The sequence below is a fragment of the Triturus cristatus genome, chromosome 2_2 (assembly GCF_964204655.1).
Source record: "Triturus cristatus chromosome 2_2, aTriCri1.1, whole genome shotgun sequence".
Classification (NCBI taxonomy): Eukaryota; Metazoa; Chordata; class Amphibia; order Caudata; family Salamandridae; genus Triturus; species Triturus cristatus.
This window is the reverse complement of record NC_140582.1, coordinates 1092543209-1092801477: the sequence shown is the minus strand read 5'-3', so window position 1 is coordinate 1092801477 and position 258269 is coordinate 1092543209. Positions and strand designations below refer to the sequence as shown.

Below are 258269 nucleotides of genomic sequence, written 5' to 3'. Positions count from 1 at the left end.
TATCTTACGCCTGCAGCTTCTCCTTCTGTACAGCTGTTATATTCATGCACTGCGACTCTTCCTGCTGTGCCCTAAACTAATACTCATGCACCCTGTCTTCTGTATGTGTGCTTTACCCTCTATTCCACGATTTTATATTATGCACTAGCTATAATGAACTTAAACGTTTTGTAAACTGCTCAAATGTCCTTCGTGGGTTTCGCCGCGCTATAGAAAAATCAACCGACTTTGATGTCATTGCATTGATGGAATGTCATCCTTTGTGCGAACATTCCCTGTGACTGCGGTCTTTAACTCTGGCCAGACTGGCATGTGTGGGCACAATGAAGCATTCCTGCCGGGGCTAGGAAAGCATCTCTGGGATGCTCTCAGGTGATAAACACAAGGTCAGGGCTGATGATGCCGAGGTATGTCCACTGCAGTACTCTGGCTGCACATCTGGAATCAGATGTGCAGCTGTGTTTGAGCACTATATACAGTGTGAGGGTCCTTCTGTTCCCCATCTACAGCTGGCTTCTACTGGACAATCCAGGAAACATTGGCCTCGCTTCCAATGGGACTCACAGCACCCTGGCATCACCGCTGCCTGGAATAAGCCCATGGCAGCCCACATCGTCTAAGGGTGCCGTGCCAGCCTGCTTCAAGAAATCTGTGCCCCATTCTTGCCGAACCCTGGGGTACATGGGTTGTACATAAAAAAACAACATTGAAGTTTCAGCCACAACAAACCACCATCCTTTGCAGAAAAAATCACCTTGTAGGCATGAAAATGCCACAGTGGAGACATCTATAAAGGGCAGAGGTGGCTCACCGTGGTGGGCACAGATAGTTCACACTGACAGGGGTGTTTAACTTGTGTAGTGGGGTTCAGGGTGCATTGAGGGAGCTGAGGATAAACAGAGGCTGTTCAAGTTGAGCAGAGGGGGATTCTCAGACTCGGCTGAGGGGTGCATGCTTTACAAGGTTGGGGCGCAGCTAAGAGAGCAGGGCAGGGTTAGGTGCTCAAGCGGGCAGGAGGGAGGAGGGTAGGAGGGTATGGAGTGGGAGCAGAGATTTAAACTATGCAGAGGTTCTGTCAGGTAAGGCATGTTAGGAAGAGCCTGGGGGTTCGCACTGAGAAGAGGGGTCCCGTCCACATAAGGTGGCATGAAGGTGACCAGAAAAGTTTCGAGCAGAGGAGATAGGTCTCAAACATAGCAGAAAGCCTGGGGTGATCACAGAGTTGCAGTTAGAGGGGGGGGGGTCAAAGATGATATTAAGGGGTCATGCAGAGCAGAAGGGGTTTTCACTGAGCAGAGAACTACACTACTGAATAACGGTGCAGCAAGGGCGATGCAGCCTGACCAGCGATGATGGCGTTCAGGCTAATCAAAGATGGTTCTTCATGGTGAGCAGGGTGGAGCGGGGAGGGGGGTAAAGAGGGGGGGAGAAGCTGAGTCATCTCTTTAACCTGAAGCCCAGAAGTCCTTGTTGCCAACGGGGCCACTTATTTTAGGGTTTGCATTCATCGAAAGCACTAAAGTCGCCAAAGGACCTTTGTGGCTGAGCTCTGAGTGCCTTGAATCTGTGTTTCTGGGTCACCGGTCCTATAATCTTGGAATTCTCAGCATTATCCACCATTTATGGCTCCTGGTGACATCTGTCCGCTCTTCTATCCGCAGGTCTCCCGATGAGATGATCCAGAAAGGCAAAGACATCAAGAGCACCTCGGAGATCGAGCAGAGCGGCAAATCCTTCAAGGTTACCGTGACCACGGGGAGCAAAGTGCTGGTCAACGAGTTCACCCTGGGAGAGGAGGTCGAGCTGGAGACCCTGACCGGGGAGAAGGTCAAGGTAAGGAGGCTCGTCCCCTCGCTCATCCCTGACCCGCTCAGCAGAGAGCGCCAGGCCTTCCACCCTCGCTGTCAATGGGATGCAAGATGTCTATCCTCACCGCCATGAGTGGTTGTGTTGTGTCTTTGCATAGTGTATGCCACACATCTAGGGGTTAAAAGATGTTTCATTCCCAAACGGATGTGTCCGGGGAGCGCCAAAGGGGCACGAGTTGAAATCTGGGGACACTCAAAGGTTGCAATGTTGTTAATATTGGCAAACTCACACTTGTCTGACCTCCTAGCTGATATGCATCCGGACCGGGGGTAAGTTGTGCATAGACATAAGTATTTGTAAAGCGCTCCTTCAACCAAGGGTATCTTGGCGCTGTATAACAGATGTTTACTGTTATCCAAGTCAACTATACTCATTGTATCGATTTTGGAAGGATTAAAGTAGTGGACCCGCCGGAATTTGAACCAGTGACCATGTGGTCGAACACAGGCCACTACAGCGGCGAATCAGTCCACTAATCCACCAGACGCGGCAAATTGGCTGCGCAGATAGCACAGTGAAATGCTCAAATCCATGTATTTAAATACTGAAATAAATGTCTGTAGAAACGGATAGCAGGTATATTAAAAATAGTGTTAAACGTTGTTATTGAACTAAACAACACAAAACTAAGTACATTTTTGAAGAGGTGCATTTCTCTATCTATTCACATGCAGTACTGGGGCAATTGCGCATTTAATCTATGTAATGTATACATTATGCGTGAAGCACTATGAAACGCACCGGAACCAGGACAAAGCAGAACAGGGCAACTTTTGTTTCCGTTGACACAGTGTCTTGAATGTGACCAATGATCGGGCTGTGAGTTCGTGAAACACTGCATGGGTGTGTAGCGCCTCTGCAATCACTGTGTGCAGTCCGGGGTGTGTGCCACGTTCTCCAGAGAGGTGACGGTTAAAATGTCATTAGAAACCTTTCTGTTTGTTTTCTTTCTGGGCGGGGCAGGGTTTCATGTCTGCGCTCACATTTCATATTGGCCCAAAAGCTGCAATTAAATCCCGATTCTTTAGTGTGGGCCACAAATGCGATGGGTGTGCTCGACAGTAAACAGGACCTGCAGAAGCACCGCGTGATTTGAGACAAGGGGGAGCTTTTCAAAGAGTGGCTGGCCTCGGCTCTCCAGTTTCACGGCCATCTCACCTTTTACAAATCTTCCTGTGGTCAGCTGATACATACAAGGAGAGTTCATCCCCGCCCCGCCCACTCAAATAAATATAAACAAGGGACGCTTCCACCGTGCACCAGTCGACCGTGCTGGAAGTTTGACAGAGTCGAGCATTTTGTCGGATTGCAGTCACATTTGTCTAGCGTTTTATACACCTGACAAGGCGCCTAAGCACATTAGCACACGACGAGTATACTACAAAGAATGTGGAATTGCAGTGTCGCCGTTATGTGCAACACACTGATGCGAAGTGTGAATGGCCAGACTGTGGGGTCATCAAACTTGACCCCCGCCCCCCCCCCCCTGCAAAGTACATGGAGGGTCACCATGTCGGACCCAGTCCGCCCTCCTCCCCTCCCTGACCCAAGGGCCCGGCGCCCGCCACCACTGCACAGTGCGGAGGAGGCATCCTGGAGCTCGCGCCCCAACCCCCCCCCCGCCCCCCCCGAATGGGGGGGGGCGGGGGGGGTACGTCCGCCACTATGTCCAGATTGGTGCGCCTGTCATTTCATCAGGGACACACCCGAGGAGAGAACGAGGCACGAGAGCTAGAGCGCATGCGCTTTACACTAATACGTTGTTGGTTTTGCCTGATCATATCTGATTATGAGGCCTATGCCTGACTGTCTACCTCAGTGGCCTGGTCAATGTAAACTAATCCAGTGATAGAGAGTTTGAGTAGTTACCAAAAGCCCCTCATGTCAGGCGTGGCCTCGCCCTGTAGCCAAGTTCACATTTCTCGTTCTGACTTTAGGACTCAGCCTTTTAATGGAAGCATGGGACTACAGTTCCCAGAATGCAAAAGTTCTGCAGGCTAAAAGCTCATCATCACTCGTTGAATGTTTCATACATGGAAGGGGGGCTGATTGGCACAATTGCTTGAGCTATTTATTTTTGTGGTGTCGCGTAGTTTCCATTTTGTATCCTGTCCATGTTCTTACCTTATTGTTTGTCTTTGCAGTCAATTGTTAAGCTGGAAGGGGACAACAGACTGGTAACGAACCTGAAAAGCATCAACTCAGTCACTGAGCTCTCTGGCGACATACTCACCCATGTAAGTTCACGATCTGCCCCTACTTGCTGTGCCTCTCCCCTCAACTCGAGGTCCTTTCTCTCGCATAACTTTTCCTATTCTCTCTCCACCGCCATCTTTGTCATTAAAACCATAATGGAACATGTAGTTGCCCAGCTGGAAATGGTTTCCACAGGAACCAGCTGTGGCATATGGGGTTTTAGGCATTGGACAATGCATGTGTTGTAGAAAAACGTATAAATATTCTGCGTGTTAATTAAAGTTAGTGGTTGAACCCAAAGTAGCTAGTCTTAGGACCAGAATTAAGTGGACCTTTTTTTAATTGCACATCAGTAGGCTTGACACATCCTGTATTAAGCACCTGGACCAAAAGGAAGTATTCTGGCCAGATGAAATGTTCTCCTGGAAATATATAAATAGACCCCATGGTTTGTGCATGGTGTTTAGACGTTTGCAAATATGCCGGTGTATGCATAACTGTTATGTATATTTATTTTTTATGCATTATGAATCATTAAAGTCTATTAAATTTCACTTTTGTGAAATTTCATTGGCTTAATTAAGTGTGCAACATATGCTTGATGCTAGATGATTTCTTAACAATAAAATACTAAAATAGTTTCCATGTTAGTGCATACTCCTACAATAATGTGATTCACTCACTGCTGCCTAGTCACTCACTCCCTCACTCACTCACTCACTCAGTCACTCACACACACCTTCCCTCCCTAACTCTTCTCACATCAATTTCTAATGGGTCGTCTTATTTTGTGTCTGCTATTATAACGAGGAAGGTGTTCCAACCATCTGCATTTTCTTGGAATCAGTTTCAAGAAACAGAAAGAATACTGTTAGATAGTCACTGAACAGAATGTGGCAAGAGAAGCTCATAGGGTACCTGGCACTAAATCATTGAAAGGTGATCTGGTTCTACTTCCGGGATGCATGTGATGTGGTGCAAATGAGCTGCTGCAGTGTGATGGAAGGTCACCTTTAAGAGGTTGATTAGCAAGGATGGTACCGTTACTGGGGTAGCAATGGAGCCTAGATGGGTTTCACGCAGCAGCGTAAAACACCCCTAACTATAAGCAGCCGTGACACGCTAACCCACTTTCCAAGATCTTTAATGTGGGGAGGGGCAGTAAGATCTTGTTAAAACAATATAGTTTAGCACTGAGTTTAAGAAAGATATTAATGAGGTTCGTGACCAACAAAAGCGGATGCATTACCATAGGTATTTTTATGAGTATTATGCGAATGCTGGCATAATGGTAGACACCAGTGTAAAGCTTTGTCATCTTTCTCCTTTCAGATCTTGACCCTTGGAGACCTCACCTACAAGAGAACCAGCAAGAGGATCTAAATGTCTGCACACTCCCCTATTCGTAATGTGTATAATTTGTGTAATAAACATCTATTTGTAGAAAAAAACGTCACCTTCTGGCTTCTTTTACATTTAAATAGATTTGATATTCACAATTTTTCGGCATGTCCTACAAAACAACAATTATGTATTGAAGGCAAAAGAGTGAACTATCTTTTATGAGAATGAGCAGTGTCCCCTGGCCATGATTAAGGTCCTTCAGTTTTAAATCACAGACATACCATATCCACATTTACATACCATAACCTGTCTTATTTCACACTGAATTAAACATGTCAGAAGATAGAACCATTTCAGCCAGCTTCCTTTTGACGCAAAACCCAAAGGGGTCCTTTTCAGCTACAAGAACATAGGGGCATATTATCAAGACAGGCGATAAAATTATCGCCGCTTTAGCGGCAGTTGTCTGCTGCTAAAGCGGCAATAATGGGCTTGATAATATGCTCTATGGAATTCCAATTGAAGCCCATGTTAGATGTCCTTCAGATCTAACATGGGCTTCAATTGGAATTCCATAGAGCATATTATCAAGCCCATTATCGCCGTTTTATCGGCAGTTTTCTGACGCTAAAGCGGCGATAATTTTATCGCTTGTCTTGATAATATGCCCCATTGATCGTTATGTCCCCTTGTTGACGTTTCTGCATTAGTTGCCTTTTTTATTATTAATATTTAAATATATGAGCATATTTATGAAGCTTGGACTCTGGGAGTGGGCGTGGCCCTTTCTAAAACACTGGGCATCGTCTCTCACGCGCAGGATGCAGGCAATGGTACACGTACAGATGTTTCCAAAACAAGAGGAAGAACAGGACGTCTCACGTTTATAGTTAAACAAAGTTTACAAGGCAAAGATACCAACATTTCCATGATGTATCATACCCACCTTGTGGTTTCCATGAGGGGAGAGATCAGGTGGTGAAGATACAGTAGCAACAGTACTATCTTGAGTTCATTAAAGCTCTGAGTCCAATGAAGCCTTCTTATCTGGCACCTAAAATGGTGATGGCGAAAGCTCTCATGGTATGGTAGAGTATTTTCAGGTGGTCTGATTGAACAGGGTGCGGGATGCTTGTGCCCTCTGTGCCATGGTAGTGGAATGGTTGTCTTCTCTCAGTAGTACTGTAAGAGTCGGATCTGCCAGACGAGGAACATCCATGCCACCCAATAGTATCAGTCATCCTGGATTGAAGGGGTGGTTGTTCAGCTGAGGGTAGCTGATTTGGCGGGACATTACTCCAGGGATTCATAGCCGAGTGGGCAATCCCACCACCCGGTTTTCGAGCTCATGAGGCAATTTTCTCGCTTTACAGCAAGTTAATGGACCATATAAGACCTATCTAGGCATTATTAACCATAGGAGGTTATTTTCTTCCTACATTGATTCATTCACTCTTTTCATTTGAACACATCACAGTGAGTTTTAGGAAGGGATCTTTAAGGTCCTGAAGAAGAAGCTTGGGGAAGCTTCGAAACATGTCGGCACCATCAGGAGGCACAGCTCATTGAGGCATACTTCCTCCTACCCCCACCTTTTTACTAATACCAGCTCAAACGGTATAATAAACTTCTTTAGACCAAAGAGCCAGGCATTTTTTAATTCACGTTCCCATCCACTCCTGACCCTTCTTCTCACACCCTCGCATCACACATAGTCGTCTCATTAATAACAGTGCTCCCACGTAGACGTAGGTCACAGCACGCCCCGTACAGTAGAGGGGCGGGAAGACCCCTATGATGAAGCATGACACCAAGGGCCCTTTTGGTGTGTGAGGGGTATTTAAACAACTGATTTTGTATTCTCCACGGCTGTGGGATACATAAAAGTCTCTTGTGGGAGTTTCTTGACATACTAAACCAACGGGTGGATCCCTATGTTTATTAGCATCTGACCGGGAGGAAGTATCCACCTCCACCACTCGGACGAGTGGTACCTCTCTACTCCCTATTTTTGTTTCTGTTTGTACAGCTGAGGGTAGCTGCATGCCTCCGGCTTCATGCAGACAGCATGCCAGGTAGCAATTGTCACAGGTAGGATGGAAATCTGAAGGCCCAAGCTCCCATGATGCCCACAGAGAAACTATGACCCCAAGCGACTGGTTAGTTGACCCATGAGGAAAGTAAGGGCAGAAGGCAGGCCAGGCCTGCTGTGGTGGGCCATGAGTTATCTAGCAAAAGATGGCCCTGAGTGTCACTGGAAGGGTACTTTCTGACCTGGAATCCTGTGCTGTCCAAATGAGAGACAACAGGAAACGTGGAGCAGGTAAGCCCCTGCAGAACACAAACAATAAGTACCACCCTTGAGGGGTAGGGCTGTGTGCCAGTTGTAGATTGCCATCCAGCGGTGAGGCATCAGTCTCAGGGTGCGATCCCTGTGACCTGGTCGGTGATGAGGATGAAGAATAAATGCCGTAGTCCCTACTTCAGATCACCCAGAGGCCCAAGAGGCCCTAGGAGTGTGATTTAAATAATCAATTAGAGAAGGGAATATACACAGACTGGAGGCATTCGCGTTGCCTGCTTGCCCATGTGGTTAGTCTTTTGTGTACCCAAGTGGGCTAACTAGCCCCAGGCTAGACGAACAGGACCTTAGCATGCTATGATGTGCCACGGGTATCACCTGAAGGACAGAAGCTCTTGATCCACCTTTTACTGCAGATGTTGTCCCCTTTTGTGAAGTTGAGAGACCGGTGTCACTAGAATCGGAGGCCGAAGCCTCCCTGTGTCTGCCAACACCCGGACAGGAAGGAGTCTTAGCATACTCGCCTGCAAATCAATGGTCAGTTGCCATGTCCAGTAAACTGAGAGTCTAGTTTGGCAGCCCACGTGCAATCGCAATGGGTCTTTGATTTTGAGTTGCCTTATAGTTCATTTTTTCCATGCACATGGGCATGGAATTTAAAATAGAAGCAAAGTAGGCCATTTAAGGTATGCCCTATGAGGCTATCGCCGTAATGAATGCATCTATGGGAAGGCTAGAGTTGTCCTCATCCAGTAGGGTCAATAGGTAGGGAGTTGAGTTCTCAGTGGGCGGGGTTAGTGAGGGAGCTGGAGCCTATAAAATAGCTGCTAGATTGTCCAGCAGTGTCAAATTAAATTAGGTGCATTATCCATATTTTATCACTTCAGCATTTGACATCTACCATGTCGTGTTGTTAACTTTTATCCGCTTTCATTTGGGGAGGGTGTGTAAGTGATTCAGTCTTTTCCTCCTAGTTTCACCAGGATGAATTATTACCCCTGGGTAGCTGGTGTGTTTGACTCCTGAGTGGTGTGGGCCTGTCAGAGGCCCCAACTGCATGTACATTTCCTTAAAACATGAAAAACAATTGGCTATTTATTTGGCATATTTGACACACTTGTAAGACATCTGTAGCTAGAGTGCCCGCATAGTGCAAGCTGCTTAAAGGGCAAGTTCCTCAACTCAGCCTGCAGCACAGCTGTTACCAGTTACAAGTGGAGCGAACCTCGTGGCATGAGCTTTTGAAAAGCTGTGTCACACTCCAGATAGTCCTGGATGCACACCCGCAGTCAAGACACCATCACACTAGCGATAAGGATGTGTAAAAGGAAAAAAGCAAGGCAACCTGCCCTGTACATTTCTACAACCAGGACCTGGACATCCATCGGGAGCCCCCCAACTTTGCCCAAATTCAAGAACACTCTGAAGACACCTCTTTAAAGACAAATTAAGAGTCCACCTCCACTCTAAGAAACCAGCTTCACCTCCAACTGCTCATTAATGACCGGTTACTTACTGGTAATATTCATTACTCCGAGTTGTACACCTCCCCGTCATAGTCCTTAACACATGAGCAATAGCTCTTCCCCATAGAAATCCCAAGCTAAAAAACTCCCTTCTTCCCATCCCTACCCTCCAGGCCACTCCCACACAGTGGCGGCTGGTGCATAGGGGCGAATGGGGTGTTGCCCCACTAGCCTCGGGACGAGGATCGGGGAGGAAGACAAAAAAGACACCACACGCAATGCAGCAGCCTCAAAAGAAGTGCTCCCTGCCCCGTGTGTCGATCACAATAAACAATACAAATTAAATTCACTCTGACTGTTTTCTTCAAGGGACGGACGACGACAAGGTCACAGCAGGTCAGAGACCTCCTGCGCAAGTGCTGGCCGGGCGAGGAATATTGCTCGCCCTGGAAGCACATGCGGAAAGAGTGATGTCATCATGAAGGAAGTGACAAAAGAAAGCGGAAAATGCCTGGTTTCAAATGGGGCGCCTATGCTGCGCCCCAGGCGTCTTCAGCATCATGCCACTGAAATCAATGGCAAGGGGCAGGGCAGTGGGTGGCCACAACCGGACCACTCCCTTTAACCTTCGCGCTAATCCCAGGCCTTCTGATTGGTCAATGGGAGGTGGGAGCTTGTGCATTGCTCAGGACGGACACCGGCACCGGCCACATTCACAGCACCACACTGCAGAACACTCTCCCTCCAGCCTCTCACACGCCACAGGCCCTGATGTGTTTCTTGAGCAGAGATCGATGTCACTTGGTAAGTGGATCGTGCAAAATAAACAGTGCAGTGGGTGGCGCTCATGAACATTCACGAACGATGCAGGTTGTGTTGAAAAATGATGAATCGATTCGGCAGCTAGGAAAGCACAAGCAGATTGACTGATGCCAGGTAGGCACAAAATTAAATAATCCATGTTTCTGTAAAATATTGTCTCAATAAAACCTTTATGTGCTATTATTATTATGTTTTTATAAGTAGAATGGTGATAAAAATTGGTATTACGAACAACAGTTGAAACTTTCTTGGAATTATGGCTTTAAATGTAATCGCTGGTACCTGTTTGGGAGCTGTAACTTACCTGTACATTATGCAACAAACAGGTCATAAATGAATTGCCAGCGCAGTCTCTCTCTACCGAATCACAGATTGCAGCATACAATCTCCCATGAAGGCCAATATTTCTCTCCACCGCCCCCTCCTATTAAACTCCTGCCTCGCTGGCGGTGTTGATTGGATCATCATGTCATCCTCGAGCCTTGGGGAATGGCGATCCATAATTCAGCTGCAGTAAGTCTGCTTTCTTTATTTTCTGGGCTACCTATATAATAATCAATTGCAGAGTTGTCACTTGGCAAACGGCGCGCGCGTTCCAGGCTTCCCTCCCTGCCTGGATTGGCTTCACATTGCAATCAGCGTGCTCCACATGGGAACAGAAACTGTTTCTTGTTTTTTACGGAAGTCCGTGGCACATTAATAAAGAGACATGTTAATACTATTCTTTCCTGTCAAGGCTGTAATAATATTCTTTCTGCCTAAAAAACGCTTACGAGGCGATGGGTTAAATATGAGCCAAAGACAATTATAAAATGTTGGGTTCCTCCTGAGGGAACCGTCATAACATTAATGTAGAGGTGCTGTCAACACTCGGAACAACAGTATTGATGTGGCATAACATTCGCAGTTTCAATTAGGTTTTAACAGACATGGCATGCCTGCATGGGGGAAATTACAGCCTCAATGTCAAGTATGCCCTCTTCTCTCATTAAATTATGATTTTCATGATTTACTTCCTCTGCGCTATTACATTCTCGCGCTAGCCAGGCTTTTATTAGAGTTTTGAGAGGAGGTGCTAATGTGGAAGATCGACTGTGGTGGTGACTGCAGTGCAGAAGTCTTAGAGTAGCACGCGTGTACAGTACTTTCAGAAATTCCCGAATGTGGCTTGGGTGGTTTAATTTATAGATTTGTGCGCGCACGGAGTTGAGCTTTGGCTGCCGAAAGGAGGCATCAGGTATTGTTTCTGTTTGGCAGAGGTCAGTTGAACCCTCCCGAGCCCCCCTCTCCCTCCCACCACCGGGCACTCAACTCGGACCTCCACGCTCACCACCTTCAAATGTCACCAGCCGCCCCTGCTCCCACATCCTGTGGCACACAACCCCTGACCTACTGAATCATATCCTGTACCATCAAGCACAAGAAGCCGACCAGGGAGGGAGGGATGGGAACCAGGACTGTGACGGGGAGATCTACGACTCAGAGTAATGAATATTACCCGTAAGTAACCGGTCATTACCTCCTCGTCAGACCTTCCTGTCACAGTCCTTAACACATGAGCAGATACCAAAGTAAGAATCGGCTTCAACATAGAGCAGTAAACAGACTTTATTAGCACAAAAAAGCAGAAAGTCACACCACCTGCACAGAATGAAACACTGCGTCCCCAAAACCAGCAGACCCAGTCCCAACCAACACCAAATGATAATGGGACATAAAGGTGTGAGGAGCACTACAAGGGTCGGCCTTGCAGATCTCAGCCATAGACGCCCAAACAAGCACAGGAAGCAGCCATCCAGAGTCAATCTCACCTGAAACAACCCAGGCACCTGCAACCCACTGGACTCATAAGCCGCCCCAACAGCCCACCTTAGCCACCTGCTGAGAGTAGCACCAGAAGGCTTCAGACCCTGGCCCACCAGGCCCAAAGTCACAAAAAGAAAATCCACCTTACGAAATGGCCTGATACGAACCAAGCACACCCCAATAGCCCGTTTAACATCCAAACACTGCAGCTGCACCTCATCCTCAGATTGAGGTTCAGGACACAACACAGGTAGAACCAGATCCTCCGAGCAGTGAAACCAGGAAGTGACCTTGGGGACAAAGGAAGGATCAGGACAGAGAACAACACTGTCCATAAAGAACCTCAAAAAGGGCTCAGAAAAAAGCAACAAGCCCAACTCTCTAACCCTCCTGGCCGAGGTAATAGCGACAAGGAAAACCACCTTGATTGTCAGGAAACAGAAAGACACCTCCTCCAGAGGCTCGAAAGGCGCAGCATCCAAAGCCCTCAGCACCAACGGAAGATACTAACCCAACGCAAAGGACTTAACCACCGGTTTCTTGAGAAAACAACCCCATAACAGCCGGGACACCAAAGGCACAACAGACTCACAGGCCTAACCCTGAAAGGCCCTCACCGCAGCCCTCTGAGCCCATAAAGAGGAACTAGCCAGACCCAATTCGAGTCCATCCTTCAGGAAATCCAATACACGCACAGAAAAGACACCCAATGCCGGGCGTAGGACTTAAGTGTCAAAGGGCGACGGGACTGTTGGGTAAACTGAGCCACCGCAGGAGAACACCCCATAGCCACAGGGTTCATCCTTTCAACAGCCAGCCCTCTAGATGTAACTGGACCAGACCATCCCGGGACAGAGAAGGAAATGACAAGGGACAGGGATCCACCGACAATGTCCAGTAAGGCCCCACTGCCAACCGCAACAACAGAGTAAACCAATATCGACTTTCGAATCCATAGCGGGATTTCGCGTGGTACGAGATCGATGGCCACTATGCCACTCTCATAAAAGGCAATGCCGTGAGGTTTCCGTTCAAATTATGAACCAAGGAATGCCTGGTGACTATCATATCACCACTTGAAGATACTAATAGAATATTGAAATACAGTAACAGCGTTCGTTTCAACCTATAAGTTGATTTACAATTATTGGGCGGACAGATCTATTCATACCAGGACAACATGGTCACAAATACTTTATCTGTTCGTTTGTGGAAATCTAAAATGCCCTGAAGAAGTTCTCAGTGGAGAACAAAACGCGTTGGCTGTTTGTACTGTTTTATAACAAGAGAAAGAAGAACATGAATCACTAATAAAGATGGATATTTAATCATTCGATGGACTGAATGTGGACTATTCGACTATATTGAATGATAGTGGTGCAATCACGATATTAGTTCATTTGTTCTATTGACCCTGTGTATCGGGGTGGTCCCTTTGGACAGAAGGTACTTTTGTGATTTCTGCACACGGAAGGATTTCCAGTTCTGGTTAAGAAATATTTTTTGGTTTAATATTTTGATTTGGTGACTATTGCTCAGTGGTCCACTGTCCGATTTGCGTGTGAACAGAGTAAACCAAGGCCTCCAGCTCCAGGTAGGTGCCACCAAGATCACCGATTCCTGGTCCAACTTGACCTTCAGCAGGACCCTCGGAATCTAGGCAATTGGAGGAAAGGCAAACATCAAGCCCCATTCCCACCGTAAAGAGGGAGCATCCACCCTCCAAACCAAGTCTGACTGAACCAGAGAGCAATACTTCGCTCTCAAGGTGTTCCTCGGACCGCAAACAGGTCCACCACAGGGACCCCAAACTTCCTCATGAGCACCCAAACACCCCCTGATCTAAACACATTTCCGACAGGGAGGAAAACAACCTGCTCAAATGATCTGCCTCTGAATTCAATACCCATGGCAGGTGCAAAGCCCTCAGAGACAACAAGTTCAACTCAACCCATTGGGAATTGGGAATTCTACTGCGCTAAAAAGTGGAGAGAAGTCACCTTTGCATTCTCGCCTGGCGTGCACACCCGATGGCCGTGCGGCGGAATCGATGAACTTTGGAGCCGCGACACGCCCTGCGACACGCTTCTTCGGTGAGGCGACGGCAACCTCTGCGGCGGCGGCACGCTTCTCAGGTGATGCGACACACTTCTTCGGCGATGCGACGGAGAACAGCTGTGGCAGCTACACGCTTCCTCGGCGATGCAACGGCAACTGCTGCGGCAGCGACACGCTTCTTCCTCGTTACGTCGCGCTTCCAGCTCCCAGCGACACGCAGTCTCCAGAGGGCCCAAAACAACAGTAGGCACCTCTCTGAAGGTAGAATTCCCAGCAAGGAAATTCAGGGGGAGCTGGTGGTGAAGTCTTTGTGTCCCAGAGACTTCAGAAGCAAGCTCAACTTCAAGCTCTTGGAGATCTTCCTCAAGATAGTAAAAGTACACACAAAGTTCCTTTTCTCCTTTCCTTGGCAATGAGTAAGCACTGCAGGCCAACCCCAAACAGCAAACAGCACAGGGGCAGTCTGTTCCATCAGCTTTCTTGGTTTCTCTCCTTGGCAAAGGTCCATCTTGATTCCCAGAAGTGATCTAAAGTTCTGGGGTCTGGGCCCCAATATTTATACTGCAAAATCCTTTGTTCTATGAAGGCAGAGAGTGCCTGTGCCCTGCCAAAACCAGTTCTGTCCTCCCTTGTGCAGCTTCCTGGCAGGAGATGGAGACAGCATTGTTGAAAGCAGACCTGGCCCAGGTAGCTGAAAGGAAATCTCCTCCCCTACTCTCTATTCTATTAAGGCTCAGGCAAGTGAAAGGAAATCTCCTCCCCCTACTCTCTATTCAATGCAGGTCCTATTCAGCCCAGCCATGACCCATCAGACTGCTGGAGCCAAGGCCCTCTCCAGGCCCCTGTCACTCACAAACCAGACATGGAATACACAAACCTAGCAGAGGCATGCTGGATGGTTAGGCAAGAAAATACCTACTTCCTAAAAGTGGTATTTTCAAACACAGAATGGAAAAATCACCCACACTAAAAGATGTATTTTAACATTCTGAGTTCAGGCATACTAAACTTTATTTTCCTATCTTGTTCCTAGGGTCAGTTAGGATTATCAGATGTTATAATCAAACTGCCCATTCTGGCCTATGGGAACAGATAGCCTTGCAATAGTGAAAAACAAAATTGGCTGCAATTCACTATTAGGACATGCCACACACATCAGGGTATGTCCTACCTTTCACATACAATGCACCCTGTCCTTGGGTCTGCCTTAGGGGTGACTAACATGTAGAAAAGGGAAGGTTTAGGGACTGGCAAGTGGGTGCACTTGTCAAGTTGGCATGGCAGTCCCAGACTGCACACAGGCTCTGCAATGGCAGGCCTGAGCCATATTTTACAAGCTGCTTCTGTGGGTGGAACAATCAGTGCTGCAAGCCCACCAGCAGCATTTGATTTACAGGCCCTGGGCACTCATGGTGCACTGTACTAGGGTCTGACAAGTAAATCAAATAAGCCAATCATGGAGACACTAATCCATTAAATCAATTTACGAAAGATGGCATATGCACTTTAGCATTGATCAGCAGTGGTAAAGTGCCCAGAGTCATAACACCAACAAAAACAGCCCAGAAGAAATACAGGAGAAAGGCAAAAAGTTCAGGGATGACTCTGCAAAAAGGGCCAAGTCCAACAAACAGTTTTCAACTCCTTCCAGTTGGAAGACATCCCTGATTCTCAGACTGACCAGATCCCTTGAACGGACTCCTGAGTCATCACAGCCCTCCAACCTAGCTCGTTGGCATCCGTAGCCAGCACCAACTGCTCTGTGACACAAATGGAGAGCCCTTCAAGAGATTCTGTTCCTCCAGCCACCAGGACAACTCCTGGGAAATGCCCACACTCCCCGGAATCAACTGGTCGTAATCCTGAGGACCCAGACACCAATGACCCAGAACATGATTCACCAGAGGGTACAAGTACAACTGGGCCCAGGGAGCAATCATCACCATTGCAGACATCAATCCCTGCACCCTCAACCACTGTCAAGCCGTGGAAGATGGGGAGCTCAACACCTTCCTCAGTTCCTGCACCACAGTCAGTCTGCAAGGTTCTGACAGGAATACCTTCCCCACCCTTGTGTTGAAGACCCCCCCAATGAACAGCAGTTCCTGAGTGGGGCTCAAATGGGTCTTCTCCAAGTTCAAAATCCACCCAACCTTCCGCAAGAGACGGCAGACATCCTGGGTGTGAGACCGAGCCTTAAGGAAAGAAGAGGAAGATATCAACCATCCATGTATGGAAATATCTGGATCCTCTGAGCATGCAACAACCCAACCAAGGGTTCCAACACTTTAGTAAACATCCTAAAAGAAACAGAGAGATCAATTGGTAATACCTGACACTAGTAATGATCGAGGCCCACACAAAACAGCAGAAACCGCTGTGAAGCCTCGTGAACCGGCACATGAAAATAGATGGCCCTGAGATCCAGAGAAGTGAGGAAGTCCCCCACCGAGAGGAAGGGCATTATCAACTGTAGAGACACCATCTTGAAGGACCGGTGAGGGATGCACAAATTCAGGGCCTTCAAATCCAGAACAGGACGGTATCGACCCTTCACCTCTGAATCCGAATCCTCTTCAGGATCAGGGGCCACAGGGGCATCCAAATTCTGCCTTTTAGGCCTTTGGACTCCCTACTTCAGCCAAGGAAGGAGCAGTGGAAGACCTAGCAACCACCCCCTCCTTCTCCAGGTGCTTACACTTCTCTGACCGTTTAACACCATCCATGATGAGCCAAAGTAAGAGGCAGCACCAGCAACATATGTAGGCAGACCACTCACCATCAGACACCCCAGGATCAATCAGATCTAACCACCTAGAAAATCCAACCAATCACAAGAAGGCAGGAGCAAACACCTGATGGCAGCCAATCACAGAGTCCTAAATTCCCATAAATCAAGGGAACCTTCCAAGCACCTTGCCCCTACATGCACAAGTCACAACACAAGAAGAACACCAATGCGCAGCCAAAGCAACAAGTAAGTAGACTGCCAAATCTGACCAGACAGGATAATGCCAACAATAACAGGAATGCCTCAGCCCCATTGCATCACAAATCTCTGCTTGATAGGGAGGGCCAAAAAGTCATTTAACCAGCCCCCTCCCCTTCGCACTAATGACAAAGTGGTCCGATGCTTCCAAAGGCCCTGTCCAGATAGAACAGCAGCCACGAACAACCGTCACCGGAGCCCGAGAGAGACTCCAGCCCCACATGAGGACAAATCGATCCCACTCCGACGGGACCTGTGCCTCCCACAGCTACCATAAGCAGCCGATGCTGAGTGCCCCCCCACCTTGAAGAGGGGCCTCACCACCACACCCCAGGTGTGCCAGTCTAGTGCCGCCAAACACCGCATACCAGCACAACAGGAGGTCCTGCTGAAGCAGGGACCTCACTAGCAAGCGCGATAGCCAGAAACCTGGAAAAGGCCAGGGTATTGAAACACCCCACCACCCAGGAATATCACCGGTGACCGAAGGGAACACCAAGCAAACCCTGAATAATGAACAGCCCCGCTAATGCAGGGACTTCAATTAACCCAGAAAAACAATGGTTGCTACAGCAGACTGCTCACACTTACCCAATTTCATGAACTGGTTCCAGCAGAGCAGAGAGTTTCGCTCGTCTAAACTGCAGACAAGACAACAGAATGTGGTTCAGTAGGTCAGGGGTTATGTGCCACAGGATGTGGGAGTTGCCTGGAGGATAGGGACCAGGCGAGTTTTTTTGCTTGGGATTTCTGTGGGGAGGAGCTATCGCTCATGTGTTAAGGACTGTGACGGGAGGTCTGATGAGGACGTAATGTTTGCTCCTGTCCTGTCACTACATAGCTACACCAATCACTGGCACATGATCTTATTGGCCTCTGTCCTAGTTGCTGACTGTGATTGGACAGTTGGTTCCCCAGCCAATTGTGCAAGGTCAGATTTATATCCATAGTGATGTGCATGCTCGCTCGTTGCCCAGTGGGCAGATAAAATAGCCATATCAATGTGTTTGCTCTCATTTTGAAAACACTTTGATGTTTATTGAGTCTGACTCTCTATCTTCACAACCTTTGGTGTTGTTATTAATCAACAGCGATGTCCAGACAGGCTTGCATTTTTTAAACTTCAGGAGGGTGTTCAGTGTGCAGTCTGACTTAGGAGCTCAACATTTGTTTTCTCTTTCTGCGAGATGCACTCAAAGTATATTATATCCAAGTAGGATGTTATCTTGCAAAGTTCATTGTGATTTGCACTCATCTTACTAGAGTGCAGATCTACATTTTCTGCAGCAATATCCATGCCTTTGGGTAGATTTTTGGCTAAAGTGTTTGCTCTACATATTCAGCAGCAATTTGCTCACTTTGGGGCATATTATCAAGAACGACGTTAAAATTGTCGCGCTTTAGCGGCAGGAAAGTGCTGCTAAAGCGGCGATAATGGGCTTGATAATATGCCCTTGAGAATTTCAATAGAAGCCCATGTTCTGGTGTGAACCTGGGCTTCTATTGGAATTCTCGAAGGCATATTATCAAGCCCATTATCGCCGCTTTAGCGGCAGTTTCCTGCCGCTAAAGCGGCGATCATTTTAAAGCCGTTCTTGATAATATGCCCTCTTGAGTCTCACTTTAGGAGCAAGTAAACATTCAAAGATTGAGTTGGAGTTGCACTACAGCTTATTTTTGTCATATAATGCAACATAACTTATTTCAAATCTCAGGGATTTTTATCTATATTATTGCCATATTCTCTTGTATTTTGTTTTGTTTGATTACTTTACCCCATGCAGAATAGTTTTCCTCTATCTGCCTTCCTACAAGACACGTGACCTACCTATGAATAAATTCCTTCAAAGCTTATTTAGGAGCGGTAGCTGTACTGAGATAGAGACCTGAAATAAAAATAAATCCATTGTACTACTACCTGGATATGGAGGGTCAAAATATATTTGGCCATTTGTTTGAATGTACCCCATCTGAAGGTGAGGATCCATATGAGTTTAAGACTGCTGTTTTCCAATTTCTCAGGGTTAAAGTATCTAGTGATGCATACATATACACTTATGACGAGAGTTGAGTTCCAAGCGAGTCAACTGACACATTTGTCACAGGTTCACAGAATCAAAAGTATTAGTGGCAAATTGTAAGTTTGAGGTATTCGCATGCCATCTCCTTCAAGAACAATTAATTGCCAGATGGCATATGAAAAAATACAAGAGCGCCTTTTGCCACGCAAAATCCTACTTTGGGCAAGGCTATAGACATTGCTAAGGGATGGGGAATTTCGGAGGATGATAAACAATTGGATGTCTCATTGTCCAATGTTTCTGTGTCTGGTTCTGCCATCGATGCAATCAGATAATCATCACAACAGCTGAGTTAAAAAGCCTTCCTAAACACAATGGATGAAAGTCATGCGTAACAGATGTGGGTCATCATCATCTGTGCGAAACTGTCCAGGCATGGACTAGCAGGGTAAAACCTGTGGCAAGATGAGACATTTTTTAGAGTGTATGGCGGGGGAAGCGGAAGATAGTTAAATGTGTTGTGAGTAAGAATGTAGAAACAAAGTTAGAACCAGATGGGGTCACCAAAGAATTTGTTAGTGGTAATTGTCACGCTGTACCTGGAAATTGAAACTTTGTTTTTCTCTAAATTGGTGTGCACATTATTAGCAGCAATGTTAAATTGTTGGTGGATTCAGGAACTCACATCACCATTGTAGCATTAGATAGATACAGAGAGTGGTGGTCTAGTGATCTGTTGTTACCTCTGAATGTCTCTACAATGGTATTTGAGGGCAGAAAGATAGCCTTGTTGGGCAAATATTGAGACATGGGAGCGGGAAATAAAAGCAAAATTTGTGTTGCCAAGAAGGGGATCAATGTTCTATGGTGGTGGCACCAGCTGGGATTTCATATGACAATTAAACAAGGCCTGATCAATCTAATTTCTATCGTTGAAGATAAGGTTTCCAGGGTTACACTCAATGTGATGATATGCGTTTATGAGATTGTGATTTAGTGTTCCAGAATAGACTTGGCAAATTCAACAATTTCACTCACGCTATAAAATCAAGCAGAACGCCACACAAGTTGAACACAAAATGTGCAATGTGTCACACATTGTAAGGAGTGAACTGATGGCCATGCTAGAAGACATGTAAGCAAACCTGTAGGCACCACATTCTGGCTTTCTTCTATTTTGGTCGCATGGAAGAGGTCAGACAAGCTGAGACTGTGTGTTGATTTAAAGAGTTTAAATAATTCCATTTGTGTTAAAAATTTCCCACTGCCTAGAACTGTAAATTTGATAATGTGGGTGGGGCTTTCTAGCTGGTTCTCCAAATTGGAAATGCCATCAAGTAGAATAATTACAAAAAAGAGCAGTATTGGTTCTAACTGACTGCACAGGCGTTCTGTATTGTTATTATGTATGCAATAGCACTCAACCTTCTAAAGGTCCTACTGCTCCTAAAACATAAATCAAAGTGATAAACAATATACAAAAGGTAGTGCTTAGGAAGTCCAATGTTTTTACTGGAAGTTGTTTTAATCACATATTAATCCAGATTATTCAAACATATGAATTGTTAAACCATACCTATTTGGGACTGGAGAGTCTAATGAACAAGTAAAAAATGGCTGTAGTATACGATTATGAGTTTGGTGGCAAAAATGGACAAATACACACATTGGGCAAATACTAATTCCACAGGGTTTGGCAAATAACATGGGTGTATTAAACACTTTTTTTTTGTTACCAGGTATTGCAGAATCAGTCTTTACTACATATGTTAAATACTGAATGTGTGCTATTTAGCAGGTGTGGTAAATACCACACCAAATAAATAGCATGTGCACTAAACATCAGGAAGTGCCCGTTTTCAGGCAATGGAATTTCCTGGAGTGAGAATGTTAATCCCTAGTTTGCAGAAACAGCCAGAGTAAAACACAAAAGACCTCAAGACACCCATAAAGTACAACAAGAGGTCTTTCCTGGGTGGGAGAGTGTAGGCATTAATTTTGTGTGGACAAAGCATTTTAAAACAAGACAAACAGAGCCATTACAAACAGAAACCTGCCAAACTCTTCCATCGTGTGCCACAGCAGAGTAAGGAAATACAAGTTTATGGATCCTGAGCATGAGGTCCTGATCAAGGAGGTTGAAAGACACCATGACATCTAATGTGAAATTACATGTGAAGGCACCACCAAAATTAACCCCTTCTGTGCACATGACGTGCTGGACACGTCATGGAGCACAGTCGCGCTGTGCCCATGACGTGTCCAGCACGTCATGAGGCATTCCCTGGGGAATCCCTCTGGTGCGGGCACCAGAGGGATTCCCTTTCATTCAAAATAGCCTCGGGACCTGGGGAAGAGCTTCCCCAGCTCCCGAGCCCCCCCCCCCCCCCTTTCACTGTAATGACGATCGGCGCGCACGTCGCACCGACATCATTACAGTGAAAGTGAAACTGAAAAGAGCCAAGTGAGGCACCGTTTTTATCGGGACACCCGGGGGAACGCTGGGTGGTAGGAAATTTGTGTCAGCCCGGTGATGCCACAACTTTCCCACACAAAAATGTGTGAAAAAGGTGATTGTTTCAGCTAAATTTGAGGTTTGCAGGGCATTCTGGGTAAGGAAACGTTGGGGGATCCACGCAAGCCATACCTCCCTGGAATCCCCGCGTGTCTAGTTTTCAGAAATGTGTGGGTTTGGTAGGTTTCCCTAGGTGGCCGCCGAGCACCGGGCCAAAAACCCAAGTGAACCCCCTTGCAAAACCAGGTCGTTTTGAGATAGGCAATTTTCATGTCGCCTCACTACGTTTTGGGCCCTTGCCTGTCGCGGGTACTTGGGCCTCCCACATGAGTGAGGCACCGTTTTTATCGGGAGACCCGGGGAAGCGCTGGGTGGTAGGAAATTTGTGTCAGCCCGGTGATGCCACAACTTTCCCACACAAAAATGTGTGAAAAAGGTGATTTTTTCAGCTAAATTTGAGGTTTGCAGGGCATTCTGGATAAGGAAACGTTGGGGGATCCACGCAAGCCATACCTCCCTGGAATCCCCTGGGTGTCTAGTTTTCAGAAATGTGTGGGTTTGGTAGGTTTCCCTAGGTGGCCGCCGAGCACCGGGCCAAAAACCCAAGTAACCCCCCTTGCAAAACCAGGTCATTTTGAGATAGGCAATTTTCATGTCGCCTCACTACGTTTTGGGCCCTTGCCTGTCGCGGGTACTTGGGCCTCGCACACGAGTGAGGCACCGTTTTTATCGGGAGACCCGGGGGAACGCTGGGAGGTAGGAAATTTGTGTCAGCCCAGTGACGCCACAACTTTCCCACACAAAAATGTGTGAAAAAGGTGATTTTTTCAGCTAAATTTGAGGTTTGCAGGGCATTCTGGGTAAGGAAACGTTGGGGGATCCACGCAAGCCATACCTCCCTGGAATCCCCCAGGTGTCTAGTTTTCAGAAATGTGTGGGTTTGGTAGGTTTCCCTAGGTGGCCGCCGAGCACCGGGCCAAAAACCCAAGTGACCCCCCTTGCAAAACCAGGTCGTTTTGAGATAGGCAATTTTCATGTCGCCTCACTACGTTTTGGGCCCTTGCCTGTCGCGGGTACTTGGGCCTCCCACACGAGTGAGGCACCGTTTTTATCGGGAGACCCGGGGAAACGCTGGGTGGTAGGAAATTTGTGTCAGCCCGGTGATGCCACAACTTTCCCACACAAAAATGTGTGAAAAAGGTGATTTTTTCAGCTAAATTTGAGGTTTGCAGGGCATTATGGGTAAGGAAACGTTGGGGGATCCACGCAAGCCATACTTCCCTGGAATCCCCAGGGGGTCTAGTCTTCAGAAATGTGTGGGTTTAGTAGGTTTCCCTAGGTGCCGGCAGAGCTAGGGTTCAATAACTACAGCTAGGCACTTTGCCAAAAAAAGTTCATTTTTCACTGCGAAATTGAGGTGTGTCCACGATGCGTTTTGCGCTATTACCTGTCGCGTGCACTAGGTGAACCCACACAAGTGAGGTACCATTTTTCCCGGAAGACTTTGGGGAACACTGGGTGGGTGTAAATTTGGGGATCCAAGTAGATTCCAGAACTTTCCACCACAAAAATGTGGGGAAAAAGTGTTTTTTGGCAATTTTTGAGGTTTGCAAGGGATTCTGGGTAAAAGAACCTGGTGGGAGGCAGTCAAGTCACCCCATCCTGGATTCCCCTGGGTGTCTAGTTTTCAAAAATGTATAGGTTTGTTAGGTTTCCCTAGGTGCCGGCAGAGCTAGGGTTAAAAAACTACAGCTAGGCACATTGCTAAAAAAGGGTAATTTTGCATTGAGAAAATGTGGTGTGTTCACATTGGGTTTTGAGCCATTTCCTGTTGTGGGCACTATGCCTACCCCTACAAGTGGGGTACCATTTTTATCGGGAGACTTAGGGTAATTCAGATTTGTAAAGGAACTGTTATTACCTATTTTCTTTCGATGCATTTCTGCCTTCCAAATTGAAGACATTGTGTAAAAAAGAAGTCATTCTAAAAAATGACTGATAATTCTCATGCTAGTATGAGTATTCCCAATTTCGGAAATGTGCAAATATCTACTGTTTCTAAACTCTATATTTTGGTCCCATTTCAGAAATACATAGGTGTCTTTCATACCGATTTTTCCATGTACACATTTTTACAGAATAATTACTATACACCCGGTACATAATAAAAAACCATTGCAAGTTGCTGCTCAGTTTTTGGCTCTGGGTTCGTCTGGTTCTTGGTGAACCTACAAGTCCTATATATCCCCACAACCAGAAATGTCCAGCGGATGTAACGGTATATTGCTTTCAAAGAGCTGACATAATTAGAAGAAGTTACAGGTGAAAACGTTGACACAAAAGTCTTTTTTATTCAACAAATTTTCAATTTATCCTATATTTAACTGTTAGTTTCTATAAAAAAAACCTTGATGGATCTACACAAATGACCCCTTGCTGAATTCAGAATTTTGTCTACTTCTCTAAAATGTACAAAAAACGATTGTAGTACCCTGAGCAAACTGAATGTATATGAAACTTCAATTACAATTCATAGGAGTTATTTCCGAATCACAAATTAGTGGGTTTATGGATGAGGGCCTTATCCGATCTTCATCTTCCTTTATAGTCTCTAATTACGGCTTTGGCATTATCATTAGGAGACTTGTTTAGACAGTAGGTATCCCCTAAAAGCTGGGAAAATGGTGATTTCAGCCCCACAAACCCTTTTTTGATAACACTTGCAGGGAAAAACCCAGAAGCTTTCATTTGCAGCCCGTTTTTCCCATTTCCCCCAAAAAAACTAAATTTTACTGTATTTTGGCTCATTTCTGTGACCCCTCCAGGGGAATCCACAAACCCTGAGTACCTTCAGAATCCCCATGATGTTGGAAGAAAAGGACGCAAATTTGGCATGGATACCTTATGTGGTCAAAAAGTTACAGGGGCCTCAGCGTGCACTACCCCAAATAGCCAAAAAAGGGCGTGGCACAGGAGGGGAAAAGGCCTGGCAGCGAAGGGGTTAAGCAAAACTATGCCTGTGAAATAAGATAATGGACAAAATCAACACCAACCCAATGTTTTCACATGATGTTGACAACACTTAAAAAAGGGTTTCAAATCTTGAAATGCTACGTACTTAATTGAGTTGTCAACCACCTGCAAGAAAGTATGCCAACTGGTGTTACACCACCTCAGCTCTACCACATTAATAGTGTGCTTCATTTTACAGTCACAGCACACTTGTTTCTGTCTACATGAGGCCACCATGTGTACATGACTGCATTCATTTGTACCTAGTGTATCAGGAATTTGCTGTGTGAGTGTCCAAGGGGTATTGTATATGTTCCCAATTCATTCTCTGCAAAACATGCATCACTAAGCAGAGTATTTCGCTAAAGGTTGGCTCAGGTTGCACTAATCCTACTAACCAGCAAATAATTTGAGTGCTGCAAGCATTTTCAGGCCCAAAATTGACATCATTCTGGCTTGGGAACCCCCCAAAACCTAAACAGACGTGAGGGCCTTCTTAGGTCTCATGGGATATTACAGAAAATTCATCAAGGGATATGGCACCATTGTTGTCCCCTTGACAGAGCTGACTTCCAAGAAGCAGCCACATCAGGTGAGCTGGACAGCGGCATGCCAGAAAGCTTTTGAAGCCCTGAAGGAAGCCATGTGCATGGCACTCATGCTCAAGGCGTCCGATTTCTCCAAAGAATTTGTTGTGCAGACGGATTCCTCACAGCTACACAGAACACAGAAAGGGCCTGAATCAACCTGTAGCCTTCATCCGTAGGAGGTTACATTCTAGGGAACAGAGGTGGAGCACAATTGAAAGGGAAGCCTTTGATGTGGTATGGGTACTGAAAAAGCTAAGGGCATACCTGATTGGCACTCAGTTCCGGGTTCAGACAGACCACAGGCTCCTCAGATAGTTAATATGGATGAGGGGTGAGAATACCAAACTGTTACGGTGGTCTATCTCCCTACAAGTAATGGACTGTATGGTGGAACACTGTCCTGGCACAGACCTTGCCAATGCTGATGGTCTCTCCAGGTTCTTCCATCTTTTTTTAACCAATGTTATTGATTTTCAGAGCAAATTGTATAAGTTGCTGGCATTTTAGCGTAACACTGTGTACAGGTAGAGATCACAATTTCCCAGTGGGTGAGAGTAGCATATACATCAATGACAGCTGTGACAGGAGACAAGCAACATAAGCAGCACAAGTAACTAGTAGGGCATTAACATTTTTGTTCTATCAAAAGCTGTATGGCAGTAAATCAAGTACCCACGACACAACCTGGGAAGCATCCCTAGCACCACACTGCTTGCAGACAACATAGCAGGGCAATGAAGTCCAATATCAAGTCAGGCGGGGGCACGCTACAATATAAGAAAGAACATAGACTCAGGGCCATAATAGCAGCAGGGACTTCAGGTTCTGCCTTAATGAAGAGAACTCCTAAGGGGTTGGATAGTTGTCCCCACCTTCTGCTAGGGGGTACACGAATTTAACCTGCCATCCTTGGAGTGGTTCCCCAGAATTTTTTCCTTCTGAGCTCCTCTTTTTGCTAACTTCATTTTTGCTGGCTTTAGGATTCTGGAACTTTACCACTGCTTACCAGGGCTAAAGTGCATATGCTCTGTACTCTAAACATGGTAACATTGGCTTATCCCCAATTGGCTTATTTAATTTACTTATAAGTGGCTAGTAAAGTGCAGTACATGTGCCTAGTGTCTGTAAACTAAATGCTACTAGTACGCTTGTAGTACTAATTTTGCCACTCATGTCAGTAGCCCTTTAAACATGGCCTATGCCTGCCACTGCAGAGCCTGTGTGTGAGTTTTTTAACTGCCATTTCGACCTGGCAAGTTAACCTACTTGCCAGACCCAAACCATCCCTTTTATTACACGTGTCACCCCTAAAGCAGGACCTTGGAAGCCCTACGGGTAGGTTGTAATGTATTTAAAAGGTAGGACATGCATTTTTGAGTTTTACCTGTCCTAGTTGTGAAAAACTGCTAAGCTCCTTTTTCACTACTGCAAGGCCCATCTCTCCAATAGGTTAGCACAGGGATTACCTTAAATTTCCAATTGGGAAAATATAGAGATTTGGAGTTTGGTGTCTCTAGACTCACACTTTAAAATCATAACTTTGGTGAAGTCTGATTGTAAACTGTAAGTCTGAAAATACCACTTTTAGAAAGTTGGTTTCGACAACTGTGAAACCCAATCTTTCCCAAAGGAACTGAGTACTAGCATCTACAACAACAAAAATAAATCCCACTGGAATTATTTATAAATGAATAAGTAGTCAATAGGCAATAACAATGATCCTACTACATGCCATAAATCACTCATATATGTTAACATATGTTGGTAGCAAAAATGTATTATCATATAAATGCATCAAAATATCATCATGTACATTATGAAAATCGTGCTCCAAAAACAGACAATCACGGCGCTCCACCGGGGCTGTAGGGGTCGGCATGTTCTCCATGCAGGCTGTAATGCTGCCTGCACGGAGAAGGGGACAGTGTGTATGACTGGTTTGGGCAGACCCTGTATGTTGGCCCACTGAAAACCAGTCTTTGCTATATTTGTGGGCTCTAGCTTTCAAGCAACAGAATGTTTTTTTATGTATGTACATATATGTGGGATAAGGGCACGACAAAAGCATCCTACCTAGAGATAAAAGGAATAGTCACATAATACTATCTCTCCTCTTGAATTTCTACCCCTTTCCCTCCGCACACCCCAGTTCTATTTGGTCAACAACCCAAATCCCAAGGCTGTAGCTAAAACCACACCACTGCCTGGGGCTGAAGTAGGGAACCCTGGAACTATGCCACTGTGTTCTCTCTTCAGTTGGTGTGATATTCAGAATTTGGCCTGGCGCGGATGCTCCAATGAGTATTGACTCCGTTGGCTCACTTCATGTGATTTGTTGGCACAAGATCTCAGCGCACAGACCATAGATTCTGAATTACAGGTAAATTCTGTGCTTTTTCATTCTAAGACAGATAGCTACATGACATTAATTGTTGAATTAGTGCAAATCTTAAAGCAGTGTTTTCATTCGGACAGCCAGGGGCCTCTAACACCATGTCATCCAGAGACCAGCGGATTCATTAAGGGTTCCCCAATTCAGGATAAAATATCCCAGCGTACAACATTATATGAGAGGTTCCCCCAGCACATATTAAACATGAAGTACAACCAGCAGAAGAAACTGTGAGACCGCGGTAGCAAAGTATGTATAAGACGAAAGCAGTAACTAGTGCAAACCTAGGTCACCAACATGAACCTCAACTGAGCTGAACGCCAGCGATCGCCCACGTCACTGGGATTCACCCTGGATACTGACCTCACCATAAAGGAACACGTGGCAAGAAAACCAAGACAAATGCATTGATTGGCTCCTTCCGAATGGCAAACAGCAGGAGACATGAAAGGGAGCTCCCCTTCCATTTGCAATGCCCAGTGGTACATCTCGATGGTCTGCAACTATGGGTTTGTGCCATTGAAAAGTTACTGGACATGGTAACCCATGGGTTAATTTGTCTCAGGGTGAGATTCAGAACTGACCATGAGGTGTTCCTCCTCCATGTCTTCCCAAATGGGGAAGTTCTCTTTCTTTTTAAACAGCACCTGTTCCTTGAAGGTGCACGGGATGTTAAAAGAAAGCTTCTTATTTTGGAAATCAAATCTAGTGATGGTAGTCTGCAGTTCCTTGCAGTCCGCAATCAATCTGCTTGTAGAAAAATATAGGATCTACCTCAATAATATTCATTAGGCAGGTATATTCTGCAGTTCGCCCAACCCCGCCATGAGGGTAGATATTGCCATGCAAACTATGATGACAAAAGTCGTCGGACCACATAACTAGAAACAAGTTCAAAACGTCATTTCGCAAATTCCGACCACTATTTGCCACAACTATTTGCGACCTGTCTGATCTACACATTGGGCTCTAAACTGTTTCTTGCATCTCTCATCAACTCTTGCCAAGTTAACCCTCGCGATCATTGATGTATAGATCTGTGAGCAAAGTGTAACCGGGAGTACTCTTTTTTGTTGACCTGTTTCCGCGAGTTGCTAAGCCCAGGTGTTGTGAACGCTGCTGCGTAGCGTCTAGCCTTTAACCCCCCATCCACCTCTGCCAGGCCAGTGACCTACTCACAGACACCACCTCCATGTTGGCTACACAGGAACCCGGACAGGAAAGGACAAGACAGGATTGTTTGAATATGAGGACGGTGAAGAGGATAAGCAGAGCACAGTGTCCTTTGTGGGACTCAGTGTGCCAGGCAACCTCATTGGCTGTGCTCCGAGGTTTCACCGAGCTGTGTTTGCTGTTAAAGCGACGGCCTTTTACACATCTGGCCGGGCGTCTAGAACGACACAACTTTGTAAAGAAACACATGGCAGACATTCTATGTGAGGCGAAGAGAAAAGTGGGACGTTATCGATTGTACATGCAACCGCAAAATATTTACCAACAAGTTGGAAAGTGTAGTAGCCTTCATATACTAACTTTCCTCATTTTAGATGCTAATTCTTCCCATCACACCTGCTTGGGTAAAACACAGCTCTGCTTTGCCTCGCCATGACCCAGGCCTGTCAAGTTCAGGTTGACACTAACCACAATCAGGCTGTTGTGGCCTTGAATAGTCAGAGTAATCACAATACACTTTGATCACATAAAAAGAGTATGTAAATATCCTGAGACCTTTTAGTTTAGTTGGCAATGTGGTGAAGGTCAATAAAACCAAACACGTCCACACAATAATCTGAACTGTACTGGTACAGCGCTGATAGAAAAGGAGAAGTAATCTCATCGGGGTGAGGACCTGGACTTCGGATCTTTTACAGGGTACATATCAACTGATAACCTAATGCATGCATAGGCAGTTTGCACAAATCCAAGAACAAGCATTGGCAAAGCCAATCGATGTGGGGTAAATGTGGAAATACATGCAACACGTGCGTACAGTAAAGCTGTTTGCATAAGGTTACCACGTTAAATCCAGAGATATTGTCTGCACCAATGTCTGTTGTATTACAGATGGCAGATGCACGTTTCTCACAGACATGTCTTCACACTTTCTCATGAACACGCACAACACTTTCAAACATATAATGCTCTTATTCACACAAGCATATGAGACTGATGTAGCTGTAGTAGTGGTGGTGAAGGTAGTGATGGTAATGGTGGAGTTTATGTTGGTGGTGGTAACAGTAATAGTGGTTTGCAACAGTAATTGTGGTAATGAGGATAGTGATCTCACACCTATATCTGCAGTGATGGTGATATCACCTATATCTGCAGTGATAGTGATCTCACACCTATTTCTGAAGTAATATCTGCAGTGATAGTGATCTCACACCTATATCTGCAGTGATAGTGATCTCACACCGATATCTAAAGTGATAGAGATCTCACGCCTATATCTGGAGTGATAGTGATCTCACACCTATATCTGCTGTTTTAGTGATCTCACCCCAATATCTGCAGTGATGGTGATCTCACACCTATATCTGCAGTGATAGTGATCGCACACCTACATCTGCAGTAATAGTGGTCCCACACCTATATCTGCAGTGATAGTCATCTCACACCTATATCTGCAGTGATGGTTATCTCACCTATATCGGAAATGATAGTGATCTCACACCTATATCTAAAGGAATATCTGCAGTGAAAGTGATCTCACACCTATATCTGCAGTGATAGTGATCTCACATCAATATCTACAGTGATAGATATCTCACACCTATTTCTGCAGTGATAATAATATCACACCTATATCTGCAGTGATAGTGATCTCACACCAATATCTGCAGTGATGGTGATCTCACACCTATATCTGCAGTGATAGTGATCTCACACCTATATCTGCAGTAATAGTGATCTTACACCTATATCTACAGTGATAGTGATTTCACACTGATATCTGCAGTGATAGTAATCTCACCTATATCTGCAGTGATAGTGATCTCACACCTATGTCTGAAGTAATATCTGCAGTGATAGTGATCTCACACCTATATCTGCAGTGATAGTGATCTCACACCAATATCTACAGTGATAGAGATCTCACACCTATATCTGTAGTGATAGTGATCTCACACCTATATCTGTAGTGATAGTGATCTCACATCAATATCTACAGTGATAGAGATCTCACACCTATATCTGTAGTGATAGTGATCTCACACCTATATCTGCAGTGATAGTGATCTCACATCAATATCTACAGTGATAGAGATCTCACACCTATTTCTGCAGTGAGAATGATCTCACACCTATATCTGCAGTGATAGTGATCTCACACCAATATCTGCAGTGATGGTGATCTCACACCTATATCTACAGTGATAGTGATCTCACACCTATATCTGCAGTGATAGTGATCTCACACCTATATCTGCAGCAATAGTGATCTCACACCCATATCTACAGTGATAGTGATTTCACACCTATATCTGCAGTGATAGTGATCTCACCTATATCTGCAGTGATAGTGATCTCACACCTATGTCTGAAGTAATATCTGCAGCGATAGTGATCTCACACCTATATCTGCAGTGATAGTGATCTCACACCAATATCTACAGTGATAGAGATCTCACACCTATATCTGTAGTGATAGTGATCTCATACCTATATCTGTAGTGATAGTGATCTCACACCAATATCTGCAGTGATGGTGATCTCACACTTATATCTGCACTGATAGTGATCTCACACCTATTTCTGCAGTAATAGTGATCTCACACCTATATCTGCAGTGATAGTGATCTCACACCTATATCTGAAGTAATGGTGATCTCACACCTCTATCTGAAGTGATATTGATCTCACACCTATATCTGCAGTTACGGTGATCTCACACCTGTATCTGCAGTAATAGTGATCTAACACTTATATCTGCAGTGATGGTGATCTCACCTATATCTGCAGTAATAGTGATCTCACACCTATATCTGAATTAATGGTGATCTCACACCTATATCCGCAGTGATGATGATATCACACCTATATCTGCAGTGATGGTGATCTCACACCTACATCTGCAGTAATAGTGATCTCACACCTATATCTGCAGTGATAGTGATCTCACACTAATATCTGCAGTGATGGTGATATCACATCAATATCTACATTGATAGAAATATCACACCTATATCTGCAGTAATAGTGATCTCACATCTACATCTGCAGTGATAGTGATCTCACACCTATATCTACAGTTATAGTGATCTCACACCTATATCTGCAGTGACGTTATCTCACACCTATATCTGCAGTAAAAGTGAGCTCACACCTATATCTGCAGTGATAATGATTTCACACCTATATCTGAAGTAATGGTGATCTCAAACCTATATCTACAGTGATAGTGATCTCACACCTATATCTGCAGTGATGGTTATCTCACACCTGTATCTGCAGTAAAAGTGAGCTCACACCTATATCTGCAGTGATAGTGATTTCACACCTATATATGAAGTAATGGTGATCGCACATCTATATCTGCAGTGATATTGATCTCACACCTATATCTACGGTGATAGTGATCCACAGCTATATCTGCAGTGACGGTGATCTCACACCTGTATCTGCAGTAATCGTGATCTCGCACCTATAGCTGCAGTGATAGTGATCTCACATCTATATCTGAAGTAATGGTGATCTCATACCTATAGCTGCAGTGGTAGTGATCTCACACCTATATCTGCAGTGATGGTGATATCACACCTATATCTGCAGTGATAGTGATCTCACACCTATGTCTGAAGTAATATCTGCAGTGATAGTGATCTCACACCTATATCTGCAGTGATAGTGATCTCACACCAATATCTACAGTGATAGAGGTCTCACACCTATATATGTAGTGATAGTGATCTCACACCTACATCTGTAGTGATAGTGATCTCACACCAATATCTGCAGTGATAGTGATCTCACACCAATATCTACAGTGATAGAGATCTCACACCTATATCTGTAGTGATAGTGATCTCACACCTATATCTGTAGTGATAGTGATCTCACATCAATATCTACAGTGATAGTGATCTCACACCTATATCTGTAGTGATAGTGATCTCACACCTATATCTGCAGTGATAGTGATCTCACATCAATATCTACAGTGATAGAGATCTCACACCTATTTCTGCAGTGATAATGATCTCACACCTATATCTGCAGTGATAGTGATCTCACACCAATATCTGCAGTGATGGTGATCTCACACCTATGTCTACAGTGATAGTGATCTCACACCTATATCTGCAGTGATAGTGATCTCACACCTATATCTGCAGTAATAGTGATCTCACACCCATATCTACATTGATAGTGATTTCACACCTATATCTGCAGTGATAGTGATCTCAGACCTATATCTGCAGTAATAGTGATCTCACACCCATATCTACAGTGATAGTGATCTCACACCTATATCTGCAGTGATAGTGATCTCACACCAATATCTACAGTGATAGAGGTCTCACACCTATATATGTAGTGATAGTGATCTCACACCTATAGCTGTAGTGATAGTGATCTCACACCAATATCTGCAGCGATAGTGATCTCACACTAATATCTACAGTGATAGAGATCTCACACCTATATCTGTAGTGATAGTGATCTCACACCTATATCTGTAGTGATAGTGATCTCACATCAATATCTACAGTGATAGAGATCTCACACCTATATCTGTAGTGATAGTGATCTCACACCTATGTCTGCAGTGATAGTGATCTCACATCAATATCTACAGTGATAGAGATCTCACACCTATTTCTGCAGTGATAATGATCTCACACCTATATCTGCAGTGATAGTGATCTCACACCAATATCTGCAGTGATGGTGATCTCACACCTATATCTACAGTGATAGTGATCTCACGCCTATATCTGCAGTGATGGTGATCTCACACCTATATCTGCAGTAATAGTGATCTCACACCCATATCTACAGTGATAGTGATTTCACACCTATATCTGCAGTGATAGTGATCTCACCTATATCTGCAGTGATAGTGATCTCACACCTATGTCTGAAGTAATATCTGCAGTGATAGTGATCTCACACCTATATCTGCAGTGATAGTGATCTCACACCAATATCTACAGTGATAGAGATCTCACACCTATATCTGTAGTGATAGTGATCTCACACCTATATCTGTAGTGATAGTGATCTCACACCAATATCTGCAGTGATGGTGATCTCACACTTATATCTGCACTGATAGTGATCTCACACCTATTTCTGCAGTAATAGTGATCTCACACCTATATCTGCAGTGATAGTGATCTCACACCTATATCTGAAGTAATGGTGATCTCACACCTATATCTGAAGTGATATTGATCTCACACCTATATCTGCAGTGACGGTGATCTCACACCTGTATCTACAGTAATAGTGATCTAACACTTATATCTGCAGTGATGGTGATCTCACCTATATCTGCAGTAATAGTGATCTCACACCTATATCTGAATTAATGGTGATCTCACACCTATATCTGCAGTGAAAGTGATCTCACACTAATATCTGCAGTGATGGTGATATCACATCAATATCTACATTGATAGAAATATCACACCTATATATGCAGTAATAGTGATCGCACATCTACATCTGCAGTGATAGTGATCTCACACCTATATCTACAGTTATAGCGATCTCACACCTATATCTGCAGTGACGGTTATCTCACACCTATATCTGCAGTAAAAGTGAGCTCACACCTATATCTGCAGTGATAATGATTTCACACCTATATCTGAAGTAATGGTGATCTCACACCTATATCTACAGTGATAGTGATCTCACACCTATATCTGCAGTGATGGTTATCTCACACCTGTATCTGCAGTAAAAGTGAGCTCACACCTATATCTGCAGTGATAGTGATTTCACATCTATATATGAAGTAATGGTGATCTCACATCTATATCTGCAGTGATATTGATCTCACACCTATATCTACAGTGATAGTGATCCACACCTATATCTGCAGTGACGGTGATCTCACACCTGTATCTGCAGTAATCGTGATCTCACACCTATATCTGCAGTGATAGTGATCTCACATCTATATCTGAAGTAATGGTGATCTCATACCTACAGCTGCAGTGGTAGTGATCTCACACCTATATCTGCAGTGATGATGATATCACACCTATATCTGCAGTGATAGTGATCTCACACCTATGTCTGAAGTAATATCTGCACTGATAGTGATCTCACATCTATATCTGCAGTGATAGTGATCTCACACCAATATCTACAGTGATAGAGATCTCACACCTATATATGTAGTGATAGTGATCTCACACCTATATCTGTGGTGATAGTGATCTCACACCAATATCTGCAGTGATGGTGATATCACACTTATATCTGCACTGATAGTGATCTCACACCTATTTCTGCAGTAATAGTGATCTTACACCTTTATCTGCAGTGATAGTGATCTCACACCTATATCTGCAGTGATAGTGATCTCACACCTATATCTGAAGTGATGGTGATCTCACATCTATATCTGAAGTGATATTGATCTCACACCTATATCTGCAGTGACGGTGATCTCACACCTGTATCTGCAGTAATAGTGATCTAACACTTATATCTGCAGTGATGGTGATCTCACCTATATCTGCAGTAATAGTGATCTCACACCTATATCTGAATTAATGGTGATCTCACACCTATATCCGCAGTGATGATGATATCACACCTATATCTGCAGTGATGGTGACCTCACACCTACATCTGCAGTAATAGTGAGCTCACACCTATATCTGCAGTGATAGTGATCTCACACTAATATCTGCAGTGATGGTGATATCACATCGATATCTACATTGATAGAAATCTCACACCTATATCTGCAGTAATAGTTATCTCACATCTATATCTGCAGTGATAATGATCTCACACCTATATCTACAGTTATAGCGATCTCACACCTATATCTGCAGTGACGGTTATCTCACACCTATATCTGCACTAAAAGTGAGCTCACACCTATATCTGCAGTGATAATGATTTCACACCTATATCTGAAGTAATGGTGATCTCACATCTATATCTACAGTGATAGTGATCTCACACCTATATCTGCAGTAATGGTTATCTCACACCTGAATCTGCAGTAAAAGTGAGCTCACACCTATATCTGCAGTGATAGTGATTTCACACCTATATATGAAGTAATGGTGATCTCACATCTATATCTGCAGTGATATTGATCTCACACCTATATCTACAGTGATAGTGATCCACACCTATATCTGCAGTGACGGTGATCTCACACCTGTATCTGCAGTAATCGTGATCTCACACCTATATCTGCAGTGATAGTGATCTCACACCTATATCTGAAGTAATGGTGATCTCATACCTATAGCTGCAGTGGTAGTGATCTCACACCTATATCTGCAGTGATGGTGATATCACACCTATATCTGCAGTGATAGTGATCTCACACCTACCTGAAGTAATGGTGATCTCACACCTATATCTACAGTGATAGTGATCTCACACCTATATGTGCAGTGATAGTGATCTCATACCTATATCTGCAGTGATAGTGATCTCACAACAATATCTGCAGTGATGGTGATCTCACACCAATATCTACAGTGATAGAGATCTCACACCTATATCTGCAGTGATAGTGATCTTACACCTATATCTGCAGTGATAATGATCTCACACCTACATCTGCAGTGATAGTGATCTCACACCACTATCTGCAGTGACTGTGGTCTCACACCTATATCTGCAGCGATATTGATCTCACACCTATATTTAAAGTGATAGTGATCTCACACCTATATCTGAAGTAATGGTGATCTCAAACCTATATCTGCAGTGATGGTGGTATCACACCTATATCTGCAGTGATAGTGATCTCACACCTCTATCTGCAGTGATGGTGATCTCACCCCTTTTTACTGTTAGCACATCACTACAGCAAGGCCAAGCGAAAGGAGCCCCTTGGGCGTGAAGGGGTGTCTTGAGACCTCAATAAACAACAAAGGAAGGCTGGACTCTGATGTTGAGCAGTGACTGGTTGAAGAGTTGAAGGGAGCCTCGGCCCTGGCAGAGGGGGGAGATGGTGCACACGTGTGCTCTGGAGGCAGAGGGGGGAGATGGTGTATGTATATCAGCACAGAAATTTGTTTTGTAATGTCATCACTGGCAGACATAATCACATTTAGGGGAAAAAAACAGACTGCGGAAACATGATCCGTCACTACACGCCTCCTTTAGATAAGAAATACCCCACGACAGCTGTTAAGCAAACGATCCAGTCCGGATGGGCCGTCCCAAAAGGAGACCGGGCGGTAACAAAGAAGCCTCATTTTCAATCGGAGGCCACCATTTAGCATAAACGATGACGCTAGTCAATGAAAATGATGGGCGGGGCTTCAAGTCCCCTTCTGAAATCTCCTCTACCACAATATGTCTCGCAGAGAGGGCAGCGCATGCGTGCTGCAACGCTAGGCGAGACCTAAAAAGGCTTTAGCAGGGCTTCGCTGTGAAGGCATCTGTCCTCGTGTAACATTACCTAGGTGTAGCTTCCAGTCTTGGCTCACTTGAGTATTTTGTGAACCAAAATTCAGAAGATAGAACTGGTGAATGAGGCAAAGTTATCTCAACAGCAAAGCCACATCAGTTGCTACAATAGCCTGTGTTGTCCTGGTCTGAGCTTTTGCTGTCAAAACTGATGGATTGTGCTAGAGTTCTACAATGACATATACAGCCTCAAGGGACTCTCGCTGTCTCCAGCATCCTGCTTTGGCACACTGGAGGATTTTGTCAACCGGAAAAGTAGCAAAGTCCCAAAATAAAAACTTTGACCACTGTGATCTGCTAGGTTTACCCAACCCCCACTCCGTCGAGGTTGATTTGAAAGTGAACCTAGATCTTGGTGTGCTGCAATCATTTACATTCAGTGGTGCTTTGCGTTTAATTAGCACTTCCCAAATTGATCGGACCAATGCAAATAGTTAGGTAAGAGATTAAGATGTATGTTGCAGAAAAAAAGGTACAAGATATAACCAAAAACTAAACTGGAATATAGAAGCAATCTCAGTAAATAGAACCATACCTGTCCAATATGATTTAGGTTAGCGTTCAAGAATAATGTTTTGTGTCATTATGGGCCCTTTTAGCCGCACTGGATCATGGGCCAGGATGTACAGCAACTGATAGTGGCCAATATGCTTTAGAATACATTGTTTCTCAAGATGCACTCACCTTGCAGTCCATATCCACCCATACACTAATAACATTTAGGTTAGAAGTAGACTGAGGGAAAAGGAAATGAGGCAAGAAAGAGAAACAGAGATACAAGATAATGTCACACTGCCAGGATCTTTCCTGGTTCTTGAAGACAAGAGGAAGAAGGCTCTCCCCTGAGCACTACAGGGCCTGTTGAACTGCAAATGTCTATCACAGTTCGACAAGAAGCTCCCCAACTTCCCCTGAAGACCTTGGGGCACTGTCTCTGCTGCTTTGCTGTCTTTGTTTCAGAATGCACGTGATGTACTTACCTCTGCATGCCAGACCCGCTCCTTTATCCTGCGATGGCACCATGAAGAAGTATGACTGGCATACTTTCGCTTCGCATTTCACGTCCTCAATGCTTGTCTTCGGTGTCTGGTTGGCTGAACTTGAACTGTCTCAGATTCAAGACTGAGGTTATTGTTTGTGGCGTGCCCTTCATATGGTCCTCTAACTGAGGATCTGACTCTTTTGGTGAACTTCCTATGACATCACCAGAGCTCAAAATCTTGAAGTCTTTTTTGATGACAAGGTTACCTTTGAGACTAACATCAACATGCTTACTTCCACCTTCTTTTCTATGCTCAAACCAATCAGAAAAATCAGTAATCTGCTGCCGAGATTGCCCAGGAAAACTTTGCTCCAAGCCCTTATCATCTCTAGGCTGGACTATTGTAATTTTCTTTCTGTAGGATCGACAGGCTACCTACTTCACAAATTACAGCTTATTCTGAGTTTTATGTAGCCAGTCCAATTGACAGCTACATGATCTCTTTCTTTTCTTTTTACACTCTGACCAGACCCTCAGCTCGAGCACAATACACTAATTGTAACATTCCCAAATTCATGTAAGCTTACGTTGGCTGAATTTCCCCCTGCCCTTTCATGCTGAAACATGCTTCCTCAAATTCCATAAACCAACCAAGATGGTTTCCACTTAAAACCAGTGTGGTCCAATTATCCCTACCCCATTCCTCACAAATGGTTTCCCTCCCCGACTGTCAAGATCTCTAATTTTGTGTGGGCGCGTGGTAGGCACAGGGTAGCTTTTAAGACACTGCGTAGATCCCCCTTTGATGGTGGCCTATAGGACATGTACCTTTACTACCTTTCAGCCCACTTAGTACCACTTAACGACTGGTTCACAGGAGGGTGGGATGACCCAGCATATCTCCTAGAGATTCACTCGATGAGTCTGGATGTCTACTTGATCTACTGTACGGGGCGCGTCTGCCTTATTGTACGTGGGTGTCTCTTACCTGGTGGAGGGCAGCTCTTCGGCTCAACGGCTGGGACCGCCGCTACACCGAGATGATCCCTCTCTGGCGGGGAACATGGGTTTGTCAGCTCTCAACCCTCGAGGGCTTCATCCCCTGGGACCAAATTGGGACTTCCTATCTGGAGGATGTCTTTAGGGGAGGTAGCCTTGTGACATTTCAGGACTTGAAGACCCTGTCTAATTCACAGTTCTTTCGTTACCTCCAATTACGCTATGCCCTGCAGACCCATGATCTCCCAGACACTTTGCTAACCGAATATAGTCCGCACAAGGCTTGGGTTTTCTTTAAGCGTCTGTGTAAGGGGACCATCTCCGTGATCTATTGTTCACTGGTCCTCCATGCCCCTGATGGCCTTGACCGGGGTATGCAGAGGTGGGAGGCCTGGGTAGGAGAACTGAATGAAGGTGAATGAAGGGAGGCCAGTTGGCACCGCTAGAGCTGGCGATTTCATTGTGGTTGCGTATGGTTCACTTTAACTATCTACATATGACATACCTCACCGAAGTGTTTACAGCACCTACTCCCCGATGCCCCTGCCGTTTGCGTGACATGCCCGTTTCCAGCAGCAGATTTTTACCATGTAGCATGGGGCTGTCCAGTGTTAAGGCCTTTCTGGGAGGGAGTGGGTCAGGTGTCCTGGGCCGTACCTTGGAACTCGCCCCCGTAAAACAACCTGGAAAATGTAAAACAAAATGACGGTTAAAAATAAACAAAAGACATAGGGCCAGATGTATCAACATTACATTTTGCAAGTCTATAATAGCGAATTTTACTGATTCGCTATTATAGACTCGCAAAATGCAATGTATGTAGGAATCTGCTAATATTTTGCGATTCCTACACATTCCTTATTTGCAAGTCGCAAATTGCGAGTTGCAAATAAGGAATGGCTTCCCATTCATTTCTATGGGCCAAGAGGCCTATAGGAATGAATGGGAATTGCGTACGCAATATGCGAGTACCCATTAGGTACTCGCAAATTGCGCACACAATTTCAAGGGTGCAAGGGTTCCTAAAGGACACCCTGTTGCACCCCTGAAATGTGCATGTGTGAACATACATGCCATAAGGGCATGTATGTGTGCCACATGGCACTTTGAAAAATGCTAAAAAGTGCATTTTTCAAAGTAATCGCATATTACCACCAACTTGAAGTTGGTGGTAATTTGCGATTCCTAACAGCAATATCGCAATTTGCGATGGCTACTAGAATAGCATTTAGGGAATCACAAATTGCGATTCTCTAAATGCTTGCGCAAAATAGGGAATCTCAAATTTTGCGATTCCTTATTTTGCGAGTAGGTATTTGCCTACCTACATAGCAGACAGCTAAATTGCGATCACAAACGCTGCGAATTTCAGCGTTTGCTTAAACACTTAAAACTAATGGAAAAGAATGGGAAAGATAATTTTTAAATGTTTACTAAATTATTTAAATAAATATTTAAGAAATGTGTGGACATTTTTAACATTATTTTTTTATGTATTTAAAAATTAATACATTATTTGTACATTAATAGGTAAAAAATATATTTATGACAAAATAAAATTTGTCTTAATTTTTTTTAAAAACTTGTTTTTAATTCAACAATTACACAAGACACAATATAGCCGGATGGCATACTGTCCGCATCACAGAAGTCACAGTGATACATTCCAGGACAGCCATTTGTAAAATGGGAACACACAATACAGTAATCCATCAATTGAGGCCATGACCTTCTACATCGCGTAGCCCTGGAGGAATTTGTCTTTATTGAATGAATGAATGAATGAATGAATGAATGAATGAAGGAATGGATGAATGAATCAGCATTTCTAGAGTGCATGGTTACCCGGAGGCATCCCAGCACTTAAAGCGGTCTCAAGACAATATGGAGGGGAAGACGGTTCCACAACTTGGCAAAATTATAAGAGAGAGACACCCTCCACTACGTGATCTCTTTATTTTTGGGACTTCCATCAGATGTTTACTATCCGAAAGCAGAGCCCTATCAGGACGGTAGGGCGAGATGATGGAACGAATAATAGGCTGTCCCTTAGCTGACATTGTCTTGTGTGCAATGCACAAAGTCTTAAGCTGGTCTCTCTCCTGAATGGGGAGCCAGTGAAGGGTGGCAATGGAGGACTTTGCTGATTGACATCTGTCGATGTTCAGGAGCAAGCGTGCTGCGCAGTTTTGCACAGTCTGCAATTTTTTGATGGTAAGACAACGGGCTCCCAGGTGAAAGGGCATTGGCATAATCAAGCCGTGAAAGAATCAATGCTTGAACCATCAGTCTTCTGGCATGAAATGGCAGCAGAGGGAGGATTTTCTTTCAGCGCTTGCTCCTTAAAATCGAGATTACAGTGAAGCCATACGCCCAGGCTCTTAATCTGTTTTTTTTGGGGTGGAGGATTGGACCAAAACAGCTGAGCCAGGGCAAGCTTACGTTCAGAAAAGGAGATTTACCTAGGAGCATTAGCTCTGTCTTGGCCCCGTTGAGTTTCAGATACGAGCCTTCCATCCAGACTGACACCTTTTCTAGACACCCCGCTAGATCAGGCCCAGTTTTGTCAAGCTGGTTGAAAGAGACAATCAGCTGTGTGTCATCGGCATAGGTGACAATCTGGATACCGAACGGCTTCACTATCTCTGCCAGGGGGCTCATGTACATATTAAATAGAGTGGGGCTTAGGGACGATCCCTGCGGAACCCCACATCTAAGTGGTATACAATCGGAGGTAATATCATCTTCAAACACTTGGAATGATCTGTCCTCCAAAAAGGATTGCAGCCACTTAAGAGCTGTCCCCGCCACTCCAACCTCCCTGAGTCTTTGAATGAGCAACTGATGGTTGACAGTGTCGAAGGCTGCGCTGAGATCTAAAAGAACAATAGCAGCACAGCCTCCATCATCTAAATTTTTTCTGGCTTCTTCTACTACTGCCAGAAGTGCAGTCTCCGTGCCTTGTTGAGGTCTAAATCCAGTTTGTGAAGGATGGAGATAATTATTACTCTCCAGAAATGTGGAGAGAACAGAGTTAACATGTTTTAAGCAATTTTGCTGACTCCTGGCAGTAAAGAGATGGGACGGTAACCCAACACCTCTGGGTCCAGGTTCAGTTTTTTAAAAAGAGCTTTAACCATTGCTCGTTTCCACGATGGGGGGACAAGTCGCATCAAAAATGTGACGTTGATCAAATCCATCATAACTGGAGATACAGTATCAATGACTTGGTTTAAAATAATAGGGGAGACCAGATTTCTAGGGGAGCCCGATGTCAATTGGTTGAAGATACCTCGCAAAGAGACAAATTCAGAGGAGGGATTTCCCCTAAGGAATAATCTTTGATTTGGGGCCTATTGACCACAGGTAATACATTTTGTTGTACTATGACCTGAGGGAAAGAGGAGTAAATATCTTTTATTTTTATTAAAAAAGAATATTGCCATTTCGTTACAACAGGATGATGTGTCATCAGATACAATAGGAGGAGAGGGAGGTTTGAGGAGAGATTGCGCAATGCGAAATATTTCGCGCGGGGAATTAGAGGCTGCAATAATTATTTCCTTATAAGAAAGAGCCTGAGCACATCTAATTTCTACCTTATACACTTTTATAGCCTCCCTGTATTTAATTGTATTAATTGCGGAAAAATCTTTTCTCCATCTTCTCTCCAGTCGTTTACAAGCTTGCTTGAGCTCACGGAGCTTTGGAGAATACCAAGCTGTATATTGGCTCCTATCTTATTATTGGTCCATTTGTTTTTAGAGCACAGTGTCTAGGGATGATTCAAGCCAACTATCGAACTTATCGTTCGCAGTGATGGGATTTGGATCAGATAATGGTCTGCTGCTGGTGAGAGTTGACACCCAAAACTCTATTGGGAGTTTTGGCCACTTGCGGACCAGTTTTCTGGATTTCCCAACCAGCATAGTGGCGGCCTGAGGGGCCCAGGAAAATGGAATCATCGACCAGAAGAATTTCGATGTTTGAGAAAATAGGGTTGAGTAAGTGGCCTTTAGAATGAGTGGGACCTCTCACTTTTTGATTGAGCTGAAAGGCCCCCAAGCCATCAATCAACTCGCATGTGGCTGGCAGTGAGATGTCATCAAAATGGATATTAAAATCCCCTAATAGGGAAAAATTAGACAGGGGGCTAGCTAGATTGGCTGGTATTTCAGGTAGATCCTTATAAAATTGGCCAAGGGCCTCTTGGGGACGGTATAGAATCCCAGAAAAAGTACAGACATGGGAAAGACCGATTGCAAAAAAAGACTCTGGCAGTCGGGTATAGGGCTTGCTAAAATACAGCAGTTGAATTCGGTTTTATACATAACTGCTATACCGCCTCCCCCTGCTTAGTTCTCGATCAAGTCTATGAATGACATACCCAGAGGGGAAAGCTTGAACAAGAGCAGGGTCGGCCTCACTCGTCAGCCATGTTTCTGTTACAAACAGAATATCAGGGCCCTCTTCTTCCAGCAATAACCGAATTTTCGTAGAATGCTTTGGAATCGATTGACAGTTAAGTAAAAACATTTTTAAAACAGTCCTCGGGGATATGACCGTGGGAGCTTTTGTGACGGGGCATAGCTTAAAAGAACAGTGAGGGCATTGATTAACATTGCTGTCAGGCAGAATTAAATGAACATATTTTTTCACATTTTCTACTATGAGTTTTAAATGACAAATAATTTCTAATGCTTTTAAAATGTGTATGTTAATAATACTACTAGTACATATTTATTTACTCCCCACTCAGAAAGCTCACACCCTTTCTATTCCATTTCTTGTTTGTCCCCAAAAGTATTTTAAAAAATACTAGAGTATTAATACTGTAGATAACTTTTGCTAAAAATAAAATTCACCAATATTAAACTGCTCCCCACCCTGGATGCAAATATATTTTACATCCCACCCCTAAAGGTTAAATGTCCATTTTTCTTAGAAAACATTATACAAAAAAATTGCTTTTAAAAATAGTAAATAGTACTAGAGTATTAATCCACACACTATAATGTAAATTAATAATTCTAAATTAATATTAATCAGCTATATTAAATTACTTCTCTCCCTAAGCCCCTGAACTCTTTACATCCTGTTCCTAAAACTGATATTTATTGTTTTTATAAACTATTTTGTAGAAGTATGTTTTTTAAAACTACTAGAGTACTAATCATTTTAAATAATTATTAAAAGAAAAATAATCATCATTATTACATTACTCCCCACCCTGGGCCCTTATATCATTTGCACCCCACCGTGAATGATTATGTGTATATTATTATTTCTTTAATATATTTTGCGAAAAAACATAGTACATTTTTTAACAAAATTATTAGTTAATAATTTTTATTTTTTTATTTTTATTTTCAACATTAAATTACTCCTCATCCTAGACCCATAGACCCTTTACATAATTTATTTCTTTGAGAAACAAATTACTAGAGTATTTATTGATACTCTATACTAAAATGTAATGTTTTTGGAAAAAAAAGGTTGATACTTCAATTTCTATTAAAATGTTCCCATTATTCTTAGAATTATATTACATGTTTTAGGGGGTACACTCTCCAACCCTCTTCTAAAATGTTACACCTGCCTTTTTCCCAATAACCCCTTACTGATTAAATACCCTTCCCCAATAACTCCATACTTACCTACTACATACTTACCTTATACTTAGCTCATCCATGGTAAAGTCTTGCATGGTAAAGTCTTGGGTGGTAAATGACATTGCATGGTGAAGAATACATGGTTAAAAGTACCATGTGGTGGTTGTAAATGTAACATACCCCATACTGCAGCAGATGTCTTGATGAGCATCATTCTTCTGAGCACCGTGTAATCTATGTGTTGCCTACCCATCCCAGGGTGTGCTTATCCTGCTACAATAGAGACAGAATGAGCTGTCATCTACGTACTTTGTCATTTTTGCCTGTCTTTTCCCATTGGCTATTTATTCCACAATGAGTCATGCTGCTGCAAACTAATGATCATTGTTGTTCTGTGACTGTGTCCTGTGGCTGTGTTTAACATTAAGCTATAATGCCATTGTAACTATCAATTATTTAGGCTGATGTTTCTGTTGGCTGAAAATACATTCGGATTATCCCAAACATGCTCAATTGTGAGAAGATGGTGTCTGCATAGATAATATATACAGCTCTGTGTTGGTCCTATACATATACAGCTCTGTGTTGGTTCTATACATTTACAGCTCTGTGTTGGTTCTATACATATACAGCTCTGTGTTGGTTCTATACATGTACAGCTCTTTGTTGGTTCTATACATATACATCTCTGTGTTGGTTCTAAACATTTACAGCTCTGTGTTGGTTCTATACATATACAGCTCTGTGTTGGTTCTATACATGTACAGCTCTTTGTTGGTTCTATACATATACAGCTCTGTGTTGGTGATACACAAATGAAATAATAGTATGTGAGTACCACCAGCCACCCCAGCTCAGCTGCTTGTCTCAACATTTAATAATATTTCTAGTCTGTATATGCTGATATGAGAATGATACAGACAACCTCAGTAGTGTTTTGTCCACTAGACCTTAAAGAACAAAACTGCAAGTCCCAGAATGCAGGATGCTACTGGATAAACAAAAGCACTAGTACTGGGTGAGGGCAGTACATGTGATGATGCAGTACCTGCCTTTGGAGTGCTCGGCGTTTTAGTTTCACATGAAATCCTGCAGCATGTGCAGGGACCTTCTTAAGCACATTTGGTACAAAGTAACTGTGCCCACTGGCTGGCTGAATTGGGACTGTGTTGTGGATGCCATAGGGTGTTACACTGCTCTCTCTCTCGCTCTGCCTTTGAGCAACGCTTCCCAGCCGTGGCACAATGGGAGCTGAGGACTGGAGGAACAGCAGAGGCCATTCCCAGGCTTCACAATCTACCGCAGACTCCGACCTTTCCATCTCCTTCCTACATCCACTGCTTATTCCAGTTGCTTCATCCAGATGCTTGAATTCCCTTTGCTAACAGGGGTGAAATTTACACTTTGTGCCACGTTTGTTTTACAGAAATGGTGCAATTGGAGCAAAGTGCTATGTTGGGACTTACTTCCCAATGCAAACCATGATTTGTAGTGAAAAAAGTTGTCTAAAGTAATGCAAAGTAGAAATGTGCGTATTTTGCATCAAGGGGGTGTCACGAGTGGTAAATAGGTGTGGCCATCAAACCATCCATTCTCAAAACCTTACTGACTAACATTTGCAACCAGGGATTTGTGCTGGAAAATGATGCTTCCTTGAGACAGGCGTAACAGTTGAGCAAATGTAAACAGTCTCTATACGTTACCACTGTACAGCACACATACAAAGTGGGGAAAGTGTTACATGTTGTCAAGGCATAGTACTTTGTACTGGAAGTGTACCCTCCCAGTAGAAACCCTATGCTTGACAGAGCGCATAAACACTTGCAGTATGATGCAAGAGAGTGTGCATGGGGACATTGCAGTCTATAGTGTGCCAGCGCAGGGACAGACGTACAACACCATATTTTATTATATATGGTGCTGTTTGTCTTTATCCCTTTGATGCAATACAATGCGGCAACTTTGTTGCACAAGGTTGTGTCAAATGTTAGTACATTTTCACCCACATATTAAAATATGTATTAGTGATGATGGTAGTGAATTGTTTTTATGCAACATTTAGCATGACCACATCATACATTTTATAAGCATGAAATTCTTTCTGGAAAAGTAAATTCAAATGTATTTCTTCTTTTTTTTTAGATATCCGTGCTCCATCTTGGAGAACAGGTAACCTCAGGAATCATGTTAGGGCCACACTAACCGGGACCAGTTATTGTCCACTCCATGGCGGAGCAGAGTTGACACTTCCTAAAAGGGCTGTGAGTACTAAACATTAACATTTCAGTTTTCTGCTAGGGCAGTAAGCCGCGGATACAGACACATGGGCGTTAGTAAGTAGGCACTATTGATTACTTGGGGCAGCACCAGGGGCATCAAATGGTGTTGGCAGAGGGTAAAGCAGACCACTGGTGTGAACTGCAAACACGTCTGATGCCTAAGAAGTGAACAATATGTTTATGACATGTTGTAAGCTGTAAACAGTTGCTGGAGCGGGTAGTACAAAATGTTGTATACCCCTCCATTCTGCATGTTTATATTAATCCGAATAATCAATTAATTGTAATATTATTAATTTGTTTGAAGTGATAACTCACCAACTATATTAACAAGAGAATTACACGTGGGAATTGCACTTTGCATGGCTATATTAATGGTGAATTAACTGGTGTACGCATATTAATAGTAGAAAATTTGAATATTACATGTTATATGTTGCTTTAAGGGATGTGTTTGTTATTTGTGCTTTATTCAGTGAGTATAAACCGCTCTGAGTGTTGCTTTTGCTAGATAAATACACACACATATGGGTATTAGTAAGGGGATAACATTTTATTAGTCATTTCTATCTTTTAATTACGTTTTTTGTGTTTCTTTTGCTTAAGTTGACCATTTCGGCCTATACAAGATGGCTGAACGAGATGTTAAACGTGACTGCCCTGACAACACGAGGTTCTGGGTGAAGTGCGCATGCGTCACCGCTAGCAGCAGTGGCCTGGACCTGACCCCGGGAGAACATGTACCCTCCAAGGACGCTCCGGGAACCCATCCAAGAGAAAGGACAATGCTTGATTTAAAAACCGGAACCAGCAAGTGCGATGACCTCATTTTGCGGACTGTGAGAACTTCACCTCACAACCCCAAGTTGACCAATCCGGACTCTCTAAACCCCGATCTTGATACATTTTGATATTATTTTCATTATAAAAGTAGGTAGGGAATTAGGATATCTAACGCTCTTCTTTGACGAACTCGATTTCCTGACGTTATGCTGACGGAGAGGACGGTGACACTGCTGGACAGCTGTTATCCTGAATCTTTGAAAGACTGAATTGCGGCCTAACTTTGCTGAATAAAATTCTTCTTTGACTGATTGACTTAGAGGACGACTTTAGCCAGAATAGGTAAATATGATGCTCTGAAATGCTGATGATGATGATTTCTAATTTTCTTGCAATATAATTTAGATAAAGAATATTTGATTAATTGACAAATGTGTTGTGTCAGTTATTTGAATAAGAGAAATGTGGTAAGGAAGTAATGTATAGATAGACGAGCATTATTCATTAAAACCAAGTATAACAACTAAATGATCCATCTCCTTATGAAAGGGATATCTTAGAAGTCGGAGGGCAATGTGTTTAAAGGTAAGGTAAAGGTATTACTGTCATGTCAGCGTTGGGAAACCTATTTTCCCTCAGAAAACAGATCAATCGAGTGTAAGTATATTGGTGTTATGGGCCCCACCAATGAATGTATTTGAGTGAATTGGATGCCGAGGTAGTTGGTCTGTGCCGAAGGGGGAATTTAACGTTCTGCGCTGCATCACAGTGAAGAACAGTAGCATTTCGGAAGGAGATCAGGCACACATGAGACTCACAATGAGAAGCCCTGGGCGTTGACGATTAGGAGACAATAGTCGCTGGTTCGAGTGTTTTCCATGAGACCATCACTGGCTGACTAAAGCTTGGTTCACTCCTGTTGGTGATCCATGCAGAACGGGTGCATTTTAGCTTCTTTCTATTCACTTTTTGCAGAATAAAGTCTGATATTGGTGAGCCCTGGGCTGCAGCTATAAGTTCCAAAGAGGAAAAGGCTCGTGCCAGCTAAAGGAAACCTAGAAAGAAGAAGTCTGGGGCACGGTACTATCGAAGTAACTCGACCTGTCTTACGTGCAAGCAGCACAATATAAACAAATCAGACACTATACTTTAAGGCTTAAGACGGAGGTGCCTGGGTGAGCCCGGCGCCCACAAGCAAGTGTTAGTAGTAACAATGAGATCAATAGTACGTACAATATATTCTTTAGGGTTTGTTGACAAATAATAGTCTAACCATATCAATCATTGTGCCAGCACCTGGGTCTGCCGTCAGTCGTGTATTGAGTGATAAGCCTTACAAGTGAATGAAATACTTTTCTTTCACAAACGTCTGTTTCTCACGTTATTAATGACGAGGTGTGGCATGTTGTCTACTATGCACTTCAGAATTCAGGAGACTGACATTATATCAGTGGCTTCAACACCTGACCACATTATGTTCCTGGGCATATCACGTTCTCTCTGCGTACAGTTCACTTGTCAGTCAAATGTGGAAGTGCTTGCAAGCACTGTATCTTGAACCAGGCCTCTATATTTTTACATTTGTACGACAGAGGCTCAAGAATGCTCAGTTCAATCCTTGGTGTCTGTTACTAAACTTAGTTTCTGGCCTGACCCTCAACAGATTTCATGGACACTAGTGAGCATGGCGCATGGCCATGTCAGCCAGGATGGGGGACTCTTGAGTGCTGAGCTCCACTGCCAACTCTCCTAGAATCCTCCTTCTGCTTCCTAATGGGGATGCCCGCCGTAAACTGCAGACCATCTACCAACCCAGGAATGATGGAGGTACAACACACCAAGCAGGATTGCCAATGGGCGCTGTGAGGCTGGGATTCGGTCCTGCTGCAGGGCACGGCCCTCTTGCAGGGAGAGCGCACCCTGCATTTTCCTGGAGGCCTTGGATGGGACAGACGACTGGGGGACAGGCTGTGCCACGACTGGTGCCCAACTGCTACAAGTGAGGGGTCATGCTTAGCTGGAACTGGGCTCTGCCGTGCAACACAGGTCCTCTGGGGCTCGGTGTGGCCCAATCCTGGCTGTGACCTGAATGCCGTTTGAATGGCGGGGGGTAGAATAACCAATTTTGACAAGTGCCAGGAGATAGATTGCAGGACACGCAGTGTAGATTTATAAGTATTTATTATCCAGAAGAGAAGGTCTCACCCAGCCACTTCGGTTGACAACCAGCTGTCACCAAACTAACTGCCAACCAACCAGCCTCCTACATTCTATTACATCATAGCCCACCAAGATTCTATCAGATGACACCTTGTATGTATGTATCACACCCACCCAACATCCTGCTGCCCATCGGCACCCATGATCCTGGCCTGCGAGTTCGGTGGGGGCTGATGGAGGCTGGAGGACTATCCTTCCCCTACTCGATGAAGAGTGGCACATCCCTCGGGTGATTGGGACCCCACCACTCCCTCATCTATCCTTAGAGTTAGCATAGATGTCCTCACACACTCCTGAAGGACTACTGTATTGGAAGCCTCCAGGCAAGATGATGGAGCCTTTAAACTTGAGACCACAAGGGAAGAGACAGTGGTCTAAATAAGGATCTCCACTGACTAAGACCTGGTGTTCCAGGTGGGCTCTGGATCAACCTGGAGATGGGACATCAGAAAAGGTTGTCGAGAGCCTGGAACCTACGTGAGCCAGAGAATGCCTTTACTGGCTCCTGAAGGTGGACAGTATACAGCCCATATGAACGGGCAAGACACTGATAACCTCTACTATATATGATAACTATCTGAAGACTAGGGCAGGCCACTACTGCCCACGGGTTACAATCAACATGTCACAATAATTATAAAAAATTGGTAAACATTCACAACTGTCAGGGAGAGACGGAAACCTCTTGTGTGCACAACGTAGGTTATCTCACCCCACTACTCCTCTTTAACATAGCCTTATGTCCCTCCCACATATTTTCCAGAAAGCTGCCGTCTGCTTATTTTTGTTTAACTGCCTAGTAGGAAGGTCCCGCTTCCCTTCACAGCAGCCATTCTGCCAGGGAACGGAAATGGGTAAGTTGAGACTAAAGGAAGCAAGCACCCGAATGGAGAGAGACTCAGACACTGTAGGTGAGCTGGGACACTGTAGAGCTCACAGCTTGACACACTTCAGAACAAACTTTACAAGATCCAGGACGCTATCTCAGAATCTAGAAATCTAACAAATTGACAGGGTAGCTCTGGATGTGAGGATACTGAGGAGGCATCACTGTATGTTAACTGACTGAGTGAAGGTTGCAGGAGACTCAATAAAAGGCATTCAGCCCACTTGCACTTGAACGAAACAACGAATTGCTGATCTCACATAGAGAGTTTGCCTGTTAGAATACAGAGTAGAAGATGCGGAAGGCAGATATTGGTGTCATAATGTTACAATTGTGGGCCTCCCGGATATGAAAAGCTATGTTGCCACAATCATAAAGAATATATTCTAGAGTACATGAAGCGGAGGGCAAACAGAGGAGATTGTTGACATGCCCGGAGAACAGAGGTACTCCTATTGCTCAAATAATGACAGAGGAAGGGAGATTGGTGCACACTCAACGGGTGATTAACAATGCCTTCAGGGAATATTATGTTAATTTATATGCGAGGCCAACAGAGGCACCTCAAGAGGACTTGGATACCTTCTTGGATAAGCAACCATTAGCCACTTCGGCTCCCAAGGATGTGGAGAGTTTGGCTGGTCCAATCGCTGCCAATGGGATAAGGGTGGCTATTAAAGAACTAGCCATAAGGAAACAAGCCGGGATCTGATGGACTCCCAGCAGTCTATGAACCTCTCCTAACTCCGAGACTGGTTACCCTTTATGCAGGTGAGGTGGAGGAGAGTGAGTTACCCGGGACAAAAAGGGAGGCTTTTATGATATGTTTACCGAAGACTAAGACTTCAGGGGAGAGCACTTCCTCCTTTAGGCCACTCTCCATTCTTTACATGAACTTTAAAATTCCAAGTTAAGTCCTGGCCAAAACATTTTACCCACATCTCATCATCTTGAACTCACAGAACAAAATGGGTACATCCCAACAGATAGCACGCCGCTTAAACTTCGGAGACTATATAGGGTGTTGACAGACACAGAGGCTGAAGCATACCCAGTTGTGATGGTGGTCTCTATTGACCTTGGAAAGGCCTTTGACACTGTCCAGTGGCAGTATTTAGAAACAGTAATGCAAGGATAGGCCTGGGAATGTGATGGATCTGTTGAATGTGCCTCTTATACACCAGCTCGACAGCCAAGGTTAAGACTGACTAGGGTATCTCACAGGAATACTAGGGCAGATTTATGAGGCCCGTTGCGCCATCGGAACGTCACTTTTTGTGACGTTCCGTGGCGCAGAAGCCTGCGTGATATTTATCAGGCAGCACTGAGCCACTTTTTGTGGCTTAATGCTGCCTCATAAATATCAGTCCCTTTAACGCAGTGTTCTGCGTTAAAGGGGCGTGCAATGGGTGTTGCTGGGGGCGTTCCCAGCAACATCCATGGCCTTTTGACACTGCCCCAGATTTACGAGAAATCGTAAATCTGAGGCAGCGCCAAAAGCTTCCGCCTCCCCAGGGGAGGCGTAAGGGAGGCGCAACGGGGAGAAATATCTTTATTTCTCCTCGTTTTTCCTTTTTCTATGTGTGCTGCATTCTGCAGCACCCATACAAAGAGGAAAAACCTCTTGTGATTATTTTTGTACAGAAAGGTTTCCCTTCCTGTACAAAAATATTCATCCCCGCAACGGAGGCACCCTTGCACCATGGTGCAGAGGTGCCTGCGTTGGCGCAGGCAGCCCATTGTGCGCCGGCGCAGGGGAAATGGACAGGAATGCGCCGCATTTTATAGATACGGCGCATCCCTGCCCTTTTCTTTTGTCGTAGGGAAGCGCAGCAGGAAGGCCTGCTGCGCTTCCCTACGGCAAAACCTCCTAAATCTGCCCCACTGTGTGTTCTGGGGTACGAGGCAGGAGTGCCCCCTGTCCCTGCTTCTATTTGCCATTGAGATCGAACCTTTGGCTGCAGTGTGTAGGTCGGAAGGCTGGGGAAGGGACATAGCTCTGCAGGAGACCAGAGACATCATACCTATCGTTATATGTTTGAGATGAGGAGGCCGATCTGCCACCTATGCTGCAATTATTGGTGGAATTCAGAACTGTATTGGGACTTAAAATTAATAAACCTAAAACATGTGTTTTCCCAGTTGGTGACCTTATATTTCAGGGGTTTTGCAGCAGTTTCAAGGCCTTTTTAGAGCTTCTCTTTGCTCAAAAGGGTGTAATATCTCATATTTATCTCATTACATGGACTTCTTTACTTGCGTCACACATTTGGTAGTAAATGTTCCTCAGATGTGTACCAAAAGCATGAAAATATCAGACATAAGCAATGTCAAAATTTGGCAGCTATGAGGAACCAACTGAGTTTTCTGCACATGCGGCAGAGATCTGTATCTGTCGGAGAGCCCACATAGTCGGTACTGTGAAGAAGCAGCCCAATAACACAGCAGCGAGATGGGCTACCCTTTACACAGCAGCGAGATGGGCTACCCTTTACACATCAGCGACATGGGCTTCCCTTCACACAGCAGCGACATGGGCTACCCTTCACACATCAGCGAGATGGCCCATCACTAGAGAGGAGAGATTTGTTTTGCTTTCTGACCCTTTTCCCTTGACCCCAGTAGGCTGCTGCGGGGAACAACCTTTACAACGCAACTTTTACAATGCACTACACTTACAACGCATTTTTTACAACGCAAAATCCATTACAACGCATTCCATTACAACGCATGACACTACAACGCATTTTTAAAAACTACCTTTACAACGCATTCCATTACAACGCATACTACCTTTACAACGCATACCATTACAACGCATAATATTACACTACACTATCCAACACTTACCCTACTGTTGCACCCCCTGGAGTTAGAATAGTAATTTTTACCCCTATACTATCCAACACTTACCCTACTGTTGCACCCCCTGGAGTTAGAATAGTAATTTTTACCCCTATACTATCCAACACTTACCCTACTGTTGCACCCCCTGGAGTTAGAATAGTAATTTTTTACCCCTATACTATCCAACACTTACCCTACTGTTGCACCCCCTGGAGTTAGAATAGCAATTTTTACCCCTATACTATCCAACACTTACCCTACTGTTGCACCCCCTGGAGTTAGAATAGTAATTTTTACCCCTATACTATCCAACACTTACCCTACTGTTGCACCCCCTGGAGTTAGAATAGTAATTTTTACCCCTATACTATCCAACACTTACCCTACTGTTGCACCCCCTGGAGTTAGAATAGCAATTTTTACCCCTATACTATCCAACACTTACCCTACTGTTGCACCCCCTGGAGTTAGAATAGTAATTTTTACCCTTATACTATCTAATACTTACCTTAAATGCAATGTAATATTATGCGTTGTAATGGTATGCATTGTAAAGGTAGTAGGCGTTGTAATGGAATGCGTTGTAAAGGTAGTTTTTAGAAATGCGTTGTAGTGTCATGCGTTGTAATGCAATGCGTTGTAATGGATTTTGCGTTGTAAAAAATGCGTTGTAAGTGCATGCGTTGTAAAAGTGTGCGTTGTAACGACATACATCCGGCTGCTGCATACAGGGGCTTCATTACTATCTGGCCCAGGACGTGCTCAGCAAGGCCAGTCCAACCTCCAAGGCCAGTGCTGAAACCCTCAGCTTGCCAGTGGCCAGTCCCACAAGCCCACACATGTTCCCTGGAGCTCAAAAGATAATGGAGGCCTGCTGGCATTCACAGCAGGAACCACACTGGCTCCCAGCACCAAAACCAGTCCCTCCCCTTCCAGCCGCCGAGGAAAATCATTGGTGCCCGATAAGGCCAATCCGGACCAGGATCTGTCAAGGGCTTCTGGAGTATTCTATCTTCACTATCTGATAGGGTAGCACTTTTCGAGCAGCCGTTCTCTTAATGGTCAGCTTTTTCAGCAGGCTTGGACAGTCTGACCTCAGGATATATAAGAGAATGCTAATAAGAACTTGCTTTTTATGACGCTGCATACTTATTTTTGAATTTCAAACACTGCAGATGGCAGTTGATACTATTATCCAGTTTATTGGCACTCCTCAGTTTTCCAACCTCAGAAGAATGGAAAGTTGAGACGACTTGATTTGAATGTATGGCCTGCTGATCACCACCTATGTCAGCAGCAAGCATTTAACTCACTAAACCAATCAACATGATTGTTACCAATGAAGAAGTGTTCGTCTGTGCTGACCGATTATCCTGAATTTCAAAACAAAAAGCTTTGAGTTGTAAAATCTTTTAAAGATTTTTGAAATGAGATGAGCCACCCTCAGAGACTCTCACTCTTCACAGCCCCTGATTTTGATTCAAAGAACCTATCTCCCATGATCAATGCTATGCTGGTCTGATGGGACAGGCAATGCATTTGGCTGGGATTGACACTTCCAAGTTTGAGGCCGATTCTTGCTGGGTGGTATGGTTTAAAGATCCTTTAAAGTGGAGGATTTTGCCAAGATATTCTGAATACAGTTGAATGGACCAATTAAAGAACCTTTAATTTGAAACCGATTGTAAATACAAACTGTGAATATTAATTTGGCTTGAACAAGCAAACTGCAGCCCCCATGTCTTGTTGAAAATTACAGATTCAAAAGATCGCCATTCAACTAATGACAGAGAAGCACAGATGTTTTCCTTGCTGTAGGGCTCTCTATACAATTTCCAAACTTTAGCTTGAGATGTGGACCTGCTGAGAGTCCCAGCTGTCCACAAATCTCTCTGGGGGTACTGCGAGTGTAACTATCTCGCAAGCAAAAGAAGGTGAAAATTGGGGAAGTGCTTGAGGATTTAAGGCACTGACTTTTTCTGAGGTGTTTTATGGAAGTAAGGGTTAGACTGAGAGTTTTTCGACGGACCGGATACTTTACCACAAACATGACGGTGTCGACAAAGAGATGCGATGGGGAGGAATTTGGTAGTCTAGCACTCATCCTCCCCAAACAGAACAATTATCAATGACGTAGGTGCTCTTCCATTGCTTCACCAGCTCTTCGCTGAGGTAGGTGGGATATAAGTGGTCCTACAGGGCATCCTTCATAGGATGTACTGGCTCTCACCCACCGAAGTGGCATGCTTCATCATCAGGCTGAGCTCCTTGGTGGGTGGGCACTGCCATACCCAGCTGGCCCCTCGAGGATGATCTTCTAATCTCAATGTCTGATGTTTACTGAACAAAGGCATGGTATGGTGCCCTTTTCTGAGGTGTGGGAGAGGGTGGTAGATTGGGTGGTGTGTTTAAAATTGGCTATGGCCAATTAGTTGTCTAGTTTTTTCCAGAAATTGTCCATGTCAAGGTTAAAAATCAACCTTGACATGGGGAAGAGAACGAACCCTAGGTTCAAATAAAGGTCAACATGTTTCTTGCCTGGAGTGCTCTTTGACGGTCAGAGGCAATTCTTCAGGACCAAAACGTTTATGTCCTATTCTTTGCAGGTGATAGTGTATTAAACGTTTTGCAAAATACCTTTTATTGTGAAATATAATACATTACATTTTTGGAAAAGAGGAATTGCTCACAATGGAGTCATTTTATGCTCTCTCAGACCTGTTGAAACAAAATATAAGGCAAAATAACATATAAACAGATATGACGGCAGACACAGTAAAGCTCAATGTATCATAGAATTAAATTCTGCTTGCTTGCATGCTGCCGGGTCTGGTGGCTCAGTGGACTAATGCTTCCAGTCAAGGGCCTGTGTTTGAGCTCATGGTCCCAGGTTCAAATCCTAGTGGGTCCACTCAGCCTTTCACCCATCTGAGGTTGATAAAATAAGTACCATTGAGTTGGCTAACAAGAAACATCTGCTATTTGGTGCTAAAATACCTCTGGGTGATTGTGTGCTTTACAAATGCACGTGTTATGTTAGTTTCCCTAGCATGCAACTCGCGTATTCACTGCACACACTATAGCGGCAGTGAAGAACCTGTTTTTATGGAGTGAGGGTATGTTCGTACCCGTTTAAACGTGCCCCTTTAGAGTACCTCAGAGCCACTACTTAACTGCCCAGACAATTTGACAAAACACACTAAGTTGTGGTGCTGCAAACAAAACAACAAGCTGCAGTGGCTAGGGCGCAGAGGGTTATCCCAACATAGTTAGCAATTGGTACTTGCCTTTGTCCTGGAAAAGTGCCGCCATTCGCCTATCGATTCCAAGGTCTCTGAAAGGAAGCAAATGTGCTGTGAAGCGTTTTTTAAAATCAGTCCTTGGTGCCGGGCGCCTGCATTAACAATGACGTCATATGATGACACAACGTGACATCAATGCGTCACATAATTCTCAATTCAGGCGCCAGATGCTTCTCCAAGGCCCACTTTGGGAGTTTGTCTTTGAAAAAACAAATACTTTGGTAAAGTCTGGTGAATGACTGTCAAAACCGATGGTGGCCATCCACCAAACTATTTGTATTTTGAAAGGAAGTGCCATGATGGCCTCCAGTAATCTTTAAATTTGGCGGACGTTTGCCTGTCAGGGTGATGACTCGGATGGACTGTACTCTGCCTGCTAAACTCCAGATTAGGCTCTAAGAGGCATATTATCAAGACAGGCGATAAAATTATCGCCGCTAAAACGGCGATAATGGGCTTGATAATATGCTCTATGGAATTCCAATTGAAGCCTATGTTACATGTGAAGGACATCTAACCTGAGCTTCAATTGGAATTCCATAGAGCATATTATCAAGCCCATTATCGCCATTTTAGCGGCAGTTTTCTGTCGCTAAAGAGGCGATAATTTTATCGCCTGTCTTGATAATATGCCCCTAAATCTGAGTTGATAAGAGAAAAATGGAGTGTTCGGTGTGTAAGCAATATTGAGTAGGAATAAACAGTGTCATTTTCTCAATTGACTTATAAGCAGAAGGTACAATCCCAAGATCAATTTGAGGATCCCTAGGAATGCTCGGAGTTCAGCAGTCAAAACACAGCAGCAGTATGAAATACAACAACAGCAAATAAGCAAAGAGTACAGGGAATATAGAGCAACTTGGTCAGGGAACATAAAGAAGCTGAGAAGTAGGAAATAATAAAGGTGAGGTAAATGCAAGCTAAGTGGTTGAACTAAACAAGAGTTGAAAGCTACTGCATTCACAAATCATTGCGAGGCACTGAGGACTTTGTGGAGTGCAGTTACATATAATGAACCAGAAGTAAATTCCTGTTCTTGGAAGTTCCCACCAGTATAGTTTTTCCCAATCGTCATTGTCTAGCCTATCAGTTCCCTCATTCATTTTCCTAAGTTTTATAACTCTCAAATTCAAGCAAGGAGTGACACACTTATGACCTAACTGTTTACAATCATCCATTGACTTTCATTGTGCAGACAATTACATCTAAATTCCTATTCTTGGCTTAATTTAAGACTGTTCAGAAATGGTTCTCTGGACAACATGGGTACTTTGAAGACTCAGACTCCTAGTTTTGAAGTGTCTTGGAAACTGTATGCAGGGTTTTTGTTCTGGCTCAACTCTGTGATGTAGCAGCATGGTGATTGTTTTTATACAGTTACTCCCTTCATCACTTGTATCGCTGAGAATAAGTTGCACCATGGATGTTGGGGTCACTCTTACCCGTTAGACTGCCTGGTGGTATACAAAGCTCCTGAGTTTCAGTAGTTTAGCCGCACAGTTGTGTGTTGAATCTTCTTCTGCATCTAATCTTCTTTGGTGTTTGCAGACTTTAGTAAATGAGAAGATGCAGAATTGTGCCTCCTGGACTGTGATACATTATGATTTTCCTTCAAATCTAGCTGTGAAAATCTTGATTCCAGTCATTCTCTGCATTAGGACATGTTAAACTATCCCATGTGATCCAGGCTTTATCTACATTCTGATAACAATTGTGTATTTCTTGAGATGTAATTTCAAAATGCACAAGATAATAGTGAAATCGATTGGTGCAAGAATTAATTAATGATGTGAACGGTCAAGGGGCATGATTTAGAGTTTGGTGGATGGGTACTCACCAGAAACCTGACGGGTATCCCGTCTGCCTTATATCAAATGCATTAGTATATAATGCAATTGGAATAAGGTGGACAGGATAGTAGCTCGTCCATCAAACCCTAAATCAGGCCCTAAGTCACCTTAACAAAGGAGTCAACTTAACACCAGGCCTGTTACTGAGTAATTTCATTATCCCATTCTAATTGTACCGAAACCATGATCTCACGCTCAATGAGGACCTAACAAGACTAGACTGGAAGAATGAAAATATTTATTACACCAACAGATAACACTCAAAGAATTCTTCCACTTCCAGCCCATCTATATAGAAGCAAGTACACTGGTACCCTGGAGAAGAGCCCACTACTCCAATATCCTCTTCATCCTCTAGCCTAAAACATCCTGTTAGAGGCTCTATGCATTTCACACACTTCTCTGAAGTCATTAGCAAGACTTCCTAAAATGTCAAAATAAAACTAGGTGTACTCAACAATAATCCACACTTGTCAACGCAAGCACTCACAGTAATCTCACGCAGATACTACACAGAAGAAAAACATTCCATCTACATCTTGGTAGCAAACATCTTCATTGTTGCCAATAGCTAATTTGCACTAGGATTAATTGTCACTTTTTGCTAGTCGACTTCTGTTTTCTGCCAATATAAACACGTTATGAAACATCCCCTCGTTATTCGTTTAAAAAATGTCAGGGAACAATATTGAAATCTATGCTACATTAATAGGTCACTACACTGATGCTTCTGCATCAAGGTTACCACTACAGAGGATGTCACTGCATTTATGTAAGTAACAGCATTTGCACTTAATTTAATTTCTAAGTATTTTAATGGAATTGAAACGCAATGGTGAATATTTTTATTTAAATGAAGAGTTAGGATTAGGTATTTCATTTAAACTAATTTATAATAATTTAGGTTATGCTTAGGGTAAATTAGTTATTTTAATTCAGTATAAAATAATTACAAATCAGAGGAAAGATTAGGGTTAGTATTTCTACTAAGTTAATGTCATTTATTTATTTAAATACATTAAAATGATAATAAATCAAGGCAAGTGTTAGGGTTAGGTTAAGGATAATAATTTAATTTCAATTAAATTAATTTAAACTAATCAAGGGTTAGTGCTAGGTTTGAAAGAAGAGAAAGTTTAATGTTAATAATTCCTATTTCTAATTTAACCTTTTTAGGGCTAGGCTTACAATTAGTGAAAGAACTGGGGTAATTATAGAATATAATTCAATGTACTTCCATGAAATTATTTTACTTTAATTTAAAAAGGTTTTCTAAATGTAGAGTCAAGACTATGGATCAAAGAAGCTGTAAATCACTTGTCAAACTTATATTAACAACATAATTGCTATTGAAGTAGCAGCATCAATGTACTAAGGCAGTGGATCTTGAGGTAGTAACATATAATTTTGTGGTACATGATAAAAAGGAATGTGAGATAGAAAAAGTAAAACAAATTAAAAACTGGAGGTTTGTTTTATTTTAGTCTCAGAATTCAAATTATCAGGCAAAACAGGTACACCACACGCAAACATTGATCTGCTTAGAAATAGCCTTTTGTTGATCTTCTTTAGGAAAGTCCTTTGAGCCATGCAATGGCCATTCAGCAAGTGGACGTTGCATTTATTTGCACAGTTACTTAATCCAAGTTTGGTAAGTCATTGTCCAACATTAAACCTAAGGCTGGTGTTTACTGCTGACTGGCAGGATGTTATACCAGTGCAGCCTGGATGGGGTTATTGTTTCTTATTGAAGAGGCCCACTGGAATTTCTTTGGCTGGTTCAGGCAAAACCTGCATTGGCCGGTTCTGAAGGGCTGCTTCCCGCATTTTGTAATAGACATACTCATTTTCATGGAACATGCGCATCTCCATCTCAGTCTGATGACGAATTACCTGAAAATAACAGAAGAACAGATTCAAAGGTTAGAAGACTCAGAATGTAGTGTAAGAATGACAAGAAAACATCACTATAACCAGTAACAGCTTTTGGTCTTTTCTAATTCCAACTCAAGTTTTTAGAAACACCAGCTAGTATGCTAAACTAAATTACAATTCTCATTAGAATCTACGAATAATACAGATTCACTCTACTGGGAAAAAAACAAACTTGGTGAATATCAAGTTACTGGTACCTTGCTAACAAAAGTCAGTCTAGGATAAAATCAAATAGGTGAAAAAAAAGGAAGAGAAGGACGGAAGGAGAGTAAAAAAGCAATGAAAAGTGAAAAATAGGTGGAAGAGGGGCAATTAAAAACAACTGGAGCAAATTATTTCCAGATAAAAGATTTTCAGTAACTTGTATTTGTCAACATGGCAAATGAACATTTGCTCGGAAACATTCTAAGAAACAGATTTCATCAGAATGTGCCTAAGATAAGTTTTTCTTCAACATTAAAGAGATCTGCCCTAGAGGATTTGATCTTTGAGAAAATGGTCACAGTGAGAGAAAGTCTGACCTTTCTTGAGAGCGGCTGGGAATATACTCCGAGTAAGGGAGGCATTGGCCATGGTTAGAAGGGTTGAGAGAGCATCCCCAGAAAGAGCACCGATGAAAGATGAGGGTGAATCATCATGATCATCAGAAGTGGCTTTGAGGGCATTGAGTATGTCGGTGAGATCTGCAATAGATTGTGCTTTGAATGATAACCAGTGCAAAACAATTCTATGGCGGTTAAAATTGGTAAACCCAACTTTTTGACTCCTTTTTAATCTTTCCCCAAGATGAATCTGTATGAAATTTGGCATGCCAACATGTGCCCGCTTGTACAATTTTACTGTTAAGTTTCATCCAGAGTCGTCACATGGTCACAATGTTATTAGCAAACAAGAAACTCCTTTTCAGACGTAAGTGAGATCTAACCATAACGACACAGTGGATAGGACTATATATATATATATATATATATATATATATATATATATATATATATATATATATATATTATTTCATGTTGCTTTATTTTAAGTACTTGTATGCGAATAAGTTTCACAGGAATTAGGGGCATCATTGCAATGCCAGTGGGACCGCCAACGGCAAGCCGTCGGTGGTGGTCCCACTGACAGACAGCCCTTCGGACCGACTGATGCATTAAGATGCAGGTGGTCGGATCCTTGACTGTCGGGGGATGGACCGCCACCTCAGACAGGATCTTTTGATTTCGACGTGGTGGCAGCTGGATACTGAATGAAGGTGGTGCCTGCTCAGGCACCGCCATCAGGATTAAGATGTCCCTTTCTGACTACCTGTTTATGGCGGTCCCACAACCATTAAAAGGTAGCCAGAAAGGGACTTTAGGACCCCAAGCAGGGCCCCAGTCCCCTGTGGGCCACTGAAATAAAGCCATGGGGCACAAGTAGTGCCCCCATGCACATTCATACCACATGGTGCCTGGTTCATGGTGCATGAATGTGCACAAAGTGCTCACTAACACTGCTGCTTCTGCTGCGGCCCTTTTCCAGGGGCGCAGCACTAGCCACCATGTTATTGAGCACTTTTTTGCCCACCAGCACAACGGGCACATTGTAATTTGGCGGTGGGACCGCTGACGTCTTGTCGGGCAGTCCCCTACCCACGGCGATCCGACCGCCAGTGTAATGAGCCCCAAGGTCTTTAATGTGGTGAGCTTGTCTATACAAGACTCTGAAACTTGACTAATTAATAGTTTGTTTTGGAAAGGGAACATTTTCCTTTTTTCCCAAGTGTAGCTTTATCTAAATGTATCGAATGTGTAGAGACAGAGAATTCCACATGGAAGGGTTCAAGCAGAAAATGATCTTCCACCAGTCTGAGACTTCCTCAGGATCTTTTAAAGAAAGTCATATGATGATCTCAAAGATGAATATATTAGGTGTTTTTAAAGCACTTATTTTTTACTCTATAGCACTTTCTTTACAAAATCTAAGCAGTGTGGAAATGGAACCCAGTGCAAGGAATGCATGGCTGGAGATACATATTTCCTACGTTTAAGACCAGCCAAAATGTAGAATTCCTATTACGAAACCTTTGCAACTCTAAAATAGGATTTTAAGAATGGGCAAGGAACATCCAGTGAAATAATAAAGTCATGAAAAGGCCAATGCCACTATAACCCTGGTCCTCTGGAGGTAAGCCAAATACAGAAAAAGCTTCCACAGGGAACATAAACATAAATGTAGCAAGACAGAGATTTTAAAATCAGTAATATCGTCTACTATTAGGTAATTAATTTTTTTAATGTCATGCAATATTTATTTATGTTTTTTGTGAATTCTCCCCATGCATTGCACAACCTAGTATTTTTTTTATCATTCCTGTATGCCTTGTTGGAAGGCAAGGGTTGCTTGGTTCGATGGAAGATGCACAACCAGTAGGGCATACCCCTTAAGCACACTTGCCCAGATGCTCGCACAACTGTACACATTGGAAACACACTACACCAGTTATTAGCAATGCACATTCAGGAAACCCCAATACAACCATATTGACCAACCTCCAGATCTTTGGTAATGGGGTGAGTAGGTCCATGGGTGACCAGGAGAATCGCATATGCTTTACATATCATTCCATGTCCTACATCAATGATACCAGCATGCCAGTGAGTCACTCCTGCCCGCATCAGTGCCATCCCTAACTGGGCATTGTTTGGATGATAGATTTTCCTAAAGAAAGACAGAAATTTGAATAGTTAATTACCAGGACTGTTTTTCCAGACTTTCAATAATACTGTTTTAATGTATCACTAAACATAACATACTCTATCCTTTAGTAAGTGACTACAGCAGGTAGCAAAACTACATGAAAAGACAAGCAATAAGAATTTAATGAAAATAATACTATAAAGATTATGAGGATTACTCAGCTTCTTGAACGTACATTTTAGAATTTCTGAATAATCTGTGTCATCCCAATTCTTAGAAATCGCAGAGGAAGAGGCAATCATGAGTTACTTCCCACCTTCTTCGGCTAGGTCTTTCTGTCAATTATTATGAAGAGTGACTCATAGTCCATATATGAGCCAAAGTCTAGGACAATCAGGTTTCTTAATATGAACGGGGTTTTCCTGTTTTTGGTTAGTATGGGAACATCAACTGTCCTGGTCTAGCTTCAGTTCAAATAAGCAAGTGAAACAAGAATCCCTGCTCAGCAGAAAAACACATAGTCCTGGCGAGTCACAGTAATGGTCTTAATCAATGGATATCGATTCAGAGAAAGCAAGAAGTCTAGACATGTAGTGTTACGCTGTGTGGACATGGCTCAATGAACGATACCGCTCCCATCCCATCCCATCCAAACCTCCTCTCACAATCTTCATCAACTATCATGGCAGCAGGGTACAAAGTTATTAAACTAGTATCTTCTTGTGCTTCAGGCAGGGAGGATCAAACAGCTGCTGGAGATTGGGAGACTCTAGGGAATATCCAAGAGGCACAAGATGGGGCTGGAGTGGGAGGGAAACTGGTGGAAATCCAGGAATTTCTGGATATGTGGATGAAACACACTATGAACACTTAGGCCAGGTACAGAAGAGAAGAAAAGGGGAAGGACTAGCATTTTAGAGTCACTGGGAGGTTGGATGTCAAAATATCCTATACAGAAATATGATGTGACATAAATATTGTGTCCTAAATATATCTTACAAAAACAGAATTTGGAGTTTCTTTTATTATTTCCAATAAGGCAAAATATGATTAGAGGTTACATGATATTTATGTCAAGCAGTATTTTGACAACACTTTTCTCATATCACATCAGAAAGAGAGATACTAGTACTTGACAAAGTAGTTTTGTTTCCAGTAGTAGGTCCAGGAACAACAAAATGATACATCAGGGAACAAATTAATATGAGGTGACACAAACGTGATGGATGCCAGGAGGTGTGGGTACTGGAATTGAGGCATGGCGGACCATGCAATAGGCTTAGCATTTGCCACAGTTGACTTGCCTCTCCAAAGTATCCTATATCTGAGCATTCTTTAGCAATTGACCTCAAAGCACACTGGGTCTGCAACCCTAATCAGCATACTGAGGTCATGAAACAATATCACTTTGAAATTGGTATCTTCAACTAGTGCACAGGTGCTAATAAAAAGCAGGATATTTTTCAACAAGCCTATCGCTTTAGCCCCTTGGGTACCCTTTTTTCACCAACCAACCCTTTTGCTCAGACAGTGTTGCATCATACTAGCAGCAACCACAGTAATCGCTAAAGTACCAGTTTCCAAGAGAAACAGCTCAATGCTGTATTCATGAAAATGCTGATGGTCCTACTGCTCATGCCTCTGGATGATGCCAGCTAGTGCCCTGGATAGGATATTTCACATTACAAACCTGTCCACCACCAGAGCCAACTTTATGTATGTATAATGAACATTGCTGACTGGATGAAGGACAACTGTCTCAAGCTCAACATGGTGAAGACGGAAGTCCTCATCTTTGGGAACAACACCTCACCATGGAACGATGCTTGATGGCCTCCTGGACAATCCCCTGTCCAACAGACCACACCTGCTGAAGAAACAAGTGAACACAGTCTCTTCAGCCTGCTTCCACACCCTACGAATGCTCCTCAAGATCTTCACGTGGCTCTCAGTCAACACCAGAAGGACCGTGACGCAGGACCTCACCATCAGCAGGCTGGACTACGGGAATGCACTCTAGTTAGCAAACACTGCACGCCGCCTGAAGAGACTACAGACAATACAAAACTCAGTGGCCAGACTCATCCTTGACCACCCCAGATGATCCCACACCACACCCCACCTCAGGAAGCTACAATGGCACCCGATCCAGAAGAGATGGCAGTTCAAGATGCTGACCCACACATTCAAAGCCTTGCACAATGAAGGACCAGCACACATCAATAAATGATGACATTCCACCAACTGACCAGACACCTACAATCCGCCTCCCTCTTCCTCGCAGCAATCCCCTTGATCCGCCAAGGCAACACCAGAGGACGCTCCTTCTTACACCTAGTGGCCAAGGCCTGGAACGACCTTCCCCTGCACCTTAGGACCGCCCCATCACTCCAGCAACTCAGGAAAGAACTCAAGGCTTGGCTGTTCAAATGAACAGATCACCTCAAAGCAGTTATTGATTCCAGCTACTTAAGACCCCCACAGGTAATTAGCCGTGCTTTACAAATCCTTGTTTGACTGATACAGTCAGCCTTGTTACTCAAGGCTCACAGTTTATAAAAGGCATGATCAAATGGCCCATCCAGATCTCGAACTGTAATCCCTTCCTATATCTATCGAGTCATTGGAGGGTGTTCCAACCAAAAGACACAGATATGAATTCCAGCTGTAATGGTATATAACTGTTAACAGTTCTTGTCCATCCGTTTTATAAACTCTCTCTGTACAACTCACTTACTATATCTTTTTTTGTCTTGAAGTCACTCATTATCTCTATCTTCCTACCTTACAAACACCCTCCATCTTAACAGCTATAATTCTTCGTTTTTATCCATGCAGATTCAGAGCAGGGGCGTAGGGAACCCCCCACATAAGCAGCTTAAGCAGGGGCTGCCACAGGGTGTCATAGGTTAGTGAAATAGGTCTTACTAAACATTAGTTGTTTATGGTTCATCTCTGTCTGCAGATCTGTCCACAAAGTGCTCATAAATTACTGTTAGGAAATAAATGACAGAGGGATTGGGGAAGATATGAACAGCAAAACAAAGATAGAAAGAAAAAGGATGAAATCATGAAAATAGGGGAAAAACAGAGGAACAAAAAGAAAATGTAAGCATGAGAGAAAGGTAAGAAAGAGAAAAATTAATGATGAAAGACAAAAGATGGGCAATGGGCAAATAGAAGGAGGAAGGAATGGAGGAAGAAAGGAAGGCTAAAAGGATGTAAAGGTAAAAGGAAAGAATGAAGAAAAGGTGAATGCCAGGATGGAAGGACGAAAAGATGGATAGGTGGAAGGATGAGAGGATGAATCAAAGAGCAGAATAATCAATAGATTATACAGTGAATGTGTGGAAGAACGAGGAATGGAAGGATGGAGAAATGTGAAAGGATGGATGGGTGAAAGTATGGATAGATGGATATGTGGTCATATTGGTGGGTGCATGTGTGATAGGATAGATGTGTATATATATAGATGGATGGATGATTAAAGGGTGAGGTAGCTCTCCTAAGGAGGGTAGGGTATGCTTTCTTCATGTGCCCAATGTGAGTAGAAGTATAGTTCAAGTGGGGGATATCTTAAGTTTCTGACTACTCCCTTGATTCAGAGTAATGCAATAATACGCATTACATGGTTATTCCATGTCACTGCACAGACTCTATTACTATTGCAAACCTTTCCCACTATATTTGCACAAAAAGCTAAATCTGGGGGATCTTATTCTTACACTCAGATCACATCACACCTGAAGGAGCTCCACTGGCCCTCCCCATTCACAAACGAGCACAATTCACACTCATCACCCACACTTTCAAGGCACTACATAACACTGGCCCAGCATACCTCAACAATCGCAACTGCTTTCACCAACCTTCTAGACACCTCTGCTCAGCGCCAGGATACACTCCTGGGTGATAGTGGGCTCTACAAATCTGCATAACGTAACATAACACTGATTACGCATCAGGTTATTTCCTCTCGATTTTGCATGGAACATAAGTGAGTTCTTGTGAACTGACAATCTTTCTCCCTTTATGGTGTATTTAGAAACATTTCATATATGAAAAGTGCAAGACTGTGCAAATAAAAGAGCTTGGACTTACATGTAACCTTCAACCATTCGCCTTGCATACTCAGCTGCTGTTTCAAAGTTCTGCAGGTAGGCCATCACTTCGGACGCAATGCTCAAAATCCTTAACAAGTAAATGTTGGTCTCAGCCAGCACAGGCTCCTGTTTATTAAGGCATTCACGACAAAGCTTCACCACCTGTATTTTAAAAATTAAACAAATAAAACAGCAGACAATAACAAAATAGGTTTGAGGCTATCTCTGTTTCATAGTATGTCATCATACACAGACACTGAAGCAATATTTCCCATGTGTTATGGCCAGCTAGGTAGATAATGATTTGGGCAGAGTTAGTAGGGCCAATGGCTTGACCACTCCCTAGGTCAACAAGTAGTTACCCTTTGAGAAGACCGCTATTGTAACAACATCCAACCCACAATGGCAACAACAAGAATTATTTTCTACTGTTGCTAGTAGGAGACAGCTTCATGCATTTTTAGGTATGGATTCCTAGCAAGGAGAGAAGAGACCAGTCGGTCAAAAAACTGCTCTCTAAATTGGCCTTGGAGAAAGCAGATACGCAAGGGATGTCTAAAACATTGATTCCCTAGATGCTTTACCTGCCTCCCAAAATTGTGCCCCTGTAAAAAGGAACTTCATGGAAAGCTCTTTCAAGCTTTGAGAGAAGACTTTTCTACCTTAACAGGGGCCCTCAAACATGAACTTAAAAAATTTAAACAAAGATTTGACTGAGGCAATGGATGTATTCTCTAATGAAATCCAACAATAACCAGTCTGAAGAACAAGATTTCTTGAAAGAACAGAATGTTAGCCTCCCCTGCAATGGGGAAATTTTAGAGCGGCGACCCAGAAGCAATAACGTCAGAATATGAACAGTGACCCAGGGAGTTGAAGGGAACAAATTTGTTTTGCACTCTGCTGAAGTCAGTGTTCCAACCCAGAAGGGAGAGCACATGAAAGTGGGCAGGACCCATCACACTGCAGCTACTGCTTCTCACTCCAACAGAGCTCCTGACATCTGTCATGAGTGCACCACTTACAACAAAAAGAATAGTGACAGTAAGAAAAACCCGCATTTGCAATGCAATAGATCTTGCATTTATCTGAGTTTAAGCTATTGGCATTGTAAATGGAAATGTGTTTTATTTATGTTTTAAAAACCAAAACATAAATAAAAGTCATTGTCATTTACAATGCCAATATCTCAAACTCGCGTAAATGTGAGATCTGCTGCATTGCAAATGGTAGGCTCATGGACAACAGGAGGGGGGGAGAAGTCACGGACAACGGGAGGGAGGGCGGGGGGGGGGTAAAGGAAGGACAACGGGAGGGAGGGCGGGTTTTGTTAAAGAAGGCACGACAACGGAAGAGGGTAAAGAAGGCACGGACAATGGGAGGGAGGTAAAGAAAGCGCAGAGGGGGTAAATAAGGCACAGACAAAGGGAGGGAGGGCGGGGTTGAATAAGGCACCAAAGCATGTTGTGCCTGTAGTAAGAGAAACTGGATAAAGAAAATAGTGCTTAAAGACTAAATAACAGGTACCGTTGATGGAGCAAGGATTCGTGAAAGAAAATTTGCCCCTCAAATAACGTGTAATAATGTAACCGATTTGTTTTGTGGATACTAAAACCGCAATACACCACAAATAATTTTATCTAGGAGAAGCTTTTCTATGTTCATTACTAAACCGTAACATGAATGTTCTAAAATGGCCGACAAAACGCTGGATTTCTAGTGCGCATGCATCTACTGCATCTACGTAGCATGACTCTGTCGCTTTTGATGAGTAACTTTTGCAGCTGAGCAATGGCACTAAAAATGGCCGCTTCGAACTCACATGCTAATGCACCTGATACTGCTAAACTAAAACTTGTACGCTCTATTAAATACTAATGCAAAGGATTTAAATAAGTAAATGGGGATAGAGTAGAGATAAGTGGTATACAGTGAAATTATTGGGTTTTGTATTAAAACGTTTCTTTTTCTGACTTTATTATTAGTTCTTATTTGGGCCTCGGAGGATGACTGAAATCCCTACCTCGTATAAACTGCGCGCATGCGCGTGGAGACTGGCCAGAAACAAAGATGGCTCCCGTGTCACTCAGCCAAGGTCATCTTGCATGAAGAAGGCTGAGAAGCTCAACTGATGACCCCTGCAAGAGCAACAATGTTGAATAAAATTGTTTAACTTACTGAGTAATATGAAATGCGTGTGGGAATAAAGCTATGGGAAAAGAAAATTAAGGGGCGGGCACATAAACAATGGTTCATGGAGAAAATGTTAAATTCTAAGTGGTGTGATGAACTCACCTCCTCATCCTGACCAATCAGAATAAGGGAAAACATAATAATTGATACTTGAGGGGGTGGTACACGAATCAAGAACAGTATAATTGAGGTAAGATAACTAGAGATCTCGTCAGACTTGTCAGATCTGTCATTCCAACTCGTCCCTGACCCAATGCGTATGTTGCTCCAGTTCTTGTCCGAGACGCTGTCTCAGACCCTGTTGCTGCCAGAAACTCTGTCCGAAAGTTCGAGATACTGATCGATAATCTATTCATCTAGAGGGATTGCGGAAAAGGGACACGCGAGGAGAGTAGTGCCAGAGAGGGGTGCATCGCTGGCATTGTACTTTAGGAAGTTACCCTTCCAGATTTGAATCTGCCTGTTCCTCTACCTGTGACCTGTTTTGGAGATTCTATTCTGGCCCCCCATTACGGAGTTGGATTCATCTTAGATCATAGGTAAATATAATCAGCAATTTTGAAATTCTATGCCTATTTTCCCTTTTTCCCCCTCCTCCTTTCCAGGTACCTTCATCATTGATCATTTTAGTTTTGATATGAATTATTTGGTGTATTTTGCCTCTTGATATGAAGGTGGGTACTGTAATTGAATGTTGACTCACAAATTAACTTAGATAAACATTTTCAAAACTTCTTGAGTCTGTGGATATTTAGAGTAGAGAGGTAAATGTCATTCTACCTTAAACTAACTCAGCAACCTGATTCGTCGAGGAAATGAAACAAAAATTATTGAAATTGGTAAGACTTGGTAAAGGTAAATAACACAAGTTACAGCTATTACTCAAAAATGATGCCAGTGGGGTATACTAGCTTATTGTATGAATGTGGTTTGGACCCAGGTGAGTATTAGGTGTATGAGTGACCAGAGCTGGTGACCCGCGCTCCATCACCGTGTACCAACCAAAGTAAAAGGGCCAGTCGCCGTGGGAGGTGACAAATGAAGACGAGGCGGTACTAAGGAAGGACTAACAAGCTTATTTACAAATCAGAAGCCAGCATTTAGGAAGGACAGTGACACAAGCCAATGGCAAAGATGGGCGGAGGGTGGGCGGGGCTTCTATTCCCTACTCTACCACAAGAAGTCTCGCAGAGCAGCGCATGCCTGCTGACTCTAGGCTCGACCTAAAAGGGGGTATCCCCCTTGAGTGTCCATCCATCCTTCTGTTCCAGGATGTCTTTACTGTGACCCTGCAGAAAAAGGAATATGCTACTTACCAGTATGCATCTGTTCTTGGCATGTAGAGCTGCAGATCTACACACTTTTGCATAGATCGCCATCTGGTGTTGGGCCCGGATGTTTGCAGTTTGTTTTTCCTTTTGGAAAGTCTTGGAAGTCACGAGGTCGGTGACTCCTCCTTTGTATCGTATTACGCATGGGCTTCGGCTCCATCCTCAGATTGTTTTTCGCCAGCCGGGAAAGATGGAGCGTAGTAATCACAGTGAAGAAACCCATGTGTGTTGTATCTAAATAAGATAGACTGGAACAGATACAGGTAGCCAGGGAGGCGGGTGGCCGTGTGTAGATCTGCAGCTCTACATGCCAAGAACAGATGCATACTGGTAAGTAGCATATTCCGTTCGAGGCATATGAGCTGCAGATTACACACTTTTGCATAGACTATATAGCAGTTCCCAACCTTAGCGGCGACCACCGGTATCTGTGGCAGTGGTTTGAAATGGTGTTTTCAGTACTAGCTTGTTGCTTGGTTTGCACATCTACACAATAGTGTTTAGTGAAAGTGTGCGGTGTTGACCATGTTGCTGCTTCGCAGATATCATCTAGTGGGATGTTCCCTAGAAATGCCATGGAAGCCCCTATATTCCGTGTAGAATGGGCTTTAGGGGGAACAGAAAGCGTTTGTTTTGCTTTGTGGTAGAAAATCTGGATGTATTTAACAATCCACCTAGCTATCCCTGATTTTGAGATGGGGTTGCCCTTGTGTGGTGGAGAGAAAGAGACAAACAGTTGTTTGGTCTTTCGGAAAGGTTGTGTTCTCTGGATATAGTAAAGTAAGGCTCGTTTGACATCTAGCGTGTTCAGAGCCCTTTCTACAACGGTCTGAGGTTGCGAGAAAAAAACTGGTAATTCTACAGATTGGTTTAGGTGAAAAGGGGAAAGGACCTTAGGTAGGAATTTTGGGTTGGTACGGAGAACAACCTTGTTCTGGTGCATTTGAAGAAAAGGTTCTTGTATGGTAAGTGCTTGTATCTCACTTGCCCTTCTAAGGGAAATGATGGCTACAAGGAAAGCTGTTTTCCATGTGAGGAATTGCAGTTCGCATTTATGCAAAGGTTTGAAGGGAGGCCCCATCAGCCTTGTGAGAACGATATTTAAGTTCCACACAGGTGAGGGTGGTACTCTGGGGGGAATTATTCTTTTGAGGCCTTCCATGAAGGCTTTAATGGCAGGTACTCTGAAAAGCGATTAGTGCTGCCTGTTTTGTAGGTATGCTGCAATTGCTGTGAGGTGTAGCCGAATGGATGTATAGGCTAGATTACACCTTTGTAGGTGGAGTAAGTAGCATATGATGTGTTGTATAGACACGTCTAGAGGATTGATTGTGTTGTTATGGCAATAAACAACAAATCTTTTCCACTTGGCAGCGTAGCAGGCTCTAGTGGAAGGGCGTCTAGCTTCTCTGATGACGTTCATACAGTCAGGGGGAAGGTTTAGGTATCCGAATTCTAGGATTTCAGGAGCCAGATCGCAAGGTTGAGCTGAGCTGGGTCCGGGTGCCTGATCTCTCCATGGTTCTGGGTTAGGAGGCATGGTGAGAGGTGTAGCTTTTGGTGCGGTACTACTGAGAGTTCAAGCAGCGTGGTGTACCACGGTTGTCTGGCCCACGTTGGAGCTACTAGGATCAGTGTGAGGGAGTGCTGTTGTAGCTTTCGCACCACTAATGGAAAAGCGTACGCAAATTTGCCTGACCAGTTCATCCATATCGCATTTCCTTTGGACAATGGGTGTGAGTATCTGGCGGCGAAGCTTGGGCATTTTGTGTTTTCGTGGGTGGCGAAGAGGTCTATCTGTGGATGCCCCCACATTTGAAAGAACGGATGAAGAACCTGTGGGTGAAGTTCCCACTCGTGGATCTGTTATGTCTGTCTGCTGAGCAGATCTGCCACGGTGTTTTGGACTCCTGGGACATGTTGAGCTAGGAGAAAGATTTTGTGGGGAATTGCCCATCTCCATATGCTCTGTGCTAATTGAGAGAACTGTGGAGAGTGTGTGCCACCTTGTTTTTGAATATAATACATGGCCGTCATGTTGTCTGTGCGAATGAGGACTGCCTTGCCTGAAATCTGTGTTTGAAAAGATTTCAGGGCTAGAAAGATTGCCAGTAACTCCAGATGGTTGATATGGAGTAACTTTTGTTGTGGCGTCCATGTGCCCTGCACTGTGAGGTGTAATAGATGAGCTCCCCAGCCGGAGAGCGATGCGTCCGTTGTTAGTATTATCTGGGGAACCGGGTCCAGGAACTGTCGACCTTTGGAAAGGTTTGTGGTGTTCCACCACTGCAGAGAGCGATTGGCACGACCGTCTACCAACACCATATCTGTCAGTTGCCCCTGGGCCTGGTTCCATTGGTGTGCTAAGCACTCTTGGAGTGGACGCATCTGGAGTCTTGCGTGGGGCACTATAAAAATGCAAGAGGCCATCATCCCTATCAGTTGCATAAACACTCGTGCTGGAAGGGAGTGTTGAGGTATGAATTTTTGTCGCAAAGCCTGAATGCTTGCAATCCTGGCCAGATTGGGGTAGGCTATTGCTTTTGAGGTGTCTATGGTGGCACCGAGGTATTGTTTTATGTGGGATGGTGTTAGCTGGGACTTTTGGTGTTTCACCGTGAAGCCTAGTTGGTGAAGTAGATGGATTGTGATGGCGGTGTGGTGTACACATTGGTTGTATGAAGTGGCTTTTATCAGCCAATCGTCCAAGTATGGGAAGACGTGAATGTGCTGTCTTCTGAGGTGTGCCGCCACCACCGCTAGGCATTTGGTGAATACCTGTGGTGCTGTTGTGACTCCGAACGGGAGCACTTTGAATTGGTAGTGTTGTCCGTCCACTACAAATCTGAGGTACTTTCTGTGAGCATGGTGTACTGGAATGTGGAAGTATGCGTCTTTCAAGTCCAGTGTGGTGAGAAAGTCGTTCTGGGAGAGGAGCGGAAGTACCTGCTGAAGCGTTTCCATGTGAAAATGGTCTGAGGGTATGTATGTGTTTAGGGGCCGGAGATCTAGAATAGGTCGTAGAGTCTCGTCCCTTTTTGGTATTAGAAAATATAGGGAGTAGACCCCCAAATTTTGCTGATTGACAGGAACGTGTTCTATTGCCTGTTTTTGTAGGAGGGAGATTACCTCTGGCCTTAGCAATGTTGAATGTTCTTGTGACATTGGGCGTTGCCTGGGGGGAATGTTTGGGGGGATAGATGTTAATTCCAGGCAGTATCCTGACCGAATTATTTGGGTCACCCAATTGTCTGAGGCGATGGTCTCCCAGACATGAAGGAAATTTGTGAGTCTGCCCCCGACTGGAGTGGAATGGTCTGGGGGGAGCGGGGGGAAGTCATTGGGAAGTAGGTGTGGCAGAACGGGCGTTGTTTGTTTTGCCTCTGCCCTTGTTGTTGTTACCCCTGTAGCCGCCTCTTTGGTAACCTTTTGTAAAGGTGGTCTGAGTAGGGGACTTGTAAGAGGTGGACGCTGTGTCTGAGGAGTAGCCTCTGGATGCACTCCGAAAAGATGAGTGGCGAAAGGAGCATCTGGGCGGGTGAGACTGTAAGGCCCCCATGGATTTTGCGGTATCCGTGTCCTTTTTCATCTTTTCTAAGGCCTCATCCACCTTTGGCCCGAATAGATGTTCCTGGTCAAAGGGATGGTTAAGGATGGTGGCTTGTACTTCTGGTTTAAACCCAGATACCCTTAACAAAGCATGACGACGGAGAAGGACGCTGGTGTTAATGGCCCTGGAGGCTGTGTCTGCTGCATCTAGGGCACAACGTATAGAGGTGTTTGTGATTGTTTTACTCTCTTGAATCAACTCGTTGGCTTTACTTTTATATTTTTCAGGGAGATGTTGCATTATGCTCTCTAATTCGTCATAATGAGCACTGTCATATCTGGCCAGCAGTGCCTGAGTGTTTGCTATACGCCATATGTTGGCGGCCTGGGATGCAGTGCGTTTGCCTGAAGCATCTAGCAGTTTCGATTCCTTGTCAGGTGGTGGTGCATCACCTGACGCTTGAGAGTTTGCCCTTTTACGTGCCGTAGAGACCACTAAGGAATCTAGTGGCGCTGGTCCCCTGATGTAAGAGGGATCTGAGGGAGCAGGTTTGTACTTCTTTTCGATACGTGGGTTAAGGACCCTGGCTCTAACTGGGTCTTTAAAAACTTCTGCCGCATGCTTCACCACCCCTTTGAGCATGGGAAGTATGGATGTGGACCTCTGTGTAGTATTGAATGTGTCTAGGAGGAAATCTTCCTCCACAGGGTCATTATGCATGTCCACCTCACGATAATGTGCTGCTCTTTGCAGAAGATGGTTAAACCCTAATGAATCTTCTGGTGGAGATGGTCTAGAAGGGTAAATATCGTCTTGTGGGACGTTGGGAATATCTGGTATGTGATAATCGTCCCATGGATCTGGAGATCCTGTAGGGGTGGGGTCTTGTGGCACATCCCCTGTATCATAATATGGGTCCCCGTGATCATCATCGTCTGTAGACGGAGTAGGAGAACGATGAGGTGGAGGTGAAGAGGGTGGAGGGGGTGGAGGTGGGGAAGGAGGAGGAGGTGGAGGAGGAGGGGAAGGTATTCTGAACGGAGAGGTAGCAGAGTCCTTCCTCTTTGAAGGTGGAAGCGGAAGAGGCTTCTCCAAATGTCTCTTCTTAGTGGAGAGTGTCAAATGTCCAGTTTTTGGATCCTTGGTAAGAGTTTTTTGCAAGGGATCCGGTGTAAATAGCTCTGGTGAGGTAATTTGGTCCGTCGGCGCCAAAGGCGTCGGGGCCGATGATTTTTTAGGTTTTTCCGTGCCAGTATGATGTTTAGAACCCGGCTTGGGACCCTACGGTCTCTTGGTCGGCCCGAGATGGGCTTTGGCTTGGAAGTGTCGGTGCCGGTGGCCTTGTGTGGTTTGGTCGGCACCGAAGATGGCGTCGGTGCGGAAGGGCTGGGTTTCGACCCCGAGGGCTTCGTGACGGAGCTTGGTGTCGAGGTGGATGTCATCTTCTTTTTCGGTGCCGAAGTGTGTTTCTCGGCACCGCTGGCAGGCTGGCTCGAGCCTGAGCTGCCGGAAGGCTTACTTGGCTTCTTCACCGGACCCGAAGGTGGGGTATGTGAAGCAGTGTCTCTGGTCTTGCCTAGGCCCGGAGGCGAAGGCGTGACCGAAGCCTTTTTGGGTGTTGGCGCGGGTGTGGGAGGGGGTAGATTGGTACTCACGACCCTCTGCGCCGGGGTGATGTCCTCCACATCTGACTCGTCGGCCTCGGAAGCGCTGACGAGGTCCTCTTCGGTACGATGATGTTCCGGATCGTCGATGTCGTCTCCGAAGATGTCGACTGGAATGGACGTCGAGGAGTGTGCCATGTTCCTTCTGGCTCTTCGGTCCCGAATAGTCTTTTTGGATCGGAAAGACTTACAGGCCGGACAGTCTCGAGCCTCGTGTTCTGGGGAGAGGCAAAGGTTGCATACCTCATGAAGATTGGTGTGGGGAAATTTGGACCCACATCGAGGGCACTTTTTAAATGGAGTTCTTTCCATGAGCCGGGACCGGAGCCTGGGTAGGCCCGAAGGCCGCCGTCGACGACTGGAACCGAAAGTTTGTGTCGATGAGAAGGTGCGTTGATTGAAGAGATTGTGATCGAAAACAATACAGCGATTGGGGTGAGGATTGCGCGTCGATCGTCGAACTGGAAGCTGTTCGGAACCGGAGCGCGAAGTATCACATCCGAGCCCGATGGCAGAAAAAAACTATCTGAGGATGGAGCCGAAGCCCATGCGCAATACGATCCAAAGGAGGAGTCACCGACCTCGTGACTTCCAAAGACTTTCCAAAAGGAAAAACAAACTGCAAACATCCGGGCTCAACACCAGATGGCGATCTATGCAAAACTGTGTAATCTGCAGCTCATATGCCTCGAACATGTTGGTTTTGACAGGTGTCCTACAAATATGACCACAACTTCAACCTAATGTTCAAATGGCAAGACCAGATATCTCAGAAGGAATACATCACTAAAACAAAACAGATCCTTGACTTTTGGCATAAAAGCCACATGACAGAGAATTGTCTCCTGACTCCTAATCACAGAAATGCCAAAGGGAACCAGAGACAGAGAAATGGAGAAAGCCCTTAAGAAAACAAAAAGAGTATGAAGCCGATCACAACAGACATCAATAGAGAGTTGAAGGGGGTCACTGATAAGCTTTGAGTGGCTGATGTCTATCTGCAGAGGAACCACGGTCTCCTGAAGACAGCAGTCACTTATCACAGAGGCCAAACTGATGGGTGTCTACATCTTCCCAGTTACTTCGACAGGTCAAAATAAAGTAAGGTGGTTTGGAAGTGTGGAGAGGGGTAGTGGGGACAAAAGGGAACTGTTGTATGTTTTGGGGCCTTTGTGGTAGGCTGAAAGTTATTAAGATGTTGATAAAGGTTACTGTTGTTTTGTTTTGGAGGCAGGGTTTGGGGGTATGGTAAGGAGTTATTGCTGAAATCCTTCTGTTTGCTCACTCCCAATAGCTATGGGTGAACCAGGAAGCCCACAGGTGAGTGCAAAAGATGCAAAGCCAATGCTTAGACTTGACAATGGAGTTTACAGCCAAGTGTATGAGTGTTTTACATAGATAGCCTCCTTAAATGCAGACCTGTGCTTCCTACTTGATATTCACCCTTGATATGCAGACCAAAAAAGACTACACTCCACTTATTCCCAAAACTATATGTCTCCTAAGTGTTGTGGACAACAACAGTGGAAAGGGTACTGATAGGCCCACAACTCCCATCATTAAAAAATGTAAGGAAGGCCACTGATTAGATTGGATGTGGAACCATTACCTTCTCTCGGTGGTACCCATGTACACCTTCAATCAGCAGGCAATCCAAGAGTTAAAATATGTCACATTGAGACCACTAATTATTGGGGGACATTTCACTCTAGTCATATACCCACAGCAAGAAAGAGAGACAGGCAGGACAATGACAATATCGATTGAATGGAAGTAATGGGTGGAAGACTTAGGCCTGATCACGCATGGCATCATAGGAGCCCCTGAGAACTGACGACTCACATGACTGTGCTGTACACCAGCATAGACATCTCTTGAGTAGAAAAAGATGAATACACATGTTAGAATTGTTGTTCAAGTCTCTCAAGGGCTACCTGGTCACAGTCTGATAACTGCAATATTCTATTGGCTTGTACAGAGGAATGAAGGGCAACATGAACTAAAAACTAAATGATTAGTGGTGCTTGGCACAACTAGTAGCCAGATTAAAGAATACTTAGCTAATAATGACACAGGTGAGGTTGGAAATCATGAGTAAGTGTGAGCGACCCGTAAACCTATCTCATTTGGCTCCTTTTCTCCAAGTAGCATTTGTACTGTTTGTGATCATAACCTGATTTAAGGAGGGTTTTTTCTGCACCCCATTTCAGAATGGTGTACATATATACCAAAACATAGAAGGTAACTCGGGAGTTGTTGGTATTTTCGATTATTTTTTGGTAAATCTGCAAATGAAATGTAAATATATTATACAAAATTAAAGGTCAACCCTGCCAAGCATATGTTCATGTCAATTTGCAATGCGGTTTGACCCTGCGCGCGCATGCAGGGACGCACATTTACCTCGTGGTACAGGCCTTCAGAGCGAGCCTTCCCGATCTTCTCCAGGGTGTCTTTGGAGAGCTGTATGGCCTCTCTGACCTCCTCTGCCGACGGCTGTGAGAGGGAAAAGACAGTCATGAATCTGACCTTGGGCCGGAAGGTCATCAATATTAGCCTTTCTGATGGCACTCGCGGCGTTACTGCAGCTGTCGTGTCTACAATCTCCTACATTCACAATGACTTACCTGTTGTGAGTTTGTCCCACTGTGAAGAGATGTAAGTACTGAGCTAATAAAACCATCAGCACCACTGCCGGACAATGCACTCACTGCTACCCCACGAATATCTGGACTTACGGCCATTGGAGCGTCAGCAGGATAAACATATTATAATTAGGTATTTATCGAACTAGGATAAAATGAAAAGCTTTTCAGATGAAAGGCAGCCAAGGGAAAACCCAGTGCCTTTACTATGTCCGAAGTATGCCTTGGCCAGGATTGGGAGAGCAGACATGTTTTTTGCTGTCATTTCCTAGTGCTGCCCCTCCTCCCTCTCTCCAGCATTGGCCAAGGAGTGTGCAGGAGGCGGGTCGAGAGGCGTGGCTTTCCACAAGTATTCTTTTTCAAAGATGCTCCTGTGGTCACACACAGTACTTTAGAACTGGGGGCTGCAACATGGCCAATCACTTTGTGGCGCAGAGTCCCTCCCTGGTGGCCATCTGCGGTTGCCCGAGGCCAACGCAGGAGGCCACTCAAGAGGGCAGCCCTCTAGTGGCATCGGGCACCCACAACCCCTCCCCCCCGAGGGGGTAGAGACTCTGGCGGAGTCCCCTTCCTGGGCGCGTGCGGTGCTGCGTCATATCCGGTGCTCGAGGCGCGGTGAGGGGTATATAGGTCCCCCCACCACATTGACGGCCTCTTTGTCGCACCGGACACGCCGCGGTCGCTGCCTCACTGGACACGCCGTCTCCCACTCTACCGCTTTCCCTGCGTGGCTGGTGGCTGGTGGCAGGAAGTATGATGAGAATGTTGTAATGTTGTACTTTTTTTGTTGCAGGCAGAGTTACAGGGCGATCTGGAAGCAAATGGGTACCGAAGGGTACCTCTGTCCGGCACCATAGGGGGTGCCAGAGCCCAGGAGCCTCATGGGAGGTTCCTGGAAAACCGTGTCGGCGCCCCGTTAGTCCTTCGGGCGGTTGTGGGCCTTAACAACTGGGGGCTTGCCTTGCTACGCTCCTCCCTGAAAGGGGCGTGAGTAATACGGGACCATGTGTCATGTGATCCGGGGAGAGGATCACCAGAAGGGGCAGCACAGATGGGGTTCGCCCCAGTGCTGCTTGGCTCATCAGGCTGGCAGGCGTACCCAGATGGTTGCCTGCCCTTGGATCGCCCGTAGGATAACCCACCATATTACATAACGTTGTATGTAATAAACCTGCAGCAGTTTTCCCAAAACAAAATCTGTGTGGTGTGTACTTATTTGCATGCATGTTATGTGCTTGGGGGTGGGGAGTGTTGCCATGATGGTGCTATTACCTCTGCATCTCTGGGCGCCCGTCACATCTTGTGCCCCGCACAGTGTACACGGGAACCTTCATACACATGATGGGCACGCCCCTGGTTTAAGGGCAGCCCTAAAAAAAGCACTCTGTTCCCCACTCAGCTCATTTTACCTGTACATGCTTAGTAGTGTGCCAAACAGGCAATCCTATAATAATATGGAAAACACTGATCCCAAAGACAATACGCACATGGTTGACCCTTCAGGTCATTTCCCGGACTGTTTCAGGTCTAGGACTTTTGTGTGATAGCCTCAGAGCCGGTCCTGGCGTGGATAATGCCCTAGATAGAAATAAATGTGACGCCCTCATTACTGTTAGTGAATAAAATGATTTTGTGAATAAAATGAGTCAGCAGGGGAACTCCTTTTGTGTTCACAAGTGAGGGGGCACTGCTGTTTGCATAACCTTAATAAAACATCTCCGTGCGCCTCTCTGGAGATTGGTGCCATGAGCCTGGGCCCAGTGTATTCATGCCAAAAGCCGGCCCTGCATAGCATAATGCATTTTGCGTGTTTTCAATGGGCAGACACTGTCCGGTCTGAGTACCTGCACTTCCATACTTTGAAAGGGAGAGTGCATGCACTTCTCAGCACTGCTACAATACAATTAAGGGGAGAGTCCTGGCACTTCTCAGGAGCAAACAGGTACACTAAATAGTGAGTACCTGCACTTCTATATTTCCATTCAAATCGCTGCACTGAACTAATTAGAAAAAGGTGAAATAAGTGATTAGTAGGTAAAATGTTCAAAACTGGAGACAGTGACTAATTAGTAATGACTAGTGAAACCACTTAATTTTAGTGTCTGTAAAGCTGTTTTGGTGAGGCTTACAAAATTGCATTACACAACCACTGCCTGTCTTCCAGTGTATCAACTGCAGCAAAGTAGTAAGGAAGGAAACGATCCTGAGTTCAAATCGAACAAGTTACTTACCTTAGGTAATGCCTTATCTCGTAGGGACCTTATCTAGCCGCAGATTCCTTACCTTATATTATTCCCCAGGCATCAGACTGGATCTGGATATTTCTGAACAATGCCCTTGTGTGCCAGAAGGTTGTGTCGTTCGACTACGCGTGGCATCGTTGGAGTCGACCCCGCTGGAAGTGACATGCGCAGTGCCACACTGGGGCGCTGACCTGAGTTCTTGACTGCTTTTCCGCACCAAAAACACAGAGCCAAGCTGAGGAGTGTGACAAAGTGAGGTCCTAAAGGATCTCCTTCATGTGGTAAGACAGTGCGCAGAACGGGGAGGGTCAGCAAGGAACCTGTGGCTAGATAGACTCTCTACCAGATAAGGGGTTACCGGATGTAAGTAACTTAACTAGTTCATCTGATAGAGACTTTTAGCCGCAGATTCCCTAGCTTTGAATAGATACCTAAGAAATCTCTCCTCTGAGGTGGGTCTGCGGACTGTTTTAAATGAAGAAGTCCTGGATGATCGAATGGGCAAAATGTCCATCTCGCTGGACGTGACTGTCGAGGAAATAGTGTTTGGTGAACATGTGCAATGATGTCCACGTAGCGGACTGACAGATGTCCAGGACTGGGACACTTTTAGGCAACTCAGTGGTTGTAGATTTAGCTCTGGTGCAATGAGCTCTTAAATCCCTCAGGGGGCTGTTCTTGGCCATTGCGTAGCAGATCTTAATACAGAGGATGATCGATTGAAAGATGGTTCTCTTGTGGATTGCCTTCCTTTTCTTTACCCCTGCAGATCCAACGAAGAGTTTATCGTCCACCATTCTCTGGTATCATCAATATAGAAAGATAATGCTCTTTTTGGATTCAGGCGATGGAGTCTATCCTCTTCTTTAGAAGGATGAGGAGGTGAAAAAAGGTAGGAAGTGTGATGTTCTGCCCGACATGAAAAGGTGAGACTACCTTTCGCAAAAAGGATGCTCGAGTTCTAAGAACCAGTTTGTCTGGGAAGAATGAAGTGTAGGGTGGGTTAAATGAAAACGCCTGCAGTTTGCTACCCTCCTGGCAGATTTTATCACTGCAAGAAAGACATTTTTGAGAATTAGGAGCTGTAGAGGGCAGCTGTGCATCAACTCAAAAGGATAACATACGAGGAAGGGGAGAACTAAATTCAAGTCCCATTGGGGCATAATGAAAGGCTTGGGAGGAAAAACATGCTGCAAACCTTTAAGGAATGTGGTCGCAACAGGGGACTTAAAACAGGGGAGGTTGGTCTGGCAACTGTAGAAAGGCGGAAATGGCACACAGATATCCTTTAACTGTGCCCAAAGCAAAGCCTTGCCAGGCCAGGGATAGAACAAAAAGAAGAACTTCAGATAAGAGTGGAGACAGAGGATAAACCAATTTAGATGTACACCAAGCCACAAATTTGTCCCATCAGCAGGCATAAATTGTTGTAGTGGAGTAATGCCTGACTGCTAGAATGACATCACACACTTCAGGTGGGAGATCAAATACCCTCAACTGTAGCCTCTCAATCTCCACGCATGAAGGTGGAGAGTAGGCAGGTTGTTGTGCAGGACCGCGCCCTGTTGCTGTGACAGAAGATCCTCCCAGAGGGGCAGCCAGACAGATGCTCATGCTCAGGAGCTTGGGGTACCATACTCTCCATACCCAGTCCAAAGCCACTACGATGACTTGGGCTAATTCATTCTTGATCTTCTTGAGAACTCTGGACAGGACTGGTATCAGCAGAAAGCTCCACTCAAAATGGAATGTATCTGAGTGAGAGCTGCCTTGGAAACTCCATCATGCAGAAGTGCTGACATTGCGAGTTCTCAGTAGTGGTGAATAGATCTAACCAAGGATCTCCCCAATCTAGGAAAATACCATCCCCCACCTCCTAATGGAGATGCCATTAGTGATCTACTAGCCATTGACGGCTGAGTTTGTCTGCTCTGGTGTTCAGAGAGTCCACCAGATGTTGAACCACCAGGAATATATCCTGACATTCCCGTCATGCCCAGAGATGCAGAGCCTCTTGACATAGGGTTCATGACCCCACCCCGCCCTGTTTGTTGCAATACCACATGGTGGTGGTATATGTGTGCACTTGAACAAGGTTTCTCTTGATGGAAGGAACAAAGGCTTTCAATGTCAGTCAGATTGCTCTCGGTTCTATTAGACTGATGTGGAGTTGAGTCTCTGCGAGAGACCAGAGGCCTCTGATCTCCACCTATCCCAGGTGGCCGCCCCAACCCAGAAGAGACCCATCTGTCACCCCTGTGAGCTTTGGGTAGGGAAGAGAGCGAGGTCTACTGTTGACCCAATTACGGTTCGTGAGCCACCAATGCAGGTCTTTTGCAGTTCCCTCTGATATCTGGACCATGTCAGAGAGATTTCCCTGATGCTGTGGCCACTAGGTATTCAAGTCTTACTAAAGAGCCCGCACATGCCAAAGGGCATGTTTTATGAACTTAAAGCAGGAGGCAACAAGACCCGGCAGCCTCAGAGCCAGTCTCACCAAAATACAAGATAAAGGCTGAAACATTGCTATCAATGTCTGAATATCCTGGACTCATTGTTCCGGTGGATACATCAGAAACTTCAATGTATCCGTAACAGCTCCAATGAAAGGGAGCATCTAAGAGGGAGTCAAGTGTGACTTCGGCACATTGATAGTAAACCCAAGTGGGTGCAGGAGGTCTGCCCTAGTCTGGAGATGAGAGACGACTGCCTGGGGCAAGCCCGCTTTCAACAGCCAGTTGTTGATGTAGGGGAAGACTGGACCCCCTGATTTCGGCAGATGTGCTGCAACCACCGGGGCACTGGTAAGGCCAAAGGGGAGCACAGCAAATTGATTATGTTCCTGGTAAAGCATCTGTGGGCAGTCAAGATGAAAATTTTGAAATAGGCGTCCTGCAAATACAATGCTACCATTCAGTCTCCAGAGTCGAGAGCAGATAAGACTTGAGCCTGGGTAAGCATCTTGCATTTTTTCATTTTTCAAGAGGTAATTGAGAGGGGGCAGATGGAAGATAGGACGAGGCTTCCATCCTTATTTGGCACTAAATAGTAGCAGGAATAGAAACCACGGCCTACTTCTGATGCTTGCACCCTCTCAATTGGTCCTTTTCCCAGAAAGGCCAGTACTTACTGCTGCAGGAGCGCAAGGTGGTCCTTTATCAGCTGATCTGTGGACAGAGGAAGTGGCGACTGGATTTTTTGGAAGGGGAGGGCATACTCCATTGGACAATCTGGAGCACCCATTTGTCCGTAGGGATCTTCCGCCATTGGGGCAGATGGTGTTGGATTCTTCTGCATTCCTGATGCCCATGCTGGACAAAAAGCATACTAAAGAGGCTTAGACTTTGCGGCTTCCAGTGGGGGCGGGTTGGGTGGACCTCTGGCTTTGGGCCCCACGAGGCTTGTGGGAGTCGCAACCATAAAAGGACTGAGCCTGCTGGCTGTGGTGAATAAGGGGAAATGGCCCCGGTGATAGCCCCCACCGTAGCCACAGAAGGGGTATAAGGCGGAATGCGGCTAAAGTGGTGTCACAGAGAGCCCTAGTGACCTAGCAGTGGCCCCTACTGTCCTTGAATCTCTCCAAGGCCGAATCTGCCTTATCTCCAAAGAGATAAGTTCTATCAAACTGCATGTCCATGTGCAAGGCTTGGAAATCCAGTATTCTTCACCCAGGCGTGACGTCAGAGCACCACCGAAAAAGCAATAGCTCTGCCCAGTGAGTCGGTCGTATCCAACCCACATATGATTGTGATCTTTGCTGGGACATTATGGTTCATGAACTTTGCTGCATCTCGCCCATCAGCAATAGCTGGGGAGAATATCGTCCGAGCCTCCATCCGGTAATCCGGTAATCATAATAGGTGCGGCCTCACCCATGGACGTGGCTGTGCCAGAAATAGTGCTGCTGGAACGGTCCACATTGGTGGTGAGGAATCTGGCCGATCCAGATCCACCAAATGGATCCTGAGGGGTTGACTGGTGCCAAGGGCGGACCTGCCTGCGAAGTCCCAGACGGAGACTGTTCCAAACACATGGGGTCCGAAGGGGCTACGAGGGATTCAGCCAACAAAAAAATGAGACTAATGTCCTCATAAAACTCTTGGACTTGAGCCGGGGTCACTCCGGCTCCAGGAAATTCAGGGTAGCATGGAGTGGCCCCAGTTTCCAACGCTGGCTGGACAGGAACGACCTGAGAGAGAGGTTGGGATTTATGGCATCACCCTCTTCATCATCCAAAGAATGGAAGTGACACAGAGAAGTCGAAGAGGGCTTCTACTTCTTGGACTTCTTCCTATAGGACTTACCTCAAGCAGTCTTGGAGTGCAAAGAGGACCAACGCGAGTGACTCTGGGAGTGGTCTTGAGACCTCTCACGAGAACAGGACCTAAAGCGATGGCCATGGGGTTCATGGTCCTGCATACAGCACATGACGCGGAGATGTGGTCCTTTCCAGGCACCACAGATACAAAGATACACCAAGTGGGGGTTCGTCACCAACATCTATCAATGACAGTCTCCCCAAGACTTGACCCGCTGAGTTTATTCGGGGACATCTTGAAAAAAAAATTATATGGCACACTAGTAGTTGACAAAACGTCAAAATAAGTCAGACAAAAAGTGACTGAGGGGAACTCATTCCAGATCCATGTTGATGTCATGGGAAAGGAAGAACTGAGAACAGTGCGCTGGGGTTGTGCATATATAGGCATCGCACACATCACTTCTGGTGCGGTCGATGCCAACGATGCCACGCAGAGCCAAACAAGGTGCCAAACCACACCACCGACCTGCGCGCAAGGTTATTGGTCAAAAAATGTCTCGATCCAGTCTGATGCCTGGGGAATATTCTAAGGTAAAGAATCTGTGGCTATAAGTCTCTATCAGATACTATATTATGTGCCCCTAAATTACACTGAGGACACTACATGCATGAAAGTTACTGACACAAAAAGTGTGTCAGTAGTTTATAAGTGTCAGACCATACATGTTTTTCAGAGAAGAGGCAGGCCATTGGGAAGGTTGTGAACATTGATAAAATTGTAACCTTGCAGGAAGTTTCAATTTTTTCCACTCAACTTAGTTTTTGCAATGGGACCGCAACAAAAGTTTCCAATAAGTTAGTTAGTAAACTGCCATTCGAGGTCTTACTCCAAGTCCTGGTCCACTAAACATGGCTGACGCCAGACCCTTCCCTTATCACAGGAGGCTGTTCATTGGAGTGTCCCAGCTCTGCCGGGCGGTTGCTGTCCAAGAAAGTACTTTGTGGTGCTTTCCGATGTATCTTTGTAAGGATGAGGCATTGCTCAAGTAAGCTAGACAGAGAAGGAAATTCAAATGTTTCATTGTACTGCTGTCACCGTAATATAGAGTTAGTCCTACAGGGAAACCTTGAAGTTCAAATATTTTGATTATGATTTTTGTCAATGTTTATGTTTCAATACTTCTTGAGTAGGTTGACTTGGAACTCACCCCTCTACTGAAATGAGGAGAGTCAGTGAAACGAAAGTAGAGTACAGTAATCCATAGATTATTTTATTTTATGCAGTGTTATCAACTTCTGTGTAGTGCACATCTGCTGCTAGTATGACCTGGTGGCTATGTAAAATAATGTACTGAATGGAGTTCAACCTAAATAATACATGACCTAAGACCAAGAACATGAAAGAGGAGCATCCAGCGATCAAATAAAGTCGAGGGTCAAGATGTAATTACTCTGTTAAATAAGACAAGTTTCAAATGTCCTCCCCAGGCTACGCTCTCCAGATAAAGCCTTTGAGTAGTGATTCCCTTCAGAGCAGGGTAGGGTCAGGTCTGGAGCGCCCAAAACCGAGGCACAAAGAGGCATGAGGTTTCTGCACTTGTCGGTCATAAACCCCATTGAAAGCGTGATCAAGGAAGAAAAAAGGCTGGGACTCACCTAAAGGGTCCTCTTCATCTTGCACAACAGAATCTGCAGTTACCTCCCTCACCCCTCCCATCTACTAAACAGCAATGCCTAATTTCTAAAGTGAGCCAGTCACCAGCCTCCCCACCTCAGTTCCTTTATGTCCACCTCCAGCTACAGGAATGCAGGAAATACACTTACGATGTCAGCAGAAGCTGTCCTCGCCCTCCTTCTTGTCCAATGCCAAGCTAGAGACATTCAAAATGGATACCACTTTGCTTTGTATTTAACACTGTGAGCCAAACTTGAAGATGAACATCAGAAGACATCCTCTCCACCATTTGCAGAATCTCCATTTCATTGTTTTAATTGTTCCCAATGTATTTTTCACATTGCTATGATCTTAAGGTTACTGCTTCTTTTAAGAGCAGCATTATACTCTCAATATTGCCCTATACAGCTGTCATTTTATGCTTCTAACCCCTGCCTTAGATGAAATCGTAGTAGCCTGCAGTGTACAGACAGTTGTAGTGCCTATCAAAAGTACCTAATGCAGCACCATCTGGCTTCGTTCTACAGCCTTGCGTCATAAAATTACATGCTCTCTCAAAAGAATCTTCTAAATTTCCAAAATCCAACATGTAAACTGACTTTACTTAAAACATCTGATTATCACAAATTGCCCTTCCTTCAATTCTTTGTGTGTCTCTGACCATAGCCGTCTCTACGTCACATGCATACTTGCTTTAATCTTTGTTTATGCATTTCTGCAAACTGTCCACAAATCATTTCAAAGATCACAACATCTCCTTCTTTGAAAGTCATAACGCCTACATCCTAACAATACGTAATATCCTCTGCTCAGCTATATCCCCACCAACCATCTGCAGGAACTCACATACCTCCTCACAAGTTTTGTTTCTATTTAATGAAAAGACAATTTCTCACAGAAATATATTCCTTACAAACACACCCTAAAATACAGTATGTATACAAATAAATTCACAATAAAACAAACAACTTTCAAAATACAGTCGAAATATGTTACAGAATAGCCACAGGCTGAAAAATTGATTCAGCATCCTATAAAAGAGATCATGTGTTTCTGCACTAGTTACTGATGTCAATGGCTTTTGCATTAAGTAATTACAAACAACATGAAAGACCAAGCGCTTTCAGCTAATAATGCAACCTCTCTTACTTTCCTAATAACTAAGGAGCATATCAACAAGCAGGCGTTAAAAAATTATTGCCGCTTTTGCGTCCGTTTTCGGATGCAAAGCGGCGATAAATTTATCTGCAAGGTCACACTATCGCATGAAACCTTGCCTTATCTCCATTTCCCTTAACGCCCATCTTTGCATCTCTAATGAGATGCAAAGTGGGCCTTCCTCCCCAGGATAACGGGAGAAATGTCGCTTAGCAACATTTCTCCTTTTATCAAGCCTCACGCAAAGCAGCATAGCGACAGGAAAAGTAGCGATAACCTCTGTTATCGCTACTTTCCTTACGCTTGCTTTGAAACTGACTTAGCCATGATATTCTATGGAAGGTGGATGTGAGGCCCTATCATCAAGCTATCGCCAAACTTTGTGGGATTATCGCTGGGTTTCCAGCGATAATCACACGTTTGGCAGTTAGCGCTAGGATTTTTATCGCTTTTGAGATAAGCGTTGCTAATAGCACGCTATCTCAGCAATAAAAATCCACGCTAGCCGGCGGTAATTATCCTAGCGCTAAGTGCGCTTAGCGATAATTATTGCCGGTTGTTGCTGATATGCCCCTAAATTGGGACAAATTTATAAAAAAAAAAAACATAGATCATATTAAAACCTATTTAAAACGTTTCCTATGACTTGATTACCAAATAAAAGATAATCAAAAGCCTATGTATCTCAATATGCAAGTAATACCCCGGTTCACATCATCTCAATTCACAAAGACGCTTTTATGAACAGCTTTTATATAAAGTGGCAGTGCAACTCTAATGTCTAAGATACGAGTACAAGGCACGTACCTTGAGAATAAAGGGGCATATCATCAAGGGCCGGCGATAAATATCGCAAAGCGCGCTTAGCCCTTGCATATTTATCGCTGGCTATCTCTGGAATTTATCGCCCGGTTAGCGCGTTATCAACAACGCGCATCGCCGAGGCGATAAAAATTCCAGAGATAATGGGGATATCCTTGGTCATAGGGCCTGTAGTCTTAGCCACACAATCCCCCCCCCCATGTTAGGTATGCCTTAGTCAGGAATTTAACAGACGTTAAATTCCTGCGTTAAGGCATACTTAACGTGATTTTAAATATCGCTAACCCTCGTTGTCAATATGACGAAGTTGGGTTAGTGATATTTTCCCAAGGGAGTCTTGTCAGGCACACCTCCTTTGCATCTCATTAGTGATGCGATGGGAGGCATGCTGACAAGGGGCGCTATTGCAAAGAAACTCACGCTAGCGTGTCCTTGTTGTTAATGCGATAATATTATCGACGCTTTTCGCCCGAAAATGGGCTCTTAAGAGGCAATAATATTATCGCCACCCCTTGTTGATATGCCACAGGGCTCTTAAAATTCTACTACATAAACAATTGTTAGCCCGAAACTGGTCCCAGGATGCTTGTTTCCGGTCCAGGGAAGGCAAGGCTTGGCAGTTTGGGCCGGACTGTTCCCATGAGGTACAGGGTCAAGACTGATTTGTATATAGCTCTGTCTGAACTGGGGTGGGGAAGTGAGCTAAAAAACGATGATGGATTTAACCCAGATCTGTGACTGGGGGTGAGTGGCTGAAAAGTTTTGGCGTTCCGTCCATCATCTCCTTGTGTTTGCATTATGTTTGTTAACTTCAGTCATTTTTGCAATTAATACTTTTTACTTACTCAAGGTGGTTGAATTCTCCAGTGGTAATATGTTTACCTCAACTGTAGAACTTGTCAAACAAGAGATGATTTGTTGGGAAAGATTGTCATTCCCGTTTATCATTGCTTTCCAACTAATACTGGAATCTCTCCCAGTGTCTTGAGAACGTCTTAAGGAAAACATTTAAAAACCAGGCAGCGAGCCATGGCTATTAAATCCCAGGAGACCAAATCCAATTCTATCCCTTGCTGTAGGAGAGTAGGGTCTGCTATCCTATGGTCACCCCAAATTTTTGCTTTTTGCTTCACTGGTTTTTGACATATTGAGGCTGTGGGCCTGCCAATCAGACCCCCAGCCTGCTGTTCTCTCTACTAAATTAAAACTATGCACCCTAGGTGCATAACCAATTGGAAGTGGATCACCCTGTCAGCCCCTGTACCAGTGTACACTAGGTACCCAGGGCATTGGTGTACCCAAGGCCTGCCAAGGGCTGCAGCATGTATTATGCCACCCCAGGCTTGGCCTAACAATCTGACACAACTGGCTGATCACTCAGCTGGGGTAAGTTGGTGTAATCACCTCTTACTTAGGTGTAGTATACCTATACCTAACCTTAAATGGGACACCTGGTAACCTATAAGTCACTCCTATGGCAGGCCTTAACAATCCTGAAGGCAGAGTGCTTGGTCCCATGTGAGATGGTGCTCTGGCATGAGCTGAGCCTGTCTGCAGTGGTCGGAACAACTTCCTTCTACTGTTTCCAGATATCGTCATACCATATACTCTTAAGTGCATTATGAACCTCGCGGTTAAATGCTATCTTTGGTTTGGCTTTATCAAAACATGTCGAGTAAGGTGTCATACGAATTGGAATACTAACCCCTCGCCAATTCTGGCGACGGGGTTAGCATTCCACCCTTCTAGAGGGACACGACATGTACAGTACCTGAAACCCGGGTAAAATCAGACATAGCCTCAGCTCCACAAAATGGATGCTGCCACCACAGACACAAGTCTGCCCTCCTGCTGCTGGGAGTCCTTCCAGCTTGGGGGGTGTGGACAAAGGGTTTCCTGCCAGGGGAGGTGCGTGCACCACCCCAGACAGGATTTTGTGTATTGGTCAGGTAGGGCTTGAAAGAAACCAGACATGCCTGTGGCTCACAAGGAGCCTCGGTGCATATGCCAGTTCAAACCGGTCCTGGGGCACACCAGTCCCGGGCCTGGGGCGAGCTGGACAAAGGACTGGGGGTGTAACCACCCCCCTTCCTGGTCCCACCCATAGGGAGGGACCTAGCAGGTAGTCCGGCCCCTAGAATCCGAATAAAGGTAGGAGCTGTGTCCTAAGACTTCAGACATCCTGGAATCAACTTGAAACTAAGAAGAAGACGGGAACTTCGACGCTCTGCCGCACAGAGGACTGAAGCCAATCTCCCCTGTGGTCAGGGAGTGACCACCTTGCTAACGCAAGCACCATCCAGCGAATCAACGTCTGCTTTGCCGCCGCCTCCCGCCGGAGCCCGAGCCCAGAGACTGACAAGACCTGGACCTCCAGACCTCTCACTGCCCGATCCACAGTCCCTGCAAAGAGGAGACCCGTGGAGGCACCGAGACACGTGGAGCCAGCCATCTTGGAACGACTACGACAAGCTGACAAGTGCAACAACCGAGGCTCCCTCCAAGTTGTGCTTTGGGTCCTGAGAAGCCCAACCCTCGAGCAGCATCTGCACCAAAGGTGAGCCCTCCAGCATCTCCACGATCTGCGTGGGGCCCTTCTGCATTTTGCCACTCGACGCGCCTAACCGGTTGCTGGCCCGCTGGCTAGTGGCCATCTTGGCGACGAAATCTACGACAAACACCGCTGGTCTGGTTGCTCCAGACTGGCCCTTGCTCCCCTCCAAAGGAGCAGTTCCTCTGACCTTGCTGGTCAGAACCATCAGCTTAAACTCCTTGCCTACAACAATTGCTTTTGCCAAGGCTTGTTTGCTTCAATCAAGTCGCCGACACCGCCGACAGCGAGAGCCTGCGTGGGACAGCTCGTGACTCGACTCCTGGACGTCGTCGACCTTCAGGGACCACGTGGCTGCAGAGTCAAGCTACATCTTCCTTCCTGTTTGCACCCGACATCGCCTGGTACCCACCTGGTGCCACGCTGGTCACTGGCTAGTGACTGTGAACACTGTCCCCTCTGCTTACAGGTCTTCAACATCTCCAATCCACTCTTGGATCCACTGCATCTCTTCCCGACCGACCGCCTGCAGCACTTTTGTCTACAGGCCCCACGGAACAGATAGAAGAAACCCGACGCACTTCGAGGCCTATGCACCCGCTCCCTGTGGGTGAGGTAAAGCTGGCACTCCTGTGCCCAAGTGTAGTATTACATCTCTAGTGCCTGTGTTCCAAATCTTAAGTTCCTAGGTCATCCGGAAGATTCCTTTTGCAGTAACTTTGTACTTTTTACGCACCCATTGAAACCTATGGGAGCACGCGTGTGACTATTTGCTCTGCACACGCCACCCGTGGACCTCCTGGTCACTAACTGACGTTAGCTCCTTGTAGGCCCAGCGATTCTAGAGGCCCTAGGCCTTTTCCCTTTTCTGTTCGTGGTACTTATACCACTATTTTAGTATATGGTTCGAGTGGCCACCAGGGCCTATCCATATAAAGTGCAACTTCTGTGTATTCTGTGATAATCTTGTTTGACGATTTGTGCTCCTGTGCTCATAAAGAGACTAGGGGTTACTTTGAGAAATAAATACATATATATTTTGAATATATATCTGTGTGGTGTCCTTTCATTGGTATAAAAGGGGGTTACATTTGGTAAAACAGCTGGCTTAACACGCTTCACGAGTTTAGCCTCAAAGACTGCTTAGCCTACGCTACCACTAGGGCAGCTAGTCCGAAAAGGTTGACTTACAACCACACCATAAGGGTTGCTTGGCAAGGTACAAGGTGATCACTTTAACTAGTGAGCATCATATACCAGGCCAACTTCTCACATTGGTGAGCAGCGGTTGGATTTGAGCTTGCTGTGTTTTACCATTGTAATCTCTTGGTTACCAATTGAAAGATCACATAGGTACCTGTAGGTACATATAAAACAAGATTAGATATACTTAAGTTCTACTGAACTTAGTTGTTGTAGAGCAAAGGGAGTAGCACACCCTGACTACAACTACTAGATAGGTTTAGTAGGTAAACCCAAGTGTAGGTAGATTGCAACACATCCACCCACACTTAAGAGCAATGGCCGGGGCAGAGGGGTCCACTGTACCCATCTCTGTCGAGAGTGACCCCCAGAGGGCACCAACCAGCTTTGCTACCCTTAATCAGAATGAGCTCAGGCATTTGGCAACTCTTAGAGGCCTTAAACAGCCCAAGAACCCAAACTCTGCTGAGCTCAGAGAGCTCTTACAGAATGATGAGAATCAGAGAGCACTCAAGAAAGCTTCCCAGTTAGCCCCCTTAGGGACAGGAACAGGAGGCCCCCCTTCTGAAGATGCCACTGAAGTACCCCTTCCCAATAGTCACCCCTTAGATGGGATGCCTACCACAGAGGAGGAGAGTGAAAAGGATACTGACAGTAGTGAGGATGAAGGGAGAACTAGCCCAGTGCCAAGTGTTATACTTGGCCCAGCTAAACCAAGGCTATTGGGGACTGACAGTGGGTTCAACCCACTGGATCTCCCCAGTGGACTTAACACAGGGCTGGGAAGGCAAAGGAATCGCTCAGGTGACTCCAATGCTTCCCATGGCTCTAGAGGCTCTCAAGGTCACTCCAGGAGAAGGATGACCACCCCTCAGAGGAGGGAACATGAGGCCAAGATGCAAGAGGCTCAGCTGAGGATCAGGAAGCAGGAGCTAGAAGTAGCCCTGATGGAAGAGAAACTTAGCAAGGCTAGACAGCATAAAGAGAGTGGGTCTATACCCACTGGTGGCAGCATTGTCCCTAAGGACAAAGATAGGGTTTTCGACAATAGAAACCTGTCTAAGGTTGTGCCCCCCTACAAAAGTGGGGATGACATCCACAAGTGGATAACTGCTCTTGAGAGAGCCTGCAAAGTACAGCAGGTTCCTGAAGATCAGTGGGCAGCAATCCTCTGGCTCTCCTTTGAGGGAAGAGGCAGAGACAGACTCCTCACTGTTAGAGAAGAGGATGTCAGAAACTACAGAGTCCTGAAGAGTGTTCTAGTTGATGGGTTAGGCTTAACCACTGAGCAGTACAGGTTAATGTTCAGAGACACCCAAAAGACACAGACTCAGGACTGGTCTGAATACATTGAATGTGCCACTAAGGCTTTGGAGGGTTGGTTGCTGGGAAGTAAGGTATCTGATTTTACAGGATTGTATAATTTGATGATGAGAGAACAGATTTTAAATAACTGTCAAAACCAGCAACTGCATCAACACTTGGTTGACTCTGATCTGACCTCTCCCCAAGAATTGGGAAAGAAGGCAGACAAATGGGTCAGAACCAGGGTTAAGCAAAAGAACCAGAACCAGGGCCAAGGGGGTGATCAGAAGAAAACAGACCAAAAGGGTGGAGATCAGAAATCTAAAGACCAGAAGTCTTCAACAGGGCCCCAAACTACTGCTAAGGAGGGTGGGTCCCAACAACAGTCCAAAAAGAAGAAAGAAGGTCAAAAGAAACCCTGGTGCAATCATTGCAAAAATACAACTCACTGGACTAGTGATTGCAAAAAGGGTGGAGCCCCCAACACTGTCGCCCCTAAGGCACCTGCTCCCAGTACTACTGTTAGCAGTGTTGGTCCCCAGACAAAGGGTGTAGTGGGAATCACTATGGGAACTGAAGGAGATTCTGACTTAGACAGAACCCTGACACAGGCAGTCTTGATCTGTGATGGGGACATTGATTTGTCCCTGACTGTGAGCCCCAGTAACCTGGGCAAGTACAGACAGACTCCTTTAATTAATGACAAAGTGGCTCAAGCCTACAGGGACACATGTGCCAGTGTCACTATGGTGACACCAGGCTTTGTGGACCCTGGACAGTACATACCAGGTGAGAACTACCTGGTGACCAATGCCAGCAATGCCACTACTTCACATAGTGTGGCAGTTGTTAACTTCTCATGGGGAGGGGTAACTGGCCTCAAAAGGGTTGTGGTTAGTGCAGACCTCCCAGTAGAATGTTTGTTGGGCAATGACCTAGAGAGTTCTCTATGGTCAGAAGTGGAGTACAGGACTCATGCAGAGATGTTAGGTATATCATCACATGTCCTTGCTGTGACCAGGTCACAGGCCAAAAAGTGCCTCACTGAACCTCAGGTCTTGGATCCTGGAACAATGGACCAAGCACCTACCAAGAAGAAGAACAGGAGGGTCAAGGCTGTGCCTTCCCCCCTGCCTCAGAGTGATGATCAGCCTTCCCAGGAAGCTGATCTAGAGGACCCTGAAGGAACTGTCCCTGAAGAGCTTGAACCTGACCAGGTTGAGTTTCTGGGGACAGGGGGACCTTCAAGGGCTGACTTGAGGCAGGCTCAGTTATCCTGTCCCTCTCTTGAACCCCTCAGACAGCTGGCTGCTGCTGAGGCTGCTGGGAATGCTCAAGGTACCCATAAAGTGTATTGGGATGAAGGGCTCCTTTATTCAGAGGCTAGAGACCCCAAGCCTGGTGCTACCAGGAGGTTGGTCATACCTCTGCAATTTAGGGGCTTCCTTCTTACCTTGGCCCATGACATTCCTTTAGCAGGACACCTAGGCCAGAATAAGACCTGGGACAGACTTGTCCCTCACTTTCACTGGCCTCACATGAATGAAGATACAAAGGAGTTTTGTCGCTCCTGTGTTACCTGCCAAGCCAGTGGCAAATCAGGTGGCACAACAAAGGCCCCCCTAATACCACTACCTGTGGTGGGGGTCCCCTTTGAAAGAGTGGGAATAGACATAGTGGGTCCCATGGATCCTCCCACTGCATCTGGGCACAGATTTATACTGGTGGTAGTGGATCATGCCACCAGGTATCCAGAGGCAATTCCCCTTAGGACCACTACAGCTCCTGTTGTGGCCAGGGCCCTGCTGGGAGTATTCTCCAGAGTGGGGTTTCCTAAGGAGGTAGTATCTGGCAGAGGTACCAACTTTATGTCAGGATACTTAACAGCTATGTGGAAGGAATGTGGTGTCAACTACAAGTTCACCACCCCTTATCACCCACAATGCAATGGGCTTGTTGAGAGATTCAACAAGACCCTAAAGGGTATGATCAAAGGATTACCTGAAAAGCTCAGGCGAAGATGGGACATCCTTCTACCCTGCCTTCTGTTTGCTTACAGAGAGGTCCCACAAAAAGGAGTTGGCTACAGCCCCTTTGAATTGTTGTTTGGGCACCCTGTGAGAGGCCCACTGTGTTTGGTGAAGGAAGGCTGGGAGTTACCTCTCAAAAAGCCTAAGCTAGACATAGTGGACTATGTACTTGGTCTCCGCTCCAGGATGGCTGAGTATATGGAGAAGGCATCCAAAAACCTTGAGGCAAGCCAGGCCTTACAGAAAGCTTGGCATGACCAAAAGGCTGTCTTGGTTGAGTTTCAGCCAGGACAGAAGGTATGGGTGTTGGAGCCAGTGGCCCCAGCAGCACTCCAAGACAAATGGTCTGGACCCCATACAATCCTGGAAAAGAAGGGAGAGGTCACCTACTTGGTCGACCTAGGAACTCCCAGGAGTCCCCACAGGGTACTCCATGTTAACAGGCTTAAAGCATATGTTGACAGGGCAGACATGGGCTTGCTCATGGCTACAGATGAGGGACAGGAGGAAGAGAGTGACCCTCTCCCAGACCTGTTGTCTCAGAACCCTGAAGATGGCTCAGTTGAAGGAGTGACCCTTGGAGGCAACCTCACTGCCCATCAGCAGACTGAATGTAGACAGGTTCTACAATCATTTTCACATATGTTTTCCTTGATACCTAGTCAAACTGACTGGTGTACCCATGTTGTGGACACTGGTGACAGTCTGCCTGTAAAGAACAAACTTTACAGACAACCTGACCACGTCAGGGACTGTATAAAGGCTGAGGTACATAAAATGCTGGAATTAGGTGTCATTGAACCCTCAGAGAGCCCCTGGGCTAGCCCAGTGGTTCTGGTCCCCAAACCTCACACCAAAGATGGCAAGAGAGAGATGAGGTTCTGTGTGGATTACAGAGGACTCAATGCTGTCACCAGGACAGATGCACACCCTATTCCAAGGGCAGATGAGCTCATAGACAAACTAGCTTCTGCAAAGTTTTTGAGCACATTTGACTTAACAGCTGGCTATTGGCAAATCAGATTAGCTGAGGAGTCTAAGGCCAAAACAGCATTCTCAACCCCAGGTGGGCATTATCAGTTTGTGGTGATGCCCTTTGGTCTGAAGAATGCACCTGCCACCTTCCAAAGGCTGGTGAACCAAGTCCTTACTGGGTTGGATGACTTTTGTGCAGCATATCTTGATGACATTGCTGTCTTTAGCTCCACCTGGGAGGATCACCTGATCCACCTGAAGAAGGCTCTTGAGGCCCTGCAGAGGGCAGGCCTCACTATCAAGGCTACTAAGTGCCAGATAGGGCAGAGTAAGGTTGTATATTTGGGCCACCTTGTAGGTGGAGGCCAAGTTCAACCACTGGAGAGTAAGATACAATCCATCAAGGACTGGTCCCCTCCAACCACCCAGACTCAAGTTCGAGCTTTCTTGGGCTTGACTGGGTACTACAGGAAGTTTGTTAAGAACTATGGGTCCATTGTGACTCCTCTTAATGATCTGACATCCAAGAAGATGCCCAAAAAGGTTCAGTGGACAGTAAGCTGTCAAAAGGCATTTGATGACCTGAAGAAGGCCATGTGCTCTGCACCTATCCTGAAAAGTCCTGACTACTCCAAAGAGTTTATTGTCCAAACAGATGCTTCTGAGTTGGGTGTGGGAGCTGTGCTGTCACAACTTAATGTAGATGGTCAAGACCAACCCATTGCTTTTATTAGCAGAAGGTTGACCCCCAGAGAGAAGAATTGGTCAGCTATTGAGAGGGAGGCCTTTGCTGTGGTGTGGGCCCTGAAGAAGCTGAGGCCATACTTGTTTGGCACTCACTTCAAGATTCAGACCGACCATAAGCCCCTCTTGTGGCTAAATCAGATGAAGGGTGAAAACCCCAAACTGCTTAGGTGGTCCATTTCCCTACAGGGGATGGACTTTACAGTGGAGCACCGGCCAGGTACTGACCATGGGAATGCAGATGGTCTCTCCAGGTACTTCCACTTAGGACATGAAGACGAGACTGGTCAAGGCTAGTTTAATGTCCCAGCGTTTGGGGGGGGGTTGTGTAGGAGAGTAGGGTCTGCTATCCTATGGTCACCCCAAATTTTTGCTTTTTGCTTCACTGGTTTTTGACATATTGAGGCTGTGGGCCTGCCAATCAGACCCCCAGCCTGCTGTTCTCTCTACTAAATTAAAACTATGCACCCTAGGTGCATAACCAATTGGAAGTGGATCACCCTGTCAGCCCCTGTACCAGTGTACACTAGGTACCCAGGGCATTGGTGTACCCAAGGCCTGCCAAGGGCTGCAGCATGTATTATGCCACCCCAGGCTTGGCCTAACAATCTGACACAACTGGCTGATCACTCAGCTGGGGTAAGTTGGTGTAATCACCTCTTACTTAGGTGTAGTATACCTATACCTAACCTTAAATGGGACACCTGGTAACCTATAAGTCACTCCTATGGCAGGCCTTAACAATCCTGAAGGCAGAGTGCTTGGTCCCATGTGAGATGGTGCTCTGGCATGAGCTGAGCCTGTCTGCAGTGGTCGGAACAACTTCCTTCTACTGTTTCCAGATATCGTCATACCATATACTCTTAAGTGCATTATGAACCTCGCGGTTAAATGCTATCTTTGGTTTGGCTTTATCAAAACATGTCGAGTAAGGTGTCATACGAATTGGAATACTAACCCCTCGCCAATTCTGGCGACGGGGTTAGCATTCCACCCTTCTAGAGGGACACGACATGTACAGTACCTGAAACCCGGGTAAAATCAGACATAGCCTCAGCTCCACAAAATGGATGCTGCCACCACAGACACAAGTCTGCCCTCCTGCTGCTGGGAGTCCTTCCAGCTTGGGGGGTGTGGACAAAGGGTTTCCTGCCAGGGGAGGTGCGTGCACCACCCCAGACAGGATTTTGTGTATTGGTCAGGTAGGGCTTGAAAGAAACCAGACATGCCTGTGGCTCACAAGGAGCCTCGGTGCATATGCCAGTTCAAACCGGTCCTGGGGCACACCAGTCCCGGGCCTGGGGCGAGCTGGACAAAGGACTGGGGGTGTAACCACCCCCCTTCCTGGTCCCACCCATAGGGAGGGACCTAGCAGGTAGTCCGGCCCCTAGAATCCGAATAAAGGTAGGAGCTGTGTCCTAAGACTTCAGACATCCTGGAATCAACTTGAAACTAAGAAGAAGACGGGAACTTCGACGCTCTGCCGCACAGAGGACTGAAGCCAATCTCCCCTGTGGTCAGGGAGTGACCACCTTGCTAACGCAAGCACCATCCAGCGAATCAACGTCTGCTTTGCCGCCGCCTCCCGCCGGAGCCCGAGCCCAGAGACTGACAAGACCTGGACCTCCAGACCTCTCACCGCCCGATCCACAGTCCCTGCAAAGAGGAGACCCGTGGAGGCACCGAGACACGTGGAGCCAGCCATCTTGGAACGACTACGACAAGCTGACAAGTGCAACAACCGAGGCTCCCTCCAAGTTGTGCTTTGGGTCCTGAGAAGCCCAACCCTCGAGCAGCATCTGCACCAAAGGTGAGCCCTCCAGCATCTCCACGATCTGCGTGGGGCCCTTCTGCATTTTGCCACTCGACGCGCCTAACCGGTTGCTGGCCCGCTGGCTAGTGGCCATCTTGGCGACGAAATCTACGACAAACACCGCTGGTCTGGTTGCTCCAGACTGGCCCTTGCTCCCCTCCAAAGGAGCAGTTCCTCTGACCTTGCTGGTCAGAACCATCAGCTTAAACTCCTTGCCTACAACAATTGCTTTTGCCAAGGCTTGTTTGCTTCAATCAAGTCGCCGACACCGCCGACAGCGAGAGCCTGCGTGGGACAGCTCGTGACTCGACTCCTGGACGTCGTCGACCTTCAGGGACCACGTGGCTGCAGAGTCAAGCTACATCTTCCTTCCTGTTTGCACCCGACATCGCCTGGTACCCACCTGGTGCCACGCTGGTCACTGGCTAGTGACTGTGAACACTGTCCCCTCTGCTTACAGGTCTTCAACATCTCCAATCCACTCTTGGATCCACTGCATCTCTTCCCGACCGACCGCCTGCAGCACTTTTGTCTACAGGCCCCACGGAACAGATAGAAGAAACCCGACGCACTTCGAGGCCTATGCACCCGCTCCCTGTGGGTGAGGTAAAGCTGGCACTCCTGTGCCCAAGTGTAGTATTACATCTCTAGTGCCTGTGTTCCAAATCTTAAGTTCCTAGGTCATCCGGAAGATTCCTTTTGCAGTAACTTTGTACTTTTTACGCACCCATTGAAACCTATGGGAGCACGCGTGTGACTATTTGCTCTGCACACGCCACCCGTGGACCTCCTGGTCACTAACTGACGTTAGCTCCTTGTAGGCCCAGCGATTCTAGAGGCCCTAGGCCTTTTCCCTTTTCTGTTCGTGGTACTTATACCACTATTTTAGTATATGGTTCGAGTGGCCACCAGGGCCTATCCATATAAAGTGCAACTTCTGTGTATTCTGTGATAATCTTGTTTGACGATTTGTGCTCCTGTGCTCATAAAGAGACTAGGGGTTACTTTGAGAAATAAATACATATATATTTTGAATATATATCTGTGTGGTGTCCTTTCATTGGTATAAAAGGGGGTTACATTTGGTAAAACAGCTGGCTTAACACGCTTCACGAGTTTAGCCTCAAAGACTGCTTAGCCTACGCTACCACTAGGGCAGCTAGTCCGAAAAGGTTGACTTACAACCACACCATAAGGGTTGCTTGGCATGGTACAAGGTGATCACTTTAACTAGTGAGCATCATATACCAGGCCAACTTCTCACACTTGCACTTGCAGACATGGCAATCAGAGGAACTGCCAGGGGTGCTGTTTATGCAACAGCCTTCCAATGATGGCCAATACACCCCCAGAACAATATCTCAGGGGGAACAACCTTTACAACGCAACTTTTACAACGCACTACCATTACAACGAAACTGTTACAACGCAAATGCATTGACAACGCATGCCATTACAACGCAAGTCTTTACATCGACTTGCACAAGATGGCGTGCTAACATTAAAAATAGTGTAGTTTACTATCCAAACACCTTCCCTACTGTTAAGTGGACTGGAGTTAGAATAGTAAATTACACTTTTTTAATGTTAGCACGCCATGTAGTGCAAGTCGATGTAAAGACTTGCGTTGTAAAGACTTGCGTTGTCACTGCATTTGCGTTGTAAAAATTTCGTTGTAACAGCATGCGTTGTAAAAGCATGCGTTGTAACATCATACATCCATATCTCAGCAACATACAAAGCTTGGGAAATTAATTTCCCCTGAACGGCTTTCTTTATGGTTTTCTTTCTCATTTCAAATCAGATGGCACCATATCTTGAGTCAAAGGTCTTTAATACACCGGTTGTGGCCAAAAGAGCTGCTTTAAGTGCAGAGTAACGGATAGCCCAACAGAGATTTTCTGAAAAATGTAATCCTAAGTATTTATATGATCGTATCTTCCTCTTAAAGAATGTTAGAAAGGAAACAAACTAATTATCACACCCAACTCCCAGTAATTTAATCCACCACAAAGTGACTGCAAGGAACACTCCAAAAGGCTGGGTTACATTTTTAAATGTGAAAGTATGGTGGAAAAGACCCTCGGCCTCCACAGGGATGTGGGAAAGAGATTTTTCCAACAGGGAAATTATTTTCACTGTATAAAAAGAAAAAGAAAGGAAAGTTATGTATGAAACTGTGCTAACCAACTGCTGTGCATTCCCTGCCATGAGAATGGGTCTCCAACCTTTTCTGTACTGAGAGCTACTTCTGTTCAATGAAACGCATCAAGAACTACTAATAGTATTAGTGTTGTATAATCGCCATTTTTTTATATGTATATTAATTCAACCAAGTAAAAGCTTTCTAATTTAATAAGCTTGGCTGCACACAGGCGAGCTACTCAGAGGTAGCTGGAGAGCTACAGTAGCTCACAAGCTCCTGGTTGGAGACCCTTAGGAACAAGTGGAAGCAGCCAGAATGTCCATGAAAGTCTATGACTGCCCTAGATTTCAATATATACAACGGGGGATTTTGATGAATCCCCTACAAGTCAGAAACCTACTCTAATCATAGAAGAAAAGTTGCAATGAGCAGATTTCCAACTTTTCAAAACATGTTTGTGAATTGGCACTCCTTTAAGTAACTAGCTGCAACAGAATTATTGAGGGGTGTAAAAATCTTTCCATACTTGATCCAAGCCTGTGCATGAACCCTTACATCAACACTTGCATTAGTGACCATGGAGCATTTGATTCAAATTCTTTACTTCTGGTTAACAAGTTGGCAGATGGGCATACCTTGTGTTCTTCATCTGACCTTGCAGCCAGCATCAGGTCATCTTTGATCTCCTTGGTGCAGTGCTCGCAGTCACAGTCGAAGTAATACTGGCTCCTCAGCTGCTCCTTCCGCTCCGCGCTGAGATTCAGGAAATCGACGTAGGAGACGCTCAGCTCCTCCCCTTTGTTGATTTTACCGAGCGCGCGCAGCTCAATTCTGGTTTGGAATGAGAAATGGCGAAATTAAATCAATGAAAATAAATATTATATATAATGGGCACCAATTACAATAAATGGGAAGAAATCAAACAACATCAACAATTGTAGAATAATTACAAAGCGATAAGGAAGTTGCCACCCTGATTGATCAGCAGATTCTGGAAATGTGTTAATGAATGTCTGATAATTTCCCTAGTGGTAATTTGAGTTGCCCTGTTTCAAGTACTAGAACCAGTTGCTGGCATATACGTTTTAAGATATCTCCTGAACCGGTCTGAGTAAATTCCAGTTCATTCCAGATGGTGGTTAGAACTGGTGGCATTGCGTTATTTTGTTTCAATAGCTAGTTTAATTTAAGCAGTAGAATTTCTTTTGTGTATTTTTTTTTCTGCGGGTCACATTTACAGTAATGTCCACAGACTGATATGACGCAACTGGACCCAAGTAAAAACATTTGCAACTGGTCACCTGGAATTACCACCAGGCACATTGTTAATTCAGTGCTGTTACAGTTAGCACTTTAAATTTACACCTCACACTTTTATTCTAAATTCATTATGGGTTAATTAAACCAAAGAAGTCCTCTCATGACAAAAAAGGACCATGTGTGGCCGTGTGGGCACATTCAATGATTTCCTGAACTCTTCCTAAGAAACCGATAGGCAGAAAGGCTTCAGGAAATACAAATGATGTATTTCGTGCGAAATATGAAAATTAAAACACTAATTACCTCATGGAAAACTGAGATTGCTACAATCAGCAAAGATATTGTAGTATCTATTACGCAAATAAATGTGGAAATATGGCAACCTGGAAGGCTTCTTACAATTTTCCAAATATAGAGGGGATTTAAGAGTTGTTGCCCCCACCCCACATATGCGACACAAAAAAATACACCACTCGTACCCCACGTATTTGACCATGGCGCTCCTTCTCAAACGGGCCTCTCATAGAATTGTTTTAATGTTTCCGTCTCACTTTTCACATGTGCAGGAATTGTTTACTGTGTCTATCTCCCCCTTGGAACTTGTGTTGAAGTCGCATAGCTGAGCAACAGAACGAAGGGTGCAATACAGAGAACTATCCAATCAGGACGTAAATCTGCGGAAAGGTCACCTTTTTTGGATGGGTCCATCAAACAGAGTTTGCCTGGCTGCCGTTTGCTGCTGAGGGCAAAGATCTAGGCAGGCAGAGAGGCCTGACTGCATTCTCATGCTTCCACAGCAGCTGAACACCTTCACATCTGGAAAAGTATTTTAGACCGACGGTTGAGAATCAAGGACTTCAGAGCCATGAAGACCGTGAACAGTTCCTCAAAAAGTATGTTGTGGCAAAAAATGAAAATGTAAATACTTGAAGCATGGATTCTTTTATTTAATAAAACTTTGCGATATAATTCTTGATAAACGCAGAAACACTGCACTAGTTTTATAAGAGGTAGATTCTCTTTTGGATATCTTGAATCCATCATCAAAGCCCTCTGTACATGAAAAGTGTCTTTAAAGAGCCATGTTTTTACATTGAATTTGGATTTTGGGAGCCATCAAGTCGTTCTCATTTCTGTGGGAGGAATATCCCAGTATATGACGAACATCTTCTTCCAAGGAATACATTCTATCAGCTTTGGTCACTTTTTTTGGGATGGTGATCTGCGGCAGTGATCCATTTATCCCTTACTGGTGGTAACACGTTCACGCAGGTTGTAATTTTGACCTCAGAGGTAAACTCATGGAGTACATTCTACCAACGGTTGATAATACCTCTTTCTCTGACAGATGCATTTACTCAGGACAATCATTGCTCCCTTTCCATAATGAGGCCCTTGAAGTGTAAGTAACTCTGACTGGTACCATCCACAATTCTGAAGGCAAGCGCCGGAAGACTGCACAAACTCTAGACATTGAAGGGCAGAGACTGCTTGCGGGAGAGACTTTTGACAACAAAGCAAAATGGAATCAACGCAGGGTCATGAACTGCAAACCATAAAGACCACATTCAGGGCCTCATTCTAAGCCGAGCGAATGACTATGCGTTCATTTTCAATACTGCACCTTGCATGTTTTGCCCCAGTGCAAAATTACTCCAACATTCCAAGTTCATGAGGTCAGAATGAGGAATAACATGCTATTTTGGACTTTGGTACGTCTTTTGCCACCTGTAAAATTTGTTGGGTATTACCTGTTGACATTTGCACAAAGAAATAACGTAGGACTGCACAAAAATTCACACAATTTCTAATGTAGTATTGGGTGCTAATACCAATTTGCATTTGATTCAGCATCACCGGTCCACTTTTAAGGAAGATCTTTCTTTCAAAAGAAGTTGTGTGACCATAAATCAGCATACATGCACACTAATCAGATCAACACAAAGAAGAACTTTGTTCTCGTAGCAGGCGTAAACTGAGTATAAGAGGTAAGAAAGTATTTGTGGAAGCACAAAGCACAGAATAGTGAGGATCACATACAGTCTAATTTAGCACACACAGCAGAATTTCATATTTCTAAAGGCATTCTATGAGACAGCTCAACCACAAGTAATATGTACAACAGCAATAAATAATAAGGTACAAAAGCACTATAAGAGTCACCTTGAAGAAAGTTAGGAAATACAAGCAAGGGATGAGAAAAAATGTATATGAAAGAACATCAAATTTGGAGAGGATGTTGTGAATTTGCCACAAATAATTCCCCAGTGGTCAACAGAATGCCAGGGTTTCCTTATATTGGATACATTGCGAAAGTATTGAAGAAATGAGAGAAGGATAACTCCTGGGAGACTGCCTTGTGTCCGGGTTGTAGCAGCAAACCTAGCATCAACACCTAGTCACCGCTACCGGAGGATAGTAAGTCTTTCACAAGTGTCGGGTGCAGACTCTGTTTCTTTGTTCCCAGAAACCTGCCAACCGAAACAAAACATGGAGTCTTTCCTGTTCTGCTGTTCGCTGCTGGTGATGCAGGCCACGCTTCCTGGTAAGCTTGTGTTTCCTGTTGTTGCTATGACTCCATGGTGGAGATGTCTCCCTGGAGCGCCAGGTCCTCAAGAAGTCCATCTTGACTGCGGACCCAGGCGAAGTGTAGGCATCCGGACGTGAAACCCAGAGCGGCCAAAGATGCTCATCACTAGCCCATCGAGGTTGCGTGTTTCCTTCCCTGTAAATCAAAGGCCACATCTCTTTCATCTGTGCTGAGAATTGTGCTGGGAGCTTTCCCTGGTATTTCAACATGCTCGCGGTTATCCGTAGGGTGTTCCTAGCGCTGACTGGAGCACTGGGCATAGACCCATAGAGGGTGGCAGCCGCGCTGAAGAATACAGCATTGGGGGAGGGCTGTCAAACTTGGGCTTCTGACGTGCCAAGCAAATTCCATGGGTTCCAGGAAAGGGATATTGCGAAGCTTTATAGACCGCCTTTTCCAAGATGGTGGTCTGTCCAAGGTTCCTATTGCAAGATGAAATACAGTATTTTCCTTTGACGTCAGTTCCTGTCTGGGTCATATATAATGAGGTGTTTTTGTATGTTAAAAGTGAAGGATGCATTGCAACATATGAATCTCCTTATGTTTCCTTGCATTATTCTCCTCCCAACTACTACTTTTGTCCCTGAGTTTTACTTCTGGCAGCTGGATCTACAACTGGATTCTAGTACTAGTTTCTTGCACGGCTTTCTTCTCATCTCTAATGTCAAGCAGAGCCTGGTGCCCAGCTAACCACTTCAGCATGAGTGTTCATCTTCACTCCAGAGTTACAAGATTGCAAAGGAGGTTTTTATCCTTTGAGTTTTTCCTCCTGAGATGCTCCTAAGAAGACACTTGAACCCTTTCACATGTACTATTCTGTGGAGAGGGGCACCCTGGCTACGGGGAGCAGTTGCCTTTTTCTTGGGCAATGAGGAAGGGGGCTCAGCAGATCTTCTCAATGTTCTTACCTTGACAGTGTGGCAGCTGGCGGTGGAATTGTGCATGCCAGCAAGAAACAAATCAGGATTCTTTCCTGGCATTCATCACGTTGGTGTGTGCAGAGGGATCATGAGTTTAACACCTACTGAAATGTGGGCGATCCCAGTGAAAACCATCACAATCATAAAGTGCAGGTAACGAGGGCCACAGAGGCCTAGGCGGGCGATATTTCTTCTGCTGTAACAAACCAAGGCCCAAACTCTTGTGCTAAAGACCTCGGTATCCCTGCTTGGAAGAAGCCATATCTAATTAAATAATTAACTCAGACAGGGTAGTAGAGGGGGAAATCGCCACCTATTTCTAAAGCAATAATACAATTTCCTCTAGATATTTATGAGTTCAACCAGCCCTTCATGCCTGAATCTGATTTGAGACCTGCAGAGCAGGTACTAACAAACAGAAGATGAAAAAAACTTTCATAGGAGATATGGAAAGGAAACTTTCAGCAACTAAGGAAAGTGCAACATTACACTAGCAAACACCTCGAAGAATGAGCGTATTAAATAAAGACACATTCAAATGTCACGCAATACACAAGTAAACACAGGTACTGGAAATGCAACATTCTGTAAGAGGGGAACCCTGGGATTCAAGTGTTCAGTGGATCCTTGGAATTTGAAGGCCGTGCGTGGCAGCTGTGATATTTTTGGGCCTTGCTGGGCCGCGCACGGTTGCAGGCAGCTGCATCATCAGAATGAGTACAGCTGAGTCCAAGATCTTGCTTGCATCATTCAACTATGTAGAATAAATCACATGGTACAGTGTGCATGTGCAGGTCACCTATGTGTGCACAAGCTGTATGCTTAGATGCAACCACACTCTCTATGTTCGCAGAGGTCGCATATGCCATCAGGTGCATCAGTCGCATGATAGGGGTTTTCTACATTGCCTTGGTGTGGTACTCGAAGCCATTCTGTTAAACCCTCGAGATATACTTTGACATCTCAATTCTTGTTTCCTTTTGCAGAAGTTTGTAATTTTCCATCCAATGTTGACGCCAAAGGGCTGATGACCTCGCCCTGCTAAGTTCTTTGTAGTGTCTGCAGCGGTTGTCCAGTTCATTTCAGAGTTCCTTTAAACTGACCCTGGCCCATATATCAAAGATAGGCGTGTGATTTATAGTGACTTTGTTATGGGACTTTTGACCTTCAGTAGTGGATTTATGAATGGCATCTGCCTTGTACTGTATTTTATTTATTGTGGGGACAAAGTGTTTGATCTCTTTTGTTTATCTTAGTGACCTGTTCCTGTTTGGTTTATTTTGCTTTGTTTGAGAAGTTCTTGCTTTCCTCATCATCAGTTCAGGCAGTTTCTTCCACCACACGCCATTGTCTTCAAGATGTATATTAATAGTTTTAAGTATTACTCTACTCAACTTTTCTTTTTCTAGTTTTCCTTTTGCACCCTCTTGTTCCAGACCAATGTTCTCTATACATGGGCTACTCCAAGGAGGAATGTGTTGGATGGTTAAAGCCTCGTAAATGTCAAAACAATCTAGCTCAATCTTAAAGAAGGACCAGGAAGAGGAAGCATTGAGATGTTGGCTGTGAACACATTAGACATTTGAAGCTTTATTAAGCGCACAATTGACGAGGAGTCTTAGCACTAAGCGTTCCAACTGGATAGAACTATGATAGATCTACCAATAATGAACTGAGGAGAGCCAGGTCTTTAACATTTTTCTGAAGGAGGAAATACTCGATTGAGATCTCAATGCACTAGGCAAGGAATTCCATAGTCAACAAGCCAAAAACAAGAAACCTCTTCCTCCCCCTTTTGACCTCTTGATTTTGGGGACTACTACTAGTTTAGCAGTGCTGGATCTTAGATTACGATTCAGTACATGCACAGAGAATTCCTGCTGAAAATATGCAGGGCCTCAGTATACAAGGCCTTATGAACAATGTAGAGGGCTTTAAATGTAACCCTTTTGGTTACTGGTAACCAAAGGAGGTCACGAATGCTCTTAGAGACCGAGCTAAACCTGGGGATTTCTAAAATCAGATGAGCAGCTGCATTGTGAATTGATTGAAATTTCACCTTGAATGCCTAGACAAATCATAGTGACAGTTTTTCTTTAGTAAAGGTATAAATAAATAAGTTTGAAAGCAAACCATCTGTCAGTTTGTTTAAAAATGTAGCCACATGTTCAATTACGGTCGATTAAAAAAATATTTGATTCACATGTTATCAATTTAGTGGTTTCCTCTCAGTGTTATTTCATTCTTATTTACTCCAAATTCTGATTCCATCATGCCCTTACTTCTGTTATCACTGTGTCTCTCTGACTGGAGTGGGTGTGTCTAGATGTGGACTCTTTGCTCACTGTGCCTAGACTGTCCACCTACATCTCAGAGGCAGTGTGTAGCGTTTCATCTTGTCTCATGGAGAGGAAAAGTAACCCCCAGGGGCGAAAGAGTCACCTTAGCGGCAAAATTACAGCACTGGAGGGAAGCAGGAATCCAAGACATAGGAGATTTATACTGTGAAGGGACGCTGCGTTCGTACACTTCACTCGTGGAAGAAGAGGAATTACCCCATGGGCAATTCTTATTGCATCGTTCACTCATGGCAGCACTCACAACCGCATGGGGGGACTTATCTGCAGAACCACCCACACACTTTACGATACAATATATACATGTCATGGGTCAGGGAGGTCACTTGATCAAGTGGTTTGCAGCCTCGCTACGGCACCACACAGCAGCTGATCTGACGCCTCTTAGACAACATTGGGAAACCAAGATGGGCCGACAGTTTTCAAATCCAGAGTGGTTCTCAATATTACAGAGCCCCACACACGTCCTTAGAAATACGCGCTTGCCCCAGATTCTATTCTTTATCATGCACACAGCATATCTCACACCAGCAAAGATTAAACAGTACTTCAAGCGCCAAGACGCTCACTGCCCCAGATGTTCGCTCACAGGTGCAGATCTATTACACATGCTCTGGGAATGCCCTGCTCTAACAGACTACTGGAAAGCGGTAGCAGAGGAATTGACAAGCTGCAAGAACAGAGTCCTCTCCCCAGAATGGCACACATACATATTACACCTATACCGCAGGAGCAGTAACAATAAGTTAATGTCCCGTTTCCTCGATCTACCGCTAGTGGTAGCAAAAAGACTGATCACTAGAAAGTGCAAGGCTCCGCATCCCCACACATAGAAATGTGGAGACGCTCTATGGCCGTTTGAGCTAGGGCAGAGAGCGGGGCGCTCCATAAAGAAGATAAGCTGGGGTTACGTAAGATCCCCATTGCCAATAGCTGGGATGCGATTCTGACAGAGTTGTCCCATGTCCAAGACGGAGACGTACCCCCATCGACCCCAACAATGATATCGACCCAATAAGTAAGAGAAAAAATATCAGAACAAGGTAGAAACAATTGCACATGAACCAGCAAAGATAAAATGAATGGCAACAACAGGCGGCCCCCCACGCAGCCCAACTACCACTATGATATAGTCATTGCTTATGTACAAACATTCACACAAGACACAAAAGCCAGGGTGCCCATGCAAAACCATGACAGTCTAGTTTAATATCCAGCACGTAACTCCTATTATTGTTATATTTTTCTTTGATCTCTACCCAAGGTTTACCTTGTTTGAATTTACACAATAATAGATGACAAAACTGGAAGCGAAGCACAAGTTATACACACTTTAGAGAAACGGTTCAGCTTTTAAAGAAATTAGCAAAATTTTATAAATGCAATAAAGCGTTAAACATCACAAAAACAAGCTGTACGCCGAACGGAGAGAAAAAAAGGGAAAAAACAAAAAAGAAAACAAAAAAAGCATGATGGTATGTTTATTAAATAGTCGATTAGATCAGCTGAGCTATGTACAAAGCAACTATAATAAGCATGAACTGGATGTATATGTGAAATCAAAGTATAACTTGTTATAATGTGAAAATTAATAAAAACAGATTTAAAGAAAAATGGAGAGGGAATGTAGCCTAGCAGTGCGCTGGACTCCTTGTTTTAGAAGGGGTTGGATTAATTTGCATGAGGCCGCCCCCTTTCCTGGAATAGACAGGCTAAATATTCATGGGGTTAGAAGCATTAGCTCAAATGGTTTGCATTCCTTTCCGGTTCTCTAATATCATGATTTGACCAGGCACCTTCCCCACAAGGGCTTTTTTATGGATTCTCTCCAAAATTCCTCAGAGCGAAAACAAAAATGCATCTTATTGGCAAAACCTCAGACAATTCCAACCTATAAACACTCTAATCACAAAGTGTGTATATTTTGAGACCACTGCAACCACACTTTGGGAAACCATCTCAGTTGCAATAGGCGAGACCCAAAGCATGGTTCAATATTGCCAAGCAGTAGAAAAATAATGATTTTGTGCTGCCTTTTAATTCTGTGTTCTTTTCATAAATCACGATCAGTTATTTTGAGGTTTCATGGTTTAAGCAATATATTAAAAAGCATTTAAACTTGAATGTTTTTGATTTTTCATGCAAAACATGATTACATTATTATGGATAGCTAGAATTAGTCTCCCTTCCGAGCAAAGCTCCGGGGCTGGTGTTGAACTTAAGAAAATGTGACCCTGTTTTTCAGGCTGCTTTATCAACCTACATGGCCCGTTTAGTCAGCAGCTTCCTGCCCTAGCAGGTTCTGTTGGGAGTGATGGGGGAGGAGATGTTTACTGTCCTAGGACCTGTTCTAGGGAACATCCTATCTTTACACTTAAGACAAGAACACAATCAGCTTTGTTTCAGGATATTCTCACTATTTTATCTTTTTTCCTATCTAGAATTGTTACAATACCATCCCATAAAGGACACTGTGGCACCTCTGAGGGTAAATACACCGGGATTATACAAATAAAATAATGTAAGGTAAGATAAGATAAGATAAGATAAGATAAGACAAGATAAGATAAGCTAAGATAAGATAAGATATGATAAGATAAAATAAGAAAAGATAGAAGGAAACACACTTTGTATTAGTGACATGAGAAGAGTTCCTAATTAGAGTGTTAACGGTCAACCTCAAAGAGCAGCAACAAAGAGAAGAACAATATAAATCAGTTTCGCGAAAAGAATACCCATCATGTTAAAAAGTTAAGTACATTATCTGAAAACAATATATTTAAAATAAACTCTACGAAAGTCAGAGAATTAAATGAGGACAAGCCAGCTGGGTAGAGATCCAACGAACACAACACACTGTGCATTAACCAATGTAAAACATGAAGACATATTTACTCTTTTTTATTAAATAAACACTTTTTAAAGGTTGAGCCTTAAAATGTATAAAGTATTTTAACCAGCAGTATATGAGGAACCCTACTCAGATCTGATGGTTTCTAGAATGCTTTTCCATCACTCACAAGCTATCTCTTGTTGGAAGCACTGAGTAATGCGGCTTAAGTTCTGCATCTCACTCAAACTCCCAAACAGACATAAATCAGCTGAATTGGAGGCAGTCAACAGATGCAATCTGATATACTTCTTTAACACCAAATCAGTAAATGATTTTTCCCCTTGGTAGTTCTGTTGACCCACTTTGGCTTTAAAGATGTTCCAGTCGAGCCCTTGAACATGCTCAAAAGGTACTTTTTTCTTTAAGCATGCAAAAAACTTGCTTAGTTCCTATTGCGAGATCTAACAAATCTGCTCGTCTCACACTCCGAGAGACCAAACCCCTACAGTTTAGTCAGCCAAGAACTTTGTTAAGCTGAGTGGCTTCTTTGAATTCTTAATGTTATATGAATGGGTAACGAACATTGAATTTATCTTTGCTCCTGCTCGCCGGTCATACTACCAAATACACAATTTCCAGATGTATGTTAAAGATCATGGACATCCCCAGTCTTGCAGTGGCTGACAGGGCACCCCAACCCCAAAACATTCCAAAAAGGCACCTGTGAAATGCTCTTTTCTTGCAATAAGATAGACAGGTTTTATAATGAGCCATGTTTATTTTGTCCAGTTGCTTTTCTTTTTTGTGCGCTGTTATTGAGCCAGAGCTACATTGATGAGGACATTAAGACAATTGTGTAATATGTACATATTTTTTCCATTAGGATAACAGTCACAGATACAATTTTAGCACAATCCACAGCTTTCAAAAATGGGCACTCTCTCGCCCGACAAACCGTCCAAGTCTAAGAAGTCTCTCACACATTAATTTATAGTAAGCGAAGAGTCAATATACTGGGCCCCATAACAAGTGAAAAAGTACAAGTTTAATATAGCACATTGCATTGGATCGATATCTCGATGTAATACAGTTATATAACAGCCTAATATCACTAGTACTAGTTACCCATTTCTAAAGAGAACCCACGCATTTCTTAATACATTATATTTTGTTTAGAAAACGGAGCATAACTTCCAAAGTAAAAGTGGCAACTATGCACTTTCAATGACGTTACTTCAGATTAGATGAGTTTAGGTTATATTTCTTTATTGTGCTAATAAATTATGCTATGTGTTATGTTAGTGCAGTTTGTGGTTTCGAAAACAGTAACAAAAAATACAGCATACAAACTTGTTGAAATAATACTGATTGATTTAAATACTCTTTATTTCGGTAGCATACTGTGAGAAGTTGGCCTGGTATATGATGTTCACTAGTTAAAGTGACCACCTTGTACCATGCCAAGCAACCCTTATGGTGTGGTTGTAAGTCAACCTTTTCAGACTAGCTGCCCTAGTGGTAGCGTAGGCTAAGCAGTCTTTGAGGCTAAACTCGTGAAACGTGTTAAGCAGGCTGTTTTACCAAATGTAACCCCCCTTTATACCAATGAAAGGACACCACACAGATATATATTGAAAATATATATGTATTTATTTCTCAAAGTATCCCCTAGACTCTTTATGAGCACAGGAGCACAAATCGTTAAACAAGAATACGTTAGAATACACAGAAGTTGCACTTTATATGAATAGGCCCTGGTGGCCACTCGAACCATATACTAAAATAGTGGTATAAGTACCACGAACAGGAAAGGGAAAAGGCCTAGGGCCTCTAGAATCACTGGGCCTACAAGGAGCTAACTTTAGTTAGTGACCAGGAGGTCCACGGGTTGCGTGTGCAGAGCAAATAGTCACACGCGTGCTCCCATAGGTTTTCAATGGGTGCGTAAAAGTTACAAAGTTACTGCAAAAAGGATCTTCCGGATGGACTATGAACTCAAGATTGGAAACACAGACACTAGAGATGATTCTCTACACTTGGGCACCGGAGTGCCAGCTTTACCTCACCCACAGGAAGCGGGTGCATAGGTCTCGGAGTGCGTCGGGTTTCTTCTATCTGTTCAATGGAGCCTGAAGACAAAGATGCTGCAGGCGGTCGGTCCAGAAGAGATGCGGTGGATCCAAGGGTGGATCGGAGTTGTAGAAGACCTGTAAGCAGAGGGGACAGTGTTCACAGTCACTAGCCAGTGACCAGCGTGGCACCAGGTGGGTACCAGGCGATGTCGGGTGCAAACAGGAGGAAAGATGCAGCTTGTCTCTGCAGCCACGTGGTCCCTGAAGGTCGACGACGTCCAGGAGTCGGTTCACGAGCTGCCCCACGCAGGCTCTCGCTGTCGGCGGTGTCGGCGACTTGATCGAAGCAAACAATCCTTGACAAAAGCAATTGTTGTGGAAAACGAAATAAGCTGATGGTTCTGACCAGCAAGGTCAGAGGGGCTGCTCCTTTGGAGGGGAGCAAGGGCCAGTCTGGAGCAACCAGACCAGCGGTGTAGTTCTTGAAGTTCGTCGCCAAGATGGCCACTAGCCAACGGGCCAGCAACCGGTTAGGCGCGTCGAGTGGCAAAATGCAGAGGGGCCCCACGCAGATCGTGGAGATGCTGGAGGGCTCACCTTTGGTGCAGATGCTGCTCGGATGTTGGGCTTCTCAGATCCCAAAGCACAACTTGGAGGAAGCCTCGGTTGTCGCGCTTGCAGCTTGTCGTGTTCTTTTCAAGATGGCTGGCTCCACGTGTCTCGGTGCCTCCACGGGTTCCTTCTTTTCAGGGACTGTGGATCGGGCGGTGAGAGGTCTGGAGGTCCAGGTCTTGTCAGTCTCTGGGCTCGGGCTCCGGCAGGAGGCGGCGGCAAAGCAGACGTTGATTCGCTGGTTGGTGCTTGCGTTAGCAAGGTGGTCACTCCCTGACCACAGGGGAGATTGGCTTCAGTCCTCTGTGCGGCAGAGCGTCGAAGTTCCCGTCTTCTTCTTGTAGTTAAGTTGATTCCAGGATGTCTAAAGTCTTAGGACACAACTCCTACCTTTATTCGGATTCTAGGGGCCGAACTACCTGCTAGGTCCCTCCCTATGGGTGGGACCAGGAAGGGGGGTGGTTACACCCCCAATCCTTTGTCCAGCTCGCCCCAGGTCCGGGGCTGGTGTGCCCCAGGACCGGTTTGAACTGCATATGCACCGAGGCTCCTTGTGAGCCTCAGGCATGTCTCATTCTATTCAAGCCCTACCTGACCAATACACAAAATCCTGTCTGGGGTGGTGCATGCACCTCCCCTGGCAGGAAACCCTTTGTCCACACCTCCCAAGCTGGAAGGACTCCCAGCAGCAGGAGGGCAGACTTGTGTCTGTGGTGGCAGCATCTATTTTGTGGAGCTGAGGCTATGTCTGATTTTACCCGGGTTTCAGGTACTGTACATGTCGTGTCCCTCTAGAAGGGTGGAATGCTAACCCCGTCGCCAGAATTGGCGAGGGGTTAGTATTCCAATTTGTATGACACCTTACTCGACATGTTTTGATAAAGCCAAACCAAAGATAGCATTTAACCGCGAGGTTCATAATGCACTTAAGAGTATATGGTATGGCGATATCTGGAAACAGTAAAAGGAAGTGGTTCCGATCACTGCAGACAGGCTCAGCTCATGCCAGAGCACCATCTCACATGAAACCAAGCACTCTGCCTTCAGGATTGTTAAGGCCTGCTATAGGAGTGACTTATAGGTTAATATGTGTCCCATTTAAGGTTAGGTATTGGTATACTACACCTAAGTAAGAGGTGATTACACCAACTTACCCCAGCTGAGGGATCAGCTGGTTGTGTCAAATTTGTTAGGCCAAGCCTGTGGTGGCATAATACATGCTTCAGCCCTTGGCAGGCCTTAGATACACCAATGCTCTGGGTACCTAGTGTACACTGGTACAGGGGCTCACAGGGTGATCCAACCAATTGGGTATGTACCTAGGGTACATGGAGTCCATTTTAAAGAGAGAACAGATGGGCTGAGATCCTGAATGGCAGGATCTCAGGCCAACTAAGTCGAAGAACCAGCTAGACACTAGGCAAAAAAATTGGAGGTAACCATAGTCAGATATCCACCTTCCTACACATACCATAAAAGAGGTGCAAAAAAGAAATATATAAGCAGTCATTAAAAACAACATCAGCATGTTAAAAGATGATAAACAGAGCACCACTTATTAACAATTCCAGTATATTATAAGCACGACCATTCCATTAGCACATAAGGGGGAATAAATGCTTGTGAGAATGTGATTAAAAATGTACGTTATAGGGTGAACGGTGCACCTTATTACTTAAAAATTATCTACTTTCTGTTTTTTTGCTTCTTATTAGCCAAGCATGAAACAGATATCTAGACACTGCAAAGACTAGATAAAAAGTTGTATCAGCTTGGAGAATCCTATATGCTTCCTTGTGCCTTCTAACACCCAGCCTCCTACAAATTAGTGTCAATCATTTTGCACGCGGTTCTTTGTACAGTGGGAAAAAAATAATGTTGGAAAGTGGGTTATTGGTAGGGGCAAATGTAGGTCTGCCACTGGCAATAAGGCCACTAAGACATGATAGGACCCAGCATAGGTCTTAGAAAATTATTCCCATGCTCAACCCTTGGTATCGTGGCTGCGAGCAGACAGGCTTAACTTCAAAGACAGGTATGTAAAGCATTTAAAAACACCATTTCAGTAAATAATTAAGACACAACACAAAATAAAAATCCAACACCAATTTATAAACATAGGTAATATTTTTATCTTTTAAATGACACCAAAACGAAAAGAATCCACTGTAGGGAACCAGAGATATGAATTTTTAAAGATTAGTCACTTTCTAGTGCTTAGAAACCAAGAGTGCTCCTTTTAGTCATTTCGTTTTCTCTGACAGGGACACACCTTTAGAAACGGTTCTGGAGAATATCTCACCACTGTGCAGTGCCGCCTTCTCCAGCAGGCGGGTCCAGTTAGAACTCCTTCCTGAAGTTCTGCTTGCGGGTCCCAAAGAATCCAACACACAGTCCAAGGTTCTGGAATCTCCAAGAGGGTCCTTGAAAGTGTGAAACTTCAATTCCGCAATCCACTTGAACCAAACCCTTTCAAATCCACTGGTACTCCCAGCTGGGAATTCTATGGGGGGATGTCCAGGTGAGCTCTGTTAACCTGTAGCTTGCAGGGAGTCTACTTCTTAGTCCTTTTGTAGCAAGGTAATCCACAGGGCTGCAGTTTTCAGATGGCGCAGTTTTCAGAGGTCAGGCCTTAGAAATCTTTGCACAGCAGAACTTCGCAGCAGGGCACGTCTTGCTTCAGTAAGTTTCAAGCAGCAGATCTGGAGGGCTCTGCCCCTCTCAGATACTTATTCAAAATTCTCTGGGTCAAGCCACAGGTCATCTCTGACCAATGAAAGCAGGGTAACTCCTCATAGTGATGACCACATCCTGCAGAGTGTGGCATTTTGTTGTCCCAGAAATTTCCCTAATTTCTACAGGATCCCCCACCCCCTGTGCAACTAGGGGAGTCTTTAGGGGTTCTGAATCTGTAGAAATATTGCAGATTCTTCTTTTACTGTGTTTCTAGTATCAAAATCGAATTTGACCAGCAATTTACTGTTTCAAAGCAGTCCTGGCACCCAGTGCTGCTTTTAAACTGACTTCAGGCTTCAGCACTGCACGCATGCTAGTCCAGAAAAAGCTGCTGGCCTCTAAACTGCCATACCCCAGGGTACTGGGGACTTCTATGTAGTTTCAATCCCCTTCCCTATTATATACTAGGGGCTTATGGGGTAGGTCATGCCAATCACAGGGGTACCCCACCATACCATAGTGTACCCTAGTGTATGTTGGGTGTTTTAACTGTATTCCAATGTGTTCCTTTCAGCTTGGCACTGGCCCTGGGCCTGGTTAGGCAGAACCCAGGGTCAGTCAGAGTCAGTTACCACCAGTTCCAGTCAGCAAAAAGTTGGGGGGTGCCCAGGGCACAGGATGACTTTGCAACAAATAACAAGTGTGGAATGTCCTCGTTCTTGTAGCCACAGAGGCTACACCCTAGGGCAGAGTTACTCAGGTAGGTTGACCAATTAGAAGCAAAACAATTTAGAGGCAAGTTTCCATGACAAAACTGGATGTACAATTATTTTTGCTAAATTTGGTTCGCTATCATCAAAGAAGGATTCATAGTTATAATTATCTTTAATCATTAAAAACTGGGTTGTTAAAGTGACATGTGCCCGCATCAAAAGAAGATAGTGCTTATGGGTGTAATATCGTTTTTTAAGTTCCTTAGCAGTCATGAGGGTACAGCAGCCCACTGGGTCACTCCACAGATTATCCACACCCATACCCATTAAATTATCTTTTACGACTCTAATCCACGGTAAGGCAGTAGCATTTGGATGTTTGAGGATTTTCACCAGCCCATTTCGATAGGGCAATAGCACGGGGGTGGCCTAAATGCGTCTTCAAAAGATTAAGGGACAGATCTCGATCTTATCAATAACTCGTCTAGGCCCCAGATCAAGCCTCATACGTACTAAAGGGGTAATGGCCAGTAAACATAGGATTTGCCACAAAAATCTGTTTTCTACCATATCTAGGGGTCTACTGTTCCTGTGTCCCCAGATCTCTGCATGATATAGTGCTACCACCAGTGCCTTGTGCAAGTAAAATTGACCCACCGGTGCTATGGATTTAAAAAAATACTTTTTATACAGCATCAGCAGGCCCCCATATTGCTGCTCTAGTTTTTAATTGTCTTTTTGTGACGTGTGATGACCAATCCAGATTCTCATCTAGAGTAACCCCCAAATACTCAAAGAGACAGACCTTTTCTAGGGGGACACTATCTAGGGTTGGGTTGGCATGTGAGGACGAACAGGGATTGTAAACCATGCATTTTGTTTTGCTAATTTTCGTTTCCAATCCCCTCATCCCACAGAATCTGTTCCCCCATGGGCGTTTTTGACAGCAAAGGGGTATTGTCTGCAAACAAGAGAGCCAGGACCCTATGGCCAGCTAGAAGAGGAGCATCATTATCACAGCTATCCAAAAAACTGCCAGGTCATTTAAAAACAATGTAAAAAGGGTGGGGGGCAAAACACAGCCCTGCCTTATGCCACGCTTCACTGGGATACGGTCGGTAACTTCACCCAAATTGCCACAACTAATTTGCACATAGTTATTCTGATGTAGTATCTCGATTATACTGCACAAGTAAATTGGCGAGACGTTTCCACAGCAAACATCTGGGAACAAGATCAAATGTGGCTCTTAAGTCTACAAAGACTGCATACAACCTCCTCTTTTCAAAATTAATTGTCTTCCAGTAGATCAACTACAGTCTGAAGACCTGATCCACTGTAGATGTATTCGGTCGGAAGCCTGCTTGAAGAATATTGTTCTCTTCTAGCCAATGCTGTAATCTGCCCAATGTGACCTTGCTTAAACGTTTTTGCGAAGTGTCAACTAAGCTAATTGGTCTGTAATTAGCTGGGTCCAAGAGACAACCCTTCTTGTATATGGGGAGGATCTCAGCGCAGGCCCACAACTTAGGTATACTCGCACCCTTTAAAATAGCATTAAAAGTCATTGTAAAATATGGTGCCCACACCTCTATTTCTGTCAAAAACATGTACCCTGGTATTTTATCGATACCGGGTGCTTTCCCTAGGGCTATATTTCTAAGAGCATCTTCTATCGCCTTACAGGTTATCTGCAGAAAGTCTTTAGCATCCCTCCCATTGTCACTACCCAGTGGTGTGTCAGGAAGTTCAAGGGGTGGGCCCACCATAGGCTTTTGTTGGTATAAGTTGGTAAAGTGGGCTATCCAAGCCTCTCTTGCTACACTATCGTCAATTTTAAAACTTCTTTCCCTATTTCCGGAGGCAATTCGTTTCCCCCAAAAAAGTTTGTTTCCCCTAGTGGCAGCTAAGAGGAGGTGCCAACTTTGGCAGTCCCAGTCCCGTATGGCCAGTGCTAGAGCTAGCTTGTATTTGGTTCAATTTTGCCAAACAACATCCCTCTTACAGCTCTTAATGGCAGTAATCAGAGCGCTTTTAGCCTGGCTACATTTTTTACTGAACCAGGATGGTACACTACTCATTGGTCCAGGGCTCATAGTTTCTCTATAAAAATCCTCCTCTAGGCTAAAGAAGAGAAAGTTGTGAATTTCTTCTACCTTCTTTGCAGCTAGTTCATCATTAGTTCCAGGCCTGATGGAGATACGTGCCTCTATGGCTTTACCCACCTTACCACATATAGAGGTCAAAGCCCTATCGGACCTAGCCACTGCCTGCCAGTGAATTCTACGTTTGCTATTGGAAAGTCTACACCTCCAATCCAGGAGTTGGAGGCTAGTTTGCTTGCTTCGGACATTTGGAAGTTCTAAGGCCAATTCCAGAGCATCATGGTCGCCATCGTGCCTGCCTACCACAACCATATCTTTTAGGAACGGCCATATTTCAATGTCTAGGAATATATAGTCTATAAGGCTAGTGCTCCTATCCTATTGAAGGTATGGCTACCCAATCAGATTTTGTTCGTCTGTTACATGAACGGACCATACAATTCATAGATAAGGCATTTAATTGAAGGGCCAGGAGAGACCAACTCTTAATAGAGGGAATGCTAAGAATAGGGATTGACCATATCCTGTCGTCCTCAGCCAAGGAGTGGTAGTTTGCTGGGTCCAGGGGTTCGAACTGACAGTTGAAGTCGCCCCCCCAGTTTGTTTAGCGTGTTAGGATGGAGACCTGCTATGTGCACAATTAGCTTGTCAACCATGGGAGATTCCAGCACTTTGAGGAGGGCCTTAGGTATACATTATATATGTTTACTCAGCATCTTTTTGGGAAATTTACAGTCACACAGAGAATATCATCCTCTATTGTTTCGGACCCCAATACCATACAACCCACATGTGCCCCGATCCAAATCATTAAGCCTCCTGACGGCCTTACTTTCTCACAGGTCCTGGCATTAACATAATAAATAGTAAAGTTGGAATAACTAATTTCATGAGTTTGCCACGTTTCCTGAAAGAGGCAAATAGCAAAGGCATTAACATATTTGGTCCATTCAGGATCCATCAGTAAATAGTTTCGCTCGATGGTTCGAATGGATTAATTAGCTTAAAGGTGTATATTATGCATCGGTCTACAGAAAACATGTTGGAAAAAGCGGCTGCCTTTAGGGGAAGTTCAAGTGCCAAATGGTCCTCAAGGGTAGATCTAACATCGCTCTGGGAACAAGGTCATTTTCTTTGCGTTGGAATAATAATAATGGTCCCAAACGGGAGATACTACCATTGGGGCATTGGCATCTCAGGCCCTTTTGAGTCACCTTACAAGGTGGATACGCTTGTAAACCACACCCAGTTACTTCAAGTCAATCTACAAGGTCAAAGGGGTCAAACCTGTTGTGAACTGCAACATTGTATAAGGCTCCTTGCAATGTTTGCTCTACGGTAGTATACTTTACGTGGAAAGGCAGCTGGAATCCTAACAACGCGAGGCAATTGAAACAGGAGGACTAGTGGTGGATTATAAAAATAACCCGTGGAGAGTGATGACACCACAGTGTCCTTCGAGTAGACAGATGTATTATTACATAACAGGTCATAGATAACTGCAGGATTGCTGAAATGTATAATCATACAGTCTCCTGGTCAATCCTTGTCCCCTTTCCCAAGCCACCCGACACGTTGTGTAAACAGTATGGGGCTGATTCACAGAACTAATCTGAGACAAAAACCTAAACTTACTACTTCTGGTATTCACAAAAGGCACTTACGATTTTTGGTATTCACAGAAATAACTTACGACTCCTATCTTTACGTCCGCAGTCGGGCCGGAATCTCCGCACCCGGATCGTACTCTCCGCACCCGGACTGTACTCTCCGGCTAGGGCCGTACTCTCCAGCTCGAGCCGTAATCTCTGAAAAATAGTCTGGGCAGGAAAAAGGGTATGGCCAGACACTACATTATAACCCAGAAAAGTTTGCTCCTTTGTATCATGGTACAATCTGCTCTCCCCTCAGTGTTGACTGTAGTGTCAACACCACAGTCAACATTAAAAGCGCTACCTTTAGTGTTGTCTGTAGTGTTGACACCGCAGTCAACACTGAGAGGAGCGCAAATTGTGCACTGCATGTACCATGATGCAAAGGAGCAAACTTTTCTGGGTTATGATGTAGTGTCTGGCCATACCCTTTCCCCTGCCCAAACTATTTTTCATGACCTTCTCTACCATTTATCACACATTTCTAATGTTCCTTTTTGTTAAAATTGCATTCCAGCCCATTGATTACACTTAGGCTGTCCGGAAATCAGTTAAAACTGACTGTCCCCGACAGTACCCTACCGGATGAAAATGAGCTGACCTGGTTTAAGCCGAGTGTCACTGATTTTCATAGTTGTTGCCACTCGGGCCTAAATTGCGGTTGGTTTGTAATGCTTTGGCCACTAGATGGAGCCAAAGCATTACAAACCAACAGAAAATTAGGCCCGAGAAGGAAGCAGCTCGGAACGCGAGTCACCGCCATTAAATTCGGGACACATTGGTTGGCGAGGCCCATGCATACTTCTTGCCCATCCGCATTGGCCTGCCTGTGGGGGCCTGGCGCAGAGGTGTCAGGGGAGCCGAGGTGTGAATGGCCCAAGGGTCAGAGCAACACCAGGCCCCCTGCCTGGCTCGCAGGGGGGAGAGAAGCTGTTGTGGTCTGCCGTCTGTTTTACTGCGGCCACACCCGAGTACTTCACAGGTCTTTAAAAAGTTTGTTTACTTAACGAGGCTTTGTTCTTCTTTCGCCCCTGCTTAGAGCCGCTGCAGCTACACTCTGCCGATTTTGACTCTAGTTGCGCCTCTGGGAGCCATGTAATCCTAATATGTAAACTATGTACGGGTAACTGTATATTTACTCACTCATGACATGACCCTCTGATGTACGTGGCGGCTACGGCGGTGCCGGGCGATGATGTGTGGCTGCGAAGGGAGGGCCCCTCTCCCGTCCCCGGCTCTGCCCAGGACTGTGGTCCGCTCCTAGCCCGCTTAGGGCACCCGTTGCGGCTGCATCCGATCAACCAGCTGCTCCTCTCTAGGTGCCAGCGGGGGAGAGCGCAACCCCCCGCTGCCCGTGCCAGCAGCCGAGGGGCCCAGTGGACAGCAGCTCCACACTGAGTACATAATTACTGCACTGCTGCCTTTGCTCATCTTGCATAGTGCGGAATATAGCGTGTACTTGGCCCAAAGCTGTTAGTCCATTTTTCATGAGAACCCGATTACATTACTCAAGGACAGAGCTTTTTTTAAAAAAAATTATTTGGCACAGGGTTATTAAGTAATGTTGGTGTGTGACCTGTCGCTAATTGCCTGCATAGTTCTCTAAGCGACCGCCTTCACAAAGAGATTGAAACGCATCTTTAATCGTGAAACCTCTGTAAGAGGTGTCTTTCTTTTTAGTTTGACAAAGTCTTGTTGAAGTGATGCTTCCTTTGTAATATGATATTATTTTGAGTTCATGTTTGAAATCATTGACGTTAAAGAGGCTTCTGCAGTGCAGAGTTACACAAGCAAGCTTCATGCATGTACCTTCCATCGGGGCATGACGGTCTGTGGGCCCTTGATAAATGGCGTTGCAGGATCTATCCCTGCTCAGGAGAAATTATGAACCTGCATTCAATAGTGGATACAGTTTTCAAAAAATAAATCCCACGCCGCCGTGACTCTGAAATTGTTTAGTGTTTGCTTTCCATAATACGCTGGTACTGTTTTCCTAGTCCGCTCTTTTGCTAACTGTTTCTTCGTTGTGTTTCGTGCTTCAGCATGGGCATAGCTGTTATTTGCCTTGATGAAACCAGAATGGGACCGCTGCACCATTGTTTGTAGAGAATGTGGCCTGCTGCTTTCCCGCCCATGCTTGGTTCTTGCCTAGAGTTGATTGTTTTCATCAAGGTTGGTGTAAGTAATCAGTTGTTTGTGCGGCCAACTCGTCCACCATTTGTCGCTCTTAAATTTAATATAAACCTACATCCCATTGTTCACATGGTTGGCTTCTCTTAGCATCTCTAGATTGTTAATATTGTTCAATAACACTTGTACAACACTAGTGTGGCACTGGAGGAGACCCTTGTTCATCCAGGGTAAAACTTTCCAACTTCTCCTTCACACACCAGAGCCTGACCAGTCTGTACCCAAATAGGACTTTTCTTTAAACCCTGATCGCACTGATACCATTGTATTACCTGCCCCATCCATAGCGGTGATAACCTCCTGTTTATTAGACACTTCGCTAACATTTCTGCTCCGTGAGTCAGGCAGTCGTACGTTTCAGAGCCTGGGATCAGAACATATATTCTGGTTTTTGTGGTGTAACTTTTGGCAGGTCACCCCCTTCGGAGCTCATAACTAAGCTAGCAAAGTTATCTTAATCTGTAGAGACAACTACTTCAGTTGAGTTAATTGTGGGCCTTGGCTGAGATCCACCTCAGCAACTAGGGCCTTTTCTGTGGCTCCTGCTGTGTGGGCGTAGACAATTTGAGAGTGTTCACTCTGTAGACTTTGGTTCTTGCTCCTCCTTTATTTCCATTGTTCGGCAATTTTTGGGGGTTATGCTGGGTCATGTTGTGTGATCCACACCAGGGCCTCTGCAGCATCTGTGAAGAAGAATAACTTCTGTCTAAGATGATCTTTAGCTTGGTGGGACAGAGTATTGCAGCAATTACACCGCAATATGCCTAGGAGGTGCACCCAGTGGATGTCATTGCACTGGTGGGCCCTTTCATTCCAAAAAAAACTCTACCTGTCATGGAGGATCAACCTTACAAAGGCACTGCTCTATGTTGGCAGGTGCATCTCTGTCTTCATACCCCTCACCCTGCGCAGAGGGATGGTACAGACTAGCCACGTGCTTTAAGATCGTCCATATCCCAGAGGGCCTAGCTGTCTCCCTTCCATCACCTCCCTTTAACACGGGTAGCAAGTACTATATGAATGCAAACCTTTTTGCCTCTTCAATCCCTCCACTATCCTTCTCAATCCAAATAACTGACTAATAGCCACCACTCAAATTACTTTCGTATTTCACTATCCTAATTCAACACTAATCCACCTTGGGTTCCGGAGTAGCGTGCTACTCCCTGAAAAAGTGCTTTAACGCTTCATCAGGGGTAGTAAGCTCTATATAAATGCAATTACAATACAATACAATGCCATTTAATATTTGTGACAATTGGGGGGCTAGGGGGTGGGGGTTATTTTATGCAGGGAGACCCATCGTTTTGTGTTACCCCACTGCCCTGTCGCACCCTGAATTTGTACGTAGTATCGGCATGGAAAGCTACGTCAGTGGCCAGAGTTGGCAAATTGTGTACTGGTTGTTTTGGCGTTGCCAGTCTCAAGTGCCAATGTCGAGAGGGCCTTTTCACAAATAAAAGTTTTACATGGGAAGGAAAGAGAGAGCGCAAATGACCAAAGACTCACTGAAGAAATATTGTATGGTGTACTACAATAAGTTCGACTTGTAAAAATGTATTTGGACCTCATATACTCTGTACGTACACTATCTATATACCATGCATCAATGAAGAAAGCAAGCAATAATAAAAGCAAAGCGTTCCATAAACACTAGTAAATCACTGTTTCAGTTATTTTTATCGCGTGAAAATGAGTAACCACTGAAAACCACTGTTTTTTTCAGGTATTGAAATCACTGTAAAACACTGAAAAAACACCACCAGAATTGACCAAAAATAGAAACTGAAAACAGGAAAGCCTAATTACACTTTATCCAGCTCGAGTCGGAGAGTACGGCCCTAGCCGGAGAGTACGGTCCGGGTGCGGAGAGTACGGTCTGGGTGCAGAGATTCTGGCCCGAATGCGGACGTAAAGTTAGGAGTCGTAAGTGATTTCTGTGATTACCAAAAATCGTTAGTGCCTTCTGTGAATGCCAGAAGTAGTACATTTAGGATTTTGTCTTAGATTAGTTCTGTGAATCGGCCCCTATATTCTTAGCCATCGTGGTCAGAAAATTCCAGTGTTTGACCAGCCAGTTCAAGCACTTATTGCTCAATTCTCTATGTGATTCTCTCTGCCCATTTCTCAAGCCGGGAACCCCGGACATCACAACCAAATATGGGCAGGCGTCTGGGGGCAGGTCAATAGACACCAGATCATTGTTTTCATGTGGGTTAAAGTTAACCATTCTACTTCCGCTGGCATTTCTGACAAATGTATTTCCTGAATTCAGATTATGATCGACAATCGGGCCAGTATTGTGCTTCCATCCAATATCCTCTGAGTTTCCTTCTTTCCTCCTGCCCTGTGTAGTTCCTATATTGCTTATGTAGGTCTGGGCTGATTTGTTGGGAGAGATGCCATCCCCTACAAGTTGGTCAAAGACTTGGGGTGCTGCTTCGGGCTGGTATGGGAGTAAATTTCTAAGTGTAGTTACTTGGGATTCTAGGGCATATATTTTGTCCAAAAACCGGGCAAATTCTAGATGTATCATCCCCTTAAGTTGATCCATTACTGTGCAAATAAACCCATCTAATCAGGCAGGTTTTGATGTGGCTAGTTTTTCTTCCCAACTTACTTGGGTCGTTTTCCCACTTTTAGCCTTGGATTTGGGTGCTAGAGTGGCTGTAGTAGTAACACTGTCAGGCTGACGCGGTTTAGATAATGCCCGATTACGCCTGTTTGCAATTGGGGATACTTCCCTTAGGTTGTTCCCTTGTGATAGCGAGACATCAGGTGTAGGTCTGGCATGCATAGTAGGTAGATTGTTTACAGGACTAAAGTCACTATCAGGAAGAGTAAAGGCTACAGCATTAGTTTGAGAGTTCGATTGGCTGGGAGTAGGAGGGGCAATACAGGCATGACTTTTGGGGGATTCTTCAATTCCCCCAAAGGAGAGCCTTCTCTCTGTAAGTTCGATTTTAGTGGCAATTACACCAATTGCTCGCTGGAGCATTTTATCAATAGTTGTTACTTTTTGCAGGTGATTGAGTTTCAAGCCCCCCTCTGGTACACTGGCATTTCCGCATTTGGTTCACGATCCTCCTAGACCCTTTAAAAAGCAAAAAGTTAAATCAGACGTAACGCTGCAGGTTTTAGTAAACGAGCTTGGCGGTTCAAGATCCATGGCCCAGCCCAGCCCAGCTTCGTCCAGCCACGTCCCGCGCAGCGCGAACCCCTGCAGTTGACGTAAGCGCCTCCGGACGTGTGCAGGTGTGCTGCCAGCTTCCGGCCACAGAAAATGCTGGGGCCTGTGGTCCTGGCCCTGTGCCCACAACCAAGAGTATCACAGATAAATTTGGTGATGTTGCCCAGGCTGCAGGAACGTGTACGCGCTACCATCAGATCGACACTGCTTGCACTCAGGCGGCGCAGAGGTGAGTTGTTTCCCAAGCAAAGGAGAGGTGGGAGGAGGACTCCCACTCAACCCCCAGTTGGGACACTCATACTGCAGCCTCTCAGGTTGCACGGGTGAGAGGCGTGAGGGTTTCCCCCACTGTTAGGCAGCCGCACGCCAACGCCAATCCGGTGCGGTTGTTAGACTTCGGCTCTCTTCTTCTTCAAGAGTGTCCTCGCTCTCCATTGCCGTCAGCCCTCACTGAAGGGGTGCTATCTGCATTCCTTCTTCCCAAAGTCTGCTTTTACCTGCTTTTACAGGGTTATTAGTTCGGCTGAACTTATATTTCAGCAGCTGACTGACAAAAGGAACAAGGAACCCTTGACTGAATGGTGTCCCCTAGGAAGTGCTGATCATCCCACCTGTATGCATCATTCAGCTGGATCCCTGGAAGGCCGGTGAAGTGCTTGTCTTGACCACCGTCCCGTAGCTGGGTCTGAACCGTAGACTATGGCATATCGGCAGAGCCGGGAGTCGCCCAACCGGCACGCCAAGACCTAGGTGTCAGGCAGAGTCCATGCAGGTCACCCACAGCCACAGGGGAATACCTATGTTAGGCTAACCCATACTTTAGATTGCTAGAATTCAAGGCCAAATATGTCCCTTCCTCAGGCAGGCAAAATGTGAATCATTTGGGAATTCAGAAAATAGTCATAAAAATAAACTCTTTGTTTTGGCTGTAAAGCGTTACTATATTAAAAAACTTTTGATTGCAAATGTGCATGTTTTAGCATTATAAATCTGAGTGGATTCACAAATTCAAAAAGAACCTTCTAAAGAAAAATATTTTTTAAAAATTCATAGAACTGGTGCAGGAGCATCAATGATACACAATGTCAGAAAATATGTACGTATGTAATAGCCTTCCCCCTAATGAAATGATGAGATGCATACACTGATTCTAAGAATGATAACATCTCTGTTTTCTAATATACCTTTAAAACCCTGTTCTATTATATTTCCTTTTCCGTAAGTGTGATGAAGCCTCAATGCAAATTAGTCATATATAGAAATTTTAAAAAGGGTATGATAATGCAACATAGCAGAATATAAGAAGCAAAATAGTATCCCTTTTAGAAAGAAAACATTACAGAATTCAGTGTTTACAACATACAGGAATCTAAAAGTTAGCCTTAATTAATGAAATAATCTAGAGGCTCAGGCTTTCCTTGATAGAAGAATTAATAGACCCCATTAGATAGGATTTTGATCATTTAATATTGCTTGATTGAAATGATATGGTTTCAATGAGTCTAACAATCCAAGATACAGGAATTTAAGGAAGCAGGCCAAGCCCATCCAAGATGTAAGTATTTAAAAAATATTAGCTTTAAATTATTTAAGAATTTACGCAAATGAGTTTTCAATAATATAAGACATTAAGAAGGATCAACTTTCAAGAAAGAAGAGTCCAAAAAGTATAAACATAAAAAGCAAAGGGATTTAAGGAGACCAGAATTCCAAGACATTTGACTAAAACAGCACTGTTGTCAAACGAAAGCAAAAGTTAAATAAGCATCCTTCAAGATAAAAGTTAATTTAAAGATGTTATTATTGAAAGAGGATAAAGTACCCAGCTCTCTAAGACATCCTTAGAAGATGTAAGACTTTATGAAATGTGGCCTTCCAATATATTAACATTTATTGAGGTCAGTCTTGAAAGATAAGCAAACTTATGAGGGTCTAATTGTGAGACCATGCTTATTAGAAATGACAGCACCATGTCACACAATCTTCCAGGATATACCAAACTAAAAATTGCAATCTTCCAAGATATTTTAATTTTAATATGGGATGGTGTCTCAGGGTGTTCAAAGACACCCATTTTGATAATTATACAAAAAATACAGAGCTGAGGCTATTGTTATTTTTTATATTTCTTCACTAAACTGAGCCTGAAACCTTAAAACATAGGAAATGTCACAAGCATGCATAGATTAAAGATGTTATGGGGAGTCAATCAGACAGAAATTGTGATGCTGTAGGGGCATCAGCAAATTTGTGTTCTTTATTAACAGATCTGCAAAAGGCAAAGCTTTAAAATTGACTTTTTCTGTTACCCACCTCTGAGATTAATAATTTACAAATTAAAAAAGCAAACATCTTAATTAGAGTTATAAATTAGTTAGAAGAATTCTTAATTGGAACCAATAATCTCTTTTAAGTGCTTCTAATACATTACAGAGTTAAACACAAAGTCACTCAATCACATATCTCCTCAATATTCTTAATATGTAAAACAAACCATTGAATCACACTTTACATTTTTTATGATGCCTAACATTGCTGGTGTATTAAAGCATAAGTAAATGGATTGCCGGCTTGGAAGCTTAAAGCTATCCATATTTCATAAAACACTGAAATTAATCTGAAAATTTAAATTATAGGCTTGTTGGGCCAATCTAGCATAAACTATATATGTGCCAGCAGTACAGTGTAATGAATATTCAGTCTTCAAAGATGTTTGAGACAAGGGCTTTTCCAAAATAATCAGGGCAGCAACTCTTAAGCCCGGTTTAAGGTTCATCTAGAAGGAGACAAAATGTAATATTACACTGCTAACTGGCAAATTGTATAAATATATATATATATATATATATATTAACGGAATGTGTATATATCAATGAAAGGAAATATTCCACTTTAAAAAAGACAAAGTTTAATTCTAATTTGAGGAATCCCATTGAATTTGCACTGTTTTAATTCTTCAATAACCCTTTTAGATTGTCACATTAGGGGCATATGCTAATTTTATTTGGCAAACAGTGGCATCATAAAAAAAGTGTTAAACCAATTAACATTTTATCTTAAGCTTCAAATATAGAATGACGTTAAATCAATAATTGATCCAGCGTTCCAATTGCAGTGTCATCAAATAGTTAACAAGGAACAAACAATACTTTAGTACTTTAGTTTGTCAGTGTTTTGTAGTGCATCATCAGTAGAGACTGTGGATTAGGCTTACGTTGCAGATAGAGTTTCAATGTTAAATGGATTTTATGACCGTGTCAGGGGTGGCAGGAGGGCATGACAAGGATACTGGTGCAGTAGATTAGATGGAATGGCGGTGAACGTTATTTTCATATACTCTAGTACAAGGTGCAGAACTTTAAATGTAAGACAAGGTCAAACAATGGCTCAAGTTCCAATGGACTTGGTTATTTTAGTGGGATGAGGGATAATTGTCACCAGAACACTGTGTATGCTTACGAGCTTGACCCACCTCATCTCTGTATGAAACATAGACTTTACAGCCTGATGACTGAAAAACAAAACAAAGATCTAAAATGCACAATACAAAACACAATTTAAAAACATCACACATATTCCACAGGGTTGCAATTTTATCTGTGAGTTGCTTTTACTCCAAGGACAGTGTATTCGTTAGCTGTTGTGCAAATGGCCGAAGTAATTTAATCAGCTAACAGTAATCATAATACACTCATCTTTCAACTAACTGCCTCAAGTAGCAGGCATAAGCTACACAAATTGTCAAGGAAAGGTCAATGGCCAACTTTACCAGGGCAGGCTGGTGTGAGGTTTGGTATTTATTTTTTTATCCTATAAAAATGCCTGGAGCAAACAGACTGATACTAGAATATCTGTAGAACTACTTTATAGGCACTGCTTTTTAAATAACTTATCAGATGTTCTATTGAAAACCTATTAGCATTTTAATGGTTGGTGTGACATCTAAAGGTACAAAAAGAAAAATGATGTGTCAAGACTTCCCCAAATATGTCACCACGAAATAGTGGGAATTCGGGTTTGCACCTACCAAATAGCTAATTTAATTCCAGGGTTTATTGGCATCTAAGTTATTTAATACTGTACATGTACTACAAGACTGAATGTGGTACTCACTTAAAATTTTTCCTGCAGCTTTATTGCTCTCTCGTTGAAAATCCTTTACAATTTCTGAAAGTCTCTGGAATCCCTATGTGCATTTAATGCAGTCGGCAGATCCACATGTTACAGTGGGCTACTCCACCATAATTTTTACTATATTCTAAATGCAAAGACGTTACAGACACCTACAGATGTTGATACGCGCTGAGGCAGGATCAGGAGGGTTCTAATAAAATAACAATTAATAAAATTGATTATTTGCATGATAGATGTATCACCAGATAAACTAGGTCTAATTTACATTCCATGCCACCATCAATGATGGGATAAACTGTAACATGGATTACATTCTCGTTTACTGCCAGGGTGTGTGGTACTGTAGCGGTGCAGTCCCTAGACTGGTGCAATACTGCAATGCTGGCTTGGGGGATCCTTTGCTAGATTCTCTACTCTCTTATGCAAATTTATGCAATGACCTTCTCCTGTGCATCACCGCCTCCCATTGCAACTGGCCGGCAGGGTGGTTTCAGCTGTACTAGTTTGTGTTTGAAGCACCAGCGATGCTGTCCAGAATGAGGACATTTGTTTCCACAAGGAAGATCACAGGAGGACATTTCTTGAGACCCTTCCAGACACTAAGCCCCCTGACGCTGGTGATGTTGTACACTGCAGTGAGTTTTCGGATGTTACATTCTCTGGCTTTGCTTATGACTATGGCCGACCGCCAGCCCTTCCTATTTGGTCCAATAAAGGCCAGAGATAGATCATTACCACCAAAAAGACACTTCAAAAATAAGTTTAACTTCAACAGCCAAGAGAACAAGCAGGAAAAGAGCTTAGCAAAGATGGGTGAATCCTTAAAAGGTCTAACTTATCAACCATCATAGAAAAAGTAATCTAAGCCTTGGATAGCCTGCAAAATACTATTCACAGTTAACACAGACAACAGACTCCCATTAACAAGCATTGAAATGAAATAAAAAATACATGCAATGAGTTCCAAAAAGTAGCAGAGCACATGAACTTTCAACGAACAAGAATCACGATCAAGTTGAGGGATTCATTAGGAAATCTACAAAAAAAACACACATGGAACAACGGTGGAAAACGAAGAGAAAGAAAGCACTTGTCAAGGCACGGTGTAATGTACGGGTGACTGGAGCAACGAATGATCGAGTTTCACTTTCAAAGGCACCGTGAATCTCTGCTGGCTTTACAACGCCCTCCGCCCTAACACTGAAAAGCTCCTACCACACCTGCCCAAATTCCATTCCGAAAACGGTGCTCGTGGGCAGCCGACAAAATCCAGACACAAAGCTGCAGAGAAGTTCGCCGAAGGTCACACCGTGTGCTGGTATATGTGTAATGTGCGTTAACAGAGCTGACATCCATGTATCATGCACTCAGGCGCCGCAGAGCCTCCATGAGCAGCAGCGACTAATGTCCAAGACACAAATACACACAGAAGCAATGTATGCGCGCTGCAGTCGGACATGTGGATTTATTCTAATTAGGTCTGCTTTGCTGTATACTCATTATCAATGTACCCACCAAATGGCTACTATCATGCATACTGCGGCTGTCTGTCCTGTTTATGAAAACCTAATAAAACAGATTTAAAAAAAGACTATTTGCACCAGGGCAAACGTCAGGCAATCTTAAAGTGCAGAGTGCTGCCTATGTTCCTGTTTTGGGTGAGGAGGGACCTGGCATCCTGTCTCACTTGAGGGGGAGTTGAGCTGTACCACGTGACGTTTCACATGATGCCGCCTGCATGAAGGGCTCATGGGCCTGTTTTTGGTGAACATAGTTCCAAAGATGACGTCAAGATCACCTGTGCACTTACTTGCCATTGTTGAATATGACCGTGCAATTGGGCCAGCAGTCGTGATTCACCAGGCACAGATTTGGGAAAATGGCGACCCCGACGGCCTGCAGCCCCCTCTGGTCGCTCACCGTGAAGCCATTGCAGTTTATCTGACAAAAAACACACAAGCATTGAGAAAGTAAGGCCGACGTGTAATACTGCGGGAGGGGGGGGGGGGGGGGGGGGGGGGGGGAAGTACATGTGATGTCAATTCAGTTTTGGGATGGTCATCGCCAAGAGGGATGTCCTGATGCACAAGGCCCTGATTTTCCAAGTTGGAAATGTGTTGCCTGAAGCTAATTTCTGAATTCATTTTGATATATAAAGAATTCAAGGTGTACTCATCGGACAAAACATAGCTATTCAGAATTACCACAATATAGTGCAACATTCCGAATGTACAAATTTCACACGAATATGCATTTGTTAATGTATCTTTTTATTTCGAGGAGGAAACAGTTTTCCCCAAACAGAAACCCTTCCCTTGCCCCCCATTAAACATGGAAGTGTTCTCTCAATTGACCCATTGAACACATACTTACGCCTTCAACTTACATGTGAATATCCACCAACTAGCAATTTTTTGTGTGTTCACATACTTTGTAGGTGTGCACACAAAACAGGTCCCTTTATAAATGCACTTTACACTCATAAAGTTACATCAATACTGATTCTCTGAAACAGGATTATAGGAAATTCTTTATGAATCAATTTTGGTAGCTATTAAAATGTAATCTGCAAGTGTCTTTTAATTGAATATAATATCGCAAATAGCAATTGTTTTAAAAAACAGCACCTTATGTCAAAAATAATTTGGAATGGATAGATGCAAGCAGTCAAGCAATGTGTTTCGGCGTATGTGAATCCTGTCTATAATGACCATGGCATGTAGGCCTTCATCCTGATAGTTATAAATATAAAGTGTGACTAGCACACCCTTTGTTCACGTTTAGCAGGAGGATCAAAGTGGGCAGCTGCTCTGGTGACTTACCACTCCGAACACGTTCGAGATGTACTGCACGCCAAACATGCTGCTCTCAGGTGGCCAGTAGTCAAGAAAGGCCTGGACATCGGCCTCGAGGTCTTTCCTCTGTTCCTCTCCCAGGCTTTCCACGTGATTCTGCAGGTCGTCTACGGCGACAATGCATCCCTCAGAGAGACCAGTACCTTCTTTCTCTACCCTCCACAAGATCCGGGCTGCGAGCCTGTGAATGCAACAGCAAATGTGTGAACATAAGAACATGTAGTAGCACAAGCACACACTGTTGTGTTATGTTATCATAAGTGTGTTTGGCTAGGGGTTCTGATGTGAAGGGAGGTGGTGTTCCAGGCATTAGGAGCGAGGTGCCAGAAAGCTCGACCGCCACCTTTAGTTCTGCGGAAGCAAGAGGGGAGCTAGCAGGAGGCTGGCCAGCAAAGGATTCTGGACAGGGTGTCGAGGCTGATGTGGCTGTTCGGGTATGTGGGGCTAAGACTTTGTAGCTCCTTGTGTGAGTGAGATGTTTGAAGAAAGAGTGCTTGTGAACTGAAAGCCAGCATAGTTTTTTTAGGTGGTTTGTGATGTGAGTGCGGGGATGAGTTGGAACATAATTCTAGCTGCTTCGTTCCGGAGGACTCGAGACATTTGGTGAGGTAAGCGGAGACACCCATGTAGACAGTGTTGCCGTTGTCTGGTTTGCTGGTTATAAGGGCCAGGGTGACTATTCTCAGAGTGTTTAATGGGAGCCACATTTAGATCTTTCTGAGGGGTTTGAGGGTCTGGAAGCAAGATGATGCTGCAGAGTTGACTTGGTTTTGTCATAAACATTTGTTTGTCCACTGCTATGCCGTGGTCTCTGGCTTGATTGGCAGGGTTGGGTGTTTGCCCAAGTTTATCTAGCCATCAGCTGAAGTCCAGAGTGGTGTCTTTTCTGAAAAGTGCCACTTCTGGTTTGAACTTGGAGCAAATGATCTTCATCTAGTTGACAACTTTGGACATGCAGGAAGCAAACATGGGCGGGTGTTGGGCATGTCATCGGAGAGGATAAGCTGGGTGTCATCCACATAAGCGATTAAGTCAATTCAGTGGGATTTGATGGTGCCCATGAGTTGAGTCATGTATATGTTGGGGGGTTTAGGGCTGAACGGAGATCCCTGGGGTACTCCTCAGATCAGGATGTTGGCAATCGAGGTGTAAAGTGCCAGGCTGACTGACTGTGATCATTCTGTGAAGAAGGAACAGCTCCACTGAACCACATGTTCTATTATTCCAGAGGCATGGAGGCATTGGATAAGGATAGTGTAGCAGATGGTGTTGAAAGTAATGGAAAGATTGAGCATGACGAGTGCCGTTGTATCTCCTCCGTCCATGATCATGCGAATATTGTCCGTGACAGCAATGACGGTAGTTTCAATGCTGTGGTTGATTCTGAAACCTGATTGAGAGGAGGTGGTTGCCGTTGAGATGGTCATAAAGTCATCTGTGATCAGTTTTCTTAGAATTTTTACTAGGTCCGGAAGCAAGGAGATGGTCAGTAGTTAGCTAGTATCTTTTTGATGCTGAGGGTTTGTTCAGGAGGGGAAGAATTGTGACGTGCATCCAAGTGCTGGGAAGCTAGTAGAGGTGAGCGAGATGTGGTTGATCGAAGTGAACAGAGAGCAGATGGGGTCGAGTACTCTGGTGAATATAAAGTGTATACATGGGTCTGAAGGGGCTCCTTAGTGGATGCATCTCATGGTTTAGACTGTTTGCATCGCATATATCATGGGCCAGCAAGCCAAGACAATTCCTGAGTGGATTGTCTCACTATGCTGGAGGGTGGCAAGGGTGAATGGTTCTAGTTGCCTGCCGAAATTATTGTAGATATTGCTTATTTTGTCATGGAAGAAGAGGGAGAGCTTGTGTCAGAAGTCCTAAGAGGGGATGATGGTGGTTGAGCTGGCAGCAGGAGTGATGAAGTCTTTCACTATTGTAAGGATTTCATTGGTACTATTGCTGCTGCTCATGAGTTAGGCTGTCAGAGTTGAGAGCTTGGTGTCTTTGATTCGCTGATGCTAGCATTAATGGCTGATTTGAAGGTTCTTCTGTCGGTGTTGTTATGTGTGCATCTCCAGCGACATTCCAGTTGCTTGCAGTGACACTTGGAAAGTCTGAGATCTTTCATGTACAAACTTGCTTGTGGTCATGGAGGTGTTGTTGGTTTTGAGTGGGGCCAGGGAATCTGCACTGGAGGGGATTCAGGTGCTGAAGTGGGTGACGGTTTGCGTATGGTTGTCTTAGACTTGTGGTCGATTTTGAGTTCAGCCATTGAGGCTTCTTCTGAGATTCTGCTCATTTCTTAAAATAATCTTGGACGGTGCAGTTCCGCATTGCTGGGGAATGTGTAGGGTGAAGCTGACCAGGGAGTTATCCTTCCAGGTGACAGGGTGGGTGGTCCATTGTAATGTTGTTGACGTTCGTGAAGATGGGGTTGAGAAGATGTTCCGCAGTCTGGGTGGGGTTCTTCACATGTTGAGAGTGTCTGAGAGAATTTAAGTCATCTAGGAGATTGTTTTGGTTCGGATGTGTGCGATCTTCCAGATGGAAGCTGACCACCAAGGAGGCTATTAGTTCAGTGGTAGTGTTTCCAAAATTGATTTATGCTCCTTGTGGTCAAGAGATGTGAAGTTTAAAGGTCAGGTGTTCCAGGTGACTGTTGGACTTTGCAAAGGATACGGAGCAGCTGATGTTTTCTTTGTAGAATATTGTCTAGTCCTCCTCCGAGTTTGCGGGTTCTGTCTTGGCTTGTTATCTTGAAGTGGGGGGTATCCATGGCGACATCAGGATGAACCCGGTTTTGTCATGAGGAGAAGGTCCGGGGAGAGTCTTTCAGGAGGTCGCCAAAAGCGAAAGTGTGTTTGACGAGTGAGAGAGTGTCGGGTGTACGCTGTCTGTGGAGGTGTTGTGCAGGTAGTGTTTGTAAGTGTACTGCTCTCCAGGAGACGCGAGAGGAGGCAGGTCACAGGTGAAGCGACACAGGAAAACATGCCTTCAGTGCAGCTGGGAGAAGACGGATGCAGTTACCAGAAGGTCTTGCTATGTTCAGGGTGAGGAGGTTGGTGGCAGAGTAACACCCAGGCCTGCAGAGGGAGGGAGGAGGGCCAGGGTTTCAGGGGCGGGACGCAGGTGGGTTGCAGACAGAAGCAGGTGGACTTGTCTATGGTGCCTCTTTGATCTGTACTGGTGCCACCATTAAGTAGTACATTATATAATGTAAGTGCTGAAGATAAAAACGTAATATGTGAGCATAGCACTATTTATACATCGGAAGGAAGGAGGGCTATTTCAGAAGACGTTCTGCCTTCCAGAACGACATTTCCTATGATATAATGAAAGCCATTTTAGTAAGCTCTATTTTCATCAATGTAACAGACCAAGGGCTTCATTGTGAGCATCTCCTGTTCCCACACATATCACAATTGTGGGATTTGTGATAAATATCAGCAAGCCAGGGAAAAAATTCAAGGTATTTACCAGAACAGGCAGACTTTGTTGTGAGATAAGCACCACAATCCACAAGTTATTCCTCAAAAACTCGCAATGGGTGGTATTTATCACATGAATTTTAACCCTGTGCAGTCCAATTGTATCAGGTGTGATAATTATCACAACACACATAGACTGACTGCTCCAGAAATCCGGAGGTGGATGCAGTGAGTAAAAAGCACTTCACTGCTTTAGGACAAACGCCCTCACCCACCTCATAGGTGGCATGCTTCATCCTCGGGCCCCTCCTAGCACCAGCCTAAAAGATCTAAGTGAAAGCTACTACCCACTATGATGGTGGGAGCTTAAATGGGCTATGCTTTTAATTAATGAGACATGAATATATGTCCACCTACTGAAAATGGCTTTGGGTGTGAGTGGAATGTGAAGATGGAAAAAAGTATGTGTTAAAACTATTTCCGGGGTTTTCGTTTTATTTTGTCCCCCAGAGATAGGATTAAAAGTTACATGGGGGATAATTTCACCCCCATGGAATTATCAAGACATTTCTGCCTACATTTTACCCTACTATGATACGTCAAGGTTTTCAACAGGACGGGGGGATCTCTCTGCTTGAAAGTGTAGAAAATCAACAGTAAATACAACCTGCTTCTAAGTTAAATTATGTCTGGTAAATATTTTTACATCAGTCTTCTGTAACACATCATTGAAACTATTTGTTGCATCAAAAACATGATTGTTAACTAATGTCTTGAAATATATATCCTTTCCAAATCACACTGCAAATATCAGACTTATTTCTATTGACTAACATGTTATATACTTGTTTGGAGAAATTAAAACTCACCACTGCACATCAGTTTTCTTTTGAGTATGTTCCCAAACCAGCAATAGAATGTTTTTGTTCACTTCCAAACCCCCTTTACGAAACAATTACTTATTGACTGTGAGACAATAGTAGCAGTTAGTTTCATTGGTAGTTCCATTTTCTAGCCTTATATTTCTAGGCATTCAGGAAATTGCTGAACTATTTCAGCAAATGAAGTACTGGGGACATGAGAGAGGTGAAGGGTTTAATCCAGTTTGTTAGATGTCTAGATATCAAATACGAAAATATCGAGCTGCAACAAGATAGACTGCAGTATATCGAGCTGCAGAATATTGTCAAGGTAAGCACAAACAGGGCAGTGTAGATTTACACTTGTAACTCCACATCGACTTACCTGAACAACATTGTCAAGGTATGCACACACAGGGCAGTGTAGATTTACACTTGTAACTCCACATCGACTTACCTGAACAACATTGTCAAGGTATGCACACACAGGGCAGTGTAGATTTACACTTGTAACTCCACATCGACTTACCTGAACAACATTGTCAAGGTATGCACACACAGGGCAGTGTAGATTTACACTTGTAACTCCACATCGACTTACCTGAACAACATTGTCAAGGTATGCACACACAGGGCAGTGTAGATTTACACTTGTAACTCCACATCTAATTACCTTCACAACACTGTCAAGGTATGCACACACAGGGCAGTGTAGATGTACACTTTTAACTCCACATCTAATTACCTTGACAACACTGTCAAGGTAAGCACACACAGGGCAGTGTAGATTAAACACTTGTAAATCCACATCTAATTACCTTGACAACACTGTCAAGGTATGCACACACAGGGCAGTGTAGATTTACACTTGTAACTCCACATCTAATTACCTTCACAACACTGTCAAGGTATGCACACACAGGGCAGTGTAGATGTACACTTTTAACTCCACATCTAATTACCTTGACAACACTGTCAAGGTATGCACACACAGAGCAGTGTAGATTTACACTTGTAACTCCACATCTAATTACCTTGACAACACTGTCAAGGTATGCACACACAGGGCAGTGTAGATTTACACTTGTAACTCCACATCTAATTACCTTGACAACACTGTCAAGGTATGCACACACAGGGCAGTGTAGATTTACACTTGTAACTCCACATCTAATTACCTTGACAACACTGTCAAGGTATGCACACACAGGGCAGTGTAGATTTACACTTGTAACTCCACATCGATTTACCTGAACAATATTGTGTTAGTTGACATTTGCAATCTATATTGTAGCAGGTCGAACTTTAAAAAACAATATTGTGTTAGGGGACCAGCAAGGGACGAAGTCGGACCACTGCTTGGAGAGGGTCAAAGTAAAAGAGATGTCCTGGAGCAGGTGCAGGCTACTTACCTTGGTCTGGGAGGAGGGGGGACGGACTTGAAAGGGAAATGTTACAAGTTGTAAAACAGAAAGTGAATCTATTCACCTCCTGTGAACTGGGCCTGTAATTGGTTAAATCCTCATAGAAGAGATGACAACCTCCTGCCTCCTAGAGATGTCTTTCTAGGGGGCCAGATGCCTCGTTATGAGGCCTGTCATTAGTGTCCTGTGGGAATTCGTGGAAAACATAAGCCAGACCATAAACATATTAGCAGGGTAGGGTGAGAGGCACAGCTATGCTAAGCCACGCTTGGGATTACTTTTCAATACTTATTACCTTACAATGGTGTGTTGTCCTAACAATGGCCAACTACCCAAAAGCATATTGAGTGCATATGACTTCACGGCGGATCTCACTACAAGGACCATAATTAGCAAGATATGGGAAGCTGCGTTGGAGGATTACATGAGGATTCAGAGCTGGGTTTACCGATTCCGCCGGTCATTAGTCAATCTTCTCCATTAAGCATTATCAAAAGACAGCACGCGCCCACTCACTGGCCTGGACGCTGTTGTGGTTTTGTCAGTAGAGATTTGGGGGCATATCAGCAAGGCGAGGCGATAGAATAATCGCCGCTTTTGCGGCCGTTCTCGGCCGAAAAGCGGCGATAATTTTATCGCCTAATTAGCAAGCTCACGCTAATGCGTGAAAACTTGTGTTAGCGCAGGAATTCCTAACACCCAACTTTGCATCTCTGATGAGATGCAAAGTGGGCGTTCCTGACCTGACATGACGCTAAGCGACATTTCTCCTATCATCAAGCCCCACGCTATGAAGCATAGCGGCAAGAAAAGTAGCGATAACCCCTGTTATCGCTACTTTCCTTACGCCTGCTTCAGGACTGACTTAGCCATGATATCCTATGGAAGGTGGATATCATGGCTAAGTTTGTGAGTCCCTATCAACAAGCTAATGCCACACTACGTGAGATTATCACTGGGTTTCCAGCGATAATCTCACGTTAGGCAGTTAGCGTGAGGATTTTTATCGCTTTTGAGATAAGCGTTGCTAATAGCACGCTATCTCAGCGATAAAAATCCACGCTAACCGGCGATAATTATCCTTGCGCTAAGTGCGCTTAGCGATAATTATCACCGGTTGTTGCTGATATGCCCCTTGATGATTTATCAGATTTCTTTACATTTCTGATCTCAGATTTTAAAGAATTTGCATAACTTCTTTGGCAACATTTTAGTTTTCTAGTGTCATTTTATTGTATTACACTGCGGATATAAAGTACCCCCGGTGAGGTGTTTACGTGCTTCTGTAGACGAGCAGCATAGTGCCCCGTGCTGCCACGGCTTACTCTCTCGTGCTACTTGCATGTGTTGCAGTTAGTCATATATCATGCAACAGTTTCAATTCTAGAGGGAAATGAGTTGATAATTGTTGCGGATGCAAATGTTTCAGTTATGTTTACACAAATATGTTGAAATGGAGGGATCACCGTGTAGAATGTGTATTGTACAATGGCTTACATTTCCTAGCGCATTGTGTTATCAAAAGGCAGAAAAGTTGTTTACTATCAAAAAGCCATCTTAATATTTTCCATACAAGCTGCAGAGTAGTGTAGTGAATTTTCCCAAAAAGCATGGAGAAATGTAATTATTATTGACAGTTCCAGTGCCAGCATCCTACTTCAGTCTCAAAATATCCCTGTCAGTTATTCTGGGTACCAGGATGCCTGGAGCACTATGAATGGACACTGGGTGTGGCTTGTGTGGAGGTTTGGGAGCTGGAGAAGAATGTCTGCACTTGGCAGTCATCCATTGATGCTAAGGTATGCGGTATGTGCATTCCCAAGAGATGTGCAGACCAGAGGACAGGTTTTCATTGTTTCTCCAAATAGTTTGCCTTTAAATTCCTTTGTTATGGCGTATCTACTGGAAATAGTGTCATAGGCACCATAATACATTAGAAAACATATTTAAGACTAAACCAGAAATAAAGGATTATATCGGTGTCTTCGGTGGTTGCCACCTTTCCAGGAGAAAAATATTGCCATTTCTTGTTGTTTTAGGAGTCTGCAGATGCCGGGCATGATACTAAATGGAATGTATTAATTTGTAACATTACTTTCTGCTTTTGTTTACTTACATTATTAGCCAGGGGCCCTTGATGCAGCGGTAGAACACATTTAAAAATGCTTGCAAATTACATTTGCTGCTTGAAGTATGTACAGATAAGGGCTATAAATATCGACTTTAGGTGATTGTGATTATTTTTGTACCAGCTGGGTAATTAAAATACCGGTGGTGCTGGTGGAAAACCGGTCAGGTGGCAACCCTAGTCTCTTCATACACTACAGCCCTATGTTCTCTTCCGTTTAAAAGGCGCACACAGTTTTCTTCCAATGATATTGCTGGGATCTTCAGCCCACTTACAAAATCACTGTGTGTCCATTCGCTGTATATATGTAAAATATATGTAACTCGAACAAGCATTGGAAAAACCAACTGGTTTCAATGCTGAGACCTATTGCTTTGCCGTTGCTTGTTGTGGTGTAAAACCATCCAGGAGTTCTTTAAACATGGGCAAATCAACCACTTATAGATATCTAACAATTTGATTTATGGGTCATATTTCAAATTGAAATCTATCCTTTCAATTAGTCTAGAATTCTAAAAAAACAGGATACTTATTGCAGTTGACAGCACATGCTGAGTTGAAAAGAAAAATCACCACAATATGTAATAGGTAGTATCAAAGTAACCCCAGGTTTGCGACCTATGATCAGGACCAGGAGCTTTGCCCTCCCCCCCTCCCCGCCCAGTATATTATCATTTTATTTTTCTTCTGTATGAAGCCGAGACGTTGGGGGAGGGGCATGCCATGACAAGCACAGAAGGGGAGAGCTGGGCAGCTCTGCAGTTAGTACGCATGCTGGTTTGTACGGCCATCTTAAGACAGCCAAACCACCATGAGCATTGACATCTCCCCAACCCAAGCTGCATTGCCGGGTGAAGAGAACAGCAGGCGTAGGCTCCCAGTGCCCTTTGGAGGGGAAAACAAGCCTGCTCGGGATAACCCCAGTGCTTCTCTCATGCTGGCCAGCATAATAGAAGTACTGAGATTGGTCGTGGGGAGTCTGGGAGCCTCAGCACGTACACAGCAGGAAGGAGATGGGCGGCAGAGAGGTGATCAGTGAGGAGCAGGTAAGTTATTTTCTTTGTTTTGTTTCTTTTGTTGTCTGTTCGCCCCCCATCCCATACCCCTCCTCCACCCAGCCACTAGGGCGTGAAACCAGTCGCTACTGCCAATGATTTATGAAATGGTCCCCAGCCTGTTCCGGGGACTAGTGAGCAACATCCTCCATGACAGCCAGCCTTGTACCTTGCCTTCTGCCTGAGCTTGACCAAGGGCCAAGAAGAAAAGCTTTGTGCTATGTGTATCTCTTTGCATGTCTCCTATTCTTTTAGACCCCCAAATGGGTGAGGGCAAAATTCTGAATATTTGATAAGTGCTAAACCCAGCATGTCTCACTTTGATAGCTGTCCGGTCAATCTACACACACTGAAATGGAAGGGGCATCTATCATGTCAGGAGGACAAAATGCTTTGCAAGTGTCCGCCATCTCAACACCGATAATGGTAAAATGTAAACAAAATACCGTCCACTGCTAGAAAATGCAAAGAAGGCTGTGCTGGAGCATACCCTTCCCCTGATGAGTGGAGTCAGTAAACTACAACAAGCATTGGCATAGCCAATACGTCTCGCCTTTTGGACTAATAATTATTTTGCCATGATGTGATTAGAGTAATTGGAAAAAGATCTGTTAACAGGTCGGGATCTCCTTTATAGGGGAGTCTACACTTACTATAGTCATTAATTCTATACCAATTAAACAATATACCCAGGACAAAAAGACCTTCTATATCAATTTGGCAGCAATGCATCTCTGTTTGCAGGACTTTCCCTATAAATGTAGCTACCCCTTTATGGGCTGCACTCACTGAAGAGAGACATTCAAACCATGACAATTTGTTAAACATGGTAAAAGTTGACAGACTACATATGAGGATGTGAGTGTACTGCAGAAAAATAATAGCCAGATTATGTGTAAAAACCCATGGTTTAATGACAATTAATTTACACCAATTAAGCCTATTCACATTAAATAAGAATTCCCAATTAACATAATATGAACATAACGTGTATTTGCAAAGTGAATGTCACCGAAGGGTATCTTGACGCAGAATAACAGATGTTTATTCTTACCCAACTCAATGGTACTCATTTTATCGACCCCAAAAGGTTGAAAGGCTGAGTGACCTGCCAGGATTTGAACCTCTGACTACTAAGCCACCAGACCCCGATAAAATATAGTCCTATGTGTATATATACTGAAATAATTAAATGCCCGTTGAGGTGTATTCCATCCTCACCTCCACTATCTGCCATACCCATCGAATCAATAACACATTGATACATTGGCATGGCAGCAAATGTGCTGGTCCGTTATTATAAAGCGCGATGTCCTTATTTCCAATATGATTTATAAAGTGCCAAGTGTTGCATATCTCCCCATTCATACCACCCCTTCAGTGCAAAACATGAATAAAATACCCTACCTGACTTCATTCAACCAAAAATAGTAGTGACCCGTATTCGTAATTGTAAAATGCTCATTACTTGTTACTAATATAATTATAATATGCCAAAAAAAGTGTGATTCTCTACCCCTGGATCTATACCAACCATTTCATAACAAATCTTTACTAAATGCAGTACCAAAACTTCATCAAAATATAATTAGCTCTTTTGATTTGGTTCAGCTTAAAATTACTGTTTCCTAAATGTGCATTTTAGCAAACTTGAAGTCTTCCTTACTCTTAGATCATCAAAGTGCAAATAAAATCACATCCTATGTTTCTCTGTTTTTCCTTACTTGAACCCCATAACCTTCACTCTACCTGTTCTTACGTGCCACCCACACTTTGACCCCAGCATAGAATCTCTTAATAACCCGGTTGGCACCATGACTTGGTGCTATTGCTCCCCATGATTCCTGTTGATCTCCCATCCCCTTACCATCAATTTTAACACAATCATCATGCCAGAGTGACAGACATTATTCAGGAAGTCCTGTGCTTCTTTATCCCAGAAAAATAAAATTACCACTTGTAAAGAACCTTTACCTTAGCTAGTTTCACAAGGGGGCTAGGGTGCCAGCTGCTTGAAAATGTCTAAAATATTTTTGAACTGTCTATGCCTATGACCAGTTATAACTGCAATGCTTGAAAAAAATTGAACATAATATTAATTCTGGATTTCGAAGGCTTTTCCCAAATTGGTTTGGTGTTTTCTATAGTGTTGACATAATTCGGAAGGCTTTGGGGCGCTTTAGAAAGGTTTAAGAATGGGCGCATTAGTTCACTGTAAATAGAACACGAATAAGTAGAATTAAAGCTATACTATTTACAGTAGTGATTATATGAATGCATGTGTGGCAGTGCTTACAGCTGTACATTTATGGAAATGTCTGCCTGCTTTTGCGGAAACGGTACATTCTAGTCTTTAAAGGAGGTGGTGAAGTCTTTGAATTGTAGGTGAATTAATACAGGTGAGGTGATGAGGGCACTGTGTTTCCAGTCTCCGACGCTTGACCCGTACAAAGCTTACTTGTGCCAGGCAAGCGCCCTGACGATGGGGTTTGGGCGCTACAGGGTAGCAGTGCAGTTTCGGTGCATACCACTGACGTGCATCTTTTTAAAAGACAACGCAAGCGGCCAGTACATGCTGCAGGTATGATGGCCAAGAAGCAGCATTAACATGCATGGAACAAACATGCTTCATTTAGGAAACGTCGGTTGTGGTATGGGCATGTGTATGTGCTGAAGGGAGTTTCTAATGTTCTTGAAAGAAAAAGGGAAATGATCCGCATCGGAAAATAAACGCTGGTGAGAGGTGACGAATTAATTCAAAGCAGAATGTGGCTATATCTGTACAACCTTGTGTTTGTATCGGGAATTTTAAGAGACAAAAAAATATATAGAAACACTTCTGAATATTTAAATAAATGAACAATGAACGAAGCGTGAATAAACAAGTAACATTACACCCCCAACATTAAAAGTAAATGTTATAAGTAAAGCGCGGGTGCCGCGATTATACCAAAAGTAAAGAAATAGATGTTTTTTTCTATTTCTTTACCTTTGGTATAATCGCGGCACCCGCGCTTTACTTATAACATCAAAAGTAAAACCCAGGTGCCACAATTATACCAAAAGTCAAGAAATAGAAAAAAAAATCTATTTCTTTACCTTTGGTATAATTGTGGCACCCGTGCTTTACTTTTAATGTTATAAGTAAAGCGCGGGTGCCGCGATAATACCAGAAGTAAAGAAATAGATGTTTTTTTCCATTTCTTTACCTTTGGTATAATCGCGGCACCCGCGCTTTACGTATAACATCAAAAGTAAAGCGCAGGTGCCGCGCTTATACCAAAAGTAAAGAAATAGAAAAAAAATCTATTTCTTTACCTTTGGTATAATCGCGGCACCCGCGCTTTACTTTTAATGTTATAAGTAAAGCTCGGGTGCCGCGATTATACCAAAAGTAAAGAAATAGATGTTTTTTTCGATTTCTTTACCTTTGGTATAATCGCTGCACCCGCTTTTTACTTATAACATCAAAAGTAAAGCGCGGTGCTGTGCTTATACCAAAAGTAAAGAAAAACAAGTGGCTCGCGTGTCACACCTGTGTCTGGGCACGATCATTGCTCCTCCCACGGCCTATTGGTGTCTATTACGCTCTTGGTGCGCGTCATAGGCACCAATAGGCCATGGGAGGAGCTATGCGCGCGTCTACGGCCAATTGCGTGCAGACTTTTACAATACGACGTACGCAAAGGCCAATGGGGGACCTCAAAAGGAAACGCACACACACGAGCCATTGCGATTCCAGGGTCCGTTTCGGCACCCTCTACAAAAGGACTCTCGCCTGCACGAGCAGTGCTGCGCACTGCATCGCTAGGCGCGAGACCTAAAAACAATGTGTGATCGGCACTCCCCCAAAGTATGCAAGAGCATGGCCTTCCTGAACAAGGTGAAATATGCACAGGCACCCATTTTGAAATGTTATGAATAATGCAGTAGACCTCTTTTATTCATTGCGAAAAGCATATGTTAAAGTCAATAGGCATTTAATTGTGGATTGTTGTTACTCTATGGTAAAGCCTACAGATATGTATTTTGTTACATGGGGATCTCACAGATTACCGCAGTAGACAATGGTGTTGGTGTTTGTAACCCTTTGTGACAAACCGTGGCTATAGAAGGTTTGTCCTGTGAGAATGTATTAACCCCTTCAGCGCGGCGCGGATTACCGCGCTGTGCTGAAGGGTACTTGCGCGGGCGGGGCCGTGACGGAGCGGTTCCGTCATGCACACAGCGCGACCGACGCGCATGACGGAACCGCTCCGTCACAAGCATCGAAAGGGTTAAAGACAACACGCTTTTCAGAAAGGATTGTTGTAAAACTGTGCTAAATCCTGTAGGCGGTTATTTTGTTACATGGAATCTCAGAGACTGCCATACTAGCGAAGGGATTTGGTGTTGGTGATCCATCCGAACAACCCGTGGGGATAGAAGATATGCACTACAATAATCTTTGTGAAGTTCTCTTAGGAGAAAGGGTGTTTTGCTTTGCCACCTGGCCTTTTATATACATTAGTACTTTTATGACTGTATGTCTGATGACTGCCTCATGGATATCTTACAATCAGAACAGTAGGCTTCAGCTGGTTATGGCAACACGTCAATGATGAAGGCTATTGGCCTGATTATTTATTATAGAAAGGTACGATAAAAGCAATAGGCCTGCCAGATTGATTGTGAAAAGCATATTTTAAAATCAATGGGCATTTGAGGGTCGATTATCATTTCTCTGTATTAAAGCCTATAGGTATGCATTTTGTTAGATAAAATATTTCAGATTGCCTTTTTAGGGAAGGATTTTGGTGGTGGTTACTGCCTCTGACAAGCCCTAGGGGTAGATTTGACTATAATAATTTTTGCTAGAATCTCTCCTTAGCTGTCTGCCAGGATCTTGCCATAAACAAGTCATAAATAACTCATACATCCATATACATAAACATATATCCATATAGGTGCATAGATGGCCTTGGGTCAGCTCTGTTCTGCCACTGATTTGTCTGAGTGTCATTTACACTCTGTTTCCATCCATTACAGTGAACTGCAGGGGGTAATAGTTCAGTCCACATGAGTCTTTGGCTCTCTTGCTCTGTGAATGACAGCATTTTTCGATCACGCGTGTACATCCACCTGCAAACGAGTGCACTTCATTGTAAGGCTAATCATCAGTCCCCTAGTTTTCCGTTTTCTCCTTTTATAGTTCCCTTTCCATTCCCTAGTTTCTCTTTTAATTTTAATGTTTCTGAAGAGGAACTGCAGCTCTTCAGGCAGTGCTAATGGGTTGCTTGCTTGCCACTCATTTCATTTACAGTGCTCTGCATCCTAAATAGCCCCTGCCTCTAATTTAGGAGACAATTATGAAATACTTTTGTCCATAGTGTATCATTTTTTACAATTCCAGGATGGCCAACATTTTTCTTCTAAATGTGGTGATAGAGATGACACTTTAAAATAACAAGAGACTATTTCATACAATACCTCTGCGAGACAGACTAGCACTGCTAAGTTTAGTTATTGCAAGCCTTTGCCGCGTGTTTAGATGCCGCATGTTTTATTGTTCTTCGTGTATTCTTTTAATATGTCTTGCATATGTTATTGAGTTTATGTTTTATTGTCATTGCCAGAGAGGATGGACTGACGAATGAGTCTGAGAATGAATGAATCGATGCATTAGTGCACAGACAAGTGACAGAGTAGATGTATACTATCTTACTGAGTGCATGAACCCTCAATGGGGCACTCCTTTCATAGGCCAGAGTTACTGGTATTACCAATGCTTGTTTCTGAATGTAGGCTTTGCACAGCCATCTAGATGTTGAAAGCGGTACCGCAGGCTTCAACTACAAACTATGTCTAAATGAAGATATGCATTGTTAGTAAATGTAAATATGGCGGCCTCTACAGTATATAAACTCAGGTGACATAAAATATAACATGATCAATGTCATAAATGGTAACAGTAAATAGCACCATTAACGTCACTGATGACATCACAGAATCCGTAAAGAAATAGTTTTACATATCTCGTAATTGACAGTGGAAATATAGAGCAATTCCTATATGTAACCTTGGGAAGTCATCTTTAAGTTAAAAGGGGTACTGGAGCCTTCCATACACAATTAACGCTTCTGCGGGTAGGCACTGCTAGTGAATATAAATGCAAGCATCTATTTTGTCTTAAAAGGGCATCTGGTCGCTGACAGTAGCCCACAGGCACCGCATATGAGAATGCGTACTAGCTCTCACCTTATATTCTCAGTGGGCACCTTTCCCAACTTCTTGATGGCCGCACACTCGCTCTTGTGCACCGCCCAGGCATCCTTCTGGCAGGTCCTGTCACAGTAGTGCGCAAACTTGCAATGGCCGCAGCGATGGAGCTTCTCTTGCCTTCTAAAGCAGGTATGGCACACGCGGTGAGTCAGGCTGAGATCACAAAGGCAAACAAAGAGTTAAATCCATATCATTACTATACATTCATGTAGCATATATTTTAGGGAATAGGAAATAAGTGGATAGAAGATCAATTACTTCGGTAAAGACCATCTCTTTCAATTCACATTTTAGGACATTTTTATTCACCTGTGTCACCCCAAATGTAGCTGCAAGCCAAGAACCAAATTACAAATATGTCATCAGACTTGAGCACCGTTGTTGATTCTCTAAAATGCCAGGAGCAGTGGAAATTAAATTAATCACCCTTTTATCCCCCCGAAGACATCACAGGGTCTGACCAGTTGTGCTACTGTTGACCCCTCAACAACATCTTATTTGCTTCTGAAGGGAATGAATGAAAACAACGCATAGCAATCACTACCTGCTTTTGCCGCTACCTTCATGACCCTTAAGTCCAAGGACAGACAGCTGTAACTGCTCATTTTCAAAACTATCTGTGTACATAAATGATCTACAACTCAATTGAGGGCCACATGCAACATACCGGCTACATAAATCTGTGGGTACCACATTGGAGGGATGAGGCCAAAGCTCATTCTGTGATCTGGTTTGACACATTCTATCTGAAGGTGGCCTTGAGTGGACTCTACTCTGTTTCCTCTTCTATCCTTGGGCAATCTCCTATATTCATGACAATAGTTTCAATAGCTAAATAGTAATTTGCATGTCCCACTCCATCTGTATTATTCCCTAGCTACACATTTTCAATTAACTCAAAAGGCTTAATTTGCATTAAAACAAGCAACCAACAACTACATTACAAGGCTTTTGTTTAACTGAGCAAATATTACAACACAATAGAATGTGTTAATTTAATTAAATATGTCACTCTTTAAAGAAATGTACTTTTGGTAGTCAATTTTAAGAACAGATTTTCGGAAACATCATTAAAGTTATCTTGCCTCTGGGGACTACTGATGAATCTCTGGGCAAGCCTTGCTTACACAGTGCACAAAACAGCCCATTTGTTTTGTTTATACCAAAGTGGTTTAACTGGAAAGGAGATGATGCACCAGCAAGGACACGGCCGACAAGATCACCTTCAAGACAGCCCTCTACCACAGACAGCTGAGAGAATCAAAGGAAAAGGCTTTAGCCACACACATCGAATCAAGCTCCAATAACAGCAAACAACTCTTCAAACTCATCAAAGAATTCTTCATCCCCTAAGCCAGGGCCAGACTGGCCATAGCGGACACCGGGCGTTTTCCCGATCAGACGGGAGGGTGGTGGTTGGTTTTTGGCCCGTGGGGGCCAGTTTTGTTACTGGGGGCCAGTTTTGCAGCATTGCTGCAACATCGGTCCCCTGCAACAAAAGTGGCAGCAGTGCTAGACACTAGCACGCCTCCCCACATTGCCAGACTTTCTCAGCAGCACCCTTACGCAGCCCCCCTTCCAGGCAAGTCGAGCGGAATTGCCAGGGCTGGTTTCGGTTCCAAGTCCGGCCATGCCCTCAGCTGCAACAAATAATCACTAGAGCATACAGGGCAATCTTCCATCTGCCGAACTATGTGTCGCCTGCCCAAATCCGCCTCGAATTTGGTCTCCAGAGACAAACGGTGGAGAGAAGAGGCACCTACATAAAAAGCTGGCGCAAAATCAGAGGCGCTGCGCAAGGATCTCTAAATGCCCACCTTTCGAGCAAGCTGTCTACTCGAGAGAACTCACCCGCCAAGAAGTATTTACTAGAATCACTGGAATACCTGGAATGAACAAACCTCTGGGAGTCATCCACAGACATCAAAAGCTTCAAAAAGGTGGTAACAAAAATGATATCATCCATAGAAGATAAAGACATTTTGGCCAAGAGGGCTCATGGATGGACAGTGCTGAAAGATTATAAAGCTCTTAAGCCGCAAGAATACCTGAAAACGGGTCTAACACGGAAGACAAAAGACAAATTTCTAAACCTGCGCTTCGGCATCCTACCAATACTACTTCACCTTGGAAAAGGGGGGCAGATGAACACCTTTGCCGTCTTTGCAGAACAGGGAAAGAGGACCTAATACGCATAATGTGCATCTGCCCAAATCTGATGGATATAAGGCGTGCCTTACTCCGAGTATTTTGGAACCAAAAGGGCATAACAAGCTGCAAGCAGGCTGTGATGCTGTGCTTTAAACCTGAAGAGATCCGGCTAAACTGCAGATTAACAAAGTACTTCGACATAGTGGCCAGAAGACTTAAGAGCTAGCCATATGGAACATTGAAGAACAGAAAGCAATAGCATTTTAACCAAATAAAGGGACAGTCAGCTAAGGAACTTGCCAAGCCATAATCACGCACCGGCACACTGAGGCACATTCACTTTACCAACCTAGAGAAGGATTATACAGATAAAGCAACTGAGACTGATACGATCTTATAGAGGGTAAAACACTTTTTTCCTTTTTACTCAAATAACATATGTGCAAAACAAGGTTTAAATGATTTTTAATGACGAAAGTTTTAACATTGTGAGTTTTAATTTACTGTACAATAAAGTTATTCTTATTCTCGGTTGCAACAAACAACATTACCTCTTCATAGCAACTCTGCGACAACCTTGCAAATATCGTCCACGACAAGATCGTGAACATCTACAGAAACTTCAATCCTCAGTCCAAGGCCATCGACTTCTTCAAGCAACAGCACTACCACCACAGACATCCGACTTACCGAATAGAGCCAGTTCGCTCCACAGGACACTGACTCCATCATGAACTCAGTCCATTCAGGTGCCTTAAAATACCCATGCCATCGCCACATCTTCAACCTAGACAAAGCCAGAATCAGCCATGTACTCACCGCCTTTTTCAATACATTAATCGCCACAGCCATCTTCCTCGAGGACTGGAAACACACAGAAGTAAATTCCCTACTAAACAAACTATTGTCAAACCCCAGCAAACTCAGCAACTACCGACCGATTTCCCTGCTCCCATTCCTGGACAAAGTATTAGAATAAGCCATCAACCAACGACTCTCCTCACATCTGGAACAGAACCTCCTACTTAACTCCTCCCAATCCAGATTCTTCAGCAACCACAGCACAGAGACAGTCCTCATCACGGTTACTGACGACATCCAAGCCCTACTTGACCGAGGAGACACTACGACTTTAATCCTCCTAGACCTCTCAGCAGTCTTCGATATGGTCTCCCACCATACACTCATCACAAGGCTGTACAACATAGGCATCCAAAAAGCCGCTCTCAGATGGATCACCTCTTTTCTCACCAGGAGAGTGCAAAATGTGCTCCTTCTCCCCTTCACCTCCGAACCCAAAGAAAACATCTGTGGAGTACCCCAAGGATCCTCACTGAGCCCCACCCTTTTCAACACTTACATGACAACTTTGGCCAGCATTGCCAAAACTCATGGAATCAACATCATATCCTACGCCGATGAAACACAACACCTCCTCCCCCTCCCTGAAGACACCACCAGGACCAACTTTCACAACTGCATGACGGCCGTCATAACTGAAGGACAACTGCCTGAAGCTCAACTCGGACAAGACAGAAGTACTAATTTTCAGAAACAAAAGCCCCTAATCGGATGTATCCTGATTGCCCTCAGAATTCAAACCTACTTCTATCCCCAATGACAACGTTAGGAACCTAGGCATGATTCTGGACAACGAGCTAACTATGACGACACAGGTCAACTCCGTCTCCTCCTGCTTCTTCATTCTCTGCATGCTTCGTAAGATATTCAAATGGCAACCCCAAAGCTCAAGACACATCACCCAGGTCCTCATATCCAGTCGACTGGACTACGACAACGTTTTCTACGTAGTGATTGCAGCTCACCTTCTCCGACGACTTCAGATCATACAGAATGCTGCAGCTAGACCTGTCTTGGATCTCCCTAGACAAACCCACATCACCCCTTTCCTAAGGGACCTCCACTGGCTCCCCGTATAGAAAAGATCCCAGTTCAAGCTCCAGATCCTGCATACAAGGCCCTACACAAATGCAGACCCGCCTACTTGAACCACCACCTGAACTTCCATCAGCCCACCAAACACCTCTGCTCCGCATTTCTTTCTCTAACTCTGACCCACCACATCTGACATAGCAGATGTGGAAACTGCTCCTTCTCCTACCTAGCAACAAAGACATGGAACAAGCTACTCATTCATCTACGGACCTCCCCATCTCTTTCAGAGTTCCGAAAGTATGTTAAGACCTGACTATTCGGCTAATCAACTGGACCCTACCAGCTCATGGATACCCTTACAAGTGACAAGAAGTGCTCTACAAATCTACTGATTGGTTGATTGAGATCTACTGATTGACTGAGAAAAACAGGGTCACTTGATCCAGTCAAAGTTTGCTGCTCTCAAATTCCTGATGCAGCGTGATGCACTGCAATGTACCACTCATGTGAGATAAGAGTATGCAAACAGCAGGGACTGATTTAAGACTTACAATCCTGAAAAAGATATCAATTTATCTTTCTTCGTGAACCCTTGGTAACTGGGCTGAGGATGAAAATGTTATAAAAGAACGAACTAAATGTTTCTATTCAACATAATTTACCAAAACTCAGAGGGCAATTTAATTAACATATAACTCTAACTTATACATAGAAATAGCCAGATTTAGGAGTGCAAAACCAATTTGTAAATCAAAGACGTTACTTTGGTACTCATAAATGGGTTTACTCAAACAAAGATTTTTGTGTGAGTAAATTCATGAGGCAGGATGCGAAGTGGGTGGGATGGGGCTTTGAAAGATGGGAATGCCCTATACATCTGCAAAAACACACAAACTCATGTGTGTGAGTATTCACAAACTTTTATCCGACCCCTTCTAACTTTGTAAAAGTTTGGCGATTTCCTCATGTCAAGACAAGAGTACATAACGTTGCAGGGGGAAAAGGCAATCCACAAACTTGGTGAGGGCGGAGAGGCAGAGGTGTCTACACAGATCAAATGGCTTCCCCATGAGACAAACATAGGTTAGCAATGGTTAACAACTTAATTGGTACTAGCTCTGCAAAATAAGCATGTCAGTGTTTAATTTGAGCCAGTGGTTGCCGGTTGGGCCCATCAGCACTCATTTTGGGGACCGGCTCTTATTTATAATTTTCAGACATTGACCGAGAGCAAGAGGGGGAAAACACATAAAGGGAAAAGAAGGAAGAAAAGAAAGACAGAAATACTGTGACAAAGGGAGAAACCAGCAACCTGTAAAAGTGAGATAAAGAGGTAGGTGTGTGTCTCGTAGTATATTAAAGAGGTATCAGGTGGATTGACAAAATGCATTTGGTGTACCAACATTTAGTTTTACCAGCCGCTGGATTCTAACCAGAGCTTCGGGCACTGGCAGTCATTCATCTAACAAATGAAGGACTGAAGAATGGATATTTTTGCATGAGAAAACTGAATTATTTACGGTTTTCCAGGTACCATATGTAAACATCTTTCAGGCTCTACAAGGAAAACCTTTGTGAATTTCACCTGCACCCACGCAAGGTCAGAAATCTTGCGGATGCCCTGAGTGTCTACTCCTATAACCAGTACAAGAACTTTGTATAGAATGTCAATTTTGGCTTAGCCCCTAAGAATCCTGATAGTGCTGCCACAAATTGCTGTCTGTTTTGCACTATAGGCTCAATTACAGAGACAAACAAGCATTGGCAAAGCCAATAGTTCTCACCTATGTAAGAGCTATTGGCTTTGCCAATGTGTTTTCACCATGCTGTACACCAGAGTGACAGCCCCGAGGCCAGCACCAAGAGTGGCCCTGCTGTCATATCTAGCAATGGAACTAGACATCAAATGTGAATATCTGATCATGCAGATGTGCCTGCACATGTAAAATAATGCACACTGCCTCAGGGCGTTAAGGCCTGCTATAGGGATAACTTACATATATTGCATGCAATGTCTGTAAGCATGGCATGCTGGGAGGGTGGCATGTCATGTTTTCACAATGGTGTGCACCATTTCACACAGCCTGCAATGGAAGTCTGCAAGGATTTGTGTGTGAGTCCATTAGGGTGACACAAAACATGCTGTGCCCTTGGGGACCCTCTTTAGTACCCAGGCCCTAGGTGCCAGGGGTACCATTTACTAGGGACTTACAGGGGTGCTAAAGTCCTTGGCAATTTATTGAACAATTGAACATGTCGTTTGTTTTAGGGAAAGAGCACTGGCACTGGGGCCTGGTTAGCAGGCACCCAGTGCACATCAATCAAAAAGCATCAGTACCTATAGCAAAAGGTGGTGATGACCATGTCACAAATGGGCACTTTCCTGCATCCATCCAGCAAAATTGTCACATAAATCCTCTCACTTTGAAGTCAGAGAAAGAGAAGTAGATAGCAAGCTGCCTCAGGAGACAGAGTCTGACATTTCACCTCTGTCTCTGAATACACAACAAATGTGACAAGAAAAGAGCGAGATATACTGGCCTGTTTACATAAAGGCCCACTTGTGCAAGAATACAAAGACATTTGGCGTGAAAAGGCTTTGCTCCTTGGGAGGGACGAACTCACCCTAGACAGCCTAAAACAAATAAAGCCAGAAAATAGAAAGTCAGTAACTGTCAGTTACAATCCACATAGCCAATGGTGAGCAATGGGTGGAATGCATTCCCAGGGAAGCTTTCTGAATGTCCCCAAGATGTCTTTACCTGCCCTGTCTGGTAGGCTTCGACCTAAAAATATTCAGTCTGTCAGCTTTTTTATTTTCCCACCCTGGGTGAAGATAAGGAGACCGATGCTGGAAGGCTTCTTGCTGTCAGGAAGTTCCAGCTGGGCCCGTAGCAGCTGTTAACACCCTGAGCAGAGGGTATTCAGGAATAATTCATCACTGTTTATTGGGAGTGTACTAGTCCCCATCATTGTTATGGGAAACCTGCATTTTCATACACTTTAGTTAAGATTTCAGTTTTGAGTGATATTAATTACATTTTCTTCGGTTTTGTTTTGTAAAACCCAATAAACAAATCTTTAAAAAAAAACAAAATAAAATGTCCTTTCTGAATTCTGAATTCTGACTCCAATCTCACCAGCAGGTTTCAATAAAATGACGTGTACATTCTGGAAAAAGGGTGAAACTGAATACAGCTAAACGTCACCGTTGATTATGGCAATATATATTCTTGCACGCTACATCTCTCTGGGTGCAGCCTATGTGGCAGACGACATGAACTAGAACCCCTAAATCAAATACCTGAACTGTCCTGCTGACAGGTTTATTTAATTGAGGAGAAATGACCAACAGCATCACTGCTGAATGAGGGAAATGAATGGAAAGTTAAGTTGAGTACAGACTGCCCCTTGAGTGTGTTATTAATAAACCCACCGTGCTCTGCAGACGTGACCTTGTTGAAAAGATAACGAAGGGGTTTGGCTTATGGCAGTGTGCCTCGTGATGGTCACATCTAGCATGCAAGTCTTTTCATTAAAGGGGCCATCCAGTGTAGGGAATAAAAGTACTGCTCTTTACCAGTCCTGCATCTCTAACAATCACCAACAGCAAGCACTCTACAATGTTGCTTTGTTTAATGATTTCTGTTTGGGCGTTGGGCATTGTAGGAAATCTGCCTTTTTTGCGTGGTCACCCCGGATTTTGGCCTTTTGCTGCACCCTATATTTTTGCAGGCTTTAGAACTCTGTGCACTTCACCCCTGAAGACATCACAGGGTCTGACCAGTTGTGCTACTGTTGACCCCTCAACACCATCTTATTTGCTTCTGAAGGGAATGAATGAAAACAACGCATAGCAATCACGACCTGCTTTTGCCGCTACCTTCATGACCCTTAAGTCCAAGGACAGACAGCTGTAACTGCTCATTTTCAAAACTATATGTCTACATATTTGATCTACAACTCAATTGACGGGCCACATGCAACTTACCAGCTACATAAATCTGTGGGTACCACATTGGAGGGATGAGGCCAAAGCTCATTCTGTGATCTGGTTTGACACATTTTATCTGAAGGGGCCTTCAGTGGACTCTACTCTGTTTCCTCTTCTATCCTTGGGCAATCTCCTATCTTCATGACGATAGTTTCAATAGCTAAATAGTAATTTGCATGTCCCACTCCATCTGTATTATGCCCTAGCTACACATTTTCAATTAACTCAAAAGGCTTAATTTGCATTAAAACAAGCAACCAACAACTACATTACAAGGCTTCTGTTTAACTTAGCAAATATTACAACACAATAGAATGGTCTAATTTAATTAAATATGTCACTCTTTAAAGAAATGTTCTTTTGGTAGTCAATTTTAAGAACAGATTTTCGGAAACATCATTAAAGTTATCTTGCCTCTGGGGACTACTGATGAATCTCTGGGCAAGCCTTGCTTACACAGTGCACAAAACAGCCCATTTGTTTTGTTTATACCAAAGTGGTTTAACTGGAAAGGAGATGATGCACCAGCAAGGACACGGCCGACAAGATCACCTTCAAGACAGCCCTCTACCACAGACAGCTGAGAGAATCAAAGGAAAAGGCTTTAGCCACACACATCGAATCAAGCTCCAATAACAGCAAACAACTCTTCAAACTCATCAAAGAATTCTTCATCCCCTAAGCCAGGGCCAGACTGGCCATAGCGGACACCGGGCGTTTTCCCGATCAGACGGGAGGGTGGTTCTTGGTTTTTGACCCGTGGGGGCCAGTTTTGTTACTGGGGGCCAGTTTTGCTGCAACATCGGTCCCCTGTAACAAAAGTGGCAGCAGTGCTAGACACTAGCACGCCTCCCCACATTGCCAGACTTTCTCAGCAGCACCCTTACGCAGCCCCCCTTCCGGGCAAGTCGAGCGGAATTGCCAGGGCTGGTTTCGGTTCCAAGTCCGGCCATGCCCTCAGCTGCAACAAATAATCACTAGAGCATACAGGGCAATCTTCCATCTGCCGAACTATGTGTCGCCTGCCCAAATCCGCCTAGAATTTGGTCTCCAGAGACAAACGGTGGAGAGAAGAGGCACCTCCATAAAAAGCTGGTGCAAAATTAGAGGCGCGGCGCAAGGATCTCTAAATGCCCACCTTTGGACCGAGCTGTCTACTCGAGAGAACTCACCCGCCAAGAAGTATCTACTAGAATCACTGGAATACCTGGAATTAACAAACCTCTGGGAGTCATCCACAGACATCAAAAGCTTCAAAAAGGTGGTAACAAAAGTAACAAAAATGATATCATCCATAGAAGATAAAGACATTTTGGGCAAGAGGGCTCATGGATGGACAGTGCTGAAAGATTATAAAGCTCTTAAGCCGCAAGAATACCTGAAAACGGGTCTAACACGGAAGACAAAAGACACATTTCTAAACCTCCGCTTCGGCATCCTACCAATACTACTTCACCTGGCACCTTGGAAAAGGGGGGCAGATGAACACCTTTGCCGTCTTTGCAGAACAGGGAAAGAGGACCTAATACGCATAATTTGCATCTGCCCAAATCTGATGGATATAAGGCGTGCCTTACTCCGAGTATTTTGGAACCAAAAGGGCATAACAAGCTGCAGGCAGGCTGTGATGCTGTGCTTTAAACCTGAAGAGATCCAGCTAAACTGCAGATTAACAAAGTACTTCGACATAGTGGCCAGAAGACTTAAGAGCTAGCCATATGGAACATTGAAGAACAGAAAGCAATAGCATTTTAACCAAATAAAGGGACAGTCAGCTAAGGAACTTGCCAAGCCATAATCACGCACCGGCACACTGAGGCACATTCACTTTACCAACCTAGAGAAGGATTATACAGATAAAGCAACTGAGACTGATACGATCTTATAGAGGGTAAAACACTTTTTTCCTTTTTACTCAAATAACATATGTGCAAAACAAGGTTTAAATGATTTTTAATGACGAAAGTTTTAACATTGTGAGTTTTAATTTACTGTACAATAAAGTTATTCTTATTCTCGGTTGCAACAAACAACATTACCTCTTCAAAGCAACTCTGCAACAACCTTGCAAATATCGTCCACGACAAGATCGTGAACATCTACAGAAACTTCAATCCTCAGTCCAAGGCCATCGACTTCTTCAAGCAACAGCACTACCACCACAGACATCCGACTTACCGAATAGAGCCAGTTCGCTCCACAGGACACTGACTCCATCATGAACTCAGTCCATTCAGGTGCCTCAAAATACCCATGCCATCGCCACATCTTCAACCTAGACAAAGCCAGAATCAGCCATGTACTCACCGCCTTTTTCAATACATTAATCGCCACAGCCATCTTCCTCGAGGACTGGAAACACACAGAAGTAAATTCCCTACTAAACAAACTATTGTCAAACCCCAGCAAACTCAGCAACTACCGACCGATTTCCCTGCTCCCATTCCTGGACAAAGTATTAGAATAAGCCATCAACCAACGACTCTCCTCACATCTTAAACGGAACCTCCTACTTGACTCCTCCCAATCCAGATTCTTCAGCAACCACAGCACAGTCTGAACTGGGGTGGCAGAGTGGGCTAAAGAACGGTGATGGATTAAACCCAGATCAGTTGAGTGGGGTGAGTGCTTGCAATGTTCAACACTCCGTCCATCATTTCCTTTGGTTTTTACCACAGCACAGAGACAGTCCTCATCACGGTTACTGACGACATCTAAGCCCTACTTGACCGAGGAGACACTACGACTTTAATCCTCCTAGACCTCTCAGCAGTCTTCGATATGGTCTCCCACCATACACTCATCACAAGGCTGTACAACATAGGCATCCAAGAAGCCGCTCTCAGATGGATCACCTCTTTTCTCACCAGGAGAATGCAAAATGTGCTCCTTCTCCCCTTCACCTCTGAACCCAAAGAAAACATCTGTGGAGTACCCCAAGGATCCTCACTGAGCCCCACCCTTTTCAACACTTACATGACAACTCTGGCCAGCATTGCCAAAACTCATGGAATCAACATCATATCCTACGCCGATGAAACCCAACACCTCCTCCCCCTCCCTGAAGACACCACCAAGACCAACTTTCACAACTGCATGACGGCCGTCATAACTGAAGGACAACTGCCTGAAGCTCAACTCGGACAAGACAGAAGTACTAATTTTCGGAAACAAAAGCCCCTCATTGGATGCATCCTGATTGCCCTCAGAATTCAAACCTACTTCTATCCCCAATTACAACGTTAGGAACCTAGGCATGATTCTGGACAACGAGCTAACTATGACGACACAGGTCAACTACGTCTCCTCCTGCTTCTTCATTCTCTGCATGCTTCGTAAGATATTCAAATGGCAACCCCAAAGCTCAAGACACATCACCCAGGCCCTCATATCCAGTCGACTGGACTACGTCAACGTTTTCTACGTAGTGATTGCAGCTCACCTTCTCCGACGACTTCAGATCATACAGAATGCTGCAGCTAGACCTGTCTTGGATCTCCCTAGACAAACCCACATCACCCCTTTCCTAAGGGACCTCCACTGGCTCCCCGTATAGAAAAGATCCCAGTTCAAGCTCCAGATCCTGCATACAAGGCCCTACACAACTGCAGACCCGCCTACTTGAACCACCACCTGAACTTCCATCAGCCCACCAAACACCTCTGCTCCGCATTTCTTTCTCTAACTCTGACCCACCACATCTGACCTAGCAGATGTGGAAACTGCTCCTTCTCCTACCTAGCAACAAAGACATGGAACAAGCTACCCATTCATCTACTGACCTACCCATCTCGTTCAGAGTTCCGAAAGTATGTTAAGACCTGACTATTCGGCTGGACCCTACCAGCACATGGATACCCTTACAAGTGACAAGAAGCGCTCTACAAATCTACTGATTGATTGATTGAGATCTACTGATTGACTGAGAAAAACAGGGTCGCTTGATCCAGTCAAAGTTTGCTGCTCTCAAATTCCTGATGCAGCATGATGCACTGCAATGTGCCACTCATGTGAGATAAGAGTATGCAAACAGCAGGGACTGATTTAAGACTTACAATCCTGAAATAGATATCAATTTTTCTTTCTTCGTGAACCCTTGGTAACTGGGCTGAGGATGAAAATGTCATAAAAGATAGAACTAAATGTTTCTATTCAACATAATTTACCAAAACTCAGAGGGCAATTTAATTAACATATAACTCTAACTTATACATAGAAATAACCAGATTTAGGAGTGCAAAACCAATTTGCAAATCAAAGAGGTTACTTTGGTACTCATAAATGGGTTTACTCAAACAAAGATTTTTGTGTGAGTAAATTCATGAGGCAGGATGGGAAGTGGGTGGGATGGGGCTTTGAAAGATGGGAATGCCCTATACGTCTGCAAAAACACCCAAACTCATGTGTGTGAGTATTCTCAAACTTGTATCCGACCCCTTCTAACTTTGTAAAAGTTTGGCGATTTCCTCATGTCAAGACAAGAGTACATAAAGTTGCAGGGGGAAAAGGCAATCCACAAACTTAGTGACTGCGGAGAGGCAGAGGTGTCTACACAGATCAAATGGCTTCACCATGGAGACAAAAATAGGTTAGCAATGGTTAACAACTTAATTGGTACTAGCTCTGCAAAATAAGCATGTCAGTGTTTAATTTGAGCCAGTGGTTGCTGGTTGGGCCCATCAGCACTCATTTTGGGGACCGGCTCTTATTTATCATTTTCAGACATTGACCGAGAGCAAGAGGGGGAAAACACATAAAGGGAAAAGAAGGAAGAAGAGAAAGACAGAAATGCTGTGACAAAGGGAGAAACCAGCAACCTGTAAAAGTGAGATAAAGAGGTAGGTGTGTGTCTCGTAGTATATTAAAGAGGTATCAGGTGGATTGACAAAATGCATTTGGTGTACCAACATTTAGTTTTACCAGCCGCTGGATTCTAACCAGAGCTTCGGGCACTGGCAGTCATTCATCTAACAAATGAAGGACTGAAGAATGGATATTTTTGCATGAGAAAACTGAATTATTTATGGTTTTCCAGGTACCATATGTAAACATCTTTCAGGCTCTACAAGGAAAACCTTTGTGAATTTCACCTGCACCCAAGCAAGGTCAGAAATCTTGCAGATGCCCTGAGTGTCTACTCCTATAACCAGTACAAGAACTTTGTATAGAATGTCAATTTTGGCTTAGCCCCTAAGAATCCTGATAGTGCTGCCACAAATTGCTGTCTGTTTTGCACTATAGGCTCAATTACAGAGACAAACAAGCATTGCCAAAGCCAATAGTTCTCACCTATGTAAGAGCTATTGGCTTTGCCAATGTGTTTTAGCCATGCTGTACACCAGAGTGACAGCCCCGAGGCCGGCACCAAGAGTGGCCCTGCTGTCATATCTAGCAATGGACCTAGACATCACATGTGAATATCTGATCATGCAGATGTGCCTGCACATGTAAAATAATGCACACTGCCTCAGGGTGTTAAGGCCTGCTATTGGAATAACTTACATATATTGCATGTAATGTCTGTAAGCATGGCATGCAGGGAGGGTGGCATGTCATGTTTTCACAATGGTGTGCACCATTTCACACAGCCTGCAATGGAAGTCTGCAAGGATTTGTGTGTGAGTCCATTAGGGTGACACAAAACATGCTGTGCCCTTGGGGACCCTCTTTAGTACCCAGGCCCTAGGTGCCAGGGGTACCATTTACTAGGGACTTACAGGGGTGCTAAAGTCCTTGGCAATTTATTGAACAATTGAACATGTAGTTTGTTTTAGGGAAAGAGCACTGGCACTGGGGCCTGGTTAGCAGGCACCCAGTGCACATCAATCAAAAAGCATCAGTACCTATAGCAAAAGGTGGTGATGACCATGTCACAAATGGGCACTTTCCTGCATCCATCCAGCAAAATTGTCACATAAATCCTCCCACTTTGAAGTCAGAGAAAGAAAAGTAGACAGAAAGCTGTCTCAGGCGACACAGCCTGACATTTGAGCTCGGTCTTTGAATACACAACAAATGTGACAAGAAAATAGCAAGATATACTAGCCTGTTTACATAAAGGCCCACTTGTGCAAGAATACAAACACATTTGGCGTGAAAAGGCTTTGCTCCTTGGGAAGGACAAACTCACCCTAGACAGCCTAACTCAAATAAAGCCAGCAAATAGAAAGTCAGTAACTGTCAGTTACAATCCACATAGCCAATCGTGAGCAATGGGTGGAATGCATTCCGAGGGAAGCTTTCTGAATGTCCCCAAGATGTCTTTAGCTGCCCTATATGGTAGGCTTAGACCTAAAAATATTCAGTCTGTCAGCTTTTTTATTTTCCCACCCTGGGTGAAAATAAGGAGACCGATGCTGGAAGGCTTCTTGCTGTCAGGCAGTTCCAGCTGGGCCCGTAGCAGCTGTTAACACCCTGAGCAGAGGGTATTCAGGAATAATTCATCACTGTTTATTGTGAGTGTACTAGTCACCATCATTGTTATGGGAAACCTGCATTTTCATACACTTTAGTTAAGATTTCAGTTTTGAGTGATATTAATTAAATTTTCTTCGGTTTTGTTTTGTAAAACTCAATAAACAAATCTTTAAAAAATAAAAAAAATAAAAAAATGTCCTTTCTGAATTCTGAATTCTGACTCCAATCTCACCAGCAGGTTTCAATAAAATGACGTGTACATTCTGGAAAAAGGGTGAAACTGAATACAGCTAAACGTTACCGTTAATTATGGCAATATATATTCTTGCACGCTACATCTCTCTGGGTGCAGCCTATGTGGCAGACGACATGAACTAGAACCCCTAAATCAAATACCTGAACTGTCCTGCTGACAGGTGTATTTAATTGAGGAGAAATGACCAACAGCATCACTGCTGAATGAGGGAAATGAATGGAAAGTTAAGTTGAGTACAGACTGCCCCTTGAGTGTGTTATTAATAAACCCACCGTGCTCTGCAGACGTGACCTTGTTGAAAAGCTAACGAAGGGGTTTGGCTTATGGCAGTGTGCCTCGTCATGGTCACATCTAGCATGCAAGTCTTTTCATTAAAGGGGCCATCCAGTGTAGGGAATAAAAGTACTGCTCTTTACCAGTCCTGCATCTCTAACAATCACCAACAGCAAGCACTCTACAATGTTGCTTTGTTTAATGATGTCTGTTTGGGCGTTGGGCATTGTAGGAAATCTGCCTTTTTTGCGTGGTCACCCCGGATTTTGGCCTTTTGCTGCACCCTATATTTTTGCTGGCTTTAGAACTCTGTGCACTTCACCCCTGCTAATCAGTAGTAGAGTGCCTGTGTTCCTCCTCTAAACATGGTTTAATTTAGCATACTTCTATTTGACATATTTAACTTTCCCACAATTGCCTAGTATATGGTACTAAGTGTACCAAGGGCCTGGAAGTTAACCGCTACTAGTGGACTGCATCACGTGTTGTGCCATCCACTACAGTGGCAGTGCAAATATGGATTCGAGCCTGCCATTGTAGCCTGACTGTAACAGTACAAAAACTGCAATGAGACCTGTCAAAATAAATCCTTCTGAGAGGAAAAAACTTCACTTTTAAATATTAATAAGTTAGCCCTACGTAGGCCTTGTAGACCAGAAAGAAGGGGGCATGGTATTTAAAAGTACAGTGACTAGCAACGAAAAGCTATTTTACCTGTAAGAAGGTAGGATATTCCATAGAGAAACACTGGGAAGAAATATGCAATGCTTCAACTATAACTTGGGAATGGGACTAGCTAGACAAATAATGGTGAAATCAGATTTTTAATAAATAAGGAAAAGTAACTTTTTCCTACATTTTGCTACATTTTTCTATAGAAGGACAACTAGACCAGTCATGGTGCTGGTCCTGGTACGGCCATATTAAAATTAAATTTCTACATGTCCTACTTTTAAATACCATACACCCTGCCTTAGGGGCTGCAAGGCATACATAGAAGTGAGACTGGGGTTCAAATTGTGCCCTTGGTGAAGATGTAAAACAGCTGCTGAATTATTATTCCTTATTATATACTATACTGGCACCCAAGCCCTCCAACCAATAATAAAAAGTATGTGCAGCCTCCTCTGTATTCGGGAGAAATGAGGAAGGGAGGGTTGAGATGGCGTGACATGCTTTCTTAAGAAAGACAGTGGCACAAGTAGGCTGGCGGACATTACAAGGACAGGTTACTGCGTTAAAAAAAAGTGTCTTTATTATCGACTCAGGCTACCCTCCCCCTTACTGTAATTGCCATTCCTGTTATGCGCTGCCGCCATAATTAGCGATTCAGCATATAAAAATAGCATTCAAGGCATAAGACGTTCTCTCGGCATGACCTTCGTGGTGATGACATCCTGCAGGCACATGAGAGCCACGAGACTGGCGCGCCAGCATCAAGGTGTCCCTCACTCCCAAGCACCCGAGAAGAGATGGACATAACCTCCATTGTGCATACCAGGCTCAGCGTCCGAAGCACATCTGTTTCAAAATGGGGCTTGTCGACGGAGCACGTGACACCACAGATGCTGAGTGGATTAAAAAATGCTAGGATTTCTCAGTAAATTGGCAGATTTTGCAAGGAATTAATTCTCCTTCCCATATTCATGAAATCGTTTTTTATTCAACAACTTCTTGTGGCAAAAAGGTCACCAGCGTTCTTCTATGGTTTCTCCTAAACTGCTCAGATTGTCATTATTTTGTTTAAAAAAAACACAAGCCCACTGAGGAGCAGCGTTGATAACGGTGTGAGAACGGCCTATTTAGGGACCTCTTTTAGAAGGAGCTGAGGGTGAGCCAACAGTTTCTTTCTCCGGCTCTTGTAGGTGCCGACTGTGCCACTGGCACAAGTAATCATAGACAAGACATGCCAACAACGGCACCCTTCCAACAACACCCATCAATTGAGGTTTACAGGAGAGAAGGCACTCTTGTGGTAAGAAAAACAGACAGGTTTCAGGTCACCAGAAAGTCTGATACGAAAATATGCTACAAACCAACCACTCGAGGTTACTGAGAGGAAAACACCACACAATACTTACATTGTGATATCTTATTTTTAAAATGCCAACATGTTATGGAAGGAAACATTTAATGGCATTAGTATTAGTTTGCGCCTAACAATAACATGAATTGACTTGTGAAAATGTGACTACCAGTTCTGCAGGGCTGCTAGCCCTGTCCATACTAGAGACTGCAGGGCATCCGAGCGGCCGCATGTCGTGTGCCATGCTCTCCGCTAGCACCGAGCCCTCATCATGGAAAAAAATACAACATATGTGCGTTCAACAGATTACAGCGCATGTACCACAGCTGACAGGTTTAGAAAGTTAGCAATGCCGTATCACTGCATGGAAAACAAACATTGGCACTACAACCGGCCATTTTGCCAGTCGTGAGGACACACAAATAACGGTGAAAAGCATTTTCTGCGACGATTCTCCAGTTTTGAATCCTAAGTGCTACATCCACATTGATGATGTCCACACAGGTTGAGCCGCCGGTCTAAGCGAGGGTCTTGGTGTTTTCTGGGACTCGCAGCTTTGCTTTTCGTATCAGACAGTTGAACCTAAATGTCACCGGCTGCGTTGTGCCTCTGGCTAGAAAGCCAGGACACGAATCACACACTGCACTGGCCCTTCTGTCAGCAGTGGACTGTGAAACGCAGCCGTGTTTGACATCTCTTTCTGGGCTGTAAGGACTGTAGGTCAGGCTGACATGCTGCAGACACCAGGACACGTAAAACACTGATAAGCCAAGAACAGATTATCAGATGACTTGGAACCAGCGCAGTAAAACTGTGAGCATCCCTGCTGCCTGCACACACGCCCTGGAAGCCTTTCCATGTGTACCAAATAAGGCAACAGAATCCACACCCTGTGATTCTGAGGAAGTCACTTAAACACCCCCACCCCCCTCCACCCATGCCTACAACAAGCATTTGCAATGCAATACGTCTCGGCATTTGCAACAGTTTAAGTTATTGGCATTGTAAATGATAATGCCTTTTATTTATGTTTTAAGAACCATCACATAAATAAAAGGCACTGTCATTTACAATGCCAAGAGCTCAAACTGTTGCAAATGCCTGACCTATTGCATTGCAAATGCTTGTTTACTATGACCTCCCCTCTCCATTTCCGGCCCATCTCCTCCTCTCACCCATCACTCTTTCATCATTATCTCACCGCTCCTCCTTTCACCTCCTATCCCCCTCCAGTCTTTCTCCCCACAACTCCTCTCCCTTTCCAGTAGTCCTCCCTCTTTTCCTTTACCACTCTCCCTTCTTTTCTGTTTTTTATCTCTTTCCATGCTACAGTCACCTCCTCTCACTCTTTTTCCCGGCCCTCTCTCTACCGCAATGCAATAGGTCTTGCAATTACGCGACTTGGAGCTATTGGCATTGTAAATCACAGGTTTTTAAAACATAAATAAAAGGCATTGTCATTTACACAATGCCAATAGCTTAAACACGCGTAAATGCGAGACCGATTTCATTATGCGTGTTTTGGCAAGCAGGTGTTACACGAGACACCTTCTCGCACCAGCCCCTCCTGATGTGCCAGGGACAGTAAGAACCTGCAGTTTTATTGTTACATTTCAATCGCTGCATATAGGGAAGTAACGAGGGTAGTTTATATTGCTGCCGTGTGTCCCTGTTCCTGGGAAAGTATTCAATCTGCGGTGGGTAATACAGAGCAGTAAGTATCAGTCCGTGGGTGTTGTGTACAGATAGAGGAGACAGGTCACTCTGATGGGGGTTCGGAAGAGCTGGTGTGCAGGCAGGAGTTCTTAGGATTCAGAACGTCTGTGTTTTATCTCCTACACCGGGCAGCTGCAAGCGCGCAATGCACAAAACTCTCACATGCATGTGTGAATGATACATCGGTGTCACCATGGTGACATCACATCCTGTCCAGCTGCATTGCCCAAATACAGCTCTCGCACACTCCTCTCCAAACAGTTTTCAATGCTGCCCGAGTCACAGCTCCCAACTAGGGCCCATGACAACCACGACACACACCAGAGTCCAAATAAAACATGCCCGTGCCCTGAAGCATAGCCCCCTCACACCCAACCCAAACAGAACACTCTCACACCGTGGCGATAAGACCATGGTGATTGAGGTACTGGTGTGTGGGAGAGTTGTGCTCAGTTGTGTCCGAGAGGGCTGTCTTTTGGCACCGCCGCACGCGCACTGCTTGGTGACAACATGGTACAATGCGCAAAGCCGACACTGCAGAACAGAGGACACAACTTGCTCCGCACATGCACAGAAACATGCCTACTACGTTTGACAGAGCAGGAAACTGTGAAATGGAAATGTACGCGTATGACCTCACATCCGTCATGTAGTCCAAATGCACACCGTCCAGCAGCAGTATTCAGCACCTCCCAAACAGTCACAATGTACATTGTCATACAGTCTGCATGTCAACCAGAACAATGCGCCAACATACATGTCAACACAATGTCAACATGCATCTCACCGTCACATTGCAGAGGGGCACACAACACCTCCAGCAGAGCACAGAAGACAACACATCTGTGATGCCAGAGAGGACCACCACACCTTCGACACCGACGCCCTACAACAGCCCATGGACTTCCCACGCAACCCACCACCAAGACCCGGGTAGCCAAGCTACTTAGAGGAGCCTGCAACAGACCACACAGCAGGAAGCACCCGCAAGCACAGCTGGCTCACGACACTTCACCCACCCACACATGGCACCCCAATGCCATGTGTCAGCACACCAAAAGGAGGTGGCCGAACAGGTGTGGGTGGGGTCCAAACCCATGGAAGGTGAACTAGATCACATACGTTGGTGTCTATTACCCTTCAGGGACCACCTACACCCCACAAAGGAGACCTACACTGCCATAGAGACACATGCAGATGCACATTCACAGTACAGAACCACGCCCAGGGGCACGCAAATAACAGTCACACACCCACGGATGTGTGTGGGGTGAGTGTAAGCCAGCACACATGGAGTGCTTGTTGCTGGCAACCACTTGAACAGTGGACACCAGTGCAATGGAAACTGAAAACACCTGCATAACAGAGTCAACTGCTGAGCAACATGGAGGGAGCTGAAGAAAGTCCAGAGGACACCCAACATGCAAACAGAAGTGTCCGTGAGTTGCAGTGCACTAAGGTTGGGGCACTACAGCTGAGCGCACCCATGTAAAGAAAAAGTCTCGGATTGGGTCCCTTCGAGATATTCCTGATGTAGATGCAGTGGGGTGTGTAAGACCTGCATCATCTTCCTCATCAACGTCCCAGGTCTCCCACACTGCTTGAGGTGACATTGCTACGCAACCTCTCCACAGCACAAAACTCAATCAGTAACGGACGATGGCTTGCGGTGCACTGAGTCAGTGGCACCTGGAGTGCCGAGCAGGGTATCAGTCTGATGATGGCATCCACGACAGGTGTGAGCAACTCCGTAAGTCTGTCAGGACCACCGTTTCGACTCTGGCAGATGGTGGTTGGAGGTGGTCCTGGCAGTGATGGCGTGTGCCTCCTGCGGTGATGCGACATCCGGGCCGGTCAGGACTTGATTTGATGTGTGAGCCCTGGTGGACCGCGGTTGAGGCCAGAGGCAGCAGACAGCGCAGGGCCACAGACACATGGTGTTGATGACCCCAAGGCCATCGCTTCAGAGGCCATCCAATATCTCAGAAGAAGGGGTACCGGACATGACCAGCACAGAGTTAGTGGCCCCGGATGCTGTGCGGCTGGCACAGGCACCCAGCCACGGGACGGTGACTTGCGGTGCAGTCAGATGGGCCATGCGACCTGAGCGGGCCCTCATCAATGTCCGCGGTGTATGTTGCGGAGGGACAGTGGAAGGTGTCCTCCAGGGCATGATGCAGAGGGTGGAAGCTGTCCGGATGCAGCAAATGGAGGGGTGGAATGTCAAGGCCTCGTTTTCACCACAAAGTCAGTATCACCGCCATGATGGCGACGACAGCCCCAAGTCCATGGACTCAGTCGCCACCAAAGTCCAACCAGAAAGTGTCCATGGGTCTCAGGGAATAGACATAGTGGCACCGGGGCTGAAAGGGGATGCAGTCTGCGATGAGGCCTGTACAATGAAATCAAGTCAGTCATAAATAAATCAAGGCTGAATTTGAAAGTGTGTGTGACCTATTCGACCACAGTGTAGGCCGGGGGCAGCGGTCAGCAAGGGCCCACAGCCAAGTGTAATTGGGATGCTATGCACATGGTTGCTGCCACCTGACCGAAGGGATTACAGTGAAGTAGAATCTTCATTCTTGTGCGTACACGGACAATGTATGATCAAGACTCAGTTCCAAATGTGTGACCTACTTGTCTGTAGTGTCGGCCGAAGGCAGTAGTCAACAGGGGACAGCAGACATGTGTCGTAAGAATGCCATGCACAGAGTTGGTGCCACCACATTGAAGGGAGTACACTGATATATAATCTGCAATGAACATATGTACTCTGCCATCATGTAATCAAGACTCAGTTCTGAATGTGTGACCTACTTGACCGTGGTGTAGGCCGGAGGCAGCAGTAGAGTACGTCAACGAGAAAGAACTAAAGCGGGCCTGTGTCGTGAAGGCCGTGATGGTCTGAGGAGGCTGTCAAGGGCTCGGGCCTCGGGCTTGGAGCTTGCGCAGGCATGTGGTGGGCCCTCCTTGAAACACGCCGGTTTCGGAAGGTGATCAGTGTGGCCTAGCTGCGCAGGGTCCGGGCCTGACGGGTTCGGGGTCCAGCGGTCCGGGGTACGGCAGGTGCACAGGATCGCAGGCAACTCCGCTCACGAGGATGGCATCGGCCTCGTGGCGTGGTGAGAGGCGCTGCCCTGGCAGACGTTGAGCTTTCTGGAAGAGGACTACGCCCAGGGATATGTGCTTTTTATTCACACCCCTACGCTGGCCTGGCGAACGCCGGGCCATCCCACTCCGCTCACGTTTACGAGGGGGACGTAACAGGCAACATTTCGGTGAACTCCCCCAGTGGCTGGGGTGACATGGTTGCATCCACTGTCCACTACACTCCATACCCCAGAGGTGTATGTCGCCATGGATATGGGTTTGTTCTGCATACTGCAGTCTGTCCAGCACATCTCCGCCACTCTTGGCATTGCGTACTTTCCCAATCATGGTTCTCCTGCGGGGACTTTAACGCCGTGGTGTCAGGAACCCGTGATAGGCAGCCGCCCCGGGACCTCCCTCGAGGGCAGAGGTGGTTGGCGGAATTTCTTGACAGCTTCGGGCTCACAGATGTTTGGCGGCTGCTCCACCCTACAGACACCCACTTTACCTTCTTCTCGGGGTCGCACCACTCCTTCTCACGACTAGATTATATCCTTACCCTCCTGCAGCCCGATATGACAGTCCGGGAGACGGAGCTCCTGCCTAGGGGTATCTCCGACCATTCACCTGTCCGTACACACATCGTCTTTGGCACTCACCGGGAGGGAGGGATAGTGCCTGTGAGCGCTTGGCAATTGAAAAATGAGGACACCAGGAAACACGTGTCCGACTCAATCTCCCAGTACTTTGATGATACTTTTGGCTCCGTAGACTCCCCGGTCACCCTATGGGAGGCATTTAAACCCGTGATTAGAGGGGAGGCGCTCTCGGTCATAGCGGCACGACGTCGGGAGCGGCGCCTGCAGGTTACCACGATTGAGGCGGAATTGGAGGCTCTGGAAGGGGAGGCGACTGCGGGGGGGGGTTGTGAAGCTAGGCACAAACTGCAGCTGAAGGCGGCGGAATATAGGGCTCTGGTCACCCAGGAGGCTCAGACAGTGGCTCAACATAAGCTTGGCACGATCTATGATCAGGGAGATAAAGCGGGGAAATTGATAGCCTGGCTGGAGAAAAAACAACAAGCCAGCAAGGTGGTGCCTGAAATACGCACCGAGTCTGGGACTGTAGTGACAGAACCCAGGGAAATAGTTAGCCAATTCGCGAGACACTTCCAGCGGGTCTATCGGAGTGAGTCTGATAGGCCGGAGGAGGACTCCAGGGTCCTCTTAACGGACATTCGCTTGCCCTCCCTTTCGGAAGAAGATCGTGAAACTATGGATGGCCCGATAACCGAATCCGAGCTGCAGCGTGCAATAGGGGAACTTCGCCCGGGAAAGGCTCTCGGACCCAACGGCCTTCCGATAGAGCTTTACAAACTCCGTCCGGATGTCACGAGCAAAATACTGGCAAAGACGCTTGCCAACAGGCTTAAGGCAGTGCTTCCCTCGTTGGTCCATCCGGACCAATCGGGATTCATGCCTCACCGTAACACGGCCCTCAACATCAGACGGTTGCACGGTGTTCTGGGGCAGCGCCACAGACTGCGGGAAGACGCAGTGGTGGTCTCCCTAGACGCCACGATGGCCTTCGACACCTTAGAGTGGCCATACATGTTTGCAGTTCTGCATAAATTCGGATTTGGACCTCAATTTATAGCCTGGGTGCGTCTCTTATACACCGAACCCCTAGCGCAGGTACTGGTTAATAACAAATTGTCCGAGGTGTTCCCGCTTGCCAGAGGGACTAGGCAGGGCTGCCCCCTCTCTCCTCTTCTCTTTGCCCTCTCCCTTGAGCCGCTCGCGGCCTGGATAAGGCAGGACGTAGATCTCAGAGGTATAGCGTGGACGGAGGGGTGGGAGGACAGAATATCCCTCTACGCCGACGACATTCTCTTATACCTTTGCAGGCCGCGCAAGTCCCTCATAGTGGCACTCGACATATTTGCGAGTTTTGGGCGTAATTCTGGCTTCCGGATCAATTGGGCCAAATCACATCTTTACGTCTTGCGGAGCGACCCCCCGAGGCTCCCTGACGCGTGCCCTATCAGGGTGGCGGACGACGGCTTCCGGTATTTGGGAATATTCATCACGACTGACAAGACCCTGTTATACGAGCGCAACCTCAAGCCACCGTTGGTTCGGCTGCAGAGGGAGGCCAAGGCCTGGCAGCGCCTGCCAATGTCGTTGTTGGGTCGGGCAGCCTTATTCAAGATGCTGGGGTTGCCACGGTTCCTCTATGCGTTACAAAACTATCCCGACTTAGTCCCTAACACCTACTTTGCGGCGATAGAGGCGGCGCTGCGGGACCTCCTATGGGCAGGGTCGCCCCGAATCTCGCTGAATAAACTCACGTTGGGGTGGTACGACGGCGGTATAGCCCTTCCCGATATTCGTAAGTATTACTGGGCGGCCCATCTCACAGCGATAAATCACGGGACATATGGTGACGGGAACGACCCAGCCTTCGGTATGGATCGGTGGCTGCTTCCCGGTGGGAACTATGAGAGAGCACTCTACTCTAAACGAGGTACGCACAACCTCACGGGTCCTACCCTTCACTCGGTTCAAGTCTGGCGCATGGCCCAGAGGAAGCTCGGATGGGAGGGAGTCCTGACACTAGCCACGCCGCTCTGGGCGTCTGAACAATTGGGTAATCTTGGACGCACTAAGGGCTTCCGCAACTGGGACCTTATAGGCATCTCCCAAATCAGAGACATCTGGGGCCCCGCGGGGGTCCGTACGTTCGCCCAACTGCAGGACACATATGAGCTAGCGCACACTGAATACTTCAGATACCTGCAGGTGCGGCACTCCTTACAGGCCAATATTCCACCCGACACTAAGCCGCCGCAAGCCTCCCCGCTGGAAGATAGGTTACTGGATGGGTACCTCCCAGAACACGCCATCTCCCTCACATACAAAAAACTAATTAACAACCCCCCTGATCTGCTGCTGCCCCTTAGAGAAAAGTGGGTCGCTGACGGGCTTGAGATAGATGATGAGGAATGGCTCTATGCGTTAGCCTCCCCTAGGGAGGTCGCGATATCTGCCCGGCTGCGCCTGATCCAACTCAAGCTGCTACACAGAATCTATTTCTCCTGTACTAGGTTGCACACCATGGGCAGGGTTGACACAGTTCTTTGTAGGAGGGGATGTGGGGGGACGGGCACCTTCTTCCACGTGTTGTGGGACTGCCCCCAGATTCAACGCTATTGGAGGAGGGTGGTGAAGTGTATGGAGGAGGTATGGGAGGTGGAAATTCGCCCGGAGGCCAAGAGGTGTCTCCTGAACATCTGGGAGCCAACGGACCTGCCACCGAAGGGTAGGCTCTGGGTGACGCTTGGTCAAATGGTGGCTAAACGGAACATTGCCAGACTCTGGGGAAGCCCTACTCCACCAAGACTCTCGGACTGGCACGGCGACATGGACTGGTGCATGCTGCGAGAAAAGACTGTATATATTGCGAGAGGGTGCCCCAGGAAATGGGGGGAAGTATGGTCCAAATGGAATGACTTTAGGGGTGGCATTTGTGAGCCGCCTGCAGTCGAGCAGGATGATGCAGGGGCTATATAGGACTCCCACGTTTCAGTGGCTCCCGGGGCTGAGGTGGGGTGCCGCAGCCGCCCATGGGTACAGAGTATATCTACGGTACGAGTGGTGACTGGTTCTAGGGAAGTTTGGGGGGGAGGGGGGGGGGAGTAGTTGCTCGTTCGGCGCCGGCGCCGTTGGGAGCTCTCCGTTTGTTTATGGTTTACATAGGAAAAATGAGGCCTGCATTATCCTTCTTTCACTGTGATGCGAATGCACTTTCTAGCGCCGCCGTACCCCCGGGTTGACGGCACTGGGCTGTGTTAGTTAAGACAAAGTGCATGAATGCAATATGCGGCCGGCCCGAAGGGTTGTAGGCCAAAGCTGTGTATCGTACACATAACAATAAAGGTCTTTTAAAAAAAAAAAAAAAAAAAAAAAAATCATGGTTCTCCTGCATCCTTCACACATGCCAGGTTGCCACCTCTCCCCATATTCGGCTATTGTGTGGCTGAGGTGTCATGCCGTTGATGGCTCATGTTCACGGCTTGCCCAGGTTACCATTGTGAGTTGTTCTGTCATGTTTGGTGTGTGGACATGTTGTTTTGCATGTTGGTTGCGATTTTGTGACGTGTGCATTGCCAGAGTTGTGAGTTGCATGGTTGTGGATTTGAGGTGAGTGGGGTGTTCATTTGGAACTTGCCAAGGGGATGTGCATTTCCCTTGGTGCCATCCTGGGAACGCTGGTTGCTGATGGACTGTTGGAGGATGGAGGTAACATGCACACTGGCTAGGTATTTGGAGGCGACATTGGTGGAGGTTCCACAGTGTTCGGTTGTTGCCTGCACATTGATGTGAGATGTGTGCTTTCTGTTGCGGTGATTGTGTGCTGTGTCACCAGGGAGCACAGGTAGGACACAGGTAGGAGATGTGTGCTGTGGTTTGCCCCCAACACATGCGTGCATCCAGCGTATGGTCCTTGCTTGGTCTCCAGCGGATCCTGCGCATTGTGTTGGACGTGTAGGGATTGGGGTACCAGGCTGATGGTGATGTCCAGGACAGGTATGGGGGACTTGGATGTGGCTGGCTGTGAGACTCCACCGACTCTGGCAGGTGTTGGTTGGGGGGTACTAGGGGCCAACAGGTGCAGCACAGCCTGCAGCTTTGTGTGGGGTGGGATTTTTGTTGTCCGCTGTGTTGGTGTCGTCGGTCTGTTGGGCGATGATGGTCAGGATGCGTACGATGGTGGTCCTTTTGAGCTTGTAGTGGGCAATTACATTGTCAGGTGTTGGGTCTGTGAGGCTGGTGCGTTTCCTGGGGGTCCGCTGTCTTTGTCTGCGCTGCCTCTGTGGTGGTCCGGGGGGGGTTCCGGGTGGGAGTTGGAGTCCTGGGGTGGTGGCGGTGGGTGTTGTGGCCCTCTTGGGTGTCCGGGCCGGATGACCAGTGGCTCCATGGCATTTGTTGCCCTTCCGATGTGGCTGTGGGCTGGGCTCCCTTTTTCGGTACAGGCTGTCATCCGACTTTGAGCCAGGTCTGAGCAGGTGTTAGTATCCGGGTGCTAACGCGCCTTATCGCCTGTTTTGTGTTCTTATCGCCAATCTGGCTGGTCGTTGAGAATGTTGAGGTGTGGTGTTGTCGCGGATTTTGGCACAGGAACGCCTACTCTGCATCTCGTTAGCGATAGTTGCGGGGGTCATCTGGGGCGATGTTTTTTGCGGCTAAACTAGTGCTATGGGATGTTAACACCAGCTGCTGATTGGGGCGATAAGTTTATCCCTACTTTGGCTGCGATAAAGTGCCGTTGACTCGACGGTAGATCCTTGTGAATATGCCCCATTGTTTTTCGACTGTAACGGTGTTTTGACGTTTTCACTGGGACACCCTAAGCTAAAAAGTGGTACTCCTCATCACATAGAAAGACCCTGAAGCCCTGCTGGCCTGACCATAAAAACCAATTAAACTCGTGGCCAGGGTTTAAAAAAAGCTTAAAACTGGAATGAAAGAGAGCCTGTTCTGTCCAGTGGCTTCTCCTGCTTGTGAAAGTGTGAATGCAGTGGCACCCTGCAAGGAGGGGTGCCAATTAATAGCTCAGATGAGAGTCTAAATTGGGCTATTGCCAACCCGTAACTGTGGGCAGATGTTGCCCTTGAAGGGGCTTTAGTGTGGTAAACAGGGATTAGGCTGGCAGGGACAGCTGTGTAGCTTTGGTGTTTTCCACAGCTGGCATAGAGTGGGGACCAGTTTGAATCTGTTCTCTTGACAAAACAATGTACTGGGCCCGCTCAGCAAAAAAAAATACATTCTTTTTCAGTGCTAACTGGCGCTAACAGGAAATATTGCAAGTTTGTGGGGTAATGCTATGCCAGAGTGTAAATGTAGGAAAAGCAGAGCCCTCCATAAGCTATGAATAAGACAATAACTGGGATCTACGTTAGACTTTGTATGTGTAACAAAACTTTGCAAACCACAGTAGTATTACCTGGTATACTCTTGAAAACCTACCAATCAGGTGCAGCCCGTCTTTTAGGGCGGAGGGGTCCCGTCCCCCAACTTTTTTCAAACACGAAGAGTGCCTGTCAGGCTGAGCATAGGTATACCTGAAGACACTCTTCATGTTCAGGTCAGGCAGCCAGGCACTGGGCATGCACTAGACGCACAGGCGCCTGGCTCCCTGAGCTGAACTTTGTCAGGCTGAGCATAGGAAAACCTGAAGACACTCTTCATGTTCAGGTCAGTCAGCCGGGCGATGTGCATGCGCTAGACGCACAGGCGCCTGGCTCCCTGAGCTGAACTTTGTCAGGCTGAGGATGTCACAGACCTGTGGGCGTGGCTTCATTAGCCTGGCAAAGTGCTTGAAGGTCCTCCCCCTCATGACGAGGGGGCACGTCACTGAAAGACTTAGACCTGGGCGCTTCAGTTTAAAGTTAGGCAGTACCTGGGAGCGAGTGTCCATCAGTGAAGATCGTCACAGAGTGGGGCGGGCTCTGTGACGCATGAGGCACTGAGGCCTCCTCTAGGTCAGCCAATGAGTGAAGGCTGCAGTCCCAATACTCCATGAACCTCGGAGGCTTCCCTCCCACCACCCAAGATCACCACTGTAGCCTGTACATTTTTTTTGTTTATGTTTGGTATATGTGTGTGTGAATGTATGTGTATTATTGCGAGCATGCTGTGAATGGGTGTGTGTATGTGTACATGCTTGTGAATGTATGGGTTTGAGTGAGTGTGTACATACATGGGTAACTGTGAGTATGTATGTGTGTGTGTGTAGAGCCCACCTACCCAACGCCTGCTGAAATTACCAGCCGCCACTGCTACCAATGCTGTACATTTCCAGCAGTTACACATGGGAACCTAGTGGCCAACTTTTCTATGGTACTCCTGATGCAAAGGCTTTAGTTCCAATGAGTACATTCGTCTTAAACCTAAAAATCCATTTAAACAAGTCACACTCAAGCTAGGAGTAATACAAAACTACAGCAAATGATTTGTTATTCAGGACATTTGTGAAAAACTGCACGAGAATCCAGCTGAAGTCTACAGAAACTGTGCCTGTGTTGGCCTTTTTGGGCTATGTTCTTTAAATATTGCTTTTGGGATTATTGTAGGTAAGCAATTATGAGATGCTGGCATTCTAATATTTGTAATAAAAATCCAGCATCTGCCTTTATTTAGCAATATGAGGTTCTTGCTATGGGTTTGATGAAACTTTAAGGAAAAACTATACAAGGTGGCTGAATGACTGATGCTTCCTTCCGGAACTCGTCACCTATCATCCATCTCTCTCTCTCTCTCTCTCTCTCTCTCTCTCTCTCTCTCTCAATAAGAAAGGAGCATCCCCTAGTGTCATCAGCTCACTACACCATGCTACACTACATTTTTCTACAGGTTTTGCCAAGCAATCATCAATCCAAATTCAACACAGAAGGCGTAAGGTTGCGCATTTAACACAGAGATCTTTGGCGCAATTCTGAAAGCCAATGGCACATGTAAGTTTGACTTATACTTGCAAATGAACAGTTGAACCTGAAGTCACAAATTAATATTCCATTGTTTCATAATACTTCCTAATGGTTTAATATTAATCATGTGTCAACCCAACTCCAAGGGTATGGACTGGCTGTTGCAGGATAGGGATGTCCTTAAAAGTTTGGTACACCCTCCAACTAGAGTGTTTTTGAATTTTGACAAATTTGTTTTTGGCCCATGTCCATCCTGGGTATGGTCAGAGATTATCTCCTGTCAAAGGCAGAATTAAAGTCCTGTTCAGGATGTGAATGAGCTGAGAATTCCACTCATCAGAATTCATATTTTGACATGTTAAGCTTTTTAGTATTGCATGCTATGACAGGCCCGTACATCCTCTTCCACAGCTATTGTATTTCTTCACCACCCTACCTGTATGGATACCGAGAGCGCGGTTCACCGAACCGGACTCACACATGACATCGTTCATCTGGGGGACAGGCCGTCGGCGGGTGGCCTTGGCGACACTGAAGCGACCGCGGAAGAGGGGGGACCTTTTAGTCCTTGACTTTGAATCGTACTATCTAGCAGGGCAACTGCAGGGTTTTTGCAATGGATTGTGGGGAGACTAACACAGGGAAGAGAAATAGGGCCTTTTGACCCTGAGCGTGATGAACTCCTACGGACCCATCTGAGGGTCGGGGTGCCACGGGAATGTACAAATGAACTAAAAGTGATACGGCGATGCTGGGGAAGATGTCCCCAGTAGACACAAACTCAAGTGCTCTATTCACCAGACCTCCCAATGATAGTGATACAGGCGCTACCACACGTGGGACAATGGAGGGACTGGGTAGAGCCAAGAGCCACCAAACTGGGAGACCAGTGTAGAGATGGGGAGCTACTGCTGTTCGAAGCATTCCAAGCAGACTGGGACATCGCCCATGGCCAGTTCCTGCTCTACACAGTGGTAACAGCAGCTATTAGGAGACATTGGGGGATGGCTACTTCGGAACCCAAACACCATTCCACATGTGGTTATATAGAAATGGCGGGGGGCACGATCAAGGCGGTCACATGCCTATATAGTGCGATTGGCAAGGACTCTCTCCAACCCCTAACAGCATTGAGAGACTGATGGGCGGCAGACGGGGCATTCCTCTGAAAGATAAGGATGGGAGAATACACTGGCCAGGATCCCTAAGTTTTCGAGGAATGCCCAATTCAAACTGATTCATTTTTATTTTCTGCCTCAGGCATACCTCAACCCGGTATGCATTAACTGATAATTCTACAGGGAGGATGTGGGATGCCCACGGTGTGGCGAAACTGGGGTGGATAGGCTGCACATGTTCTGGGATTGCGCAACCCTATTACACATACTGGCAGTAGGTTACGGCTGAAGTGACAAAAATAACTGAACGAGAGGTTCCCTGTGCGCCAGCGCACTGTCTCCTTAGCCTATTTCCTCGCACATCTAAATCGAGGGTCACTGATAGATTCCAGGACCTTGCTTTCATACTGGCCAAGTGTGAAATCACAAGATGGCTGAAGACACCCGGGGGGCACAGAATAGCAGGGTGGAAGAAGGACCTGGAAGCCTGGGCTGGATGTGAGAACAGGATACTACTCAGGAGTGCAGGCAGGGGGATGGGCAAAAATGAAAAAGCTAAAGCAAGGGAAGCACTAGACGAGAGTATGAGAAACGCGGAGACAGAATCAGGCGAATTCTCGGCCTCGACACAATACCAGCAGGCAACTCAATACGTCAAGACCCGGAAAGGGATATAGAGCGGGCACACCTCGATGAGTAAAAATAAAATAATTTGAGAGGGCTGGTGTGGAGATACTAGGGAATGAGTGCAGCGAGAGGGACAGGAGCTGTAGACCTACCAGAGATGTCACCCCGTACAGTTGAATACTAACTGGGACCTACCAGAGATGTGTCACCCCAATATAGCTGAATACTAACTGGGACCTACCAGAGTAGTGTCACCCCGTACAGCTGAATACTAACTGGGACCTACCAGAGTTGTCACCCCGTACAGCTGAATACTAACTGGGACCTACCAGAGATGTGTCGCCCCGTACAGCTGAATACTAACTGGGACCTACCAGAGATGTGTCACCCCATACAGCTGAATACTAACTGGGACCTACCAGAGTTGTGTCACCCCGTACAGCTGAATACTAACTGGGACCTACCAGAGTTGTGTCACCCCGTACAGCTGAATACTAGCTGGGACCTACCAGAGTTGTGTCACCCCATACAGCTGAATACTAACTGGGACCTACCAGAGTTGTGTCACCCCGTACAGCTGAATACTAACTGGGACCTACCAGAGTTGTGTCACCCCGTACAGCTGAATACTAACTGGGACCTACCAGAGTTGTGTCACCCCGTACAGCTGAATACTAGCTGGGACCTACCAGAGATGTGTCACCCCGTACAGCTGAATACTAACTGGGACCTACCAGAGTTGTGTCACCCCGTACAGCTGAATACTAACTGGGACCTACCAGAGTTGTGTCACCCCGTACAGCTGAATACTAGCTGGGACCTACCAGAGTTGTGTCACCCCATACAGCTGAATACTAACTGGGACCTACCAGAGTTGTGTCACCCCGTACAGCTGAATACTAACTGGGACCTACCAGAGTTGTGTCACCCCGTACAGCTGAATACTAACTGGGACCTACCAGAGTTGTGTCACCCCGTACAGCTGAATACTAGCTGGGACCTACCAGAGTTGTGTCACCCCATACAGCTGAATACTAACTGGGACCTACCAGAGTTGTGTCACCCCGTACAGCTGAATACTAACTGGGACCTACCAGAGTTGTGTCACCCCGTACAGCTGAATACTAACTGGGACCTACCAGAGTTGTGTCACCCCGTACAGCTGAATACTAACTGGGACCTACCAGAGATGTGTCACCCCGTACAGCTGAATACTAACTAGGACCTACCAGAGATGTGTCACCCCGTACAGCTGAATACTAACTGGGACCTACCAGAGATGTGTCACCCCGTACAGCTGAATACTAACTGGGACCTACTGTCAGGATGCAGGGACGGAGGAGATAGCTGAGGCGCAGCGTAGGCTTGAGCCCGACTAGAAACTACACTTCCCAGACTCCTCGGGTGAGTCGCGCGGGGCCTTTATAAGCTCCGCCTACCGGCAACGCGGGGCTTGTCACTTTGAGTACTTCCGGGTCTCAGACGGAGATCCCTTTGACTGGCCTCGTTGCTACGGAGCGAGAAGTTCGGCTCGAACCTCTCCACTTCCCGGATTCTTCACGGGCGTTTGGCCCGTGTTCACCACTGCCGCCCTTCCAGAGCGCGGCAAGGAAAGAAAAGACCCTCGAGCCCAGCTGAGGTGAGCGCTGCTCCCTTTCCCGGAGAGAAGGGCGGGTGCGTGGTACACACTCGCCTACCTGGTGGTGACGCGCTCTACGCGTTACCCGGCTCTAAGGTTTTTTGCTACAGGAATATAAACCGCAAACTCCCCCTTTGCATCGCGGTGACGACCGCACACCCCCCAACTTACCGCGAAAGCGCGGCTCTCTGTTTCCTTCCTCCCTACCTTCTCGGGGACGTGCATCCCTACCGAGCCGACTCCCCAAGGACACCCGGGAGACGCCGGTAGCTGGGCATGCCGAGATTCATGAAGACTTCCTGGTGAAGTAACCAAGGAAGATCCAGTATTTCCGCACTGCAGATAAGTACTAGTAACATTCCTACCATTGAGTACTGTACGGAGACATTTGTTTCTTCAACCTGCAGACCTAAGGGGAAAAGCATAAACTGGCCAAAGTAAGTGTATAAGCAGGGAGGGGAGCTAGAGAAGGGGGGTTAGGAGCCGAGCGCGCGTCTGATGTGTTGTGTGCTTCTGTCCCACCTGCAGGGCTTCTTGGGGTGGACCTTACCAGAGAAGAGTATCTAGCAAGGACCTCCCGTGCCTGAGCCTGCCAGCAGTAGATTATTTCGTTTTGGTTCTTTTCTCCCTTTTTACCCTTCCCCCTAGAAGGGTGACATACATGCGGTGTTTTATGAGCACGCAGGGGTGTCACCCCTGTGGGGAGAGGGCCTCTTAGCAACGCATCGTTCCTGCTGTACCCTGCTGACGGTGAGTCAAGACTCTTCCTTCGCGACAGAGTGACAAGCCCACGTTTTAGTACAGCCCGAACGATGGATACTAACACAGTACTTAGTTCGGTGTTAGAAACGATAACAGCCTTACGGCTGGAAGTAGACGCCTTTCGCGGGGAGAATCTAGACCTCCGCAATGAGATGAGCACAATGAGGAGAGAGGTCGCAGGGATATCTCGTCAGGGGGTTAGCGATAAGCGAGGGTCCCAATACATCAAACCGTGGACACTACCACCACCCACTCAGCAAGGGATGGGAGGAGGAGCGACAGGAGGGAGTGCGAGTTCTTCGACGGTCCAGGTCCTCCATCCCCCATACCTGCCTCTGGCACCTCCCGAACGATATTATGGCGACCCAAAGAAATTCGGCATTTTCCTGGGGCAGTGCAAATTACACTTTCTATGTAAACCCGAGATCTTCCATAATGATCAAACCAAGACTGCCTTTGTCATGTCCTATCTGGGTGGGAATGCTGCTAGTTGGTCCTTTCCCCTTATTGAAAGAAACAACCCAATCCTGAGAGACTTCGACACCTTCTGTGACGAGATGCGTAAACTATTTGATAGGAAGGCGCATCTCCTTTCCTTGGACAGAGAATTACTCACCTTAAAACAAGGAAGTCAAGACTTGCTTACATATATTACGACGTTTAACAGACTTGTGTCCGAAACAGACTGGCCTATTGAAAAACGGTCATCTCTATACTACCAAGGATTGAGAAGTGAGCTAAAGGATGTGTTGGCCCAGGTAATACATTTACCCTCCGAATGTGACGAGCTAATAGATCTCACGGTACAGCTCGATCATCGACTCCTAGATAGAAAGGGGGATAAACCGCGCCCAGAGATCCGATTCTCAACGCCCCGCGCCCGCGTTCCCAACGAGAGTCCTACCCTTGGCACAGAGGGAAGCGAACCCATGCAAATAGGAGGGATCAGAGGACCCCTGACCTCGGACGAAAGAGAGAAGAGAAGGAAGCAACGGCTCTGTCTCTATTGTGGGAAGCCTGGTCATTTCATCAAGGAATGCAAAGCAAGAGTCTGACTTCCGTCTCGAGACAGCAAGGGAGAACAGAAAGTGCCTGCGATGGCCTACTCCCCCGAATCACCGGAAAACTAGAAGGCCCAAACACGATTCAGACCCCTTGTTTGTGGCCCCTTGAGAAGGAGGTCTGCCACGCGGCGATCAACACCGTCCAGAACGCGGTTGCCCATATCAACATCTATGTGACCTTGGACGTTCCTGATATCGGCCTGAGATCGGTGCATGCGTTGCTGGACTCCGGCGCAACAGGCAACTTTATTGACCAAACATATGCTAGAGCCATAGGTCTACCAGGGGTGAAGAAGAAAATACCTGAGATGGTCAAGGCGGTGGACGGGTCTGAACTAACATCAGGGCCCATACGATATCATACACCTGCAATTCAGATGAGAATCGGAGCCCACCACCAAGAAGCCATTCGCTTTGATTTTATTGACGCACCCCAGTTTACACTAATATTAGGCATGCCTTGGCTCACGCTCCACGACCCCTTAATACAGTGGACCGCTCGGTCGGTTACGCTGAATTCTCCTTATTGTAAGGAGCATTGTACCAGAGTAACGGGACCATCGCCACCGCTCACAAGCAACCCCGCGGGGTTTCTGGCCAACAGTGAGGTACCAGCCAGCGTGAACTGTACGACAACTCTACCCCACGTCTACCTCAAATACCAAAAGGTGTTCAGTGAACAAGAGGCGAACACCCTCCCGCCTCATCGGGAATATGATTGTGTCATTGACATTGAACCAGGAGCCAGCATTCCCTGTAGTCGCATATACGCCCTCACAGAAGCCGAAACGGAATATCTGCAGCAATATCTCAAAACCCTCACGGCCAATGGCTTCATAAGACATTCTACCTCCCCAGCGTCGTCTCCTCTTTTTTTCATACCAAAACGAGAGGGAGGATTGAGAGCGTGTATCGATTATAGAGCCCTCAACCGCATCACAAAGAAGAACAGATATCCTCTCCCCTTGATCCCGGTCCTGTTAGATCAATTGAAAGGGGCTACAGTGTTCACGAAATTGGACCTTCGGGGAGCATATCATTTGGTACGAGTGCGGCGGGGGGATGAATGGAAGACGGCCTTCAGAACCAAATTCGGCCTATATGAATATCAGGTGATGCCATTTGGTCTCTGTAACGCCCCCGCCGCCTTCCAGTACTTTATGGACGAGGTGTTGCGGGGCCTATTGGACGTCTTCTGCATCGTCTACATTGACGATATTTTAGTGTATTCCACCTCCTTGACGGACCATGTTACCCATGTTTCTGCGGTACTGGAGAGACTCCAACAAAATTCTCTCTATGCGAAGCTCGAAAAATGCCTGTTTCATTCCCCAGAAGTGGAGTTCCTGGGGTATGTCATAGGCCCTAAGGGACTCTGTATGGATACTAAGAAGACCTTGGCCATTCGGGAATGGATGTCGCCGTCTTGTGTAAAGGCCCTGCAAAGCTTCTTGGGGTTTGCCAACTTTTATCGGCGCTTTATTCAGGACTTCTCGAAAATCATTCAGCCCATGACTCTTCTTTTGAAAAAAGGGGTGGCATTCCACTGGTCTCCTTTAGCAGAAAAGGCCTTTCAAGAGCTCAAACAACGCTTTGTCAGCGCCCCGGTATTGCGACATCCGGACGCCTCGCTGCCATTCATTCTCGAAACGGATGCCTCGTATTATGCCATAGGAGGTGTTTTGTCACAACGTCATCCTGGAACCGGACAACTCCATCCCGTCGCGTTCTATTCAAAGAAGCTGACTCCGTGCGAGATCAACTATACTATTTCGGACAAAGAGCTATTAGCCATTAAAAGAGCCTGCGAAGAGTGGCGTCATCATCTGTTGGGAGCCAGACACACCGTGGAAATATACACGGACCATCGAAACCTACTCTTTTTGAAAAGTGCCCGCGCCCTGACACCTCGACAACTCCGATGGTCGCTATTTTTTGCGGACTTTGACTTCGTGATCAAGTACAGGCCCGGCCCCCAGAACGGAAAGGCAGACGCCTTGTCGCGACCCCCGGTGGCAGAACCCCTGGCTCCCCAAGAAGACGAAGAACCTCCTGTGATCCTGCAAAGGGCGTCCTTTCCCGAAGAGACAGTGGCAATACTGTCGTCTCACGACTTCTGTACCGAACTAAAAGAACACTTCGCCTCAGTCGATCCCCATGCCTGGATCCAAGAAGCCCCCCCAACAACGACACATGAAGGAGGGATACCTGTTCCATGAAAACAAAATCCTGTTGCCTACCGAGAACCTCCAACAACAGGCGTTGCAGTGGATCCACGACTCCCCCTTGGGAGGACATCCGGGAATACAGAAAACAGAACTGACTCTAGCCAGATATTTTTGGTGGGCATCATTACGAAAGGATGTAGCCGCATATGTTGCCCGATGTTCCATCTGTTCTCAAGCTAAGGCGCAACACCAAAGACCCAGTGGATTGCTACGACCTATACCCACTCCACCAACACCATGGCACACTGTATCAATGGATTTTATAGTAGAGATGCCCATTAGTCAAGGGTATGACACCATCCTAGTAGTGATTGACCATTTAACCAAGATGGGGCACTTCTTGGCTCTTACCAAATTACCAAATTCCAGCACCACAGCCATGGTCTTCCTACAAAACATTGTGAAACTACACGGAGTGCCATCCATCCTCATCACTGACAGGGGAACCCAATTTACATCAAAATTTTGGAGGCACCTGTGTGCCTGTATGAAGATCGATGCTCGTCTCTCTTCCAGCTATCATCCCCAGACGGATGGGAAAACGGAGAGACTTAACCAAACACTAGAGCAGTATCTTCGGTGCTTCACGCTTCAACATCAGGATGAATGGAGCAGCTTACTGTGGTCCGCCGAGTTTGCCTACAATAATACCACCCATTCCTCCTTAGGATGTTCCCCGTTTTACTGTCTCCAAGGGTTTCATCCCAACATGTTGCCTTTCGCTCAGCCCGGAACCTCCTCGCACCCTTCTATACAAGAACACCATGCGCACCTCAAACAGACCTTGGACGCAGCCACGAACCAGTTGAAAGAAGCTCAAGAGCGAGACAAGAAACAGGCAGACAAAAAGAGAAACCCTGAACCAGAATATCAAGTTGGAGACCGAGTGTGGCTTAGTACCAAACATTTACGACTCAAGGGCAACACCCGTTTACAGCCAAAATACCTGGGCCCCTATCTGATTGCCAAAATCATTAACCCTGTAGCCATGAAACTCACACTGCCACCTCAGTGGCGCATACACCCAGTATTCCATGTCTCCTTACTCAAACCCTGTCACCCAGACACGCGGGTCCCGGTCCGCCCCTCAGTCATCGAGGTAGAAGGAGAAGAGGAGTACGAAGTGCAGAGTATCCTAGATTCTAAAGTCATCAGGGGGCGGGTATACTATTTAGTGGACTGGAAAGGGTACGGCCCCGAGGAGCGGTCCTGGGAACCCAAGTCCAATCTCCACTGCCCCTTGTTGTTGCAGCAGTTTCATTCCCGTCACCCCCTGAAGCCAGGCAGGCCGTCGAGACGCCGGACCTGGGGAGGGGGTACTGTCAGGATGCAGGGACGGAGGAGATAGCTGAGGCGCAGCGTAGGCTTGAGCCCGACTAGAAACTACACTTCCCAGACTCCTCGGGTGAGTCGCGCGGGGCCTTTATAAGCTCCGCCTACCGGCAACGCGGGGCTTGTCACTTTGAGTACTTCCGGGTCTCAGACGGAGATCCCTTTGACTGGCCTCGTTGCTACGGAGCGAGAAGTTCGGCTCGAACCTCTCCACTTCCCGGATTCTTCACGGGCGTTTGGCCCGTGTTCACCACTGCCGCCCTTCCAGAGCGCGGCAAGGAAAGAAAAGACCCTCGAGCCCAGCTGAGGTGAGCGCTGCTCCCTTTCCCGGAGAGAAGGGCGGGTGCGTGGTACACACTCGCCTACCTGGTGGTGACGCGCTCTACGCGTTACCCGGCTCTAAGGTTTTTTGCTACAGGAATATAAACCGCAAACTCCCCCTTTGCATCGCGGTGACGACCGCACACCCCCCAACTTACCGCGAAAGCGCGGCTCTCTGTTTCCTTCCTCCCTACCTTCTCGGGGATGTGCATCCCTACCGAGCCGACTCCCCAAGGACACCCGGGAGACGCCGGTAGCTGGGCATGCCGAGATTCATGAAGACTTCCTGGTGAAGTAACCAAGGAAGATCCAGTATTTCCGCACTGCAGATAAGTACTAGTAACATTCCTACCATTGAGTACTGTACGGAGACATTTGTTTCTTCAACCTGCAGACCTAAGGGGAAAAGCATAAACTGGCCAAAGTAAGTGTATAAGCAGGGAGGGGAGCTAGAGAAGGGGGGTTAGGAGCCGAGCGCGCGTCTGATGTGTTGTGTGCTTCTGTCCCACCTGCAGGGCTTCTTGGGGTGGACCTTACCAGAGAAGAGTATCTAGCAAGGACCTCCCGTGCCTGAGCCTGCCAGCAGTAGATTATTTCGTTTTGGTTCTTTTCTCCCTTTTTACCCTTCCCCCTAGAAGGGTGACATACATGCGGTGTTTTATGAGCACGCAGGGGTGTCACCCCTGTGGGGAGAGGGCCTCTTAGCAACGCATCGTTCCTGCTGTACCCTGCTGACGGTGAGTCAAGACTCTTCCTTCGCGACACCTACCAGAGTTGTGTCACCCCATACAGCTGAATACTAACTGGGACCTACCAGAGCTGTGTCACCCCGTACAGCTGAATACTAACTGGGACCTACCAGAGTTGTGTCACCCCTTACAGCTGAATACTAACTGGGACCTACCAGAGATGTGTCACCCCGTACAGCTGAATACTAACTGGGACCTACCAGAGATGTGTCACCCCGTACAGCTGAATACTAACTGGGACCTACCAGAGTTGTGTCACCCCGTACAGCTGAATACTAACTGGGACCTACCAGAGATGTGTCACCCCGTACAGCTGAATACTAACTAGGACCTACCAGAGATGTGTCACCCCGTACAGCTGAATACTAACTGGGACGTGCAGTAGGGAACGGGCGGGGGGAGTTATTGTGGGAAATGTTCATTAAAGAGATCAACAGTGTGCTGAAGGTATAAATACGAACATATGCAAAAAAGAGTAAGCAATATGATACAGAACGAGCGAAATTATACTCATGAAAATAGATGAATATATTGAAAAGGAAATAAAGTTTGTTTTAAAAAAAATGACAGGCCAACCATGTCAAGAAAGAGAGAAACATCTGTGGGGAAGTAACGGAAGGGATGTCTTCATTGGAAAACTGAGAAAAGGAAAAAAGTGCTATTGTATGTATGTGAAGTCATTTCAGCATGAACACTTGCACACGAGCTACAATTACACATGCAAAACTGCATCTACATAGACATAATTAGGAATTCACAAAATCTTTCCAGGAGTACACCTGGAAACCTGGAACTGTTGCAGGTTTCCAAGCACACTCTCAGAGACCTTTATGAATGTCTGAAATTAGTAAATCCACACAGAAGTGAACTAATGAACAAACATATGGGTGCAAATTTATGTGTTCACCAAAGTTGGTTGGCCTATCAAAGCACGCAGCCACTTTAAGCGCCTTATTCATGAAAAAAACATAAAAGTACATGTAGAGATTTACATCTCCGACTGAAAGGTTTTTTACATGTTTTTGTCAAATCACAAAACTTCACAATAGTGTGTCTTTTTCTCTGCAGAGAAAAAAAACCCTGTTGTAAAAAGCCATCCCTCTGTATCCCCACCAAATGTGGGGTTAACCTGCACCCCTTTCTTTCCTGCAAATTTCCAAACATTTGCAGGGTTGAAAGCTATGGGATCAGAGTTTGCGAATGCCCACAAAAGTGCCCGTCTCTAGATGTTATGTTATGAAAAATATATAGAGCGCACGTTCACCGTAAGGTCTCTTTGCGATAAGGTAGCAAAAGAAGTAGCCAGGTTAGACATAAGCGCGTTGGAACAACCAGGTTTTTAAAAGCTCTCTGAAACTCGCACAGTTAGAAGAAGATCTGATGTCAGGAGCGAGAGAGTTCAAGGTGTGGGAAGCCGATACGGAAAAACTGGCCACCCCAAGCCTTTTCCTCTTGCTTCTTGACACTTTAAATAAATTGTGGCGAGCCGATCCAAGACAGTGATTGTGAAGGGAAGTGTGGATTCTAGAGGACACAAAAACAGGACTTTTGCGTGTAGAGCCCTAAAAATAATGCAGGTTGTTTTCAAGATGGTCCTCTGAGCTACTGGAAGCCAGTGGAGCGTTTTCATTAAAGGCTTGGTGGCATATTATCGAGCCAGGCGATAAAATTATCGCCCATTTAGAGGCAGAAAACTGCCGCTAAAACGGCGATAGTGGGCTTGATAATATGCTCTATGGAATTCCAATTGAAGCTCATGTTAGACGTCCTTCACATCTAACATGGGCTTCAATTGGAATTCCATAGAGCATATTATCAAACCCATTATCGACGATTTAGCGGCAGTTTTCTGCCGCTAAAGCGGCGATAATTTTATCGCCTGGCTTGATAATATGCCCCTTAGTGTGGCAATGTCGTGGCTGCCAAAAGTCCAGCAGGGCTGCTTGATTTTTAACCATTTGCAGCCTATTGTCAAGGCCAGCTGGGAGTCCCAAATAAAGCGCATTGGCATAGTCAAGCCGAGAAATCACATGAGCAATAGGGATCTGGATGAAGGCTTCCTCCAGGAAGTATCCCTGATTTTCCTTATTCTCCGGAGATGTTTACAAACTTGCAAGGCGCACCACTCCTGTTAACGCCCACTCCCCACTTTTTCCATGGGATTTGCTACTGCAGATTCCTGCACACTTTTGGCAAAGACATCCATAGCAGCAAATGCATTTACTCCTGCCAAGAATCCTTTTTTTGAATACCAGGCAGGCACAAATTAAAACAATGCTAGTCTTAAACGTGAGCTTATGCACAAAAATACCCTTGTAAATCAAGCCCTATTATTTCGCTTCAAATGAGGCGAGCGCAAAAAGTTGATAGAGTGAAAGGAAGCAAGCGCGGTGTTCTCCCCATACAGTGCAGCCACTTTCTGCCACACTCAGATATGTAAGAGATTCAACTGAAACTGATTATCACAATATGTATGAGAGGGACACGTGCACCGCTACGTCTTTTCATTATGTTATAGCAGCATTTGTATAGTGTTTTCCTACCTCCCTCTGAGTCTCCAAGGCGCTGGGACCCAAGAATGAGGATTAACCTGTTTCTGGGTGCTGGCAATTAAAGCAAAGTATGGACATGAGGCCCTTGGGGTACGGCAGGGGATAAAGTGAACTCCCTAAACCAATCCTGGCGCTTGGAGACAGCGGCCTCTGTCGGCGCTCCCGAGGGCACTAGAGGCCTACACTTGCCCTCAACCCAGCTGTCCTACCGCTGGGTTGAGGGGTTAAAAGTGGGCAGGTCTGACTGGCTGTCGCAAGGCGGCCGGCCAAAGGGACGTGCACAATTTAAATAGTGTGCAGGCAGCCCTCTGGCCACCACTCCTCCCTGCTGCCACTCAGAAGGCCCCAACCCGTCCTGACACTTGATTCAGGAAGGGGTGTTTCATACGGCAACACTCCTACGGCATAATGGAGGAGCCGCCCCTGCTTTTAGCGCCAAGTCCAGCCCTGATTACACTCTACGAGTTGAGCTATCTGCCACCTATGAGATGAAAAATGCTTTTCAATGGGACCAGTGATCAGCTTTTGAGTGAATGATGAACCGGCTGGCATCACTAACAGAGATGCCAAGCCTCCCAGATCTTTTTGGACGTTTCCAGAGTTTATGAGCACCTCAAGAGCAAACTCCATAGATCCACCAAAAAATGCAGATTCTCATAGTGTCTGAGATTAGTGACTGAGAGTGTGGAAATGCCAATAAAATATTTGGAACTCTAAAAATGTAGATTTTCGCGAGTTCTGTTATAATAGATGCTCTGTGTTGCATGTGTGTCTATTTTCTATGTGGTTCTGCATGACATGCTCACACCCAAAGGGTTGCACAAGGTCTACCCTGCAGTCATATCACACTTCCCACGTTGCCGCGAGCTGGGGGCAGATTGTATACACATAGTGTGAAGGGAGACTACTGGAAAAAGGTTTTAGACCTGGTGGGGGTTTGAATGGAAAGCCCTGGAGACATGGCACCAGGAAAATGTATACCGAGGCTACTGCAGAGACTGAAGAAAGAACACCACATCAAATGTATTGATCCGGCTCTGGTCCTTATAGCATTTGAGTAGAAATCCACCATGTCCCCCAGTATTAGATATGGATACAGGATGTGAAATATTGTACAAGAATTGAGGATGAGCTCCTACACAAAGCGAAAACTGGTGAAAAAGAAAGTGAGAATTTCAGGGCCTGGGATGCGCTGGGATCATTGTTGTAGGAGGGTACAGTGGGTGAGTGATTGTCAGAAGAGTGAGGAAGAACCAGTCTAAGTGATAAGGAAGCATGGACGTAGCAAACCACAGAATTGCAGAGTCGTCATAGGTATATTATAGTCACGGCAACAGCAATTATGTGGCAGAGAAGGGCCAAATTATGTGACGGGGTTGTCTAAATTATGTGTCGAGAAAAGAACGAATTATGCAACATAAGGCGCAAAATTTTCGGACAATATTACTTCATTATTTTGCCATTTTACACATTTTAACACTTTTTTGGCAAATATGTTAACTGATTAGTATCAGTTAAACACCCAAATACTTTCAATACGCAATTGAAAGATGACCACTGAGCCTTTGCAAAGGGCCTTCCACTGAGTGGAAACACGTGTCACCACCTTTTTAAGAATTTATGGTCCGCTGAAACTAAAAACTATTTTATTTTGTTAAAATCTGCAGATTATCCAGCAGATGGTGGATTTTGTGGCAAATTTGAATTTATGCGGAAAAAGATACGTCCGCAGAATCACATAATTCCAGTGGCCCTGCTTCTAGTCCTCAGATTTGACTGTTACATCTAGAGATGGCCTGCAATATTATTGGTGATGCAGGGGGGATTAACAATTAGCGGGTTCTTTAGCCATTCTAGGCACCCACCGAGTTTAGGTTGATATGTTTTGCAGGAATATGTGGGTGACTGACTGTCACCGAAAAATGTCTGCATTGTTATTACTAATATCGACCAAGCTGATAACGTTGTGCAAATCCTTAAACACAATATATGATGTTGTATGTATGAAACAATGCAACTTTTTGAGATATAGTTTTGCATGACATAAAGAGGTACTACATTGGTAAGTGCATGTATTGTAGTGCACTTCATGAAAAAAGTGCAGCTTTCAAGGTCAGCAACCTGTGGTAGGCTACCACCTTCATAAGCGTTTCTACTGCACCCCACATTAAGAAGTGGCATTCCTAGGGCGCTGCTTTCAATCTCTCAACAGCCTCAGATCTGGGCCTTGTGATTTCTGCCAGATGCGTCATTCAAGCTGCCCTCCAGGGTTAATATTTACAACAGGTGCCAAACCCCAACCAGCCCCCATCAGGCAAAGGGGAATCTGGATCTCCTACTGCTAGTGATGTAGGATTTACAACAAATAAGTAGGTTTTATTCCCAGCAGAGGGCTCCTTTAAATGTGGATATTACAGGTAACGTGTGACAATATCACCCACATCAGGTTTTGTAGCCATCACCACTTATATTCTTGGGGTTTTAAGGCTGTCATATCCCTTTATGCCGCACCCCAGCACTCTGTACTGTACCCTCCTCCACTGTCCTAGATGCTGTACCCCCTCCCACCCATACTATGTACTTCCCCATCGCCTTCACTGCCTACTGCAAACCCCCCACCGTGTAGATCACCATGGGCATGGCTATTGTTTGTGCTGCATGTTAAGCGTCACTGGACTTAGGGGCTCCAGGGGCCCTACTCCTTGGGGCGCTCATGCCACGTCATAAGAGCTACATCAAGGTCAGCTGGCCCATGGGATGCTCTGACCCCTGGGCCCGATTTACAAGTGAAAAGACTTGAGATCCCCGCATTTCCACAGTTCCCTGAACCACGAATAAACCACTCATTTATTAATGTTGTATAGCGCCAACCAACTGGCGCCAGGCACCTATTGTCCAGTTAATGCAGAGGTACAAACTTTCCTAAATATATCATATAAAGCCATTTAAATATATATATATACTATGCAATAAACATGGTTATATGTAAACTAAACATTCATGTCTATCAATCTTTTGTCTGTCAAGGCACAGCAGCGCCGAACGTTAGAGGCGATGCATGACCAAATATTAAAAAATGTGCAATGTTTTTGTAAATACTCAATCGTACCTGCCATGCAATAAAACAGATAGAGGAACGCAAAACTGGTTAGCACGCTAGCCCTCTTATGCGTCATTCTTTACATATGGATTTCATCCGTTGAATATAGAATGATAGGGGCTTTTGTTCTACGGTCAGGTGTGTGCACGTGGAGGCGTGAGGGCAGCTTTCCATCCGGGATCCTAGATTTATGTGATCATGTTCTGTTTTATTAGTGCTGCGAAGCGCCCCCTGATCTTCTCACTGCTATCACAACAACATTCCAACAACAACAACATTCCAGATTATCTGAGAAAAAGGAAAAGAATGTTTAACTGTTGTAAAGTCGCGTGTAATTGTGTACATATTAAGATGTTCAGCTTTAAAGCGACACAAAGTAACAACAGTTTAAAACAAAAGGGATACAATTTTGATTGCTCCATTAAAAAAAATCTCAGCTGTCCCGGAGTAATCAAATGTTTTGATCATATGCTGATAAGTGCTCGAGATTGCTTTGCACTGCAGGTGTATGTGTTTCATCAAGCGCTGCCTGGCAAAACTGACCAGAGCTGAAAAGAAAGGCTCCCTCCTGCCATCCTGAGATGTCTCGTTTCCTCCTCTTCCACCCACATTACACAGGGGCAACCCACGCCCCCGCCTCGGCGCCTGGCACGTCAGGACAGGCCTCATTCATGAATTATTGCTGCGGCCTTGATGACATTTTTGGTGGAAGTAAATCTGCACGTTCCAGCCTGCAATGCGCTCGTTTGACTGGCAACTGGTATCACACGTGCCATGGGGCCCCTGGGTACCAATGCAGAGCGCCTCTAATTCGCCCTTAATGTTTGACATATAGAACTAAAAAAAACTCTCCATAGAACGTATATGTAATGTCTTGAATGAAGCACGGTCCTGGCGCTTCTACATTTCATAGACCCATGGAGGGGGGGTACCTACCTGTCGAAGACCACGGCGGCGTAGGCGGGCTCCGCGAAGATGACGTCGCCGGCCCAGGACTCCTTGGTGGCCTTCAGCCCGCGACCCTTGCCCTCCGCGTCGAAGAGTTCCACGCTCTCCATGTTCTCTCCAGTGTCCTGCCAGGAGACCCTTTCGAGTGAGGCCTGCTCTCAGTCACGCCTGCTATCTCAGCACCTTACATTCCTGCGGGCCGGCCCTATAAATGGACTCACACGCCCTCTCCGCCCCCTTCTGCCCCCAGCCTGTACCAAGCCTCCCCGCGGGGACGGGACGCGGAGGGATACACTGGGCATTAAAAGTAAACTTGAGCCGGGGGCGCGGGACTGGTTCTGGCGCATTCGCCCTCCATCTGCAGGCGGGCGAACTGTGCAAACCAGGCGCTGCTTGTCGTGAAATTATGAATTACTGTTATAGTTACACTCGCCCCTGCCCCCCTTCTGGAAGGATGAGGCGCTCCAGCAGGTGTATTTTTAGCAGCCAGTTGTTTCTGCGTGTCAGGAATCAACAGCTGAACAGTGGTAGTGGTAACCATCAAAAAGGCGATCTGTTTGGACATATGTCGGCTCTGGGAATGCCGTCGGCTCCCCTCTCCTCCAAGTCTCGCCTCTGTGTTTTTATTCTCTCATTTTCTGACTAGAAACAGAGCACGAATCACGCAGAAGCGGTTAACGTGAAGTTTGGCAGAAGGTTCTGGAAGATGCTCTCATTGAGAATAAGCCGGAGGGTTGCAGAATCCGGTGGAGAGGTCTAGAATCTTCTGCGCGCGTGACCGCGGGATCTGTTCCTGGAGTGGATCCGCGGAGCTCCGCAGACTGACAAGGGAGTGATGTGCGCCAACAACATGTTTGTTATGTGCTGCAGAGACTGAATAATTCTAAAACTACAGCGTGTTTTATGGCGCTTACAGCCGGCTTAATTTGTATAATAACTGCTGGTGCCCGAAGATTTCTCACCTCCTGCTTCTTTTTCCCCCAAAATATATATATATATATATATATATATATATATATATATATATATATATATATATATATATATATATATATATATATATATATATATATATATATATATATATATTACCTACTGGCGATAGCCAGTAGGTAGTTATAGTTAGGACCACGTTTCCATAGGAAAACCTCAACATTCTATTTTGAATAACTTTGGCGCCGGTCGACGAATCCTCGCGAATTTCTCAAAATAGGTGGGGCGCTACGCTCCGCTCCTACCCTGAAAGTCTCGGGGGGATTCGTCAAGCGGGGGCTGAGATAAAAGGGGGGTCCCAAAACGCGTTTTTCCCATGCATTTTTCCATAGGACCTTTAGAACGAGCTACAGCCCGAATGGCTGAACAGAATTACTCAAAATTTGGCAGAGAGGTAGTCCCTAGGTCAAGGAAGTGCCTTTTGTAGGTTTGGTGTAAATCTGTTCAGTAGATTCTGAGAAAATAGCCTTTAAATCAATATATATATCTGAGCCAGCTTACGGTACGCTTACCGTACGCTTACGGTAAGCGTACGGTGGCGTGCGCGAGCGCGATTCTGATTGGCTCTTAGATCTTAGTAAACATTCGAATCGGCCGAAACCAGGAAGCGGCGGCCGCCATTTTGTCTCTCGCACTGAGAGAGATTTTTAAAATCGGAAGCCCAAAAACATGTAAAGGGGCTGTTTTGACAACTCCCTCCCACATAGTCATGTTGAGGGAGTCCCCAAACATCCCCCAAGTGCAAAAACGGTTTTATTTTTTTTTCGGCAATTTCGCGGGGTACGCTTACCGTACGCTTACGGTAAGCGTACGGTAAAAAAATAAAAATAAAAAAAACACTATCCACACTTACCCCCTGTGCTTTTGGTGGCCGAAGGCCACCAAATGTGCTGGGCTTATTACAATGGAAAAAAACACTATCCACACTTACCCCACCCCCTGTGCTTTTGGTGGCCGTAGGCCACCAAATGTACAGGGCTTATTATAAGGGAAAAAAACTTAGCATTTAAAAAACCGTACTAATTCACTGAAAAAACCATAGGTTTCACACACGTTATAGTTAGGAATTAGCATTTAAAAAACCTTGCAAATTCACTGAAAAAACCATAGGTTTCACACATGTTATAGTTAGTGGAAATTTTACTGATAAAAAACCAATGAAATTGCCCCGTTATAGTTAGCGCAGGCAACTATAACTCACGCGACCGCAATCCTCTGCTGATGACATATGTGTCTTTATGAAAAAAAAATATTTGTAATATATGTATAGCTAAAAATGTATGGAAGAAGACATGGGCAAATAAGTGTCTAAATACAGTATTAGCATCAGCAGAGGATTGTGGTCGCGTGAGTTATAGTTGCCTGCGCTAACTATAACGGGGCAATTTCATTGGTTTTTTATCAGTAAAATTTCCACTAACTATAACATGTGTGAAACCTATGGTTTTTTCAGTGAATATATATATATATATATATATATATATATATGTATGCTTCTTTTGACTTTATCTCACTGGTACAGACTTTTCTTTCTCTCATTTCTCGGGTTGTCACTGTTTTTCCCATCTTTTTCTTCCTCCTTCTTTATCCTTTTTTGTGTGTTTTCCTTTTAATCTTGTTCTGGGTCAAAGTTTTATGCGTCCCCAAAAATGAGTTCCGGTGGGCCCTGGCAGCAACCACTGCCTCAAATTAAGCACTAGCTAGTAAATTCTTTATTACACAGGGCCGTAACGCACAGTGTGGTATTGAATACATCAGAGGCATCGGCGGTATCATGTAAACAGAGTGGTGTCTGAGGTATGTGAATTAGTTGTTGGTAAAAGAGGTCTGCATATTTTATTTTCAAAGCAGGAAGTTGCACACAGCTCGATATAGCACCATATACGGTATTTACATTTTTTGCGGTGCTACTTCAGTAAGTAAATTAAAACATCATTGTCTGCTTTTACTGCCAACAATTCAAATAATGCCGATGCAAATCTGTTTATATAACTTGGCCAGTACTGCTGGTCAATCTAAATACCACGATTTATGTTAAATGCCCACGTGTTACTATAGTCTGTGCAGTCATGTGAGCCCCGGTGCAGGGGTTCCACATCTGATTGGGCCACAGCTAAGTTCACGGAATTCTTATATCTGTGAGGTGGTCGCCCAATTGACAGTTTAGAGGTGTCTCCGACACATTTTTCAAATGGCCCCCATCATTTCGCGTCATGCCACGGATTAGTTTTACTCAGTCTTTTTTCGTTGTAGACCTTATTGGGTATTTGCAGGGGCGCAGCTTGGGCAGTAAGATTGAGAGGGCGGTGCGAGCTTCAGATTTTCCGACAATAAGGCTGGCATATAATGTTTAAATACAATATATGACAAGCAGAGTACATGAGAGGGGTCTATAGGGCAGTGGAAAGGGAGAGGAAGGCGGATTGGTAGGAATACTAGGAGACAAAACACAATATTTTGTAAATTAACCAATATTTTTGACGACTTTCAAAACAGAGTGAGAGAGAGTGTGCGTTTTTTCTGTGTGCGTGTAAAAATGAGTGGTGAAATCCGACTGGCATCTCACAATTACCGACTGACAGCACCTGTACCCACCTACTTATCAGAAAATGCTTTTATTAGGGGGTGTAACACCCCCACCCCCACCCAGAAGCTAAGCCCCTGGGCATTTGTTAGTAATAGTTTAACTACAGAAGACATGTTTCTCGACAGAAAATTGCTTCTGGAGGTATTGTTTGCCCATTAATTGCTTAAAGTGAGTAAGTGCATTTCATCATTCAGCCATTGGAATCCAAACAAAGGCTCTTAGACAAACAAAGCCAGAGATATGATGTTTATATTTTGCCTGTGGCAGCTAACTGCCGGGCATACTTGCAGATCATGTTCAGGTGATATAAACCAACTGAAGTTAAGAACAAAACTCTGTAGGTGTTTGTATCAAAGTGTGGACTGAATAAAAAAACACTTGTGCTGCCAAGTGTACTGTTGCACGTGCACAGAAAAGCTAGTGTAATGCTGATACTCGTCGATAATACTGGCAATCAGGACCGTCCGTTTGACCTTTGTTAGAGAAAATCTGCTCTCATGCCAAGCCAGGTCTGGAAAGGTTTATTAACAAAAGAAAGATAATAGTCTATGGTTCAGAGAATCAGCCATGCAGGGGTCCCCTGGCAAACCGTGTAGGAGCTAACTCGACACACAAAGGCAATGCACACATTTAAAGAAGAGAACGCTTCTGTTTGCAATGGCGGCATGATGCATTCAAAGGCAGCACACACGTGTCTGGAGACTGAAATCATGAGAAAGGAAGACAACATCCCAATCGTAACAAGTATGTCAATATTTAAGCTGAGCAAGCTAAGCAACACTTTCTCGTCTTCAAGAGCCAAGATGTGAAAAAGAGGCTTGAAATCTCAGACAAGGCAACTTTCACTAAGCATCTGTCAGTGTGAGCAGAAAACATGGCTGAGGAGAGTTACAGCTACAGTAATGAACATTATATTCCACAACTTCTATAGACTCAAGCTTTCAGGGTAAACCCATGTCCAAATGTGCCAGTTAAATTACACAAGTTGCATGGAGGGAAATGTAGTGACAGCAGTCATGCATATCGTGTCATTAAATGCAATCATTGCTTCGTACCACCATGTTGTTTCACCACTTTGGACACTGGGTAGCAGGACAATTAACTAAAACTACAACTTTTGAGTTCAATTACATAAGGAAAACAAGCTCTCCTGATATTTCTGGCTCAATCTGCACCAGGTTCTCATGGTAGAGTTTAGAACCGAATGTTGTATCATTTAAGGAGACCCAAGAGGGCGCAAGAGGCCTGGCTTTGTCCCACCTGGCGGGGTTATTGTTGTTCTAGGTGAGCTGAACTCAAACTATGACCCCAAGAGCCAGTGTTATCACTGTGGGCCTGATGACTAAAGATTCTGCTGTGAGTACGTGTAACTTACTGTTGTAGTGCTCCTGGCTTGCTCCTGAATTCCAGGAGTAAGCTGGGAGTACTGCAAGGATAAGTGATAGCAAAATCTTTGTGACTGGAGCATGAGATTTTGGAAAAATCTACATATAAGCACTAAAGCAATTGATAAAGGGTATACAGTGATGTGGCCTGACTTTAATAATTGACAGCAGAAAGAGTGACAATCTTACCAAAATGGGACGTGACTGTCCCGGAGGCTGAAAGAGAACTATTTGAGGCCAGAAGCGCATTGGGATGACAAGGAGTATCTTAGACAATACAATGGTACTCTCTCAGTTTTAAGCAGCAGAGCTGAGAGGCACTGCCCCTCTCACATGCTTATTCAGTGTTCTTTGGGGTCACACATGAGGGCACTCCTGTCCAATGTGGTGCAGGCCAACAACACGCAGCGTGACCATTTTCTCCAAGTGGTGGCACAATGGTCGTCCATAAAGCACTATTTCTTCATAATTCGATATGGCTTAAGTCTCAGCGGAGAGCAAGAGCTGGCTAGACCAATCTCCAGGATGGCTCATCTCCATAGACCCCCCCCCCCCCCCCTCCCGTAATCTGCCTATTCCTTCCTTAAACCTGCCATCCGGCTGGGTTTAAGGGTAGGGGTGTAAATGAAACTGGCTTCTTCTGCCTGTCTCCTTCTTCTTTTGAAGATCATGGTTTACGACCCCTCCCCCCTGCTCTGGCATGAACCCTCTATTTCCAGAATGGCTCTTCACCCCAGGGGCTACTTATCACCTCATCAACGCAGCCTGGCTAATCCACTTAATGCTGACCAATCAGGACAGATCACTGAGAGGCTGAATTTTGGCTTACAGGCAGAAAAGTCTTATAACTTCTTGTCTGTACATTTTAGGATACATTCAACAATACCATATTGTTGGACTTATCAATACCATTCTAGTAAGTCCTTGAATGATATTTTCTGTGTTTTCTGGCAGGAGTTATTAATTAATAACTTCTTGCCATGTTAACCTATGTGGCTGGAGATCTGCAATGGGTTAAATAAACTGGGCAATTTATCCAACACCATGGCTTATATCAATCAATCAATCAAGCATTTGTAGAGCGCACTACTCACCAGTGAGGGTCTCAAGGCGCTGGGGGGGAAGCTGCTACTGTTCGAACAACCAGGTCTTGAGAAGTCTCCTGAACGTCAGCAGGTCCTGGGTCTGTCGGAGGTGGATGGGGAGGTGTTCCAAGTCTTGGCGGCGAGGTGGGAGAAAGATCTGCTGCCAGTGGTCGTTCGGTGGATGCGTGGGACGGTGGCGAGGCTGAGGTCAGCGGAGCGGAGCTGGCGGTTGGGAGTGTAGAAGGTGAGTCATTTGTTGAGGTATGTTGGTCCGGTGTCGTGGAGTGCTTTGTGAGCGTGGGTGAGGAGCTTGAAGGTGATCCTCTTGTTGATGGGGAGCCAGTGCAGGTCTCTCAGGTGGGCAGTGATGTGGCTATGGCGGGGGATGTCGAGGACGAGGCGTGCGGAGGCGTTCTGTATGCGTTGGAGTCTTTTCTGAAGTTTGGCCGTGGTTCCCGCGTTGCCGTAGTCCAGTCTGCTGGTGACAAGTGCCTGGGTGACTGTCCTTCTGGTTCCGGTGGGGAGCCATCTTTAGATCTTGCGAAGCATGCGGAGGGTGTTGAAGCAGGAGGAGGAGACGGCGTTGGCTTGCTGGGTCTTTGACAGTGATGAGTCCAGGATGAGCCCCAGGTTGCGTGCGTGGTCGGTGGGGGTCAGTGCTGCTCCCAGTGAAGCCGGCCACCACGAGTCTTCCCAGGTGGAGGGGGTGGAGCCGAGAATGAGGACCTCCGTCTTGTCCAAGTTCAGTTTCAGTCGGCTGTTCTTCATCCATTCTGCGATAGCCTTCATTCCTTCGTGGAAGTTGGTTTTGGCGGTGGTGGGATCCTTGGTGAGGAAGAGGATCAGCTGGGTGTCGGCAGCGTATGGTTCGATGTTGAGGTCGTGCGATCGGACGATGTTGGCGAGCGGTGTCATGTAGACATTGAAAAGGGTCAGGCTGAGGGAAGATCCTTGGGGTACGCCGCAGGTGATCTTGGTGGCTTCGGATCGGAATGGAGGGAGGCGGAATCTCTGGGTTCTGTCGGTGAGAAAGGAGGTGATCCAGTCCAGGGCTTTGTCACGGACCCCTGGGTTGTGAAGGCATGTGTGTAGGGTGTGGTGGCAGACAGTGTCGAAGGCGGCAGAGAGGTATAGGAGGATGAGGGCCGTGGTTTCGCCATTGTCCAGCAGGGTCCTGATGTCGTCGGTGGCAGTGATGAGGGCTGTTTCGGTGCTGTGGTTACTGCGGAATCCGGATTGGGATGAGTCCAGGGTGATGTTCTCTTCGAGGAAGCGGGTAAGTTGTCTGTTGACGATCTTCTCGATGACTTTCGCCGGGAACGGGAGCAGGGAGATGGGCCTGATGTTCTTGAGGTCCTTTGGGTCTGCCTTGGGTTTCTTGAGTAGGGCTTTGATCTCTGCTTGTTTCCAGCTCTCCGGGAAGGTGGTGGTCTCGAAGGAGCTGTTGAAGATCTTCCGGAGTTGGGGGGCGATGATGGAGCTCGCTTTGTTGAGGATGTGGTGAGGGCAGGGGTCTGACGGTGAGCCAGAGTGGATGGTATTCATGGTTTTGATGGTGTCTTCGTCGTTGACGTGGTTCCAGGAGAGCAGGATGCCGTTGTGGCTGGAAGGCGGTGAGTCTGAGGTGTCGACGGCTGTCGGGGGGGGGTCTGAGTGTTGAAGCTGTCATGGATGTCTATGATCTTGCGGTGGAAGAAGGTGTCTAGAGAGTTGCAGAGGTCTTGTGACGGCGGGATGTCATTGGAGCTGTGGTTGGCGAGTTCCTTCATGATGTTTAAGAGCTCTTTGCTGTTGTGTGCGTTGTTGTCAATGCGTTCCTTGAAGGGGGTCCTTTTGGCAGTTTGAATGAGTTGGTGATGCCTGCGGCTGACGTTCTTGAGGGCTGCGTGGTTGTCCGATGTCTGTTCGTGGTGCCACTTCTTCTCAAGTCTTCGGCAGGTCTGCTTGGATGCCTGGAGGTCAGCGGTGAACCAGATGGCCCTTCTGTCGGCGCGTCTGTTAGAGGGTTTCTCGATCGGGACGAGAGTGTTGGCGCAGTCGTCGATCCATTGCCTGAGGTTGCGGGTAGCTGTGTCGGTGTGGTCGGTTAGTGGGTCTCGGGTAAGGGTGGTGATTAGCGGTTCTTCAGTGACCTTGCTCCAGCTGCGGTGGGGGATTAGTTGAGGGTGGTTGTGTGCGGTGTTTTTCTTGAAGGAGAAGTGGATGCAGCGGTGGTCAGTCAAGTGGAGTTCGGTGGTGTGGCTGAAGGTGACGTGGTTGCTGGCGGAAAAGAAAGGGTTCAGCGTGTGTCTGGCAGAGTGGGTGGGTGTCATGACGAGCTGTTTGAGTCCGAGGTTGTCGAGCAGGGTGGTGGAGTTTCTGTTGTTGGCGTTCTTGAGGTGGAAGTTCAGGTCTCCGAGGAGAATGTAGTCTTTGGAGGCCACGGCGTGCGAACTGACGATGTCTGTGATGGAGTCGCTGAACTGTGGTCGGGTCAGGGGGGTCTGTAGACGAGGGTTCCTCTGAGGGTGGTGTTGGGATCGATGTGGATCTGGAAGTGCAGGTGTTCGGCGGTGCTGAGGGTGTATTCGGTGTTTGTCGAGATTCTGAGAGTGTTCCTGTGGACGATGGTGATTCCGCCTCCCGGTCTGTTGGTGCTGTCCCTGCAGGTGATTTTGTAGCCATCCGGGATGGCTATGGCAACGTCGGGTGCCGATGAGGGGTTCATCCACGTCTCCGTCAGGAAGGCGACGTCCGGGGAGGATGCGTCGAGCAGGTCCCAAAGTTCAACGGCGTGCTTGTGGAGGGAGCGGGTGTTGAGTAGTAAGCATCTGAGATGGTTGTGGCCTGCCCTGGAGAGAGGGGCAGGTCGTGCTGGTGTTCGCTGGCTGGTGTAGCTGCAGTTTCGGCAGGTGAAGGGTCCGTGGGTGCGCTTCGGGGTGGCCTGGAAGCAGGCTGATGGACGGCCGGCATTGAGTGCGTGGAGGATGTTGGCGTCATAGCGGCGTCGGGCGTCGTGGCTCTCGCGGAGGCCAGGGGTTCTGGCGCTGGGCGCTGTCCAGACGCGGACAGGCACAGAAGGGCTTGCCTTAAGCGCGCCTTTAAGAAGGGGAGGTGGGAGGGAGGAGCAGCTGGGAGGCGGGTGAGGGGGCGAATGGGCGAGAGAGGGGGGCAGGGCCGCAGGAGGCGCTGCGGCAGGAAAGTGAGGAGGCAGAAAGGCTTATGGAGACAATAGAGCAGAATGGTAAAATATAGATGAGATAGTGTAGAGAGAAGCAGACAAGTAAAAGGCCAAGTGAAAGGCAGAAATAAAACTGTGAGCAGGAACAGTAAAAAAACAGGGAGGCAGACAAGTGAAAAGGCGAAATGAAAGGCAGATATAAAACTGTGAGCAGGAGCAGTAAAAACAGAGAAGCAGACAAGTGAAAAGGCGAAATAAAAGGCAGAAATAAAACGGTGAGCAAGAGCAGTAAAAACAGAGAAGCAGACAAGTGAAAAGGCGGAATGAAAGGCAGAGATAAAACGGTGAGCAGCAGCAGTAAAAACAGAGAAGCAGACAAGTAAAAAGGCAAAATTAAAGGCAGAGAACAAAATGGTGAACAGGAACAGGAAAAAAACGGAGAAGCACCACTGGTGGTTCGAACTCGCAGCAGCAACGAGGGCGGGAGCACGGGCACAGTTAGGTGGAGCAGTGCAGCGTGGAGAGCGACCTGCCTAGAGACAGGGTCATGGATCTTTTGTAAGCACCCTGCCTATGGCTACTTGACTTCTCCCCCCACCCCCCAGCCCTGGAACACCTAGGGGAGGCTTTAGGGGTTCTGAATATGTAAAAATATTGCAGATCCTCGCCTCACAGTGCTCCTAGCACAAAGGTCGATTTAGGGAAGCACTTTATCACAATGTGGGGAGTGAAATGTGCAATGTCACTAAACCCAAGGCATATAAAACCTATTTCATAACGGTCCTCCTTATAAGCACGTGACCCCCCAACATTGGGACACCTAGAGGAGACCCTGGGGGTACCTAATATGCAAACATATAGTAGTTTATTAATTTTCAAGTCCCCCAAACACTAAAGTCAAGTTTGGGCACAATTTACATTTTAAAAGCAGTCTTGCAACACAGGGCTGCTTTTAAACTGACCTCAGGCCTCATCAGTGCACACATGCAAGTGCAGAAAGGGCTACTGGCCTCTAAACCACCATGCCCTATTATATACTGGGGACTTAAAGGTAGGCTTAATCCCCCTGCTCTATTATGTACCAGGGCCTTTTAGGGGAGGTCATGCCAATCATAGGAGTATCTTAACCCATAGTGTACCCTAGTGTATGTAGGTGTTTTCTCTGTATTATAAGTGTGTTTTGAACATAGCAGTGGCCCTGGGCCTAGTTAGGCAGAGCTGAGGGACAGTCAGAGTCAGTTATCACCAGTACCAGTCAACAAAAGATATGGGGGTGCCCAGGGCACAAGGATGACTTTGCAACAATAATTAACATGGATGCCAAGATATTGGCAAAAGCATTGGCGAACAGAGGGCTCCATAGTGAGCGAGGATCAGTGTGGGTTTGTACCAGGAATTTGCCCGGTATGTGGCAGTGCTGGGTTCCATAACTGACAAGCCGGCAATGCAGCACACGTGTTTTTCTTTCCTACGGCCTCGCGGGCATGCACAATGGCGGCTGGGCCGAGCCGCAACTTACCCTGAGGCAGAGGAAGTTGGAGCGCGCTCTGAGATTGAGGCGGCGCTGCCCCCTAAACAGCGGAATCCTGGGGGTGAGCTGGCGTGAGAGTGGCTCCACGCGCTCCCAGAGGGCGCCTGCTATCAGAACTCTGCGGCGAGGGGTTGTGGTTGGAGTACACAAGGTGGCGGATGACGGAGTTATTCTCGTGCCGAACTGTGTGGAGGTGCTGTCCCCAGATGCTGCAACAGGTGAGGTGCATGTCCGGCAGCGCTGGGAGTGTACGGGGCTGTGACGGATCAGTGCTCCTGGCTCATGTGGCGGGGTGAGTGAGACACGCATCATGCTAATCAGCAAACGGACCGGACTAGCGGATGACTGTGGAGCGTTATTATTGGGGTGCTAACCCCGAAAATATAGCAGAGCTGATCTCCTTGATGTGGAGTCTGGACATATTGCTTGAAATTGGCTGGGAGCATTGCGGGGCATGTAGGCAGGTGGTACCATGGTGTCCCTCAGTGACTGTTTGTGACATAGCTACAGCTCCGGTTGCCAAGTGCTGGAGTCAAAGCTGGAATGATAGTGTGCATAGCTGCTGATTACCACCTATGGGCTTAAATATTGGCACTAGTCTGAACCGCCAGCATGATGGGGGCCAGTTGGTGACGGAGTGGGTCCGGGCACAGGTTTGAAAAGCGTCATTGCAAAGCCAGCCTCTTCACCGCGGCGATCTTCATACGAGCAGAGCCTAACCCAAAGATGGTGCCCGTGACTCAGATTTCGGCTCATCCATTCAGTGATATCGCCGGACACTGCTGCAAGGTAGAGATCGGTTCAACCCTGTGCCGTTACACCATGCTGGGGGGCATTGCACCAACATTACCAGTTTCTTATCAGATGATCCCTCAAAGTGCCGGTGCCCTCTACAACGCTCATGGAGCTCAGCCCTTTAATGTGTCATTTTCCTTCTGCCAAAGTGTCAAGCTAACCTTACTGACAGCCACCCAAACGTTTGTGGGACTTCATTGTTTAACACTGGGATAAAACAACATTGTGGAGACCGTAGAGACCTAGCTTTTTGGCCGATGCCCGATGGAGCTACTTGATAGCTATAGAGGAGATGGGCTGTGGATTACCCCTTCGGCCATCACTTACCCAGGCCGACATTGGGCAGACCTCACTTCGTCTCTCCATTGTACTCTCCCTCCTACCTCTTTACTCCACCCAATTTCCCCTTTACGCTCCATTTATCCCTTCTCTTTGCTCTCTTACTGTTTTCTCATTGAGACCTAGCCGCTTGACTAATGCCCGGTGGAGCTACCTGATAGCTATAAAGGAGATGGGCTGTGGACTTCCCCCTCGGCCGTCACCTACCCAGCCGGACTTTGGGCAGACTCTCCTTCGTCTCTTCATCCATCCTTTCTTCCCCCTACACCTTTACCCCACCCCCTTACCCTTCTAAGCTCAATTTATTCTGTCTTCCGACGCTCTTGAAATGTTTTCTCGTAACTGATGTAACTTGTAACTGATGTAATTTGTAACTTTATGGATCCTTATGTAAAGCGCTCTGATACCTTTGGGTCTAGCCAGTGCTATATAAACCTCAAATAAAAAAATAAAAAAATACCAGGAGGCAGTACATCCTTGATTCTGAGAATGATGAACCACATTCTGCATGCGCTAGAGTGGACAATCGTGGATGCTGCCCTTTTCACGCCTGATGTAGAAAAAGTGTTCGACACTCTGGAATGGGCCTACATGCTATACGTCCTTTAAAAGATGGCCTTTGGGTCAAATTTTCTTGCATGAGTTAAATTGCTATATACGAATCCGACGGCGAGGGTTAGATCTGGGGTCATAGTCTCAGATAGCTGAACCTTTGTGAGATGGACTCAACAGGGTTTTTACCGCTGCTGTTTTCTCTATCCATTGAGCCCTTGGCAATCTGGCTCAGAGAAAAGTCCCAGGATTGGGGTGTCAGGATAAGTGATATGTTGCATGTGGTGTTCCTTTATGCTAATGACACATTGGTGTTTCTCACCCAGTCACAGGTTTCCATGCTTGTTCAGTTGCAGTCTTCAGTTGTTTAGCCATGTATTGGGAGTGCAGACCAATGAGGAAAAAACAATACTCTTCCAGCTGGGCAGGTTGGACAGGGTTCCAAGCGAGGAACTTCCAGAAGTGGGTTTAAAATGCGGGAGGGACAGGTTTTGCTACCGTGCTGTATGGATTGCGTACACTGATGAAAAAGAATACCAATACAATATGGGTCGAGTGCTGGAGGGGCTCAACGCATCGGTACAGTTTTGGAACACACTATCCGTGGGATGGGTGACGCTGGCCAAAATGGTGTTCCTCCCTTGATGTCTGTATACATTGCAAAACTCGATGTGCAAGCTTCCACATGCTTTGTTTAAGGAACTTGATGGTTTACTGATCCCCATGGGATGAACTGAGGAGGGGCCCTCCATGTACTTTTCAGGGCGTCCCCCTCAAATTGCGTTTCGCCACTTGTTGTGGGATGCGGTTCTGGGGGAACCAAGGATGGACACAGAACGCTGGTGAATGAGGTGAATAGTAACGCACATTTTCAGCTGGTGCACTTTAATTTCCTCTGGGGTGCAGCTTTAGGAGGGTTATTTGGGGTGTTACACCCCAACCAATAAATCTGTTTTCTGATAATTAGTTGGGTGCAAGTGGTTTCAGTTGGGTCGATAAGGTGTTTGTCGGATTTCACCAAGAATTCCTACATAATCACAGACAAAAACACACACACATTCTCTCCCGCTTTGCTTGGAAAGTCTTAAAATAGGTTGATCATTTTATGAAATATTGTGTTTTCTCCTACTTAGTACCCCTACCAATCCGCATTTGTCTCTCCTTCCACTACCCCTTTAGCCCCACTCATGTGCCCTGCTTTTCGTATAATATATTTTAGCATTATATGCCAGCGTGATTGTTGGAAAATCTGAAGCTCACCCCCCACGATCTCACTTATCAAGCTATGCCCTGAGTGTCTGTCGGATGTCATCAGGAATTATTGCATAGACACAGACAAAAACGCACACGCACTCTCTCCCTCTTCCTGTTTAGAAAGTCCTACATGTTTTAGTTATGTTACAAAATATTATGTTTTCTCAGTTGCTCCTCCTACCAGTCCACAGTCCTCTCCCATTCCACTGCCTCTTAGGCCCCTCTCATGCACCCTGCTTGTCGCATAATGTATTTTAACATTATATGCCAGCGTGATTGATGGAAAATTTGAAGCGCACCATCCCAATTTTACAGACCCATAGGCTGCTCCCCTGAATTTCCTCCATCGCACCTATAATAATAATAATAACTATATGACCCATCTAACGTCACATGAAATATATTCCCACCCGTCTCCAGTATGTCCTCATTGTGAGGTGCGAGAAGCCACTTTTTCACACTTGTAGGGAGCGGTGATGAGGTCAATACTTACTGGCAGCAGGGAGTGCACACATTGCCTAGAATAACAAACCTTCATAGGAGTGTAACCCTTAAACACTGCATACTAGGCATCATATGTCAACCCAGAGACATTAAAATACAGCATAGGTTTTCTATGCTTGGGTTAGTACTAGCAAAGAGGCGGTGGCGTTAAGATGGGTCAGACCAAGAGGTCCAACCATAGAGTCCTGGCAACAGGACTCTATGGTTGCACCGGAAGAGCTTAGTATGCGGAAACTCGGGATGTATGAGAGGGCAATGGAGGATGTACTCCTGTGCTCTTCGTGACGCAGACAATGACTACGAGGGAGGCCTGTGATGGAGACCCCAGCAGATGGACGGTCCAGGGGGAGACGCAGGTGCACGAACCCTGCTACTCAAGTGCACACATGAGTTGTAAGTGCACCTACCAGAACGCAGCCAGGGTGAAGTGTATGTTATTTAAAGGTTTTCGCACTTGTATGAAAACCCGTGTCACTGTGGAGCGTGTGTAAGGATTATGGTTCATATCTAAGATCATGGAGTGCCTGGTTGGCCCACTGTGATCGTGTGCAAGGTGCATATGCTGGTTTTATCTGGTGGAACATGTGTATCCTGGTTGTGGTGCTGTACTCACGATGAGACGATAATGTGAATAATGTGTCTGTAAAAATTGTTAAAATAAAAATTACAGTTTGAAAAAAAACTAAACCTGACCACACTTTCGCACTGTTTCTCTGATTTCTATATGTGATTCAGCTGACTGCAGGCAGAAATGTGTACGTCACTGCGGGTAACAGGTGTAAATATGAAGAAGCGGACTCAAACTCTCATCCTTCTGAGGTTCACAAAAATAGTGCCACATTTGCTGGAAAGCAGCAGTCTTCTTTCAAATGTTGCAAAGTACAAAAAACTCCACAGTTGGGTTCTAGTAAACAAAGGACAGGCTTTTTTTTAGCACGTCTTTTTATTAAGGTTTTTTCAACAGTTATACAACATGGTAGTAACAAAACACATAATGCATGCCGTGGCAGGGGTCATACACAGTAGAAAAAGGATAAACCCGAGGGCCTCCACCGCTCCAGGCGAGGAGGGATGCCGCATCAACAGCAAAGGGGGATATCATAGGAGGTTAGGAAGAGGGAGGGGCAGGGATCACGGGGTCCGTGGGGGAGGGGGGGAGGGGGACCGCGGAAAAGATCAAGATTTTCTTCTGTGAGATCTGAGAAGAGCACATGGGCAGGGCCGGCTATAGCGCTGTTGGTACCCTGTGCGACAGTTATTTTTGGCACATCCTCTTGACCTCCCCGGATTCCCTCATGACAACCGGGCAAACGGGCCACTCATCCCTCCTTAGCCCCTCTCTCACATACATTCAATTTGTTTAAAAGCGCTGACTTTACTAATTAGATTGTGTATGTACCCAAACAAACCCTTTTGAGCAACATTAGGAATGGATAATGAAAGACTGGGGGGGAGGGGGGGGGGGATAACGTCCTAACCTATTTTATGCAGTTTGCTTGCAGCTCTTTGATTCCGGTTAATAACAGTCACTGTTCTATATCAGGGTTGTATCTTATGCACTGCGGTAACAAAAGGATCTCCGTGGCAAAAGCAGTAATCCACTCAGCTAGCCACATAAAATACAGATCTGTGATCTGCACAGCAAGAGATGTGCTAATTTTTGGCAAGTGAAAACTGCCACTAGACAAAACTCTGATCTCTCTCTCTAGCACAATAGTATCACAAAGGTTATCATGGCATTTTTAATGCTGTCTGAAAACTGGACGCACAAGTAACTCCGCAGCAGGTGTTTTTAAATCAAATTATACATTCTTGCTAAACGCAGCACCTCCCCCTCCCCCCCCCCCGGTCAGCACCCACACCAGTCGCACTGCCATAAGGCCAGCCTTGCACATGGGAAGAGGGAGGTGGAACACAAAGAGCAAGCAACAATTCTCAAGGCGACATGGTGTCAAAATCTGAAATGGCCCCGACTGCGGGTCAGTCAATTTAGAGACCAAGCCCTCCCGGCCAGGGGCTAGCGGCGCCTACGAAGACTCCACACAACTTCCTCATATAACGCCATAGCCTCGGCTTCCACCCATCCACTGAACAGCGCCAACCACGGAGCAGAGGGCGGAGGGATGGGGACTTCCAACGGGATGTGATCATCTTCTTATTCACTATGAGAGCCAGGTCAAGGAAACGGGTAGCGGCCCTGCCATTGCGAGGTCTAGAATAAATGCCAATGGCACCCACCTCCCAGTTGGAACGTTTCGGGATACCTGTTAGGTGTCCCAGCTGTGTAAGGACAGAGGGCCAATAAGTATGTAAAGGTATGCAGTTCCATAAGATGTGCCTCCGGCCAGCTGCCTGGGTGCCACATCTAGGGCAGGAGTATGAGGCTCCGGGAAAGATCTGCATGATAGAAAGGTGCCTGAGGCTCCGGGAAAGATCAGTATGATAGAAAGGTGTCTGCGGCTCCGGGAAAGATCAATATGATAGACAGGTGTCTGAGGCTCCGGGAAAGATCAGTATGATAGAAAGGTGTCTGAGGCTCCGGGAAAGATCTGCATGATAGAAAGGTGTCTGAGGCTCCGGGAAAGATCAGTATGATAGAAAGGTGTCTGAGGCTCTGGGAAAGATCTGTATGATAGAAAGGTGTCTGAGGCTCCGGGAAAGATCTGCATGATAGAAAGGTGTCTGAGGCTCCGGGAAAGATCTGTATGATAGAAAGGTGTCTGAGGCTCCGGGAAAGATCAGTATGATAGAAAGGTGTCTGAGGATCCGGGAAAGATCAGTATGATAGAAAGGTGTCTGAGGCTCCGGCAAAGATCAGTATGATAGAAAGGTGTCTGAGGCTCCGGGAAAGATCTGTATGATAGAAAGGTGTCTGAGGCTCCGGGAAAGATCAGTATGATAGAAAGGTGTCTGAGGCTCCGGGAAAGATCAGTATGATAGAAAGGTGTCTGAGGCTCCGGGAAAGATCTGTATGATAGACAGGTGTCTGAGGCTCCGGGAAAGATCTGTAAAGATCTGTATGATAGACAGGTGTCTGAGGCTCCGGGAAAGATCTGTAAAGATCTGTATGATAGACAGGTGTCTGAGGCTCCGGGAAAGATCAGTATGATAGAAAGGTGTCTGAGGCTCCGGGAAAGATCAGTATGATAGAAAGGTGTCTGAGGCTCCGGGAAAGATCTGCATGATAGAAAGGTGTCTCAGGCTCCGGGAAAGATCTGTAAAGATCTGCATGATAGAAAGGTGTCTGAGGCTCCGGGAAAGATCAGTATGATAGACAGGTGTCTCAGGCTCCGGGAAAGATCTGCATGATAGAAAGGTGTCTGATGCTCTGGGAAAGATCTGCATGATAGAAAGGTGTCTGAGGCCCCGGCAAAAGATCAGCATGATAGAAAGGTGTCTGAGGCTCCGGGAAGGATCAGTATGATAGAAAGGTGTCTGAGGCTCCATGAAAGATCTGCATGATAGAAAGGTGTCTGAGGCTCCGGGAAAGATCTGCATGATAGAAAGGTGTCTGATGCTCCGGGAAAGATCTGCATGTTAGAAAGGTGTCTGAGGCTCCGGGAAAGATCAGAATGATAGAAAGGTGTCTGAGGCTCCGGGAAAGATCAGTATGATAGAAAGTGGTCTGAGGCTCGGGATAGAAAAGTGTCTGAGGCTCCGGGAAAGATCAGTATGATAGAAAGGTGTCTGAGGCTCTGGGAAAGATCAGTATGATAGAAAGGTGTCTGAGGCTCCGGGAAAGATCTGTATGATAGAAAGGTGTCTGAGGCTCCGGGAAAGATCTGTATGATAGAAAGGTGTCTGAGGCTCCGGGAAAGATCAGTATGATAGAAAGGTGTCTGAGGCTCCGGGAAAGATCTGCATGATAGAAAGGCGTCTGAGGCTCCGGCAAAGATCAGTATGATAGAAAGGTGTCTGAGGCTCCGGGAAAGATCAGTATGATAGAAAGGTGTCTGAGGCTCCGGGAAAGATCAGTATGATAGAAAGGTGTCTGAGGCTCCGGGAAAGATCTGTATGATAGAAAGGTGTCTGAGGCTCCGGGAAAGATCAGTATGATAGAAAGGTGTCTGAGGCTCCGGGAAAGATCTGTATGATAGAAAGGTGTCTGAGGCTCGGGGAAAGATCAGTATGATAGAAAGGTGTCTGAGGCTCCGGGAAAGATCTGCATGATAGAAAGGTGTCTGAGGCTCCGGGAAAGATCTGTATGATAGACAGGTGTCTGAGGCTCCGGGAAAGATCTGTAAAGATCTGTATGATAGACAGGTGTCTGAGGCTCCAGGAAAGATCAGTATGATAGAAAGGTGTCTGAGGCTCCGGGAAAGATCAGTATGATAGAAAGGTGTCTGAGGCTCCGGGAAAGATCAGTATGATAGACAGGTGTCTGAGGCTCCGTGAAAGATCTGCATGATAGAAAGGTGTCTGAGGCTCCGGGAAAGATCTGCATGATAGAAAGGTGTCTGATGCTCCGGGAAAGATCTGCATGATAGAAAGGTGTCTGAGGCTCCGGGAAAGATCAGTATGATAGAAAGGTGTCTGAGGCTCCGGGAAAGATCAGTATGATAGAAAGGTGTCTGAGGCTCGGGATAGAAAGGTGTCTGAGGCTCTGGGAAAGATCAGTATGATAGAAAGGTGTCTGGGGCTCTGGGAAAGATCAGTATGATAGAAAGGTGTCTGAGGCTCGGGGAAAGATCTGCATGATAGAAAGGTGTCTGAGGCTCTGGGAAAGATCAGTATGATAGAAAGGTGTCTGAGGCTCGGGATAGAAAGGTGTCTGAGGCTCCGGGAAAGATCAGTATGATAGAAAGGTGTCTGAGGCTCCGGGAGAGATCAGTATGATAGGAAGGTGTCTGAGGCTGTGGGAAAGATATGTATGATAGAAAGGTGTCTGAGGCTCGGGATAGAAAGGTGTCTGAGGCTCAGGGAAAGATCAGTATGATAGAAAGGTATCTAAGGCTCCGGGAAAGATCAGTATGATAGACAGGTGTCTGAGGCTCCGTGAAAGATCTGCATGATAGAAAGGTGTCTGAGGCTCCGGGAAAGATCTGCATGATAGGAAGGTGTCTGAGGCTCCGGGAAAGATCTGCATGATAGAAAGGTGTCTGATGCTCCGGGAAAGATCTGCATGATAGAAAGGTGTCTGAGGCTCCGGGAAAGATCAGTATGATAGAAAGGTGTCTGAGGCTCGGGATAGAAAGGTGTCTGAGGCTCCGGGAAAGATCAGTATGATAGAAAGGTGTCTGAGGCTCCAGGAAAGACCTGTATGATAGAAAGGTGTCTGAGTCTCCAGGAAAGATCTGTATGATCTGTTTAGGGGAGAAGAAGTATGCACGGTGAAGGATGTAAAAACTGAATACATTTGAGGCGTGCTCTCTCCCACTCCCCATCACAAAGACGTCGGCAAAACTACTCCTCCCACAGCAATGGCTGGAGTGAGATCTGCGTGTACGTAAGGATGGCCTTAGTAAGCCAGGTGATTAACCTACAGCCGGCACCCATTGTGTGGAGTGTTTGCAGGAGTTGGTGTGTGTTGGGTTCCGTAACCGCGCTCCCCACATGACTTCCAGCACCCCCCTCACATAGGGAAGCATAAAGGAGAAACTGGCCCTCAGGAAGAGCATTTTGTTCCACCAGCACCTCAAATGGTAGCAGGTGCCCATCCGCATGAAGATCACCTACACAAAAGATACTCCTCCCACCTCCGGAGTTGGTCCCTGGCGAGACAGCCCCCTGGCACGGGGAATCCAAGCGATGGAATTGCTCGGGCGTACAGGAGAGCGTGTCTGATAAGGCGAAGGGCGCACTTCAGGCATGGGAGGGTTATACTTGGGAGACGAGGCAAGGTAGGGGGACTCTCACCCTGGAGTAGAGGAGGTGAGGGAGAAGTGCCCACGAGAGCGGGGGACTAATCGTCTCAGTGTCCTCCAAGTAACGGCCCGCCAACCAACAGTAAAGCCACTGTAACTGGGCCACCAGATAATAGTGTTCGAAGTTCGGCACCCGAGGCCGCCCCACTCCAGGGAGATGGAGCTTCACAAGGGGCCACCTGTCTGCGTAGCCCGTCCCAGAAGAGATCCCCCAGAAGGGCATGAAAGTCCCAAAATAGGGGCCTAGGGAGGAAAAGGGGTAGATTTACAAAGTATTGAAGGAGGCGCAGAGGATGATAATCTTAGAGATTGCCACCAGGCCTGCCACCGACAAGGGGAGTAACGCCCAGAAAGGGACTGCGCGTGAATCAAGATCAGCACATCTACCACATTATCCTCCAAAATGTCCGAACCTGAGTGATACATCCTAATCCCCAAGTATCAAACAGAGGAGGGCTCCCATCAGATTTATCACTTCCCCCACCAGATCAATGACCCATGGCTCCATCCCCTACACCAACGGGAACAAACCAGATGTATCCCAGTTGACTAATAGTCCTTGCACCCAGCCAATATCCGCTAGCAACCAAGCCAACGTGGAGAGGTCAGAGTCAACGTCCCGCAAATAAAGCTGGACCTCGTCTGCATACTAGGAGGCCACATGGGTTCTGTCAGACAAGGGTCGTATACCTCATCCTAGGCCCTCAGCCTGCACCCGAGAGGCCAGCCGCTCCATAACCATTATAACAAGCATTGGCATAGCCAATAGGTCTCGCCTTTGGGACCTTATAAGTGTTTAGCCATGAAACAGTTGCATAACTAAATACTTATAAGGTCCCAAATGCGAGACCTATTGGCCATGCAAAGCGGCCGCGAACGTAAAAGTGATCGCGATCACGATCAAACATCAAAGCGGCCGTGCGGCCGCTAAAGTGAAAGTAATCGCAGTAAAGCGCGGCGCGTGCACCCGCGCACATGCACTGTAGCTCTAGGCTGGCCTGGTAGCACTTTTTGGAGCCCTCTCAATAATTCTCGCCAGACCAGCGCATGCGCTGGGTCGGCCAAGACCTAAAAAACAAGGGCAAAAGAGGGCAGCCTTGAAGGGTACCACGCCCGACTGTGACCCTCCAAAGCAGGCCCTAGCCATGGAGGAGGTATATAGAAGTTGAATGAGTCTGGGGATGTAAAGACCGAGATCAAACTTCCTCAGGACCACAAAACGGTAATCACAACCGAGGGGATAGAAGGCCTTTCGGATATACAGCACAAGTGCCACCGCTCCAGGCCAGCAGCTCCACACCGGCATCATGATCCTGAATAGCCGGCGGGCACACAGGAACGTGTTCATCCCCGAAATGAATGTGTTTTGATTGCTATGGATCAAGCAGGACAAAATCAGCTGAAACCTGCGGACCAGTATCAGGCTCAATATCTTGTAGGCTGTGTTTAGCATTGCGATAGGGCAGTAGGACGTAGGTCCAACGGTTCTTTGCAATGAGGCTATGGAGGCCCGCGCATCCTAGCCGTAAGGGTCTAGGCAGCAAGTGCCTCATCATGGAGAAGGAGGAGCCGTGGGGCCAACATACTCTGGAAGAACTTATAACATTTAGATGGGAGGTCGTCAGACCAAGGCGACTTCCCAGATGCTAGAACAGTGGTTGTTGCTAGTATCTCTTGTATTGCAAGGGGGGCATCAAGGTCCACCCGCTCAATGTGGGGTAAGCCTGAGGAGCTGCTTGGGGTCCAGAAACTCCCCTAGGACCAGTGGTGGGGTGTCCAACGTTGGGCTGTAAAGATTGAAATAGTAGGTAATAAAGTCATCACAAATCTCCTGCTGAGAGCGGAGGATGCTACCGTCCAAAGTACAGAGCTCAAGCACCGCTACTTGGTTGGTATCTCTAATAGCCAGTCATGCCTTATTTGTCGCCCTCGGCCTGCGTCCTGGTGGGTGTAGGTTGCAAAATCTAAAAAACAAAGACGTTCCAGCAGCTGGGCTTCCGTCCCCTGCATGGGGACAGGGTGGGCAAGAGGAGGGGGTCCTCAGTGGACCTTCGGTCAGCATCGATGTTATCACACTCAGTCGCCTCCAACTCACGAAGGATCACAGGCCAGAATCCGACCACCACCTGTATGCTCTCACACTGGAGCACAACCTTGAAGGCCTCCCACTTCACAGCCGGGGGAGAGGCTGTACCCTCATTATGGAAAAAGAAGTCCTGAACCTTAGTGGCAAGTGAATCCCAAAACAGAGGCCCTTCTAGGACCCCGGGGTGTGCTGTCACATGGGTATCGGGGAGGAAATTCAGCTCCAGTGGGGGTGCATCACCAGTGGGCTATGATTGGACAATTCCCTACCAAGGTAGCACGGAGCCACGACAAAGGGAGCGAGAGCAAACTATGCTGTCCAGCTGCACATAAACCCTTTGCATAGTGTAGACAAAGGAGTAGAGGTGGGCGCTAGGATTGTGGTGCTGCCATACATCCGAGAGCTCCCATTCTCACAGCCAGGCCTGCAAGCTCGCTGCATTAGTAACCATGGGAGTAGAGGGCAGGGGTGGGTGGATGCGCTCCAGCGCGGGATCTAGGACTGCGTTAAAATCACTGCCGATCAACCATGGCAACTTGGCCCACCAAGACAGAACAAGAGAAAGGCGGTGCAGAAACCTCGATTGGTCGGTGTTGAGAGCCTATATACACCCTAACAGGACATGGTTACCATTCAGGCGTGCTTCGAGGGGAAAATATCTGCCCTCCAGGTCAATCTCCTAGTGCAGGACCTCAAGTGGGGTTCCCTCCTTCACCCAGACAATAACCCCCCTCGTGGTGCAGACCTGTCCCCTCCATCTTTTCTGCAGTTTGATTCCCTCCATCCTTCGCAAGCTGGATCTGGTGGCTCAGTGGACTAATGCATCCACAGCAGGGGCCTGTGTTTGACCTCATGGTCACAAGTTCAAATCATGGCAGGTCTACTCAGCCTTTCATCCATCTGAGGTCAATAAAAAGAGTAGCATTGAGTTGGGTAACCACAGAAATCTGTTATTCAGCGCCAAGATGCCCATGGGTGACTGTGCGCTTTACAAATACTTATGTTATGTTATGTCATCTTAGTGATGAGAGACTCCTGCATCAGGGCTATATGTACGCCCTTCCGCTCAAGGAAGGTATGTATGCTATCGCGCTTAACCGAAGTATGCATGCCACAGATGTTTTCCAAGAGAGAGCATCATCCTTCTGGGGCATCATGGGGTCCCTTGGTACCCCACCCACTTCCCACAGGGAGCCAACAGTAAAAAAGAGACACGTAAATGGAGGAGGAAATAGTGGATCTCCCCGGAAATGGATCAGGAGACTGCTTGCATTGAATCAGACCACCTGCACACAACAACAGAACAATAAAAAATACCACAGAATGAGAATACTGGGGACAGTTGGGCAACGGCCACCTGCCCAAAGTACCAATCCACGCTAGAAGAGTCGGAGGGTTGAGAGCATGGAACCACAGGGCCATTTGCAGTAGGAAACAAGAGGAGGAGGCCGTTGCCTGCTATAGATAGAGCTCACAATTATCACTATTTTCATACCTGAATGAATAATTAGAAAAAAATGTGAAGACCCATCTGTAGCATGATCAGGAAAAAATCTTCTGTCTATCCAACATACAGATATTTACAAAGAATAAAGAATGTCCAGGACACGAAGGGCTTTATCACAGAAACGAATGCCCGTCTAGCTCAGAAGATATCATCAGCTGTTTGGGGGGCACCCATGGAGGCATGCCCCTGTTGGAGACTGAGGGGGTGGTGATGGAGCAAGGTTGTGTATAAAAGTAACTTGCTTGTATGCAATCCTCTCAAATAACATGTAATCACGTAACCAATCTGTTTTGTAAATACTAATATTGCATTACACACGACATACTGTATCTAGGGGAAGCTATTATATGTGTATTACTAACAAGTAACCCGAGTGTCTTAAAATGGCCGCCAAAAACTTCACTGCGCATGCGTCTACTACAGCTACGTAGTATGACGTCTTCTATGCTTGGGGGAAACTTTGCAGCTGCTCAATAGCTCTTAATATGGCCGCTTGAAACTCACATGATAATGCACATGATATTGCTTATACTAAACCCTATAAGTTCTACTAAAAACTAATGTGAAAGACTAAAATAAGTAAATGGGGATAGAGTAGAGATAAGTGGTATACAGTGAAATCATTTATTTTCGTATTCTAATGTGTCTTTTTCTGACTTTATTATTAGTTCATATTTGGGCCTCGAAGGGTAACTGAAATCCCTACCCCATTTGACTCACACGCAGGCGCACAGAAACCTGCCGGAAACCATGATGGCACAGTTGAAACACAGCCAAGGCCACACTGGACAGAGACGCCTGAGAACTCAACCTATTGACCCGGACAAAGAAAGAAACTTGAAATAATGTTTCAAAATGTATTGATCGTAATGTGAAATGCGGGTGGAAATAAAGCTTCGGGAAAGTAAATTAAGGGGCGGAAACATAGAACAATGGTCCTACGAAAATATTACTTTTAGTATGGTGTGATGAACTCACCTCTTTGCCCTGCCCAATCAGAATAGGGGAAAACACAATGTTGAAACATTGGGGGTGTGGTACACGAACACAGAATAGTATAATTTAGGTAAATTAGTTAGTTCTGGGTCTGACTCTGAATCTGACCCGACACGTATGCTGCCACAGATACTGTCCGAGACGCTGTCTCAGACTTTGCAGATGCCAGAGACCCTGCTCGAGAGACCGAAATACTGATCGATAAACCAATCTTCTAGAAGGGGAATTGCGGAAGGAAAGATCGAGGAGAGTAGTGCCAGAGAGGGGTGCGACGCTGGCATTGCACTTAGAAGAGGTCACCTTCCTAGTTCTGAACCTGCCCTGATCCTCTGTCTTCCACCTGTCCTGGTGGACTCCATCTGGCCCATCTTCAAGCAGAAGAAGAATAAATTTATTGTTTAGTTAATAAAAACCGTAACAATATAACATTTGTTAACAGTGCATAATACCAATAAAATCAGTTAAAAAAGTATTATAAAACAGGTACTTTTTCATTAAGTTTTGAGCCGTTTCCTTGTACAAATAGCCAATATGTCAATAAATTAGGCTGGTACCTGAAATTAGTTCTGAAGTGCTGTCGTGCTAATAACTTAATGTTAAAACATACATGTTTGCAATTTGATTATAAATAATGTAAGTTATGTGCAAAAATTTAAGTTTAAAAGAGCATTTGTGTACATCTTCAAGGTGTTGGGTTCATCTATCACCCTAGGTAAATATAATTCTGTGAAATCTGCCTTTGTACCTGTTCTCTCTTTCATCCCTTTCCAGGTACTGTCATTGCAATACTATTGAGATGTATCATTGAACTAAACTTGATTTCTCTCCTGAATGAATCTCTATGTTAACATTGTATTTGATCTCTGACTCACAAAATTATTGATTAGATAAAGATTTTAAAACTTTTCGAGTTTGTGGTTATTTCAAAGGTAAAGTTAATGTCATTTCTACTTTAAACTAACTTAGCAACCTGATCCATTGAGTAAAGGGAATTTATTGACAAGGAGATGGAGTTGGTAAGATTTGGTAAAGGTGAATATCAAATTATAGGTAACTCACAAAATGTATGACAGTGGGTTTTTACTAGCTTACTTTTATGAATGTTATGGGCCCAGGTGAGTATATGGTATGTGTGAGTAACCCAAGCTGGTAACCCGCTCCATCAGTGGCAGAACTACCTGTGTCTAAAAGGCTGAGGAAGTAGCTGAGTAGTCCATCGGAGGATCCCAGAAGGACACCGCCACCTCTATGACAGAAAGGCAGCTGTCCTGGGTCTGCAGCTGGCTTGGCTGACTATAACCCTGGCAACGGAGGCAACCAGGTCGCCTCCCAGGCCGATCCACCTTGTTCGACGAGGCAGTCAGGGTTGGCGAGAAGGCTTCAATCCAGTCCTAACCTTCCGATGGTTTCTGGAAGAAATAGGATTTACTGTTGTGCATCACCTGGGGCTGCAGGGGAACAGCTATGCATATTTGAGGCCCAAATTGTGGAGCCTGCACTTGACTCCTAGGAAGGAGGCCCGCTTGTGCTGAACATACACAGTAAAGTCTGGGGAAAGTATGATGCGATGATTGTCCCTCAGGAGTGGAAAGGACTGGTGGGCCGCCTGGAGCACAGTGTCTCTGTTCTGGAAATGCAGCATTTTGGCAACAATGGGCCTCCGGGGGGGGGGGGGGGGGCAGAGGGCCGCCGGGCCGGGACTATTGATGGAAAAGAAAAGGGTTGAGTTCCTCTGCAGAGATCAGCTCTTGAAACCACCCCTCCAGGTAAATGATCATATATGGGCCCTCACTGCCTTCAGGGAGGCCAATAACGTGGACAGTGTTGCGTCGCACCCGACCCTCTGCATGCTCTGCACGGGCCTCCAAAACCTATACTCAATCTTTGAGGTCCCACATCTGCTTCTGAAGGTTCGACGCCTGAGGCTGGAGTTCCGCCAACTTTCTATGGTCCTGTTGGAGGAGATTGACATCTATGGCGATTGCATCCACTTTCCTCTCCAGGCAGAGACGCGATGTCTCGATGGCAGCCAGGATTGAATCCTGCTTGTCCAGGGTTGAGGACCCCTCCAGTTGCATCCTGGCTAGGGGACCTGGTCGAAAATTGTGTTGATAGCTGTAGCGTCTTTGCTGGTTTCGTGCGCCCAATATTGCTGTTCCTGGACACCTCATGGCCTCCACGGCCTTCACACCAGCCCCCCAACGCTAGGGAGGCCAGAGGGTCGCAGGAAAGACCCCTACAGCCAGACAGCGGAGATCCAAAAGGTGAGTGGCCCGCTTACCCCGCCAGACAATTTCTCCAGGCAGGCAGGGTAGCCCCCTCAGATCCTAGCGAGGCTGGAAGAAAACTAGCGGGATGACCCCCCCCCCCCAATGGTGCACTTAGCAGGCCTCAAGCAGTCCAGGGAAGCGAAAGAGGCAGGTACGAGAGCAGCCAAAAGGGTGGCATCCTCTGCCAGCCCTATAGGCTTTGTCAACTCTTCTTTCCTGTGGAAATATCTTTTCTGTGTGGAAGAAAATCTTAAGGACAATATCTGTAACTGCACCTTTCCCCTAACCCTAAAAAGACAGACGATCGGTCAACACCCCATGCAAAGGAGAAAAGTTCAGAAAAACAGATGTACACATCTGAATCTATAATGTAGATTTCCAGGAATGCCTTCTGAGGGGTTTGTAACTTACTCACATTGTAGGTGTGAGCCAACGGATGGAAAAGTAAACATTCTTTTTTGATAATCGCCCCACTATTCCTCTATTCCTTAAGTGGTCGCACCATTAAAAATGTGCCATTTCTGACGGTCAGTGTGACACAATTTGTGAAAAGCGATAGCATCTGTCACAAATGTGGAAGAACCACCTCACATCACATCAGTTCAGTTGTGTGAGCACCTAGTGTTTGCGCCCTGTTAAATCTCACATCAGGTTTAGGTATGCAATTTTCATGGTGGAAGCGTTGGAAATGGTACTTTTGTGCGCGTTTTGGCAGGAAAGGCTTCACCAATTGAGCTTTGGTGGTGTATGTGCTGGAGCAAGATAACTGACACGTGTAACTAGATATTAAGCTTTGTCAAGTGATTAAACTAATCAACCTTACTAATGAGAAATTTACACGTGGGAATGCAATTGCATGGCCTAAATTAATAAGTGAACTAAGTTGGTGAGCAAACTAATTAAATACGTGTGGTTAATGTGCTATTTGTTATGTTATGTTATTTGTTTTAAGTGCAAACGCTTTAAAATAATATGCTTTAATGCTTTTTATATCGCAAATGGCTAGGTAAATACATACACATAAGGGTATTAGTGGGAATTAACACTGTATAATCAATACACTGTAGTAACGTTGTTTTGTGTTTCTTTTAATTAAGATTGTCCATTTTGGCCTATTGAAAGATGGCCGACATCTACAGCCTGCATTTGAGTAGATGAAATATGAAGAGAGGCCTCGCTGAATATGGTTGAAAACATGACCTCGGCCTCTGTCGGAGCTAAAAGTTATGAAAGAACAGCAGCTCCGGGCTCATCGCCAGTTATCCTTGGGAAGGAATGATTTGACACAAATGAACATTTATTTTTTTATGAATTTGCGGTGGCTTCACTATAATTCCGGAGGAGAGCATCCATGTATGTTGCAAATTAGTTGTGACTTCTTTTTTCCGTGTTTTTATTTTTGAGATATTCGAGAGCGGAGTTTTTTCTAAATGTTGCGAGCCAACATCCTTTCCTGCTCGCTCTGCTCAACGGACGTTAGAGTTTGTTTGTAACTTTTAATGTGTTAGTTTTGGTATAAATATTGTTAGACCAGAGAGGGTCTGTGGTCACTTCTTCCTGAACTTATGCTCGAGAGGATCGATGCTGATTGAGAGGACGGCGACTCGGGAGACTTTACTGAGAGACCTGTCCTGACCTGATTATGACATTTAGCTAGAATAGGTAATTATGAGAATAATGATTTTGCAATTGAATAACTTTTCTTTGAATTAATTTAGATAAAGTAATTTCTTGTTTGAATTACAGTGTCGGGTGGTTATTTCTTTGCCATTTATTGAGATCTCAAATGTGTTTATATTGTTTAAATCATGACTCAAGACAAATCATTTAGGTTGCATTGACCTCAGTTTAGATGCAGATTGATTCAGGAGTTCTCTCGCATATTCAGTGTGGATAGAGTATTAGAATGAATGTTGGTGTGATGGGCCCTAGCGTATGGTGAGTGTATGTGCGTATGACTGTGGAATTACTCTATCCGTGGAAGTAGGGAGAATTTATAAGCTTTGATCTGCAGCATATGGATATAGAAGAAATGTGATTTTCCTGCTGCCCCAGAGTGCGAAATACCGCAGTGATAGTCGCGCAGCGGTATTACGCTGCTGGCACAACTACAATAGCGCGTGGAGTTTTCTTTTTGCATTTTTTAAAAACTTTTATTTGTGCACCATAATATGACCACCATGATCTAATATTGTAGGCAAGAGAACTAAAACCAAAGAAGTGTATGGATAACATGCATACATGCCCACATTTGGTAACAGAAGAGGGGGATTAAGGAAAAAATTGGCAGGAATCTAATGTCCCCATTGACTTCCATTGAAGTGGAAGCGGTTAGAAGCATGAGCCAGCTACAAGTCATTTTCGGCTTAAAAATACAAAGAGTCTGCCACATAAATCGAGAATATTCGCACGTATGAGCATGCAGTAGAAATCTATTGTGCAATGAAAATACAGACACCAAATGAAGGGTTTGCTTCATGTCACCAGTCACAGGGCGCAGAGACTGTGGTATTCATTCTATAAATAGGGAATGTGTTCTGGGAACACTTGGGAACAGAGGCTATAGATTACCACAATGACATACACGTCATCTGGAGTGGACATGTTATCTGAAGTGCTCCCCTAGCAGGTACATTCAGACTGCCTCCTTCCTCGTCACAGCAATGGAAATGCTACAGTTAGAGAAGCAGCCCGCTCAAACATTTTACTTTCATTTCAAAACTCTGAAGGCTTCATAAAGCTGGAGGCTGGTTAGCAGAAAATAAGTTAAAAAGGAGCAATGTCAAGTGATCCAACAGACTAGAATCTAAAGGTCTTTGCACATTTATTGCCCGTGTTTTTTTAAAAATCAGCATTTCGAAGGTGATGTTTTTTGTGGGTGTTTCACAGAACTTCTGACACCTTGCATTGGGAGTGATACACTGTACTAACAATATTGGGTGTTTTCCACTGTGCACCCTTAAATATTTATTGGATATGAGACGCAATGGCACTTTATTCTTGGTAAATATCTGTACGTTGGACAGATAGAGCCGGATCTGGTGGCTCAGTGGACTAATGCGTCTACTTCAGGGGCCTGTGTTCGACCTCATGGTCACAGGTTCAAATCCCCGAGGGTCCATAAAATGAGTACCATTGAGTTGGGTAACAACAAAACATCTGTTATTTCAGCGCCAAGATGCCCCGTTGCTGGGGTGAATGTGCGCTTTACAAATACACATGTTATGTTTTTCCTGTTCGTGTTACATATTGGTCTTCAATTTTTTTTTTTTATTATTCACTCAGTTATGAAAATAGTTATAATTGTGAGCTCTGTCTTTTTGCTCCAGCCATGTTTGGTCCACCATCAAAAACCAACATTGACAATTTAGCGTTGGTAGCATGTTATCGATAGAAGCATCCACCAACACTGATGCATTCTGCTTCGGTCAGTAACAACTAGACCCTTCCGATTACAAACATTTACGCCATCCGCCATGTCATAGCTGTCAGCTTTGATGTATTTCTCAAAAAATAAAGGAAAAATGCAATAAAAAGTCAGAAATTGAATATTTGGCAAAACATACATTATTTAAAAAAAAAAGTTAAATGGATGCAATTGGTAAAATTGTAATCTTGACTTATTTTTTGTCTATTTTGGCTGAGTTTTGAGATCACTGATTAAGAGAAATATATTAAAATATATGTCACATTTTTTACAACTCAGTAACAAACGTCATCTATATTATTCACATCATGCCCGTTGGCCCTCACCCACCACGCAAGAGCTCCAAAAGGGCCCACAGGCCCGTGGAGAGTGCGCGACACTCTCCTCCACCGACCGGACACAGTCCAAAAGCTGACGCTTGCTCTGACAGACTTCCTAGCCACCAGTGATACAGAGGATGGACGGATACCTAGTCTTTGGGAGACATTGAAGGCGGTGACGAGGGGGGAACCTATTGCTATCTCCACAGCTGACAACAAACTCTGAAAAGAAAAGAGGACAGATTTAGAAGTACGGGGCAAAGAATAACAAACAATATATGAACGGACTGGGGCCCTAGGATCTGGAGACAGTTGGAGGCTGTTCGGTCGCAAATACAACTACTTGATATGGACAGAGCTGAATAGCATGACAGCTTATCGTATTTACATCGCACGCACTCCACACGACTGACCCCACAACAGGCGGGGTCTTTAGATAGGCCTATCCACATAGAGAAAGTAATTTCAGGCATTGCCTGCTTAAAGCCCCTAAAATACCCTGGGCCTGATAGTTTTTTAAAATTGGGCAGAAAAGCCTTCAGCCTGGAGTTGGCCCCAGTTCTTACTAGGCTAGTTAACTCTTTCGTGGACACGGAGGAACTGCAACGCCTCATGCTTGAGGCATCTATAACCGCAATCCCAAAACCTGGGAAAGATGGGCTGCAGTGTGGCTCCTATCGCCCCATCTCACTGATTAATATTGATGTCAAACCCTGCCCAGGCATCTGAGCTGCACGCCTCAAACCCCTCATACTGTCCCTAGCAGACCCGGACCAGGCAGGATTCATCCCTCACAGGCAATGGGAGGAGAACATCAAGAGGACTTTGCAACTGGTCGACAAGGCCATACCCTCTCGACAGTAGGTGATGCTTTTGGCGGTAGATGCAGACAAAACATTTCATAAGGAGCACTGGCCCTACCTTATTGCTACCCTGTGGCACTTTGGCTTTGGGAGTAGATCTTGCAGCTGCTTACAAAGAAGTTACAGCGCGTCAGAAGCAGCGGTGAAAGTCAACTCCTTCCCTATTCATTGGGGGATGAGGCAGGTATACCTGTTGTCCCTCCTGTTGTTCACCCTCTACATGGAACCAATCGCACAGAGAGTGTGCAACAATCCACGCATCACTGGTGTCAGCTTTGGAGGGGACACACACATCTTCAGCTTGGACACAGATAACATCCTGGTTTCTCTTGACAACCCAAACAACTCTCTCCCATTTTTTGTGGAGGAGCTGTAGCTCTTCGGGAAGGCACCAGGCTTTAAAATCACCCTGCAGAAGTCTCAAGCCCTCAACCTCTTGGTTCCACCAGGCCCTTCAGCGCAACTAGCTACTCAATACCCGCTGACTTAGTCACGGTCTACAATGTCTTACCTTGGGGTACAGAGAGCCACTATTCGTGATGACACAGTCGCTACGAACTATTGCATTCTGCTGCACCGGGTCAAGGTGGACCTGACCCAGTGGAAACACTATTGCCTCTCATGGCTAGGCCGCATTGCGGCTCTGAAAATTACACTGCTCCCTAGGCCCTTGTTCATTTTCCAAGCACTCCTTCTTACGCCCCCACCAGGTATGCTCAATACACTGCAAACTGAACCGCTCCATTATGTATGGAATGTCAGGTGCCCCTGCATGCACAAGACAGTAGCTTACCACCCTACAGCGGAGGGTTAATTGGGGTTTCCAGTCTGATGCGATATTACCAGACAGCCAAACTTTGCTTCCTAGTGGAATGCCACCGTAGCAAATCGGAGAAGCGTTGGTGTTTTATAGACTACAATAGCAGGGACACGTGTATGGAAACCTCCTTGGTTGCAACGCAAACATAGAGCTTGAGGCCTCTACTTCTACACTTGTGACCTGGGAGTCAGTGGCGATACAAGGGGACTGATGAAGTTCCCCTCACCGTTGACCTCTATTCTGGACACCCTTGACTTTACCCCTGGCGTCTACCCTACAGCCTTCGCAGCCTGGCAGCAGGCAGGTTGCAGGTCAGTGGGACACCTCTTTGACGAAGGCAGGATAATCCTGTTTGACTAACTAAAGGCAGACTCTGGTCTCTCGGAATCTGAACTTCACCGCTACCTCATGGTTTGGACACTGGGTCATGCAGCCATCCATGAGATGGGGTTTGCAGAGAACACTTATTCCCTTCAAGAAATGTTTTTTCCTAAAAGATGGAGATAAGCGCCTCATAACTGCACTCTACGCCCTCCTCTCATGGGCCTTCTCAAGTGAGAAGACCCCAGCTCAGCTGCCCTAGGAGCGAGAACTAGGGAGCCCCCTCACACAAAAGGATGGGGAGAGATATACTATCGAGCACAGCACACAGCGCATAACGTAGCCAGCACCAAAACAACCACCAAGATAGCCACATATTGGTACCTCACACCTGCCGGGTTTCACCAGGGGAATGCCACCTGCAGTGAAATATGCTGGAGAGGCTGCAGAGCAACAGGCACGCTGCTTCCTCTCCTGTGGTCCTGGCCCAAATTAGCTCAGTACTGGGAGGAGATTCTAGGGAACGTTGACACACATATGGACACCGCTCTGCCCTGTTTCATGACTTATACAATTTTGGGCCTCCCCAATCCCCCACTGTACCCACTGAAATCCAAGTGGGGTGCCAGATCAGACTAGCATTGAGAACAGCACTCCAGGCGAGCCTCTTACACTGGGGCACTACCATAGCTCCCGGGTGCATGGACTGTGGAGGATCCTCGACATGGAGAGACTAACATTGACAGTGGAACACAATCCGGGGGCATATCAGGAGCTTGGGGACCCGTCTATCTCCTTCCTTTCCAAGGGATTTAAATATCTCCAGGTCCTACGCCTGATCCTCGAGGGTCCCACTCATGCCCCAGTAGAAGCACCATTGGGATACATGAACAGTTGCTGAAAGGATAGACCAAGAATCCCGCCCTGCCCACCCCACTGGGACCCTAAATAGCCTAGAACTTACCTGGTTGCGAGTGAGTACAGAGGGGAGGGATTCAGGGCCAGATGCACAAAGCTTGCATTTTGAGAATCGCAAATTGCGTTGCTTTGCGACTCGCAAAATGCAATGTACAACAGTGTCATAGGCACTGTTAGCAATTCCCAATGGGGTCGCAAATGTCATGCCTCATCAGTATTCATGAGGCAAGTGCAATTTGCGACCCCATTGGGAATTGCTAGCACTCCCAGGGATGGTGGCCTGCTAGGGTCACCAGACCACCATGTCTGGGACTGCTTTTTACATAAAGCAGTTTTTTAGGTCTCGCGAGCCAAAGGCTCGAAGAGACATTTTATATGTGGGATTTTCAAAGTGCTACCCACATTCTTTTGGCTGGCCTAAACCTTGAGTGCACGAGATCACATGCACGTGCACAGCTGCTCCTCTGCTCATTGCATTCCCCCCTCCCTTCTCACCCAGCCCTTTGATGCTCTGCTCCATTACTTTCACTTTCGCCGCTTTGACCCTTGCATTCCCCCCTCCCTTCTCACCCAGCCCTTTGATGCTCTGCTCGCATCTCCCTCCTCCCTGGGCGTGAAGTGGAGACAGAGCCATCCTGCTTGATTAATGGCTTTGCATTCCCATGTGTTCCCGTAGTAAACATGCCCGAGGCGCCAGCCGAGCACAAGGCTCACGGAGACATTCTCTTTACCCTCGTTGAGTCAAGTTGACAAGTATGTCCTTGTTGATGCCATATTTATTACACTACCACCTTGACCGAAGTGGTTCGTGTAATAGAACTGAACTGTTCCCTTTTTTTCGGACTTTAATAAAAATGTGCTCTCTTTAGTTGTATTTTAGTCACTGACTTTGAACGCCACACCTTTTCAGAGCTGTGGTTTCTACTTCCTGCTCAATTGCTTGAGAGCTTTCACTGACGTTTATCCTTGTTTCTTTAAAGTTGCACTGGGGCTAAGCGTGCTACAGAGAATAGGCTTGTCTCCTCAAGTGAACAGTCAATATGTTAGCGGAGACTACTGCACGCATGAAAGAAATGCACCTATAACACCTTCTCCAGCCATCTTGGGAGTTGAGATGGATGGTGAGGTAAGTACTAGTACCAAGTGTCTGTAAGAGGTCCCGGTATTTTTACCATCGGATATTGGTTTGGGGAAATATAAGGTGGGGAAGAAAGATAGATACGAGAGGGTGGCAAAGTTCCGCCATGAAGCGCGAGGGAAGGCAACACCTCAGTCGCAGTCACTCGCAGGGTGCTAAATGTATCCTCAAAACCGTGTTTTGTGCACTTTTTTAATTTATCAAATGCCGTTCAGATGGATCTAGACTTCTCGTACTATGCTGCCATGGTTCGGCTGCAGACAGTTATTATGGCAAGGCGCTCTACCTCGGTGGCATGTTTGCGAAAACGCAGTCGCTATTTAGTGCGTTTGTGTTTATCTTGCTGTTCCCTTCACAGTCACAAAACAGGAAAGAAAAAAAACAGAGATACTTCCATGACAGAACTCTGCGCCGGCGCTAGGCATCGGGAGCAGGCTCTGGTCCGCCCAGATGTTTGGGGCCAGAAAAGACGGCCCAGCATCTGCTTCCAATAGCGCCGGGGCGTGGCCTGGGCGGCGGCCATTCATTTCCACAAATAGAGCAGCCTCGCGGGATAGCTCCCCGCAGGGTCACTGAAAGAGCGGTTTGTAAAAGGAGGGAGTGATGTCATCTTCGCCGAGTTCATTTACTGTTTTTCATTGGGGTGTTTTAGATCGAATATCTTTCTTGGAGAACAAGGCTTTATTTTGCCGCGCTCACAAAGCCAGCGGCTCTCTAGTCCTTTGTGCAGCCGGCCACTTAAGCCATTGTGCTGTGACAGACCTGTTTGCTGGTGATGGTGACCGGCTTGTAACCAGAAGCGTCCGGCGGGTGAGCAGGGCACGTCATGTAAATAGGGTGACCAACTTGCATGGGTACAAATTCAGGACAGTGAGTGTAAAAATTCAGGACAAAGGGTCAAAATTCAGGACAAAAATTCAGGACAGGAGGTCAAAATTCAGGACAAAGGGTACGTTTTACAGACACATCAGAGGAGATTGCGCAATAGTATAGAAGTAAGTAAATAGACAAACACTTAAATATAAGTGAAAATTAGTTTGTATTGGGCTGAGACGATTGTGAACTTCATGGTTTTTCAATATGCCTGCAGCTTGAAGCAAGTGTACAGGTCTCTTTGTGGAAACAAAACCGCCCCCACCCCACCTTTCCAGCTCGCAGGGAAACGCCCAATGCCCGGTCCGGCCAGTCGGGCCATGCTACCACACTCCAATGGTGCCCCTCATCTTCAAATAGACCCTCCGTCATGTGTATTTAATTTATTTTATAGTGCTACTCATTCGACGTATGTATGGCAGGGAGTCAGAGTGAGTTACATCACACACATTATATAGAGGCAGACTCATATAAATGTGAAAGTCAATGTATAGGAAATGCTGCTTAAGATAATGGGGCTTACAATGTGTAATCATACTTTCATCCATCATTCAGTCTTTCACCATTCATTCTGTCCTTCCATCTGTGTGCCCATCCATGTCCATATTCAACCATTTACAAACCTATCCATCACGTATCCTTCCATCCATCATTTCACTTATCCATCCTTCCATCCACCCTTTTACTCATCCATCCATTATCCATCCATGCACCCTTTCACCCTATCTATCCATACACTCATCCATCCACTCTTCCACCCATCCATCCACTCTTCCACCCATCCATCCACTCCTCCACCCATCCATCCACTCCTCCACCCATCCATCCACTCATCCATCCAGCCATTTACCTATCCATCATCTATACTTCCATCCATCCATCATTCTACTCATCCATTCCTCCATCCACCCTTTCACTCATCCGTCCCTGCATTCATCCTTTCATCTTATCCATCCATACCCTCATCCATCCACTGTTCCACACATCCATCCATGCAGTCACCCATCCAGCCATCTACCCTTTCACCCATTCAGCCATCCTTTCACTTACTCTTTCATTCACTCATCCTTCCACCCGTTCAGTCTTCCATCCACCCATATTCCCTTTCTCTCTCCATCACCCTTTCACTTAGGCCATCCATCATCCCATCCACCCACCCATCCACTCACCCACTAATGAATCCATCCATTGAACTTATCACTCATCCATCCTCTCACTCATCCATCCATCCTTTCTCTCATCCATTCACCCATCTATCCATCTTTTTGTCCATCTAACCGCCCTTTCACTCACCCAGCCTTACATACACCCTTTAAGTCATCCATTCACCCTTTATCTTATCAATTCATCAATCAATCCATCATTTCACTCACCCATCATCCACCCATTCACTCACCGATCATCCACTCTTTCACTCATCCATCCACCCTTTCACTCATCCATCCATCATTTCACTCATCCATCCATCCACCCATCCCTTTACTTACTTACTCACTCACCTTTTCACATTAATTAGGAGCTGAGCCTTTGTCTACAGAGTTGCAGACAGAAGAGGCCTATTAAGAATTTCACCCTTGCTGTAGTTCTACAGCAAGGGATTGGGTGGGGGAGGGTTCACTATGCCCCTGCACAGAGGCAATCTGAAAAAGTATAAATCATGAGTCATGCATGATGCACAGTGCCAGGACGTGAGGCGACTGTGACATGGTGTTGTTTCTAGGGCTTTAAGTGGGATGAAAAAACTGGGGGGTCTCTCCAAAGGGGATGTTTGTTGTAATTAAGGGTGTGACTTAAAAAATCTAAGCTACAAATCTGTGCTTAGTATAACGTGCAGCCCGACTGGTATTTGTTTTGCTTCTGTCATTGCACCAAGTTATATAAGAAAACAAGTAAGGTTACACCTAGAACAAGTAACGTTACACCTACAACAAGCCAGAACTATTGGCTTTGTCAATGGTTGTTAGTTGCATAAAATAAAAAAGCAGCAACCTTGACTTCCTTGAATATAATATTGAAAATGCTTCAGTTTAAACCGATGAGACTCGGAGAGAACTATAATCCTTTCCTTTGAACTTCTTTCACCGCCTTCCTTTAGTTAACTGGATTCTCACCTTGCAACAGCATGGGCGTTTTTGCACTTCCAGGTGACAGAATGCTCTGCCTGGACCGAGGCAGGAGGAGGCCACCACATGCTGTGCCAGCCCAGACTGGCCCATTGTCATTCTGTATGTGGCAATCAGCCCCACACAGAATGACAATGGGCGGGAGGGGCTGCTCTTGTGCTCAGAGGAGTGCGAAGCGGCCCCATCACGGAGCTGAGTCCTCTCGCAGGGGAACAGATCTGTTCCCTGAAAGGCCCAAAATTACGTACAAAAGGCGTCCGTAAAAGGAATCCTAACGGACAACGGACATGAGGTCCAATTTACGGACGGTCCGTGAAATTTACGGACGGTTGGTCACCCTACATGTAAACAAAGGCGACATCAGCTGTGGGACAACAAATAATAACGCTTTTGTTGGTGGTCCTTTCAGCTTTATCCCACATGCTTACGACACACTGGACCTCCACTAGTGCCAATGAGGGGAAAGTCGCCCACCCACACTAAGGCAGGCATTGCTTTCTGCTGGTTTCTGTACAATGTGCTACTCCCCGAGTGTTGAATAGGTGTTGTGAAGGAAATGTGTAAACCCAGGGAAATAGTAGATCGTACGTTTGTCACAATGGTTTGTTAGCAGGACCAGTCTTAAAACCTGTCCACAAGCATACATGCCAATAGACCCGATTCAGGCGGGAGATTCACGATTTTTGAAGCAAAAAATTGCTTTATTTTGGCTCTCCCGCCTGAAATTGCCCCTGCTTCAATATAAGTCAGTGAGAGAAACACATTCTTCCGATCATTTTTTTAAAAAATGTCCAACTTTACTCTCCTAAAATGTTGGCATGAATGCCACAAGCAGAATTTGTATGGGTAGAAAGCCGTGGGCGTTTCCCTACCCCCACACCTTTTTGCTTAGAGGGGTGGTTTTAGAGGGCGATATATGCCAGCCCATAGAGTCCACCTCTCGGCCCCCACTTACAGGCCCACGGCTAGGGTCTGTGTGAGATGAAAGCCATTTCGCTAAAGCACAACCCCTTGATGGATTTACATAAGTTCGATTGCACCAAAAATATGAGCTGCACGAACTACATGACCTTTCCCTCCGGGATAGTACAAGTAACCACCTCCTAAAGGACTAATACCAAAAAGCTGGTTAGCTGCAGAAATTGAAAATATTCATTAATAGTTGGTATTTTTGCTAGATTACAAAAGGCGGGCACTTTTTGACACTGGTTACACGGGTGCAGTCATTTTTTTGCTACTAGAATAATAAGGCACAACCAAGCACGCGTCACCTTGTAACATATAGTGGTAAATCAAGCTTTACAATTGTTTGTGTTTTCTTATGTTGAGATAGACTTGTCTACTTCAACGCTGTAAGGTTTGTAATTCCATGTGAAGATATCGTTGGTGTTATTGTTTTCTTTGCTCATTGTCTATTAATTTATTGCGAATGTGTTTTCAGTATTAGATTTTTTTTAAAGTATTCGTTCGCTTTCGCCTTTGATTTTTAGTTCGAACATAGACTCAAATGTATGTGTGAATGAAACAAAAAAGTGATGTGTCCGATGCTGGAAATAATCTGAGCCATGCCCGGTTCCAGGAATTTTTATCTGGATGGGCCAAGATTACGTTCGGGTGGGCCAATGTGGGGACAATTTTTGTCAGTCTCGGAGATAGCCTAAAAGCCCTACATTTACATCAGAACTTATTCCAGACAGGTATATGGAGAGTTATTTAAGAGGACGTACTGGTGTTTATACTTGTCAGCTCCAACCTTCATAATTTCCAGCAGGCCAGGCTTCAACACAAGCACCTGGACACCAAGCAGATTGTAATAGTTGAAGTTTATGAAGGTCCCCGTCACCACACTAACACCTTGACATCTTCGCACGTGGTGAACGCTGTAACTGTTTCTTTTGGTGTCATTATTTTGCGGTGTACGTTCATTTATAAAAAAAGGTTTAAAAAACAGCAACACATTTGGAAACAAGCATTTGCAATGCATTAGGTCTCGCATTTACGCGAGTTTGAGCTATTGACATTGCAAATAACAATGCCTATTGGCAGTGTCATTTACAATGCCAATAGCTTTAACTTGTGTAACTGCGAGACCTATTGCATTGCAAATGCTTGTTTTAAATGCAGCCCGTTTTCCTTTAAGGAAAACGGGCTGCATTTAAAAAAAAAAAAAGAAAGTTTTCAGTTTCATTTTTTTAAGGGCAGGCAGTGGTCCTTGGGATCACTGCCTGCTCTTTAAAAATATTTCCGCACCCATTCACAAAGGGGAAAGTGTCCCGTGGGGACCCCATCCGGTTTGTGAATGGTTTACCACCGACTTGAAGTAGGTGGTAAACTGCCAGTGTTTTGCCACTGCAAATGCGATCGCAAAACAATGGTACACACCATTTGAACCGGCTATTAGGAAGGGACGCCCTTGGCACGTCCCTTCCTAATAGCGAGTCACAAATGCTATTTTGCGAGTCTGTGACTCCCTATTTTGCGAGCCTGTGACTCGTAATTTAGCATTGCTACATACCATGATTGATTACCCTTTGCGACCGCAAAAAAAGGTTCTACATCTGGCCCTTAGTTGTTAGATTCTTTCTCATTTACCCGGCAAGCGTTTCACCTTGCTTTACAAGCTTGGGCCCTCAGGGTCCGGATACAGTATGTGGTGTTGGCATAATTGTTCTACGTTATTTTTGTAACACAACAATAATAATAATAAAACCGGTTTGTACCATAAATTATTCACAATCCTTCCATTTTATATATGTGCATATCTTTGCACATGTGGCTTAATTTAATCTTATTGAAATGTATTCATCAAATATGTCTGTACCTATATTAATTATACATTGTATTTGCACTTATATACATTATCCACCATGGCAAGAAGGAAAAGGATAGTTTAACATAATGAACATGTATAAAACCTCATCCAGACTAAGAGACCATGCAGGAAATACACATCATTAAGAAGTACAAGCTGAGCCGTGATGCCATAGGCTCATTATCACAACAATTTCAATCTGAACTTTTACAACATACATTTTTTTTAAGCTTTAAAGCGCTTTACTTGTCACATAAAACCCCCCACTCTGAGGGATCAAGCTATCTTAGGACAACCCTGAATTGGTATGTCCCTAGGAGACCTCTGAGATCAGCGGGACGCCATAAGGTAGCAGTTCCATGATGTAAGAAAGCCAGATGGGGGAACAAGCTTTTTCAGTGGCGGCTGCCAGGATGTGGAACTCCCTTCCTGAACATATCAGGAGCCTTAGATCACACCGGCTGTTCCATAAACAAATTAAAACGTGGCGTTTTGTGGATTGGGCTTCTGTTAGGGGTTGTATTACGGTGGGTTTGTCTGCTTCGGGTGGCCATAGGTCACTTTGCTCTCCTCCGTTCATAGTGCTTTGATGCCTTCTAGTCTAATGCATTTTAGAAATACCACAAACACAAATACAAATACATTCAGACTGCCATCCCACCCACTGTGAAGATTATGATAGTGTTACAGTTCTGTGCTATTGGCTCCTTCCAGTACAAATTATAGACTTTAATTACATGTCAACTTTTCAGCTGGCCTGGATGTTATGCTCAGACACATGAATGACTACATGCAATTTCCAATGGATAATGCTTCAGTGAACAATGTCAAAGCCATGTTGTATGTATGGGAGGCATACAAATTTGGTTGGTGCCATAGATGGAACCCTCGTTGAATTCTAGGTCCTGAGCCAAGGAGGCCCAGGCTTGTTTATATAACTAAACAAAATGGTCGCACACTGCTCCACCCACTAGCGTGTTACCCCGAAGAACTGTGGTCCCTGTAGTCAGCGTCGGCGGGTACGCCTATGCTCAGTGGTGCGTGCAAGTCAGAGTAGCGTTAGCCATCCCCGGACACGTGTTTCGCGGTAGTTGCCGCTCGTCAGCAGGGAGTAGGAAGAGTGTGGGGTTGCATGTGTAGGCTGTTAAAATCATATCAGGTATGGTACCTCTCGTAGCGACGCAGGTGCGTAACCTACAGCCCGTCGGCTGTCGGGGCTCAGGGAGCCACTAAATAACTAAACAAAATGGTCGCACACTGCTCCACCCACTAGCGTGTTACCCCGAAGAACTGTGGTCCCTGTAGTCAGCATCGGCGGGTACGCCTATGCTCAGTGGTGCGTGCAAGTCAGAGTAGCGTTAGCCTTTCCTGGACACGTGTTTCACGGTAGTTGCCGCTCGTCAGCAGGGAGTAGGAAGAGTGTGGGGTTGCATGTGTAGGCTGCTAAAATCATATCAGGTATGGTACCTCTCGTAGCGACGCAGGTGCGTAACCTACAGCCCGTCGGCTGTCGGGGCTCAGGGAGCCACTAAATAACTAAACAAAATGGTCGCACACTGCTCCACCCACTAGCGTGTTACCCCGAAGAACTGTGGTCCCTGTAGTCAGCGTCGGCGGGTACGCCTATGCTCAGTGGTGCGTGCAAGTCAGAGTAGCGTTAGCCATCCCTGGACACGTGTTTCGCGGTAGTTGCCGCTCGTCAGCAGGGAGTAGGAAGAGTGTGGGGTTGCATGTGTAGGCTGCTAAAATCATATCAGGTATGGTACCTCTCGTAGCGACGCAGGTGCGTAACCTACAGCCCGTCGGCTGTCGGGGCTCAGGGAGCCACTAAATAACTAAACAAAATGGTCGCACACTGCTCCACCCACTAGCGTGTTACCCCGAAGAACTGTGGTCCCTGTAGTCAGCGTCGGCGGGTACGCCTATGCTCAGTGGTGCGTGCAAGTCAGAGTAGCGTTAGCCATCCCTGGACACGTGTTTCGCGGTAGTTGCCGCTCGTCAGCAGGGAGTAGGAAGAGTGTGGGGTTGCATGTGTAGGCTGCTAAAATCATATCAGGTATGGTACCTCTCGTAGCGACGCAGGTGCGTAACCTACAGCCCGTCGGCTGTCGGGGCTCAGGGAGCCACTAAATAACTAAACAAAATGGTCGCACACTGCTCCACCCACTAGCGTGTTACCCCGAAGAACTGTGGTCCCTGTAGTCAGCGTCGGCGGGTACGCCTATGCTCAGTGGTGCGTGCAAGTCAGAGTAGCGTTAGCCATCCCTGGACACGTGTTTCGCGGTAGTTGCCGCTCGTCAGCAGGGAGTAGGAAGAGTGTAGGGTTGCATGTGTAGGCTGCTAAAATCATATCAGGTATGGTACCTCTCGTAGCGATGCAGGTGCGTAACCTACAGCCCGTCGGCTGTCGGGGCTCAGGGAGCCACTAAATAACTAAACAAAATGGTCGCACACTGCTCCACCCACTAGCGTGTTACTCCGAAGAACTGTGGTCCCTGTAGTCAGCGTCGGCGGGTACGCCTATGCTCAGTGGTGCGTGCAAGTCAGAGTAGCGTTAGCCATCCCTGGACATGTGTTTCGCGGTAGTTGCCGCTCGTCAGCAGGGAGTAGGAAGAGTGTGGGGTTGCATGTGTAGGCTGCTAAAATCATATCAGGTATGGTACCTCTCGTAGAGACGCAGGTGCGTAACCTACAGCCCGTCGGCTGTCGGGGCTCAGGGAGCCACTAAATAACTAAACAAAATGGTCGCACACTGCTCCACCCACTAGCGTGTTACCCCGAAGAACTGTGGTCCCTGTAGTCAGCGTCGGCGGGTACGCCTATGCTCAGTGGTGCGTGCAAGTCAGAGTAGCGTTAGCCATCCCTGGACACGTGTTTCGCGGTAGTTGCCGCTCGTCAGCAGGGAGTAGGAAGAGTGTAGGGTTGCATGTGTAGGCTGCTAAAATCATATCAGGTATGGTACCTCTCGTAGCGATGCAGGTGCGTAACCTACAGCCCGTCGGCTGTCGGGGCTCAGGGAGCCACTAAATAACTAAACAAAATGGTCGCACACTGCTCCACCCACTAGCGTGTTACTCCGAAGAACTGTGGTCCCTGTAGTCAGCGTCGGCGGGTACGCCTATGCTCAGTGGTGCGTGCAAGTCAGAGTAGCGTTAGCCATCCCTGGACATGTGTTTCGCGGTAGTTGCCGCTCGTCAGCAGGGAGTAGGAAGAGTGTGGGGTTGCATGTGTAGGCTGCTAAAATCATATCAGGTATGGTACCTCTCGTAGAGACGCAGGTGCGTAACCTACAGCCCGTCGGCTGTCGGGGCTCAGGGAGCCACTAAATAACTAAACAAAATGGTCGCACACTGCTCCACCCACTAGCGTGTTACCCCGAAGAACTGTGGTCCCTGTAGTCAGTGTCGGCGGGTACGCCTATGCTCAGTGGTGCGTGCAAGTCAGAGTAGCATTAGCCATCCCTGGACACGTGTTTCGCGGTAGTTGCCGCTCGTCAGCAGGGAGTAGGAAGAGTGTGGGGTTGCATGTGTAGGCTGCTAAAATCATATCAGGTATGGTACCTCTCGTAGCGACGCAGGTGCGTAACCTACAGCCCGTCGGCTGTCGGGGCTCAGGGAGCCACTAAATAACTAAACAAAATGGTCGCACACTGCTCCACCCACTAGCGTGTTACCCCGAAGAACTGTGGTCCCTGTAGTCAGCGTCGGCGGGTACGCCTATGCTCAGTGGTGCGTGCAAGTCAGAGTAGCGTTAGCCATCCCTGGACACGTGTTTCGCGGTAGTTGCCGCTCGTCAGCAGGGAGTAGGAAGAGTGTGGGGTTGCATGTGTAGGCTGCTAAAATCATATCAGGTATGGTACCTCTCGTAGCGACGCAGGTGCGTAACCTACAGCCCGTCGGCTGTCGGAGCTCAGGGAGCCACTAAATAACTAAACAAAATGGTCGCACACTGCTCCACCCACTAGCGTGTTACCCCGAAGAACTGTGGTCCCTGTAGTCAGCGTCGGCGGGTACGCCTATGCTCAGTGGTGCGTGCAAGTCAGAGTAGCGTTAGCCATCCCTGGACACGTGTTTCGCGGTAGTTGCCGCTCGTCAGCAGGGAGTAGGAAGAGTGTGGGGTTGCATGTGTAGGCTGCTAAAATCATATCAGGTATGGTACCTCTCGTAGCGACGCAGGTGCGTAACCTACAGCCCGTCGGCTGTCGGGGCTCAGGGAGCCACTAAATAACTAAACAAAATGGTCGCACACTGCTCCACCCACTAGCGTGTTACCCCGAAGAACTGTGGTCCCTGTAGTCAGCGTCGGCGGGTACGCCTATGCTCAGTGGTGCGTGCAAGTCAGAGTAGCGTTAGCCATCCCTGGACACGTGTTTCGCGGTAGTTGCCGCTCGTCAGCAGGGAGTAGGAAGAGTGTGGGGTTGCATGTGTAGGCTGCTAAAATCATATCAGGTATGGTACCTCTCGTAGCGACGCAGGTGCGTAACCTACAGCCCGTCGGCTGTCGGGGCTCAGGGAGCCACTAAATAACTAAACAAAATGGTCGCACACTGCTCCACCCACTAGCGTGTTACCCCGAAGAACTGTGGTCCCTGTAGTCCAGGGATGTCTAACGCTACTCATACTTGCATGCATTACACGGGCATAGGCGTACTCGCCGACGCTGACCTCAGGGACCATTTTTCATTGGGGTAACACGCTTGGTAGGTGGAGCAGTGTGCGACCAATTAGACGTAACTTTATTTCAGGCTCCCTTGAGCCGTTGGAGCCGACGGGCTCATGGTTACGCACCTGCGCACTACGAGAGGTACTAGACCTGATAACGATTTTAGCAGCTTACACAGCAACCCTACACACTTTCCTACTCCCTGCTGACGAGAGGCAACTACCTCGAAACACGTGTCCAGGGATGGCTAACGCTACTCATACTTGCATGCATTACACGGGCATAGGCGTACTCGCCGACGCTGACCTCAGGGACCATTTTTCATTGGGGTAACACGCTTGGTAGGTGGAGCAGTGTGCGACCAATTAGACTTAACCAGGCTTGTTTATATGTTTTGACCTTTGTGGTTAAACCAGTAGCTGCTGCTACTGGGCAGTAGAGGTGGGGCAGGGATAAAAAAAATACAGAAAATGTATTTTACCTTCCCAGTAGCCGCCTCTCCTCTGTCCTCTTCGGTCAATGAAGCAGGAAGCACCCAGGCTCCCAGACTCCCCTAGCCAATCACGACGCTGTGTTACAGCAACATTGTGATTGGTCTGAGCACTGTGGTTCAGAGAAGAAGTGGGAGGCTGTGCATGTTCTCTACCCAAGAAGTGCAATACAGCCAGTGGGGAGCATGCAAAGTGCGCATGGCGGTTTGGTCGGCCCAGGACGGCCAGCCAAACCATCATGCACACTTAAGAGAGTACCCACCACTCCTCCCCCCTGCTCTGCGAGCAGCACAGCCTCTTCCCCCGCACCTCTACAGAGCTGAAAGTAAAAATAAAATGATAACCTTGATTATTATCATTTTATTTTTCCTGTGGAGCGACGCTCCTCCGCCTTAGCGGAGGAGCCGGTGCTGGTTTAAACAATTTATTAAGTACTTTTGTGCTGATCCAAAGATCAGTTTACTTCTTACATTGGCTTTTGTGATTATGGCTTTCAGAGGACACAGGTCACCCAAGGTGCACCTGGCTTTTAAAACCTCTGAGGAACCCGATGACACCAGGGGAAGTCTGCTTCAATGAGACTTATTTGTGAATGAATCTGTCCTGTGGAGCAGGCCTTTGGATTCTGAAGGCCCAGTTCAGGTGCCTGAAAAAGACTGGACTTTCCCTCTACTCTCTTGGCAGGGTCTGCAGGATTGCTGTGTTATATTGTATGCTTCACAACATTGTCCTGCTGAAAAACATAACATTCATCCCTGATGAAGATTACCTGTAGGAATCCCATGGTGATGCTGGTAACGTGTCAGCCAATTGACAGTGCTCAGGATGAAACCACTGACCTTAGGCATAAACTAACTGAAAACATCTTTGCCTGATCGTGAGTTACTGCAGAGAAAGTGCAATGTATTTGTATTCTACATGGACAAATTCTCTATTAGGATTTAACCTATTAATGAACAAATTTAATTTCAGATTGTGGTATGTTCAATATTTTCAAAGTGTTGTTGAGTTTAATATTATGTTTGAATGTAAACTCGATTAGTTTCAAAATCACAAATAAAATGTTGACCATGCATGATGTGAAGTTACATTTAACAGCTGCTGGGACACTAGAAAGTCATTGGTGGATACTTTAGAGTGTTGCGCAAGTTCCAGTATATCTTTTGTGAATTTATATTAGTCTTGGGGGAATGATATAGTGATCCTAAAGAAATTCGTACTGCCTTTGATTCTTCGATGTACTCCATACTACCTCAGTAAGTTTTTTGGTATATAATTAGCGCACAGGGAATCAAAATGGATGACAAGAGCGTTGCTGCAATAATTCACTGGCCTGCACCTGTGTTGGGATGGGAATGTTCCCTGGATGGTAAATGGGCTCGTAATCCTGCTCTGAATTACAGATTGCATGTGAAGCTGGTACCCTTCCTTTTATTTTTGCCCTGTCAACACACTAATCTAGAGGGTGCCCAGAGATCTAGAACTGTCCCTGATAATGCGAAGTCCAGAACTAGTTCTGTGACCTTGAGGGGTGCGCTAAGCATGCCCTTTTATTGGGCACTCAACTACTGTCCAACCACTTGGTGCATCACTTAATGTGGTGGAGGAAGCGTACAGTGCTTTGTGAATCAGCAATGTAACGAGACTTTATGTGTGTTAAGGAGAAGCAAGTCTACTGAAACCCAGAACCTTGCACTGACGAGTATCAAGTGTGTGTAGAGCCAGTGACTATAGCCATACATCCATATATGGTAGCAGAACTCTGTGTATGGTGAGAGTCTGTGCACTGGAACCAGTGGGATTTCTTGGGAGGGTCCCTGGTTTGGTATGACACAAGAAGGAGTGTGGACACAGCTTCCCCAGACAGTGGAACTGTATTTTATGCATTTCTGTGGATGGAGGGCAGAGACCCAGACACAGCAGTGAGTGAGGATGGTGACAGGACTATATAGGGAAATTTAGTGAGAACCTTGTTCATAAAGGGCTGCTGATTAGTTCTTTCTTAGCACTGCCATTTGATAAATGGTGGGGGCCAGGAGAGGGTCTGCAGTTTCTGTTGTTCAGGGTGAAGAAGTTTCTAAAGATGGCCTGCCATTTTGTCTGTGTATTATTACATCTTCTGGATGACGTGCAGATATCAGAAACTTCATTATGCCCTTGGTTTGGATAATCCTGCTTGGACCCAGTTCCTTTGCTATTTGCTGCGAGAGCTTTTACCTTGCACACAGGCTGTGTTTGAGAATCACCCAGAAAACAACGTTTGAAAGAGAACCTCACCCAAATCAGTTTTGCAAGCTACAACAGTGGATCTATATTCCTTACCTGGAAAATATGTATTAAATTAGGGTCCAAAATACCCCACTTTGTTCCAGTTCCAAGTCCTTCTTGACCAAGAAAGGGGGTGCTCCACAGAATACTCAAAGAGTGGCTGAGTAAATAGGAATGTGTCTGCCTGATAACCAGTCTCCTGGAGGCAAGGAGACATCACCTAGAGTCTACACTTTCTGCTGGAGGAGGTGAGGATCTGTCTGAAATGCCTCAGTACCAACTTTCCCTCTGATTTAAGAGAAAACACCAGCATGTTCCCAGCATCAAGAACACATTAGAAATTTGACTACAGCAGCAAGCGAAGCCATCAATGACACTTCCTATGAAGCTATCCCAGCGGTTCCCATGTGAGCTGCATTAGACTATCCAAGGCCAAGTACCATAGTGACACCCGGCAATCAGTCGTGGGCTCAACAGACTGATGGTGCTGCTGCTGCTGTTGAGAAGTGAAACTGCACCCCCACCAAAGAAGGAATTACTGATTGGCCCTCCAGTCGCAAAGGCCAAAGCCACATTGCCACAGATAATTCAGCCGAGAGGCTGCGTCTGCCTTTTCTGAGCATCTGTTAACAATTGGCTGGGAAAGCTACCACTGCTAAGGATGAGTGCTGCCACTAAGGCCCACCCCAGTGTCTCTCCTCCACTGTAAGGATAATGCAGCACACCTCGCAGAAGAGGAGTCGCCTTCTCAAGAAATGCAAACCATAGCCGCATCACCTCTACAAGTGTAACAATCACCAGTAGGTAAATGAGTGCTAAGCCTGCACCTGGGACAATAGACTAACAAGCACTGACAAGTCTGTCACATAGGATTGAGCAAGGGGTAAAAGACATTGAACTGAGTTACCCAGTGAGTATGTTAGATGTCATCTGCACTGTAATCATGGGATCCTGACCACAGAAGGGAAAGAATACTGCAAAGGTGTAGCACCTCACTGACAAATGTGATTTATTTAGGTTATTAGTGCTATGATGCGTTCCTATTGATGTGTAGTATTTAGTTTGGCTCTGATATGATAGTATTTTTATTTACAGAAGTAATAGCAGTTGGCTGGACAGTATAATTATTGTGTCTGTTGGTTGACTTGAATACTGAGCTCTTGTCACACTTCCCCACTGAGAAGCCCAGGGCCTGATTTAGAGTTGGTAAAAAATGTGATGGAAATAACATCTACCTTATTACAAGTGCATTATATCCTGTGATACTTGTAATAATGTGGATATAGGTCACGTTGTGACGAAGTAACCCATCCGTCAAACTCTAAGTCAGACCCATAGACTGCTCACCTTCATACTTAGAGAGTCAAGTTGTTCTTAGCTCAGTCTGTAGAGCCATAGTAGGACGGGCACGAGTGGCAAACAACCTCATTCACCATTGCTGGAGCCTTTCGCCCCTGTCTGCCATGTACCACCGGCCCAAGAACAAGGTGGACAACCTATCTCAGTAAAACATGTGCACAGTTTTGTAGACTTTGCTAATTATTTCAGAAGTCTAATACAATAAAGTCTCAAAGACAGTCAGACCCATTACCAAACTTATTTGCAAGGGAGTAAAATGTGCATGGTCTAAAGAACCTGATCAAACCTTTAGTTTTCTGAGGAAACACTTTTCTGTGCTTCTATTTTGTAACATCCCAATGTTTATTGTTGAGAAAGAAGCCTCATATCATGCTCTGTGAGGTGTTTTGTCCCCAAAAAATCAATCCACTGGTCAGAGACAATTGCAACCACTGGCCAGAGATTATTTTATTCAGAAAACTTTCCAGAGCAGAATTAAATTGTATGATTATACACAAAGAACTTTTGGCAAACAAGAGATCCTTTGAAGATTGGAAATGGTATAGAAAAGCCAAACATACAGTAGAGGTATACACCAATTAAAGTCGTTTAGAATGCTGACTCCTAAACAGCTGAGATGGACCCTGTTCTTTTCTGATTATGACTTTGTGTCTAACTGTAAGCCTGGTCTACGTAACGGTAAGGTAGAGGCCTTATCCTGAGTGAATTCATCTTAAAATGACAATAACATTATTATCAAACCTCTAATAATTTTGCCAGCTGAAACTCCCAGCAACCATTCTACAACTTTAATCAATATTGAAGCCTTTCCAACAAAAGTATGCACAGAGTTACAGTCTATTGATAAAAAAGCTTGGCCCAGAGAAAAGGAAGGCAGAAGTGAGAAACATGGGTGGTATCCAAACAAAACGTTCTGTATTTACCTTCAGTTCAACTAAGACCAAAGCTATAAGTTGACTTTATGAGTCTAAGACACCTGGGCATCCTGGAATAACTAAAACAATAGCAGCAGGTAGCGGATTGCTTGGGGGCCAACATTGTCTACATATGTAAAGCAATATGTACAGACATGTTTTGTCCAAATGAAGGCATTCCACATGAAACCCATGGGCCTCTTAAGACTATTACCAGTTCCTCCTAGATTGTCTCCTTGGACTTTATTGTATTTACTCAGGATTCCAAATTGTACTGTCATTCTTGTAGTTGTTGATCATTTGAGTAAGGTGGGACATTTTATCTTATTGTCCGGGTTGCCTTCTTCTAAAGAATAAGGATACATTTTTGCTCATAATATTCCATGGGGCACCAAAAATTTTGATAACAGACAGAGGTTCTCAATTTATCTTAAAATTGTGGTCTGCTTTATGTAGTGTCAGGCATGTTGATTTGCATATCTACATGCTATAAATACTTAGATGGACGGGCAGACAGAATGATTGATTCACTGTGTTGAACAATATCTGAGGTACCAAGCATTAGTGCAAGAAGAGGATTGAAGTAAGACATTATGGTTAACAGAAATATTATACAATACTGAGCATGTTCCACTAGGTCACCACCTTTCTTTTGTATGCTTGGACATTAGCCTAGAATGTTGCCATTGAATTTATATTCGCCTCCATCAGTTCCTTCAGTGCAGGTACATTTACCTGAAGTCAGGATTTATAAATAGCCAATGCTAGCTACAAGTAGTATGCTAACAAAAAAATTATTATAGCACCTAAATGTACTGTGGGTGAAAATGTCTGGCTACTTTCAAAGAATCTGCATTTGAAAAAACTTCCAAGTTGCAACCTGAACATGAATCCTGTAACTGTGCGATTAAAATTGCTGCTGTCTATGAAAATGCATCCTACATTTCACATATCCTTGCTAAAACCTTGTTCTGCAAAAACATATCTTGCTCCAGATAATGACTTCTTTGAGTGAATACTGAAAATGAATATGAACTATATAAGATGTTAGATGCACACACTGTTAGAAGATCATTTGCAGTATTTAATATACTGTCAGGGGTACTGTACTCTAATCTTCATGCTCTGTGCTTGCTTTAGGACTTCTACAGAAGCCATCCAGAAAATCTTGGATACCTGCCGCTGAGACGTCAGCCCTTGGGAGGTGTCACTGCCATGACCTGCTGTCCACGCACACCTGTATAAACTCAGCAAACTTCTAGGGAGTGCACGTCTTCAACAACAGAAGTCGTCAGCCATGTGGGCAGAGTGTGGCCACTGCTTGGTGTAAGGCTTTGGGCCCACAATGCTCACATGAAATGCAGATGGAGTCAAGACAGACTACATGTTCCAGAATGCCACGGATCTCTCGATTTGCAAATGAGGTGGTCATTTCGGTTTCACTGAATAAATTCCTAGTCATTCAGAGCTTTCCTTGCTGGGCAATCTAAATACTTAGTTGCTGCAATGGAACACTTGTATTCAGATACCAATCTTCAAGGAATCATTACTTGGAATTAACATAGACTTACTTGACAACGATAAGTATTCTAGGACACTACTTGAGATCAAGGAGTTAGACTTTGATATTTTCCGGAGTTATCCTTCCAGATATTATGAACTCCAACTTGCACTTCATATTTCACGAGAGGAACAAAAAGGATCCTCATATTGTTATGTTATGTTATCCTCTATTTATAGCACGCACAGCTACTCGGGAGTGTCCCGGCGCGGTAGCCAAAAGGTGGAGGCGGAGATGGACAGGCCAGACTGGAAGGTTACTTAAATAACAGAGTTTTCAAATGTTTTTAAACAGCCTGAGGTCGCCGGTGTTCCGAAGCTCAAAGGGCAGGATATTCCAAGCCATGGCTGCTCGAACAGAGAGGGAGCTGCCTCCCATTTTAGCCAGGCGATACCTGGGAACAAGAGCAAGGCATTGACCAGTAGAACGTAGCTGTCGGGGCGGCACATAAAACGAGAACCGACTTCTGAGATACTGAGGCCCAGACTTGTAAAGTGCACCATGGATAAGCGTAAGAGCTTTGAACAGAATGCGTTGGTCAACCGGGAGCCAGTGCAGATCCCAAAGAAGCTGTCTCGCACTGGACCTTCCTGGAATACCCAATAAGGCTCTGGCTGTCGCATTGAGGACAATCTGCAGCTTTTTTAGCTGATATGCCGGAAGACCGATGTACAAGGCATTGGTGTATTGTACAGACTTTGTTATCCTTTCTTTTGAGTCATATATGATATTAAGGTATTGATGTAGGTGGGGAGGTGATTGGTTAGTGTCAGGAGAAAACTTAAATTCTAACTTGCATTTATTACTTTGCAGCCTTTGAACTTATAACGTATTACATTGAGAATCATTCAGATCACAGACTGTATTACAAAGGTAGCTATCTATAGCAAAATGTGGATTACAGTTTTGGTTAAATCAGGCACATATTATAAAGGTTCTATGTTTATTGTAGCTCTAAGACGTCATAGAGTTATATCTAACTATTAAGAGTCAGAAATACAGAGATTGTTACAAGGTATATCATGAGTCATATTAAGAATAGTGAACTGGGATCACATTTATGAAATTCTAAAGAACTATTTAATGTTTTCACAAATTAATTCTTCTGCAGAGAAGATTGATCCCAGCAGTAAGAGCAGGCAGAAAGAAGCTATCCAATGTTTCCGGTTTTCTTTCCTGTCCCAGTTCCATTTTCCTTGGTCTACTGTTAACCAACATAATATCCTTTGTATGGTGGTTAGCAGTAAGTTCTGGGAAGTGAGAAGGTTCACATTGCTCCTGTTTGACCTGGATAGCCTTTTAGTGCACACGTGACAATTATGGGCTTAAGGGAAGTCAAGGAAATCCAAATCATGTTGAAGATGGCACACATAGAACAGAACTCATTGACAAGGTGTAATATACTTGTTTGTACTTTGTTTATTTCCATGGCTTTATTCTGCCACTGCAGAATATTTCATTTAGAATGTATATAGTTGAGACTTCTGCTCAGTGGCAGTTGTTTCTGGATGTTGTCCTTGGATGTGGCTGGAGTTTTCTTCTAGGTAATAAATACCAATTTCAACAGAACCTGTTCCTACTGGATTTATTTTAACCTTCAACTTTACATTGGCGACGATTGGCCATAGAAAACTTCAACACCCAGGTGCAGACCCTGGCTTATCTGTCTACTTTCGGGAAGTAAGTGTAATATTTCCCCATCGAGTGACTTATTCTTTTTCTACTGGCTTTCAAGGATTTCTTATAACGTGTGGCTACAGTTGATTTTACCTTTACTTTTAAAACATTATTCCGGAGTGTACTGAGCCAGCGGATACTGAGCCAGCATGTATTTTCTAATATTGCGTGGCTTAATCTATTTTTAGATCAATCCCCTTTGATCTACAGACTTTCCGATTGTGGATTCTTTTCTCAATTTTTTTTAACTTGATTTATCGGTTTTACTAACTGTATCATCCTTGTTGTCTACACGTACTTCGAGAGCAACTCACATGCTGCCGCTCAAGAGCTTTCAACTGTTCTGCCGCTCCAGAGCTATTGACTGTTCTACGCGCTGGTGCTCGAGAGCCATTAATTAGCTCTGCGCGAGCTTCGGATCTTCACACACAGCTGCTTGACAGCAGTCATCGGATTCGAGTTGATGCCAGCCTCAAGCTTACAAGCTTTTCATACTGTGCCGCTTGACATCTACAAACAGTAATACTCACATTATTGACACCGCTGGGATTTCCTTGCAGCATCATACCGGCACTTCTGTGAGCTTTTGGAATGTTTATGCTCTTTTCAGTGCCGCAACCTCCTCTGTGATGCGCACACATTTCTATATCTGAAAGATTTCCGTTTACCTCAACAGTTTCTTGCGTAACTTTCTGCAGAGGACAGAGGACTTATCTGTCGTTCTACTTGTCTTCAATCAAAATATCAACATATTTATCCACATCTGATTTTAGCTAATCCTATATTGTACTTTTGGATGAAAGAACTCTATTGTTTATTAACTTCTTTACTCCTTGCTCTGTTTTATTTTTCTTTTCTTTCTCTTTCTTTTTTGCTTTTCATTTATTTACAGGTCATTTCTGGGTATCTCATTGGATATCGGTTTACACTCCACTTTTCTATCTCGTTTCATACATCATGCAACATATTACACCTCCTCCTTTCTTTCTCACTTCTTCTGGTGATCCACCTTCAATTTGTTCTAAATGGGAAAAAGTGTTTTTAAATTACGTTAAAGTTACTGGAACTAATTTATCTTCTGAAAGGAAAACTTCTTTATTAGTTCATAGTTTAGGTGCAGAGGGTCCAGATGCATACGAGAATTTACCTGATTTAGTGAATGAGGGAGAAGGTGATTGTTTGAGTGAATTTGAAATAGCTATAAAAAAACTAGACACACATTACTTACCCAAGGTTTCAATAATTTGAGAGAGGTTTCATTTTGGTAAAAGAAAACAACATGGAGGGGAATCTGTTGAAGATTTTGTTACTGCATTAAGAACATTAGCCTCTGTTTGCAATTTTGGGGAGAATACAGAGGACAGAATACATGACCAATTTATGTTAGAATGTTGAAGTGACAAAATTAGAGAAGAACTATGGTGCAAGAGTGAGCCCTCATTGTCTGACGTTCTTATTATTGCCAAATAAGTTGAACATTCTAGTGAATGCATGAAAGAGTTACAAAAAACTAAAAGCATTTTTAAGACTGAGTCCACAAGTGAAACATCAGGTGTTAATGTTGTTTCTTCGACCAAAGGTAAAACTTATGTGTCCTCTAAACCTAAAGGTTTTTGTTTTAGGTATGGGAATCCTTACCATATGCCAATTTCTAAGGATTGTCCTGCTTTACATGTAGTTTGCAAGGTGTGGAAAGAGAGGCCACTTTGCTAAGTTTTGTAAGTCCACAAACATGAAAAAGGAAAAAGTTAACACCATTGGGGAACTGGAACATGATATTCTATTGCAAGTAACAGATATTAATGTCAATAAGGTGCATGAAGTGAATTGCTCACATCCTTCTGACGTGGTGTGTGTGAATGGTTGTGATGTTGTAATGATGATGTGTTCTGGTGCCAAACTGTCTCTAATCTCAGATATTGAGTTCGAAAAACCCTTTGAAGGAAACGTTTCTCTTATTGCACCTGATTTTGAATTCCGTGGAAACAAAGCTACAGGAAAGATATCTGTGGCTGTGAAGGGTGATTCGATTTTGAGTTGGCAACAACAAACATTGCTTGGAATTTTTGTGGATCCCAATCTTGATCCTCCTGTACAGGTGAGGAAGGTTGACACGATGTCAGATCAATTTCGTCAAGAATTTCCCACAGTGTTTGCTGAGAAAGTTGGTTTTGTAAAAGGGTATGTTCATCACATTAAGATTAAGGCTGGTGCTACCCCCGTAATATTTAAGGTCAGGAATGTGCCTTTGAGTCTTCAGGATGAGGTTCAGAAAGAATTGAAGAGACTTTAGGTCGAAGGAATTATTGAACCGTTGGAATCTCCTAAGTGGTTGGCTCGGTGGTTGTTGCTACTAAGAGTTCTGGAGAGATTCGTCTTTGTGTTGATCTTCGTCATTCGAATAAGGAAGTTGTGGAAGATAAGCTTCCTCTTCCAAATATTCAAGAGATGGTGACTTTGATTGGTGGTGCAAAATATTTCACCACTCTTGACTTGATGTCTGCGTTATCATCAAGTTAGATTAAGTGATGATTCTAAAATTTTAACTGCATTTGTGACACCTTTTGGTGTTTTCAAAATAACCGCATGCCATTTGGTCTTTGTTCTGCTGTGTCTATTTTTCAACGATTGATTGCGTCCTTGTTGAAAGATTTGGATTGAGTTAAATTCCTTGAGGATGATGTTTTGATTTTTAGCAATGATTTGTTAGATCATTTATGCAAAGTAAGAGAGATATTACGGACTTTTGAGAGTAAGGGCATAACATTGAAATTGAACAAGTGCAAATTTGGTTTGAGTCAGATAACATATTTAGGTTATGTGATTTCAAGTGATGGTGTTCGTCCTAAGCCTGAGTTGGTGCAAACTATTGCAAAGTTGTCTCAACCCACTAAAAAAGAGGACATGCAAACATTTTTAGGAATTTTTGAATTCTATGCACATTTTGTTCCTAATCTTGCTAGCCGGTCTACAGCCATGCGTTGTCTTTTGAGGAAGGGAGAGCAATTTGTGTGGTCTGATGAATACACTAAAGAGTTCGAAGATCTCAAGAGTTCACTTGAGTCGGTTCAAGCTTTGAGAAGTTTTGTTCCTAGGATTTCATGTGTTTTGTATACTAATGCTAGTGTCAAAGGTCTGGGTGCAGTCTTGAAACAAAGACATGGATCCGATGAAGTCACTGTGTTATTTGCTTCCAGCTCCATGAGGGGAGCTGAAGAGCTTTATTCGAACATTGAGAGGGAAGCCCTGGCTATATTTTGGGCTATTAGGAAATTCAAGCAATTTCTGTGGGAAGTCAAATTTACTGTGTGCTCGGACCATAAGCCTTTTCAAGAAGTTTTTAAGAAAAAGGGTCTTGATTGCATATCTTCTAGAATATGTAAGTGGTTGGTTGCGTTACAGGCCTTCAGTTTCTCTGTTGTCTACTTACCTGGCGTAGAAAATAAAGTGGCGGATTCTTTATCTAGGATGAGTGCAGATGTTTTGGTTTCTGTTGATGAATGTGATTGGTGGAAGGAGGAAGATGTTAAAGTATGTGTAGTAACTGGTGGATGCATCACTGAGGAAGAGTGGTGTTTAGAGGTTGAAAGAGATGAAGTTCAAAAAGAGATTATCAAAAATTTGATGTCTGGTGAGATGCATTGGAAGAAATCTGAATGTTTGGTGGGTTTTGTTAAGGTGATGGATGAATTATCTGTTTACAATGGTGTTCTTTTTAGAGGGGGAAGATTGGTTCCTACCCTGGGAATCAGAGAACGATTGATTTGTTTAGCCCATGACGGACACCAGGGCATTTGCAAGACCAAAGAGAGTTTAAGATCCAAGTATTGGTGGCCAGGAATGGATATCATGATTGTAAGGATGGTTTGAGATTGCTCTGAATGCAAGTTGTGTAAAAAAAGTCTTAATTTGAGGAAATCTCCCATGGTGTGTACAGAAATTCCTTCTGAAATATGGGAGGAAATTGCTCTTGATATTTTGGGACCTATCAATGATGGTAGTGTCTCTAAATATGTGTTGGTAGTCATGGATTTGCTTTCTTGTCAGCCAGAAGTTGGAATTACTAATGAAGTTAATGCCTCTTCTCTTGTTGAATTTTTTTGTGAGATATTTGCCAGAGAAGGTAATCCAAGATTATTACTCACTGACAATGGAGTTCAATTTGTCTCCAAAGAAATGATGGAGTTTTTGACAAGTAGAGGTATCACTCATAAAAGGTGCACATTATATCATCTAGAATCAAATGTCATGATTGAGAGATTTAACAGGACATTGAAGGAAGCGATACAAATTAGAAAAAGTAATGGAAAGGACTGGATACATGATGTGAAAAGAAGAGTTGAGGAGTGCAGGCTATTCCTCATTCTACTACAGGTTTTTGTCCTTATGAGTTATTTAAAAAACCTAAACCACATACCCTTGTTGAGCCACCATGGGTCAATAATTATTTTAACAATGTGTCCGAACCCACTATGTGTATGCAATTAGATTACTGTGAGTAGTAAGAACATGGACCCATTAGGTGTTATTAAAAGACCCCTCACACACCAACCTGGTTAGTGTTTTGCTTCATCATTGGGGTCCCAACCGGGCAGCCGAGTGCCTCCCGGTTGTGCTACGACGCCTGATTACAGCGGAGCAGGTGTTGTGCATAAATGTGATGTGAGGTGAATTTTTTACAGTTAAAATTATCTCTGAAGATCCTTGCCTATGACTTTAATAATGTGTAAGGAAAAGGTCCCAGAGTATCAATGCTTATAAAGGAATAGCAAGAACAACATCAAAGATGCATAAACAATTAAGTGATGCCAAAGTGTTATTTAATCACACTTAGCAAAATTATCATTTTTTGAGTAGTATGCCCAACAATTTAATTGTGCTATTGTCAAAACGTTATATGTCACTTGCCCTACTACCTCACTCTAATCACTTCCCTCCCTCTCCTGGGCACCTTTCATCTTTTGTCAGTGTTGATTTATTTCTCAAAAAATGATAATTTTGCTAAGTGTGATTAAATAACACTTTGGCATCACTTAATTGTTTATGCATCTTTGATGTTGTTCTTGCTATTCCTTTATAAGCATTGATACTCTGGGACCTTTTCCTTACACTGCCTTACACCCAGGTCCCAGTGATTTTTGGGTTTACCCTTTGTTCTAACTATGACTTTAATAATGGCGGCTCAGGATAAGGTTAAAAAATATGTGTAGTACAACTAATCTGGGATTATTACCATGAGTTGACTATGTGTGGCGGTCTACATGTTTCAGCCTGTAAAAAAAGTGGAAAGGGCTTTCTTCAGGACCAGGTGAGTGAATAGTGAGTGGCAAAGGTGAATAGTGCCACATGAAACCTTTTGTAATACCTACACACGCGCTAAGGTGTGTGGTAGAAAAAATGTCGGCGTACTCACTAACACTTGAAAAATACACTATATAGGTATATTAGGCGGGAAAATCGGGGCTCGGAGGGAGGGTTGTTCCTCCAAGAACCGATTTGGTCTTGGTGGTCCCTCCTCTGCAAAACCTTTCTCGGTCCCTCGTAGTCCCGGCTGGTGCGACTACGAGGGACCGAGATCGGTTTTGCAGCAGAGGGACCACCAAGACCAAATCGGTTCTTGGATGAACAACCCTCCCCTCCCCCCGATTTTCCCGCCTAATATACCTATATAGTGTACTTTTCAAGTATCAGTGAGTACGCCGACATTTTTTCTACCACACACCTTAGCACGTGTGTAGGTATTACAAAAGGTTTCACGTGGCCCTATTCACCTTTGCCACTCACTATTCACTCACCTGGTCCTGAAGAAAGCCCTTATCACTTTCTTTACGGGCTGAAACATGTAGACCGCCACACACAGTCAACTCATGGTAATAATCCCAAATTAGTGGCACTACACATATTTTTAACCTTATCCTGAGCCGCTATTATTAAAGTCATAGGTAAGGATCCTCAGAGATAATTTTAACTGTAACAAATTCACCTCACATCACATTTATGCACAACACCTGCTCCGCTATAATCAGGCGTCGTAGCACAACCGGGAGGCACTCGGCCGCCCGGTTGGAACCCCAATAATGAAGCATGACACCAACCAGGTTGGTGTCTGAGGCGTCTTCTAATAACACCTAATGGGTCCATGTTCTTACTACTCACAGTGATCTAATTGCATCCACATAGTGGGTCCATCCACATTTTTAAGTCTTGTACTTATTTGGGGAAGGGACGTACCCCTGTACTTATTCCCTAGCTCTCCCTTTGATTTTGTACAGTCAATAATTATTTCGACGTTGCAATCAGTAGTGATGAATTATTTAAGTCTTCACGTGAAAGAGATCTAACTGTTCAGGTTGAAAAGAAAAGATTGTAATTTTCGTCATGCCGTGAAACCTTTCCAGGTTAATATTGGAGATATTGTTAAAGTTAAGTTGCCCAAAAGATCTAGGGGTATTTTCAAGTTCAGCAATGCTTAAACTGTGACCAAAGTGTTCAAAGGGGAAGCCAAGTTGAATGATGAACGCATTTGGAATTTTAATTGTTTGGTTAAGATAGAAAGTATCTACATGTTCTATGGGGAGGAGATGTGTAATATTCTTGTTTGTACTTTGTTTGTTTCCATGGCTTTATTCTGCCACAGCAGAATATTCAATTTAGAATGTATATAGTTGAGATTTCTGCTCAGTGGCAGTTGTTTCTGGATGTTGTCCTTGGATGTGGCTGGAGTTTTTTTCTTCTTGGTAATAAATACCAATTTCAACAGAACCTGTTCCTACTGGATTTATTTCAACTTTCAACTTTACACAAGGTCATGTAAAATAAAGCAATTGTAGCACAAATGGTTAAATTTAGTCACATTTGTCTTGATTTGAATGTATATAGCACAACCCCACGTAGGAAGTATTGCAATGATTTGGAGTATAGAGATTGATTTAGGAATTCCCTACATAGGAGAGAAGTACAGCAGTCTTACTTGTTTGGACCCTGCAGCCAGAGAAGCAGAAAGGTTATTTGTAATGGCAGATGAGAAGCGTATTGAAAAGAAATGTGTTGAACTCTTTTCTGAAGAACATAAAGGAAGGCGCAAGCTTGATGTGAGGAGAGTGGGTTGTTCCAGACCCTGGAGGCATAGCTACAGAAGTCTTAACTTCTGATTGTTTTCTTTTTACAGTTTTTTTTATTTCTAGTATGCTGACTTTGTTGAGGCTTGTTTTGCACCAGCCATCTCAAATGGTCCATTTTTTCTGTCATGTACATAGGTGTGCTCATTGATATCATCTTGTAAGTGATGCAGCATGGACAGATTCACAAGGGAGGAAGTGATGTGGTTATACCTGTTTACTAGAATGATGTGGTTAGTGTGATGTGGGGCAGGACTACTTCTGCTGAGAGTGTTTGGGTTGTCCATGGTCGGTGGGTGGCGTTATGTAGATGAGGATCAGGTAGCGAAGTGGTGTCTAGTCCAGTGCCACTGGGGAGCGGCATTTATGACATGGATAGAGATAACTGGCAGGAATAAGGTGTTTCCTTTGGGGTGGGTTGATTCTGTGATGTGTGGCTTAAGGTTCAGGGTATCAAGGAGGTATAAATCTGCTTCTATTGGCGTCATGGTGGAAGATTCTATTGAAACGCTAACATTTCTGAGAAAGATGTTATTGGAGTGGTTGATAGATGTGGCATCTGATAAGAGAGGCATATGCTTTTCTTGATTAAATCTCTCAGCTCTAGGTGGGCTGTAAATTCTGGGGTAACATTTCAGAGATGCAGAAGGGGCAGTTCCAAGTGAAGAGCTCCAGAGGGTTGAGTGTAGTTGGTTCCTGCAGAGTAAAAGGGCAAGACCTCTGGGTGACCCCGATGGCTTCTGTGATCTTGCAGCGGATGCATTGTATGCTGGCGACAGTAGGGATGAGGATGTCGAGAATTGTCTTGGAGTTGGAGGTGTGCCAAATGAATGTATTGAGAACACTGAATGTTGAGTGCGGGTGTACTGTGTGTGTATGTGAGGGCGGGGGATGTTGTGGGGTTCTCATAAACTGTCTCATAATCATAACCTATCTACGTATGGAAGCAAGGATTCAGGTGTTAGGCACAATCCAGCCCATTACAGACCCAAATAGGAATCTTCACAGTTTTTGTCGTTGTCGTAGACATCTTCTGGTTGGTTTTTAAGTGTAGAGGCTAGAGAACGTGAGTGCTGATGTTACTGTTGTGTGTTTTGGTAGCCCAGGAGAGACTTGGCAGACTCTGCTGTCATGATGAGTTTTGTTCTGGAAGTGGTGTTTTTTCTGGCTTTTGATAAAACACTAATTGCTGAGGTGAGGTATGGTCGGGTATAGGTACGTGTAGGTTAGGATTGACTCTGATATCCTGTTAATGCAGATGTTTGAGGGTTTCTGTGGTATAAAATTCTAGTAAATTTGGAGACTTGCATGAAAGCTGAACTGCAGCCCTCCTGACATCGTTAATGCTCAGAGAATTGTGGTTTTGTGCTATCTAGAAGAACATTATTTCACCACTAATCAAGGCAAGAAGTAATTATGCTAATGGCCTGGCACAAGGAGTGCTCAGCTAAGACACCTTACAGCTACTGGTGTTACTAGTTATACTTTCAATAGCAAACATTCCTAAGGTGCACCCTTAAATACATACGCATTTTAGTCTATTAATCAAAGACATTTTTATTGTATGATTAATTAAAAACATCGACAGTGTAGGACATTTAAAAGAAAATTAAAACCATGTTGTGCAGAGAACAAAAAAAGAATGGGTAGTTCATTATAGAACCATCTGACATAAACGAGTGTATAGCAGAAGATAAGACACGTCATTTAAAGGATACTATAGTTAACCTAATGGCAGTGTGATTGTTTAAAATTTATTACACATAAACCAAAGTGCACAGTGCATTGAAATGGATACATTTTTGTAGAACCATCTGACCTAGACGAGCATATGATATCTGAGGATATAATACATTGTTTAAAATCAGCAATCTTTAAATAGAAGGCAATACATTTGTTTAAATTCAGTTGCAGGTAAGCCAAGGTGCGGGTGCGTATTGTTAATGGGCGGTCGTCGCTGAACTTTGTGTTTTTTCAAGAAGTTCCTGCACCACTGTATTAGCCTATTCTTGCCAGTTCAGAAGGGATCATGGTGCCGAAAGTTCAGTTTGCAGCATCGTTGCAAATCCTTAAGCCATGGGTTAAGAAAAGTGGCTTTAGCAGGGACCGCCTAAAGTGGAGCAGAGACGGGCAACAACAGAGCAAATGTAAAAAGGTTTCAAGTTTATAGGCACGCACCCTGCACTTAAAAATATTGGAGAGGAGAGACCAGTTTGGATTAAAATCTTTAATTTGTAGTGTCATCATCCTCGCAGCCAAAATTTGGGTAAGGCGGACTTTCCCGATGGAGCAATTAAGATATGGCTTTGGCTGCAGACCAATGTGGCGGCCATTATCGTATGAAGTTGCCAGCGTCTTTGAAAGTGGAGTGGACTTGATGCTTTCCACATTTCAGTCTATGAAAATCCCATTTTAATAATGCATTGGTTTATTTGCTGATTTGGATAATAAACCTTTGAAATTGTACAAACTAGACTTAAATGTGGATGCATTCAAGACTGATCCTAAGGAAGTTCTCGGTGCTACTAAAAATATTGTATTCCTAATTTGCACCAATAGTATTCCACAAGTGTAGTACATCTCTTTGTACCATGTTGGTTTCACATTAATGTGCATCATACTGTAAGTAGGCACAACCACTTGGCACTTTCCCTTTCGAGATCTCAGGAGTAAAACACGTTATTAACAGACCTCTTATAATTGGCATCAACTTAGTTCAAGGGTCTCAATAATATGTTCTCCTCCTTGTGAGGGAATGGTTTGAATCTGTTGATGTGTGGTCTTAATTACTGTTTCGTGGTATATCTCAGCCCTAAATTATCCAACACTGAGACTTGAGACAATGAC

At 45.3% G+C, this 258269-nt stretch overlaps 2 protein-coding genes across 3 annotated transcripts; one reads left to right on the top strand and one right to left on the bottom strand.

Annotated features, from left to right (window-relative positions):
- Nucleotides 1-5516, top strand: FABP1 (fatty acid binding protein 1). Its single transcript, XM_085642645.1, has 3 exons — nt 1-1833; nt 4014-4106; nt 5398-5516. Exons 1-3 carry the CDS (start codon nt 1675-1677, stop codon nt 5446-5448), a joined length of 303 nt encoding a protein of 100 aa, XP_085498771.1. The 5' UTR covers nt 1-1674; the 3' UTR covers nt 5449-5516.
- A 54705-nt stretch (nt 5517-60221) lies between these two features.
- On the bottom strand, nt 60222-195228 carry SMYD1 (SET and MYND domain containing 1). Of its 2 annotated transcripts, XM_085642643.1 has the most exons (10): nt 194838-195226; nt 149078-149254; nt 133922-134135; nt 132910-133040; nt 130438-130476; nt 102431-102626; nt 78628-78720; nt 67485-67648; nt 63236-63404; nt 60222-60659 (listed from the first exon to the last, which is right to left on the bottom strand). In XM_085642643.1, the coding sequence occupies exons 1-10, from the start codon at nt 194957-194959 to the stop codon at nt 60501-60503; spliced, it is 1464 nt and encodes a 487-aa protein (XP_085498769.1). In that variant the 5' UTR covers nt 194960-195226; the 3' UTR covers nt 60222-60500. The 2 variants fall into 2 exon arrangements, with proteins under 2 accessions (XP_085498769.1, XP_085498770.1); XM_085642644.1 differs by lacking the exon at nt 130438-130476 and having other exon boundaries at nt 194838-195228.
- Nucleotides 195229-258269: the final 63041 nt, after the last annotated feature.

Excerpts from the sequence above, each read along its gene's own strand:
- FABP1 (XM_085642645.1), top strand. The coding sequence starts at position 1,675 with ATGATCCAGAAAGGCAAAGACATCAAGAGCACCTCGGAGATCGAGCAG. Across the intron at positions 1,834-4,013 it reads TGACCGGGGAGAAGGTCAAG|TCAATTGTTAAGCTGGAAGG; the intron begins GTAAGGAGGCTC and ends TTGTCTTTGCAG. Across the intron at positions 4,107-5,397 it reads CTGGCGACATACTCACCCAT|ATCTTGACCCTTGGAGACCT; the intron begins GTAAGTTCACGA and ends TTCTCCTTTCAG.
- SMYD1 (XM_085642643.1), bottom strand. The coding sequence starts at position 194,959 with ATGGAGAGCGTGGAACTCTTCGACGCGGAGGGCAAGGGTCGCGGGCTG. Across the intron at positions 134,136-149,077 it reads GTGCCCACTGAGAATATAAG|GCTCGCAGCCCGGATCTTGT; the intron begins GTGAGAGCTAGT and ends TTGCATTCACAG. Across the intron at positions 60,660-63,235 it reads CCATTACCAAAGATCTGGAG|GTAATTCGTCATCAGACTGA; the intron begins GTTGGTCAATAT and ends TGTTATTTTCAG.